This window comes from Rhinatrema bivittatum, chromosome 3 (genome assembly GCF_901001135.1).
Source record: "Rhinatrema bivittatum chromosome 3, aRhiBiv1.1, whole genome shotgun sequence".
NCBI classification, from domain to species: Eukaryota; Metazoa; Chordata; class Amphibia; order Gymnophiona; family Rhinatrematidae; genus Rhinatrema; species Rhinatrema bivittatum.
This window is the reverse complement of record NC_042617.1, coordinates 501,581,492-501,827,552: the sequence shown is the minus strand read 5'-3', so window position 1 is coordinate 501,827,552 and position 246,061 is coordinate 501,581,492. Positions and strand designations below refer to the sequence as shown.

Sequence of the window (246,061 nt, the reverse complement as noted above, 5' to 3'; positions counted from 1 at the left end):
ACAGTGGCAATCTCTGTCTCTCTTTCTGATCGTAAACGATAAAGCTGAGCCCCTGACGCAGCCCCATTGTTAGAGGGCGAAACTCTGCCTGAGTCGGGCTTGTTTGAAAATTTTGTGTCTCTGTCCAATAAAGAATCCAGATTGGACATGTGGCTTCTAATTTCGTATTGTCGCCTCCACGGCTTTGTTAGATAGCCTCCCTTGCTGTTTAAATAGTAACGAGTTACGTCTGGTTTAAGAAAACTTAATTTGAATATCTGGGTTAGCGTGCAAACCAGACCCATTTGTGACCCTCAGGGATAGCTGCTGGTTTCAACATCAACTTGCAATTCTTCTAGTGCATCGATTTTGTCAGTACCAAGTGTACGGCAGTGGTGATATGTTGCTGGCACCAGAGTTCCATGCAGCAGTAGGGTACAGGCGCTGTGCATGGATGGTGCCAGTGTTCCGAAAGATGCTACTGCCTTCCGCAGGTGCGGAATGCTGTGGGTCAGAGGGTATTCCTGCTCTGAACACCTCAAGAACCCAAATGACGAAGATGGTGAATTGGAGGATAACGGCCCTGGTGGACAACCTGTGAACAGATGGACTCCACTGTAAGTGAATATAAGAACCACCTCCTAACAGGTGAAAGCCTGATGTATGTTCTGGCCCTGCTCCCTTTCACTGCTGCTGTCCAGGGTATAATGGGCATAAATTCACCAGTGATTAATGAAGTGGTTCTCAATCCAGGTGCTGAGGTCCAGTCTGGCAGCCTGGTTTCCAGAACCATGCCTACTGCACACTAACTTTTTCTCCCATCACCCCCCACCCCCTCCAGGCTGGTAGAATGAGAGCAGAGCAGCCTACGCCCCTCCTGTTTGCTACTTCTACTACAGTGAAGTTTTCATTGAGCAGGTAGAAGCAGGAGGGGGAGGTTTGTTCCTCCACTCACCTCCAACAGGGGCCTAGGGCTAAGAGAAGAGCAATTGGGGGCTTGAGTGCAGCTGGGCAACATTGTCAATGTGATCACCAGCAAGGGTTGGTGGCTACATGCTGAGGCTAACAAAGCTTTTGTGAGAACACCCATCCTAGAAACAGGGGCACAGTAAAATGGTAAGAGAAGCATCGAATGTGCAACAAAATAAAATACTTCTGTGTCATTTCCAGCTACTTTATCTGTACAGTAGGCCTTACTGAGATCAGAAACTGTTACTCATACACTTGTGCACTTGTGCACTAAACCTTAGAAAAGAAGCACTGAAAAAATCTCTTAAATTCCTCCCCCTTGGCAGCTCTGATTTGGGAGGGGGGGTACAGTTGGGGTGTAGGGCTGCACTATGAATTGAGGGGAGAGGAGAGACTGCAGTAGCAAGATATACTGTTCAGAAATGGTTTTATACTGTTTAACTTAAAAAGAATGATAGCTGCAGCCCAGTTTGTGACCCTGGCGCCCCAAGATTAATAGAAGCAGATCGGTGGAAGTGCTGTTGCACGCTTGGATGACAGGGTTATACTTCCTGCTGCAGAGAGGAGTACTGCAAAATTTGGTCTGACACGTTCTTAATATTGACCATCATAAATCTGTCCTATGGCAAATTTAATTCTAAGCAGATCTTCTGCAGTGAATAACTTATTTTCTGTTGGTAAGCAGAGCTGAATTAGCTAGGACATGGATGTCATCTGGCAGCACCGAATGGACTTGTCTTGTCTAGCTAGTATAGCTTTTAGCTCTGCTAAGCATGTGTAGGAAAACCTGTGCCAGTGTTGCTTTGTGAGCCTCCTCACTTTTTTTTCTTGTCCGAGCAGAGCACAGATGTGAACTCAGTCTCTCTGTGAGGCCGATACAGTACAGTGAACTCCGGCGGAGCGCACTGTTAACCCGCATTTGGACGCACATTTTCGACGCGCTAGCTTTACCCCTTATTCAGTAAGGGGTAATAGCGCATCAAAAACGCTAATTTCTGAAAGTAAATGTGCGGCTTGGCTGCACATTTTACTTTCTGTATCATGCGGGAATAATTAAAAGGGCCATCAACATGCATTTGCCAAGCCGCACATTTTACTTTCAGAAATTAGCGCCTACCCAAAGGTAGGCGTTAATTTCTCTTGGCACCGGGAAAGTGTACAGAAAAGTAATAAAAACTGCTTTTCTGTACACCCTCTGACTTAATATCATGGTGCTTAGATGTGCATTTTGGGTGTGATTCCAAAACCCCTCATGCAATAAAGGGATTAGCGTATCCAAACCAGAAGGTAGCTTAATAGTGCTCATCAGAATGTAAATTCATCTTGATGAGGCTATTAGCTATTACCCCGATGCAAAAAATTGCTGTGTTCCACAGCACCTATTTTAACATTGCAAACTTAACGCCTGCCTGGGAGCAGGCCAAAGCATGCAGCACTCAAGGACTGACAGAAAAAAAATGGGCCTGCTTTATGTGATTCCTCCTATTAGTATCCTAGGAGGAACCACAGAAAGCAGAATTATGTACCACTCAAGTGCTTAAAAAATAAAATCCTGCTTTCTGTGGTTCCTCATAGGGGGAACCACAGAAAGCAGCATCCCCAAGGTCTGGCCCAATCGGAGCCCCTGTGGGCAGTGAGTAAAGAAGTGCATATGTTAATATTAAGTGTCAGGCACTTGATATTAATTCATGCACTCCACTTCCTGCCAATTGGTCCATTCACTGTCACATGTCAGTGAAAGGACCAATCCCCTTTCAGAAGGCTGTCCTGAAAGGGGATTGGTCCTTTCACTGACAAGGGTCAATCACTAACAGTCCTGGTGGTGGGATGGGAGCTCTGGCCAGGCTGTTTTAGATGCACAGCCACTTCTGGGCACCCGATCCAGAGCGCTAAGGATGCACAAATTACCTATTGCACGTCCCTTTTAGCGCAGCAGCTCATTTGCCTATTGCATTGAGCGCCCAGAACAGGTGGATGTGCGCACGTTCAAAAAATGTTTTTATATGAGGGCACATTTTTTATATGCTAATATTGCATCGGTCTGAATGTGCCAAGGGCTTATAAAATGGAGGAACTGTGCAAGTCTCTTGGAAGTCTGAGTTGGTCCTCTTCTGCAGTGCTGCAGCATCTGCTTCTCCAAGAAAAAAAAAGAGTTGAGCAGGAGGACCTCAAAAGACTCCTCGTTGGTAAGACAGGCCAAAATCTCAGGATTAAGTCGTGCTGATCATCCTGCATCAAAGAAGAAGCGGTGTTACTCTGGAGCCACCAGACCAGGCAGCGTCATAAAGCATTGGTCTGTATCAACACATAAGTCTTCCATGCAGGGTGCATTGACGCTGTCAACTCACGCTGCAGCAGCACCACTGGAACATGATGTTTCTGACTTTATGGCAGCTGTTCTCAACTGGTGTGTCGCCAAGCACACGCAGGTGTGTCTCCACACATCCTGGTCCCCTGCTGACCCAGCTGCTCCCCCTGCCCCAGCACAATAGGTATTCATCCTCTGCCTGGGCTTAAAATGCTGATAGCCCAGGTGGAATGCAGCAGGAGAGCCGGAGTCAGCAGCACCAGCAGGGTCTCTTCTTCCTGCTCCCCCATGGCCTGGAAGAGGAAATGATGTGCAGCAGCTGCTCGCGTAGGAAGAAGAGACCATGCTAGTATGTGAAGGACTGGCCCAAAGAAGAGAGAGGCCGCGAGGGCTGTAAGTGAAGGAGGCTGCTGCTGCCGCTAAGCCTGGAAGTGGAGGAGGCTGCTGCTGTCGCTAGTTCAGTGGGGGCAGAGAGAGAGTGGGTGTGTGAGCAAACATATGTATTTGAGATCCTGTGTGTGTGTTTGAGAGAGACAGCATATATGTAAGTGAGTGACAGCCTATATATGGAAGTGTGTGATTGAAAACTTGTTTGTGTGAGAGTATGTGTGTGTGATTGATTAAGAGCCTGTGTGTATAAGTAAAGAGAGCATGTGTCTGTGTGTGATTGAGAACTGGTGTAGATGAGAGAGCATGTGAGTATGTGAATGAAAGTCTGTGTGTGAGAGAAAGAGACATCATGTAAGTGTGTGATTGAAAGCCTGAGTGTGTGTGTGTGTAATTGTGAAAAGATAGAAAGCATGTGTGTAAATGTGTGATTAAGAGCCTATGTAAGTGAGAGAGAAAAATATGTGTATATGTGAGTGATTGAGAGCCAATGTGAGAGGAGAAAGTTGCAAGCAAACCATCCCTCCTACAAATTCAAAACAATCTCAGGGCACCTGGATATCAAACGTTTCTAGGTATGCAGAACAAAGCATTTTTTTATCCTTTTCATTATTGAGTCTTTGTGTCTGCTATTTTGAAATATTTTATTGGTATCTAGACATTTTTTATATGAGGTTTTTTTTAATTGGATATTCCATTCATCAGCAACTTTGAAATATGTTCTTTTTGTTAGTATGGTTTTACTGCTATTGATTTTATATTTCTTGATTTGTTTCGAGGATTGGTGAAGTTTGTTACACTGCATACAGTCTCTCTGGTTTGTTGCGGTTATCAGTTCAGTTTTTGTCTGCATGCCTCTAGTTACGCTTTATGGTCTCTTTATTCTTTGTTAGGTGAGGGTCAGCACATGTGATTCAGGTGAGGTTTTCTGCTGGTGTGTAGTTTCTGTGTAGGGCTCTATAGCAGCCTGGCTTGGTCCATTTTCCTAATAGGAGGTGTACTGGTGTCTTATGGCCTAGGGTAATATTTTCAGTGTTGCCTTTTCTTATGTAAAGTGGTTACTGTTTGAATGCTGGAAATTGGTGCTGTTCTGATATGGGATGTTTACTATTTATGCAATTTCTTTTCAGACAGAGTACTTATCTTTCCCTTGTGTCATTCTTAACAATAAAAATAACACTGGACCTTTATTTTTTTATTTCCACCATGAATTGTACTGAGCAGTGTGTCACACATGTGAGCATAGTCTGTCAGGTGTGTCACGATGGGAAAAAGGTTGAGAACCACTGTCTTATGGCACAGCGCCTGAACTCCATTGATGCATGGAACTCTGCTGGCATCAACATATGCACCACTGCTGTACGCTTGGTGTTGTCAAAATCGATGCATTAGAAGAATGGCAAGTTGATGCTGTTGAAACATGCAACCACAATAATACTGGAGCATTTTGACACCATCGAAGCATAAGTCTTCGATGGCATCAAAGCTAAAAGCTTCCGTGCAATTGGCACATCATAGGATGCCTTGAGCCCTGAACCATGAACATCATGTTGAATTACCATTGCAGTTTTATGCAGGTTGCCCACAATCAGGAGCAGAAGGAGATGTAATATCTCTACCTCCTTCAATCACTAGTGCCCTTACAACATCAAAATTGCTGGCAGAAAGCTTATGCTTAGAGATGCCACATGCAACATGTTCTCCCATGCAAAGTCAACACCTATCCTGACTTCCAAAAAAAAAAATTCCACTGTCCATAGCAGGTCAGAGGACATGTCAGCCACGCAGCTAAGTAGCAGAGCTGATGAAGAATTTCTTTCGGGCCGATACAGTACAGTGCGCTCCAACGGAGCACACTGTTAACCCGCCATTGGACGCATGTTTTCAACGTGCTAGCGTTACCCCTTATTCAGTAAGGGACTGAAAACACGCGTCCAATCTCCCAAACCTAATAGCGCCCGCAACATGCAAATGCATGTTGATGGCCCTATTAGGTATTCCCGCGTGATTCAGAAAACAAAATGTGCAGCCAAGCCGCACATTTTGCTTTCAGAAATTAGCGCCTACCCAAAGGTAGGTGCTAATTTCTTCAGGCACCGGGAAAGTGCACGGAAAAGCAGTAAAAACTGCTTTTCTGTGCACCCTCCGACTTAATATCATGCATATCATGGTGATATTAAGTTGGAGGTCCCGAAGGGTAAAAAAAAAGTAAAAAGAAAAAAAAAATTTGAAGTCTGCCCGCGGCTGTCGGGTCAAAAACTGGATGCTCAATTTTGCCGGCGTCCGGTTTCCGAGCCCATGGCTGTCAGCGGGCTCGAGAACCGATGCCAGCAAAATTGAGCATCGGCTGTCAAACTCGCTGACAGCCACTGCTCCGGTCCAAAAGGAGGCGCTAGGGACACGCTAGTGTCCCTAGCGCCTCCTTTTGCCTGTTTTTACCACCGGGCCTCATTTAAATACAGAATCGCGCTTACAGGAGGGTGGCCTGTGCGTGCACCGGGAAAGTGGGCGTTCGCCCGCTCTCCCGTGTTTTTACGTATCGGCCCGTTTATCTCTGATTAAAGAGAAAGCAGGTGCTCAATATCCTCCTTCTCCAATTTTGCTGGTGCAGTCCTACGGGACAAGTCCCAGTATCCCCAGTTTGGGTGAGTACACCATCACAACCCTCCAGCTGAGGAGGTTCTTATATTAATTTACAGTGGAGTCCATCTGTTCAGAAGTTGTCCACCAGGGCTGTTATCCTTCAATTCACCATCTTCATCATTTGGGTTCTTGATATGTATCCATGCCTTTGGGTTCAGAACAGGGATTGACAAGAATATCCTCTGACCCACTACTAGAGCATCCCACAGCATTCCTCACCTTCAGAAGTCCTTTCTTATTTACATTTTTTAGATAAACTAGTGAGAGAAAAAAAAAGCTTGGAGTGAATGTGTGCAAAAAAAGATCCTCAGACTGAGGTCTTTAGTCTCTCAAATTTTGGACATTAGTGGAACCAGTAGCTATCCCAATTTACAATATCCTGCAACTGCTGCAAATGAAAACGTGAGAAAATCCCATCTCCTATGTCCCTAAGCATGAAAGTTAGGCATTAAATATAAGAGTACAAAAATCATCACAATCTAGACTAATCCATTTACCTCACCAATCTGTTGTCTTGGAATCTGCCTTGAACAAAGCATAAGAAACAAGAATTTATTCCAATACACCTCCCAGGAAAGATCTCAGGAAGAAAGTTTTTTAGGGCTCCATGCTAAGTGCATGGATTTCTTCTCACCAATTTTACACAGTCCATTACCTACTGTTAAGTTTAGCACAGAGTTGGGGTAGACATGAGCATTTAGTGAGGCTTAGTTAGATATATTTTAAAGATTGTCAGCCTGTTTTCTGCTTAGAGCTAATATGCAGAAAATAACTTTTGGATGACCTCATGACCAGAGTTATACCTGCCTACAGAATAAAGACATGCCTAGCAGCTTCAAGGACCTGCAAAAAGACATTTCCTCCAACATACTAGTGAGCTACATGACTAACTCAAGGACAGTGTATTCGTGAGCAAGAGAGGTGGTCTTCAACATATGCATGCAATGACATCTCTCCCCTGTTTCCTGAAAGCAATAACCAGCTACTGAAAAAGCTCAGCCAAGCATGGATCAAAGAATTTCTACTGCTAATTGGAAAGATAATTGGAAAAATATCAGTCTTGGACACAGCACAGCCTGTATAACAAAGGACTATAATAATTAGGGATGTGCATTTGTTTTAACTGAATTTGAAAAACGCAATGGATAAGGGCTTATTTAATTCTTTTGGGGGCCCCGAAATTAATTGAAGGGCACTCCAAATTAAAAGAATACTAATTTCTAATTTGGTTAAAGTCTCCGTCTGCCCTATGTTTAGGCCTGAGGTTGGGGCCTAGCCCAGGGCACAGGCCGAAGCCTAAAGCAGAGGCTGTGGCTGAAATCTGAGCAAAGGCCCAGGCCCCCCTGAAAAATTTTGCTGGGGTTGGGAAATTTCTCAATTCCCATTTACCTAATCTGTCGGGTGAGCCGAGGCCACGGACAGGCTGGGACCCAACACCCGGGCCCCAGCCTGAAGACTGGATCCCAACGCCAGGGCCTCCACCCTGGGCCTGATGCCAATAACCAGCCCAGAGACTGAGTCCCATGCCAGGGCTTTGGCTCATGGTCAGGCCCAAAGGCCAGAGCACTGGCCACATGGATTCTCTTTGTTTCATCTTTCTTCTTCAAATGACTGTGTCTGGTGCATCCTCCTCTGCTGTATGGCAGTTAATGGCTGTCTGTTATCTTCCATATTGCAAAATGGAGTTAATTTTCACTGGCCAGTCCCCAGCAGATGCCATCATTTGAAGAAGAAACAAAAAGGACTCACATGGCCAGCACTACAGGTTCCTGACCTAGGCTTGACCCTGAGCTGAGAACTAGGTGATGGAACCTGGCTTCTGGGCCCCGTCGTCAGGTTTGGGCCCAGGCTCTGGCCAATGCCCAGGTGTCAGAAACTGGCATCTGGCCTGGGCCTGGATCAAGCTCCAGGCATCGGGATATGAGCTCCGGACAGGCCCCAGTGGTGGGCCTAGGCTTGGGCCAAAGCCCAGGCATCAGGACCCAGTATCTGGACCGGGCCCAGGATGAGTCCCAGGCATCAATACCAGGTCAAGGCATCGGGACCAGTCCTTGTGAGGAGCCTAGGCTGAGTTGCAGTGACCTACTATAGCCTAGGCCTACGCAAGGCTGAGGCTGCAGCCCGGGCATAAGCCTCACCAGTGGATCCCCACCAGACAGGGTAAGTGGGGCTGTTTGGTGATCTTGGCCCCCGACATTTTTCCAGGTGGGAACGGGAGGCCCCATTTCCCTTTTTTTTTCGCTTTTGGGGGGGGGTTATGTTTAATTAATTTCTTTCATTTAAAAAAGAAACAAACATGAAATGAGATTTGATTTGGGGGGAACCCCCCCCCCTGAAAACGAAATGAAAAATGAAACAAATTTTTTACCCCTGCACACCCCTAATAATAATGTGGGAAAGCAACACACAGCACAGCATCATCAGATAATGTAACAGCAGCAGCTACAACAGCAGCCAGTTACTGATGGGACACTGGATTCCTGCTTACTTTGTTGCTGGCCAAAGTGGAAAAAGACTGACTTGGGTGAGAGTGAACACCTGTGTATTTAGGTAGCTAAGCATGGAAATATAATTCTGTGTGGTGCTGGCTTGCCCTAGGTTCTAATTTGGTGTGTGTTATACTATATACTAGGGTTATAATAAATATTATAGTATCTCTGGTTGGTCTCTTGTGTGTCTATATCTCCCGCTCATGCTTCCTGCTCGTCACATGACTATATACAGAAGCTAAAACTTTTCCTTCAGCTGACTGAAGTCAGAAATTATTATCTGTAGCTACTCTTGACCCTGAAGAGTGCTTACGCTACCTTCTTTTGATCGGACTATGAATTGTTTCATACTATATTGCATGCTTTCACAGCTTTTATTGGAGCTCGGTGCATGGCCTGGTTAAGGGCCAGCAGCATACATGATGATGTTCATCACAAGTTGGCGGCTCTGCCTTGACTAGGAAAACACCTTTTTCCAGAGAAGCTCTGAGAAATGGTTGCACAAATAAAAGAGGAGAGTGTAGCAGTCCAATCCCTCTCAACAGAAGCTGAACAACCCTCTTCTTCAAAACACTCCTACTATGCTTTCTTTTTTTTAAGAGGCTGTGCTTTTAGAGATGCTCCTTCCTACCTTTCCAAAGATACCTATCCATCTTTCCTGCCTCTTTCTGCTCAGCAGCAACTTACGGCTTGTGCTTGTTAACGCAAACATCCCCTAAAGTGACGCAAGAGTCCTGCCCAAACCTGGACCTAATGTTTGATCACTCTGCCTATTCAACAGGTGTCCTCTCCAGTGGGGGGGGGGGGAGGGGAAATCTAGGCCTTTGCACCTAAAGGCCTTGATAAGGAGATAGATTGGTCCGGTTTTTAAAATAAAAGAAAGAGATTCATTTTATTTTGATTAGTTCAAAAGATTGTTCCTGACCGTGATTGACATTTTTGGTGTCTAATACGTTGCCCTTCCGGTCATGACGCAATTTCATTTTGGCCATTTAAATAGAGGAAGTGGGTATGTTCTATTTGAGAGCGTCTTGTACCATTATTTGGGAAGCATAATTGTTGAAGGTACTCTATTATGGGAGTGTGTGTAGAAATTACTTGTTTTTAGTATGAGTTGTTATTTTTGTTGTTTTCGTTTTTAGGACTTAATCTAATTGGTGAAGTGGAGGTGTCCATTAAAATGGAATTATTGGAAGCAAACCTCTGAGGAAGGCATGACTGCCGAAATATGGTCCATGTCGGGTAGATTTATTGAACGCCTGCAAAGCTAAGTATTTTTTGTAGATCAGGGATAGTAAGTAGGAGATGTAAAAGAATTAAAAAACTTTTTTGGGAGATACTATTAAGTAAAAAATAAAAAAACTTTCTATTATAATTTTTTTTCATTAGTGAGAGTTAGATGGTAGATGATTAAAACTATAGTGCCATTTGGGCTGATACTGCCTGAGGCCCATTGCGGGCGAGAGACAGTGGATTAAATTGAAGGCACAATTACCTGATACTGTCTTTCTCTTTTAAGTTTGTAGATTTTTTTAGGTAAAAGGGTTTGGTATTATTATTAATCCCTCTCTGATTTCTCTATTTTTGTTAAGTCTTGATGTGCATCAAGCCTAAAAAAAAAAGCAAAAATTACAGCTTTCTTTTGGTTCTTCCTACTTAATATTGTTGCGATACTAAGTAGGAGGAACCACAGAAAGCAGCATCCTGAAAAAAAAAAACTCTTGATGGCAGTCAGGTTAGGAAAACAAATGCTCAATTTACGAGCATCTGTTTTCCTAACCCATGGCTGTCTGTGGGTTAGGAAAAGGAACGCTCATAAAGTGGGTGTACAGCCATGTCTCCTGGATACCCGATGCCATGGATGCGCTAAGGACGCACAATTTATCCCTAGCATGTCCCTTTTAACATGGCAGCTTATTAAAATATGGACCCAAAAAACCCCCCCAAAAAATGGATGCTCAAAACGAGCGCCCGTTTTACCACGCAGCTTATTGCATCAGCCTCTGAGATTCAGAAGCTATTGAACTCACTGCGCTCAACAGCCAGAGAAATCCTGGGGGTTTTTTAGGTCATATGCTAGCGTCTAATCATGTCGTTCCACTAACCTGCCTCCACATTCGTCACCTGCAGTGGGATATTCGCTGTCAGTGGGACCAGCCAACTCAGTCCTTGACAAGCAAAGTACAAGTTTTAAAGAACATGAAACGGGAATTTAGCTAGTAGCTAATTCGTCCTGCTCTCTATGGCAAACACCATTTACGGTAAGCAAACCTACTATTCTGATATTTCTTTGAAGTTTTCCTTTCTGCCTTTCCATCCCTTAATTTTAATTGAGGCCATGTTTCACATATCACCCCTCTTCTTCCTCCCACAATAGTTATCCATTGTTCAGTACCCAATCTTGCTAAAAATAGTGGATCATGCTTTATGCATAGGGAGGGAAAATTTTCAAACATCCCATGAGTACACACACATTATACCAAATTTCAAGTTACACTACAAAGCTTTCCTGAAACTTTACGAACACATGGTCATAAAGTATGTGCATAAACCCAAACCCCTCCCCAACTCCACCTCCAGAAATACCTCTGCTCAGGTGTTAAGGGAGCGCGGAGGCGGTCCCAATTCTGGAGAGGTAGTGTGCCCTTGGACCACGGTGTGACCGCAGAGGGGTTCCGGAGAAGAGCCGAGGCAGGCGAGACGTGACCAAGCACAGACAGGCAGGCTGAAGATCAGGAGCCCTGACCTCTGCCAAACCTGAACGCATCAAAGAGACCCAACAACGCAATGTTGGTCTTTGGGGTAGCCCTCCAGCCACTCGATAGCCCTTTCGGACCTGCCGCTAGGGAACGGCAGATGCGACAGGACGGACAGAGGTCGAGGACAGGTGATGGAACTCAAACGAAGACTCAGGATATTCAGACAACTCGGACGAAGATATAGATTGCTTGGAGATTTCAGGCAAGGTTCAGGATTGTAGAGAAGTACCAAGTGGGCGCTGACTCGCTGCGCGCACTACACAACCGTTCATGGCTGATCGTGGACCACGCTGAAGGCGAAGCAGACTCTGGCAAGTCTTAAGCATGGAAAAGCAGGCACCAGGGACTCCGAAGGCAGAGAGAGCAAGTAAGATACAGGATACAAGGCTCAGGATTCCAGGCTCAGGATCCTTGGAATAAGGCATTAAAAATAGGGTCTTCTGGAGGCTAGCACTGCTGACTGTAAAAGGCAATACCCCACCTCAGGACAGCAAACATCAGAACATCTAGACCTCGGACCTCCAGGGCACTCAGTCAATAGCAACAAGGAGGCGTCAGGAGAAGGAACCTCAGAATATATGGAGAACAGGACATCGGGACATCTGGCCTTCGGACCTCCAAGGCACTCAGTGAAGAGTAACAAGGAAGCGCCGGGAGATGGGACATCTGGACATTGAAACATCTGGGAACCAAGACATCTGGAACCTCCGGGACATTAAGGCAACGACATCAGGAACCAACAAGACGGAGACACAGGATCCGACGAGAGACCAAGACATGGAACCAAAGACGAAGACAAGGAATTCCCACAAAGAACAGAATACCTAGGAGAAGCTGAGATAAGAAGTTCAGGAGTGGACTGGCTCCTTGCAAAAGCATCGAAGAACTGATGAAAGGCCCTTCTTATAGGGCTGAAGAGGAACACCCAAGATGACATCATCAGGAGGGGACACAGGACAACTCCCACCGAGGGCCCTTTAAATTAACTGAAGAGGCGCGGCCGCATGCCTAGGAAGAGGGCAGGACCAGGGACAGCGGCGTCCACACCACAGACCAGAGCAGGAGTGGCACTAGGCCGCAAAACCAGGCCCAGCATGAGCAGCGGCCTCCAGGCTGCAGAAGGAAGCTAGAGATGGCACCTTGCGCGGAGGAGGAGCAGACTTCGGCGGTGATTGGGCTGCAGGAGGAACAACGTCGATGGCCTCCTGGTTGCAGCGGTGGAACGGCAGTGGCTCCAGGCTGCAGAGAGCACGGCAGTGGCTCCCCGCTGTCGCAGGATAAAAGGAATGTCAGTGGCCTCCAGGCCACAGGGAGATGGCGTCAGGAGAGGTGAGAGGCTACTTGCGGCTTTAGCCTCAAGCAGAATCGTAACATCAGGCCAGCTAGACTTACAGTAAGCATGAACACGATATACACATATAAGTTTATCCACATAGCAGGCAGTTTGTAAAAGGCCATATCTGTATTAAAAGCACTGTTTTACAGAAGTCCCTTTGAAAAGTTACTACTATAAAAAAAAACTGAGTAATCCAGTCTAGTTAGGTCAAAAGGCAAGCTAACTGAGGAATGACAGGAGGACCTTAGCAGACTGGTGACCTGGGCATCTAAGCAGCAGATGAGCTTTAATATGGACAAGTGCAAAGTGATGCATATAGGAAAAAATTATCCTATGTGTACATGAAACCAGATCCCTTAGTAAGAGTTACCAACCAGGAAAAGGATTTTTGAATCTTTCTGCTTTGAAATGCTCAGTGTATGGCAGTGGTTAAAAAAAAGGCAAATAGAATGCTAGGAATTATTAGGAAAGTAATAAAGAACAAATCAGGGTATAACAGTACTGTATCGATCCATTGTGTGATTGCACCTTGAGTACAATGTGCAGTGCCGGTCACTGCGCCTCAAAAAAATATAGCAATGTTGTTGCGGAGGTGGACTCTTAGCCCGAAGTTGAATTGACACAACCCGTGGGGAAGCCCCCATGGGTCCCCACTGTCGGGAGGCAGAGCAGAACGGGAAGCAGAGGCCGACTGGAGCTTCGCCAATACCAGCCCTCCTTCCCCGCAGGTTGAGCCCTTGGGTACCGGGGCCAGCTGGTCTTAGGCGGACCTCTGCATGGTTGATCCCATGGAGAGTGCTCAAGGCAGGGAGCCAGGAAGCAGCGGAGACACAGGGTCCAATGAAGCTGGGTTCAAGACAGGGCCTGGATCCAGAATCCTGGGCAGGCTGATCAGGAACACTTAAGTCCAGGCTTATAAGTAGGCAAAAGCTTAAGAAAATCCAAGTAGTCAGCTGGAGGCAAAGTCAAGTACAAGCTGGAATCAGGGCAGGCGGCTGGAGACAAGGCCAGGTCCAAGCTGGTCAGGGCAGGTGGCTGGAGACAAGGTCAGGTCCAAGCAAATGTCAAAGCCAGAGAATCCGTCCAAGACGTAGTCAGGAACAAGCGAGGGTCAAAGCCAGAGAATCCGTCCAAAGTGTGGTCAGGAACAATCAAGGGTCAAAGCCAGAGAATCCGTCCAAAGCGTGGTTAGGAGCAAGCGAGGGTCAAAGCCAGAGAATCCATCCAAAGCATGGTCAGGAACAGGAAGCTGGAACTGAAGCAGGAAAGCAGGACTGGAACTAGATGAGGTACAGGAACAGTAACATGAATGAGCAGCAATTAGGCACACGCTGGGAGCATGGAGACCTGTTGCCAAGGCAAAGACCAGATGGCGGAGCCTGCCTTAAGTGGCAAGGCCCAGAGAGCTCTCAGGACCTCCACTGGACCACCAGGTACTTTAGGAAATGTTTTGGGGGGTCAGGAGGGTGGGGGATTCTAAATAATTAAGTTTAAAGGGTCAGGGTGCTTTGTGGGTTTTTTTGACTTGGGACAGCCGAAAAAAAAAAGCAATCAGAACCACAGGAAACGAAGATTTCCTGCGGTTCTACAAATACAATTCTGGAACCAATTCACATCTCTAGTGATGTCAACATCCAGGGCCGCGGGTTGCGCGTGTGCGCGCCTAGGGTGGGCGCGGTGCCAGACCGCGGCATCTCCCCGCAGACCACGCAGGGAGGCCTGCCACAGAGCTGAGACATTTGTGCGGAGCTGGGAGCGTCCTGGATTCAGAGGCGGTGGCCCACGACCGCAAGAGAGGCAGAGCCAGGCGCTGGAACAGGTGAACGGGGGTAAGAGGGCCTGGCCGCGGCCAGCACACACAACAGTATTGCTGCTAGCATGTAGTTTCTCTGTAGGGATTTGTAGCAGTCTGGCTTGTTCTGTTATCTCAGTAGATGGTGTATTAATGTTCTAGGGCCTGGTGTAGTATTTACATTGCTTCTTTTTCACAAGTTGCTGTTATTTGAGTCTTGAGAGTCAGTGCTGTTATATGGTATGGCAAGGTTCTAGGCACCTTTTTTTTTTTTTTTTTGCAGGGGTTTGTGTTAAGGGGGTTTTTTTGGGGTTTTTTTTGGTGAGGTGATCCCAGAATTTTAATATAGCTTTTTTTCATGTTGGGTTGTAATGTGAACAGTCGTAGTTTTGCTCTGCACCCATTCTCATGATCATTGCTATTTTATTGTAGTTATGGTGATCTCTGCCTTTCTGGAAAGAGGACTTGAGAATTTATTTAAACACAATTGATTGGATCTGATGTTTGTGTTCTTTGCTTTTTATCTGATATTCTTGTTTATTTAATTAATTGCAATAAATATAAAATAAATTAATACAGATTAATAAGGAATGTTTAATGTTTTTAAGTGCTTGAAATAATAGACTTAAAATATTCTAAGAAGTTTCACTCATGATGCATAAGGGCTATTGTAGACTACTTAGGCAACCATTGTAAGATGCATGCTAAGGCATCATTTATCAATAAAAGTACAGCTAGTAGGGATCAGACCTGTATGCCTACTGCCCACCCTTGTTAACCTTGGGCCCACCCAAAAACTCAGTTCTGGCTACGCCACTGGCCTGCGAGGCCGTGGTGGAGCTCATCCCACCACGGCCTGAAACGAAGAGTACGGAGGGAGCCGCAGTGGAGCCCATCCCACCGATGCCTGGAGAAAGGAAGTTGCACGCGCGTGTGTGTGTAAGTATGAGCTTGAGTGGTGTCTGTCAGAGCGTGTATTCATGTGTGTGTGTCTGTGTCAGCACTTGTGAGCGAGCTTGAGTGTATATGTGTCAGTGCTTGTGTTCAGGTGTATGTTTTTGTGTCTATGTGAGAGCTTGAATGCATATGTACACTGTTTCTGTGTGAGAACTTGTATGCTTGTGTTTGTGTGAGAGCCTGTGTGCAAGTGCGTGTGTGTGTGTGCCTGTGAGAGCCTATGTAGGCTGTAAGGTTTGCTTAGCGTACCTAATACCCTTCCCTTGACTATGGGATCCGTTTGGGGGGGTGTCAGTTTTTAAAAATATAGATTGCTGGAGGGAGCTGGGCTTTTTTGATGGGTATGGGACAGAGACTGAATGATGTAAGGGCAGGGTGGGGAAGCAGCACAGTAATTGTTTGCACAGGGCAGCAAAAAAGCTAACACCGGCCCTGATGTGTGTTATGTGAATGGGAGCTTGCCTGGATTGTATGTGTGTCTGAAGAAAAAAGTTTGTCCCATCCTCATTAATTCATGACAAGCTCAAGGTGATAGCAAATTTTTTCAGCTATGGAGAGTGGGAGACTTTTCCATTCTTAATAGTTTTAATTATTGGGTATTTGATGTCTCTGCTATTTTGAAATATGTTATTGCTATTTAGAAAAATTATAAACTTTTTATATGCGTTCTTAATTATTGGATGTTATTCCATTTGTCAGCTCTTTGGCAATATTCTTTTTATTAAGATGGTTTATTATGCTTGAGTTATATTTCTTGATTTTATTGTTTGATGATTTATGATGAATGTTTCTGTTTTTTCATTGCTGCATTGCATAAATGGTCTGGTTTGTTGCAGTTTCAAGTTCAATTTCTGTCTGTCCATTTCTGTTTATTCTTTATGGTCTTTTTATTCTGTATTTGGTGAGGGGTCTGTCTGTGTTTGGCATCTGTGACCGAGGTGGTGTATTTTGCTAGTATGTAGTTTCTGTGTAGGGATTTACAAAGCCTGGTTTGTTCTGCATTCCTAAAGGAGGTGTTTTAGGACCTGGTGTAATATCTGCAGTGTTGCTTTTCATAGATAGGGTTGTTCCTGTTTGAGTGCTGACAGTTAGTACCTTTTGGGTACAGGAAGTTTACTATATTATTGTCATTCAGTTTACTCTAGATTTCTGAGGACCAAATCCACATCTATGCACATTACAATAGATATAATACCATATGGGTTCCAAATGTATTTTTTTGCAGGGTTTTCTTTGTGGCATCACAACAATGCATGCTACAGGACCCAGCCAGTGCCATTTTTATGTACAGATAGGTGAGGCAGGAGTATCTAGGGATCACCTCTGCACAATTTTGGTGTTTTGGACGTGTGGCTGAGGTAAGATAGATTCAAGGGATGTATCAATTTTGAAAGTTTGTATTGTTAGATGGCTTTTTTTCAGTGGGGAAAAGGGGGTATGAGACAGAACGTGAGTGACAGTTTGTATTGTGTGTTGGTTATTGGGAAAAAACCAAAAATTCTGTATTAAAAAAAAAATGGGGGTGGGGGGCAGGACCGTAATTGTTCGTGCAGGGCAGCAAAAACGCTAGCACTGGCCCCTGATGTTCTAAATGCTTGAGCAAACTTTTACTGCAGGCTTTGGCTTTTTTCTCAGTCCACATCTTTCCACTTCTACTGTTCTCACTTGTGTACTGCTAACCTTTTACACTATAGCTTTCTCCTATATATGAAGCAGGGGTGGGAACCAATGACCCTTATTCCTGCTTCCTATCCGCTGGCTCTTGGGTTGTTTTATTATACATTTTATTAGTAGAAGATAACACAAATAGAGGTTGTACACCACTCTAATAACACTGCAGGTTCATGTTTGATTGTAGCTGCTAGAAGACAAACTAGGATGCCACTGTTCCTTTAAGAAAGCCGGCTCATGACGTTGCTCTGCTCCTCCAATCGCCTAAAAGTGGGACGGGAGATCAGCAGTTGCGCCTTCTGATTGGCTAGCGCTCCCTGGTCCGAGATGGTGTCCACCAATGGGTGTTGTCAGTCCACCTAAGGCCAGCGCTACGATTGGCCGCTTCTTCCGCCGCGCTGAAGTCTTTAAAGATGCGCTTCTGAAGTGAAGACGGTTTTTCGCTACGCGGTCGGTCTTGCGGGTGCGCTGACTGCCGACGGAGGCTGAGTAGGGTGAGGTGGGGGGCGGGCACGTACCATGGATATCCTTAAGTCACTGGGCCACCCCGAGGAGATGTATAATCTGTTTAGGTTTAAAATGGGTGGGTGCTCGGCAATGAAGCGCAAACTGGACTTGGTAAGTAGTAACGGCCGTCACGCGCCGGCAGCTAGGAACGGTACGCGCGGTGTTTTTCATCTCCCCCAGGGGTCGGCGGCTGCCGGAGCCACTCTCGAATGTGGGGGAGAGGCGGGAAAGTGCTAGGCCTGCTGTGTTCCGGCCGAAGCACTTCCGCTTGGGGAAGAGGAGAAAGGCGCTTCAGATCCCTTAGAAACGAGATGCTGTGATGGGCTGGAGAAGTAACTAGAGTGTATTTGTAAACCCCTTACTGCCAACCTATACGTCGGTGCCTCCATTTCTCAAGGATCAGGAAAGCCTCTAGATTAAGTTGCTCGGATTCTGTCATCAACTGGCGTATGTGGCAATCTTATTTGTTTTTGTTGGTTTTTGTTTTGTTTTAAGGAAACCATATGCAAGGTTCCTGGATGGCAAGATAATAAGTTGGCATGGAAAATAAAACACCCGGAAACTATTTGTATGCTGTTTTCCAGCCTTAGGGCTTTGTTACAGGAGAGCTTCATTTGCTGGCTTTGCCTTCTAGTTTTCTCACCTAACCATACTTACTTGCATAAGTTATTTGTTGACCAGATCTTCCTCACCACAGTGATTGTTGTTCTACTTCCATTTGGGATGGAAGCTTGATTCCTAAAAAATTTCTCCCATTTTGTGTGTCTGACTACTAATTAGTAAATGGGGTGCTACATTTTGGAATTTTAAGTATTGCTCTTGAACCATTTGGGGGAGAGGGGTGATCATTAAGTAGAATGTCTCCCTTTTGCATATCCTTCCCCTCGTAAAAGGGGTTAGTTAGCCAAAAATATTATGTGATAAGGAACCGAGAGAGATGCTTAACTGAAAGATAAGCAGCGCTTGGACTCCTACATGCTAAAGGGTTTATTTTCTTTCATATCTGTGGTGGTTAAGGGAGATTTGCGGAGTTCATGTGGCTTGTAGGCAGGAAGGAGACTGAATTAAAGGTCAGCAGTGCTTATAAAGGCAGTCATGTGCATGCTAAGGATGTGACTGATGTTACTGCACTGTGCTCAAATCCACAGGCATACTAAGTAGTGATGAAAAGGAACCTGGTACAGGCCAAAACAAGGGTCCTTTCTTATGATACCTGCTTCTCTTTTTCATAGTCTTAACAACTAGTATTTATTAATGATTTGTATACTGGCATGAATTCATTTTATTTTTTTCTTGCTATGCTATGACACTTTCAGCTGTTGTTGCTTATTCTGGCTCTAGAGATTGGTAGCCATGAATATTTTACTGAATTGCTGTTATGAATTTTCAGAGGCCTGGTTGCTGTAGTATTAGAATTGCACATGTGATCTGATGTTACCCCTGTATAATAATTATTGGCTAAGTTTGTTTGGTCACTGTGTTCCACTAAAAAACAAAAAAATAGTTTAGTAGTAAAGTTTCATTTGTTAGTATTTATTAATCACTTTCCAGATAAAAATTGCCCAAACAAAAAAATATAACAAAATTCATAAAGCTGTGTGATAAAGTAAGTCTCTGCCCGCCAACCTCTTACTGGAGAGGATTTTGAACACCACCCTCTTCTGTGTTGTGATTAAGGACACTGGGGCCAGTGAATTAAGGTGTGAAGACTGCACAGTTTAACCCTCAAGTTGTGCATGAACTTTTGCTGATGTAGCAAACAAGTTGTACACACACAGTTGTATGCAAAACCCCTTGTTACAAGTTAACACCTGATCATGCATTTCCCATGTTTTATGATGGCAACTGTGTTGAGAGTTAATAGCTAAGAGGAAAGTGTGTTGGCTTACTTCAGATTTTCTTAGTGCTGAAAACTTAATTCCTAGTCAGAAATGGAGTGAAGTTTCCAGGGCTAAGGTTATTCTTTGGGCAGAGACCGTAGTTGGGGATTTTCTGTGCAAAATCTTCTGTGCTGGAAGCATTTTTTGTGCACACATTTTATGTACAGAAAACACATACATGTTTTTTCCTCCTCCTCCCCCAACCCCATTTTGAATTCAAATGTTTGATCAGCCAGTGCAAAAGGCTAAACACACATTTAAACTCAGGTATGCACACTTTAACTCCCAGTGCATTGGCATACCATTTGCTTACTGCATTGGGAGTTACATTTTTTTCTGTGCATCTTTACATTGGGCCCACTATTAGGGGTAGTTGTGGTCAGTGAACAGAAATTTGGTAATCTGCTGAGTAGTGTAAAAGTGACCAGTGAAGCTCTCCCACACCCATGTGTTAATATTTGTATAGCTTTTTATTCAGGTACTTGAAAGGTTTTAATGATCCATGGTCTTCAACAAGCCTTTTCCATTGGAAACAATTTTTAGTAGAACTAGGGGGCACAATTTGAAACTCCAGGGAGGAAGACTTAGAACCAATGTCAGGAAATATTTCTTCACTGAGAGGGTGGTGGATGCCTGGAATGCCCTTCCGGAGGAAGTTATGAAGACTAAAACTGTGAAGGATTTCAAAGGGGCATGGGATAAACACTGTGGATCCCTAAAAGGCTAGAGGATGGGAATAAATAAATAAAGCTTAACCTGCACGGAGCGGCAATTACTACCCTTAAGAGAAACGTGGGGGTAACCTGCACGGAGCGGCAGTTACTACCCTTAAGAGAAACGTGGGGGTAACCTGCACGGAGCGGCAGTTACTACCCTTAAGAGAAACGTGGGGGTAACCTGCACGGAGCGGCAGTTACTACCCTTAAGAGAAACGTGGGGGTAACCTGCACGGAGCGGCAGTTACTACCCTTAAGAGAAACGTGGGGGTAACCTGCACGGAGCGGCAGTTACTCCCGTTAAGAGAAACGTGGGGGTAACCTGCACGGAGCGGCAGTGACTGCCTTGGGAAGCTTGCTGGGCAGACTACATGGACCATTTTGGTCTTTTTCTGCCGTTCATAGCATTCAAGATTCAGAAAGTTGTAATGGTAGAAATACTCTTTTAGCTAGGCAATCTTGCTTTGATGCCCCCATACCAATCCTGTCATTGCTGCTGAAAAACCTATACACTGAATCCTGTCAGTGGCCAATGCCGCATTAACTTTCCTTGGTTTTCTGCTTCTGCCTTGTACTTGTGTATTTACATGAGATTCAGTAGAGTTAGTGTATGCACAATGAGTGAGTCGCTAGGCTGTAAGAGCTGGCATTTTAAGTGCACTTTTCTCCCCTGGCAGTTTTGTTTTATATGTAGCCAGAGGACAGATTAGATTGACCCTTGGGCAGAAGTCTTATTTCCTGTAGGTGCAGTGTGAGGCTTTTCATTTGTTATCACAACCATTTTTCTTTGAATAGTAGAATATAACTATGAGGGGGTTCTATTTATTTATAAGTATTTGATATTCTGCCTTTACCTAAAGGTAGACCCATGGTGGATGAACGTTTTAGGAGAGGACTTACCAAGGCGCATTTCAAAGCATCAGGGAGATTGTCTTCACTAAGAGAATAATAAGTCTTGTCAAAACTAGCAATATCCTCCTTAATATTTATTTATTTATTTATTTATTTACTTTTATTTACCGACATTCGTGAAGCACATCATGCTGGTTTACAATGAACTCAGTTGGGAGATACAGTATAACAATATAACATATATATAATATAATATGTTATCCATTATCAGTAGAATGATCAAGAGGACAAATGATATAATTTGTACTTTAAATTCTTGTCCTACTGAAGCCTTAAAGGCTATTAATTATGTCCATCTGTGATGGACATAATTATTGTTATATCTGCCTCGGGCCTGATCATGACCAAGGATCCTGTCATGATTGTGGACGGATGTCCCCCCGAGTGCACCGACAATGAGCGGAATGCATGGACCGGCTCAGGGCATCGGATTCGTATGCCCCATCTCAGTCGATGCAGTCTTTGCCCAGCCAGGTGAAGAAAGACGGCGCAGCACAAACAAGCCTCTTCCCTGGGACCACGGGAGAAGCCTCGAGACATAGCACAGTCGGGGCCCAGGTATTATGCACCTACAGTGCCCAAACAGACGAAAAAGGGGTCGACCATATCTTCCCCTGTCAGGAAAACAAGACCGGCTGTGTCGTCTGGGTCACAGGGATCTGTTTCCTGCTTTTCGCACCATATGACGCCATCGCCGTTGGATAATACAGCTCATACTCGACGCATGCCCCGTCCACAACGCCATTGTTCATGTTGCGCCGCCTACGACACAATCGACGCATCATGCGCCGTCTAAGAAATAAGACGCATACGGCGCCTTCCACGACGCCATCGACGCAGGGAGATACTATGATGCCTTTAGCGCCACCACCTTCATTAAAACATAAGGAAAAGATGCATCATCACAAACATCTGCAGAAACCACGTAATTCACACAGTCACCGTGGGCATATGCACAAGCCAACATCAGCTTCAGTACACTCGGGTCACTCTTCGCATTCCAGAGTAACCCTTTTCAGATGTGGAGTATCTCTGATTCACCTTCTCTGTCGTCAAAGGCAAGTTCTATATATTCTGATATGTCATCGGTTTCCAAACGGAGAAATCATTCCCCGTTTTTACAAGAGCCGTTGCCTAAGAAACAAAAAAAACTTCTCAGGAGTTTCCACCTTTGAAAGGTGTATCTGCTGAAGACATTTTGCTGCCAGCACCACCTACTTGCCCACCTTCTGCAGCAGGGCATGCAGTCATGCCAAGGCAATGTCGCGAATCTCTCAAGCATTGTCTGTTTTTTGATGACCTAGAAACCTTGCAAGCAAATGAAAATATTCCACCACAAGATTCTCCACCACCATCTTTGCCTCAGGAAACCCCTCCTGTAGATGACCAGGTTCCTCCAATACCTATTCTGGACCTGCCTTACAATCCAGAATCGCCAATCACATCGGCCCCATCACCAGTTCCTCAACAGGCCTACCCTCTGAACCGCCGGACACCCTGCCAGAGCCCTGGTCCCCACTGGAGGACCTTATATATTCGAAATTTATTGAAAAAGTAGGGGCACTTCTCAATTTGGAAACCGGGAAAGTGTCAGACCCCCGCTCTGAAACGGAATTTTAAAGATATTTGACATGCCTCATGAACCTACTGCTTTACCTCCACACACTGTTTTAGAGAATGTTCTTCAAAAAATGTGTGAAAATGCAGTTTTCCACCTCTAGGAAAACGGATTTGAAATTCCACATGAGGAATTTGCCCATATACAACTCAGCACAGCTTCCTTACAACTGAATAGTTGTAGAATCCGCAATGTCTAAAGCAAAGCACCAAAACTTCATGCTAACACGCCGCCGGGTAAAGACAACAGGTATTTGGACAAATTTGGCCGAAAATCTTATCATTCAGCAATGTTGTCCTCAAATTAGTACTCATCAATTTTATATTACACAATATCTCTTTGAATCCTTACAAAAATTACGGCCTCTCTGCCTTGCGTACGACAATTCTTTACCGCAATCCTTTACCGATTATAGAGGAAGGATTACGGCATTTATTGCGTTCTATCTATGAGAATTTTGAAACTTCTGTAAGGAACTCCTTGGCAGTGATTGCGGTTCGTCACATGTCTTGGCTGCATGCAAGTGCTATATGAGACGATGTCCATGAGAAATTGGCTGATATTCCCTTCAAAGCTCAGAACCTTTTCGGTGACCAATTCGCAGAGACTGTTTCTAAGTTAAAAGAACAAAACTTAGCGGTACTGTATCTCACATCACCTGTGGAGTACCACTCTACCTCCAAAAGGTACAACCCAACTTATCGACAAAAATCATACCCAAGAGGTCAATTTCGCCCTTATTCCTCTTTCCGACCATAACCATTTGCTTAACCGAGGTCAACTTCTTGGCAATCTTCGCTTCCTCGCCAACGTTTCCATCAGCAGCGACCAGCAGGCAAGGTTCAACACCCCAGCAAAAACAACCCCCGGATTTTTGAAGCCTGTCCAGCCACCATCACCGCTACAAATTGGAGGACGCCTGCAGTACTTTCAAAACAATTGGGAATCCATCACTATCATCCTTATCTACAATTTTATCATGACAAAGTGACATTACGCGCACACCCAAGTTTTTTACCAAAGGTGGTTTCCAGTTTTCACGTAAACCAAACTATCACTTTACCCATATTTTATCCAAAACCTCACGCCAATGACAATGATAGGAAACTTCACACTTTTGATTGTAAACGTGCGCTTGCCTATTACAAACAGCGCACCCATTCGCCTAACAGGCCCTCACAACTCTTCCTCTCCTTTAATCCAAACGCGCCAGGATGTCCAGTGACAATACGAACTTTATCTTCCCCCAGGACAAGCACGATGGCAGTCCTCACATATAGGTGACATCATCAGGATGCAGCCCAATCACGGAATACTTTTGTCAAAGTTTCTAGAACTTTGACTGGCACCTACTGGGCATGCCCAGCATGGCACTAACCCTGCATCCAGCAGGGGTCTCCCTTCAGTCTCTTTTTTTCCGCACAGCTTTGGCCATGTGGATTAGGAGCTCTCTCACAAGTTCCTGACAGGAATATTTTTCTTCAGGAATTTTTGCGGATTTTGCAAACGTTTATACCCCCTTGGGGTCTCCCTTCTCCACCACAGATAGCCGCGTCCGCACAGTAGTTTTTACCCCATTTTTCAGTCTATTCCCATCGGAGACCTGTATTAGGTCTCTTAGGCATTGACCGCGACCGGCCTCAATTTGACGGCAGTGATGGCGACTGGTTTTCGTCGGTGCCCTCACCGGGTCTGTGTACTTTGTCTGGGCCCGACACAGGACATAGATTCGTGTACCAACTGCGCCCAAATGTCCCGAAGGGCCACGGGGTGCGTCTGGAGAAAATGGCGCTCTTGTTCCACACGAAGCAGCGCCCGCCTCTGACTTCATCGGCGCAGTCACCGGCTAAACTGCGCCATCAATCCAATACCGATAACTCTGTCGAAGTCTTCCGCGTCCTCGGTGCTGGACACAGGTAAGGCCGACCACCGAGAGAAGCATAGGCCTCGGAAATTTATGCTGTCTACATCTATAGAAACATAGAAATAACGGCAGAAGAAGACCAAACGGCCCATCCAGTCTGCCCAGCAAGCTTCACACATTTTTTCTCATACTTATCTGTTTCTCTTAGCTCTTTGGTTCTATTTCCCTTCCACCCCCACCATTAATGTAGAGAGCAGTGATGGAGCTGCATCCAAGTGAAATATCAAGCTTGATTAGTTAGGGGTAGTAGGGGAAGTAACCGCCGCAATAAGCAAGCTACACCCATGCTTATTTGTTTTACCCAGACTATGTTATTCAGCCCTTATTGGTTGTTTTTCTTCTCCCCTGCCGTTGAAGCAGGGAGCTATGCTGGATATGCGTGTAATATCAGTTTTTCTTCTCCCCTGCCGTTGAAGCAGAGAGCTATGCTGGATATGCGTGAAGTATCAGTTTTTCTTCTCCCCTGCCGTTAAAGCAGAGAGCTATGCTGGAAATGCATTGAAAGTGAAGTATCAGGCTTATTTGGTTTGGGGTAGTAACCGCCGTAACAAGCCAGCTACTCCCCGCTTTGTGAGTGCGAATCCTTTTTTTTTCTCCCCTGCCGTTGAAGCAGTGAGCTATGCTGGATATGCGTGAAGCATCAGTTTTTCTTCTCCCCTGCCGTTGAAGCAGAGAGCTATGATGGATATGCGTGAAGTATCCGTTTTTCTTCTCCCCTGCCGTTGAAGCAGAGAGCTATGCTGGATATGGGTTGAACGTGAAGTATCAGGCTTATTTGGTTTGGGGTAGTAACCGCCGTAACAAGCCAGCTACTCCCCGCTTTGTGAGTGTGAATCCTTTTTTCCACATTTCCTCTTGCTGTTGAAGCTTAGAGCGATGTTGGAGTCACAGTAACGATGTGTATGTTTATTGAATAAGGGTATTATCTCCAGGCAGTAGCCGTCATTCTGGCGAGCCACCCACTCTTTATTGACGGCCACTTGATTTTATGGATCCACAGTGTTTATCCCATGCCCCTTTGAAGTCCTTCACAGTTCTGGTCTTCACCACTTCCTCCGGAAGGGCATTCCAGGCATCCACCACCCTCTCCGTGAAGAAATACTTCCTGACATTGGTTCTGAATCTTCCTCCCTGGAGCTTCAAATCGTGACCCCTGGTTCTGCTGATTTTTTTCCTACGGAAAAGGTTTGTTGTTGTCTTTGGATCATTAAAACCTTTCAAGTATCTGAAAGTCTGTATCATATCACCTCTGCTCCTCCTTTCCTCCAGGGTGTACATATTTAGATTCTTCAATCTCTCCTCATAAGTCATTTGATGAAGACCTTCCACCTTTTTGGTCGCCCTTCTCTGGACCGCCTCCATCTTGTCTCTGTCTCTTCGGAGATACGGTCTCCAGAACTGAACACAATACTCCAGGTGAGGTCTCACCAAGGACCTGTACAAGGGGATAATCACTTCCCTTTCCTTACTCGATATTCCTCTCTCTATGCAGCACAGCATTCTTCTGGCTTTAGCTATCGCCTTGTCACATTGTTTCGCCGACTTCAGATCATTAGACACCATCACCCCAAGGTCTCTCTCCTGCTCCATGCACATCAGCCTTTCTCCCCCCATTGAATACAGTTCATTTGGATTTCCACTCCCTATATGCATGACTCTGCACTTCTTGGCATTGAATGTCAGCTGCCATATCTTCGACCACTCTTCCATCTTCCTTAAATCCCGTCTCATTCTCTCCACTCCTTCCGGCGTGTCCACTCTGTTGCAGATCTTAGTGTCATCCGCAAAAAGACATACCTTACCTTCTATCCCTTCCGCAATGTCGCTCACAAAGATATTGAAAAGGACCGGTCCCAACACCGATCCCTGCGGTACACCACTTAAAACTGCTCTCTCTTCAGAGAGAGTTCCATTTACCATCACACGTTGAGGCACCGGTGGCTTCAACGTCTGGAATCGAGGCACCGAGGAAGAAGGCCCGGGCTGAGGAGCCTAGAACCTCCTCTAAGCCGGATGCACAGAGGCGTTCTCCGCCGTTGGTAGGCGCGGCAGCTGAGACTCCACTGGGATCGGTGGACCCTCTGGCCATGCCTCCCACTCCGGACCTGGGGTTCACCTCTCCAGTGTTCCACCTCTCCAGTGTTCCATGAGGAATTGCACCAGATGGTGCAAGAGGCGGTGGTACAAGTCATCCAGAGCCTTCAGAGGCCATCGACACCGGCATCTGTTCCCGTGCTGGCTCCGGAACAGTTGCTACCGGTGCTAGTTCCTCTCCTTGACAAACTGGATATCCTCATCTGTTCGCTACTGGTGGCACCGGGGAAAACATCGATTCCACTTGGTCCATCGATGCCTATTCCTTTCTCCTCCGATGAAGAGTTCATCGATGCCGGAGCCCGTTCCGGGGCCTTCTGGAGTGGGCGCATTGAGGCGCTCGTCGAGGTCACCGATGCCGACGCCCTTTCGTTCTTCACCGATGCCGGACCCAAAATTACCGGTGCTGCACCCGAGACCATCGATGCCAGCACAGATACCCTTGGTGCCGAAGCCTCCTCCGGCTGGGGGAGGTCCCTTTTTACCTTCTGGACCACCATTAGATGCTGGAGATCAGCCTTATACTCCGTGGACTGATGACTCCTCCGATTCCCAGGAGTCTGTAGATATCCCATCGGAACATTCACCACCTGAAAAGAGGCGCAAGTCTCCACCGGAGGACCTCTCCTTCCTTAATTTCATTAAGGAGATGGTGGAGGCTATACCGTTCATGCTTCAAACTGAAGAAGACTCCCGATACAAAATGCTGGAGGTGTTTCAATTTCTGGATCCACCGAAGGAAATAATGTCCATTCTAGTGCATGATGTTCTGCTGGAGCTTCTGCAGCACAACTGGGAACATCCAGGTACGGCTCCTCTGGTTAACTGCAAGACGGATGCGACTTATTTGGCACATCCGGCTCCTGGTTTCCAGAAAACTCAGTTGGCGCATCAGTCAGTGGTGGTGGAATCTGCCCAGAAGAGGGCTAAACGTCCAAAACCACATTCCTTTGCTCTTCCCGGAAAGGAGCAAAAGTTCCTGGATGCTTTTGGGCATAGGGTTTTCCACGGCTCTATGCTCATCTCTCGTATTGCGGCCTATCAGCTGTGTATGACCCAATACAATAGAAACCTGTTCAAGCAGTTACAGGAATTTGGGGAATCTCTTCCAGACCAGTTTCAGGATCACTTGACTTCCATTCTTAAAAAAGGATTCAACGCAGGTAAGCATGAGGTCAGGTTAGCTTACAACGTGTTTGATACAGCATCCAGGTTGTCAGCAGCTGGAATAAGTGCAAGACGGTGGGCTTGGGAGAAATCCTCGAATTTACGCCCAGAAGTTCAAGACTGCTTATCCTGTACAGGGAATAATCTATTTGGTGAGAAGATCCAAGAAACTGTCGCACAACCTGAGGATCATAATGAAACACTGCGACAGCTCTCCGCTGTACATGCGGAATTCTCTACCTCTTCTAAACGGCCGTTCAGGAGAGAGGCGAAGAGAAATTGCTTGCAGATACTATCCTCCACCTGTCTGGTCTCTTCCATCCGGACCTTTCCAGAAGCCTCCACCATGACAACCCAGGCCTCAGAAGACACAGCCACCTGCGCAACCTGGACCTGCCTCGGGGTTTTGACTCCCCGCTAGAGAGTGATTGTCACCTTACCCCTCTGCCGGTTGGTGGCCAGCTCTGCCACTTCACCACCATATGGATAAAGATTACCACGGACCGCTGGGTCCAGTCGGTTGTAGCTCAAGGCTACCATCTAAACTTCCTCTCCATACTGTCGGACTCCACCTCGGCTGGGGTGGACTTCCTCCAACTATTCTTATCTCCTGCAAGGAGAGAGAAATTCCCTCCGGGAGGCCATTCGCCCCATATTAGACTTTCGTGCCCTAAACAAACCTCTTCAAAGGGAGAAATTCCGGATGGTAACCTTAGGCTCCCTACTTCCATTACTGCAGCAGGAAGATTGGCTTTGCTCTCTAGATCTAAAAGACTTGTACATGCATTTTGCAATTACCCCGTCGTAAAGAAAAGTTGCAAATTACTCCCCCCAATACCAGGACCTGCTTGGGTTTGAAATGTTTTCCTCCTTGAAGGCCAGAGCAGTCTAACTTGTCTCGTTGCAGGATAAAAGGTAGGGATTTGTTCCCCCAAAAGACAAAAAGATTTTCATCCTAGACTTAAGGTCCTTGAACAAATTCTTTCAAAAGGAAACATTCAATATGGTTACACGGGATTCTGTAAATCCCTTCTAAACAAAGGAGACTAGCTATGATACATGCTACTAAAAGAGGCATATATCCACATAGACATCCTGTCACAGGAATGATCTCAGATTTGTAGTAGAGAAACACCTCTATTCTTTCTTGTTTAACGTAAACATAAAATCTTGCGGTTTTTTTCAGTATTTTTACATAAGCATTTGTTTCCCTGCTTGGACATATAAAGAACTTATTTTGGGCAGGAGCAGACATATAAAGCACCACTTGGGTGTTTCAGTCACTAGGGTTAGTGACTGAAATCCAAAATAAACCTAACACAAGTCCTCAAAGTTAAAACCTCTCCTTCACACCAATGACTTCCGCCTAGTCTTACAATCCATCATCCTAACAAAACTCGACTATTGCAACTCTATCCTACTCTGTCTCCCCTCCAATACCATCAAACCCCTACAGATAGTCCAGAATGCCGCCGCCAAAATCCTTACAAACGCCAATAAAAGAGAACATATCACTCCCATCCTCCAATGTCTACACTGGCTACCCATCAAATATAGAATCCTTTTCAAAGTTCTCACTATCATTCATAAAGCAATACACAACATCTCGCCCATCACGTTAAAGATACAACTTCAACCGTATACATCTGCTAGACCTATCAGAAGCGCCTACAAAGGTACACTGTATGCCCCTCCTACAAAAACATCTCTAAGGAAGAGAGCACTATCTATGGCAGGACCTCACCAATGGAACGCCCTCCCGCCAGACCGACTTGAACCCAGCCTACCAGAGTTTAAAAAAAAATAAAATAAATGTAAAAACATGGCTCTTCAAACAAGCTTTCCCAGATACGTAAAGCTACTAGGATGACATAATTCCGATACATCAATATAAATGCCTTTCGTCAAGATTCACTATGCACTTTCTCCTGATTAACAATACCTGTTCTCCCCTGCAGTTCTATTCCCCCCCCCCCCCCCCCCCCCCCCCCCCCCCCATGATCCTTCCTCCAGTTGACACTGTTCTCCTTATCTCCCAAGCCTGTTCTCTTCTATAATCCAACCAGATCTCCCCCTTCGTTTGACACCTCTCATTTATCCGTTCCCCACAAAGTTGAACTTTCTTGTGTGTAATCGTTCCCTTATTGCATCGCATTTATTCTCTCCTTTTGCTCCCTGTCCACAACCTTGTTCAATTGTTCTCAATTTAAATCAGTGGCGAGTTATTATTTAAAGGGTGTAAAGCCTCAGACCTGCACTTATGGTCCTGAGCAATTTCCTGTTCAATTGTTAAAGTTTTATACTAATACCAACTGTTTTAATCATTATATGTAAAGTTTTTGTAGACTCACTTTCTAACTGTTTCTTGTAAAGCCGTGGGCACTTTGTAAACCCCGGCCGATTATCCGTTCTATGTAAACCGGATTGATTTGTATCTCCTACAGGAATTTCGATATGTAAAAATTAAAAATAAATAAATAAAATTAATAAACATTTCAATTGGAATTTAAGGGGCTGTGATACGCTATGGCTTGAGCTGTTTATCTTCCCACTAAGTACCAATGGTAAGATGGCTATAGTGGAAGAAGGCGTAATTTGGCTTTGGCAGACACCTGCTTTGGTCCATGTTATGGCTTACACATGTCACTCCCATGGAACATCTCCATATGAAACACACCCTGTAGACCAGTGGTTCTCAATCTTTTTCCCATCGTAACACACCTGACAGGCCACGCTCACATGTGTGACACAATTCACGGCGGAAATAAAAAGTAAAGGTCCGGTAATTATTTTTATTGTTTAAAATGACAAGGAAAAGATATGTATTCTGTCTGAACAGAAACTGCATAAATAGTAAACATCCCACACCAAAACAGCACCCATTTCCAGCACTTAAACAGTAACCACCTTACCTAAGAAGAGGCAAAACTGAATATATTACACCAGGCCTTAAGGCACCAATACATCGCCTATTAGGAAAACAGACCAAGGCAGGCTGCTATAGAGCCCTACACAGAAACTACACATCAGCAGAATACCTCACCTCAATCACATGTGCTGACCCTCACCTAACAAGGAATAAAGAGACCAAAACGCATAACTAGAAGCATGCAGAAAAAACTGAATTGGAAACTGCAACAAGCCAGAGTCTCTGTATGCAGTGCAACAAAGGAAAAAAAGAAACATCACCCATCCTTATAAAACAAATCAAGAAATATAAAATCAGTAGCAGTAAAAACTATACTAACAAAAAGAACAGATTATTTCGAAACAGCTGATGAGTGGAATATCCAATAATAAAAAACCCATATTAAAAAATTCTAGATACCAATAAAATATTTCAAAATAGCAGACACAAAGAAAGACACAAAAAAATCCTATTACGATTTTTTTCAACTGTACCTTAATTTTTGAGCTCTTTCATCTTTTGTATTTATACTGTACTCACACTCCATTTACTCTATCTCTTTTATATTTATTTTCTATATAATATTTATTACTATATTACTATGTTTAATTGGTTATCTATTCTATTTGTTCCATCATTATTGTTCTATTGTTACCTGTTTTATTGTTCAACTGTTCTATGTAAAGCCCACTACTCTTTTTGGGCATTTAAAAGTTGTATGTAAACCGGATTGATTTGTAGTTCCTACAAGAACTTCGGTCTATAAAAATTAAAAATAAATAAATAAAATAAACAAAGACCAAGTAATGAAAAATAAGGATACAAAAATGTTTTTCCTCTGCATACCTGGGAACGTTTGCTATCCAGGTCTCCTGAGATTGTTTTGAATTAGCAGGAGGAGGGGTGGTTTGCTTGGAACTTTCTCCTCTCAGTCACATACCAGCGCGCTCTCTCACACTGGCTCTCAATTACACACCTATACACACATGCTCTGTCACTCACATATACATATGCTTTTTCTCTCACTTATATAGGCTCTTAATTACATATTTACACACATGCTGTCTATCTTTTCACGCTTCCACAGGCTTTCAATCACACACATACATGCTGTCTCTTTCTCTCACACACAGACTCTCATTCACAAACTTACAAACATGCTCTCTTTCTCTCACTTTCACACAGGCTGTCAATAAAATACTCAGATGCTTCCTCACCTAAACCAGCTTTCAATGAGACACAGACACACATGCTCTCTCTCTTACTTATACACACAGGCTCTTAATCATACATACACATGATCTCTCTCACACACAAAGGATCTCAATCATACACACAACTCTTTCACACAAACAGGTTTTCAATCACAAACTTACACATACAAGTTCCCGATCGTAAACTTACATTCATGCGCTCTCTCTCACAGGCAGGCTCTCAATCACAGACATACTCTCTTTCATATATACAGGCTCTCAATCATTCACATACATGCTACCTCACACACATACACACACAGGATCCCAAACACACATGCTTGCTTGCTCATTCACTCGCTCTCCCTCCCCGGAACTAGCAGCAGCCTCCCCCCAACCCTAACCTCCTTTGTTTTCAGCCCTGGCGGAGCAAGGAGTCCCATCGGCCGCGGGGGTTGATGTTGTTCTTCATTTTTCTGCGCGCCGTGCTGCTCATTCCTCAGGCCGCGCCTCTCTTCTGTTCTTCGGGCCGACGCCGACCACACTAGCATGGTCTCTTCTTCCCGCGTACGCACCCATTGCTCACCACTTCCTCTTCCGGGCCGCAGGGTGGGAAGAAGAGACCATGCCGGTGCCGCTGACTCCACCTGTTCTGCCTGGGCTTGACAGCATTTTAAGTCCGGGCTGAGGAGGACCGGGGAGCAGCTGGGTCAGCGGGGGACCGGGAAGTGTGGCGACACACCTGCGTGTTCTTGGCGACACACTGGTTGAGAACCACTGCTGTAGACCATGAAATCCCAGTAGAACCATGCCACTCATGGACTTCAGAAGAGCATATGTTGTGGAGGAACTCTGATTCTGTCTTGGTGGCTTCCCATTCCATTTTGATCTGGGATTTAATTTTACAGATACTTCCAATCTGGGTAAAATAACTCCCTTTCAAAAAGGCTTCATGCCCAAGGCCCCTAGTCTTTCCAGGAAAAAACTCCACATTAACCTACTGATGCTACAGGCGGTTTTCCATGTTCTAAAGGCTTTCAGAAATCATGTCCAACAAAATCATATTAGCCCAAATAGACAACCAAATGGTAATATTCTACTTGAACAGATTCCAGCCTCCTGTGCCTGGAAACTGTCAAGGCATGGAAATGTTATGAGCCATATTCTCAAGATGACCTTATAAACAATGAACTTGCCAGGAAAAAACATCCTGGCACACAATTGCTAAACACCTGGGCATCTATGAGTAATCACTGGATCAGGATGTGGCAAACAGAATCTTCAAGTGGGTATACCCAAGATGGACCTGTTTGCTACAGCCTGGAACAGAAAGGCACAATAGCAGCAGATACCACCTCTTTTCATTGGGGGATAGATCTTCCATATGCATATCCTCCCATATCTCTGGTGGCCAAAACTGTGATAAAATTCATAAGATACGCTAATTATATTTATCCCAGGACAAGCAGGATGCTAGTCCTCACATATGGGTGACGTCACCGAACGGAGCCCAGGCGGGAAAGCTTTCTGTCAAAGTTTCTAGAAACTTTTGACTGGCCCTGTGAGGCCACTGAGCATGCTCAGCATGCTATGATATTCTCTGCCACAGGTGTCTCTCTTCAGTCTTCGTTTTTCCGCGCTGCCGTTCGCACCGCGGACCGATAGCCCTACCGTTGGGAATCTCGTTTTTGACTGAAAAGTCATTTTCTCTAAATATTCTCTGTCACGGGAAGATCTCTGCCTCGCCGGCTGGTGAGTACTCTCTGTTTAAAAAATTTTTGGCTGAAAATTTTTCACACACACACACACACGTTCGTCATCGACGGCCGTCGATCAAAAATGGCGACCGGGTTTAAAAAATGCCCGGTCTGCAACAGAACTATGTCTATTACCGATCCCCATTCGGAGTGTGTAATGTGCCTCGGGGAACAACATGATGTCAATTCCTGCGAGAAATGTGCAGAAATGACAGTCAAGGGAAGAAAGGCCAGGCAAGAGAAGATGGAACACCTTTTTTCTCTTCAACTAATTCCTTCTCCCTCAAAAGCACCGAGGTCGTCTCCGGCTGGAGCAACAAAGAAAGTTCTCCTTAAAAAACCGCGTCCGAATGGATCGGGGGACCGTTCATCCTCGCCATCTTCTGTACTCTCTGCGACGTCAACAGAACGATCCAAAGCTAAACATCGCCATCGATCATCCTCCGAAACACCGTCCCAGGACGAGTCGATGCCAAAGCGGTCAAAGAATCAAGACACGCCGGTGATTGGGCCTTCGCAGTCACCGACACCGTCATCGATGGTCGTTGCGCTTCCATCGCATACACCATCGGCTCCCTCGTTCACACCACAGCTTGAATTGTCTGCAATGATTAAACAAGCTGTTTTCCAGGCTCTTCAAGAGCAACAACTTCCGACAGGCCTGTCGATGCCGACCTCCGAGTCGATGCCGATACCCTCGATATCAATGCAGATACCCTCAGTGTCGATGCCGATGTCTTCAACATCGATGCCGATGGCTATGCCATCGATGCCGATACCTTCACCGTCAGTATCGATGCCGATGCTTCTGCCTACACCATCGATGCCGGTGATAACACCGATGACATCAGCATCTTTTCCCTCAAGATCCTCGGCGGATACTATAACCACTACACCTAGGCTACTGACTCAATCTACTTCGATGATTTTTCAAATTCCATCGACGAATCAAACGACTGCATCCCTGCAGCAGCCTATTCCATCGGAGGAGATCCACGATGAAGCTTTTTATCATCGCCTCCTACAAAGGTACCAAAAGGTCATCGACAAATTACCACCTATTACAAAAAGGAAGGTATCTGCTGATTTTTTCCTCGATGATCCACAACCTGGACCTTCCGGGCTGCAAGCCCCTCCAGTTCCAGCAACTTATAGGGAGGAATCAGAAGACTCCTGGGATGATGAACCCTCTCAATTTTCCTCAGAGGAGTTCATGTCCGATCCTTCTTCTCCTGACCGAAGAAAGAAATCACCTCCGGAAGATCTTTCCTTCTCATCCTTCATACAAACTATGTCTGATTCCATTCCATTTAAATTGGCTGCTGAGGACGATACCAGAACACAAACTCTCGAAGTACTACAGTTTGTGGATCCACCCAAACAGGTACTAGCAATACCTGTACATGAGGTGTTACTGGAACTTCAAAAAAGAATCTGGGAACACCCAGCTTCCATACCTGCAGTGAACAAAAGGGTAGAAACTACTTACATTGTTCAGCCAGCTCCTGGGTACCATAAACAACAATTGCCCCATCAATCTGTCGTTGTGGAATCAGCACAGAAGAAATCTAAACGTGTGCGTCCACACTCCTCCATCCCACCAGGCAGGGAGCACAGGTTCCTGGACACATTGGGTAAGAAGATTTACCAGAGTTCCATGCTGAGTACTAAAATCTCTGCATATCAACTCTATATAACTCAACATCAAAGAAATCTCTGGAAAGAGATGGAACAATTCATCACTTCCTTGCCAACTCAATTCCAAGAGCCTGCTCAAGAAATTATATCAAAAAGTCTTGAAGCAGGAAAACATGAAGAGAGCAGTTTATGACAATTTCGAAACTGCTTCAAGAACAGCAGCAGCAGGAATCACTGCTCGCCGGTGGGCCTGGCTCAAGGCATCTGACCTCAGGCTTGAGGTTCAAGATAAGCTTGTTGACCTTCCCTGTCTTGGTGACAGTCTCTTTGGAGATAAAATTCAAGAAGCGGTTCAACAGCTCAAGGAACACACGGAGACACTAAAACAACTGTCTCAGACTCCACAAGAACCTGTTAGTCAGCCTTCTCGTCGTCCTCCACGGAGAGATGTAAGACGCTTTTACTATAGGCCACGCAAATACTACCAACCAACAAATAGAGGTAGATCCACTAGGCCAACTCAGCGTTCTCAAGCCAGACAATCCAGGCCCGCCCGCCCACAACCACCTGCGCAAACAGGGCCTGCAACAGGCTTTTGAGGATTACACCAGAGGACAGATTCAACCTTGCAATCCCAAACCAAACCTACCAGTTGGAGGCAGAATATCCCTTTTTCACGAAAATTGGCAAAACATAACCTCAGATCAATGGGTTCTTTCAATAGTTGCCCGAGGTTACAAACTAAATTTCACTTCAATTCCTCCAGAATTTCCACCAACATCATGCCAACAACAAAAATCTCAACTTCATCAATTACAAACAGAATTATCCACCCTTCTGACATCCAAGGCCATTCAACCAGTGCCTCGGAAGCAGAAGGGCAGGGGATTCTACTCCAAATATTTCCTCATTCCAAAGAAAACAGGAGGCCTACGTCCCATCCTAGACCTCAGAAATCTCAACAAATTTCTAAAGAAAGAAAAGTTCAGGATGGTTTCTCTAGGCACCATGCTTCCACTTCTTCAAGCAAAGGATTGGCTTTGTTCTCTGGATCTTCAAGATGCTTATGCTCACATTCCAATATACCCTCCTCATCGCAAATACCTGCACTTCACAGTGGGTCTTCAACATTTCCAATACAGAGTTCTCCCATTTGGACTGGCATCTGCTCCCAGAGTCTTCACCAAATGTCTAGCAGTAATAGCAGGACACTTACACAAAGAAGGTGTCCATGTCTTCCCATACTTAGACGACTGGCTCATAAAGAGTCCATCTCAACAAGGAGCAATAACTTCTCTCAACCGAACAATTGCTCTCCTTCACTCCCTGGGATTTCTCATCAATTATCAAAAATCCCATCTCACTCCAACTCATCTGCTTCAATTCATAGGAGCAGATTTGAACACAATCCAAGCAAAGGCCATTCTACCCATAGAACGGGCAGAAACCCTTATTCAGCTAGCAAGGTCCATCTCCTTACGGACACAAACCACAGCTCATCAGTTTCTGATTCTGTTAGGACACATGGCATCAACAGTTCATGTTACTCCTATGGCAAGGCTAGCTATGAGAGTAACTCAATGGACTCTAAGGTCACAATGGATCCAAGCAATTCAACCATTACACTATCCAATTCAAGTGACCCACCAACTAAGATCATCTCTACTTTGGTGGACCAACATGGACAACCTGTGCAAAGGCCTACCTTTCCAACAACCAGTCCCACAGACTACTTTAACTACGGATGCCTCCACCTTGGGATGGGGAGCTCATGTAGACAATCTCCACACACAAGGGACTTGGACAAAACTCGAAGCAACATATCAAATCAATTTTCTGGAACTTCGAGCGATACGTTACGCACTGCATGCGTTCCAGGATTGCCTTTCACACAAGACTGTTCTCATTCAGACAGACAACACAGTAGCCATGTGGTACATCAACAAACAAGGAGGTACGGGCTCCTATCTCCTTTGTCAAGAAGCAGCACAGATTTGGGGCTGGGCCTTGCATCACTCAATGTCCCTACGAGCCACTTATCTGGCAGGCATTCACAATGTAGTGGCGGACCGACTCAGCCGTCACTTCCAACCACACGAATGGTCCCTGGATCCTGCAATAGCAACCAGGATATTTCAACGCTGGGGTCAACCAACCATAGACCTCTTTGCATCACCTCTGAATCACAAAGTGGACAACTTCTGTTCTTTACACATACAGAAGAACCAACCAGCCAAGGACACCTTTGCTCGCCCTTGGAACTCAGGCCTGCTATACGCGTATCCTCCAATACCGCTCATAACCAAAACTCTGGTGAAGCTACAACAGGACAGGGGGGCCATGATTCTCATAGCCCCGCATTGGCCTCGACAAGTATGGTTTCCCACACTTCTAGACCTCTCAGTCAGAGATCCAATTTGTCTAGGAGTAGCTCCCACTCTCATAACTCAAGATCAGGGTCGGTTGAGACATCCCAACCTCCAGTCCCTGTCTCTGACAGCATGGATGTTGAAAGCTTGATTTTACAACCACTCAATCTTTCCTCTCATATATCTCAAGTGCTTATAGCTTCACGTAAACCTTCCACGCAAAAAAACTATGCTTCTAAATGGAAGAGATTCTCTTTGTGGTGCTCAACAAAGGATATAAATCCTTTTGCTTGCCCCGCAACTTCTCTACTAGACTACTTATACCATCTTTCAGAATCTGGTCTCCAGACTTCATCTGTAAGAGTACATTTAAGTGCAATCTCTGCTTACCATAACAAGATAGCAGATGCACCTATATCTACACAACCTCTCATAAGTAGATTTATGAGAGGTCTAACTCACCTCAAACCACCAATTCGAAAACCCGTCCCAAGCTGGGACCTGAATTTGGTACTAACGAGACTCATGCGCTCCCCTTTTGAACCCATCGACTCTTGTAATCTTAAATTCCTCACATGGAAAACTATCTTCCTCATAGCCATTACTTCAGCTAGAAGGGTTAGTGAGTTACAAGCACTTGTCACATACGAACCTTATACAAAGTTCTTACATGACAGGGTGGTTCTCTGTACACATCCAAAATTCCTTCCCAAAGTAGTTACGGAATTTCACTTGAACCAATCCATAAATTTACCCACATTCTTTCCAAGGCCTCATTCCCATCCAGGGGAAACAGCATTGCACACCCTGGACTGTAAGCGTACACTTGCTTTCTATCTAAGCCGTACTGCAGTCCATAGGAAATCCACTCAACTTTTTGTTTCCTATGACCCAAACAAGCCAGGTAAAGCAGTGGGTAAACATACCTTATCCAATTGGATAGCAAATTGCATAGAGTTCTGCTATGAACAAGTGGGCCTTCCTCTTCAAGGGCGAGTAAAGGCACATTCAGTAAGGGCAATGTCAACTTCAGTAGCACACTTTCATTCAGTGCCAATCTTAGACATATGCAAAGCAGCAACATGGAGTTCTCTTCACACCTTTGCAGCTCACTACTGCTTAGACAAAGAAGGAAGACAAGATTCAGCCTACGGACAATCTGTCTTAAAGAACTTGTTTCCTGTTTAATCCCAACTCCTCCTACATCCAATGTTCTGGGATCCTCGGCTGACTCATTCAACAACAATACTCACTGTAACCACATGACTCAGCCTCTAGCTTGCTATTCACCCATATGTGAGGACTAGCATCCTGCTTGTCCTGGGATAAAGCAAAATTGCTTACCTTGTAATAGGTGTTATCCCAGGACAGCAGGATGTAGTCCTCACAGAACCCACCCGCCACCCCGCGGAGTTGGGTCTCATACCTTTTATTATTTTATTTTTTGCTATCGCTTCATGCTATATAACAGACTGAAGAGAGACACCTGTGGCAGAGAATATCATAGCATGCTGAGCATGCTCAGTGGCCTCACAGGGCCAGTCAAAAGTTTCTAGAAACTTTGACAGAAAGCTTTCCCGCCTGGGTTCCGTTCGGTGACATCACCCATATGTGAGGACTACATCCTGCTGTCCTGGGATAACACCTATTACAAGGTAAGCAATTTTGCTTTCTTGTAGGTTCTTTTTGGCCAAGACATTTTGTTTTCAGGTCTTTGATTTCCTCTGGGACAAATCCCAATCAAGTTGAACTTCCCATAACTCTGTTCACACTGAAAAAGAATGTTGCTATACCATTGATTCTTCATTTTCTCTGAAAGTGTCTAAAATCCTTCCTTTTTCTAGAAAGAAATCCACCAAGAAGTCGTATAGGTTTAAATAGAGGAGGTTTCAGAGCTTGGTCTAAAAACCAACTCGCTCATTTTTGGTGGCAGTCATGTCAAAGTCTGTAAGTTCCAGGCTTTAATAACTTATCCACCTTAATGCTAGATTTCATCATAGGAACTTAGATGTATACAGAAAAGGATGATTTGGTCTGCCCTTTTGAACATGCTTGCTGTGCTGTCGCAGGTCTTGGTCTTTGGTCTTCTCCCTTCCACAGCCATTAAGATCCCTTTGTGTTTATCCAAGAAAGTTTGAATTCTGCCATTCTTTTGGCTCTAACATCTGGAAGTTATTAGTGTCCTCCACCCTTTCCAGTGAAAGTTAGTTTAACATACATCCCCAGTTCCTGCTTAAGGTGGTTTCAGATTTCCACCTTAATCTGTCAATTCACTTTCCAACATTTTTGCTAAGGTCACATAATAAAGCTGAAAAGACACTTCATTTCCTGTATTGCAGGAGCTGTTGCCTTCTACCTTAAGCAGGCTCAAGCCCACCCAACTAGTTTCTTTTGGCCCTTATAGATCTGGAAATGTAGTAAAGTGCACTATTGCTAATAACAGATTGCATTTCCTTGTTATACCCAAGGTAAGTCTAACCTTAGACAGGCATGTCTAGGCCCATAATGTTAGTCATGGTGGTGGAGATCTTCTATCTGTCTGCCTCCATTAAGGAGATTTGGAAGACTAATGACCCACTACTAACTAGACTCGCCTCCCAGCAGGATAGTACTTTTGAATTGTCCCTTTGTCAGAGCCTCTTTGAGGGGTAGAACCCAACTCCATTCTTCGAGCCCCTTTTTATATAAATTTGAGCTGTCATGCTTTTTTTGAAGAAAAAAAATTACAAAGCCAAATGGTTTTTCCAAATACAAAAAAAAATTTGTTCCTTTTTGTTGAAGATCCACCTCTAGTTAGAGACCTGTGTGTCTCTAACTAGGGATAGATCTTTCAAGAGAAAGCAGCTACTTCCTTAACAGTTCTGAATACAGCTGTTCAGCATTCATACAATACCCTTCCGCTTCCCTTCAGAGTTGATCTCCAAGTCAAAGCTTTTTTTGTGGAAGTAAGGGGAGTTCTGGATCATGACAGTACAGGAACTACAACATGTAGACAATGAAAGGCTTTTGTGCCTTTTGAAATCTATTTGGCACAGAGTGCATTCATATGATCTATGTGCAGGACTGCTGGACTGCTGTCTTTAGAGAACACCTGTTAATGGTTAAGCAGCTCTGCATTCTCTGTAATTGGGGTGTGGCACCTACCAAGAAAAGGATTCTCTGTTGTGTATTTTGGCCTGTTGTATAGCCTGTTGTATAGCCTGTTGTGTTATGTTTTACACACTTTGTTAATTGTAAACCGGGTTGATGTGATGCCTGTCATGAAACTCGGTATAACAAAAACAATAAATAAATAAATAAATAAATCTTATTTCTCATGCTCTGAGAGACCTTTAAGTGCCTTTTGGCAAACTCAGATCGGGCAGTCATGTGTCTTTTAGTGAGGAGTAGCTTCTGTCTGGGCACTGTACCATAAAGGCCTGCAGAGATAGTCATCGTCCTTCTGGAAGGTTCTCCCATCTCAGTGGAACTCTGTCAGAGTGACCATCTCTGACCAAGGCCCTTCTCCCCCAATTCAGTTTGGAAGGGTGGCCAGCTCTAGGAAAGTTCTGGTGGTTTTCAACTTCTTCCAGTTAAGAATGATGGAGACCACTGTGTTCTTCGGGACCTTCAATGCTGCAGCAATCTTTTTGTATCCTTCCCGGATCTGTGCCACTGCACAATACTGTCCTGCAGGTCTACAGAAAATTCCTTCAACTTCATGGCTTTGATTTTACTTTCACCAAACAGAAGCTCTATATCTATATCCAAGGTTTATTTATTATTATTATTATTAATTATTATTAATTGAATAATAAACCTTGGAACAACACCAAATGATTATACATCTAGTGCTTGACTAAGTGCTGAAATTGCCTGCAGCCCATTGCGTGGCGAGAGGCGATGGATTAAATCACATTTTGCACTATTACTGATGGTGTTCCTATTTATTGATTTATTAGAAAAAGGGATATAAAAACAAATTTAAATAACTTTAATAATATCTTCTTTTGTTTTGATTGATTTGATTTTACTTTGACATGCACTGTCAAATGTGGGACCTTTATATAGACGGTGTGCGTTTTTCCAAATCATGGCCAATCTATTTAATTTACCACAGGTGAACTCAAATCCAAGTTGGAGAAACATCTCAAGGATAACAAGAAACAGGATGCACCTGAGCTCAACTTTGTGTCATATCAAAGGGTCTGAATACTTACCTAAATGTGATATTTTTTAGTTTGTTTTTTTTAATTTGCAGAAATGTCTCAAATCTGATTTTGCTTTGTCATTATGGGGTATTGTGTGTAGATCGAGGAGGGAACAAAATGCATATTAATTTTAAAATAAGGCTGTAATGTAACGAAATGAAAAAGCGAAGGAATCTGAATACTTTCTGAATACTCTATACACGAGGGTTTGTAACCAGTAAACACAGATGTGTCTTGCACACACAAGCGAGCTGGTTATCGGTGTTTAAGCTTGAAGATTTTATTTTTACTTAATTCCTTTAGACACTGAAAACCTGTGTATTTTGTATTTTAATACGCACAACATTCACATTTGAGCAAACACGTCTTTGTGTTGCAAAGTGCTGGGGATTTAGAACTGCTCAAAGGTTAATGGGGCTATGCGTGGCTTTGGCTTTACTGAAAAGTACCTCTTTCCGGTGCAGCACAGAAATCGCGACAAGCTTTGGCTGTAACTGCAGTCCAGCAGGGAAGAGGTTAAGTGCTCTGTCTAGTTGGTCAGCCTCCTGTAAGTGTGGTGGGGGTGGGGCCGTAAGTGTGGTGGGAGAGGGAAGGCCCGAGCCTGTTCCGTTCCTGCAGCAGGGGCAGCCTCTGTTATGGTTGTGTCTGTCTCCATTCCTGCAGTCGGAGCAGTGACGGAGGATTGCTGTGTGTATACGCCCACCCAGTGCAGCACCCGCTATGGAGAGCAGGCCCGAGGGGACTCGTTTCTGACCTGTGATTGAGCTGGGGAGTATTCTGTTGGGGCTCATGGCTTGCACCAACTGTAAGACTGCGGTTTCTCTCTTCAAGAGAACTTTGTCCCTCTCGCCAGCCCAAAAACCTAGCAGCCAGCGTTCCCTGCTGACTGTGAACAGACGGCAGGAGAGGGGGCTGCGAGAAGGCAGGATCGTACAGAAATGTGTGCCTGTACAGACGCATGCAGTCTCTCGAATTCACCCTGCCTGCTTCCGCCAACAGGACTCCATAAGCGACAGCCTGAAAACTTGCTACAAGTACTTAAACGAGACCAGCAGAAGTTTTGCCGCCGTGATCCAGGCACTGGACGGGGAGCTACGGTGAGTGTCTGCAAAGCCTTCATATAATGGAAGCACATTTCAGTGCAAAGAAAGCTGTAGAGCAAGAGGTCATGATATGAGGCTTAAAGGGAATAGATTTAGGCAATACATAAGGCAGTATGTCTTCACAATAAGGTGAATATCTGGAACAACCTCCCAGTAGAAGCAAAACAAAGTTTGGGATTAGGCATAGAAGGTCTCTAGTTGTCAGAGTGCAGTAAAGCCAGATAACAATAGGAAAGAAACTGGGCAGATTAGACTGATTTTAAGATCCTTATGTGCTGTTTTATCTGTCTTTTATGTTTAATTTGGTACAGGGGTGGTAAGGGGAGTAGAACTCTCCAGCTGGATTATAGAAATCTGTTTATTTTATGCCATATTGCATCTAAAGTATAATTGTTGCTAATAGTAGTAAGACTTTTTTTTAAAAGTACTTTTAAGACATACAAATCTTTTATGTATGGATTAGGTTTGTTAGAAAAACACAGATGGGTTTGCTCCTTTACTAAGGCATACCATACCTTTCACTCCTTGACTTCTTGCCCCTCCCATACCCATCTGCACTTTGAATAATATTGTACCCGTGCACTTGTCTTTCAGTCACCGTTACTGAGTGGATGAAAATGACCATAGCTTTATTACAGCAGTTATACACACAACAATTTTACAGGAATCATAGCAATTAAAATTAGCCATAATAAACGGTAAGCTAAATAACAGGCCGATACAGTAACCCGTGATTGGACACGCGTTTTTGACGCGCTAATGTTACCCCTTATTCAGTAAGGGGTCGAAAACATGCGCCCAACCCCCCCCCCCGAACCTAATAGCGCCCGCAACATGCAAATGGATGTTGATGGCCCTAATAGGTATTCCCGCGCGATTCAGAAAGCAAAATGTGCAGCCAAGCCGCACATTTTACTTTCAGAAATTAACGCCTACCCAAAGGTAGGCGTTAATTTCTCCGGGCACCGGGAAAGTGCACAGAAAAGCAGTAAAAACTGCTTTTCTATGCATCTTCCGACTTAATATTATGGCGGTATTAAGTCTGAGGTCCCAAAAGTTGCAAAAAGTTAAAACGAAAAAAAAAAATATATATATAGTCGGGTTGAAAACTGGCGCTCAATTTTGCTGGCGTCCGGTTTCTGAACCCGTGGCTGTCAGCGGGTTTGAGAACTGATGCCGGCAAAATTGAGCGTTGGCTGTCAAACCTGCTGACAGCCACCGCTCCTGTCCAAAAAGAGGCGCTAGGACGCGCTAGTGTCCCTAGCGCCTCTTTTTACCGCCGGCCCTAATTTGAATACTGAATCGCGCGCACAGGAGAGCGGGCGTTTGCCCGCTGTCCTGCGACTTTTACTGTATCAGCCCAAGCAAAGTAGGGAAGTGGCTGCCCAACAGTATTCCATTTTGTGAATTCTGCTTGTAAGGGTGTGTTTCAAAAGCCAACCAATGCTATATGTCACTGCCTCACTTTCTGGCTGGCACTTTGTAGCTGTCCCAAGACCACCCCAGAGCTGGATTTAAGACTTTGACACTCATAGGTAGCACTTTAGGGCAAGCCAGGGTACCCTCCTTGGAGCTTGGACAATGGGGATTTCACCACCAGAGAATGAAAAGCAGTGGAGAGCTGTTTGCCACAGTGGTGCCTCTTTGAAGTGGCAGTGGTCAAATGGCCCTAAAATAAATGGGATAAGGTGCCTCTTTGGCCTGGATATTTTATGCCTTCAAAATTTGGCACCCTAGGCAGTTGCCTATGTTGCCTATACCTAAATCTGGGCCTAGACCATGGTCTGAGTAGGCACCTTGAACCTTGTTGGACATGTTCACCACTAGCCCAGATATACCCGTATCTGATTAACAGGTCGATACAGTTATGCCGCGTTTGAAAGAGTGCGGCATTGCCAGGCGCACCCTCGTTCCCCGCACGCACAGTTCTCTTCACCTAGCGCTCGATACTCTCTTCTAATTGCATGCAAATGCATGCCGCGTCTGTGAAGCGTTAGGCCCGCGCAACCCATTTTACTGTATAGGCGCTTAATACAGCGCCTATACAGTAACCTGGGTGAGCTGGTACCTGTCATTTCAAATGTCATTTCAACTGACAATTGAAATGACAGGCACCAGGAAGTGTAAAAAACCAAAAAATATGTATAAATACCTGTCACTTTCCGAATCCCCCAGGCGTGCGGTCATCCAGGAGGCGGCGGGCGGGTGGGCGCGTGTTGGGTCCAGGCGGAGCCGGGGGGCGGGTGGGCGCACGTTGGTTTCAGGCGGCTGGCGGGCGGGCGCTCGTTCATCCGGGTGGCGGCGGGAGCCAGCAGGCGGGTGGGCGCGCGTTCGAACAAAGCGGCGGTGTGGGCCGGCGGGCGGGTGGGCGCGTGTTCGATCCAGGCCGCGGGCGGGTGGGCCCCCGCCGGCAGTGAATGAATGCGCGCCTGTGCGACCCGTGCGATTTCGGTGCACAAGGCAGTCACATGCCGTGACGTCAGGCGTCGTGACGTCACGCCTTGAGCGCCGAAATCGCACGGGTCGCACAGGCACGCATTCATTCACTGCTGGCGGGGGCTGCCGGAGGCTGCTTTCGCCGCCGGCTCCCTCCGCCTGGATGAATGCGCACCCGCCCGCGGCCTGGATCGAACACGCGCCCGCCGGCCCACACCGCCGCCTTGTTCGAACGCGCGCCCACCCGCCTGCTGGCTCCCGCCGCCACCCGGATGAACGGGCGCCCGCCGGCCGCCTGAAACCAACGTGCGCCCCCCAGGCTCCCGCCACCGCCTGGATGAACGGGCGCACACCCGCCCGCGGCCTGGATTGAACACGCGCCCACCCGCCCGCCGGCCCACACCGCCGCCTTGTTCGAACGCGCACCCACCCGCCCCCCGGCTCCCGCCGCCGCCTGGATGAACGGACGCCCACCCGCCCGCCGGCCGCCTGGACCCAACGCGCGCCCACCTGCCCGCCGGCTCCCGCCGCCGCCTGGATGACCGCACACCTGGGGGATTCGGAAAGTGACAGGTATTTATACATATTTTTGTTTTTTTACACTTTACGCTGCAAATATATATATATATATATATATATATATATATATATATATATAGAGGTCATCCATGGTACATTCCGCTATGTAGCTGTTCGAACACCACACTAACACCTAGTAGAGGGTAGGCGGTAAACTAGCATGTTAAGGCCGCTGCAAAATAGCGGGTTACTAAGGAGATAATCTGAGCGTGCGTCACAGTATCGGAGGGGAATAGCTAATTCCTTCATTAAACAGCTAATTTGTTACATATCATATACATGCTGGGTGCGGAAAGGGTTATGTGTCTGTTTTAAGAAGCGCTAAGGACGCGTGAAACTGGAGACTGTATCGCAGGATCGCCTTACGCGTCCGAATTGTGCGCCCACAGCGTGTTACGGACGGGAAATCTTCAGCTGCACGTTACAGTATCAATCTGTAAGTGCCTCTGCTTTTTTTTGCCACTGAAGGGCTGCCAGCTGTGACTACCCTTTTCCTCTTCTCCCCCCCCCGTCTTACCCTCTTCATTGTGGGGGAGTGCTGGATGGTTGCTTGCCTACTCTATCGGACCATAAGGGCCCCCCTCCACTGTCCCCATTTTCTATCCTTGTGAACTGCTGCTAATTCCTCCTTTCATTTGGTCATATCCTACTGCCCTACCTTCTTATTCTACTTTTAAACCTACCTCCAACTCTCCCTCATCTTCCTTCCCCTTCCTTAGCCAATGCCATGAAAGCTGTCCAGACATGTGACACATGCCCTGACTGGGTAGGCCTTCGTGGCCTGTGTTTGGGGGCTAGTTACACTAGTTCTTGTTCATACCCAGATCAGTCCAAACTGGGTTTTGCATCCCTACCAGCAGATAGAAAAGAAAAGCTTTACTGAGCCTTTAGTACTTAGGCAGTGTGCCACCTGCAGTCCCTCAGTATTTCTGTCTCCAGCAGATGGTAGAGGTGTAAAGCACCTGCAGTCTGATTTAAAAAAAAAAAAAAAAAAAAAAAAAAAGTTGGATTTTCTCCTGGGGTTGTTAGGACCTGAGAGGGTCCAGTTCCTCGGTGGAGTAGGGCAAGCAGGGGGTTGGTAGCCCTGTATGTCTTGGGGCAGAGTTGGTGGGGGTTGAAACTTGGTGGTCTGGTTCTCTCTATCCCCACAGAGTTCCTCCCTATGGCTTACTGGAGAAGACCAGCACAGGGAAGTACTGATATTCTTCCTTTTGGGGATTGTGTTCTTTGTCACAAGCGATAACTGTGCAAAAAAAAAAAGAGGGGAACTTGGCGTAGGAGCTTGTTGGCAGGTTCCGGGGACATCATTGTGGTGTCAGGAGAGCAGTAAAATGGAATCGTGTGGCGGTAGACCCGCGGGTGCAGGAGCATGTTGTCGGCTGGCTTGATACCGTTTTTGTTCTACATAATGGTGGTCTCAGGGCGCAGGAAGCACTGCCGTGTCTGCAGAGAACAGCTGTTGATTGTCCACGGCAGGGTTGTGCCAAGGCAGCAAGTCAGAAAGAGGGCTCTGGCACTGGTAATCGTGCCGGGGAGAGCGGGCGTGTCATGCAATCATCTGTGGCGACAGGCCTGGATTTTCAGGTCCGTGCAGGAATGGTGGCCCTCTTGGAGGCTTGTGCAGGGTGGCAGGGCAGCTCGGGGGACTATGAAGGATCTTCTCCGGCCTTGTCTCCTGCTGTTCCTGATGCTGAGTGGATGGATTAGGAATTACAGAGATATGGAGACCTCTCAAAGGAAGATTCTAAGACCGCAGGAGGACAAAAAGGTGCCCGAGCACACGCATGTTCTGGAAGGCTGCCACTTAGTGCATTGGAGGAATCAGAGCTTTTAGATCTGGATGGGAACTGCCCATAGGCATTCTGAACAGCAACGCTCAGATGGGGCCCTCGGACCCTGAAAAAGTGCCAGTAGCAGAGGGAGATGACCCTAAGGTAATTAAACTCTTTAGAAGAGAGGGACTGTTTCCTCTCATTTTGCAAGCTCTAAAGTTGCTAGGGATAAAGGTGCCGCAGGAAGAGTTGGATTGTGAGGCAGCAGATTTGGTCATGGATGGGCTTCGAGGGCCAGCAAAGACATTTTCCTTCCACAACATGGTTAAAAAGGTGGTGATACAGGAGTGGAAGCCTCCTAAAGCTGGGCTTAAAGTTGTACTCCTTGATGGAAGATGCACTGGAAATGCTACAACTGCCGAAGATGGATGCATTGGTCTCTGCTGTGACTAAGAGGACAACTGTACCAGTGGTAGGGTCAGCAGCACTAAAAGATGCGCAGGACCAGAAGTTGGAGATTTACCTCGAGGATCTTTTGCGTTCTCAGCACTGGACATTCACGCAGCAGTTTCCAGGAATGTACCTGCTTGCGCTGGGTTCAGCAGCATCTGGTGAAGGAGCTTTCAGAGGCCTCATCTTCAGGGTCCGCCAAGCAAGAAGAGCACTTGGAAGTGGGAGTGGCCTATATTGCGATTACCTTATATGATTTGCTTCACACATGGTGAGACATATAATATGGATTCAGTTAGGAGATTCCTGAGGCTGAGAAATTGGTCAACGGACATTTGTTACAAGTCATAAATGGAAGTCTCCCCTTTTAAGGGCAGGTTCCTATTCGGAGAGGATCTGGAGCAGTTGGTCAAGGAGGGGCAAGAAGAATTTTTCCTCAGGTCAGGATTCAGGGATTTGAGGAGACATTGCCCCCCCCCCCCCCCCCCCCCCCCCCCCAGTCAAGGCCATGACCAACCTATCATCAGAATGGAAAGAGCCAGGCTTAGCAAAATCCGAGGAAGACAACTCTCCCTAAGCATCTGAGCAGTGCTGACCCAGGTTAGAAGCCAGGTCAGGCTGATAAGTCCTAATATGACAGGCAACACATTGTGGCGGTAAATGTGCATCAGAACAGCTCGCACTCAAAAATGAAATCTACCTAGAAGAAAGCGTGGCAAGGCGCGCACACAACCTGTGCGCCAAGTTAAGCACATAAAATAGTTTGTGTAAAAAAAAAAAAAAAAAAAAAAAAGCGTGCCCAAAAACAGAGTGCACAGTGCATACGCAGAGCTGACGCTCTGCGCACACCGGCCTCTAGAGGGCAGCAGAACATGCACAAGAGTGCACGCGGAAATGGCCACTGTGGCCTATCATGTGGCGTGTGAGGCCTAGCTCACCGGGGGCAGCTGAATTCTCCAGGCTGCCCTGTTCCCCAACCCCAATGTGAGTGGGACAAACGGCACAGCACGCTGAGAATGGAGAACATAGGAAGTCTTGAAACCCATCTGTGTTTGATTCACCTGAGCTCAGCACATACCCCGACTGAGTACAGAGATGATCTCTGGCTGTGGAGGGAGAGGGCATCTGCCGTCACCACCACCACGCTTGGCCTTCTGCAGCTGCTGCCTTTCAGCTGATCTAGCAGCTAAGCCCATGCCAGGAAACCCAGCTACCGTACCAAGGCACACCTTTGAGGGACCATGGAAATCGCCTCAAGAATTCTCAACTGGGGGAGGAACCTTTAGGTATCACCGCAGGAAAGTTTTATTTTATTTTTTTTTCCTGAATTTAGAATTTCAAAGCAATCCCCATAGAGAGATGCACATCCACCATCTGCTGGAGATGGAGAATACTGGAGTCACTGCAGGGTTATATATACTGTGATGTCAGCTTGCTCTGTCTCATCTGCTGGCAGGAGAGCATAAAGCCACTGGTCCTGAGTCCATGTTAAGACATGAGCAATTTCTTTGGTTCTTACCTCTGAAAGTAGGATCATTTTTCTGCTGTTATCCAAGGTCATTTCTTTATATTTGTGCAGCAGGGAAGAGCACAGTTCAATAACCCTCTGAACCATTGCTCAGACTGATACCTACTTATGCCAACAAGCCTTCTTACACTATATTATGGCAAATGAATATGGATATTTTGGAAAGACAACAAAAGAGCAATACCATCTCTAGTGCAGGAAATAGTCTCATCCCCAAGCATCTTTTCACAGTTTTTTTTTCTCTTGCTGTACAAAAGCCAGAATATTATGTCCATTAACAGTGAAATGAAGTGGCCAGCCTGTGTACTAGAAGTAACAGCAAGACAAATGAACTCTTAAAAAGTGCATATGACACATTGGGGTCTTAGAAGGCAATGCTGGTATGGCCTCCTTGATTACCATATGACCTAGTGATCCAGTAATGCCAAGCGCTTGGATATTCCATTAAGCACTGTTGGATCAATTGTGAGGAAATAGAAGCTGCACATATCACCCAGATACTGCCTAGACAAAGCCGTCCCTCAAAACTCAGCATCCAAGCAAGGAGGAGACGTGTGAGGGAAGCCTCAGAGGGGCCAACAATCACTTTGAAGGAGCTACAGAGCTGAGACTGGAGTGGAGATACTCCAGGTCAACCATATCAAGAGCTCTGGTCAGATAACATGCAAATGGAGCTTTTTGGCCAAAATTCAAAACACTATGTGTGGCAAAAACCTAACACTGCCCATTCCTCAGCAAACGCCGTCCCAACAGTAAAATGGCAGCAGCAGCATGTTGTGGGGATACTTTTCCTCAGTGGAGACTGGACATCTTGTTAAAATTGAAGGATGGATGGATGATGCAACTTATAGGGAGATACTGAAAGACAACCTTTGTCAGCCTGCTAAAAAAAACTAAAACATGGGAGAAAGTTCACCTTTCAGCAGGATAATGATCCCAAGCACGAGGCCAAAGCAACACAGGCATTGTTGAACAAAAAGTTGAATGTTCTTCAATGGCGAAGACAAAGTGAAGATTTCAATCCAATTGTGCATCTGTGGCATAATTTAAAAATTGCAGTCCATAAGCGTCGTCCAGCCAACCTGAACAAACTGGAGCAAATCTGCCAGGAAGAATGGGCAGAAATCACTTCCAAACAGTGTGTAAAGCTTGTTTAAACTTACCCCAACAGACTTAAAACTGTTATCCCCTGTACGTACCCAATTCAGTCCAGACTGCTGGTTATGCGTTCCTTCCAGCAGATGGAGACAGAAAAACTTGCAAGGCACCCCCCTCTTAGACTGGTGTGCTACTTGCGATCCTTCAGAATTTCTTGGTCTCCAGCAGATGAAGGTGGCAGAACCTGCGGTCCTGATCCTTTTTAAAAAAGAGAAAAGTCAGCCTCCAGTGAGGAAGGCACTTGTAATTTTTTATTCTACCTCTGCCTAGATCAACCAGCTAAAAAAAAAAAAAAAAAAGCAGCAAGGAATACAAGTCCTTCCAAGGGGTTGGAGCTTTCCCCCTTGGTGGCAGGCAAGGCTGGGGTTGGGGGACCCTGAGAGCCTAATTTCCTGGAGCTTTTCTTTCAGACTGACTAGGGGGATTTACTGGTCCCTCCCCCTAAAGCCCAGAGAAGCTCTTCGCCGTATTCAGCTGGCTTTTAAAATCCGCTCAGCACATGCCGGCCCAGCTTGTGTGCGTATCTCCTGGTTTTGGCATGTGCCAGGTGTTTAAAATTCACCTTTTCGGTTGGCGGTGTTGAAAATCCATTTTAGATGCAAACTAGAATGGGCTTTCAGTTTTACACACTCACTGTTCAGTAGTCCATAGACCCTGTAAATTAGATGTCCCATGTCCAATTCCTGTAACCTGGTGCATGTCGTACACATTTGTTCTGAGCATCAGCCTGAATTCCAGTTAAACAGGTAAAGTCTAATCGCCTCAACAGGAGGCGAAACATCGTTCCGCATCCCTCCATCGGGAGTTTTGCCTCAGCCATCGATGCAGATACGTCCCTTGCCACTGATTCATCCATCTGTTCCGATGCGCCATCAGGTCATCCATCGATGCCTGCACAGATGACTTCCATGCCATCATCAGTGCCTCCGGCGATTCCTTCGATTTTTTTCGGAGCCTAGACCGGGGCCCTCAGATATCCAACCCCCTTTTCGTCCTACAGGACAGTCTGCTGATCCTTATGACACTTGGGGTGATGATACTTCAACAGACACCGATGACTTACCTTCACCACCTTCTCCCACTGAAAGTAGAAAGCGTTCTCTTCCATTAATTTTGTGAAGGAAATGTCTGAGATGTTTCCTTTTCAACTTCAGACGGAACAGGATGATAGGCACCAGATGATAGTTACTCCAATTCCTGAATGCCCCCAAGGTGAATACCTCTATTCCCATTCATCAGGTCCTTCTTGATCTCCTCAAAAAGAACTGGGAAAATCCTGGATCAATTGCTCCAGTACACAGAAAGGCTGACACTACTTATTTAGTTCAGTTAGCCCCAGGTTTTCAGAAATCCCAGCTCGACCACTACTCAGTTGTGGTAGAGTCTGCTCAAAAAAGGGCAAAAAGGTCAAAACCTCACTCGTCTACCCCGCCTGCTAAGGAACCTAGACAGCATTTGTCGAGTATTGCAAGGGGCCATGCTCATCTCCCGAATTGCTGCCTATCAGCTCTATATGACCCAATGTAATAGGGTCATCTTTAAGCAGATACAGGACTTCTCAGAGTCCTTACCTGAACAGTTCCAAGACCAGTTACAAACCCTTGTAAACAAAGGATTTGAGGCAGGCAAACATGAGATTCGAACATCTTATGACATTTTTGACACCTCTACCAGTGTCTGCAGCAGCTATTTCGGCAAGACTGGCCTGGCTCAAATCTTCTGACCTTCGCCCAGAAGTGCAAGACCGTTTATCCAACCTACCATGTATCGGAGATAATCTGTTCGGAGAACAGATCCCAACGAATGGTGGCTGAATTAAGACCATCATGAGACTCTCAAACAGCTCTCTTCGATGCCTTTCGACTTCTACTCAAGACAGCGCTTCAGGAAGGACTCTAAGAAGTTGTTCTACCGTCCAAAGAAGGCCTGTCCGCCACCAGCAAGGTTCCGTACTACGAGACCTTATCAAAAGCCTCAGCCTCGCCAAGCCCGAAAACAAAAGCCACAAGCAGCTCCCCAGCCAGGGCCTGCTTCAGGTTTTTGACTTCCGCTTGGAGAGCAGCAGCCAGATTCCTCTCTCAAACATACCAGTGGGAGGCCGATTTGTGCCACTTCCACAACATGTGGCAGTCAATCACAACCAACCGATGGGTATTGGCAATCATTGCTCAGGGTTACCATCTGAATTTTCTCGCCCTGCCACCGGACTCCCCATCTCTGCAGATGTGGGGGATGTCCGCGTACCCATTCATCTGGATCAAGAGGTCTCTCTCCATCTCCAGTCAAGAGCAATAGAACCCGTTCCGCACTCGCAGCAAGGCCTAGGGTTCTATTCCCAGTACTTTCTGATCCCCAAAAAATCGGGGGGTGTTCGTCCAATTCTGGACCTATGTGCTCTCAACAAGTACCTCCAGCGGGAAAAGTTCAAGATGGTAACCTTGGGATCGCTTCTACAAAGAGGAGACTGGCTCTGCTCTCTGGACCTCCAGGACGCATACACCCACATTGCGATAACTCCAACTCATCGCAAGTACCTGAGGTTTTTAGTAGGCCCCAAGCACTATCAATACAGAGTGCTTCCGTTCGGCCTAGCGTCTGCACCACGAGACTTTACCAAATGTCTCGTAGTTGTCGCAACTTTCCTCAGGAAAGAAGGTGTTCACGTCTACCCCTATCTGGACGACTGGTTAATCAGGGCTCCAACCCAGCAAGCTGCTCGGTCATCCCTTGATTTGACTCTACACACTCTAATTAGAACATAAGAACATAAGAAAATGCCATACTGGGTCAGACCAAGGGTCCATCAAGCCCAGCATCCTGTTTCCAACAGTGGCCAATCGATTTCACTAGGATTTCTCGTCAATTATGAAAAATCTTATTTAGTCCCATCTCAAGCCTTGTTGTTCATTGGGGCAGACTTGGACACTTTGCAGGCAAAAGTTTTTCTACCTCAACAACGAGCGCTAACTCTTGTGTCTCTCGCTCACCAGTTGCAGTTTAAGAACACTGCAACAGCTCGCCAATTCCTCGTCGTCCTGGGACACATGGCGTCCTCAGTCCATGTCACACCAATGGCCTGCTTGGCCATGAGACTCGTGCATTGGACTCTGAAGTCACAATGGATTCAAGCTATTCAGCCTCTGTCGACCATTGTCCACATCACCGACTCACTCCGTCTGTCTCTCGCCTGGTGGAAAAATCAGAACAATCTCCTCCAGTGATTGCCCTTTCAAGTTCCAGATCCTCAAGTCATTCTCACCACCGACGCTTCCAACCTTGGATGGGGAGCCCATGTGGCCGATCTGCAGACACAGGGTTTTTGGTCTCCAGAGGAAGCCAAACACCAAATAAATTTCCTGGAACTTCGAGCAATGCGATATGCTCTCAGGGCTTTTCAGGATCACCTATCAAACAGAGTCATCCTGATTCAGACAGACAACCAGGTGGCCATGTGGTACATCAACAAGCAGGGAGGCACAGGCTCTTCCTTCTGTGTCAGGAAGCTGCGCAGATTTGGGCGGAAGCTCTCTCCCACTCGATGTACCTCAGGGCCACCTACTTACCGGGAGTGGACAATGTTCTAGCAGACAAGCTGAGTCTAGTCTTTCAACCACACGAGTGGTCTCTCAACCCCTCGGTAGCGAACTCCATCTTCCGACAATGGGGTTATCCTCAGACAGACCTTTTTGCGTCCCCTCAGAACCACAAAGTGGACAATTACTTCTCCCTCATTCGCAACAAATGCTCTCGGCTCAGAGATGCATTCTCTCTGTCATGGGCAACCGGTCTGCTTTATGCATTCCCTCCACTTCCTCTTCTCTCGAAGACTCTCATGAAGCTACGTCAAGACAAGGGAACCATGAGAATTTGAAAAGAAGTTGGCTGTAGAGGCAAAAACTCACAGTAAAAACTTTTTAAAATATATCCGAAGCAGAAAGCCTGTGAGGGAGTCAGTTGGACCGTTAGATGATCGAGGGGTTAAAGGGGCACTTAGAGAAGATAAGGCCATCGCGGAAAGATTAAATGATTTCTTTGCTTCGGTGTTTACTGAAGAGGATGTTGGGGAGGTACCCGTAATGGAGAAGGTTTTCATGGGTAATGATTCAGATGGACTGAATCAAATCACAGTGAACATAGAAGATGTGGTAGGCCTGATTGACAAACTGAAGAGTAGTAAATCACCTGGACCGGATGGTACACACCCCAGAGTTCTGAAGGAACTAAAAAATGAAATTTCAGACCTATTAGTAAAAATTTGTAACATCATTAAAATCATCCATTGTACCTGAAGACTGGAGGATAGCAAATGTAACCCCCAATATTTAAAAAGGGCTCCAGGGGCGATCCGGGAAACTACAGACCGGTTAGCCTGACTTCAGTGCCAGGAAAAATAGTGGAAAGTATTCTAAACATCAAAATCACAGAACATATAGAAAGACATGGTTTAATGGAACAAAGTCAGCATGGCTTTACCCAGGGCAAGTCTTGCCTCACAAATCTGCTTCACTTTTTTGAAGGAGTTAATAAACATGTGGATAAAGGTGAACCGGTAGATATAGTATACTTGGATTATCAGAAGGCGTTTGACAAAGTTCCTCATGAGAGGCTTCTAGGAAAAGTAAAAAGTCATGGGATAGGTGGCGATGTCCTTTCGTGGATTGCAAACTGGCTAAAAGACAGGAAACAGAGAGTAGGATTGAATGGGCAATTTTCTCAGTGGAAGGGAGTGGACAGTGGAGTGCCTCAGGGATCTGTATTGGGACCCTTACTGTTCAATATATTTATAAATGATCTGGAAAGAAATACGACGAGTGAGATAATCAAATTTGCAGATGACACAAAATTGTTCAGAGTAGTTAAATCACAAGCAGATTGTGATAAATTGCAGGAAGACCTTGTGAGACTGGAAATTTGGGCATCCAAATGGCAGATGAAATTTAATGTGGATAAGTGCAAGGTGATGCATATAGGGAAAAATAACCCATGCTATAATTACACAATGTTGGGTTCCATATTAGGTGCTACAACCCAAGAAAGAGATCTAGGTGTCATAGTGGATAACACATTGGAATCGTCGGTGCAGTGTGCTGCGGCAGTCAAAAAACCAAACAGAATGTTGGGAATTATTAGAAAAGGAATGATGAATAAAACGGAAAATGTCATAATGCCTCTGTATCGCTCCATGGTGAGACCGCACCTTGAATAATGTGTACAATTCTGGTCGCCGCATCTCAAAAAAGATATAATTGCGATGGAGAAGGTACAGAGAAGGGTTACCAAAATAAGGGGAATGGAACAACTCCCCTATGAGGAAAGACTAAAGAGGTTAGGACTTTTCAGCTTGGAGAAGAGACGACTGAGGGGGGTATGATAGAGGTGTTTAAAATCATGAGAGGTCTAGAATGGGTAGATGTGAATCGGTTATTTACTCTTTCGGATAGTAGAAAGACTAGGGGGCACTCCATGAAGTTAGCATGGGGCACATTTAAAACTAATCGGAGAAAGTTCTTTTTTACTCAACGCACAATTAAACTCTGGAATTTGTTGCCAGAGAATGTGGTTCGTGCAGTTAGTATAGCTGTGTTTAAAAAAGGATTGGATAAGTTCTTGGAGGAGAAGTCCATTACCTGCTATTAAGTTCACTTAGAGAATAGCCACTACCATTAGCAATGGTTACATGGAATAGACTTAGTTTTTGGGTACTTGCCAGGTTCTTATGGCCTGGATTGGCCACTGTTGGAAACAGGATGCTGGGCTTGATGGACCCTTGGTCTGACCCAGTAAGGCATTTTCTTATGTTCTTATGATCCTGATAGCACCTCACTGGCACCGCCAAGTGTGGTTTCCCATACTCCAGGATCTCTCCATCCGCAGGCACATTCCCTTGGGAAATGACCCGCTTCTGATCACTCAAAACAACGGGAGCCTACGCCATCCCAATCTTCAGGCCTTGTCCCTGACGGCATGGATGTTGAAAGGTTAACTCTTCAACCACTTAACCTTTCAGACCCCGTTTCCCGTGTCTTGATTGCTTTGCGGAAGCCTTCCACGAGAAAAGCTTACTCTTACAAATGGAAAAGGTTCATATCATGGTGCTCTTCTAAGTCCCTTGATCCCTTTTCTTGTCCAATCCCACAGTTTTTGGACTATCTCTGGCATCTGTCAGAGTCTGGTCTCAAGACATCTTCCATCAGAATGCATGTCAGTGCAGTAGCTGCCTTCCATAAAGGTGTCGGGGATGTCCCCATATCAGTACAACCCCTTGTAACACGCTTTCTGAAGGGCTTGCTCCACATCAAGCCTCCTTTACGTCCTCCGGCCCCTTCTTGGGACCTTAATCTGGTTCTCGGTCGGCTCATGAAACCGCCTTTCGAGCCTCTTCACTCCTGTGACCTAAAATATCTCATATGGAAAGTGATTTTCCTTTTGGCTATCACTTCAACTCGCAGGGTTAGTGAGTTACAGGCCCTAGTTACCTATCCGCCTTACACTAAACTCCTGCAGGACCGGGCGGTACTCCGCACTCACCCTAAGTTTTTACCTAAGGTAGTTTCAGAGTTTCAATTAATCAATCGATCATACCACCTACCTTTTTTCCCAGGCCCCATTCCAATCAGGGGAACAGGCTCTGCATACCCTTGATTGTAAACGGGCTCTAGCTTTTTATCTAGCCCGTACAGTTGCCCACAGGATGAGTACTCTGTTATTCATCTCGTTCCACCCCAACAAATTAGGGCAACCTGTGGGTAAACAGACTCTCTCTCCTCCTGGTTGGCGGACTGCATATCTTTTTGCTATCGGCAAGCAGGCATTCCTTTTCAAGACCGTGGTAAAGCACACTCTCTTAGGGCCTTGGCGACTTCAGTAGCACACCTATGATCGGTGCCGCTTCCTGACATTTGCAGGGCTGCCACCTGGAGTTCTCTCCATACCTTCACAGCCCACTATTGCTTGGACAAAGCCGGAAGACAAGATTCCATCTTCAGCCAGTCTGTCCTGCGTAACCTATTTCCAACGTGACTATCAACACCCTTCCGCCTGCCCGGTGAGGTTCAGGATGCCCTCTACCAAATTCCACCCCAGTTGTTGTGCCTGTTGCATGCCTTAGGGTACATTTGGTGCATGTTCGGACATCCTCAGCTCGGTACTCACCCATATGTGAGGACTACCATCCTGCTTGTCCTGTGAGAAAGCAAATGTTGCTTACTTTGTAACAGGTGTTCTCACAGGACAGCAGGATGTTAGTCCTCACGAAACCCGCCCACCGCCCCACGGTGTTGGGTTTGTTTGCTATTTTATTTTTCAGCACTGCCTGTAGTTTTCAAATAAGACTGAAGGGGGACCCCTGCTGGCTGCAGGGTTGGTGCCATGCTGGGCATGCCCAGTAGGGGCCAGTCAAAGTTCTGGAAACTTTGACAGAAATTTTGCATGATTGGGCTCCATCCTGATGATGTCACCCATATGTGAGGACTAACATCCTGCTGTCCTGTGAGAACACCTGTTACAGGTAAGCAACATTTGCTTATCACAAACCACAATATCAGCGTCAACCCTTGAGGCCTTATCCAGCTTCACGTCCTCTCTATTACTCCTCTTCTCGCCCTCAGACGTCGCAACCACAAGGACCTAGACAACATCAGAGGACTCTGAAACAACCTCGGACTCCTCAAGATCCAAACCCCCCAAAACCATCGCAGGGTTTTTAGGGAACCCCAAACCACCGCTACCATTTCCAGTTGGGGGAAGGTTATTCACTTCCTACCTGCATGGGAAGCCATCACAACTGACCTCTGGGTATTAAAAATAAAGGAAGGTTACTCCCTCAACTTCCAATCCTTCCCCCCCTCCCCCCCACGCCACACTTGGTACGCACCAGGCAGCAAAACACTCATTCCCATCAAATGCACCTGGAGAATAACAATTTACTACAACAGCAGTGCATCCATGAGCTACCTGTGCCGCACCATCACATGGGTTTTTATTCCCAATACTTCCTTATTCCAAAAAAATCAGGAGGATTCCGTCCTATCCTGGATCTCAGAGCGCTCAACAAGCACTTGACGACAGAAAAATTCAAGATGACGTCTCTCAAATCCATTCTCCCTTTCATTCAACCCAGAGATTGGATGTGTTCCATAGATCTCAAGGATGCTTACTCCCACATACCGATGCACAAGGCCTCCTGATGTACCTTTGCTTTATGGTGATGGGATGCCACTTTCAGTACAAAGTACTTCCTTTTGGCCTCTCCTCGGCTCCCAGAGTTTTCACAAAATGTCTAGCGGTGGCTCATCTACGACGACAGGGCATACAAATGTTCCCCTATCCGGACGATTGGCTTCTAGTAGCACCCAGCCCGTGTCTTCTACAGGCCAATCTCATTACCACCATCAAATGCTTAGATGGGTTGGGACTAATGATTAATTACGAGAAATCAAATCTGCAACCCACTCAAGCTTTGCAATTCATTGGAGCCCATATCGACACCTTAAAGGACAAAGCCTTCCTTCTTGAAACACAAGCAATCACCTTGAGAACTCTTGCTCAAAACCTAAGTGTTGCATTCGTGCCTGTTCTGTCCCTTGCTCCACCCTCTCTACCTTTGTGGCGACTCCCTTCGGGTCTGACGGACAGATGCTGCCATGGCTTCTCCTCACCGTGTCTTCTTGGAATCCCCGGGCTGGCCTGATGCTGCGGATCCGCCATGTTCCTGATGACGTAAGGCCGTGCGTGCACGCTCCAGAGATGTACCGGCAAGGGCGCAAACCTCGGGGGCGCCCCCCCCGTACTGACGTCATCCCCTTCCAACTTAAAAGGTCTTCGTTTGCTACTTCGAACCGAGTTAGCAAGGGGAAATCTTTCTCTGCTGCTCTGCCTCCACAAACATACCAAGGGGTACCCACTCCTCGGGGGCCCCACTCTCTCTTCTTGATTTCAGACTGCTAAGACAGGATCCGGTACTCGCTCCTCGAGGGCCTACGTCCCTGAATGCTCAGAAGACTCCTTAATGCCTGGAAGCGATCGCAGACGTGAACACTGTGAGTTCTATTACAGATAGGAATTGGTAATCGCTCCACGAGGTCCTATGTTCCTAATCTCTGAAGACTCCCTTCTGTCTAAGACGTTATCGCAGGTACGGAGATCGTGAGTTGTCATTGCAGATAGGAACTGGTATTCGCTCCATGAGGGCCCATGTTCCTAAAACCCTTCACAGACTCTCTTCTATCTCAGAAGCTATCGCATACCTATATCTTGTGAAGTACTATTACAGATTGCAGATAGGAACCGGCACTTGCTCCACGAGGGCCTATGTTCCTAAAACCTTCCAAAGACTCTTCTATTACAGAAGCCACCTCATACACAGATATTGTGAGTTCTTATTCCAGACTGCATATAGGAACCAGTACATGCCTACGGCTCCTGTTCCTGAATATACTGAAGACTCTCTGTTGCACTGGAGCCATTACAAGATATCTACAATTGTGAGTGTATCATCTACTACTGGTTATGTATCCAGCATACCCTGTCTACTCACTATCTGTAGTCTCTCTCTCTCTCTACAGCTCAGCAACCCAGAGATCACAGTTCCAGTATCTGAGGGACTTCAGCCCTGCCTGGCACATCAACTCACTACTGCCACCTCTGGTGGTTCTACTTCCTGTCTAATAAAGAACTATCTGTGTTTGTCTCCATACTCCAGCCTAGCCGGTGGTCCCTCTCAGGATATCCTCTTGGGGGCGCTGTCATCTGCCATCGGCCCAAGGATTCACCAATTTCCATTCAGTGATTATTCCTTACACTACTAGAGCGGTATCATACAGACTACCACTCTTTGGGAGCTAACCCACAACAGATCATTAACTCCATCTACGGAGTACATCACTCTGCTGACTACTCCCCTGTGGGGAAGCAGATCCATATCAGACTGCTTACTCCGCCCCCCTTGGCGGGGTGAGCGCTAACAGATTGCTAATTCCTTAGCAGATATATAACACTAAGACACTTGACCACTGCCCCTGCTAGTCAGATCTTAACACTTCTGGGGCATATGGCGGCAGCTATCTATGTGGTTCCCCACACACGTCTCCACATGCGGCGTCTACAGTGGGGCTTGAAGACTCAATGGAATCAATTTTCCAACCATCTCTCCCGTCTCCATCACGCCCAGCATGAAACAAGACTTGGACTGGTGGATGACACCATCAGCTCTCACAGTGGGAGCCCCACTGCGACCCCCAGTTCACCATACCATATATACATGCCACAGATACCTCAACAAAAGGATGGGGTGCTCACCTAGCCCGCCTGCAAGCTCAGGGCCTCTGGTCCGTCTGGGAATGTACACGGCAAATAAATTTACTAGAACTGAGGGCAATTTGAAATGCTCTCCGAGCTTTCCAACTCACATTACAGAGAAAAACAGTCATGGTCCACACGGACAATCAAGTGGCCATGTTCTATATAAACAAAGGAGGAGGGTCAGATTCCTGGTCCCTATGCAAGAAAGCAATAAAGATCCTAGAATGGGCAAACAAGTCCATTGTCCTACAACACCTACCTACCTGGCATCAACAACACCAGAGCGGACAAACTTAGCAGAATATTTCATCCCCACGAATGGGAACTTCATCAGAAAGTGGCACTCAATCTCTGCCAGACCTGGGGGTGGCCACACATCGACCTCTTTGCTACGGAACGCAACTTCAAGGTTCAGACTTTCTGTTCGATATATCCAAGTGCCCGAAGGCTAGTGCAGGATGCATTTCTCATACACTAGTCAGAAGGCCTACTGTACTCTCTTCCCCCAATACCGTTGCTTTCTCGCACGGTACAGAAATGCATCATGAACAATGCGGATCTCATTCTGATAGCTCCAGCATGGCCCAGACAACCATGGTACGCATACCTGGTTCGTCTATCAGTGGACACTCCAATTCCATTGGGAAACAGCCCTTGCCTCCTAACCCAGGAAGGAGGATCCCTCCTACATCCGCTTCACTCCTCTCTGAACCTCACAGCGTGGAGACTGAAAGGCTATTATTTCAAAACCTAAACCTTTCACCTCAACTAGAAGATATTCTGATCTCTTCTAGAAAACCTTCCACCAGGTTAAATTACAGAAGAAAATGGATTAGTTATGACTCTTGGTGCTCGGACAGGGGTATAGACCCATTCATGTGCCCTCCAAACAAATTACTTGGTTACCTTCATCTACTTTATCAAAAAGGACTAGCCACAGCCTCACTCGGAGTCCACCTGAGTGCTATAGCAGTGTATCATTCTCTACACAATGACACACCTATATCCTCTCACCATCTAATTTTGAGATTTATGAAGGGGATCTTACATCTGTGCTCACCAATACGTAAACCCCCTGTACCGTGGGACATAAACATTGTACTGGAACAACTTATGCTACCACCCTTTGAGCCTCCAGATACTTGCCATCCCAGATACCTGGCATGGAAAGTACTCTTTCTGGTAGTACTTACTTCAGCAAGATGTGTTCGCGAACTTCAAGCTCTAGTTCACTACTCTCCGTTTCTAGTGTTCTACCACGACAGTCACGTTACGGACTCATCCTAACTTCCTACCAAAGGTAGTTTCATCCTTCCACCTTAATCAGTCTATAACTCTTCCAACCTTCTGCCCAAAGCCTCATAGCAATGAGGCAGAGCATAGGCTACACACACTGGATTGCAAACGTGCATTTGCTTACTATAAACAAAGAACAGCTTCAGATATTAGAGCATTGCAACTCTTCGTCTCGTTTAACCCAAATGCTCCAGGGTTACCTGTTTCCAAGAGGACTCGATCAAGCTGAATCGCGAACTGCATTCAGTTTTGTTACCAAAAACGTTCAAAGTCTTTAGCTTCTTCACCTAAAGCACACCCGGTGCGTGCTGTGGCGGCTTCCATAGCCCACCTGCATAACGTGACCATACTGGACATTTGCAAAGCTGCAACTTGGTCCTCGCTTCATACCTTCACCACTCATTACTGCTTGGACAAACTCACAGCAACAGATGCTTCCATGGGCCCACAGATTCTACAAGCGGGCACCTCCTGAATCCAACTATATCACCAAGGACTGTCCACAGATCTTCGACATCTTGAGCGCACGACATAACACTTCACAAATATGACCAAGATGTGTCGCTCAAGTTGCTAGCTGGGGACACCCAGACAGAATGGGTAATTCATCCTGCTTATCTACGTGAAAAGAGCAAGTTTGCTTACCTTAAACGGTGTTTTCCGTAGATAGCAGATGAATTAGCCATGCTGACCCTCTCACCTCCCCGGACAGTCTTGCTACCAAATACTCTGCTTAATCACTGACTGAGGAGGATGGGGAGGTGCCAAGCAGGCACACACTACAGCAAGACTCAGAACTTTACTTTGAGAGCTCTGCCACCTACAGGACCAGAGGACGTCTCAGACAGCAATGCTAATTCATCTGCTATCTACGGAAAACGCCGTTTACAGTAAGCAAACTTGCTCTTTCAGCTACTTCAAAGCAGATTACATTTAGGAACTGAATATATTTCCTCGAATGTGTCCAGACCGGTAACAAATGGCCACCAGCAGGAAGTGCTGGCCAAGGAGCTAGGAGGACTGACCAATTAGTCCCTGAAGTTTAAAGAGGCTTCTGCTGGCAGGAGATGAGAACTACCTATCAGGACCTCACAATCATTTGCTGATACAAGCAGTGGGAACGGTTTATATTCTGGTATTGGTGACTTTTGGCATGGTCTTGCCTGCATCAGGCAAAGGTAGTGTATCGAGACTGGAAGCCTTGGCAGCACTGTGGTGTCCTTTGGTGTGATTGCTTTCCTTGGTGAGGGAGGAGAGATCTGAAAGTAGTCATTGCTGATGCTGTCTCCTCAAACTGACTGTTGTGCAGAGAATTGACTGGCAGCTATTGTTGTGTTTGTGGACTTTTCAGCTGGCTTGAGAGCAGTTGGAACTACCAAGGGGAGGCCCTCGGAAGGTGCTTGTAGGTGGTGCAGGCCCTTGGATGCCGGGGTTGGCAGGACCTGAGCGAAGGCTTCTTGGTGGAGGGAGTCCAATAAATAGCCCGAGTTTGGGCTGGCAGAGGATCTGGAAGAACAGAGACGGTCCAAGAGTAGAGGCAGGCAGCAGTGTAGCTATTCGATAAACCAGGCCAGGAGTCGGGGCAGGCTGAAGATAAGCAGGAACGCAAACACACCAGAAGTCGGGATGAGCAGAGACAGGAGAAACAATATATCCAGCTGGATCAGTATCACGGAGACAATCTGAAGACAAGGGCTGGAAGCAGAGCGAGGACCACAGGAGCAGGAACTAGAACAAACAGGAACTGGTACTGAAGCATAAGAACATGCTGTACTGGGTCAGACCAAGGGTCCATCAAGCCCAGCATCCTGTCTCCAACAGTGGCCAATCCAGGCCATAAGAACCTGGCAAGTACCCAAAAACTAAGTCTGTTCTATGTTACTGTTGCTAATGGCAGTGGCTATTCTCTAAGTGAACTTAATAGCAGGTAATGGACTTCTCCTCCAAGAACTTATCCAATTCTTTTTTAAACACAGCTATACTAACTGCACTAACCACATCCTCTGGCAACAAATTCCAGAGTTTAATTGTGCATTGAGTAAAAAAGAACTTCCTCCGATTGGAAGCCTTGGATCAAGCAGGAGCTGTAACGATACATGAACTGGCAACTGGCACTCACCGAAGCTGACCTGTTGCCAAGGCAACGCAGGGAAGCCTGAAGTGGCTTTAAATAAGCCTCTGCTGGTGACATCAGATTCCAAGGGGCGGAGCCCCCAGCAGAGTTCAGCAGCGTCTCCCTCATGGAGAGAATGCCGCAAGGGAGCACCGGTGAGCAGGGGTAAGGGAAGGGAGGCCCAACCACGGCTGCCTGCAGCCGGATTTCACAACAGCTGTCAGACTGGAATCATCAATTACAATTCATATAGATATTTTTCTTAAGTCTAAAGTTCTTGAGTTTCTTTTACCAGAATGGGATCTAAGTAACAAAATGAAAATCCTAGAAGCACAGATGCTAGAGTAGTACTTGAATAAGTCTCTTAAATATGAAATTTAGTTTTGTAAGAAAACTGATGTGGATGCCATTAGTAATGCTGAAGCTTTATTTGTATGAAGTATTGAAAATCACAGAGGAATCTATACCAGGTATAGCAAAGGTTTATCTTTCATCATTTAAGCACTCCAGTATGGAAAGGGCCTTTATTGCTTGATGGTCTATCTCTGGCTTCCCAAATCTGTCCTGGGGATCCCATAGCCAGTCAGGTTTTCAGGATATCCACAATGAAAATGCTTAAGATAAGTTTGCGTACCTTGGAGACTGTGTATACATATTTATGTCAAGCATATTCATTGCGGAGGGGTCTCCAGGACGGGTTAGGGAAGCCCTGGTCTAGCTTTCTCAGTTCGTTACCACAGGAAGAATATGTATCCTGTACTACACTGCTGGTTTCATATGCTTTAGAACCAGATAAGGAATGGATTCCTAAATACACTTTTTTCTGCAGTAAAACTGCTTTATTCATGGTTCTTTAAAGTACAAGTTTTCCCAGAGGTATACAGAGTTACTGAATTGAGACATAAACATTTTTTAAGTGTGCAGAGGTTGTGTCTCAGGGGCAGATATTTAAGTTCCTTTTGCAAGTGTGTTTAATCAGATTCAAAAAGAATGTTTGTATTGTCTGAGCCAGATCATATAATGGCTTTTGTAAAATGCAAATTTAGTTTGGGTTCTCCCATCCTTTCCCTAGATCAGGAATAGGAAACACAGGTCCTGGTTTTCAGAATATTTGCAATGAATATGCATGAGGTATATTTACATGCCCGACCTTCATTGTATAGCAGGAAAGGCAAAATAACAGCTTCTCACCTTACCAACCACTAGACCAGGGTTGGCCAACTCTAGTTTTCAAGAGCTACAAACAGGCCTAGTTATCCAGATATCTACAGTGAATATGTATATGAGAGATTTACATCAACAATGGACAAAACAGAGAGGGAAAAGGATTACAATCCAATTGCCTTAGAATAATCCATTAAACCCATATAACTATTGTAAGGCAATTGGATTGTAGTCCTTTTCCCTCTCTGTTTTGTCCATTGTTAATCGTTTTGAGAGGTGGTTTGCTTCTGAGTTTCTCGATTATGAGAGATTTACATCCACAGCTTTCATTGTATGCAAATATTTCATGTATATTCATTGTGAATATCTGAAAACCAGGCCTGTTTGTTGCTGCTGAGGAACAGAGTTGACCACCTCTGTACTAGATTAACATGCCTAACACTATTTTGTCAGTATTGTCTATATATGCCCTAGTGTTAATGGTAGTTATTGTGTAGTCTAGTACGTAAAGAAGAGAAAATGTGATTTAGAACATCCAGCCAAGCCATAAGAACTTAGGAAGGCAGTGGTTCGTGAAATATCATAAAGAAAAAACTTGGGGTTTTTTTTTTTTTTTTTTTAACTGAAGTTAACTTTTTAAAAAGTCTGTAATGAAGCCCAAATGTACATGCTTCTTATATACTACATATGTATTGTCCTAGGCATGCAGTATGCATATTTTATCTGGTCCTCCGTGCTCTGGACACTATAGAAGATGACATGACCATTGCTTTAGAAACAAAGATCCCCTTGTTGCACGACTTTCACACCTATCTGTACCAGCCAGAATGGCGATACACTGAGAGCAAGGAGAAGGACAGGCAAGTGCTTGAAGATTTCCCAACGGTAGGCAAAATATTTTCTTTAGCTAAATAAAACAAAAATAACATAGCATTAACTTCATACAGTAAAGTGGGTTTTTATTTTTTCCAGCTCCCTCTCACCCCCATAGCTCTGATTAGTTTTGTAGGTTAGGAATATTCAGTCATGATCTGTACTATTAGTATTTCTGGTTTTTAACAATTTTCACTTCCATTAATTCAGTGAGCCCTATTTTTAATGAAAACTTAATTTCTATGACTTCTATAACACTTTTTTGTCTTTTTGTCCATACCAGATTTATGTTGCTGTATGTTTTAGGGTTTGGGGGGGGGGAACTCAGTGAATTCGTTCTTAGGTATAATAGGTCACAGAGTGTCATTAAGAACATAATAAATTGCCATACTAGGTCAGACCAAGGGTCCATCAAGCCCAGCATCCTGTTTCCAACAGTGGCCAATCTAGGCTACAAGTACCTGGCAAGTACCCAAAATACAAACCAAGAAGTTGGTCTACTGAGGATTACAGCAAGGTCAGCCTGATGCCCTAGTCGAAGCACTGCTATATGGCAGACATGGGTTTGGTTTCCAGATTCAGCCTGATAGGCTAAAAAGGTTAGGGATGTTGCAGAGGCATTGTGCAGGAAAGTGACAGTTACTGGTGGGGTTCAGGCTTCATTATTGGGTTTTGAAGTGAGTTAAATTCAATGGGCTCTAGTGAGGACTGTTAATGTGATAGTTAAGCTATGGAGCAGGGTTTCAGGATATCAATAACAAATATACATGATATAGATTTGCATTTACTGCCTCGATTGTATGCCTGTCAGATTTTATTTTGATATCTTGGAAACCTGACCAGTGTTGGCCACCCTTGCTGTAGAGGGAGTAGAGTGGGGAAAATTGGTGGGAAACTCACTGATCACTGTGAGTAAAATCAAATTTTCCTAGCATGTAGACAGATAGACTCAGGACCAGTAGGTTATGCTCACCTGCCATCTGATGTTACAGTATATATAGTCCTGCAGTAACTCCAGCCTGCCAGTATTCTTCGTCTCCAGTAGATGGTGGACGTGCATCTCCCTATGGAGATTGCTGTAAATTTTGGAAGAAGAATTTTTACATTGAGGACGAAAGACCTGCTCTCCTGTGGTGATACCTAATGGTCCCTTCCCTAGTTAAGAATTCCTCCGCCAGTTAAGAATTCCTGAGGTGATTTCCATGGTCACTCAGAGGTGTGCCTTGGTCTGGTAGCCAGTTCCTGACATGGACTTAGCTGCTTGTACAGCTGAAAGGCAGTGGGTTAAGGAGGCCAAGCGTGGTGGTGAAGGCAGATGCCCTCTTCCCCCGCAGCCAGAGACAGTCTCTGTGCTCAGCCGGTAAGCGTGGAGCTCTGGTAAGGTTTTTTTTTTGTTTTGGTTTTCAAAAAGAGAGGATGGAAGAAACTTCTGATAGAGACAGAGGGGGCTCTAGAACTTTCTCCAGTCTCTGTGCTCGGCGCGCCATTCTGACGACGTTCCCACTTCTGGTGGGGTATGGGGAACTGGGCAGCCTGGGATTGAGCAGCCCCCGGTGGGCTAGGCTCCGCAGTTAAGCTTCTTGCCTGCGCAGCTCGTGGTAGACTGTTGCGGTGCTTTTCACGTGCTTCTGTGCATGGTTCTGCCCTCCACAAGACATCGGTGTGTGCAGTGTATTGGCTCTGCGCATGTGCTGTGCTCGTAGTTTGGGAGCACCTTTGCTGATACACGCAAGAGCCCACACACACAGTATGTGAATTGAGTGGCACTTATTTTTTGGAGGGTGCCTAATTTTTGTACACACAAATTTGAGTGTGAGATATTTGGATGCACATTCACCACTGTGTTGGTACTGGTGAACAGGAAGCCTAAGCCATCTGTACCAGGTTTCTCAGCCTGTCATGGCTTCTGACCTGGTCAGTGCTGTTTGGATGCTCAGGGAGAGTTGTCGTCCTCCTGATTTTGCTAAGCCAGGGTCCTCCCATCCTGATGAAGGTTTGGTGATGGCTTTGTCTGGAGGCTTGCCAGATCTTGGTACTCCCTTGACTGGCTCCTCCGCAGGAGATGGTTCAGTGTGCCCTGCTCCAGTTCCTTCTCGGTTTGGCCTGATCCGGCTGCTTTTTCTTGGGTGAAGGTTTTTCAGGGTGTAAAATCCTTTCTTCAGGTGCATTCCTCTGATTTACCCAATCTGGTCAGGTTGGATCCTTTGCCGGTGGCACCTCCCTCTTCCACTCCTGTGGTTCAACTCCGGGGCACGTCTCGATTCGCTGCTGGCTTTCCCATTGGGAACCTGGATGGCACAGATGAGGAAGCCGATCCTGATTCCCTGGAGGATGGGAAGTTCCTCTTTGACTGGACCATGTCACAGTTCTTTCATTGAGTTGATCTGTCTGCTCTAATTTCCCAGACCTTGCAGTAGCTGGGTGTTCCTGATGCAGTTTCTGTGTCGGAAAAGTAGAAGAATCCCGTTTTGGGTTCCTTGCATTAAAGCCTCTTCTCCCCCCCTCCCCCCCAGTAATGAATGCCATCCAGGAATTGATTGATCTGGAATGGGTCGCCCTGGAGGCAATTTTCAAAGGGGATCGAACATTGGAAGCTCTGTACCCCCTGGATCCAGCTGTGAGAGCGCGTTTGTGTCTTTCCAAAGTAGATGCGCTGGTCTGTGCCGACTCTAGGCGGACAACTTGAAGGATGTACATGCTAGATGGCTTAAGTCTATCCTTAAACAGGCCTTTGAACTGGTGGCAATGACTTTTTCAGATTTGTCATGTGTACTCTTGTGGCCCATTTTAGCCTGTTTTTCGCATAGGAAGCTGATTCTGGGTGCATTTCAGATCAGTTATGGAACACACTGCCGCCTTTTTGGCAGATGGGGGCCGTAATTTGGTCCGTACCTCGGCCAGAGGAGTGGCGTCAATGTAGCAGCCCGGTGTCAACTATGGTTGTGAAATTGGTCAGCTGACGCAGCTTCCAAAACTGATTTTACGAAAATGCCTTTTAAGGGTCACTCTTGTTTGGGAGTGTGTTGGAGAAGCTGGCCAGTATCTTCCCCGGTTGCTGTAAGATAAGGAGCAATTGCAGAGCCCCTCTGTTATGAGGGGTGGTTTCTGGGGAGTCTGGCGGTGGTGTCCCTACAGAGGGTCGACCTTTCAGTGGACGACTGGCTGATTCCAGCCAAGTCTCAGGAAGAGAGCCGCCTTGTGACACACACAAGGTGATCTACTTATTGCAGGAGTTCGGTTGGGTGGTGAACCTGACCAAGAGCAATCTCAGCCATCCCAGTCGTTGGAGTATCTGGGGGGTACAGTTCAAACCGGGGAAGGACAGAGTTTTCCTACCAGAAGTTCAGTTTCAGAAATTGATGTCTCAAATGTGTCAGTTGGTGAACATCATATGCCTCATGGTGTGGTTGTACCCTAGAGTTGCTCGGCTTGATGGCGACAGCCCTGGAAGTGGTGCCATGGGCAAGGGCGCATCTGCATCCTCTTCAGCGCTCTCTGCTGTCGCGTTGGAACCTGCAGTCTCAGGACTGTGTGGTTCGGTGCTGCTTGCTGATGGAAATAGCATCCCACCTCCAGTAGTGGTTGCTGGAGGATCATCTGAGAAAGGGAGTTACCTTGTCTTCACTGTCCTGGTTGGAACCCACGGTTGGGGGGCTCACTGTCTGGAGTTAACGGCCCAAGGGCATTAGAATGCTGAAGAGTCCCACTAGAATATCATTCGCCTGGAGGCCCGGGTGGTACGGCTAGCATGCTTGCAGTTCAGCCATAGGCTTCGGGATCAAGTGGTTCACGTGATGTCGAACAACGCAACAACAGTGGTCTACATCAGTCGCCAGGGAGAAACCAAGAGCCAGTTAGTGTCGCAAGAAATAGACCAGCTTATGGAATGGGTGGAAGGTCATCTGCAGATGATCTCGGCCTCTCACATTGCAGGAAAAGACAACATAAGAGCAGACTTTCTAAGCAAGGAGAGTCTGGACCCAGGAGAGTGGGTGTTTGTTTCAGCTGATTGTGGATCCCTGGGTGCCTTCCGTTCCCAGATCTGCTGGTGACTTCTCACAGTGCGCAAGTTCCTCAATTTTTCAGTCACAGGAGAGATCTGGGGTCCCTGGGCATAGATGCTCTCGTATAGGTTTGGCTGGAAGATAGATTGCTTATGCCTGTTCTGTGGCCCTTGCTGGGCAGGATAATTTGCAAGATCAAAGGCCACAGGGGGCTAGTACTCCTTGTGGCACTGGGCTGGCCCAGGCCTCCGTGGTATGCAGATTTGCAGATACTCCTGGTGGAGACCCCCCCTTTGTCTTCCACTACACATGGATCTGTTACAGCAGACTCTGTTCTGTCTTACACTGTGGCCCTTGAGAGGGCTCACCTGTTGAAGCGTGGTTATTCCTCTGTGGTGTTTTCCACTTTACTCCATGCTTGCAAGTTCTCCACTTCCTTGGCTTATGTGCGGGTTTGGAGAGTTCTTGAGGCCTGGTGTGAGGAGTCTGATGTTCTTCCTCGTTCAGTTAAGATCCCACTCATTCTAGACTTTTTTTAGGATGGGTTGTATTAAAGGGTTGGCCCTTAATTTCTTGAAGGTGCATGTTGTATCTCTTACCTGTTTCAGGGGCCAGGTGAATGGTGGTTCATTGTCTTCTCACCCTGATGTGGTCTGTTTTTTGATGGGAGTGAATCATCTTAGGCCTCTCTTGCAGTTACCAGTTCCCTTGTGGAGTCTTAACTTGGTGCTGGATTTTTTGGCAGGCCCTGAGTTCCAACCGCTGCAAAGCTTTTCCTTACGGCTGTTTACCTTAAAGACTGTGTTCCTGGTGGCTGTATGTTCAGCGTGTCGAGTTTCTGAGCTGCAAGCCTCGTCTTGCATACTATGTACTGTTCCATCCTTCTTGCCCAAGGTAGTTTTGGACTTTAATTTGAATCAGTCCATTTCCTTGCACCCCTGGATAAGGTCCGGGATGCGGAAGAGTATCGCCTCCTTGGATGTCAAGTGAAACATCGTTGTCTACTCACGTTAGGGCTCATTCCACTCTGGCTCAGGCAGTGTCTTGGGCGGAGGTTGGTTTGGTGTTTCCCGTCGTTATCTGCCGAGCTGTGACATGGTCCTCCTTACACACTTTTTTCCAGGTTTTATCGTCTGGATGTGCATGCCTGGGAGGATACAGCCTTTGCACATGCAATGTTGACTGGACTGTGGGCAACCTCCCACCCTGTTTTGGGAGTAGCTTTGGTATGTCCCACTGGCCCTGAGTCCATCTATCTACACTCTAGGAAATGGAGAAATTACTTACTTGAAAATTTTGTTTTCCTTAGTGTAGACAGAAGGACTCTGCTGCCATATGATTCTGTTAATAGTCTTCCTGTGGGTTCCCAAGGATTAGACTGAGGTACCTATGTTCTTACTTGAGTTCACTGTTGATGGTTGAGTACAGTTATGGTTGACTGTCTTTCCCCCCCCCGCAGATAAGCAGGCTGAATAGCCATGCTGTCTGGGAGCACCCCCTGGTGGCTTGAGGCAGGAACATCTCTTAGGACGTACAGAGTATTGCTCCTGTATGTCTGCACGGTGCCTTCCTGCGCAACTGCTTGCATCTCCTCAGTTTTTTTTTTTTTTTTGCTTTCCCACGTAGCAATGGTCACAGGTTCTTCTCTCTCTCCTCTCTGGTAATTTTTGTCTTATTTCTTGCTTCACTTAACTTAGGTGACCCCCGCCCTCATGGCCCAAAAAACTCCAGGTTTTGCCAGTGCGGCAAAATCATGTCCGTGACAGACTGACTTAATGGTTATTTATGTCTTGGGCCGGATCACACTCGGGCATCTTGTCAGGATTGTGGCAGATGTCACCATGGGCCCAGTGGCAGGGAATGCAAGAGAATCTGAGGAGGCTCCATCGGGCTCTTATGCCCCCTGTTCTGAATCAGGTAAACATCTATGCTTTTTCCTATTCAGGCAGCTAAACTTTCTCTCCAATCAGTCCTCAAGACAAAGATTCTTTAAGTTTGAAATTATTTATTGTACAGGTAAATTCTACTTACAATTGTTGCATTTCAAACGTGAGCTCCTAGGCAAAGATCTTTGGTAACTGGAGGCGAGGCAGGAGAAAGGGGGAAGGCAGTTTCTTGTGTTGCAGGAGTTGGTCTATGGTAAAGGTAGGAAACAGGAATATGAGGCTGATTTAGTCTTCAGACGAAGGCAGTAATAGAGAAGGTAAAAAACCTGATCGTTTCACAGTCTCGGAAGCAAGCGTGGAGCAAGACTGAACTCTCGTCAAGAGCTGCTAAAGGAAACATCTCCACAAGCTGGGGGCAGGGAGCAAGGTCCAATGGCAGCGAGCCTAAGAACCATGTAATACGGGGAGCATGAGGGGCAGTCTCTTGAGCCTATAAGGCACCTAGGAAGACTCAAGTTAGATTGAGGGGCATTCAAGCTCTTCCGATAGTGAGAGAAAGTGGAGGGGGGAGGGAGTGTCTCTTAAGGGCAAAGGCTCACAGATTTTTATCATGGATTACAAAGTGTTTCACTATTAAGATATTAAGTATTAAGTGTTTCAGTATTAAGGGAGGACGGCACTAAACACAATTAAACTACAATATATACAGATACAAACATGTACCCAATGCTGGGGACAGAACACCCCCTCAACGCTCCGTGTAGTCTTCCCCGGGCCGAGAGCCCCGCAGATCAGAAAAGCAGAAGCAGGCGTCCTTCCTAGAACTGGCTTCCAGTAAGTCTATCATTGCAAAACCCCCAAAGGCCGGTGATGGAAAGCCTGGGCAGTCCTGTAAGGGCTCTGACACTTCAAAGTGCAGTAATCAGAGTATCACTGCACAAAGCACATTGACCGGGACGCGCAGTACCAAAGCTTCGAAGCTGACATGGGTCCAATCGATGCAAGTTGACTGAGGTGCGTCGGCTGGCACAAGAGCAAAGGAAGACAGATTCAGTGCAATCGGTGTCGAAGCATGCTTCGGTGCCACTGATGCAAAAGACTGCATGCATCAGAGCCAATGTAGGCTAAAGAAAAACTCTGAGGACTATTGAGGCATCCGACGCAAAAATGCCACGCGGCAGAGGATACTGCTGGGCGACAGTTGCACCGTGCCAGGGATCTGCCTAAAGTATTCACGATCTCTGATATGGAGGGATCTGGTGCTCTGGATGGTGACACCCCAGAAATTTCAAGGCATTCCTCTTCTGACCCAAACCAAAAGAGGTCATGTGCCCAGAAGTCACCCAATTGGGACATGCATCATCTAGACCGCTTCATTGAGCAAGTCAGGAAGTCTACTTCCCCTATATGGTGTCTGGAGGGCTCTCCACTAGCAAAAAAAGTGGACAACATCTGCACAGGGGTTACAAATTGCAACCTCTGTCAATGTCCCAAATTATGGGGGTTATTCAAACCTTCTTTGACAAGTTAGTGTCCTCCCAGAATCCACAGTCCCTCTCTAGCCCATCAGCAGAGAAATCAGAGTACTCCACTATGTCTTCCCCGCCCTGGATGGCATCTGAGGATGAGGAACTGGTGGTGGAACCGATCCTGCCAGGACTAGTACCAAGCTGAGAGCTGTGTATTCCTCTCAAACCTCCCCAGGATCTTCAACAGGTACACCATCAGACCCTCCGGAGGAGCCACCAGAACCATCATCACCCTGGAGAATCTCATATATTCCAGATTCATAGAAAAGGTAGGCATCATCTTGAACATGGAGACCAAAAAACTCCCAGATCCTAGAGCAGAGATGCACAGGCTACTGAAGATATTCGACATACCCGTGAAACCAACTGCTCTGCCTTCACACTCTGTCTTAGATGGAGTGAAGGGTCAGACTTGGGAGTTGCCATTCTCAGTTCCCCCACTTCCAGGAAATCTGACTTAAAGTTCAGGATGCGGAAAACGGCATATTATTGTCCAGTCCAGTTACCACACACATCTGTTGTGGAATCTGCAATGAAGCGAGCCAAAAAAAACAGGCTTTATTCAAACACCCCCCCCCCCCCCCAGGAAAAGATGGCTGATACTTGGATGAATTTGGGGGAAAAAGTATTCCAGGGTGCAATACTCAATGCTAAAATCCAGCAGCATGTCTTATCACTCGAGTGTGCTTTCTCAGTGGTCTGTCCTATTCTTTGGAACTCTTTTTTTTCCATTAGAACTTTGTCAGTAGGACTTGATGAAAGATTTCAGAAAACATATTAAGACTTTTCTTTTTAAAATTGCTTATTTTTAAAGTCTGTTTTGGATTAGTTATTTGTTACTTGTTTTAGTATTATCTTTTATGTTTATTTTTACTTGATTATATTTTAACTTCTCGGTTGGCATTATGTTTTGTTTTTAGTTCTGTTGCCAGGTTTTAATTTATTTAATTTTATGTATGTTTTATTATTGAATTCTGTAACTGTTATTTTGTACATCACTAGACCTGCTTTTAGCGTTAATTTATGGATCACTTTTAATAAATGTAAATATATATAACTATTTATACGAATGCCTTCAAAATTTGAAGTCTGACTGGGATGAGACTGCAGGGGATACACTGCAAAGACCAGGGTATAGCTGACATGGAAGAGGGTTGCAACATTTACTCCGCACAATCTATGAAGGTTTTGATACGTCAGCTTGCACTTTGGCAGCCATCACGGCCAGAAGGATGACCTTCCATGCAAAGGGGGGGGACGACAGTCTGTTCGGAGAGAAGCTTCAAGAAACTGTATCCCAACTCAGAGCAGTGTGTGGCGGTTTCATCCCTCACATTGCCCACTGACCAGGCATCGGCAAAGCGTTATTACTCAGCCTATCGGAAGCCATTTTATCCCAGGTGCACCCGTATGCCATTTTCTTCATACAGGCCTCCCTCATACCAACAGAGGTCACAGCTACAGCAGACCCAGTCTTGAGACTACTGGTCAAAAACCCCAATCTTTTTGAACCTAACCTGTGGGCAGACACCTTGTTTCCTCTGTTCAGGAGTGGGGTTGGATCACATCGGATCGTTGGGTCCTCAACATCATCCAAAATGGTTACTGCCTAAACTTTCTTTCAATTCCTGCATTACCACACCTTGCTCATCTCCTTTCCCTCATGACAGAGGTTCCCCCTCCTCCTCTAGGAAGTCCAATTGCTACTTCACCATAAGGCGATTCAAGTGTTGCCTCATAATCGGCAACTCCAGGGATTTTATTCCCAATACTTCCTCATTCCCAAGAAAATTGGAGGGTTGTGTCTGATCCTAGACCTGAATAGATTCATATGGTGAGAGAAGTTCAAAATGACTTCTCTGAAAACCATTTTACCCTTTCTGCAACCCAACAACTGGATGTGCTCATTAGACCTCAAGGACACCTATGCTCACATACCAATGCACCCTTCCTCCTTGCACTACCTTTGTTTTTAGGTCAGCACCCAACACTATCAGTACAAAGTTCTGCTGTTTGGCCTATCTTCAGCACCCAGGATTTTCTCAAAATGTCTAACAGCAGCTGTGGCTCCCCTTCAGAAAGAAAGGGATAAAGCGTTTTCCCTACCTGGATGATTGGCTACTTGTAGCCCCGAATTCAGAGCTGATCCGCGCCCACCAACTTTGCACTATAAAGTGCTTGGAGAATCTAGGTTTCATCATAAACTACGAAAAGTCTCATCTCTAACTTTCTCAGACACTGCAATTTATAGGCGCAATCATAAGCACTCATCTATGCAAAGCCTTTTTCCCGGAAGACAGGATTTGCACCTTCTGGACACTGGCTTCTATGTTGAAGCACCTTTCACATCCCACAGCTCATCAAATTCTCACCGTGTTGGGACACATGGCGGCAGCAATATATGCAGTTCCTCATACACGACTTCACATATGCTGTTTTCAGTGGGGTCTGAAATCCCAGTGGTCACAATGCTTCTATCCCATGTCAAGAGAGGTGAACCTGACTCGACCAGTGATTTCGGACATGGACTGATGGCTAAAACCTGGCATTTTGCAATTGGGTGCACCTTTCCGGATTCCGCCACATCAGATGGTACTAACCTGTGATGCCTCCACAAAGGGATAGGGCGCACATGTCTTCCATTTCAAAACATGAGGCCTTCGCTCCCCTGAAGAGAGTTCCAGATCAACCTACTAGAATAGAGGACCATACGATATGCCATCTGTGCCTTCTCACGCCCGCTTCAACACAAAACAGTCATGGTATACACAGACAATTGGGTGGCCATGTTCTACATAAACAAGGAAGGCAGGTCCAGTTCCAAGATACTATGCAAGGAATCGGAACGGACATTGGAATGGGTGCTAGTTCACTCAATACAGCTGCAGGCGACCTACCTGCCAGGAAGCAAAAATACAGAAGCTGACAGACTCTCAGAATCTTCCATCCTCATGAGTGGGTGCTTCATCCAGATGTGGTAGCCTCCCTATTCTGGAGATGGGGAATACCCCACATAGATCTCTTTGCCACCAAATGAGCACAAAACCATCGAAGTTCTGCTTGCTGTTCCCCAGCAACCGAAGGGTGGCTCAGGGCGCTTTTCTGCTCAACTGGAGGGGGGAACCTGTTATAAGCGATCCCACTCATCGTTTGAGTGATCCAGAAATGCATCGCAGAACAGTCAGATCTCATCCTCATAGTGCCAGCGTGGCCCAGACAGCCATGGTATGCCTGCATCATGCTCCTCTCCATACAGCCAGCCAGTCCTTCTTCCAAACAGGGTGGCCCTATTATTGCAGGAGGGAATGCTGCTTCATCCCATGCAAGACTCCCTTCATCTGACAGTATGGAGATTGAAAAGGAAGTACTAAGCCATCTTCTTATCCCGATGAAGATTCAAGACATTCTCACTTCTTCAATAAGACCATGCATGAGAGAGAATTATGCAGCTAAATGGTACAGATTTTTGTGAGGGTGCCTTGAGACTCTGCCCTCCGACCTCACGTGGAACTTGAATGTAGTTTTGGAAGCGCTGATGCTCCCACCTTTTGAGCCAATGCAAACATCTTCGTTGAAGTTTCTCACATGGAAGGTATTATTCCTAGTAGCAATAACTTCAGCACGGCAAGTACGTGAGCTTCAAGCACTAGTTTGTTATTCTCTTTTCCTCCAGTTCTATCATGACAAGGTCACTCTACGAACCCACCCATCCTTCCTTCCAAAAGTAATTTTGGTTTTTTATTTAAATCAAACCATAGCATTGCCAACTTTCTTCCCTAAGCTGCGTGCATCCAGACTAGAAGCTCTACTACACACGGTGGATTGCAAAAGAGGGTTAGTTTAGCTATAAGCAAAGAAATAACAAACCAAAAATGCATTCACAGCTCTTTCTTTCCTTCAACCCAAACGCTCCTGGACTGCTAGTGACTAAATGGACGCTAGCGACCTGGTTGACTCAATGCATCACTTCTGCTATTCTACCAGGTCAGAGCGTTTAATTTCGAGTCAGAGCCCATCAGCTGAGAGCAAAGGCTACTTCAGTTGCCCAACTTTGACAGATGCCAATTCAGGGCATTTGCAAAGTGGCTACATGGTCATTGCTGCATAACTTCACGTCTCATTACTGCCTCCAGCAACATGCCAATGCTGTGTCCATGGGGCAGGAGATACTGCTTCACGCCACTAATTTTTCAGACTGCCCACCATTTACAGGGATATGCTACACAGATGATACTACACATATCCAACCACACAAAACATTCCTGCTCAGAAGTTATACTGTGCTTTGTCTCCTTAGCTGGGTACTCCCAGAAAGCATGGCTAATTCAGCCTGCTTATCTGTAGGGTTGGGGGGGGGGAGCAAGTTTTGCTTATGGTAAACTGTTTTCCATAGATAGCAGGATATAATAGCCTCCTCCCTGGCCAGTCTACATTTTCTGCCTGTCTTCTTTTTTCCTTGCTCGTACTGCTTTCTGTGCTTTCTAATGGACCAACTGAGGTGATGCAGGCAGTTGCGAGGGAAAGCACCACGCAGGAGTACAGGAGCAAAGCCCTGTATGTTCTAAGAGAAGTTCCCACCTCTGGCCGCCAGGATAATTCATCCTGCTATCTATGGAAAACACAGTTTACGGTAAGCAAACTTGCTTAATCATATTTTTTGCTAGTCTGTCCACAGTTGTTTTTTAAAGAGAATACTGGCAGGCTAGGGTCACTGCAAGAATACATATACTGTGATGTCAGCTTGCTCAGTCGCCATCTGCTGGCAGGGGAGCATAACCCACTGGTCCTGAGTCTATCTGTCTACACTAAGGAAAATGAAATTATTAGGTAACTAATTTCTCCAGCAACTACTCTATAGGGTTGGGGCAAGTTCCAGCTGGGCAGGAAGCTGAAGTGTGGAAGAACATGAACAAGGCCAGGAATGAAAATCTAAAATGTTTTTTTTAGCTGTTAGCCTTTGATGCCTGAAGACCTGCTAACCTAAAGAAATGATTATCAAAAGTATTTTGTAGCGATGTGACACACCTTTTTCTATACCTGTTAACCTCTGTCTAGAGACCATGACCAGAACAGTAAAGAAGTTGCTGTTTTCCAGTATGGTAAATTGTGCATTGGCTGCTGGAGTTATGTTTTTCTTTAGTAAATGTGGGCACTGTGTGTGCTTTTACCCAACTTATATCATAGACAGTACGGTTAAAAAGACTAAAATGAAGCTGTACCTTACATAAGGCTGTTTGTCTTCACCATAGGTTAAAGTTAGGAACATTCCTGCAGTGAGAGGTTCCATGGATGTAAAGTGTGATTTTTAGTTGTTTTTTTTGTTTTTTGTTTTTTCTTGATCCATCCCAAAAAGGTTGGATCTCTGTCTAAACTTTTATACAGATGTCTCCACAAAGCACTAGGAGTTCTTGACTAGAGTAAGGGACAAGGCTGCAAGTGGCTGTGGCTCTCCAGAGCTCCTGGAAGGGTGGTTTGCCTTTCTTTTCTGTCTCTCCTTTAGTCATTCCAGGGGAGACTCATAGAGCAGTGCCCAGGAGGGTGAATATTCCCCAGTCTTAGGGGTCGAAACTTGTTCTTATTGAAGTGTTCGCTAATAAGGTATTTGAATACTACTTTTCTGAGTAAGAGAAGAGGATTTCATTTGGAGCTCTAAAGCAAAGGAAGCTCATGGGGAACAGCAGGGCCCAATTCCTGCCTTTGTTTCTCAGGCAGCCTGAAAAATTGATGTCTTGTGATTGGGTTTTTGTTTTTTCTCTTCTGACTCACTAAGACTGTCCACTATTTTAAATACTAGGTAAAGAACTGTTTTCCTGTGCTTTATTTTTGTATTGCTTTACTTGATTTTCACTATAGTAAAATACTGTTTTGGAATACAACACTTGATATGTAGACTTGTTTACTGTAATAGCACACAAAATCTCACTTGATAAGTTTTACAAATGAAGTACTGATAGTTAAACAATTCTTAAAATAAAAAAAAGAGGAAAACAAGTACTTGCCACTAACTGCTCCTGAATTTCTTAATTATCTGTCGAACTCTCCTGTTTTTAATTTATAACTTTTTCCATGTTTTCTTTCATGAAAAATTAAATTGTATATAACTTAATTTTTGTGCAATGTAACACAATCCATATTCCCATACGAAAGATTCACAGCAAAGCAGACGTGGTCAGCGTTATCGCTCAGAAAGTGCCTCAGGGCATATCTAGAAATAAATAATTAGACCAAAAAAACCTCTTGTGTCAAATTGGATTCTACTAAGGAGTTATGCATGTAAAAGTAACACATTGTAGCAATTTTCAAAAGCCCATTTATGCATCTAAATTCATTTAAAATTCAGCAAAATGTCAAAGGAGTTATCCATTTAAAAGGAGCAATTTTCAAAAGTCCATTTGTGTGCACAAATTCTTTTGAAAATTACCTCCTAAGAGTCTTTGTGACAGGACATCTGTTAATCTTCAAAGCAGTGGTGCTCATACACATAGCACCTAACATAATTTAAATGAAATAGGTAAAAACAAGCCAATCAAATGCCACTTATGAGAGATTTCAAAATTAGTCCAATCAAAATAAAGCATCCAAGTCACATGCTTTAGATGAGGGGTGAGAAACTTGGGCAGGGCCCCCAGGGGGCTTAAACAATCCTGAAGGCAGGGCACACTGCCCAAAAAGGGAAGAGAAAAAACTGGCTGTGCTGTCAAGTCTTTGTACCAAGCTCAAGAAGGAGGTAGCTGCCTACAGCGTAGCCATGCATCTGTTTGCTATGGCAAACCCAGGGTGGGGAGCTGTTTAGTCTGTGGCAGAATTGGACATGGTAAAAGCCACTAAGATGTTCCCCAATCCAGGCAAAACACTGGAGTAATGCTTGCACTCTAATGTACTGATATCCACACAAGTGCAAGAAGAAAGTGAGTTCTTCCCCAATCCAGGCAGACATGTGATGCTCCAGCCTGGGAGAAGTTACCACTGATCGGGGGTCCCTACCCAGGGAGAGAGATCACAGCTGTTGCTTATGGGGCGGTGGGGGGGGAGTAGTCATCAGGTTGGGGAGAGGAATAGGAAAAGAGGCCAGAGAGAATGAGGAATTGGAGGAAAGAGATAAGGCCAAATGTATTTAAAAAAAAAAAAAAGGTTAAACACATAAAACATGGGAAAATAGACGAGAAAACCTAAGAAAAATACAAAAGGAGAAGAAAACATAGGAAAAATTAATGAAAATGGTAAAAAAAAATAAAAAAAACGAGCAGTGTGAGTTGGAGGTTTTTTCAGTTCATAAAAAGTTTGGGCTGGCACCTAAGTGCTCTTTTTTGCTTTTTTTTTTTTTTGTGTGTGTCTGGGTGTGATGTGGAGTTTGTCTTGTGTGCTTTGGTCTGTGTGAGTCAGTCTGTCTGCCTATATCTCTGTATGGTGTGTCTGGGTGTGTTGTCTGTCTCTCTCTCTTTGTGTGTCTCTCTTCTGTCAGTGGGTGGTATCTGTATTTTCTCTTAAGTTGTGGTATGTCTGTGTCTCTCTACCTGTCTGGGTGGTGGTCCTGTCTCTCTGTGTGGTAACTGTCTGATAATGTTTTGCTCTGACAGTCTGCAAATGAGGCATTTGTTTCTCTCTGGCTGAGTATGGGGTATCTGCTTCTCTGTGCCTGTGTCTGTTTATATGCGAGCTTACTTCTTTCAGCAACTTTAAGCGAAACAAAATGGGGGCATTGAGCCACTGGTTGGTAGTGTGGCTGCCTGGTGAATAGTGTGTGTGTGTGTGTCTCGATGAATTTTTCATTGCATTAGAAAGTAAAAGCAATAAACGTTCCCCCACTGTTTCTCAGTTTGGTGTCTGAAATAGAACATTTTAAAGTCAATTGAACCTTTTGCTCTGTAGAATGCCTGAGTGCTCCTACATGACTCAACTACTCTTTCTTGGGAGCACTGAGAATAGCTAAATTTCAAAACAGTGTTTACTGTCCAACTTCCTGGATGGCTCACTAATCTGCTAGAAGTAAGTGAAACTAGCAACATGCACCTGAATGTGTCTGCTCCCTCTGTTTTTGTGGTGGAATCTATTGGGGTTTTTTTTGTAATGAGATTATCAATCATTTTAACTCCATAGCAAAAAAACAAGACTGATTTTGTCAGATCTGGCTATGCCTTTGGCTGTAATACTTGTCAGATAGCTTGGCTATAGTGCACAGGTAACGTGTTTCTTACCAGTGTACCCTTTCAGTATCCAAAAAGACTTTAGGAGCATGTGCGATTGCTTTATTTTTCTGCCTCAGATTTCCCTGGAGTTTCGGAATCTGGCAAAGGAGTACCGGGATGTCATTGCTGATATTTGCCACAAGATGGGTATAGGAATGGCTGAGTTTTTGAAAAAGAAGGTGGAATCCTTGCAGGATTGGGACAAGGTAAGCTAATATTTGTTAATGGGGCAAAGTGTATGGAGATTGTAATAAGCAGGATAAATACATAACCTTGATGGCATCTAGCCTCTTGCCTTCAAAATGCTTACATTTTGTGCCCAGGAAGATGGATGAGTCAGTACTTTTGGTAAAGAGAGATGCTTTGTAACTTAATTACTGATATGAAAAAACACATCCATTTAGGGCTCAAAATTAGGGGAAAATATTTTGCAATTTGTTGCTGCTGTGATTTTTTTTTTTAATTAATTAAATGCACATTGAATGGTTACTAAATTAGATAAATTTTAATAGGGTTTAGTTAGTTCTTAGTACACAGTGCTGAACTTTGCAGCAGTTTGTCTTCCGATTGGAGTAAATCTGCTTATCCTTTAATCAGAAACTTGTAACCTGAGTTAATATGGTTTGTAAGTAGTTTTTCTGTTGTCTTGTCTGTTTCATTTGCAGTCAACAGCAATTAATAAGGGCAAGTGAGGAAGTTGAAAGGCTGCTATTGGTATCCATTGTTTTTCCATAGTGCTCCAAAACAATTTGCTAGGTGCTCATTTTTCCTGCCTTGCTGTCAGAATAAATGCTGAATCTTTGTCTACTGTACAGATGAAAGCATTCTAGATGGTGTTAAAGGAAGACCTATTCTGGCCTAGAAAACAGAGCTAGTAGCTACATATTAATTTATAAAATGGTAACATTGGCAATACTAAATTTGAGACCTGCCACTTAACGCTGGGTTTTGGCAACACATCTTCCAAAATTATAAAAAGTGATGTTTTGTAGGTGCAAATGGTGTATATGTATAGATATGTTAGAGAGAGAACACAGTGGCAAAAAAAAGTTACATGTAGCTTTCTTAACTTCATGACTGCAGAATCTAGAAGCTGTGGGTTTTTCTTTGCTAAGTGTGCAAAGAACTGAGGCTGTTTTCTCTACCTTGGATCTAATAATGGGAGAATCCTCCCTGCGAAATGTCTGTTTCCTAGCGTGTAGCAGATGGACTCAAGACCAATGGGTATAGTGTACTCCTGATAGCAGTTGGGAGACGGAGTCCAATTTTAAGCTGACGTCAGCCTACATATAACCGTGCAGGAAGCTTAGCTCTTCAGTATTTCTCAGTCTCCTAAGCAGTTAGGGACACTACACACACTTGCACAGTGTTAGAAAATCCAAACCAAAGAAGAGAGAAATTTTACCTCTACAAGATGAGCCCCACTCTCCTGCGGTGATACCTAAGGGTCCCTCCCCCAGTCGAGAATTCCTGAGGTGATTTCCGAGATCCTTTAGAGGCAAACCTCGGTCCGGTGGCCGGTTCCCAGCGTGGACTTAGCCCACAGAGTGGCTGAGAGGCAGCAGGTGCAATACCGAGTGCAGCGGTGAAGGTATTTTCCCTCTCCCCCCCGCAGCTGGAGACCGCCCTGTACGAGACAGGGAAGTGCAGAGACAAGGTAAGGTAGAAAACTTTTCTTAAAATCTCCAGTCTCCGAGGCTCGCCTAGCCACTCAGATCATCCTTCCGGCATCTGTTAAATCGGGTTGAGCAGCCCCATCTGGGCTAGATCCGGTGCGAGGGTCCACACACGTGGAGACCCTCCAGGGGGGGTCGCCATCTTGCCCGCATGGTCGTCGGCGCCATTTCCTCCCCTTGATAACCGTATTGTCTGCATAACTGAGCTGTGCACACAGCGGCTCATTTATTTGTGCCGTGCGCGCACAACAGTGCCAGGCGCACAGCGGCATGCACAATGGTGCCGGGCGCACAGATAGGCCTGTGCGCACAGCGGCGCACACATGCCCGCTGAGCGCACAAATAGCGGCCTGCACGCACATCGTTGGTGCACCCAGAGCGGACAACTAAGTCTCCCGGCCCATGCACCTATGCGCACAGATGACTTTTTGAGCCACTCTTCGCGCACAAATCATGGCACCTCCGGCAAGAAAGCCAAGGGACAAAGCCCTCTGCCTAGCCTGCCACCTGAGAGCTGTGCAACCCGAAGTGGCCTCTGCCCTATACCTGCAGTGCGAAGAGACTCAGGGGGAACCGAAGCAAGGTCCCTCTCAGCCAGTAGAGGAATCCGGCTCCACCAACGATAGTACCCCAGACCTCTGTATCTCCGACCCGGTCCCTCCTCAGATGTGCACCTTGGGGAACTCCACTGGATTCAATATGGACCCAGGGACCTTTTCCTGGGTGGAATTCTTCAAAGGGCTACAAACCTTTGTACAGGCACAATCGGTACCGCCTGCGACACAGCTACAGTCTCCACCAGAAGCTCAAGACCTTCCAAGCCCTTCTCGGACCCCCCGAGACGTGCCCCAGCTGGGCAAAAGCCTCCCTCTAGGGGACACAGACACCTCGGGGGAAGAGCCTGACTCCCTGAAGGAAGGGGAAATCCCTCCAGGGATGGAATCATACCGAACCATGATATGGTTCTTCTCCAAAGATGAATTGCCAGATGTCGTGTCTCTGAGCCTGAAGACGCTGGCCATTCCTGGCGCAAGTTCCACAGCGGAGCCAAAGACGAACCCAGTTTTGGTCGGTCTCCGTCAGGCCTCATGCTATTTCCCAGTGCTGCAGGCCATACAACAACTGATTGACCTGGAATGGAATGCCCCGGAGGCCAGCTTCAAAGGAGGACGGGCCCTAGAAGTCCTATACCCCCTGGAACCCACGGCCAAAGAACTCCTAGGGTTCCTACAAGTGGACGCCATGGTCTGCACTAACATCCTAGTTGAAGGAGGAGCTGTACTCAAGGATGCCCAGGACAGACATCAGGAATCCATCCTCAAACAGTCATTTGATGTTGCAGCAATGACTCTGCAGATCACCTCCTGCTGCGCCGTTGTGACACATGCCTTCTTCCTCCTCTCCAGGGACACAACCACTCCCGCCGAAACATTAGAACCGGCGATATCTTTCCTCACTGATGCGACCTCAGACTTGGTGCGCACCTCAGCCAGGGGCGTCTCATCCATAGTGGCAGCCAGAAGGCAACTATAGCTCCGAAATTGGTCAGCCGACGCGACCTCCAAGACGAAACTCATGAGAATGCCTTTTAAAGGATCCCTCCTGTTTGGAAGCGAACTGGAGACGTTAACCAACAAATGGGGTGAATCCCCAGTACCTCAGTTACCAGAGGACAGGAACAAAAGAACCCAGTGCTCCTCTCTCTGAAAAACCAAGGGCAGAGGGCCCAGTCCTTTTGGAACAGACAAAATAAGAGGGGAGCTGGCTCAAGTATAGGCCCTGGCCGCAACCCACAATGAGAATCAACAGACTCATCCACAGGAAGAAGCCATAGGGGGCAGACTTACTCTCTTCTACTAAAGATGGGTCGAGATAACATCTGAAGAGTGGGTCCTAACCATCATCCGAGGGGGCTACCATCTGGACTTCCACAGCATCCCTCCAGACAAATTTGTGAGATCACTGTGCCACTCCCCCTCCAAGTGGACTGCAGTAGAAACCACACTGACAAAACTACTCACCCTAAAGGCGATACTGGACCATCATTACTAGTTCTGGGTGCTACCCTTTGGACTAGCTACTGCTCCTCAGACATTCACCAAAATCATGGTGGTAGTGGCGGCGATATTGAGGAAAGAAGGAATCCTTGTACATCCATGTCTGGACGATTGGCTGATCAGGGCAAAATCTCCAAGGGAAAGTTACCAGGCGACCTCTAGAGTCAAGAATCTATTGCAGAATCTCAGGTGGGTCATCAATACAGCCAAGAGCTGCCTGCAGCCCTCCCAGTCGCTAGAGTACCTGGGAGTCCGGTTCAACACCAAACAAGACAGGGTTATTCTTCCCCCTACAAGGAGAAGGAAACTGATGGACCATTTGCGAAAACTGTTGAACTATGCTCACCCCAAGGTATGGTACTACCTCCAAGTTCTCTGTCTCATGACATCAATGCTAGAAGTTGTCCCATGGGCAAGGGCCCACATGTGCCTACTTCAACGTTCCCTACTGTCACAATGGAACCCGATGTCCCAGAACTACTCCATTCGGACTCAGCTCCAATGGTGGCTACAGGAAGACCATCTGAGCAAGGGAGTAAGACTATCCCCACTGACCTGGATCTTGCTCACCACGGATGCGAGGGTGGGGAGCCCGCTGCCAGGAACTGACGGCCCAGGGGCAATGGGACAAGGAAGAGTAGGGATGGAACATAAACGGACTGGAAGCTCGAGCCGTCAGACTTGCCTGCCTGCAATTCAGTCACAGTCTCCGGGGTGAATCTCTGAGTCATGTCTGACAATGCCACAACAGTTGCCTACATCAACCGCCAAGGAGGAATCAGAAGCCAACAGATGTCCCTGGAAATATATTCCCTAATGACGTGGGCGGAAGCAAACCTGCAAGGGATCTCAGCCACCCACATCGCGGGAAAAGACAACGTCATTGCGGACTACCTCAGCAGAGACGGCCTAGACCCAGGGGAATGGACGCTGTCGACCACAGCCTTCCAGTTGATAGTAAACCGCTGGGGAACCCCAGCCATGGATCTCCTGGCAACCTGGTCCAGCACCCAAGTTCCCAATTTCTTCAGTCGCAGACGAGAACCGCAATCCCGGGGAATCGACGCCCTCATCCAGACCTGGCCACAGAAAGTCCTGCAGAACACTTTTCCCCCATGGCCACTACTAGGCGGGATCATCCGCAAGATAGAACACCACAGGGAGCTAGTTCTTCTAGTGGCCCCAGACTGGCCAAGAAGGCCATGGTACACAGATATGTGAAGACTTCTTGCGGGGAAACCCCTGTGCCTACCTCCACACAGGGACCTTCTCCGGCAAGGACTGGTCCTCCACGAAGACCTAACTCTATTTTCTCTTACTGTCTGGCCATTGAGGGGACTCGCCTGAAGAGCGGATACTCTAAGGCAGTGATTGACACCTTGCTCCAAGCATGCATGTTTTCCACATCTCTAGCTTACATACGAATATGGAGACTATTCGAAGCCTGGTGTGAGGACCGCGAGATCCTTCCGCGGACTGTCAAAATCCTCATTCTGGAATTTCTGCAGGACGGCTTGAAGAAGGGGTTGTCTCTCAACTCCCTCAAGGTTCAGGTGGCCGCACTGGCCTGCTTCAGAGCCAAAGTGGAGGGCATCAGTCAACCCATCCAGATGTTTCCCGCTTCCTGAGAGGGGTCAAACAAATCCGACCACTCTTAAAGTGGCCGGTGCCCCTATGGAATCTCAATGTAGTACTAGACTTTCTAGCAGGAGCTTCTTTCAGACCTACTCACGGTCTGTCACTATGGCTACTGACCTTGAAGACTGCATTCCTAGTGGCAATATGTTCAGCCTGTCGCATCTTCAAGCTTCAAGCCCTATCCTGTCGAGAACCGTTCCTCAATTCACACCAGGATCCATACAACTACGCACGGTCCCCTCTTCTTCCGCAGGTGTTTTCTCAATTTCATCTCAACCATATCTCTACCATCTCCAGACGAACATAAGGACTCTGAAGACTCTTTCCAGGTATCTGACTAGGAGTCTTTGCCACCTAAATGTCGGCAGACTCCTAGTCAGATACCTGGAAAGATCGGAATCCGTACGAAAGACAGCCCACCTATTTGTCCTTCACAGTGGGGAAAAAACAAGGGGAAGTGGCCTCGCGGGCAACCATAGCCCGCTGGATCAAAGAAGTAATCCAGGTGGCCTACGTAGAGGCAGGGAAGCCTCTGCCTCTACAAGTCAAGGCCCATTCAACAAGGGCCCAGGCAGCGTCCTGGGCAGAAACCAAAATGCTCTCACCCGCCGAGATCTGTTGGGCAGCGACGTGGTCCTCCATACATACCTTCTCCGGGTTCTACCCCCTGGATGTCCAGGCCTGGGAGGACACATCATTTGCGAGGGCAGTACTAAGTGGGCCACGGGCATCCTCCCACCCATTTCGGGAGTAGCTTTTTTACATCCCATTGGTCCTGAGTTAATCTGCTACATGCTAGGAAATGGAGAAATTACTTACCTGATAATTTTGTTTTCCTTAATGTAGACAGATGGACTCAGCATCCTGCCCACAGCTGCCCCAAATTCTGGAAACCTCAGGTGACAATCCCCGAGAGCAAGACAAGCATGGGTAAGCCAGGTATTACCCCTAGTTCAAGACACCCATAGTTGTCTGGTATCTGTGTTTTTCGGTTGAGTGCACTGGCGGTCTCCAATTTGGAAATCAGTTGAACCAGTCCTAGTTAAGAAATTACCATGCTGGGTCAGACCAAGGGTCCATCATGCAATTTCTTAACTAGGACTGGTTCAACTTGCCCATTAGTTAATCAAGTTAGCCAAGTTATTCAAGTTATTAAAGCACACATATATCCACAGTTGCTTTTCGAGGAGAATGCTGAAGAGCTAAGCTTCCGGCATGGGTATATGTAGGCTGACAGCTTGAAATCTGACTCTGTCTCCCAACTGCTATTAGGAGTACACTATACCCATTGTTCCTGAGTCTATCTGTCTACACTAAGGAAAACGAAATTATCAGGTAAGTAATTTCTCCATTCTATAGAATTTTGAAAGCTAATAGGCAACTGGAGTGAATGGTAACTTTAAAGGCTCAGCCATAGTAATTGAATGTTAAAAGGCTGCTTGAAAATAGAGGGAAAAACCATAAGTACAGAAAAAAAAATTTTTTTGTGTTAAATTTCAGTAGTAATTCAGATAAGCAAATAACCAGATTTTTAGTGCCCATAGCTAGCTACTGTCTGAAGACTAGAAATCCCAGGGAAAGTGTGTGTGTGATATATATTTTATATATATCTATATATAGATATATATAAAATCTCTCTCTGGATAAGTCTCAATAGTGCTACTTACAGATAGAGATAGATATCCATTAAGTAGCACTATTGAGACTTATCCAGCTAAGTTAGCCAAATTAGACTTGTGTATGTAGATATATACATACACAAAAAAGGTGTCTCCTGTTTTTTTACAATCCTGTTGAGAATATTTTATAACTACCATATTTTTTTTGGTATTGTAGTATTGTCACTATGTTGCGGGACTAGTGGGAATTGGCTTGTCTCGTCTATTCTCTGCATCCGATCTGGAGGACCCTATAGTTGGACAGGATGTAGAGCTCTCAAATTCTATGGGCCTTTTCCTGCAGAAAACCAACATCATTCGTGATTATCTGGAAGATGAACTAGAGGGGCGTGAGTTCTGGCCCAGAGAGGTAAGGGGTGGGGGAACCTCCTTAATTTTTTACTGTTACAAATCTTTTCCTGTAGAATTTTTACTTTATGATTTTGATGCATTATAATTAAAAGAACAAAACAGGGCCAGCCCCAACCATAAAACTATAGTTTTGTCAGTCTGAAAAAGCTAGACTTTCTTGGCTTTTATAGAGTAGGTTCAAGTCCATTAAGAAATGATTCTGATTCTAATCTATTAAATTCCATTCCCAGGAAACATAATTCATGCTGCAAGTCTGAAGTGCAGACTATGGTCTTTTAACTAGGTTTTGTATAACAATGCTCTGTTTTGGTGGGAGGGGCAAAGTTAGGCCAGTTATTAGTCTTTCCTTGTGCTTCTGCTCCTCCAGTCAAGAACATGTGGGTTTAGTCCCCTCATCCAGCAGTTGGAAGCAGAGTTGTTTTTTTGTTATTTATTATTTATTTATTAATAGCATTTATATACCGACGTACGTTGCGAACATCTCGTCGGTTTACAAAGAACAAAACTAGCAAAATCCTTTATGTATGTCATGCATGGAACCAGATGTAGCCAGTGCTCTCTCCAGCTATTGGATGGACGGTTGTGGACAAACCTCAATCTGGTTTTTTAATTGAAGATAATTTTTATGGCTATTTCATGGTTGTAGTATAGCGCTTAAACTATTTTTGAGTCAAATTTATCTTAAGGGCCAAGCTCCTGCAGATTGTTCTCTGCAGTGATGCAAGCCAGAAAAGCAACAAGCTCACTGCCTATCTGATGAGGTTTGTTTTCTCTGGGAGAGCACTAAATGTGTAGTCTGAGCAGGCCTTTTTCTAAAAGGAACAATCTGCTTCCTTTGTGAGCTGAAATGCTTGTGGAGACCAAGTTCCTGCAATTGATAAGCCTTGCAGCAAAGCATGCCATTGACAATTTGAAAGCTCACCACCTCTTTTTAGGACACAAAGGGTCGATGTAAAAAGGTGCGCTGAAGCTGCTGCGGGTTTGTGCGTGCATGTACGCGTGTCTGTACGCACGTTTTCCCACAAAAAGCAGTATACGGGGATGTAATAAGGGTTTTGTTCACGGGGGAAAACGTGCGTACGAACGCGCTCACAGAGCCATGGTTTTTCCTGCGTGAATGCATGCTAACTGCATGCAAATGAGACAATTAGCTAATCATAGGCAATGCAGGGAGCCACGCTAGTGCGGGTTTTTATTTTTTACTGCCATGCCCAGGGCACGAGTTAAGTGTCAGCACAGACTCGGGGGGTGGGGGGGGGATTTTTTTCTTCAAAACTTTTATTCCATTGTTTGCATTGGTGTGGTGCGATTGTGTATACATGCAGCTCTGGTGTGTTTTCAGTGATGGAGATTTCTGATTGTGTTCAGCTGTTCCTGATGCTGTGGTATATCCTGCGGTTCGCCAAAGGATGGTCACTGCAGCAGAACGTCGTGTCAGGAGACAGAGGATCCAGAGGATATAGATGGAGAGAATGGCTCGAGATGAGCAGGCTGGAATAGGCTGCAGAAGGGTATGGAGGGAGAGGATTTTTCGTCTACGGACGACAATGCTTCTGGGGATGCCTGAATCTGATGCCATCAGGACCTACAGACTGAGTTCCAGGCTATCATTGGCCTGCATGAAGAGCTCAGGAAGGATATTGATCTCCTCACTCAACGTGGATATGCTATCCCTGGCCTGGTGAAGCTGCTCGGAGCCCTTCATTTTATGGCCACTGGTTCATTCCAGAACATAGTGAGTGTGGTGCTGGTATCGAGCAATCCTCGTTCTCCCGTCACTTCACCCAGGTACTGAAGGCCATGCTGAGGGGGGTCAAGAAGTACATCAGATACCCACAGCAGCTTCGGGAATGGCAACAAATGAAGAGGGAGGTTTTTTTTTTTTTTTTTTTTTTTAACATAGCTGGTATGCCAAATGTGATGGGAGCGATCAACTGTACCCATGTGGCTCTTACCCCTTCTCACTGAAGAGAGATGGCATACCGGAATCATAAACATTATCACTCCCTCAATGTGCAAGTGGTCTGTAATGCTAACTTAGATACCCAACGTGGTGTCAAAATTCCCTGGCAGCAGCCATGATTCCTACATCCTGCTTGCACTGGCACAGCAATTCAGAGAAGGGAAATGTGATGAAAGCTGGCTGCTTGGTAAGAAAGCAAATTCTTTTTTATTTTAATATTTGGTATTTGGGGATTGGGTGTATAGTTATAATCACAAGTGTGCAGAAGAGGGAATAGAAGTTTATCTAGTTTCACTTCTTTGTTACATGTTTCTCTTTAATTTTTTTCCCCAAAAGTTCACGTTACTACTTTATTTTAAATTTTAGTATAGATGCTGCAAAAAATTATAGCATCATATACTTAACAGTTTAAATAAGTGTATTAAAGTTTTCCTTACCAAATAATTATTAGACATAATCTAATATGTTAGCAGTTTAGTAAATCAGCCATCATTGAATGCTATATGGTTGTGGCCATGCCTTATTATATGGCACAAATGGTAGCAGGTAGAATAGTAATGATTTAGTAGGTGGTCAGTGTGCAAGATTGTTTTAGTGGTTACTTTGCAGGGGTATGTAAATACGAAGGGTATATTAAATTTCTTTATGGAAAAATATTTTTTTTCTATAGGAGACACTGGCTATGGATGTAGGTCATGGTTGTGTGATTCTGCTGTACCTCAGGTAGATGCATGGCAGCCTCGGCAAAAACCCCAAGGGCTGCCTGATTTGCCATCAACTCCTCTCCCAACCTCTGGATGGCTCGTGCAAACTGCAGCTGTGACACAGGCTCATCACCTACAGTGGTTGCTGCAGGAGATGGGCCTGCTCCACCAGCCGAGTTGCCAGAGGTTGAGGGAAGAGAAGGATGGTGAATCGGAGCAACCTCGGGCAGCAGAGACTGCCCAGTCTGTGTCCCTACCTCCCTATTGCCCTGGTGAGAACAGGGAGAAGGCCCTACAGGGTGGAGGAGGGAGTGTTGTGGTTGTGGTGGGGGAGGAACCTCTTGCTCCTCCCCAGGAGTGGATGCAGGTGCCTGGGAGGGACCCGGGCTGATGCATCGCCAGTGTCCATTTTCTCATCTTCCTCCTCCTCTGGCAAAGGGATATTATTAACTGAAGAGAGAGAGAGAACAATAATGTGGCATGTAATTAGCACGTATGTTAATGGCTAAAGCTTTACCAATTAAATATTGAAAGGAAAAAAAAATAGGTCCATGGAACCTAGCCCATAGACCAGTGGTTCTCAACGGTGTGTCGCCAAGAACACTCAGGTATGTCACCACACTTCCTGGTTTCCCGCTGACCTAGCTACTTCCCCTACCCAAGCAAAATAAGTCCTCCGCCGCGGCTTAAAATGCTGATAGCCCAGGCGAAACGCAGCAGGAGAGGTGGAATCAGCGGCACCGGCATGCTCTCTTCTTCCCGCGTCCCGAAAGAGGAAGTGGTCAGCAGGTGCATGCGTGGGAAGAAGAGACCATGCTAGTGCGGGCAACATCGGCCTGAAGAGAGGCGCGGCCTGAAGGATGAGCAGCAGAGTAAAATGAGGAACAATGTCAACCCTCGCGGCCGATGGGACTCCTTTCTCTGCGAGGGCTGAAATTGAAGGAGGTTGCTGCTGCTGCCAGTTCGGGAAGGGGGGGAGAGTGAGTGAATAAGCAAGCATATGTGTTTGAGATCCTGTGTGAGTGAGATAGCATGTATGTGAATGATTGAGAGCCTGTGTATGTGAATGATTGTTTGAGAGCCTGTATATGTGAAAGAGTATGTGTGTGATTGAGAGCCTGTGTGTGAGAGATAGCTTGAATGTAAGTGTATGATTGAAAACCTGTTTGTGTGAAAGAGTATGTGTGTGTGATTTGAGATCCTTTGTGTGTGAGAGAATGTGTGTGTGATTTGAGATCCTTTGTGTGTGAGAGAAATGTGTATGTATGATTAAGAGCCTGTGTGTATAAGTAAGAGAGAGAGCGTGTGTGTGTGTGTGATTGAGATCTGGTTTAGGTGAGGGAGCATGTGAGTATGTGATTGAGAGCCTGTGTGTAAATGAAAGAGAGAGAGAATGTTTGTAAGCATGTGAATGAGAGTCTGTGTGAGAGAAAAAGACAACATGTATGTGTGATTGAAACCCTGTGTGTGTAAGCGTGAAAAGATAGACAGCATGTGTGTAAATGTTAATTATTGCCTATATAAGTGTGAGAGAAAAAGCTCGTGTATACATGAGCGATTGAGAGCCAGAGAGAGAGAGGAGAAAGCTGCAAGCAAACCATCTCTCCTATTTCAAAACAATCTCAGGGCACCTGGATAACAAACGTTCCCAGGTATGCAGAGCAAAACATTTTTTGTATCATTTTTCATTACTGGGTCTTTGTGTCTGCTATTTTTAAATATTTTATTGGTATCTAGAAATGTATGAGTTTTTAATTATTGGATATTCCATTCATCTGCTGTTTTGAAATAATCTGTTCATTTTGTTAGTATGGTTTTACTGCTACTGATTTTTATATTTCATGATTTGTTTCATAAGGATGGGTGATGTTTCTTTTTTTCCTTTGTTGCACTGCACACAGACTCTGGCTTGTTGCGGTTTCCAATTCAGTTTTTGTCTGCATGCTTCTAGTTATGCGTTTTGGTTTCTTTATTCTTTGTTAGGTGAGGGTCAGCACATATGACTGAGGTGAGGTTTTCTGCTGGCGTGTAGCTTCTGTGTAGGGCTCTATAGCAGCCTGACTTGGTCTGTTTTCCTAATAGGAGATGTATTGGTGTCTTAAGGCCTGGTGTAATATTTTCAGTGTTGCCTTTTCTTAGGTTAGGTGGTTACTGTTTATTTAAGTGCTGGAAATTGGTGCTGTTTTGGTATGGGATGTTTACTATTTATGCAATTTTTGTTCAGACAGAATACTTATCTTTTCCTTGTGTCCTTCTTAACATTAAAAATAATACTGGACCTTTATTTTTTATTTCCGCTGTGAATTGTAATGAGCAGTGTGTCACACATGTGAGCGTGGTCTGTCAGGTATGTCACTATGGGAAAAAGGTGAGAATCACTGCCATAGACAATACATTCCAATTTTTGAATGTAGTTTCATGAGATTGAGTGTGTGTGTGTGTGTGTGTACATGCAATATGCCATGCAACAAACTTTTTAAAAATCATATGGGTAACATAAAGTAACGCAGATTTAATGAGTTTTAAGTAGTGTGCCAATGGGCACAGGAAATATGTAGTCAAATTATGAACTTCATGATTAAACATTAAACTTGCCACCAGTCCCAGGCCGCAGAGCCCGCATCCGCTCCAGCCACCTCCTCTTCTTCATCCAGAGCCATCTGGCCAATCTATAATAGAAAAATACACAGACGTAATTATAAAATGGCTGTTGAATATATGCATGTCTAGATGAATACAAATAAAACTGACTTCTTGCGAGAGGTCACAACTGCTACTAAAGGCCAAAGATGGCAACAGTATTCCAACAAACACCCTTTGCCTTACAACACAAACACCAGCCCCTATAGCCTTAATCACTTCAGAAAATACCCACATCATGCAAATAATTACAACCTGCAAACCCCACAGATTCCACCCCAGACATTAAGAACCCAGCCCAAGTCCTGGCAACCCCTAACCTAGGCGCTACTTACTCCATGTGGGTGCGAGGCTCCTCTACTGAATTCTGATGGCAGCTCCTACCATGCTCTGGCCATCCTCCTCAGGTTGTGCCTCTCACCAGTGCGCCTATTTAAATTAGCTTCATTAGCCTCCACCAGAGACACTGGTGGAGGCATTGTGGTGACACGCCCAATAAAATCCGGACGTTACACCCTCGCGGAAGCAGGGCATGCGCGTGCTCATCCGGCAGGCGCCTAACAGTGACTCCAACTAGCCAGCTTACCTAGGCTTCATATAGGGTGCCCGAATTCCTAGAAAGGCACATGTAAGGGCTTTTAAGCGGTCAAGAGACCAGCTTAGGTGGCCACTCAACTATGTGCTTTTCATTGCACTCGGATGCCCTGAAAAAGGGCCTAGTTTCCGATGCCACTTGGGCAGTGAGCTAAGCGCTTACTTGGTCGAGCCCAAGTGACATTAGTAGCTAGGCGCCTAATTATACAGATTAGCGACCACGTAAGCACCTAGCTCACAGCAATGCTACCAACCACCAACAGTGGCAAGAACATAGGGGGTACAGTGGCAGTGAGGCTGAGTGGCAAAAAGACCGCCAAGATAGCATCAGGAGCAGAGCAACTTGCTGGTTCTAGGCAGATTAAAAACTGCTGTATAAAAACTATTTCCCTCAGGAATTTCTTGTTGGGCAACCAGTAGCTGTATGGCATCAGGTGCCCAGAAAGATGCCTACCTACTGTTGGCGCTCGGGCGTGACCAAATAAAGCGCCTAGTTCTGCACTCAATTGGCAGTGGTAGCTAGGTGCCTTTCTGGGCGCCCGATGGCATACAGCTACTGAGTAAGCGTCTAGCTCAACGCCCAAGTGGCAACGTTAGCTAGGCACCTGATCATACAGATTAGCAGACATGTAAGCGCCTAGCTCACAGTACGAGTTTATTGCAGCAGATACCTGATTGACCAGCTAAACTACGGACTTTTTGCCTTACCGAGCAGCTAAGCGGACGCCTTAGCTAGGGGCCATTTGTCAGCAATACAGTTATTGCACAAATACTTTACATGACTGATTTTCAATTGTTACGGAGACACATACACTCTGATAATTGTCGGTGCGGATGCGGCTGCTTGTTACATAGAGCCTCACCGCACTTAAATATGTGCTTTTTTACAATCGTGCACAGATTTCTGTGCGGAAGTCATTTGCATAAATTTTTTTTAACATCTCACAGAAGCAGCCGCTTCAGCCGCACACGGTGATCAAAACCTGCGCTCATAATGAGCACCTCTTTTGCCGCGAGTCTTATTACATCAGCCCCAAAGTGAGCCCATTAACTGAAGGGCTCTCATCCCTTGAATGTGGTAATAGGTTGAGCAATTAAAAAAAAAAAAAAAAAAAAAAAGTTGACAAGGAGAGAAGTAACAATGCTTTTTTTTTTTTAATTCAAATGGCCTTTAAGCTATTTAAAGACAGAAAGAACCAGTGCTTTTAGCTAGCTAAGTTAAGACATACAGGCTATGATTTAAAAAAAAAAAAAAAAAAAAAAGGAAAGGAAAGGAAAGGGAAAAGATACTTTGTATTGAAAGCTGTTTTCTAAGGTAGGAAAGAGATTTTTTTGAGGATTACCATGTGCTAGCTCACAAGTCTGAGTGCAGCTATTGATGTGCGGCACGTTTAGCAGCCGAGGGCTAACAGCATCATCAGGGCGTGCCACTTACCTCACTCGACGCGACCAACTACTGAATTTAAAAGACCCGGAGCGCTCCCAGGCGCCGGGTGTCGCGCGCCGAAGGAGCGTGACAAAGGGGCCTGCCCCTTTGTGCGCCCCTTCGTGCAGACCCGAAGAATAGAGCAGAACCTACATTCCAGGACCTTTAAACTTATCTGCCTCTCTTCCATAACTATTACATTGGAAGCCTGCATTCGGACATTGAACTTCGCAGACGTCCAACCACCACAGACTCTAGAGAATCTCACAGTGAGTAAAACGGCACCTAAGACCTCTTCAGCAACTCACATACACAACGGACAGCCACCACAGGACTCACAACGCTGCAAGCTGTTCAGTGCATTCACCTAACATTCACCCAGCATTACCAGCTTTCATCATCTCAGCATTCACCCAGCATTACCAGCTCTCATCATCACAGCATTTACCCAGTCTGATCCAACGTTAGTCAGCCATTCCAGCATCCACCCAACCTCCCTACACAATCATCCACGCACTCAAACTCAACTGAGCGTCCCTAATACTACAGTTCAGAATGACCCTGAAACTTCCTATCCCAATTCTTCAACACAACCTTCTCACCATAGGAAAAACCACAATGCCACAAAGATCTCGCAACTACACAGCCCTTATCCCTATTATGATTTCTCCTCTCACCCAATTACTAGGTCTAACACTATTTTCCCTTACGCTATTCAACGCTCAATCTCTCACCAAAAAATCCCTGATTCTCAATGACTATCTCTTAGACTCCAACCCAGACATCTGTACCATAACAGAAACCTGGCTTAAACCTACAGACATTGCAATAATAAATCAACTCCCCACCGATCGCTACGACTTCTTCTCCCTCCCTCGTCTCAAAAAAGGGGGTGGGGGCATTCTTTTGGCAGCCAAAAAAGATTTGAAATTCTCCCAACTTTCAGTCAAATCAGATTCTAAACTTGAAGTAGGACTTTTCAAAACAGCCCTACTCCAAGTCTTACTCGTATACGCCCCTCCTGGACTCAGATGCCTCCCCCTTGGTAGAAATTATTACAACACATTTTAATTTGGAATCCCCGGCTATTATTTTAGGAGATTTCAATCTACATGTGGACAACCCTACACTTACCACCAATTGCGAGGCTCTACTCACTGCCCTCTCAGCTATGGGATTTAAGCAGATCGTCAACAAGCCCACCCATAAAGCTGGCCACACCCTGGACCTCATCTTCGCAAACGCAGGGATCAAATACACTTCTCCTCCTTCTTGCACTCCGGTCCCGTGGTCAGATCATTCACTAATCACCGCCACTTTCTCTCTGACACAATTCAGGAAAAATCCCCCTTCGAAATCCTCTTTTCTCTACAGAAGACCCTGTTCATCCGGCGACCTCAACAACATGCTCACTTCAGAGCTTCCTCACCTTAACCTCTCTGACCCTAACTCAGCCATCCTATCCTGGAACAACATCACCGAGGCAGTAGCAAACAAACTATGTCCTCTTTCAGCAAAAAAACTAAACACAAACCCAACAAAAAGACAACCATGGTTCTCAAACAACCTCCATAAACTTAAACAGAGCCTTAGACACAAAGAAAGCAAATGGCGTAAGGCCCCATGCCCCAGCACCTTAGCCGCCTACAAACTAGCTCTACATCACTACAAGAACTCCACCCTAAAATCAAAAAGGGATTACTATGCGAGCAAGATACATGACCTTGTATTTGATGCAAAAGCTCTTTTCGCTTACTTATCCAACCTGACTCACATCAACACTCCAGATATTCCCATAGACCTAGCTCATTCCAAAGCCGAGGAATTAGCTACTTTCTTCCAAGACAAAATATCTAACCTGCTAAAGCGACTGACCCCCAGTAACAATCCTCTCACTAATGCTCTACAGATACTAAACAAAGGAACCTCCTTTGAATCATTCGAACCCATCACCGCCTCTGAGATCCTTCTGTTACTTAAGAAAATGAAACCTTCCTCCCACTCCATCGACCAAATACCTACAAAGCTCCTCCTTCTAATACCGGATACAATCTCCAGAACTCTGGCAGATATCAACTACTCATTATCCCAGGGAATATTCCCAGAAGAACTTAAACTAGCTTCTCTAAAACCACTCTTAAAGAAACCTAATCTAGACCCTAAGGAACCCAACAACTTTCGCCCGATTTCAAATCTTCCATTTATTGCCAAGATAATGGAAAAGCTGGTCAACACTCAACTTTCCAACTACATTGAAGACCACAAAATACTTTACCCCTCACAATATGGATTCGTAAAGCATTAAGCACGGAAACTCTACTCATATCCCTGACAGACAATATCATCATGGGACTAGACAAAGGCCAATCCTTTCTACTTATTCTTTTAGACCTTTCGGCCGCTTTTGATACCGTCAACCCACTCCACCCTCCTCAATCAACTGTCGAACATAGGAATTTCAGGAACTGCTCTATCATGGTTCAATTCATTCCTCAGCAACAGAGGCTATGAGGTCAAGATCCACAACAAGGAATCTACCCGTCATTCCTCATCTTTAGGAGTTCCTCAGGGTTCCTCCCTCTCACCTACACTCTTTAATATTTATCTTCTTCCGCTTTGCCAACTGCTAACCCACTTGAAACTAATTCACTTCCTATACGCAGACGATGTGCAGATCTTGATCCCTATTAAAGAAACCATCACCAAAATGCTTGAATTCTGGGAATTCTGTCTTAAAGAAATCAATGTCCTCCTCACGAGTTTAAACTTGATATTAAAAACGGCTAAGACAGAACTTCTTATCTCGCCAGAAAATAGCAACCCATCTCCGTGTCTTCCAACCAACCCACCTACCACCCAAACAAGGGACTTAGGTATAATTATCGACAACCATCTTAACTTAAAATCCTTCATCAAACAAACTACTAAAGACGGATTCTATAAACTTCAGGTACTTAAAAGAATCAAACCACTCCTTCACGTGCGAGACTTCAGAACGGTCCTTCAAGCAGTTATCTTTTCTAAGATAGACTATTGCAATTCTATCTTACTAGGTCTCCCTTCCGCTTCCATTAAACCCCTTCAGATGCTCCAGAACTCAGCTGCAAGAATCCTGACTAACACCAGGAGAAGAGATCACATTTCCCCCACTCTCAAGAACCTGCACTGGTTGCCTATACACTTAGAATCATCCACAAATCCATCACTATTATCCACAAGGCTATCCATCACCAAGCAACGCTCGATTTACAAATACCACTTAGACAAAACACATCCACCAGACCCATCAGAGAAGCCTACAGAGGATCACTCTTCGTTCCCCAAACCAAAACCACTCACCACCTAACTTTCAGAGACCGAGCCTTTTCCACAGCTGGTCCTTCATTATGGAATTCTGTTCCTCCGGATTTGAGACAAGAACCACGCCTATCTAAGTTTAGAAAAAGGCTTAAGACTTGGCTATTTAAACAAGCCTTCCCAGATCCGAATTAAATGATAGCAAGTCTATAATTGATAGCAATTTTATAAGAGATAGCAACTTGTATAAGAGACTTCACAATATAATGTAAATAATTTAATCCTAACTGCACTGCTTTCTTATTCTAACTCTCTTCCCAGTTTTAAGACCCTTGTTGTAATGTAACTTTTGATCTCTTTGCACTTGTTTATGTTCCGTTTTTTGTTCTCATCCCTTGTTGTATGTAAACCGGCATGATGTGGTTTCTAATCACGAATGCCGGTATAGAAAAACTCTAAATAAATAAATAAATGTGCTCTGTGGGGCAGATGCAGTAAAGTGCACGTAAAAAAAAGTGCGACTAAACTGGGCATCCGTCTTTTAATGTGCACATATTCACCTCTCTTGGGTTCCTGATGCAATAGGTAAATAAGTAAAGTTCTCTCCCTCATACATAAGTCGATCTATAACCAAGAGATGCAATGGTTCTCGGAGCAGTTTGTGTTCCATACCTCCAAGAGACCCATAAGACATATCCATCAAGCTAAATTGGCAGCCCCCCCAACAAAAAACATCAAACACGTGACCACAAGAGACCGTGCGATTTCCATTGCGGGAATCAACTTATGGAACAAGATGCCCACTGACCTACGTCTGGAACCCTGCCATAAGAAATTCAAACAAGGACTCAAAACGTGGTTATTTGAACTAGCATTCACACAATGATTTCCATTTAACTGAAATGCCATTCAAGTTGCTACCCTCTCTCCCCATGCTCCGTTTCCCACCCTACCCTCTTTCCCTCCTCAATCTCCTTCTTCACCTTTCCAGCCCACCCATCCATCCCCACCCACCCATCCCCATCATGATATTAATTAGCTTGAAATAACAGAAATGTCTTCGGTGCAATATAGAAATTGTATCCACTCTCAGAACCGGTATTGTATTAGATACTATTTAGTTTTTGTGTTGGTTTGTAAACGTTTAATAGTTACATCAATATTTTAATTGTATGTTATACATTATTGGATGGTCCACAGTCTGTTCAGCCTGTTTTCCATCAAAACTGTTATATGAAATTTATTTTATTTAATACCTATTAATAATGTCAATGTAAAGCTTGTTGCTAAGTTATTGTTAAATGTAAACCGCGGTGATGTATTTTTTACGTACTGCGGTATATAAAAACCCTTAAATAAATAAATAAATAAGCTGTCACACTAAAAAGGACGCTCTAGGGAAAATTGTGCGTCCTAACCCACACTGCCAGAAAACATGGCTGTGTGCAGATTAGGAAAACAGACGCTCAATACGAGTGTTTAATGACTCAATACTGTGCTTAATGACCCAGCATTCCTCACCTGAAGTGTGCCCACTGGCCCTTTGTATGGAATTTTAAATCCTGACAAAAAACCCTCCCATAGCAATTGCACAGCTTTCTTATCTGAATATTTGCTTAACCAAGAGTTCATTGCAAGTAAGAATACTGGAGTCTCTGCCTTTTCAAATGGCCTGGTGTGGGCGCTGATGGGATCCTTGAGCTCCCTTTTGGTAATGCATGGCTGTATGCCCACCCCCATAATTAGCACATTTTGTGCTTGAACCTGCAGGCCTGCATCTAGATGCACTGGCCATTCAACTGCCGACAAGGTGCCACAGATTGCTGCTCGAGTGTCGAGGGGAGTGACCGCTGCCCCCAGGCAAAGGGTGGTACATTCCCGCAAGCCCTGACCCTGGCTGAAAGGACTATGGCCGTTGTGGAGTCATTTTGCTGAGCCATAGATCTATATCCCTAAATCCCCAATTCACCGATTTGCTACAAGCTAACTTTTCTGAATTTTTCATCATAATTTAACAAAGACCAACCCCCCATAGGTTCTGTGGGCATTGATTATCAAGTCTGAATACCTTCACAGACCTGCATGTAAATCAGGCCTTTTCTCCCCGATAATACTAATTCGTGAAAACCCAAGATCCAATTTTAATAGATCTGGGTACCTGCTGCTTTATCTTAACCCCCTCCCCCGCTTTTTTGTCAGTTTTCCCCTCATCTGCTTTTTCCAGATCCCTTAACAAGAGCTTGAACATAGCTAAATATCTCCTTTTCCATATTTTGCACTTTAACTTCTCGGGTAGCCTGACACCCAGTTGTGCTATTGGATATGTTCCCATGCTATTGCTTCCCTCATACCTAGATCTAACCCCAATGCATCCCACTGTCACTGGGTCATAAACTACAACCTCCGATGCTGAGTCTGAGGATGAATTGCCAGCAGTGGAGGATTTGGATCTAGAGGAGTTCCATACATTAAACGTGCCTTTAAGATACTTTTTCTTTTTGCTGCCCAATAGTTTCCTTTCATCATCCTTGCCTCACCTTTTCTAGGCACCCTCTTTCTGTTGCCTCCACTTTCCGAACTCCTTAAGTCTCCCCCTCCCCACATGTCTCAACTCACTTTCAAACTCCTCCCTTCCCCATAGGACTCACTGAGGAACTCACCACAAAGCACCTGCTTGTCAGTATTGCTCCAGACTGGGGTGTTACCCTGGAATGGTATTCCCTGATTCGTGGCACGTTTTTGTGCTCTCCTCCTTTTCACCTATGGTTCCCCACTCTGTTCTCTCACCACCTCTAACTGCTCGTGAACCCAATTGTATACCATACTGCACCGCATCACGCCTCTGCTGCAGAACTAGCTACTCCAGGTCGTCCTGATGTCTTGCTTGATCTGCTGCCTATTCTGATTCTGTCTGGCTTCAGTGTTCCTTGTGGAGGCTGCACTCCTTCGCTTGTAGGAAGCAGAGGCGCTGGAGACTGAGGGTGCCATTCCTTGCTAGGAGTGGCTTCTTGCTTTTTTTCCTCTCTGCCGGTGAGCCTGTTTGCAGCTGCAGACACTCGGCTTTCCTCCTCAAACTCAGCAGATATGCTGTTTTCCTCCATTTATAAAGTGCTCCCGGGGCAGCAGGGAGAATCTACGGTCTTAAAACTGCTGCAGCTGCTCATCCTCCACATGCTGGGTCATTTTCGTCAGAATTTTCTTCGCTGCCTCATGCAATGAGGGGTTTCCCACCTCCAGTTTCTCTCTTTAGCATCCTAGATAGGGTTTTCGGCAGTTATCAGTAAGTTTATTTTCACTTCAATACCCCAGAGGTGATCCCTTTTATTTCATGACATGCCCACCTCTGGATTTAAGCAATACCCCAGTACACGAGAACCAAGTCTATCACAGACTCCCATCATAGATGTGTCCTCTGACTTGAGGTATCACATGATGTCTGGGGTTGCAGCAATGTGCCCAGATGCCAAAGGGATGTAAGATCCGACTCGATAAGATGGAGTGCCTCTTTGGGTGGGGAAGACCAAGCCATCGACATTGAAGGACCTCTGAGCCATACCAATGGACACGAGCCATCAACATTGGCGGGGCCATCGGTTCTATAGACGCTGTCAGCTGAAAGGAATGCCAGAGACGGGCCATTGTCTGGCTCCTCCTCAGTCGAAGATGTCTAGTTCCTTGTCATCGACCTCTGTATCGGGGAAGTACCATGTCGAGCACTGAGGGAAGCCGAAGAAGCATCTGCATCAGTCTCCGGGGATGTACCAGTTTAAGTTGTGATGCCTCTGAAGTAACCCCATGGCAAGAACAGCCAGTCCTCCATCAATGCCGGGGTGCACATGGACTCATCGGTCCCAGTTCCAGCTGCTGCTCCTCTTCTAGGTTCTAAGGAGGATATGGTCACATCTCCTTCATCCGAGCCTTGGCATCAACAATGTTTGAGGAGGAAATGGAGAGGTGTATGCAGCTGGCAGTCAAGAAGGCGATGTGGGGCATCTGCATTGATGGTGCTGACACTCACTCCTTGAGCTGCTGCTAGAATCTCTGCATGCGCTCATCAGTCTTATGACCTAGCCAGCATAGATTCCCGGGATGGCAGCGATGCCCTGTGAGGTGCTGTCACCTCCTCCTGCCAATCCGGTTGTCGTTGCCAATTCTTGGAGAAGGAAGCTCCCCCTTGACAGGCAAACGCTCCAGGGCCTATGACAGAGCACCCAGGGCCTCATCCTGTCGATGATGGTGGGGATGAGGGTACCTATGACTCCTGGGAGGATTACTCATCAGTGGCCTCCAATGATGCTTCTGATGGTCTGCTCCTCTAGAGGAGAAGGATCTGAGGAGAAAGGAAGGCACCCACCAGAGGACCTCACCTTTGCAGGATTTGTCAGGTTGATGGCGGAGGCCGTCTCCTTTCAGTTGATGACTGAAGAGGATACCAGGCACAAAATACTCAATATCCTCCCAAGGAGATCATGACAGTCCCCAGTACATGAGATCCTTGTGGAGTTACTGTTGAGGATGTGGGAACACTCCCTCACAGTGCCTCCCATGAATAAGAAGGTGGACATAATCTATCTCATCCAGAAGGTTCTCTGATTCTACAAGCATATGCTACCCTACCAGTCGATGATAGTTGAATCTTCTCTCAAGGAAACCAAGTGTTCTTGGCCCCATTCCTTGGCATCCATGGGGAAGGATCACAGAGCAATGGATGCTCTTGGGAGGAAGATGTTCCAAGGGCCTATGCTTATTGCCCACATAGCTGCCTACCAGCTCTGTGAGCCAGTATATATAGGACATCTGGAAAATGGTGCAGGATGTTGCCAAGCAACTGCCTCAGCAATAGCAAGACACACTCATGTTGCTGGTGCATAAGGTCTTGGAGTGTGGGAAAACACGAGGTCCCCTTGACATAGGATGTTTTTGAAATGGCATAGAGGGTCTCTGCAACGGGAATTGGCACTCGCAGACTTGCATGGCTGCAGGGCTCTGGTCTCTGACCAGAGGTGCAGGAACGACTCATTGATGTGCTGTGCACTGGAGAGAATCTCTTTGGAGACAAGGTTAAAGGCGCAGTGGCCCAAATCTGGGACTACCATTCGACCCTTCAGCAACTTTCCACAAGTACTCCAGACCCATCCTCATCTAGGAGGTCTGTGAGATCAGGGCCGAGGAAGTCCTTCCACATGCCACCCTCTCGCTCCGGTCAACACTACCAGAGCTCTCGTTGCCTTTTCAGGCAGCAAAGAGCCCCGAAGCCCCAGCCAGTGCCTCAGCTCAGGGAGGAGGTTTTGACTGGATTGTAGGGAGCGTAGCCCATTTGCCTGTACCCGGGGGGCGATGGAGCTGCCAACCAGGGAAAGGCCGCGGATCTTTGTAATCTGGTGGCCCAGTGTAACCTCGGACCAGTGTGTTCTGTTCAACATCCACCAAGGGTACTAATTGAACCTATTGGATGCCCTGTCAAATGCTGGGGCCAGGAAGCAGTTCAGATGCATTTATGGGCCCTGTCCCATGGGATAGTGCTCAAGGCTATGGACCTGGCTGGAACGGAACAAGTGATAGTGGACAGACTTGAGTCATGCCTTCAGACCCCACAAATGGTCTCTAGACCAAGGGGTTGCGAATTGGTTCTTATGCCCCGGGGAAATCCAGATGTGGATCACTTCACAGCACCTTGGAACAGGAAGGTTCTTCAGTTCTGCTTCCTGTACAGGACATGTGGCAAACCAGCCTCAGATGCTCTCACATGGCATTGGGACTAGGGTCTTCTGAATGCATATCCTCCAGATCCACTGGTAGCAAAGGCTCTCTTGAAGCTTTGCAAGGACAAAAGGACTATGTTTCTTATAGCCCCTTATTGGCTGAGACAGGTCTGGTTTCCACTTCTGAAGCAGTTGTCTATCCGGAAACCATTCAGTCTGAGGACTTCCCCAGATGTCATCACACAGGATCGAGGCAGATTGCGACCTCCCAACCTCCGGGTCCTGTTGTCAATGCCTGTATGTTGAAAGCTTAATATTGCAACTGCTTGATCTCTCAGATGATGTGTCTCGGGTCGTAGTGGCTTCAAGAAAGCTTTCCACTAGAAAGTCCCATGGACTAAAGTGGAGGAGGCTTTCGTATGGTGTGAGCAGAAAGCCCTAGGTCTTTTTTTCTTGCTCCACACAAAAACTGCTTGACTATCTACTACACTTATCAGAACCTGGCTTGAAGGCAACTCCATTAGTTCATCTGAGTGCAATTGGCACATACCGCCATGGTGTAGATGGTACGCCCATCTCTGTACAGCCTATAGTTGTATGTTTCATGTGGGGCCTGCTTCAGTTGAAGCCTCCCCTAAGGCCTCCTGCTGTGTCTTGGGACTTCAGCATGGTATTAACTCAGCTGATGAAACCTCCATTTGAGCTTATGCACTCCTGTGACCTGAAGTACCTGACCTGGAAGGTCATATTTTTTGTGGTGGTCACTTCAGCTCTAAGCCTTAGTAAATTATCCACCATGACAAGGTGATCGTACATACGCACCCTAAGTTCCTGCCTAAGGTGGTGATGGACTTCTACCTTAACCAGTCCATTGTCCTGCCAACATTCTTTCCCAGACCCCATTCGTACCAAGGTGAACAAGCTCTGCACAATTTGGATTGCAAAAGAGCCTTAGCCTTCTATCTGGAGCGGACAGAAACCCAGAGACAGTCCACACAACTTTTTATTTCTTTTGATAGGAATAAGTTGGGCATCGCCGTTGCCAAGCAGATGCTTTCCAATTGACTGGCAGACTGCATTTCCTTCTGTTATATCCAGGCGGACTGTATCCTGGGGGCCATGTCAAGGCTCAGTCTGTTCGAGCCATGGCAGCATCAGTGTCCCACTTGCAAGCTGTTCCCATGGAGGAGATCTGCAGAGCTACGACATGGAGTTCTCGCCACACATTCACATCACATTACTGTCTGGATAAGGATGGCCAACATGACAGTTTTGGACAATCTGTCCTTCAGAATCTGTTTGAGGTGTTCCTGCCTAGGGCCTGTTTGTGTTCAGGCTGCTCCACCCCCCTTGTTACCAACAGAACCTATTGTGCTTGTTAGCATCTAGTTTGTGTTTTGTTGGTTCCCCTTTTACAGTGGGGGGCAGCCTGTAGCTAGGGATTCACCCATGTGTGAGGACTACCATCCTGCTTGTCCTCTGAGAAAGCAGAGTTGCTTACCTGTAACAGTTGTTCTCAAAGGATAGCAGGATGCTAATCCTCATGAAACCCATCCGCCACACCGCAGAGTTGGGTTTCCACTACGTGGGTTTCTTCTCCTATATTTTTAACCTTAAATTCTATATTATAAGACTGAAGGGGACCCCATGTGGACAAGTGGTATAATGCATACTGAACATACTCTATGATGCTCAAAGTTCTAGAAACTTTGATATATGTTTTCCATGCCGGGCTCTGATGATGTCGGAGAACTCCTGTTTACAGGTAAGCAACTCCTGATTTTATTAAGATACAGGGCCAGCAATCTTATTTTGCTCTCCAACTAAATTCAGAATTGTTTGTATAGTTTTTGTCTTTGGTTGGAGTCACAGATAAAACTGATTATGCTAGGGGCCTGATTTTCAAAAGCATTTACATGTTTAATGCTGGATTTTTATGCATATAAAAGCACTTTACGTATGGAAGTGGGCTTTTGAAAATTGCTATAACACATGTTATTTGTTTAGAAGGTTTTTGCCCACATTAGATGCTAAAAATATTATGATAGTATGTTACAATTGCATGCATAATTCTTTAAAAAAAAATCTGAAAATAATGGCAAGTTTTATGTTGGTGGACTAACTCCTTCAATGTTCAGAGGGGAATAGCACAGGATTGGATATTAAGACAACAGATGCTCGTTAAGAGATTGAGGTGCCCTTTGCCAGGATCATTGAGCTCAGGGATGAACAAAGAGATAAAGTATGGGGTCCATAAATCGCTTAGTCAGATGGCTATCATTGCTCCATTTTCAGTCAGTAATTAGGTAAGGAGCAGTAAGTATTATGCAACTGTGCAACAGCAGTAGCATACATAAAGGGATACCTGGAGCCAAAGAACTTTGGCGAAAGTAGAGCTACTATTGGAAAATCTGCTACAGCTTTCAGCAGGTCAGGAGAATGTGCAAGCAGATTTTCTGAGCTGAAATGCAAGAGATCCAGGAGCTAGGCCATTGGGCACCAAATCAGATAATACAAAAATAGGGTGAACCACTGATGGGTCTAATGGCAACCCACCAGAACGCTAAGGCAAGAAGGTTCTTCAACCAACAAAAGGATTATGGCAACGAGACAATAGATGTGCTGATACAGAAATGGCCAAGGGAAATGTTGCTTTGGGGGGTTTTCCCTATCCTAGCCATTAATAGGCCATATAATAAAGAAACTCGTGAAGAAGTAGTTATGAGATTCTAGAGGCACCAGACTGGCCAAAAAAGACCATGGTATGCTGATCTAAGCAGACTGATAGTGGATTGACCATTGCATTTTCATGGCATAGGGGGTCTCCTTTACCAGGGACTGCTAGTAAGGGGAAACTTATCTCCGTTCTCACGGCATGGCTCTTTAGAGGGTGAGATTAGCCAAGAAGGGATACAAGCTGTCAGAACAAGGTTAAGTTCTAAAAAGTATTCCACAAAGAGAGCTTATGTGAGTGTATGGTGAATTTTTGCAACATATTGTAGACAGATTAGCTGTTTGCCATGGTGTCCCACATAGATACTCTGACATTCTTATAGAAGAGTCTCAACAAGGGCTTGGCCTTGAATTCTTTAAAGGTACAGGTTACAGCGATTTCTTACATTAAGGGAAAATATTAAGAGGACATCTATATCATCTCAAAGAAGGTGTTATGTTTTGTTTTTTTTTTCAACAAGGAGTCAAACGTCTTAATCCTACATTGAAGCCTATGATATTGCTATGGAATTTGAGTTTGGTAGTGAGTATGTTAGTAAGCCCTCCTTATTAGCTGGTGGAACAAGTGACTCTGTAGGACTTAACATTGAATATTTTCAATTAACCTTACATGATGCATTTTGGAGTTGCAATCTTTGTCTTGCAAGGCTCCCTTTCTAAGGTTGGTTGGTTGGTTGGTTTGTTTATTTATTTATTTAACATTTTTCTATACCGGCCTTCAAGGTTGAATACCCTATCAGGTCGGTTTACATCGAACAGGGGTAGATCAGTATAACATAACGTAACATAAGGAACAACTTTTTTATAATTAGCGGAGACAAAGCAGAGAAGCCAAAAGTTACATAATAACAAGGACCTTGAACTTGGAAGCTGGTTCAGCTGGAAAAAGAGAAGCCTTACGAGGGTATTAAATTAAATACGTTGTGAAGGATTATGTAATGCTGAGACTTATTCCATCCTTCTTACATATGGTGGCTTCAGCATGCCATTTAAACTGGCGCATTACATTACCATCTTTCGATGAGAAGGATTGTAGGGATGTGCAATCTTTACAGTTCTTAGATGTTTGGAGATGTGTTGGAGAATATTTAAAGATAAGTGAATTTCATAATTCTGCTAGATTTTTTTTGTGGTGGTCAGTGGCAAACAAGGGTTAAACAACTTCAGACAACCATTTCAGGATGGATTAAGAAAGCCATAGTATCTGCATATTTATTACAAGGATTGTAAATGCTAGAGGGCATCGGAGCCCATTGAATTAGAGCACAGTCTTCATTGTGGGCAGAGATAACCGAAGTAAATCGGGTCGATATTAGTAAGCAGCAATTTTGACACCTCTGGTTCATTTGCCAAGCATTATAAGCTGTATGCTAAGTTTGTGACAGCTGTCTTAAAAGCAAGTTTGCATTCCACCCACCCATTGTAATGGGGCTTTCATACATCCCACATGTTCTTGACTAGTGCAGCAGAAGGACAAGGAAGGAGACATCAAGACTTACCTGGTAATTTCCTTTCCTTTACTTCTGCTACACCAGACAAGAAGCCCACCCTGGGATGATGAAATTGGGCTACCTATGAGAGAAATTTTATAATAAAAGGGAAAATGGTTCGAGGAGATTTTTAATTCCTCCAAAGATTAAGCCTAGCTTTATTAGTTAAAATGTTTCTCGTAGTGTAAGTTGATGATTTATCTCAAAGAAAGTATAGTTATATTTTTGTTTTTAGTTGAAATTGGGTCACAATTTTAGATTCAGTTAACATTTTTGTGATGTTTAATTACTATAGTATAATTTTAGCTTTGACAGTAGTATACTGTCTATATCTGTTCCATGCATGACATACAGGTGATGTCATAAAAAAAAACAACTCTGCCTCCAGATGCTGGATGAGGGGACTAAACCCACATGTTCTAACTGGTGTAGCAGAAGTAAAGGAAATTCAGATAAGTCTTAATTTCACCCTCTAGCTTTCAGTATGTAGCCAAATTTCTGATTATATTATAAGATGGTGACACTCCCAAACACAATGGTTCCCAACCACTTAATGAATTCTTGATACTGTGGAGCCAGTTTCACTGGTACTTGGATGTGATAAATGTCTTCATAAAGTCTGACTACATCTGCTTAAACTTTAGCTCTGCAAGTCTTAGCCTCCTATATATATTGAAGGGCATAGATTAAACTGAAAAAATTACATCAATAGGATATTTCCAAATGAATCTAATTATCAAAATCATTTAACAGCTAACTCAGACAGTGAATAAGTCCTTAAGTAATGAAAAATCATCTTGCAGGAAATTGGCATAGTTTCTTAATCGTAATTACGTTTCACACTTTCAAATTTGTATTGTGTTTACCCAGGTTTGGAGCAGATATGCAAAGAAGCTATCAGATTTGACTAAGCCAGAAAACATTGACCTGGCTGTGCAATGTATGAATGAACTGATCACCCATGCTCTGCACCATGTACCTGATGTCCTCACCTACTTGTCTAGACTGAAAAACCAAAGTGTGTTCAATTTCTGTGCCATTCCACAGGTAAGTTAAGCTTTCCTGGCACTAATATCTTTTGCTCAAAAAAAAAAAATCCTGGTTAAAAAATATCATTCCTATAGCTGCTTGTGTTATCGGTGCTTTAACTTCTTCTGTTTTGTATCGAGCAAAACCTCTGAGCTGCATAAGTTCAGCAGTACCATGAAAACGTTTATCCATTCACATGAAGCCTCTGATGGTTTGTTTTCATATAATTTTACATGTTAGAACATGATCAAATCTCTTGCTATGAGTTTTTTCTTAAACTTCTCACTACATGTAGAAATAAGGGTCAAAAAAACAAGGTGAGTCGAAGGAATGAATTCATGGTTAGAGCAGTGAGCTGAGAATTGGGTAAACCAGGGTTAAAATGTCATTTTCCCAGGACAAGTAGGATGGTAGTCCTCACATGGGTGACATCATCGGATGGAGCCCTGTCACGGAACACTTTTGTCAAAGTTTCTAGAACTTTGACTGGCCCACTGAGCATGCCCAGCATGATCTAACCCTGCAGCCACCAGGGGTTCCCTTCAGTCTCTTTTTTTTTTCCGCGGAGCAAGTTGCCTCGCAATTAGGAGCTCTATGAAAAATTTTCTCACAATTCCACACGGAACTTTTGAAGTTTATCTTCATAAAATCACCCTCCCCTGGGTCTCCCATCACGATCAGTTTCATCGGGCGCTCAGTAAGTGTATTCCCCATGATTTGCGGTCTATTCCCGGCGGCATTTCTTTCAGTGCCTGGTCATAGACCGCACGCGTGCCAATTTTTTAATGGCGACCAGGTTTAGGAAATGCCCCAAGTGTCCGAGGACTGTGTCCATAACGGACCTGCATGATGTTTGCGTGTTATGCTTAGGACCCTCGCACAAAGTTCGATACCAGAGTTGCGCACAGATGACTCCTAAGGGCTGGCATGCTAGATTAGATAAGATGGAGCGGCTATTTGTTCAAAGCATGCAGCTCCATCATCTCCAATTCAAACACTGCTGACTAAAAAGGGTCCAACGACCTCTGAGACGCCTAGCAAGTACCATCGTGGAGTGGATGACCGTCCGTCACTGACCCCCCTCAAAGGCATCAGCATCATCATCCTCTGCGCTGGAGAAAGACCGGGCCGAGCACTGAGGGAAACGTAGTCACGTGCATCCCCACCCGGTGCCAGCATCGATATCCATCGAGCCGCCTGCGAAGCAAACCCGGGGAGAGGAGCCCACATCCTCCTCTGGACCCGGGTCCCCAAGATGTTCCCCACCGATAACTGTGCCAGGTTCTGAGCCTCCACAGATCACTGTGGAGTTGCCAGTAACACCTAGCCTGCCTCCTACCCCAGGCACAGCACACTCTATGCCAGCCTCCAAGGGGGAATTGGACGCAATCGTCCAAGAGGCAGTGCTAAAAGCCCTCCGAGACTTCCAAATGCCACCAGTGCCGGCCCCCGTACAGACACCGGACCTGGCGCACTCTGTTTGCACCACTCTTCCAGCGCCTATACACGCTCATCGGTGCCGTACCGACCCAACCTATGCCATCAGACACGATGGCATTGAGTCGTCCATCAAGGCCTCCACAGGTCCCGATTCCTATACCGGGTTCCTCGGATGAGGAAGAGGCGGTTCTTGACCAGATCCCTCCATCGGAGCCACCAATGCCGGAACCCATACCAGGACCATCGGGGCTATTGGTGCCTAAACACACCTCATCCACTTCAATGCCAGCACCGGGTCCATCGATGCTGCTGCAGCCTCCATCGAAGCCATCTCGTCATCCATCGATGCCTTGCCGCCCTCTTGAGTTTGACGTACTTCCTCCCTCAGGAGGCACACCAGAAGAAGGAGAAAGTCCCTATAACCCATGGGACATTGAATCCTTCGATGGTTCTTCACACACTTCCGAGGACTTGCTCTCAGAACCTTCACCCCTGGAAGAAAGGAGACGTTCTCCTCTAGAAGACCTCTCCTTTGCAAGCTTTGTCAAGGAGATGTCTGAAACTTTTCCCTTTTCATTGGTTACGGAGACATACGCTCGCCACCAGATGTTGGAGGTATTACAATTTGTAGTTCCTGGACATACCCAGATCAGTCCAGACCAGTGGGTTATATCCTCCTACCAGCAGATCTATTGTTGAGGCCATGGAGCCCAGTACCTGAAGATAGTCCCAGGCCATAGGAGTCTGTGTTATCCTCAAGCTAAACACCAAATAAATTTCCTGGAACTTTGAGCAATCAGATATGCTCTCACGGCTTTTCAGGATCGCCTATCAAATCAGGTCATCCTGATTCAGACGGACAACCAGGTGGCCATGTGGTACATCAACAAGCAGGGAGGTACGGGCTCCTTCCTTCTGTGTCAGGAAGCTGCACAGATTTGGGCGGAAGCTCTCTCCCATTCGATGTACCTCAAGGCCACCTACTTACCAGGAGTGGACAATGTGCTAGCAGACAAGCTGAGTCGCGTCTTTCAACCGCACGAGTGGTCTCTCAACCCCTCAGTAGCGAATTCCATTTTTCAACAGTGGGGATATCCTCGAATAGACCTCTTTGCGTCCCCACAAAACTGCAAAGTGGAAAACTACTGCTCTCTCATTCGCAGCAAACTCTCTCGACCCAGAGACGCATTCTCCCTCTCATGGGCGGCAACAGGTCTGCTCTATGCATTCCCTCCACTTCCTCTTTTCTCAAACTCTCGTGAAGTTACGTCAGGACAAGGGAACCATGAGCCTGATAGCACCTCACTGGCCACGCCAAGTGTGGTTTCCAATACTTCAGGATCTCTCCATCCGCAGGCATATTCCCTTGGGAAAGGACCCGCTTCTGATCACTCAGAACGATGGGAGCCTACGCCATCCCAATCTTCTCATGCCTTATCCCTGACGGCATGGATGTTGAAAGGTTAATCCTTCAACCACGTAACCTTTCTGAACCAGTTTCCCATGTCTTGATTGCTTCATGGAAGCCTTCCACGAGAAAATCTTACTCTTACAAATGGAAAAGGTTTACGTCATGGTGCTCTTCTCAGTTCCTTGTCCCCTTTTCCTGTCCAATCCCGAAGCTTCTGGACTATCTCTGGCATTTACGAGTCAGGTCTAAAGACTTCTTCCATCAGAATGCATGTCAGTGTGGTAGCCACCTTCCATAAAGGTGTCAGGAATGTCCCTATATCAGTACAACCCTTTGTAACACGCTTTTGGAAGGGCTTGCTCCATATCAAGCCTCCACTACGTCCTCCGGCCCCTTCTTGGGACCTTAATCTGGTTTTGGGTCGGCTCATGAAACCACCGTTAGAGCCTCTTCACTCCTGTGACCTTCGATATCTCACATGGAACGTGATTTTCCTTTTGGCTATCACTTCAGCTCGCAGAGTTAGTGAATTGCAGGCTCTAGTTACCTATCCACCTTGCACTAAACTTCTGCAGGACCGGGCGGTACTCCGCACTCACCCTAAATTCTTACCTAAGGTAGTTTCGGATTTTCATCTTAATCAATCCATCATACTACTTACCTTTTTTTCCCAGGCCCAATGCAAGCCAGGAGAACAGGCTCTGCATACCCTTTACTGTAAACGGGCTCTAGCGTTTTACCTAGACCGTACAGCTGCCCATAGGGAAAGCACTCAATTGTTCGTCTCTTTCCACCCTAACAAGTTAGGGAAGCCTGTGGGTAAGCAGACTCTCCTCCTGGTTGGCGGACTGCATATCCTTCTGCTATCAGCAAGCGGGCATTCCATGACCGTGTTAAAGCACACTCTGTGAGGGCCATGGCGACTTCAGTAGCACACCTACGATCGGTGCCGCTTCCTGACATTTGCAGGGCTGCTATCTGGAGTTCTCTCCACACACCTTTGCAGCCCACTGTTGCTTGGACAAAGCCGGAAGACAGGATTCCATCTTCGACCAGTCTGTCCTTCATAACCTGTTTACGACGTGATGTACCAACACCCTTCCGCCTGCCCGGTGGGGTTCAGGATGCCTTCTACCAAATTCCGCCCCAGTTGTTGTGCCTGTTGCACGCCTTTGGGTACATTTGGTGCATGTTCGGACATCCTCAGCTCAGTACTCCCCCGTAGGTGAGGACTACCATCCTGCTTGTCCTGTGAGAAAGCAAATGTTGCTTACCTATAACAGGTGTTTTCATAGGACAGCAGGATGTTAGTCCTCACGAAACCCGCCCGCTGCCCCGCAGTGTTGGGTTCGTAACGTTTTGTTTTATTTTTCGGCACTGCCTGTAGCTTTCAAATAAGACTGAAGGGGGACCTCTGCTGGCTGCAGGGTTGGTGCCATGCTGGGCATGCCCAGTAGGGGCCAGTCAAAGTTCTGGAAACTTTGAAAGAAGTTTTCCGTGATTGGGTTCCATCCTGATGATGTCACCCATATGTGTTGAGAACGCGGCTCAAAGAGGCTGACGTGGAACCAATGAAGAATATACTAGCCATGAAGACGAGAGGATGAAAATTGCATCATTTAACATGGGAAGATGTGATGAGAAATAGATACTGAAGGAAACCCCCTGAAGCAGGACTTCTTGTTCGAAACACGTGCGTGTCGGGAGATCAACCAAAATTGGAACAGATGAGTATTAGCGTTCCTCCTGTATCTTTAAAGAATTGACTGAGATTGAGAAGTTTTAATGTATAAGAAAAAACCTAAAAAATATGATAAAATTAAAGTAAGGTGACCCCATACCGCATGGGAGTCTGTGATACCATACAGACCCTTAGAGTGAGGGGCCCACATATGTACTTGGCAAAAATTATGTTGTTATTTAATATTGACCGGTGGTACTATTGCTTTAATTTTTGTGATTACACATTAAGGTACACTGGAATACAGTGGTGTGTGGGTGAAAAGTTGTGATATGAATTTATCCCATCATCTTTGGGTTATGGGGATATCTTGAATACTTGGATTTCTTTCCCTAGTTCCCTGGTGGATAAGATTCATTTTTTCAAGATGGTTTTTCAAGATGGTTTTTCTCTCATGTTCTGTTGAACCGGGTTCTTTTCAAATTATTTAGAAGATACCTTTGGCCTAATGGTAAACCACATATTGCAATGACCACGTTGTTGAAATATTGGTCCCAAGGGAGTTTGGGGTTTCCTAATTTGAAAGTTTTTATAATAGGGCTGCTCTTTTATAACATGTTGGAGTTTGGGTAATGTCTTCTACTTTCTGTACCCCAATACATATAGAATCTGTATTGTTGAAACATTTCTTTAAGATATGCTTTACATCCTCCTTTGAGGACTCTTCTGAAGGAGGCTAGATTTACTATTTTGGCCCATCCTCTGCTCAAAACATGGCGTTGGCTTTGTTCACACTTATATCTTAAACATACTGTTTCTTCTTTTTTTGCCCTTCGTAGGTAGTAATACAGGTTATGCCAGGAATGAGCCAAAGGGTTTTTTATGGTTAAATAAAGGTCTCTTGATCTTAATTAAGTTATTCGAGTCTTCTGATAAAATTTGTTGATTTGCAAGTTTACAAGAGAAGTATGATCTGATGAACTTGGACTTTTTTGGATATTTACAAGCTAGATGTTCTACAAAGAGCTTAGATTTGGAGGCATTGCATTCTGACCACTGAAAAGTTTTATTTGATGTTTCAGATCCTTCTAAAACTACATTATCAGGTCTTTATAAATTTATACAATGCACAGACACTCAGTTTGATTTTCATTCTTCATTACATACATGGCAACAAGAACTGCAATTTACATTACTGATGACGAAGTTTTCTTCTTGCTTTTCTTCTGTTAATTCTGTGTCTGCTAATGTCATTACATTTTATTTATTTTATTTAATTTTTTTCTATACCGGCATTCGTGATAATATCACATCAAGCCAGTTTACAATAAACAATGGGGTGATAACTGGAACAGAGAACGAAATAATATGTACTATACATATTATAGATGCAGTTACAATAAACAAGGAGTCGTACAACTAGGAGCAAGAAGAAGAAAAGATAGTAACTTTAACATAGTGTATAAACCCGTAGAATGGTAGAATTTCCATTTACATGAAAACCAATATAAATTCCTTATACTATTTTATTTCTCGTCATAGGGCCTTTTCGGCTTACTTAACAGAACCATTTTCTGTTTAAAATGTGCCACCTTTTCAGGAACATGATCGCACATTTTTGTTATGTACTGTCACTCCAAAATTGTGCTCTTGTGTTTGAACATATGACCGATGTAGGTTTTAGAATCCCTGAGGATCCAGCTTTGATGTTTTATCTATTTCTATTTCTGTAACAAATATGTAAAACAATGGTTAGGGTTTTTTACTGGGGAAAAATTATACTTTATTTGTGGAGAATGGACTATGCATACAGCTTTACATATTGGAAAAAGCTTTGCTTTTTTTTAGTATTAATGGAGAAACTGATTATTAAAAGGCTGTCACCTCACTATAAACCAGAATTTTTTACAAATTGGGCTCCCATATCTTGATACCCTTACTCTCTTAGAGCTTGGATCCAAGTTTTGAATGATCTGAGTTAGAGTAATTTATTGGAGATTTAAATGATTATATATAGTCATACAGTGCTGTGGGGGGGGGGGGGGGTGGTTGGGGATGGTGGGTAGTTATGACTTTGTCTGTAAATATCTGTACATATATAATACACACAACCAAGTAACTATGCAATTAGCATGAACACTGATACGTATCTTTTTAACAGAATACCTCACTTTATACAATCAGACTTCTTTATTAAAAATTTTTCTTTTACACTTTTATTTTAAAAACATTGATTTTGTTCATATCCTATATTAAGTGCTCAAATGTCCTATCACAAGCCACTTAATGGATCTAAAAATGTCCAAACATCAGTTGAACTATTAAATATAATTTATAGATGACTCCAGTACTCTAAATATACTGTCTCTCTGAGCCAAATGCTAAGCATAGAAACAGCAACTTATATGCGCATAGCAAATGTGCTACATATAGCACATTTGCTACAGATATAGATATATATATAGATAGATAGATATATAATCATTATCTTGCCTAGGTATGAAGTGTGCAGCACCAATTGCTTCATGCTATTTGTTAGCTTTCTTATTCTTAATAAACAAATTTAAACATAACAGCATAACAGGAAATGTCTGTCTGCAGTCTGTTTTGCTTATTAACCAGAAAATCAGGCCTGTTCTTTTTATTCATTTATCTGTGTCATGCCAAAGTCATTTATGCAGCCAAAACAACTATGCTGTTCTAAATAGGATTATATAACATCTGTTAACAGTAACTCACAAATATATGGTCTTTGTTAAACCCCTTTGTCAATGCCACTTTTTTCCTAATAGTAAACACAGTAGTCTTACTTTATCATTCATCCACAGGTAATGGCTATGGCTACTCTGGCTGCCTGTTACAACAACCAGCAGGTGTTTAGGGGCATTGTGAAGATTCGGAAAGGACAAGCAGTCACGTTAATGATGGAAGCCACAAACATACAGGCTGTCAAAGCTGTAATGTACCAATATGCTGACGAGGTAAGAGGGAAGAGATGATGATTAGAGTAGACTTTATAGAATTGCAGTAAAAAATGCTCCTTCTTTTAATGATATTAAGTAGGTATGACCAAGAGAACTGTTATTGTCCAGCAGTTAGTACCCAGATGAAAGTGTTTTCCCTTTGACTTTCAACCAAGTTAATGTATTTAATAATTAAAAGAATTGTGACCTAGCTTTTTCTGCTATATTAAACACAATGCTAAACTTTAAAGGAAACTAGGAAAAATCATTGTATATTAAACTTTGAACTATTCCTTTAAATCCGAAGGTCAGTGTAGAGAAGGTTGCTTTCTTTCAACAATAGCTGGGAAATTTTACACAAGGTTTTTATCCAGATTGTATTTGTAACCCCCATCCTTTGTCCTCACTGTGGAGAGGGGCTGCAGGTGTAGATCCATTCCTAAGCAGGGGGCAGATTAACACTTATGCCTTTGAGGGTTTGTACACGAACTCTCCGCACACTGTAAAGTTTATTAAAAACAAACTTTTGATTGTAACGGTTTGGCAAACACTACATTTACTTGAAGACAAATCTATTTCTTCTCTTGAAACACTTACGAACTCCCCCCCTCCCCCCACAGGATCCCCTTTCTTCCATTGGGGCCAATGCAATAAAAAGCGCATAAAGCGGGCGCTGAAAAGTCAACGCCTGCTTTCTTAATGTGCGCATGGCATGGCTGCCAGTTATGAAGGCCGCCGCCGGTAAATTTGGCATCTTTCATAACTGCCGAGAATTTTTTTAAGTAAAAAAAAAAAAAAGTACAGAAAAGCAGTTTTTTCTGCTTTTCTGTACTTTTTACCTGCGCTCAGCTATTAATGCCTGCTCCAGGCAGGCGTTAATATCTGAGAGCAAAATGTGCGTCTGAGACGCACACTTTTTTTTTTAATGCGGAGTTGAGTAATAGCCTCATTCACTTCGCATTAGGGATTAGCGCCTATTTAACCCACGTCCGAGTGTGCATTATACAGTGCGCTCGGCTGAGTGCATTGTATTGTATTGGCCCGATTTTGGGCAAATTCTGGGAGCATCTATTACTGTTAGAACACCCTTCATATCTGACCTCCAGTGGATATATTAGCTCCCTTCATAAACAGTCTCCTTTTCTCTTCCTTTAATTTAAGTACGATGTGGGTATGAAATTCTATTTCCCCAGTGGTATAGCATCATTTTGGTGCGGGTGATTCTAACTGGACGAGTCAGATTGAAAACCCCTTCCTTGAAGTCAATTACAGCCACAAGCTTTGTGGCCTCTATATCCTTCTGGTAAACTAACTGGACTTCTCTCGTTCCAGGCTAGGATTCCTTCCTCTCTGGAAAATCCTTAAGAGCAAGAGCTGTCTCTATTCGTGGGAACTCTCGCCTCATGTCTGTGACCATAGGACTTTAGAGAAGAAATGTAGAAATTGAAAGACTTGCTTTACCTTTCTTAGCTCTCCAAACTAGGGAAAGGACTTACAGACCCCTGCCTCAGATCTTAGCTGCTGTCCTGCAAACAGCCATTACTGCCTGTGTACCTCCCTGCTTCAGACTGCAGAGAGAGATTAAACTCTCTGAACCACTGCATCACAACTCTTAGAAATATGAAGAACGCTTTACTTTTTTTCACAGTACGATCTGTTCTGGCAACCTTCCAAAGGCGTACTTCCAAAGGCAAACATCATACTATCTTCTTCACCAAAACATGGCCTGTATAATTCTTCTTTTTCCTAGCATGTAGCAGATGGACTCAAAACAAATGGGTATAGTGTGCTCGTGCTAGCAGTTGGAGACGGATCTGACGTCAGCACGGGTACATATACCCCCACAGGAAGTAAAGCAATTCAGTAATTTCAGTCTCCAAAGCAGTTTGGAGCTACCTCACGCTCGCTGAGCGTGTTTCCAAATTCTATCGACTAAATTCATAGAAGAAATCTACTGAAGACGAGCCCCCGCACTCCTGTGGTGATACCAGGCGGTCACTCACCCAGTTGAGTTTCCCGAGCTGACTTCCGTGGTCCCTCGGAGGTAAGAGCCTCGGTCCGGTGGCCAGTTCGCGGCAGGGACCCAGCCCCCGAGTGAGAAGGGCTCTGGCGTGGCTTGGCCCCCGAGTGAGATGAGTTCGGGCGCGGCCTAGAGGCAGCCTCGGTCCCGGCGTGGACTTGGCCCCCGAGCGGTTCGGGCGCGGCCTAGAGGCAGCGGGTGCACTTCCTTAAGCGCGGCGGTGAAGGTATTCCCCTATCCCCCCGCAGCCGGAGACCGCCCGGGTCGCAGCCGGGAAGCGCCGAAGACAAGGTAAGGCGTACATCTTTACGTGGTCTCCGAGGAAGTGTGGACTAACTGGGCCTGCCTACGAGGCCGCCTGCCTGGGAGGTTGCCATTTTTGCCTGCCTACTTCTCTTTTCTAATTAAGCGCTCTTGGCTTGCTAAACGCACGTTGTTAGCGCACGCGATAGGCGCACGTTGTTAGCGCACGCGATAGGCGCACGTTGTTAGCGCACGCGATAGGCGCACGTTGTTAGCGCACGCGATAGGCGCACGTTGTTTGAGCACGCGATAGGCGCACGTTGTTTGAGCACGCGATGGGCGCATGTTAGCGCACGCGATAGGCGCACGTTGTTAGCGCACGCGATAGGCGCACGTTGTTTGAGCACGCGATAGGCGCACGTTGTTTGAGCACGCGATGGGCGCATGTTAGCGCACGCTACTAGGATACGCGTACATATGCTAAGACGCCCGCTAAAGGCGCACGTTTATATAAGACGCCCGCTAAAGGCGCACGTTTATATAAGACGCCCGCTATAGGCGCACGTTTATATAAGACGCCCGCTATAGGCGCACGTTTATATGACTCCCGTTTATAGGCGCACTGTTTATAAGACGCCCGTTATAGGCGCACTGTTTATAAGACGCCCGTTATAGGCGCACTGTTTATATAAGACGCCTGCTATAGGCGCACGTTTATATAAGGCGCATGTTTATATAAGACGCCCGTTTATAGGCGCACGTTGATAAGACGCCCATTCTAGGCGCATGCTGTTACGAGCCCGTGTTAGGCGCACATCGTAGGACGACACCACATTTAAGGCAAATGGAGCATAAGAATGCCCCTGCGTCCGCAGAGCCGGCACCCCCAGAATCAGGCATGGACGCTCTAAGCCTCTGCTCAGCATGCAACCTTAGAGCCACACAGAGTGAGGAAGCAAACTCCCTATGTGCCCAATATGAGGAAGCCATGGCAGTTCCAGGACAAGACCGGTCCCAGCCCAGCGGTTCCTCGGGGACCACACCGGACTTAGCAGGCCGTGGCGAGCAGCCAGGGAATCCGAGAGACCTGGCACCCCTGCGGCCAGATCTGGCTTTGCTTTCCTGGGTGGAATTATTTAAGGGAATTCATGCCTTTGTCCAGATGCAGTCTGCTCCTCGGATGGGTCTTTCCGTCCCGGTTGATCCGGCCCCTGGACCCTCGAGACCTAGGCGCAGCCACTCACCTCCCGACAGCCCCAATCATGGGGATTCGGATTACTCCCAGCTAAGTGAGGAGCCCCCCCGAGGAGAATGAACTTCCCTTGGAGATAGAACCATATCGGACCATGAGACGCTTCTTTTGGAGAGAAGATCTGCCAGGCCTGGTATCACAATGCTTATCGGAGCTGGCCATTCCAGGCCAGGACCCCCCAGGGGTCCCTGTAAAGAATCCTCTGCTAGAGGGCCTGCGCCAAACGGCTCACCACTTTCCCCTCCTACAAGCAGCACAGCAGCTAATCGAGCTGGAATGGAAGGCACCGGAGGCCTCATTCAAAGGGGGTCGGGCCTTGTCTGGCATGTACTCTCTAGATCCGACAGCCAAGGAACTGCTGGCGTGCCCCAGGGTAGACGCCATAATTAACGCAATTGTGAAACGCACCACCATTCCGGTGGAGGGGGGAGCGGCTCTCAAGGATGCGCATGACCGACGCATGGACACCATTCTGAAACAAGCTTTTGAGGTAGCAGCCATGTCCCTTCGAATTGCGACTTGCTGCACCGTGGTGACGCGCTCCTGTTTATCACAGGCAAGAAATAACACCCCGGGAGAAGACATGGAATCAGCTCTCGCATTTCTCACAGACGCAGCCTCCGACCTCTTCCGTACGGCAGCCAAGGGAGTGTCCTCAGTGGCAGCCAGAAGACAGCTTTGGCTACACAATTGGGTGGCCGACTCGTCCTCCAAGACTCGACTCACAAGAATGCCTTTTAAGGGTTCCCTACTGTTCGGCAGCGACCTTGAGAATTGGGCTACTAAATGGGGTGCCTCTCCGTTACCCCGTCTACCAGAAGACAGGTCAAGGAGGAGCCAGCGTTCTATTTCTAGACCATCCAGAGGTAGAAACTCGCAGCGCTTCAACCCTTACAGGTCTCACTATCAAGCACCTCGTTCTCAGGCCAGGAATCAGCCCTTTCGGGCTAAGCACACCAAGAAGAGAACCGGCCCGGGTTCTGGCCCCGGCCGTAACCCACAATGACAATCAGCCGACCCATCCGAGGGTAGCAGCCATAGGAGGGCAGGCTAACCCTCTTCTATTGCAGGTGGGTCGAGATCACTTCGGACCAGTGGGTCCTCGCCATCATCCGGGAAGGATATTACCTGGATTTCTTTCGGCTTCCGCCGAACAAGTTTGTGGAATCTCCTTGTTCGCCACTCAAGACAGTGGCACTAGAAGTGACCTTACGGAGGCTCCTGGCCCTAAAAGCCATAATCCCAGTACCTGCGGAAGAGGTAACGTCTGGGCATTATTCCATTTATTTCATAGTACCCAAGAAGGAGGGCACCTTCAGCCCGTCCTGGACCTCAAGTCAGTCAATCGACACCTACGGGTCCCCAGCTTTCGCATGGAAACTCTACCGTCTGTCAAGAATTCAGTACAGCCAGGGGAGTTTCTCACCTCCCTAGATCTGTCTGAAGCCTACATGCATATCCCAATCCATCGGGATCACCAGCGCTATTTACGCTTCAAAGTCCTGAATCAGCACTTCCAGTTCCGGGCCTTACCCTTCGGGTTAGCCACCGCACCGCGGATCTTTACCAAGGTAATAGTAGTAGTGGTGGCGGCACTCAGGAAGGAAGGAATCCTCGTCCATCCCTACCTGGACGATTGGCTGATCAGGGCAAAGTCACCGGAGGAGAGTCACAGGGCAACCAACAGAGTTATAGCCCTTCTGGAAAGCCTAGGATGGGTAGTCAACATAAAGAAGAGTTCCCTACAGCCATCCCAGTTGCTGGAATACCTAGGGGTCCAATTCGACACCCAAGACGACAAGGTCAGTCTGACCTCCAAGAGACAGTCAAAACTCCGGAATCATCTGCAGGTCCTGCTGAGCGCCAGCCGGCCCACAGCTCGGGATTATCTACAAGTCCTCGGCCTCATGGCATCCACTCTGGAGGTGGTGCCATGGGCGCGGGCTCATATGAGACCATTGCAACGCACCCTTCTATCTCGATGGAGTCCAGATCACAGGACTACACCATACACCTGCCTCTACCAGCCAGAGTGCGGAATCAAATACGCTGGTGGTTACAGCCCGGCCACATGAGCCGGGGGTTACGAATGTCCTCCCCAACCTGGATCCTGCTCACCACAGATGCCAGCCTGAACGGGTGGGGAGCACACTGCGAGGAGCTCACCGGCCAAGGGCGGTGGACCAGAGAAGAATCAAGGTGGAATATCAACCGACTAGAGGCACGGGCAGTCAGGCTAAGCGTGCCTGCGATTTGCCCACAGACTTCGCAACAGAGCGGTCAGAGTGATGTCAGACAACGCCACCACGGTGGCATACATTAACCGAGAGGGCGGAACCAGAAGCCAACAAGTGTCCCTAGAAATAACTCCCCTGATGATTTGGGCAGAAGCCAATCTTCAGGACATCTCAAGCCGTACACATCGCCGGGAAGGACAACACGGCGGCAGACTTCCTCAGCAGAGAAAGCCTAACCCGGGAGAATGGCGGCTGTCACCCACAGCCTTTCAGATAATTATGGATCACTGGGGGACGCCAGCCATGGACCTATTAGCAGACAGGTCCAATGCTCAAGTTCCCAGATATTTCAGCCGCAGGCGGGATCCTCGAGCGCAGGGGATCGATGCCCTGGTACAGCTGTGGCCTCAGGGGATCCTGCTATACGCATTTCCTCCATGGCCCCTGTTGGGCACCATTGTTCACAGGATTCAGCGATACAGAGGTCTAGTTCTTCTAGTGGCCCCGGACTGGTCAAGAAGACCCTGGTACGCAGACATGAGAAGACTACTGGCAGGGAATCCTCTACCTCTGCCTCCATACCGGGACCTGCTACGGCAAGGCCCCATTCTCCACGAGGATCCAGCTCAATTCTCTCTTACGGTCTGGCCATTGAGAGGGCTAGACTGAAGAAAAGAGGATACTCAGAGCCGGTGATAGATACACTCCTCCGAGCACGCAAGTTCTCCACATCACTAACATATATCAGGATCTGGAGAATTTTTGAAGCCTGGTGCGATTCTCATAGCACCAATTCGCATACCGCAAAGATTCCTATCATTTTGGACTTCCTACAAGATGGACTTCAGAAGGGTCTGTCCCTCAGCTCCATCAAGGTACAGGTAGCAGCGCTGTCTTGCTACGGTCCCAGACGTGACGGCAAATCCATTGCCCAGCACCCAGATGTTTCACGCTTCCTGAAAGGAGTTAAACACATTCGCCCGCCACTGAAGTGGCCAGTGCCCTTGTGGAACCTTAACCTAGTATTGGAATTTCTAGCGGGATCAGCCTTCAGGCCCCTTCGAGGCCTGTCTCTCCGTTTGTTAACCTTGAAGATGGTGTTCTTGCTGGCTGTGTGTTCAGCACGCCGCATCTCAGAGCTACAAGCACTATCCTGTCGTGATCCATTTCTCAGAATCACTCCAGAGGCCATCCATCTTCGTACAGTTCCTTCCTTTTTACCCAAAGTGGTCTCACACTTTCACCTCAACCAAACCATATCCTTGCCTACCACGGAAGGTTTGAAGAAATCGGAAGAAGGTCGAATACTACTTCATCTCGACGTCGGCAGACTACTGTCCAGATACCTGGAAATGTCAGAAGCAGTACGAAAGACGGACCTTCTGTTTGTCCTGCACAGGGGGAAGAAGCAAGGGGAAGCGGCCTCACAGTCGACCATCGGCCGCTGGATTAAAGAAGTTATCAAGGCAGCCTACGTAGAGGCAGGAAAACCACCACCTCTACAGGTCAAGGCTTATTCTACCAGAGCACAATCAGCCTCTTGGGCAGAAGCTAAGCTGCTGTCGCCTGCAGAGATATGTAAAGCGGCGACATGGTCCTCCCGCCATACCTTCTCCAGATTCTACCGTCTGGACATTCAGGCCAGGGAGGACACAGCATTTGCGAGGGCGATCCTACACGGTCCTCGGGCAGCCTCCCGCCCAGTCCAGGAGTAGCTTTTGTACATCCCATTTGTTTTGAGTCCATCTGCTACACGCTAGGAAATGTTAAGATTACTTACCTGGTAATCTCCTTTTCCTTTGTGTATGCAGATGGACTCAGCATCCCGCCCGGCTGCCGGTATACATGGGGATTCGCTGACTCACGGTAAGCCATGTTTTGCTTATAATAGGGCTTCCACCCTGCCGGGTGTTGACGCCTTCCGGTTGAGAACACTGGCGGTCTCCAGCTACCATCAATTGGTCAGGGTAATACTGCTGATTAATCGATCGGTCAGTACACATATAGCTATAACAGCTTTGCAAGGAAGATTACTGAATTGCTTTACTTCCTGTGGGGGTATATGTACCCGTGCTGACGTCAGATCCGTCTCCAACTGCTAGCATGAGCACACTATACCCATTTGTTTTGAGTCCATCTGCATACACTAAGGAAAAGGAGATTACCAGGTAAGTAATCTTAACTTTTTTTTTTTTTTTAAACTGAGGTCTGCAAGAGGGCCCAAATATTTGTCTGGAGGACATAAGAGGAGGTGATTATAAATCATACATGTTCTTTTTGAAGCATTCAGGAAGTCAAGGTGTCAGAGTGTTACAATTTTTGTATACAAGGTCTTGTCTTATTTCTCCTAGAGTTTATTGAAACAGATGTGGATTGGACTGGTCCAGTGGCTCCATGATGAGGGTCCTTAGTTTGATTCCCAAATAGGATCTTCATGCCTTACATCGGCCAGTGCTGGGAAAGCTGCAGGGCGAAAATAGTAGTTATTAAGGGCAACACCTCATTTTATTTAAAGTTGATACAGGGTTTCAGAAGGAGCCCTGGTGCATGGCTCCTGGTCTCAGGATCTTTGCTGCGGGAGCAGACTAGGAAGAGTGAAGGAGGGGCTTAGTGATTAGAGCTACACGTTCTCTGTTCATTACTCTGTCTATTGTTCAATGTAACGCCTTACCGGCGACAGTTGTGTTATATGGAAACCGACTTGATTTGATATGTATATCGAGAATGTCTGTATATAAAAACCCTAAATAAATAAATAGAGCAATGGGCTGTGAACTATAGTTCAAAGCCCACTTCTCCCACTGACACTGCTTGTGACTTTGGGCAAGATACTTTATTGCCCATTGCCTCAGCTACCCAGTTAGATTTTCAGCTCTTTGGGGCAGGAAATTATTGTGCTTAAATTGCTGCTGATGTAAGCCTTCTTGAGAATTATTTGGAAAGGTGGAATAAAAAAAATTCCAAATCCTAGAAAATGCTTTGACTAGGGGAGGAAAACTTGGATTTGGCTCCCAGATCAGGTCTTCTGCTCCCCCTCCCTCTAGGGACTGCAAGCACTGCCTCCTGTGGGGAAGGGAATCCCAATCATCATGTAGTGGTGACACTTATTGGCTGCATTTAGGGCCCTCAATTGCAGGGTTATAGAAGGAGCCTTGATTCTTTGCTCCTGGCTGAGGACTATTACTGATCGATGTTGAATATGGAGGCAAAGAAGACACTTCAGGCAGCTTTCATGGCAGGCAGGTAAAAGAGACTTGAGCACAATGCATCGCTCTCTTATTGTACATTCATACAAAGGCAGATGATGTGTCATTACATGATTGGCTACTTTCCCCATAGCAACAGACGAGTCCCTACACTATTGGCTTTGGCTCAGGGGGTGTGCACGGATCATCTCATTGGCTGCTGAAATCTATACCTCCTGACTTTGTCCTGCCTCTGACTAGGGAACACCCAGCCCTTATTTCAGGCAATCAGGATTAATTATAAGCCAGAGAAATACATGAAGTCAGGTATCCTTTCCTAGGCAGAGAGGCTTAAGCACAAGTGATGCTTTATTCAGGCAAAGGTCAGGGAGAAGGGAAGTTAATGTTTAAACCCTGATGAAATGGCTTGCTGGCAAAGCTTATAATTCCCACAATCACTGGGCTAAATGAGTTAGGAAGGATATATATAAAAAAAAAAAAAAGTTGCTTAACTGTAACAGGTGTTCCCTGTATGGACATAGATCAGTCCAGTCTTCTGCGTTTTGCCTCCCTGCCAGCAAATGAAGACAGAGAAAGTTTCGCTGACACTGTACATAACCCAGTGTGCCACCTGCAGTCCCTCAGAATTGACCTGTACCTAAGTCAAGAAGACAACCATAAATTTCGCTCCCCTCCAGTGAGCTGGAAGAAGGTGAAGTTGCCCAAAAAGACAATGGAAAACTTGTTTCCCAAATTTAACATTAGTGATCAAGTGCATCCCTGTTTGTTTAGCCAGGAGTGGTCCAAAGAAGGGAAATAAGTCATCTAAGGCTACAATTGTGCAGTGGCTGAAGGAAGCGATCAAGTCAACTTACATTTCTAAAGGGCACCCACTGCCAGGGAGTTTAGGAATGCACTTGAGGCATTCTTGGGCAACTTCCTGGGCTGAGTCATAACAGGTGTCGCCGCATGGAATTTGCTGGGCAGCTACTGGGAAGTCATTACACATTTTTGATAGGCATTATCACTTGGATGTGGGGGATCCAGCTTCCATGTGCTTTAGTGAGAGTGTTCCACGAGCGGAATTTCATGTTCCACCCAAGTTAAGGGCAGCTTAGGTACATCCCAGGAGTCTGGACTGATCTAGGTACGTACAGGGAAAGGAAAATTTGGTTCTTACCTGCTAATTTTCATTCCTGTAGTACCACAGTTCAGTTCAGAGGCCTGGCCATTTACTGGGGGGAGAGTCCCCCGCTCATACTGTTGCTTTGTATATAGTGTGGAGTTGTTACAGGTTTTCAATGCTGATCGCTTCGATGCTGATGGCTCGGACTTCTTCGACCCGAAAAGCTACCCCATCTTGTCGATTCAAAGTAGATGTTCTTTTGGGGTCATCTGGGTGCATAAACAGCAACCTTGGACATCATGTGATTCCCCCAGGCAAAGGACACACATCTCTTGTGGATCTGTAATGCACATGGTCTTTGGGCACTGGGGACATCACTGAAAACTGGACGTGGCCATGATGGATGAAACAAAAGGAGGAAAAATCAAAGGTGATGGCCAGGTGTCGATGGCTAATGGGCACCAATGCATCGCCGCCATGGGGAATCTACCGCAAAAGGAATCTTGCCCGAATTGCCGAAATCTGACTAAGACTCTACGAGAGAGTACAGAGAGAGACCTGGCAATGGAACAGCGAGAAAAAAGTTTTTAAAAATAGCTAAAGTGAGCTCATTCATGCTGTGAGACTTCTAGCTCCATGGAAAGAGACTGAAGAAGGACCTGCATGGCCACATAGTATAGAGCATGCCTATTTATGTTATTTAAAAAGGTTTATTTTTATATACCACACTCTACAAAGGGATTTGATTGAGGCAGTTTACAGTGTCACATGCATAAAAATAAGACATGCAACACAAAGCATAGTACAAAAATAAAAACACATAATACGGCAAAATCATTACTTCATTAAGAGCAGTAACAACATCACACTTCATATGTTTCGTACAGATGACCATAAACCATATCTGCATCGTCAGAAAGCTAGGGTAAAGAGATGAGTTTTCAAGTTTTTCTTAAACTCCTTAGTGCTAGATATTAACTGGAGTGAGGCAGGATGTTCCAGAGGGTAGGCTCTGCGACTGAAGACGCAACTTCTAGTAAGATCGAGCCTTGCTAATTTGATGATTGGAACCTCAAGGAGATTTTTACTCATTGAACGAAGGTATCTACCAGGTTGGTATATGCACAGACTAGAGCATAACCAAATTGAAGATTTGTTATATAGTAGATTATGAATAATAAGAACTTTGTACTGTATACGTAGAGGCAATGTAATGAACAGAGGATGGGTGTTGTGTTCTCGACAACTCATGTTCCCAAGAATATGTGCTGCTGCATTTTGGATTAATTGTAACGGACATGTGGCATTAATGTATTGCAATAGTCTAGACTTGTCAGAATTAAGGTCTGCAAGACTAAACGAAAATCATTTGGATATAAGATTTTAGCCATTTTCACAATTGAATCTTGTAAAAAGAGGTTTTAACTACTGAAGATATGTTTTGTGACATAATTCAGCGACCAATATGACACCAAGATTACGGACTTTAGTTGATATGGGAATTGAATGTCCGTCAAGTAACATTCTAGAAACTTTGACATGAGTTTTCTGCATCGGGGCTCCATCTGATGACTACCATCCTGCTTGTCCTCAGAGAATAGGGAAAAAATACCTGGGTAGTTGTGAGTGAAGGTAGGGATGATAACTTTCATACCAGCGCACAGATGCTTATTGCTGTGTATTTGCCAGCGTACACCCAGGGTTTGCAGCCATTTTATAACTTTCATGCATGTTATTCAATAGATCAACCGCACATACATGCGCACCAAATTTTAAGTGGGCATGCGCATATGTGCATAAATCCCTCTTCTGCGTTGGGGAATTTTAAAAGGGGCACACGTGTGCCATTGCCAATTTCACCAGTTTCCCTAATTAAGCTAGGTCCTCCAAACCCCCCCCCCCCCCCAATTACCCCAGACCCTTTAAACCCCTGAGAAACAGCTCTTATTTTTAATCTTATCTCCTCTTCCATAGCAGAACTAAACTTACATGGCAGGGGATCTGGGTGTGCGTCCAGGTGTGTAAGTATTTCTGTGCAATTATCTTGGCCCCACCCCACCCATTTTTTTGGAAACTTTTGAGATGTGCACACAGCAGGAGATACGCGCACATCTGGGCGGCTTTTAAAATTCAGTGGGTGCATGATCCTGACTTGTGCTCATATCTCCTGATTTTGGCACGCACCAGGCTTTTAAAATTCACCTTTTATTGTATAGGATCTCAGGCCCAAAAAAGAAGAGCGCTTTGACTTCTGTTACTGTTACTCTGTCAGCTGTGTTTTCAGCCTTGACTTGCTGTATCAATTAAATTTTATTTTCTTTCTTACAGATTTATCGGAAAATTCCAATGTCACACCCTTCATCCAGAAAGACACAAAGGATTATTCTGTGCATCAGAAACTTCAGTTTGCCCAATGGCCCACTGGTGTCCCGCAACCACTTCTCGCCAGTTTACTTATCATGTGCCATGCTTTTAGCAGCACTGAGTTGGCGGTACCTGAGTGCAGTGTCCCAGTCATCTGATGAATACATCCAAGCTGGAGAAAACTGAGACACAAGAAACATTTCCAGGAATCTTTCATAGAATCCCAGATTAGAACTTTATCATTGTGTTTTGTTCTCTCTTCATATTGAGTTGATATTGCAGCATTTCACATCTGCCACACAGATGACTATCATATGGGTTGAACTGCTGGTTCAGGACTAAAACTGGTTACAGACATGTGGCTCTACAAAACTGGTTATAACTTTAATTTTTTTTTTTTTTCTTGTAAGAGGGGGTCGCAGTGTTTTATCTCTGACTGCGTTACATTCATACTGCACAGTGAAGTCCAACAAAGATTTTTTTAAATGAGACTGTTTACTTCATAATGTGGAGGTTGACACTCATTCCAAGAAACATTATGTATTCCTATATTCAATGTGGTCCCTTCTGGGTCCAGCGCTTGCTTTGTTTGGCTGTAGAGCGTCAGTTTCCTTCTGTAGGTCAAGGTTTAGAATATTCTCTCCTCTTGTTGAATCTATGAATTGTCCGATCCTGTTTGTCACATCTTTTTTACGTTTGTTGTGGAAATGGCCTCCAGCATCGCCTGTGACGATTGCAACTTCTACCTTGTAGAGCTTGTTTACTCTGTGGTTAAAATTATTTTTTTTTGTGGCATAGTTGGTCATTAATACAGATAATGCTGTAGCTTTTTTCACTTTTTTTTTTTTTCTTGAGGTCCCACCCATTATTTGCTTCACTCATCCAAAAGCTAGTTTGTTTTTTTTGTGTTTGTGTTTGGGGTTTTTTGCCTTTTGTTTGTTTGGTTTGGGTTTTTTTTTTTACACCAGAAAATTTTCTCCTCTGCAGGCAGGAGCACAGTACAGGTTTCCTCACAGCTGCAGTAAGAATTCTGTAATGCCAGTGGCACCAGTAAGGGTTTTAGTTTCACCTATATTGATGGCATAGATGCCAGTCGTTGCTTAGGCTCTTACACGGCTGATGTTTTACAGCAATGCAGGAACATAAACCGATATAAATGAGGAATATAAATTTTCAAACTAAAATCTTTTGCTTGTTTCTTTAAAGCTTTGTTTGCTGTTAAAATATCTTACTGAGAGGCTCAAGTTGTGTTGCCAGTACCAGTATTTGAAAGATTTGAAGGAAGACATGACCTGCTCTCAAAATGCATTTGAGTTAGGTTATTTAAGAGTCTGCTGGCTAAAGAAAGGCTACATGTTTTCACAAGTCTCCCTCCTACAGAGGGATAACGTACATTTTGATTTTTACCAATGCTGCTTTTTATTAATTTCCTTATGGTGGTGAATACTCTTTTTTTAAAAAAAAATAATTTCACATAACTTGCTATTTTAAATCCAAGTATGGTAGAAAAGAATTATCTTTTATACTTAGTGTTCCCATTGAAAGCATGTGAAATGCTATAAACATGTGTGCCTTGTATGGAGACAAGCTTGCTGTATAAGCAATAGTATATAATACACCAACATGAAAGTCACATGAAGTAAACACAGTGAATACAGAAATATGAAAGAAGCTTGCCCCAGTGAGATTTAACCATGATTGATGGGAAACTGTGTGCAAATGCAAGCAGCCACCACTGCCTTTGCAGAGAAGTAGTTGCAGACCTGAGGCAGGGATCTTTCCCTTTCTCCTAGGACAATCAGGATGGTAGTCCTCAGAAGTGGGTGACATGAGATGGAGACCGGCATGGAAAACTTTTGTCAAAGTTTCTAGAACTTTGGCACACTGAGCGTGCCCAGCGTGCCACTATCCACGTGTCCAAGCGGGGTCCTTTTTCAATCTCTCTTCCGCAGAGCAATCGTCTCACAGATGTGGAGCTCGTGCTGGGTTTTTTTCTCTGAAAAACTGCCACGTTCGAGTTTTTTTCTTGTTTCTTTTCCATGCTGGGTCCCTCGATTCTTCCTGGCCTTAGTTAGTGAGCGTCGAGGTAAGTTCCCTGTTCTTTTTGATTGATTACAGACTGTGCTGTCTCCCGGTGGCCACTGGCCACCAACTGCTTGCAGGTTGTTTTTTTTTTCTATGGCATTGTCTGGCTTTCACCGATGCCCTCAGACTATGTCCATTATAGACCCCCATGAGGTCTGTATTCTGTGCCTGGTGGCGTCGCACGATGTCTGGGGGTGTTCGTTCTGTGCCCAGATGACACCCAAGAGATGCTGCGCGTGCCTTGACAAAATGGAGAAATTGTTTGGCCCCAGGAAGTGTGAGCCCTCGACCTCTATATCAGGCTTGGCTGTGTGCCTCCAACCTCTGCCCAGAGGTGCAGGACCATATAGCAGATTTACCCTGTACTGGGGAGAATCTCTTTTTGGAGATAAAATTAAGGAGGCAGTGGTACAGTTGACAGACCATCATGAGACCCTAAAGCATCTTTTGGCCAGCACCTCTGTCCTGTGGCAAGAAATCCTCGAGACAGGGGCCCAGATGCCCTTTTTATCACCCGAGGAATTACTACCCTCCAGCGGATAGGGCATGGTCTGAGCGGGCTGGGTCCAGGGCTTGCCATAGACAGCCATGTAGCCTAAGGATTCAGCCAGTACATCAGCAGAGTCCTGCCACAGGATTTTGACTGACTGCGAGGGAGCCTAAGCCAGCCACCTGTACCCTTGACAGACCATCTGATCGAATGCCGGCTGCAGTTCTTTGAAGACCATTGGCTGGATGTCACCTCGGACCAGTGAATCCTGTCCATTTGGGGGTACAGGTTAAATTTCCAAGAAGTCCCTCCAGACTCTCCTCTGTGCCCCTCTTTGGGGGTTCTTGGTGATCATGAAATACTGTTGAAGGAGCTCTCCATCCTCACAATGGCCAGGGCAGTTGAACCTATTCCACCCAGACAGCAGGGAAGTGGCTTCTATTCCAGATATTTCCTCATTCCAAAGAGATTAGGGAGTCTTTGTCCAATTCTGGACCTGAGGGCCTTGAACAAGTTCCTCAAACAGGAAAAGTTCAAGCTGGTCTCGCTGGGTGCCTTGATTCCTCTCCTGCGGAGGAGAGACTGACTTTGCTCTCTCGATCTAAAAGATGCCTACACTCACATCAAAATTTCCTGCATCCACTGGAAATACCTCCGGTTTGTGGTGGGTGAGAGCCATTTTCAATACCAGGTGCTGCCCTTCAGATTGGCATCTGCATCCCACATCTTCAGAGTGCTTGGCAGTAGAGGGGGCTTATCTGAGGAGGCTTGTGAGCCAGTCATCCCTACCTGGATGACTGGCTCATCAAGAGCACTTCCAGGCAAGGAGCACTGCAATCCCTACACTCCATCATTCAGGTCTTGGAGACTTTAGGTTTTCTGGTCAACTACCCAAAGTCCCAGCTGGTCCCATCACCACAACTGGACTTCATTGGTGCCAGGTTCGACACGGCTCAAGCTTGGGCGTTCTTGCCTTGGGATCGATCGCTCACCATAGTTTTCCTTGCAGGAGCAATCTGAGTCGCCAGGTCTCCACACACCGCATGTTGCAACCTGTTGGGACACATGGCTGCGACCGTCCATGTTATTCCCTTCGCTAGTCTGCACATGCGCAGGGCGCAGTGGACCCTGCAGTCCCAGTGGCGCCAGGCCACCCAGGACCTTTGGGTGTGCATTAGGGTCACTCTGCCACTTCGCAACTCCTTGTCATTGTGGGAGACCCTATCCAGCTTGGAGGTAGGCATACCTTTTCAGGCTTCCCCTGCTCAGTTTGTACTTACCCATATGCTTCCCCCATGGGCTGGGGGGGGCTCATGTTGGAGGTCTCCGCACCCAGGGTCAATGGTCAGTACAGGAAGCACAGTGTCAAATCAATTTCCTGGAGCTCTGGGTGATTCGATATGCTCTCTGGGCATTTCAAGATCACTTGGCCAATAAGGTGGTCCTCATCCAGCCCGACAATCAGTTGGTGATATGGTACCTCAACAAGCAGGGAGGCATGACATCGTTCCTCCTTTGTCAGGAGACAGTCTAAATCTGTTTGTGGGCTCTGTCCCAGGGCATCCTTCTCTGTGCCATGTACTTGCCGGAGCAGGAGAATGTGCTAGCGGACAACCTGAGTCGTTCGTTCAGCCCGCATGAGTGGTCCTTGAAGTGGGAGATTGCGGATTGGATCTTCAGTCTCTGGGGAACCCCGGACATAGATCTCTTTGCTTCACCTTATAACAGGAAGATAAATCAGTTTTGCTTCCTGTCCATGGGGAACAGCAAGCTGGCAACGGATGCTTTGCCCGCCATCGGGGCACGGACCTCCTATATGCTTACCCTCTGCTTCCATTAGCATCAGACTCCTGAAGCTCCAACAGAACCAGGGGACCATTATTCTCATTGTACTTTATTGGCTGAGGCAGATCTGGTTCCCACTCCTATAGGATCTCTCCCTGCGAAAGCCAATCAGTCTGGGAGCCTCCCCAGATCTCATCACACAGGATTGGGGGTAGACTGTGTCATCCCAACCACCAGGCCTTATCCCTCACGGCTTGAATGTTGAAAAGATGACCTTGCAGCCCCTGGACCTCTCAGAGTGCAGGTCTCAGGTCCTGGTGGAGTCCAGGAAGCCTTCCATTAGGAAGCTTACAGCCTAAAGTGGAAGAGATTCTCCATTTGGTGTAAGAGTCATGGCTTGGACCTGTTCTCTTGCCCCACATCTAAACTGTTGGATTACCTGCTGCACCTCTCGGAGGCTGGCCTGAAGACCAACTCTGTCAGAGTACATCTTGTGCTATTGGAGCCTACCACCACAGAGTGGATGGTTAGCCCATTTCGGTGCAGCCTATCGTGGGGTGCTTTATCTGGGATCTGCTTCAGCTGAAGCCTCCCCTCAGACCACCTGCGGTTTCCTGGGACCTCAGTGTGGTCTTGTCCCAGCCTGTGAAGGCTCCCATTGAGCCTTTGCGCTCCTGTGACCTGAAGTACCTGACCTGGAAGGTAATCTTCTTGGTGGTGGTCACATCAAAGTGCAGGATCAGCGAAAATTCAGGCCTTTGTGTCATATCCACCTTACACGACGTTCTTCCACGATAGGTTGGTCTTCCATACACACCCTGTTCCTGTCTAAGGTGGTGATTGATTTTCATCTGAACCAGTCAATCGTCCGACCCACTTTTTTTTCCAACGCCTCATTTGCACCAGGAAGAACGGGCTCTGCACAGTTTGGATTGCAAGAGAGCCTTAGCCTTAGCCTTCTACCTGGAGTGGACAGTCCATGCAACTTTTTATCTCTTTTGACAAGAACAGATTGAGAGTTGCAGTTGCTAAGCAGACTGTCCAACTGGCTAGCGGGTTGCATCTCCTCCCACTCAGGCGGGACTGCAGCTTGGGGGCCATGTCACGGCTTATTCTGTCTGAGCCATAGCAACTTCGGTGGCCCACTTGTGAGCAGTTCCCTTGGATGAGATCTGCAAAACTGTGACATGCCTTACCTTTGCCTTACACTACTGTCTGGACAGGGACAGGCACTGCGATAGCAATTTTGGCCAGTCTATCTTCTGAAATTTCTTTCAGCTGTAAAACCCAACTCTTCCTGCCTCAGGCCCATTGTTTGGGTTCAGTCTGATTCCCTATATTACCAACAGCACCTCGGTTGTTGTGCCTGTTGGCACCTGGTTAGGTGACTGCTGATCCCCTTTTTTTGGGAAAAGTGAGGACTACCATCCTGCTTGTCCTAGGAGAAAGCAGAGTTGCTTACCTGTAACAGGTGTTCTTAGGACAGCAGGATGTTAGTCCTCAGGAAACCTGCCCTCCACCCCGTGGAATTGGGTTTTCTCCTTGTTTTATTTTTTCGTAATTCTATATTACGAGACTGAAGAGGGATGCCACTTATGGATAGTGGCATGTTGGGCATGCTCAGTGTGCCAGTCAATGTTCTAGAGACTGACAAAAGTTTTCCGTACAAGGCTCCATATGATGATGTCACCCACTTGAAGACTAACATCCTGCTGTCGTAGGAGAACACCTGTTATAGATAAGCAACTCTGCCATTTTGGAGAGCTAAGCAGAGGAAAGCAAGTGTAAAGCTTTTCCATTCTTATATTCACTAAAGTCCTAAGGTCTCTAATTTATAGAGAAAATATAATTACTTTAATTAGTAATAGTATGCTGTACATAATTGGGCTTCCAGGTATCCATGCATGTACATTGAGCTGTGGTTTCAAGAAGTTCAAACAGTATTAGATTACACTTCTTGGGGATAAATAGTGTAAGGCTAAAAGTAGATTATGCTGTCAAACACGTAATAGAATGAGAGGAGCCATTGGCTTAAGTAAATTGAGAAGAGATGGAAAAATCCCCAGGTAGTTGTGAATGAAGGCTCATAGTGCCAGACCCAGCCCTGATTCTGAATCAGCTGAAAGTACAAAAAGAGCAGGAGGAAACTACTGGATCAAAAAAAGAAAAAAACACTTCATTAGACCTGAATATATCAAAGACTGCTTTTGCCATAGAATTATTATGGCAGAAATCCCTTGATAAATAAAATAAGGTGCATTATTCTAAAAGCATTTAGGGTGTTTTCCGTGCTATATTGGGGTTAGATGATGCATTCAGTGAACTGTTCTAATCAAGAATTTTGGGGTGAAATAGTCAAAAACTGCTCCAGTTTTCCAGAATCTTCAGGACATGGATTATCTAAATTAGAATAATATTGTGATGAAAAGCCTGAGAAAATATTAATTTCATTGTACTAAGGTGTGTGTATTTCTGGTTGATTTATTTTTTATGCAAATTAAAACCAGTGATGCAGGCAAAGATTTTTTGTTTTTACAAAATTATCACAGAACAAAATGTTACTCCACATAAGCTTATTGTGAGAACATTTTTGTGGAATGTTATATCAAAGGTATCTTAAACCATTTATACCTGTAATCGTATATCCTTAAAACAATTTTAGTAACAAAATCTGTCGGTAGTGAATTTAACAAAATCAAATATTTGAGTCTCAAACTTTCAGGAGAGGGCGGTTTTCAAAGTCATGTACCCAGTTAAAATGGCCTGACTAAAAAAAAATTGCCCCCCCTCAAAAAAAAAAAAAGTAGTTGCAGGTTCTATACAGCCCGTGCTTTTCTAGCCTATTAAATCTAGAAGGTGATTAAAACTAGCACAGCAGTTTTAATAAATGAGCCTTTGATAGTACTCAGTTTCATTTTTTTATTTTTTTTTTACATTCATCTCACACCTTTGCAAAATTTCTGGGCGTTGGCTGAAAAATTGTAGTGTAAACCTTTCATAGCATAAAAGGATTGCAGAAGGTGGCTCATTGCAACAATCTACTTTATATAGTACCTAGCTATTTTAATCAAATGATCATGAGTGCAGTTTCCATTTGGGCTATGAATACACATGAGGATTCTGTTAATGGTTGGTTTTCCAAATTTGTCTCCATGTTTCAGAGACACTGTCAGATCTCTGTATGTATCTTAGATATGCAGTATTCCTTTATCAGTAACTGCTTTGTGTCTTCCCCTCCATCCAGATCTTTGGCACAATGTATTCCTCTCTTGTCCTGCAGATAGATGGCTGCACTGCTCAATTCTGGTTTTGAGGGTGCTTTTTGTTTTATTCATATATTTTCTTATATGGCCATTCATCTGGTCTTTCAAAAGTGTTTATATTCATGAATTGCATACAGTCACGGACATTTATAGTTACTGCATAAATGTGTCAAACTTGAGCCTATCAGGAATGATTCCCCCCAACCCAGGTTTCAATACTGAAGCACTACATTATCCATAATTTTCCTTCCTCTGGAGAAGATTAGTGGTTTCTTTAAACACTTTAGCTGGAGTGTCAGTGTTCATGAATTAGGGTTTTTTTTATAACATCTGCTTGAATGGAAAAAGATGGTGTGTACATACCTGTCTTCTGGATAAGTTCTAAAGATCTCTAGTACAATAAAGCATGTTTAAATACTTTAACATATGAGTACAGGTATATCTGTAAAAAAAAAAAAAAATTGTGCCATCCCTTTCTATTATAATTTAGTCATCTGCTAAAGAGCACAAGTGTCATTGACAAATTGTCCAAAAAACAATGCCACCTTGAAATCATACATATGGCAGCTGTCCAATCTCGGCAGTATTGCACATTTTTTAAGGGGATAAGATTACCTATTTACCTGGAGTATAGCTTTGATTACCCCTTTCATATAACATTCCACAAAAATGTTTTCTTAAGCTTGTTGAATAGGTTCGCTAATTGCATTTGTTCTGATTTAAAAAAATAAATAAATAAAAATTTAAGTCTTTTGGAATTTTGTCCACATCACTGGCTATTTAAATTTGTGATATTGAATGTGAGTGGTAGAGTGCTAGTGTGCTGCTTGCATTTTTGTTGTTTGCCTTATTCTTTGTACTGTTGAAATATTTAGGATAGTTTTAATAACTACTCTGAGAGCGTGACATGACTTTATTGGACTGCATCTCATTTGTATTAAGTGATATTTGGCATTGTTATACAATGTGTAATAGTTTTTTATTAAATAAAATGTGAGCTTTATTGAGAACTTTTTTCTTTAAAAGACTTTTAGATTTTAATGGGTCAGTTTGCCGTGTTTAAGAGCTGCACACCATCTCACAGCACCAGTCTAACAAAACAGTTGGGATTGAGGGGAGTAAAAATTTTGCCTAATGCACTTTTTCTTAGTGCTCGACAGATGAATTCAGGACCAGTGAGTTATGCACCTCTACTAGCAGATGGAGACTGAGCAAACTGATGTCACAAAACTAGTCTCCTACAGTGACATCACAAAACTAGGTGCACTTCCGCCACTCCAAACTTAAGCGCACAATCAATGTGTCCCAGACTGTGCGCACAGGCGGCACGCCCAAAAAACTGGGTGCACAACTTGAACGCACAGCCAGATGTACTTGCATGTACTGATTGTCCTGATGAGGGCAGCCTAAAGTGCAGAAAAAAAAAGTGTGCAAAAATGCTGCCATGGCCTACCACGTCTCCTGCAGTGACATTAGCCTGCAGTATTCTCAGTCTTCAGCAGATGATGGACATGCATCTCCCTACTGGAGATTGCTTCAAATTTTAGAAGGAGAAATAAGATTAAATTCACCTCGCACTCCTGTAATGATCCAAAATTGTCACTCCCCCAGTTGAGAATTCCCGAGGTGATTTCCGTGGTCCCTCTAAGTGCCTTGGTCCAGTAGCTGTTTTTTTTTCAGGTGGCGTGAACTTAGCTGTTTAAAACAGCTGAAAGGCAGCGGGTGAAGGAAGCCCAAGTGCAGAGGTGACAGTATATGCACTCTCCCCCCCTCCGCCCCCCCCCCCCCCCCAAGCTGGAAACTGTCTGTACTCAGCTGGGTAAGACTGTGCTCAGATAAGGTTATAAAAAAAAATGAGACCGAGTAGAATGGTTGTTTGTAAGGCCTTCCCCCTTTAGGTCTCTGTGCACCATTCCAATGTTCGTTCCCGCTCCCAAGGGAGGTTAAGGGACGTGGACAGCCTGGTGGGTTGAGCAGCTCGTGTGGGCTAGGCCTCACTCTTAGGCTTTTTCTCTGTGCGCCGCGTGGTAGGCCATGGCAGCATTTTTGCACACTTTTTTTTTTTCTGCACTTTAGGCTGCCCTCATCAGGACAATCAGTGCATGCAAGTACATCTGGCTGTGCGTCCAAGTTGTGCACCCAGTTTTTTGGGCGTGCCACCTGTGTGCACAGTCTGGGACACATTGGTTGTGCGCTTAAGTTTGGAGTGGCGGAAGTGCACCTGGTTTTGTGATGCCTAAATTTTGTGCCCCTAAATTTTACAGCGTGAATTCAGCTGGAAGCCCATCTTCAGTTGCCTATTGTGTACTGACAGATCAATGGCGCCTGGGGCTAAGAAACCTAAATGCCTTTCCCTTTGTGCTGCCTATCGCATTTGGGCCCTCTTAACTACTGCCAGCACTGCTTAGAGGCTCAGGGAGAATTCTTCCTCTGATTTTACCAAGCCTGGTTCTTCCCAGCTTGAGGGCCTGGGTATAGACATGTCTGGAGGGGCACCTGACCTTGGAACTCCTTTAATTGGATCATCAGCGGGCACAGCAGAGAGGCCTTCTAGTTTTGGCATGGATACTTCTGCCTTTTCTTGGCTAGAATGTTTTCAAGGATTGCAATCCTTTCTTCAGGTACAGTCCTCAGCCCTGTTCAATCCTGTCAGGTCAGAGTCACAGGCAGTGACTTCTCCCTCGCCTGGTACTACTGTTATGTGCCAAAGTACATCTAGATTTGCAGCAAGTCCTCCCAATACGAATCCGGATGGCACTGATGACTCTCTGGAGGATGGGGAAATTCCTCCAGGACTGGAACTGTATTGGACTATGTTGCGGTTCTTTCATAGAGATAAGCTACCGGCTCTGATTTCCCAGACATTGAAGTGGAATTACCTGGGGCAGATTCAATGTCTGAGCCAAAGAAAAAAAAATTCCATTTTGGTTTATTTGCGTAAAGCCTCTTCCCCCTCCCCCCCCCCCCCCCCCCCTGGTTATGGAGGCCATTGAAGAAATTATTAATCTTGAGTGGGATGCCCCAGAGGCTAATTTCAAAGAGGGTTGGGCTTTAGAAGGCTTTTACCCCCTGGATCCAGTGGTAAGAACATCTGCATTTTCCGAAAGTGAATGCTGGTCTGTGCTGTCTCTAAGTGGACGACTATCCCCATGGAGGGAGGGGCGGCCTTGAAGGATGTGCATGATAGGAGGACTGAGGCCATCCTTAAGAGAGCATTTGAAGCAGTGGCAATAACCTTGAAGATCTTGTTGTTCCCTGGTGTTTCGCTTTTGTTTACATCTCTCTCAGGAGGCTGATGACTGGAGTGAATTCCAGGGCAGTTATGGGGCGAGCAGCCGCCTTTTTTAGCAGCTGCGGGCTGCAATTTGATCTGGATCTCAGACAGAGAGGTGGTTTCAGTAATAGCAGCCAGGTGTCAGTTATGGCTGAGAAATTGGTCAGCCAATGCGACCTCCAAGACTAACCTTAAGAAGTTGCCCTTTAAAGGTTCGCTCTTATTTGGGAGTGAGTTGGAAAAACTGGCCAGTAAATGGGGCAAATCCCCGGTTCCTTGGTTGCTGGAGGATAAGAAGCAGATGCCGTGCTCCATTGGCGTGAGGGGTCGTACCAGAACATAAGAAAATGCCATACTGGGTCAGACCAAGGGTCCATCAAGCCCAGCATCCTGTTTCCAACAGTGGTTAATCCAGGTCATAAGAACCTGGCAAGTACCCAAAAACTAAGTCTATTCTATGTTACCATTGCTATTCTCTAAGTGAACTTAATAGCAGGTAATGGACTTCTCCTCCAAGAACTTATCCAATCCTTTTTTAAACACAGCTATACTAACTGCACTAACCACATCCTCTGGCAACAAATTCCAGAGTTTAATTGTGCGTTGAGTAAAAAAGAACTTTCTCCGATTAGTTTTAAATGTGCCCCATGCTAACTTCATGGAGTGCTCCTAGTCTTTCTATTATCCGAAAGAGTAAATAACAGATTCACATTTACCCGTTCTAGACCTCTCATAATTTTAAACATCTCTATCATATCCCCCCCCCCCCCCTTCAGCTGTCTCTTCTCCAAGCTGAAAAGTCCTAACCTCTTTAGTCTTTCCTCATAGGGGAGCTGTTCCATTCCCCTTATCATTTTGGTAGCCCTTCTCTGTACCTTCTCCATCGCAATTATATCTTTTTTGAGATGCGGCGACCAGAATTGTACACAGTATTCAAGGTGCGGTCTCACCATGGAGCAATACAGAGGCATTATGACATTTTCCGTTTTTTATTCATCATTCCCTTTCTAATAATTCCCAGCATTGTGTTTGCTTTTTTGACTGCTGCAGCACACTGAACTGACGATTCCAATGTGTTATCCACTATGACGCCTAGATCTCTTTCTTGGGTGGTAGCACCTAATATGGAACCCAACATTGTGTAATTATAGCATGGGTTATTTTTCCCTATATGCATCACCTTGCACTTATCCACATTAAATTTCATCTGCCATTTGGATGCCCAATTTTCCAGTCTCAAGGTCTTCCTGCAATTTATCACAATCTGCTTGTAATTTAACTACTCTGAACAATTTTGTGTCATCTGCAAATTTGATTATCTCACTCGTCGTATTTCTTTCCAGATCATTTATAAATATATTGAAAAGTAAGGGTCCCAATACAGATCCCTGAGGCACTCCACTGTCCACTCCCTTCCACTGAGAAAATTGTCCATTTAATCCTACTCTCTGTTTCCTGTCTTTTAGCCAGTTTGCAATCCACGAAAGGACATCGCCATCTATCCCATGACTTTTTACTTTTCCTAGAAGCCTCTCATGAGGAGCTTTGTCAAACGCCTTCTGAAAATCCAAGTATACTACATCTACCGGTTCACCTTTATCCACATGTTTATTAACTCCTTCAAAAAAGTGAAGCAGATTTGTGAGGCAAGACTTGCCTTGGGTAAAACTATGCTGACTTTGTTCCATTAAACCATGTCTTTCTATATGTTCTGTGATTTTGATGTTTAGAACACTTTCCAAGCGTTTTTGACCCTACAGAGGAGCGACCTTTCGGTAGGTCTCAGACCTTTCGTCCCAGATAGCCCAGGTGGGGCATGAGCTTGGGTAGTGGAACCTCCCAAACTTCCCAGTGAAAGCTTGCCAATCCACCCCTGTAAACAGGAAATAGGTGGTCTCTTTTTTTTTTTTCTTTCAGAGGTGGGTCAAAATCACTTCTGACCAGTGGGTTTTTTTTTCTTTCAGAGGTGGGTCAAAATCACTTCTGACCAGTGGGTCTTGGAGGTGATACGAGAAGGATATGTGCTGGAGTTTTGCAGTGTTCCTCAGGACATGTTCATGGTACCTCCCTGCCACTCCCCGCAGAAGAAGCAGCAGTGGAGTGTACACTGTCAAGGCTCCTTAGTCTGAAGGCTGTGGTCCCAGTGCCCATGTCTCAAGAAAATACAGGTAGATATTCCATTTGTTTTGTTCCCAAGAAGGAGGGCTCCTTTCATCTCATCCTGAATTTCAAAGGGGTCAACCATATTTTGCATGGAAACATTGCACTCAGTGATAATGGCCATGCACTCACAGGAATTTCTGACCCCTTTAGATCTGTCCAAGGCGTACTTCCATATTCCCATCAGATTAGAGCACCAATGTTTTCTGTATTTCGTGGTGTTGGGGTGCCATTATGTTTCAGATGCTGCCTTTTGGTTTGGCCATCGCTCCCAGAACTTTTCCAAGGTTGTGGTGGTGGGGGCAGGGATAGAGAGGATGGGATTCTGATACACCCATATTTGGCCAACTGGCTGATTTGAGCCAAGTTTCTGGAAGAGAGCTGCCTGATCACTTGCAAGGTAATCTTGGAGGAGTTCGGTTGGGTGGTGAACGTAGCAAAGAGCATTCTTCAGCCATCTCGGTTGTAAGAGTATCTAGGTGTTCGATTCGACACAAAGCAGTGCAAGATTTTCCTGCCAGAAGCTTGTATTCAGAATTTGAAAACGCAGATGCGTCTCTTGATGAACACTATACGCCCAACAGTATGGTCCTATCTACAGGTGCTTGGATTGATGGCGGCAACCCTGGAAATGGTGCCGAGAGCGCATATGCATCCTCTTCAGCACCCCCTGCTGTCTCATTGGAGCCCACAGTCTTGGGACTATTCAATTTGGTTCCACCTGCTAATGGAGGTCTACTGTCAAACACAATAGTGGTTACAAGAGGGTCATCTAAGAAAGGGAATTTCCCTGAAATCGCTGGACTGGTTAGTATTCACTACAGATGCGAGCCTCCAGGCTTGGGGAGCTCACTGTTGAGAACTAAGCTCGCTGGAGTGCAGAAGAGTCTCTGTGGAACATCAATCGGCTAGAAGCCCAGGCAGTCCAGTTGGCATGTTTGATGTAAGCCACTGTTGTTGAATTGTCCAACATTATCCTGACTGCTCGACCCTGCAACCTGCTAACTGCAATCAGCAGAGAGGAACCAAGAGCCAGCAAGTGTCACAGGAGATAGACCAACTTATGGAATGGGCGGAAGTGCATCTTCAGGAGATCTCTGCTTCGCACATTGCAGGAAAAGACAATGTAAGAACAGACTTTCTCAGCAAGGAGAGTCTGGACCCAGGAGAATGGGTATTGTTGAATGAGGCATTACAGCTGATAGTGGATCGCTCGGGGCCTTCTGTTTCTAGACCTGCTCATGACTTCTTGCAATGTGAAGGCTCCTCTACTCTTCAGTCTCAGGAAAGATCTGAAGTCCTTGCGTATTGATGCTCTCATGCAGGAATGACCAGAGGACAAACTGCTGTATGCCTTTCCCCCATGGCCCATGTTGGGCAGAATAGTTTGGAGGGTCGAGGGTCACATTGAGATGGTGTTTTTGCTGGCATCAGATTGGCCCAGGAGACCATGGTATGCAGATCGGAGACGGCTCCTGATAAGACTCCCCCTCTATTTTATGGCACACAGGATTCTGTTGTGGCAGGGACCTGTTCTCCGCCATATGATGGCTGCTGGTCATTGACTGCACGGCTCTGGCCAGCAGTGTAAGTTCGCTTAGCTAGCTCCCAGTCCCAGAGAAGGCTAGTAAAATTTTAGGGAGGGGGAAGTCCTTTCTTCTCCCCCCAACCCTTTCTCTCTGGCTACACTTGGCTTCAGAAGCCAAGTTAATTTTTTTTTTTCCAGGGAGATTCAGGTAGGGTCTGGTCCCAGCAGCAATTTTGCAGCTCAGTGCTGTAAGGGGAGCAAGATCACAGTGGTGTGAGTGAGCTTGGAGAAGGCTGACAGTCTGTCGAACAGTGGCTGAGAGAGAGCCCTTATGTTCAGCATGTCTGCATCCAGGGGAGGTTCTGGGTGAGGGCCCTGTGCAATTGTTAGCTGTTGTCTCCACTTCTCCCTCACACAATACTAAGCAGCAGTTTGTGGGGACCTCAGGCAGGCCTCAGCAGGAACACTGGAGGGGGGGGGGCTGCAATTTTTTCATCTGTTCTTATGCATTCCAATCAGCAAAGTCCAGAATCTCAGTCCGGGGGGGGTCACTCCTCCATTAGTGCCCATGGTTTCCACAGTGGCCCAGCCTGCAGTTTTCTCTTTGGAAGCCTTGGGGAATTTTTCACTGGAGTTCTTCCAGTTTCTACACCAGGCCTTTTGTGCCATAAGACAGCCTGGGGAGGGCTTCTCAACTAGTGATTCCCTAACGCCCATGAAGGCCATACCTCTATCACTGTTTTGGAGGTTCCTTCTAAGAGGGACAGGTTTGGGGGGAGAAGACAGGTGGTCTGAATGACCAGAGGGACAATGTCACCGCTGTTTCCCTGGTCCAGAGGATGAATCCATGATTCACCTTTTTCACAGGAACAAGATAGGAAATGTCATTGATCAAGTCTTAGCATGCCTCTGACTTGAGGAGGCTCAGGCTTGGGACCCCCCCCCCCCCCTCCCCGCCATCATTAAAGATATAGTTGCAATGGAGAAGGTACAGAGAAGGGCAACCAAAATGATAAAGGAGATGGAACAGCTCCCCTATGAGGAAAGGCTGAAGAGGTTAGGGCTGTTCAGCTTGGAGAAGAGACTGCTGAGGGGGGAACATGATAGAGGTCTTTAAGCTCATGAGAGGTCTTGAATGAGTAGATGTGAATCGGTTATTTACACTTTCGAATAATAGGAGGACTAGGGGGCATTCCATGAAGTTAGCAAGTAGCACATTTAAGACTAATCTGAGAAAATTCTTTTTCACTCAACGCACAATAAAGCTCTGGAATTTGTTGCCTGAGGATGTGGTTAGTGCAGTTAGTGTAGCTGGGTTCAAAAAAGGTTTGGATACGTTCTTGGAGGAGAAGTTCTTGGAGGAGAAGTCTCGGCCATCCCGCCGATCACGAGGCACATCCACCGCTGCCCGCGAAGTAGGAGCTGGGAGCCAGGGCTGCGCAGCCGGCGCCGGGACCCATCAGGGTAAGGCCTGTAAAGCTCGCCCTACCACCGACAGTCCAACGCCGGCCCCAGGCCAAAAGATACTCACCGCCAGCGTCCGATCACTGACCCCCATCCAGTCGTGCCGCCGCTGACGTCACCAGAGACGCGACCGGGAGGGGATTTAAATCCCGGCGCGATCTTCAGGCGTCGTGCACCGGGCGTCGCGTGCCGAAGGAGCGCGACAAAGGGGCCTGCCCCTTTGTGCGCCCCTTAGTGCGCTCTAAAACGTGATTTATCAAGCCTCCCACCTCTACCAACTCACCAACAGACGGACCCACCCTTGGACTCCAGCCCACCTGCAGACAGACACGCACCCATCAATCACCCAGCTCTCAGCTCTTCAGCACGCAGCTCTCAATCAACCAACTCTCCAGCAGACGGACACCCATGCAACACTCTCAAGCAGCGCTCAGCTCTCAATCAACCAGCCCTCCAGCAGACGGACACCCACACAACACTCTCAAGCAGAGCTAATCTACAGCCCTTCATCCAGGGCCTTTACCACTATTCATCTACCACCTCTCACCCCTGCTCATTGACTTCTTTAATCGGCTCTTCTGATCAGGCACGAGCTAAGCCTCTCCCTTTCCACTCATTGAGAAGACACCATGCAAACCTTCCCTATCCCGATCATATATCAGTGACATCTTTCCAACATGAAGTCGTCACAACAACCCCCTAGACATACTACCAGATCCCTCATCCCCATCATGACTTCCCCCCTCACGCAACTGCTAGGCCTCACGATGTTCTCTCTAACACTGTTCAATGCACAGTCACTGATGAAGAAAACTCACATCCTTAACGACTACCTCTTGGACTCAAAGCCAGACATCTGTGCCATCACGGAAACCTGGCTCAAAAGCTCTGACCTAGCCCTGATAAATCAACTACCGACACACCTTTATGACTTCTTCTCAATTCCCAGACAAAAAAAATGAGGAGGCGGTCTTCTCCTGGCCACCAAAAAAGAATTCAAACTCAATCCACAACCAGTCAAGACGACCACCAAACTCGAACTAGGTCTTTTCAAATCTAATCATCTGCAAATTCTTCTAGTATATGCCCCTCCAGGACTGCTAGACTCCGATGCCTCTCCCCTCATAGAAGTAATAGCCAAACACATCAACACAGACTCGCCAGCCATGATCCTGGGGGATTTCAACCTCCATGTCGACGCCTCCCCTCCCACCCCCAACTGTGAAGTTCTCCTCACCACACTCTGGGCCATGGGCTTTGAACAAACCATTGATAAACCTACCCATAAAGCAGGACACACCCTCGACCTCATCTTCATTAATTCCAGCATTTCATACAATAACGTTCCAGACTGCATCCCCTGGTCAGACCACTCTCTGATATCAACCACCCTCATGACCCAAGGAAACCCTAAGCCACTTCAGCCTAACTCCACCATCCACTTCAGGAAAACTTGTGCTTCAGACAGGCTCAGTGAACACCTATCCAATGAACTCCCCAACCTGGATACTACCAACCCCAACACCGCCCTTCAATCCTGGCACAATATCACAGAGTCAATTGCAAATAAATTATGCCCCAAAATGGAGAAAATAATCAACTCGACTCAAGAAAAGAAACAACCCTGGTTCTCTCCAGAACTTAAACAGATAAAACAAAACCTCAGACACAAGGAAAACGAGTCGCGTAAGGCCCCCAACACCACGATTTTGTCCAACTACAAACACATCCTCCATCTCTACAAGAACTCCATCTTAAAGACAAAAAGATTTCTATGCCAGGAGAATACATGATCTACAATTCGATGCCAGAGCCCTTTTCGCCTACGTCTCCCAACTCACAAAATCCTCTACCCCTGCTATACCAGACGAACAGGCTCAATCCAAAGCAAATGAACTAGCACTCTTCTTTCAGAAAAAAATTGCAGACACTCTAGCGCGCATCCCCACCAACCCAACTCCCTCCCCCCTTAACTCCAATACCCTACCTCTCTCTGGAGCCAACCTCACCGCCTTCGAACCCACAACCCCCCTGGAAATTGAGTCCATACTCAAGAGGCTGAAACCATCCAGCCACCCATCAGACCACATCCCAACATAACTTCTGCTTATCATCCCGAACGCTATCTCAAGACCTCTGGCCAACATCATAAACTGCTCACTTTCCCAAGGAATCTACCCTGACAGGCTAAAAACTGCTTCTCTCAACCCCTCCTGAACAAACCCAACCTGGACACAAAAGAACCTGCCAATTTCCGCCCCATCTCTAACCTCCCTTTTCTTGCTAAAATCATGGAGAAATTGGTAAATACTCAACTCACAGATTACTTGGAAGAGCATCAAATCCTCTATCCTTCCCAATATGGCTTTTGTAAATCTTTCAGCACAGAAACCCTCCTTATCTCCCTCTCAGACCACATCCTCATGGGCCTTGACAAAGGACACTATTTCCTCCTAGTCCTTCTAGACATCTCCGCCGCCTTCGACACCATGAATCACGCCATCTTACTAAATCGCCTTTCCGACATCGGTTTATCAGGATCCGCCTACAGATGGTTCAACGCCTTCCTCAGCAACAGAAGCTTCAAAGTAAAAATTAATAATAAAGAATCTCCAGACATCAAATCAACTTTAGGTGTACCCCAAGGCTCCTCCCTGTCACCAACCCTCTTCAAGATATATACCTCCTACCCCTCTGTCAACTGCTCACAAACCTAAAATTAATACACTACCTCTATGCAGACGATGTACAGATTCTGATCCCCATTACAGAATCCCTTCCTAAAACGCTCAACCACTGGGAAAATTGCCTCCAATTTATTAACCACCTCCTCACCAGCTTGAACCTAGTCCTCAATGCGGCCAAGACAGAACTCCTTCTCATCTCCTCCGACCACACAGTCCTAGCCCATCCGACATCTCCCAACACCCAGATCACGCAAGTAAGGGACCTAGGAATAATCCTCGATAACCATCTGAATCTTAAGAAATCCATCAACAATACTACCAAGGATTGTTTTTACAAACTACAAGTTATGAAAAGGCTCAAACCACTCCTCCACTTCCAGGATTTTAGAACTGTCCTTCAAGCCACGCTCTTCTCCAAAACTGATTACTGCAACGCTCTCCTCCTTGGGCTACCCATCTCTTCCATCAAACCATTATAGATGCTCCAAAATGCAGCGGCTAGAATCCTAACACCAACCGGGGAACACACATCACCCCCATTCTCCGGGACCTTCATTGGCTGCCAATAAAATACAGAATTTTACACAAGGCCCTCTCCGTAATCCACAAAACTATTCACAATCAGCAACAACTAGACCTCCAGATCCCACTCAAATCATACTCCTCCTCAAGACCCATCAGAGAAGCGTATAAAGGCACCCTGCAAGTTCCCCCTACGAAATCCACACGTCTATCCACCACCAAAGAACGAGCATTCTCTACAGTGGGCCCGGCCATTTGGAATAACATGCCCACTGACATCAGGCTAGAACCCTGCCCTCTAACCTTTCGGAAAAAACTTAAGACCTGGCTTTTCCTCCAAGCCTTCCCTTAACTCTCAAAACCTTCAATACCCGACCAGACAAGACTCCACCTTCCTGACTAGGTGCCTCGCCTAGCTTAAATGTTATATTTATGCCTTTATTTAATTTATTCAGATATTCTGTCCTTTACCTCAGGCTACCCTAGCCACACCAAGTTCTACCTCCTTGTTATATGTAACTTTCGCTTCTTGTTAAATGGTTGATCAATGTTATCCCCCTGTTATATGTAAACCGATTTGATGTGAATTTTTTTTCATGAAGGTCGGTATAGAAAAGTGTTAAATAAGTCCATTAACGGCTATTAATTAAGTTTACTTAGGGAATAGCTTAGCTACTGCTATTAATTGCATCAGTAGCATGGGATCTTCTTAGTGTTTGGGTAATTGCCAGGTTTTTGTGGCCTGGTTTGGCCTCTGTTGGAAACGGGATGCTGGGCTTGATAGACCCTTGGTTTGACCCAGATTGGCAATTTCGTATGTTCTTATGTTCTTAAGGGGTTTGCACATCCACTAGGACATTTCTGCTCCATCCAAAAGAGGAGATAATGCTGTCTGAGTGAGAAGCTTTGGAATCTGCCCGTGGCGGGTGGGGAGGTGAAGCTCTTGCAGAAGCTATATCCCCCTTCTACAAACCACTCTCCAGCTACTTTTTTTTTTCAGATGCTTATAGTGGATGCCTTGGGTGACAGTGGTAATTCTGCATACAACCATCCTGGTGGAAGGCATTCCGACTTTGAAGGAGCCTCGAGATAGAAAGATGGAGATTCCTTTACAGTATTTGTCTACTTCTTTGGCTACAGTGGTTCAGATTTACATTTGTTCAGCCTTGGTGGTTTAAGCTCTTCTGCACCAGATCCAGCAGCTTTCAGAGAGCGAGGAGGTCACTAGAATGGAGTCCGCAGCTGCATTATTGGTAGATGCACTTTCTGATCTACTCTGCCATTTGTCTTGGTCAGTGGCTCTTTCTGTGGTGGACCAGAGACTACTTTAGCTGCACAACTGGGCGGTGGATTCATGGTCGAAGTCTCATTTGAGGAAGCTGCCTTTTAAGGGTAGGCTTCTGTTCAGGGATTATCTGGACCAGTTAAGAATCTGGGTGATCCAAAGCCACAGTACCTTCCAGAGGATAAGGGGCAGTCATTCTATAGATCAGGTAAGGGACAAACACAGCTCCAAGATTCTAAGTACTATAAGCTGGGAAGCAATCTTTTTCTTAATCTTCATGCAATTTTCAGTCTTCCAGTCCTTTCAAGGTTTATGGAAGCTGAGATCTGATGCTGGCCCTTCCTCCTGGTTCAAGCAGTGGGTTCACTCACTGGTGACCCTGATGGGAGGACACTTGCAGGGGTTTTTACCAGGAGTGGGCTCAAATAATTTCAGATCAGTAGGTATTAGAAGCGATCCGATCCAGGTGGCAAATCAGGCAAATTACTGGCTAGACTGGTGCACTCTGCTGGTCGTTCCAAAGGGTTTATTACTCGCATTCAAGATCAATCATTGAATCTCACTACTATTCCTTTGATATTGGATGCCTTGTATACATCCTTGTATATAGGAAGGCCTTACAGTAAGCAGAATTATCAATCTTTTTTTCGGGGGTTGCAACTACCGGAGTTGACTGAACAAGCACAGGCCTTCTTGAGTCACCTATCGAGGAGGCTGAAATATGGGGGGCTATCTGCAAATTGAGACTTCTTAAAACACCTGGACCTGATGGTCTTGAGCCAGACTTTTACAAATTACTGGGCATCTTTACCCTTACTCCCTTAAAGAACATGTTTCACGCTGCGCAAGACCGGGGAGATTTTGAGTGAGGCCCACAATCTTGCTACAATAATTTTGCTTCCCAAACCTGGAAAGGATACCGTTCTTGTCTCATCTTATAGACCTATTTCCCTTCTTAATCAAGATATCAAACTACTGGCCACTATCCTTGCGCAGCGGGTTAATACCATCATCCAGGAGATGGTAACCCCGGATCAAACTAGGTTTATCAAAAGCAGGCTTTCCAATTCCAACCTCTTAAAAACCCTATTGGCAACACTTTTTCCAAAAGATGGCGATCGAGAGGGCCTCCTGGTAAGTCTCGATGCCGAGAAGGCATTTGATCGTGTAGAATGGTCATATCTTTTTCGAGTTCTAGAGAGGTTTAAGTTTGGGCCTTCTTTCTTGTCCTGGGTTAAATTGCTGTATATGCACCCCCAAGCACAGATCCTGGTCAATGGTTAACTCTTGGAGAGCTTTGTTCTGAGCAGAGGCACAAGGCAGGGCTGCCCACTCTTTCCCCCCCCCCCCTATTTGTTCTCGCCCTCAAGCCACTAGCAATCAAACTAAGGGCTCTCCCCTCCTTTTCTGGCATTCAGTTTCATAAAGTCAGTTCAAATTGAGTCTTTTTGCGGATGGCATGTTATTATATTTAGGCAATCCTGTTGACTGCCTGGAATCTGTTATTGCTACCATTTCGGGGTTCAGGTTTTTTTCTGGTTTTCTTATTAATTTTGCGAAGTCTGTGGCTTTTCCTTTATCCCCCTTCTTGCCACAAAAGTGGGCTGGCCATTTTCCATTAACTTGGGCCTGGACCTCTTTCAAGTATCTGGGCATACATATTGCACGATCTGCTCAGGAACTTTATGACTTAAATATAACCTCTGCTCTTCGTAACATACAAATGCTGCTGCAGAAGTGGAAAGGCCTCCCTCTTTCTGTTATGGGTTGCTGTGCTTTGATCAAGGTGGTCATCCTTTCCAATCTTTTATACCCGCTACAAATGCTGCTGTCGTGGCTCACCGCTTCATCGGTATGTGCCTTTTGGTCTACGGTAAGGTCTTTTATATGGCGTAACCGTCCAGTGCGTGTAAGCTACGATATACTTAGATTAACCCGTGAGTGGGGCGGAGTTGCTCTCCCTGACACATGCATTTGTAATGTAGCTTGTTTACTCTGCTATATACAAGACTGGGTATCCCACAAGCCAAAATGTGACCTGGATGGCCTCATGGCTGATTAGACCACACACGCTCCGATCAACCTGAATCATCTCAGCTCTGGTAGATTGCTATCCTCGAAAATGTCAGAGTTCTGGCTTACAGCTCTTTGGAAGGCCTGGCTGTGGTAGAAGGAACTGTTGGGCCGCAGTGCGACGGTCTTTCCTTTTCTACAGTTTGTTGGTAATCAGGATTTTTTGTGCGGTCTGGAACCCTCACCCTTTCAGGAAGGGGCAGACAGGGGGATGCATAGTTTGGCTTACTTGGTGAATCTTGCCAGGTTCTTATGGCCTGAATTGACCACTGTTGGAAACAGGATGCTGGGCTTGATGGACCCTTGGTCTGACCCAGTATGGCATGTTCTTAATCCAGACACCTTTAGCCTTTATTCATTTGCAGAGCTGGATGAAGAGTGGGATATCCTGAGAAAAAATGTCTTTGCTTATCTACAGGTTCACCATTATTGCTTGACAGTTTGTAAAACTGACATTTTGTTGTTTTCTCTCACAGATGCCGAAAAGAGAGCTTTCTTGATACCTCACCTAAATTTAACAAAATTGCTGTTTGGGGGTGACAGATTCTCTCTGATCTGCCTACCCACATTTGCAACATTTAGCTGCCAAGTGGAGTGCTGATCTGGGCACTGAAATCTCGCCGCAACTATTGTCTTGTGTGTTTAAGCTGATTTACCAACACTATTTAGTGGCTTATATGTGGGAAATCCAGTTTGTTACTACACTGATCTTATATTACTTTTGAAGCTGCAGCTGTTATGGATATTAGTTTCCAAGTGAGGTCGGGGTGATATTCCATCTTTCATGGTTCCCAAGAAGGACAGCTCCTTCTGTCCTAGGTTGGATCTCAAGGGGGTGAACCGCAATCTGTGGATTACCTATTTTTTGCATGGAAATGCTGCCCTTTGTGCTCACGGTAGTCAGGTAAGGAGAGTTTTTTCTTGATCTGGCAGAGGCCTAATTTCAAATCATATTCAGCAGGAGAATCAGCAGTATCTTTTTTTTTTGTTTTGTTTTTGTTTACTGCAGGAGCATTTCCAGTTCAGAGCATTGTCTTTTGAGCTGGCAACGGTGCCACAATGTTTTCACCAATGTAATGGTAGTAGCTGTGGCTTTTTTGAGATGCAAAGACATTATGGTCCATCTGTATCTGGATGACTGATCTCATCAGGAGATATATCAAGTGTCCAGCAGGTTGGTCTATGTTTTAGAAAGCTTGGACTAGGTTATCAATTTACAAAGCCCACACGGTCCTGGAATACTTGGAGACATTTCAATACACAGGTCAGTCGGGCATTTCTCATGGAAAAGCAGGTGAACAAGGTGATTCTGCAGCTGTGGAGGTTGATTGATTTGTGCATTCCGATGGCTTGGAATTACTTAGTGTCTCGGAATGATGGCAGTGGGGCTGGATCTGGTTCCTTGGGCCAGAGCACATATGAGACTGTTGCAGTCCCAGAACTATGTAGTCCAGCTTCCCATACAACCAGCAGTGCAGGTTCTTCCTGTGTTAGGGATTGGTATCTTTGCACCTCCTGTGGAGGGTTAATCTCACCACCCTCTCCTGGATTCTGGTTATGACAGATGCAAGTCTGACCGGTTGGGGGTCTCATTGTCAGCAGCAAGTGGTGCAGGGCCTTTAGTCTCAGGATGAAGCCTCATGGTCCAGCAACAGATTGGAGACCAGGGCAATTTGCTTAGCATTGCTATGCTTTCTCCTCATTGTAAGGGGCAAGGCAGTCCGAGTTCTCTCTCGACAATGCAACAGCAATGGTCTATATGAACAGGCAGGGGGGGCACCAGGAGTTGGAGTGTCAGCAGAAACGGACTTGCTCTTCACGTGGGTGGAGGAGAATCTTCTCCTGTTTCTGTAGCTCACATTGAGGTGCAAGAGAACATGCAGGTGGCTTTCTTCAGCAGGAATCTTCTGGATTCATAAAAATAAGAGCTGAAACAGGAAGCTTTCCATCTCAATAAACAATGGGGTCTTCTCTCATGGATCCGATGGCAACTCACAAGAATGTCAAGGTCCATCATTTTTTCAGCCGGTGAAAGGAAGTGGGCATAGTCACCCTGGTTCAGTCTTGGCCAGTAGGGGAACTGTTACAGATCTTTCCCCCATGGCCCCTCATCAGCAGGATTCTGCATCAGGTGGAGTGCAATTGGGTCATCTTCATTGCACTGGACTGGCCACAGAGGTCTTGTTATGCCAGTTTGTTGCAGCAACAGGTGGATTGTCCTCTGTGCTTTCCTCAGGCTCTGGGCCTTTTGATTATAGAGTTCAGTAGTCCATGGAGGATGCAGTTCCATTTTGTCTTATGGCTTGGCTCTTGAGCGGTGACGCTTATACAGAAAAGATTACTCCTCTTCAGTGATTTCTATGCTGTTGAAGGCTAAGAAGGCTTCTACCTCATTGCCCTATTTCGAGTCTGGCGTTTGAGTCCTTCTGTGGTTGTTGCTCAGAAGAAATTTAAAAAATGTTTTTGTGTACCAAGACTCCATTTCGAACAGAAACTTTAAATCCAGAGTTTGTTTTTAATGTTTGGGACCAGGACTGAGCAATGTTCTGAGACTCAAGGCTGAAAAAGAAGCATTTGTCATAGGAATCAGGTTGTCTCATGGCAGAAACCTAAGAGTAAGGAAAGTGAAGCAGCTAGCATATAACACCTGAAATGCACAGCTACTATAGGGTTTGTTTGTTTTTTAGAATATTTTAACAAATCCTAAATGGATACTGTATACTCTGGTGTCCAGTATCGCTTCTATGAGTGATAACCACTCATTGGATATGACTCTAGTAGAAGTGGGTACTGTTTTAATATTGTAAATTTAGTGCTCCCTTTAAGTGTTTAACAATTTCATATATCAATTTTTCTATTGGTTTAAAGTATAAGAACATCTCTTTCTTAAATATAACATAACCTTCAACTCTCTGCCAATAATGATTATAGTGCTTCAGCAACAGAGAACACAGGGGTTCCCCCCCACCATGATGCAAAAGTCTTTTTTTTTTTTTTTGTTTAGATAGGGGACATCCTTCCAGAGACATCAGATGTCAACAAGAGGGAGGATCAGGGGGTAGATGCCCCCAGATGAGGCAAGACAGGCGAGAAATCGATGATAGCGTAACATCAGCCTCTGCAATCAGGGGTTATTAATTTGGCTCAGGCACCTCTTATGCCAGCACAGGAGACACTTCTAAATAAAGGCCTTTCTTTTGCACCTACAAAATTTTATTCGGTTTTTGAAGGGGAGAAATTCTTGCAAAGATTCATTAGACAGTTGCAGTTGAAGCTTTTCTTTTCCTTACAATCAGAGTCCTCTGATTTCTCTTTGGTATCCCATCCATCAAGATGGGTGCCACCAGGACCTATAGACCCTGTGATTCATATGTTTACAGATCTAGTTAGAAGAGAGAGTTTTCATCCGGGACCAGCAGTAAGTCAGTCACACAGTAATCTGATGAAAGAAGAACGTGAAGCTCATCAGGAGTTAAAACAACACTTCTCTCTTTATTAAACCTGTGGATAAAGGAGGTTCATTAGTTATACAAAATCTGTTGGATTATGTGGCAGAGGTAGACAATTGAATGATGACTTTTTTTTTTTTTGCAGTGTATTTTTATTGGAGTGTCAAGCGCAGAACACGTTAACAACAGTTGAACATAGAAAACAGAATACAACGCAAGGCCCCCAGCAATTTTCTACAAGTGTTTCTCCCCGCCCCCATCCCCCTGTACAGAACCTCTGGGACAGAGCAAATTTTTTACTTAAAACTTACTGAAGATCCTACACGACGCATCAAAGATATGATCGATAATCTGAGAAGGCTCGGAAAGCCACTTGGATTACAACTAAAGCAGGTCTTTTCCTTAAGGTTCCCCATTCAGTTTGCCCTGCCTTTAATTTAGTACCTAAGGTACACAAATCACTTATCATTCCACCGGGCCATCCTATAGTATCTTCCAAAGGCTCTTTGTTGGAGCCATGTTCACAGTTTGTAGCTATTTTTCTAAGAAAGTACATTCCCTGGATTCCTTCCTATATACGAGACAGCCCATTTAATTACTATTCTATAGGACTATCAATATTGTGAGGTTGATGTATTTTTAGTCACTACTGACATCACAGCATTATACATCAGCATTCCTCAACATGAAGTTTTAGAGCTAGATCAAGTATTATCCACAGCAGAGGAACAGGGTAGGATCCCAAAGGAATTTATATTACAATTGGTGTCTATTGTATTACAGCAGAACTATTTTATCTTTCAGGGACAATTTTACCAGCAAATTAAGGGGACAGCTATGGCGGCCACCATGGCCCCCAGACTTGGCCAACTTGTATGTGGCAACATTTGAAAAATAGTGGTTGTCTGCCAGTCCCTTTGATACACACCTCACCTTTGGAAATGCTACATAGATGATATCCTCATGATTTGGTATGGAACAGAGGAAGTGCTCCGACAATTTATGGGTTGGTTAAACGCCCATAATCCACATCTTCATTTTACTTTTCAGTACAGCAGAGAGACAGTAACTTTTCTGGACATTCAAATTTCTTTAGTCAATGGTGCATGTCAATGTTCTATTTTTCGCAAACCTACAGATCGTAACATGATTTACATTATTCTTTTCATCCTAAACCCTTTTGAGATAACCTCCCAATGGGGCAGTTTTTACGCCTCAGATGGTTGTGTTCAACAACTAAGAATTTCAAGACAAAGCCGAAGATATGAAAATACGGTTTATTCAAAGGGGGTAACCACTTGGAATGATCAGAAGAGCCTACAAGAGGGCTAGATGGGCCAACAGGGATCTTTTATTACAAATTGTTCCATATAAAGAAGATAAAGTAGTATGCATATTTCCCTTCACGCCTCACGCACAGCATCTTAAAACTAGCATTATTAGATACTGGTCGCTACTACAAATTTATCCAGTCTTTTAAGAATTACCAATTTTTGCTCTCAAAAGGGCCAGAAACTTAAGGGACATCATGGTGGTACTTCACTGCTTGTTTGGGGGCGGGAGAGAATATTTGTAATTAGTTAGTTTCTAGGCTTGGGTACAGGTCATACTGAGTGACAGCTGGTGGTATATACTGTACTACTGGTACAGTAAAAGCTTTTCTTCTGTTGCCATCTGCTGGTAGGGGGAAAAAACCCATGCATCTTGCCTCATCTATGGGACTCTAGGAATGAAAATTAGCAAGTAAGAACACATTTTCCTTTTTCTCAGGTATAAACAGAGGTTCTATATTTAAATAAACAAAACTGCTTAATATATGTACCGGTGTGTTAGAAAATTTATAAATAGCATATTATTGAAATTTTTGACAAATGAAAGATGCTAAGAGAGTGAACTAACAGAAATGATAGTTGTTCGTTCAATTTCAATCCTAAGTGTAGGGAATCATAATTATCCTTTTGGTTTTATTAGTGAAATAGTTCAAATCTTCAAGACACACTAAAGGGAACACACTTAGAAGCATGAACATAGGAAGAAAGAAACTAAATAAACTTTCAGAATATTTTGTTCGTTAAAGAATAGAAGAGTAGGTCACAGCATAGAAAGGGGAGACCACCATCGACTTTGCAATGAGTAAAAATAAGTGCACTCAATCATCACTAGCAAATGTTTCCCTAGCTGCATACCAAAGACAAGTTCTCTAACTGCGGAGTTTAAAAGGATTAACACTTCCTAGCTGCATTCTCAAAATGAATACACAGGCTACAGACACAACAAAGGGAGATAAATGTAAACAAAATCACACAAGAGAAAAGTCTAGCTAGACTAAAGAACACAAAAATAAAGAAGAAAACAAAAAACAAAACATGAGAGACAAATAAACAAAGAGAAAAGAAACTAGAGAGGAATTCTCAAACAATGTGAGAGTTAAGACAAACAGACACAACAACAAAGAAACAGAAGAGATGCACAAAAGAGAGAATAGTGAATAAGTAGCTTCGTATTTACCATTCAGTGATCCGGATCACCTGATAGAAGGAAATACACACAAAGAATCAAACTTCTTAAAGAACACAATATACATAATTAAGTGCTCAAATATAAGAAAAATTAGAAGTAGTACTTACCTGAAAGTTAAATTCCGATTCAGCTCTGGTAGTATATCTTCTCCAGAGAGTAAAACTCTGTAATTGGAGTTGTTATAAGACAAGGTCATTTAGTAATTTGAATTTTGAGATAATTAACAATTGGTATAAAGAAAGAAGGTAAAGTATATCATATACTTGAAATTTATAGTGTTATCTGATTTTGAAAGAAAATTGTTACGTATTTGATATGTATAAAAACCACCGTACTGCCAACTTATTTTTTTAAATTAAAGATAAATAAAATTAACTTTATTGTCTTGTCTACATACAGCAGACAAATAGGAAAAGGTATCTCCAGCAGTTGTAACTGAAACAACGCTGGCACAACCAGATGTGCATACCATGCGTTTGCATGGGGCGGTGGCAGCAGCAGTGGAAGCGATCAGATTCATAGCAGCCTCATCCTCATAAGTCCTGATTGACCGATGTATTGAAAGAGCGGAGCTTGATTCAGTTAGTAAAAGCACAGAGCCATGGTAGAAAAATGTCATGGAGAGCATGCCCCGCCACCTCCTTCCATCTACCATTGAAGCCAGCATTTTTTTTTTAAAGATTAGATTTCCCTGAGCCTCCGCAAAGCCATGGCTGCTGCATCCAGCAGAGGCGCGCGGTGCAGCGTCACAGAATACCTCTGAGCAGCTTGTTTTGATCTAGCCAGTTCTTGCTCTGTGCTGCTAGTGCCAGCTGCAGAGAATGGAAGAGGCTGTGTCAACAGGGTAGGTAGATTTGCTTTCAGGCCTATTTAAGCCTGTAAAAGGGGGGAGTGCTTATCCTGCAGAGGAACCAGTCGGATGAGGGGAAAAAAAAGCAGGAGCATCTGTAGAGGTTTTGAGCGAGCCAGGGAGCCCTGTAAAAAGAGTGAATGGGAGCTTGCCTGGGTTGTGTGTGTGTGTTGTGTGAATGGGAGCTTGCCTGGGTTGTGTGTGTGTAGGAAGAAAACTGTGTGTCAGCTTCACTAATTCATGACAAGCTCAAGGTGACAGGATATCAAATTTTTCACTCTTAATAGTTTTAATTATTGGGTATTTGTTGTCTCTGCTATTTTGAAATATTTATTTGCTGTTTAGAAAAATGATAAACTTTTATATGCATTCTTAATTATTGGATGTTATTCTATTTGTCAGTTGTTTGGCAATATTCTATTATTAGGATGGTTTATTATGCTTGCGTTATGTTTCTTGACTTTATTGTTTGCTGATTTATGAGGAATGTTTGTTTTTCCATTGCTGCATTGCATAAATGGTCTGGTTGCAGTTTCCAGTTCGGTTTCTGTCTATTGATATCTATTCTTTATGGTCTCTTTATTCTGTATTTGGTGAAGGCCTATCTATGATTGAGGGGGCGTATTCTGCTACCATGTACTTTCTGTGTAGGGATTTATAAAGGAGGTGTTTTAGGACCTGGTGTAATATCTGCAGTGTTGCTTTTCATAGATAGGGTTGTTCCTGTTTCAGTGCTGACAGTACCTTTTTGGTACCGGAAGTTTACTATATCATTGTCATTCAGTTTACTTTAGGCTTCCTGAGGGCCAAACCCACATCTACACCCATTAAAATAGGCATAATACTATATGGGTTCCAAATTTATTTTTTGATGAGTTTTCTGGGTAACACTACAACAATGCATGCTACAGGACCCAGCCGGTACCATTTTTATGTACTGATAAAGGGGGCAGGAGTATCTGGGGATCACTTCTGCACAATTTAGGTGTGTTGGACCTGTGGATGGGGTAAGATAGGTTCAGGGGGTGTGTCAATTTTTAAAGTTTGGATTGTCTGAGGGCTTTTTTCAGTGGGGAAAGGGGGTATGAGGCAGACTGTGAGACTGACAGTTTGTATTGTGTGTTGGTTATTGGGAAAACAACAATTCTGTATTAAAAAAAAGAGAATGTGGGTGGGGGGCAACACTGAAATTCGCACAGGGCAGCAAAAATGCTAGCAGTGGCCCTGAACTGAAACACTGTTTCTAATACCCTTAAATAAACAGTGGTTATTGCATTATTTCCCTGTAAATTCACTTAGCACACACACATATATATATATATATATAAACATAGATATGATGGCAGAAAAGAACCAAACCATTCAGTCTGCCCAGCAAGCTTATGGTAGTATCTGCTGTGCCATACAAGTCACCCCTATACTTATCAGATTCCCAGACCTTCAAAGTCAGGGTCCTTGTTGGTTGCTGTTGGATCCAAGTCCCATTACCTCTTGCTGTTGCCGCAGAGAGCAATGGAGTTGCATCACAAAGTATCAAGGCTTATTGGTTAAGGGTCGTAACCGCCACACTAGCAAGTTACCCCCATGCACTCTTTTTTTTCATTCTCATCCTCTAGCCTTTAGGGATCCACAGTGTTTATCCCATGCCCCTTTGAAATCTTTTACTGTTTTTGTCTTCACTTCCTCCAGAAGGGCATTCCAGGCATTCACCACCCTCTCTGTGAAGAAATATTTCCTGACATTGATCCTGAATCCTCCTCGCAGGAGTTTCATTTTATGACCCCTAGTTCTGATTTCTTTCCAATGGAAAAGGTTTGTTGTGAATTATGCATCATTAAAACCTTTCAGGTATCTGAAGGTCTGTATCATATCTCCCCTGTACCTCCTCTCCTCCAGGGAATACATATTTAGGTCCTTCAACCTTTCCTCATAAGTCATTTGGAGACCACCCACCATTTTGGTCACCTTTCTCTGTACCGCTTCCATCCTGTCTCTGTCCCTTTTGAGATACGGTCTCCAGAACTGAACACAGTACTCCAGGTGAGGCCTCACCAAGGACCTGTACAAGGGGATTATCACCTCCTTTTTTCATACTTTGTTATTCCTTTCTCTATGCAGCCCAGCATTTTTTCTGGCTTTAGTTATCGCCTTGTCACATTACTTTGCAGTTTTCAGATCGCTAGACCCTATTACCCCAGGGTCTCTCTTGCTCTGTGCACAACAGCCCTTCACTCCCCATCACATACAGCTCTTTTGGATTACTGCACCCCAGATCCATGATTCTGCACTTCTTGGCATTGAATCCCAGCTGCCATATCTTCGACCTCCATTCAAGCTTCCTTAAATCATGTCTCATTCTCTCTACTCCTTCCAGCAAGTCCACTCTGTTGCAGATCTTAGTATCATCCACAAATAGACACATTTTACCTTCTATCCCTTCCGCAATGTCACTCACAAAGATATTGAACAGAACCTGTCCCAACACCGATCCCTATGGCACTCTGCTTAACACCGCTCTCTCTTCAGAGTAAGGTCCATTTACCATCACTTGCTGTTTTCTATCCACCAATCAGTTTGTAATCCTCGCCACCACCTTGGCGCTCACCCCCATGCTTCTCATTTTATTCCTGAGTCTCTGTGGGACTGTATCTTACTAAAATCCACAAAAATCACATCGAGTACTCTTCCCTGATCCAGTTCTCTAGTCACCCAATAAAAAAAAATCTAATTAGTCTAACAGGACCTTCCCCTGGTGAATCCATGCTGCCTCGGATCGAGCAACCCACCAGTTTGTAGATAGTTCACTATCCTTTCTTTCATTCATTCATTCATTCTATTTATTTATACATACATACATACATACATACATTTTTATATACCGACATTAGATCAATGATGTCACATCGGTTTACAGATAACGAAAGGAAATAAGCGGGGGGGGGGGGGTACTTATTTCTTACAGTGAAACATATCTCTAACAATGCAACGTAAAGAAACTTGAAGTTCTTGCATATATCTAACTAAGCAACATGATTAAAAAAAATATAGAAAAATAAAATAAATAGAAATGATACGAAACACTTCTAACGCATCTTAATGGGATTAGACAGTCTTAAAAAAGAAATGTGGTGAACGTGATCGGCAAGCGACCAGGGACTTGGGGGCGGGGCTAAGAAGGAGCACCAATTTCTCACCAACGAGGTAAGGCTAACCGGCCTGTAGTTTCCAGCCTCGGCTCTGCTCCCACTCTTGTGAAACAGGACCACCACCGCTCTTCTCCAATCTTTCAGCACCACTCCCGTTTCCAGGGATCTATTGAACAGGTCCTTAAACGGACTTGCCAGCACATTTCTGAGCTCCCTCAGTATCCTGGGATGTACCTCATCTGGCCCCATGGCCTTGTCCACTTTCAGTTTTTCTATACATTTCCCATACATTCTCTTCTGTAAACGGAGTTTAGTTTACTCCACTCCCATCCACAGTCTTGTTAACTCCAGGGTCATCTTTCGTGAACACGAAACTGAAGTATTTAATATTGCGGCCATTTCTTTGTCTCTCTCCACTTCTTGATTTTTTTTCGCCTTTCAATTTTACTTTACCACTTCAGACCTTTCTCTGCTATAACTGAAAAATGTTTTGTCATCTTTTTGGCAATCCTTTCTTCCCCCTGGCTTTCAGCTTTCTTGATGTCTTTCTTCGCCTCACTCAGTTTCACCAGATATTCTTCCCTGTGTTCTTCATTTTGGGAATCTTTATAGTTCTTGAATGCTATTCTTTTTGCTTTTATTTTATCAGCCACCTCCTTTGAGAACCAGATCCATTTCTTATTTCTCTTATTTTTGTTTACTTTTCTAACACATAGATTTGCTGCCTTTGTAATTGATTGCTCCTTTTAGTTTGGCCCACTGTTATTCCACCTCTCCCATTTTCTCCTAGTCTTCTAGTTCTAGCTCCAGGAACGTCCCCATTTCGAGAGTCCATATTTTTGAAATGCAAAACCCAGGTCTCTGTGCGACTTCTCCGTATCCTGTTTGTGTTATCAAACCATACAGTTTGATCATGGATGCTGAAGTGGGAACCCACCCGGACATTAGAAACAAATGACTAAATCCCCATTAGTGAGCACTAAGTCAAGTATTACATCCTCCCTCATGGCTTCTATTACCATTAGAGATGTGAATCGGAACCGGAATCAGTTCCGATTCCGGTTCTGATTCACATTGTTAATTTTTTTTTGTGCAGCCCGATCGTGGTTTTGTTTATCGGCTGCGCCTGAGCCGATAAACCAAAAACCCACCCCGACCCTTTAAAACTGATCCCTTAGCTTCCCCCACCCTCCCGAACCCCCCCCCCCCCAAACTTTTTATAAGTACCTGGTGGTCCAGTGGAAGTCCCGGGAGTGATCTCCCACTCTCGGGCCGTCGGCTGCCACTAATAAAAATGGTGCCGATGGCCCTTTGCCCTTACCATGTGACAGGGTATCCGTGCCATTGGCCGGCCCCTGTCACATGGTAGGAGCACTGAATGGCCCGCGCCATTTTTAAAGATGTAAATTACCATTTGTTTGAACAGAGCCCCTTGCAGGGCATCCATTATCTCTCTGTCTGGTAGATTCCGCAGAAGGGATTCTCCAGTCTAGGTCCAGCAGATTAAAATCTCCAACAATCAACACTTCTCCCTTCTTTCCTACGTTTTGGATGTCTTCGACCAGATCTCTGTCTAGTTCTTCCATTTGAGTCAGAAGCCTGTAAACCACTCCAAACAGTGGCTAGAAGTTAAAGGCTTTTAATTTGTTTTTCCTCAGAGCCAGAAAAGCAGGCTAAATGGCTCCTAACAACCAAGGCACACAACTATACAATTAAACACCCCTACTATACTAGGCACTAATATATCTAACAAGCAGAAAAGTCCATTTAGTGAATTCTGGAAGGCTTGTGAATCCAGGAATTTCTGAAGTCCAAAGACTGACCCTCCTCCACACATGAGCCTTATGGCTAGGTAACCCCAGTTCTCCCCACCCTCACTCCAAACAGTGGCTAGAAGTTAAAGATTTAAAAAAAAAAATGTTTTCTCATCGTTAATAATCTGGAAATCCCAAGCTTTAAGCTATCGACCACCAGCGTTACAGGAGAAGAGAGAAGATCCCTTAGCTGTGCAATTCATGCAAGGCTTCCTTCATTTGAAGGAAGCAATGCCTCATACTTCACTTTCAATGCATATCCAGCATAGATCTCTACTTCAACGGCAGGGGAGAAAGTCTGATACTTCACTTTCAATGCATATTCAGCATAGATATCTGCTTCAACAGCAGGGGGAATGAAGAAGTGGATCTATATATATTTAGTCTGGGTAAACAAATAAGCATGGGTGTAGCTTGCTTATTGTGGCGGTTACTACCCCTAACTAATTAAGCTAAATATTTCACTTAGGGTGCAGTTCCAACACTGCTCTTTACATTAATGGTGGGGGTGGAAGGGAAATAGAATCAAAAGGTTACTAAGAGCCAAGAGTAACATAAGTATGAGAAAAACAAAAGTGCAAAACTTGCTGGGCAGACTGGATGGGCCGTTTGGTCTTCTTCTGCCGTCATTTCTATGTTTCTATGTCTTACCCCCCTCCCCTGCTCCCTGTAGGCTGTGTGTGAGGGGAGGGACTGGAAGAGGGGTCACTTAAGCACCTCTCTTCTCACATCAATATAGACAAATGTTGTAGCATAGATAACCATTTTGGCAGTATAATCATTTTAATTAATTGTATTCTTCCATAAAATGATACTATAAACACTGCCACCCTTCTAACATTTTCTCTGTTTTTTTCATTAAGAGTCCTACATTCATCTTATATAATAAGCTCAGATCTCTAGGAATAATTAGATCCAGCTCCATAATATATTTACCTATCCATTCTAACAAACTGACCTACCATGGAACCTCTCAAATTCCCTGATAAATCCAGAGCAAGAAATTTACCTATATTTATTTTTTGCCTGGAGAGCAATGCAAATCCTTGCAATAATTCCAGTAATATGGTTAAAGCTACCACTGGCTTCAACAAATTCACTGAGATTATCCATGAACATAGTAATTTTACTTATGAATTTCCCTGTTTTATACCTCTAATTCATTCATCTATTAATATTTTCCTAGTTACTGTTTCCATGCTCAGAATAAACAAAAGTGGGGAAAGAGGACAGCCTTGTCTAGTACCTCTCATAAGGGGAAACTACTCTGAAATTATCCCATTACATATAGCTGTAATAGGATTTTTATATAATAATCTTATTCTTTCTAAAATCTCTCCATGAAATCCAAATTAATCCAACATAAAAAGATAAATGATTCCATAACAAATGTTCAAAGTTTTTTTTTCTATATCATACATAGAGGTGAGCCCAGCCTCACTACTGCTAGTCTCCTGAAGTTGATAATTGCATTTCTCCCTTGAACATATCCAACTTGTTCTGTTTAGATCAGATCCAGTAACACCACTACCATTCTATTGGCCAATATTTTTTTCATACATTTTAACATCCACCTTCAATAGGGAATTGAGTCTATACGAGGAAAGTTGAGGCAAATCTCTACCTTTCTTTGGTAAAATTGTAATAAATCCTTTAAAGAGGATGGGAGCTCTCCTGTTTGGACTGACTCTTATAGATACTACACTTGGATCCCACCACTTGTGCATTCATTGTATTATAAAACTCAGAAAGGTAACCATCTGGTCCCTGGGGTCTTATGATTTATTTTTTTTTAGGGAATATAGGGTGCCAGATGTAGTGCCTCAGTTATAGGTCCTTTAAGCATTTCTAATTTCTTCAAACTTAATTTAGGAAAAAATTGCATCCCTAAAAAACTCCTCCCACTCTGCCATATCTACTGATCCTTTAGCATGTAAATGTGTATAAAGTTGAAAAAAAATTCTCTCACCCATAGTTTTAACCACCCTTGCTAAGCATTTCTCCACCTTATTTCTAAATTTTAAATAACTTAAGCTTCTGATATAAAAGGATATTAGATGAAGGATCATGTTATACACAGACTGCAGCACCATTTGTTAACCTAGATCCTGCCTGGTCCCTCTTGACATTTTTTCTAATTGGGGCAAGTTCTTTCAGTAGGTGAACTAGGCAGTCACCTAGGGTGCTAAACATTTGGGGGTAGTAAAAACTCTGGAAACCTCCAGGAACCTGCACCACAAGAGAAAAGAGACTGGATGCTGGTTAGATGTGGTGGGTGGAGTAAGTGAGGAATCTGGGTGGGTCGGGGAGGTGTGGAAGTATAGTGTTAGGTGTATAGAGAGAGAGAGGGTGCTGGACATGTGAAGATGGAGTGGAGAGAGGAGGAAGATTCAGCACAGGTAGGTAAAAAGAGAGAGGATGCTGAGTGCTACCAAAGGGAGCAAAGAAATTGGGATGATACTGGTGTGCTGATCAGGTAGTGAAGGGGAAGAAGCTGGGAGGAAGGAGAAATGGTGCTAGAGACAAAAAATAAAGGGAGGGGAAAGCAGGGTTTGGCTGAGGATAAGAGGAGAGACGGAGATGGATGCTGATCAGGGAGAGAGAGAATGGTGCTGTGCCAGAGCTGCTGCTAACAGACAGGTATATAAGGGGGAGGATGTAAGATTGAAGGGTTCGTCTAGGGCAATACCCTTGCACTTGCCTTATTTCTAATACTTAGTGACTGGCTGATGTGTATGGGACGCTGAAAGAATTGCTGAAAAGATCCGTAACCAAAATGTGGGTGAACAAGGCAGCTAAAATGCAGGGTCTTGCAGAAAAATAGACTGCAATGTCTGAGCAGAATGGTGACTCTCTCTCAGATAGTGAGGACTGGAGTACCTCAACCTCATTGACAGAATTGGCTGACCTGCTCAAGAAATAAAGATCATTTTTCTAAGAAAATAACATATAACAAATTTGAAGTTCGAAGTTGTTGAAAAAGGTCACACTACTTGTTTCCTCTGTACACAATCATGAATAAAACAAAACAAAACAAAAAACCACTTTAGACTCAAACATACAATTTGGAAAACGCAATGATTTCATATGGTAACAAAATTGACATGCTGGAAAGGAAAATTGAAGTCACAGAAAACAAGATGATTTAGAAAAAGGCAGTCAACAGAATAACCTGCATGTAATAGGCCTGCCAGAATGTGCTGTGGGTGAGATCCAATTGGATTTGTTTCAAAATGGCTACCGGATCTGTTAGGCCCTGAAACCAGAGAAGGGAAAATCAAGGTTGATCATGCCCATAGGCCTTAGCCCATGTTCCTGATAAGAATGCAGACCAAGGACACTCATTATCTGAGTTCATGGACTTTGCCCTGTTGCATGGAGACTTATTTCAGAGGAAAACATTTTTTATCGTCCAAGATTTTTCACAGCAAGTACAAAAACTGCATCAAAGCTTACAGAGGTGGACTGCCAACTTAAGCAACTGGGCCTCACTTATTTCATGGTTTACCCAGCTAAATTAAGAATCTTCAGCAATGGCAAGGCAACTTTTTTTTTAATCTTTATTCTATATCCACACAATACAGTAACAAGTGTATCTGTATACAAACACTGTACATGTAATATATAATTAATACACTTGAGGAAGTAAGCAGATACAAAGCAAGTAATGCCAGTGGACTTGATTCTGAGCAGAAGAAATATGACTCTGGGACCTTTGCACTGACACTTTGGGACTGGGCAGGACAATGGTGGCTTGATGTATCCTGAATCTTTCTTTTTCTTAAGTTTATTTTCACTTTACTGCATTTGACCATAGGTCTTGGTATTCATTTCAATTTATTTGGACTGTTTGAACATTAGCACTGCATAAGATATTGATGTATATACTATTCAAAACCAGTCAGGCAATTGAATCATTCAGTCCTTCAGGTGCAATAGTGTTTAATGTAAAAATCCAGTATTGTTCTCTTCTCAGGCATCAACAGTTCAGCACTGCAACCAAGAACATCTTTTTGAATAGTTAAGTTGGGCACTCACTGATCATGTGCCACCTAATCAAATGGTACTTCTCATACTTGTGAATGCATTAAATCATGTGTCTTCACTCCAGCAGTTAATAGTACTTAGGTCTGGCTGTAGAACTGCCATTGGTTCCCGAGTTAATATGGGTATTTAAAAGTATGATTCCTCAGAACAGATAGTGAGCAGCTGGCGTGAAACCCTTGAGATAGATGGAAGTTCGAAGCATGGGATGCAGTGTTGGGATTTTGTAGGCAGTAAAGAAAAGAGCTTTGCCGATGATGGCTGTGATTTTTCTAAATTATTAACCACTCAAGTGAGGACAAATTGAAAAATTCATGAGATGTATCAGGCAAAGATTCTATGACAAGGTAATAAGCCTGGATCTCTTCTGGCAATTGAGCAGCATGTAGCTGCGATACACGATGGGGAGAACACATCATCTTCAAGTTGTCTCTGAGATTGTTAATCTTTTTCAAAAAAGTTTTCAATCCTTAGCTACTGACCATGAGATGGCTACTAACAAAGCAACTGGAGGAGTTTCTGGACTCAATGACTTTACCGAAATTGTCCAAGGATGCTCAGGAGTTCCTAGTACTCCAATAAAGGAACTAGAGCTTTTTCAGTCTATTAAAATGCTAGCCACAGGAAAGAGCCCAGCACCCAATGGGTATCACATTCAATGTAAATATGATGCTCTTCTTTGTGCACTTTTCAACTTTTTAGGTGGAGACCCATCTTTTTCTGGCAACTCATTAGATACCTTTCTTTCTTTAATTTAATTTACAAAACAGGGAAAGACTTATTCATGGATCTGATTCACTCAATTTCCTCCTTCAAGAAAAAGGATATTTACACAGTTAACTATCAATGGACTCTTGCTACCCTTTTAGATAAGTGACAAAACAAGCTTAATTAAATATTTTATTTGAATACTTCAGAAGATGACACAAAAAAGGTGCATTGCCATTTTATTTGTATACTTATATATATATATATAAAAAAGCAGACTGTTGATCTTAGCCACTATTCCAGAAAGATTATACATAGATGTCATTTGGGACATTAGTCATTGAAAGTAATTGATGCCGTCCTTTGACGTGATTAAAGTTCAGTTTCAAGCTTAAAGTGCTATCATTTACTTTTTTTTCCCTTAATAACAAGTTATAGCACTTAGAGTGTAATTCTTATTGGATGGAGGTCAAGATTATAACAAAATTTAGCAACTCTGACTAATATATAATGATGACATTGCTGGTTAGAGTACATAAGTTTAATTAAAGTCAGAATTTCTGTTAATTGCACTCGGTGGCTAGTTATTGTTTACCTTGCCAAGAAGAATAGGATTCCAGCTCTTATTTTATCATTAAATACAGACAAAGATTTTGACAGAATTTCCAGGAAATACATGTTTGCAGAACTTAGGCCCCCCTCCCCCAGATGAATTTATAAGAACATAAGAAGTTGCCATACTGGGTCAGACTGAGGGTCCATCAAGCCCAGCATCCTGTTTCCAACAGTGACCAATCCAGGTTACAAGTCCCCAAACATTAAATAGATCATATGTTACTAATGCCAATAATAAGCAGTGGCTATTCCTGAGGTCAACTTGACTAATAGTTTATGGACTTCTCCTCCAGGAACTTGTCCAAACCTTTTTTAAAACTAGCTGAGCTAATTGCCTTAACTTCTGGCAACAAATTCCAGAGCTTATTTGTTCATAGGAGAACATTATTTTTTATTCAATTTGTTTTAAATCTGCTACTTGCAAACTTCATAGAGTGTACTCTAGTCTTTTATTATCTGAAATAGTAAACAATTCTTTTACCCATTCTAGTCCTCTTATGATTTTGTTGACCTACAGCATATCCCCCCTTAGCCATCTCTTCTCCAAGCTGAACATCCCTAACCGCTTTAGCCTTTCCTCATAGGGAAGCTGTTCCATCCCCTTTATCATTTTGCTTGCCCTTCTCTCTACCTTCTCCAGTGCATCTATATCTTTTTTGAGATGCAGCAACCAGAACTGAAAACAGTACTCAAGGAGTGGTCTCACCATGAAGTGATACAAAGGCATTTTGACATTCTCCATTTTATTCACTATTCCTTTCCTAATCATTCCTAACATTTTTTTTTCAACTGTTGCAGCACAGTGAACTGAAAATTTCAATATATTGTTCTCTATGATGCCTAGATCATTTTCCAGGATGGTAACTCCTAACATGAAACCTATCGTAACTACAGCATGGGTTATTTTTCCCTATATGCATAACCTTGCTCGACAGATTAAATTTCATCTGCCATTTGGATGACCAGTCTTCTAGTCTCACAAGAACCTCTTGCAATTTCACTATCTGCTTATGATTTAACTACTCTGAAATATTTTAGTCATTTGCTAATTTGATCGCCTCACGCATTGTTCTCTTTTCCAGATCATTTATAAATATCTTAAACACTGGTCCAAGTACAGATCCCTGAGACACTCCACTGTTTATCTCTATCCACTGAGAAAATTGACCATTTAATCCTACTCTAGTTCCTGTCTTTTAACCAGTTTGCAATCCACAAAAGTACATTGCCTCCTATCCCATGACTTTTTAATTTTATTAGAAGTCTCTCATGGGGGACTTTGTCAAATTCCTTCTGAAAATCCAAATACACTATATCTACCACTTCACCTCTATCCACATGTTTATTAACTCCTTCAAAAAATGTAGCAGACTTATCAGGCAAAACTTTCCTTGGGTAAACCCATGCTGGCTGTGTCCCATTTAACCAATTCTGTCTATATGTTCTGTGATTTTGTTCTTTAGAATATTTTCCACGATTTTTCCTGGCATTGAAGTCAGGCTCACAGGTCTATAGTTACCTGGATCACCCCTGGAGCCCTTTTTTTTTTTTTTTTTTTTTTTTTTTTTTAAATATGAGGGTTACATTGGCCACCTTCTAGTCTTCAGATACAATGGACAATTTTAATGATAGGCTACGAATTACTAGTAATAGATCTGAAATTACAATTTTTAGTTTTCAGAACCCTAGGTTGTATACCATCTGGTCTGAGCAGTTTGACAATCTGGCCTGTTAGAGCTTCCAGGTTCACAGTGATTTGGTTCAGTTCATCTGAATCATCACTCTTGAAAAGAGGCTCTGGAAGTTCCCCAGAATCTTCATTTGTAAACACGGAAGCAAAGAATTCATTTAGTCTTTCCGTGATGGCCTTATCTTCCATAAGAGCCCCTTTATCATCTATAGGTCCAGCTAACTCCATCTCAGGCTTCCTGCTTTGGATATATTTTAAACATCTTTTATTCTGAGATTTTACTTCTACAGCCACATGATTTTCAAATACTCTCTTGTAGCCTGTCTTATGAATGTTTAACATTTACCATGCTAGTGCTTATACTTTTTCCTATTTTCTTCAGAGGGATCCTTCTTCCAATTTTTGAAGGAAGCTTATTTTGGCTAAAATAGCCTCTTTCACTTTGCCTTTTAACCAAGCTGACAGTCATTGGCCTTCCTTCCACATTTATTAATGCATGGAATACATCTGGACTATGCTTGTTATTTTTAAACAATGTCCATGCCTCTCATACACTCTTAACCTTTGCAGCTGTACCTTTCCGGGTTTTTTTTTTTTTCTAACTATCTTCCTCATTTTATCAAAGTCTCCCTTTTGAAAGTTTAGTGCTAGAGCTGTAGATTTACTAATTGCTTTCTCTACCAGTCATTAATTCAAATTTGATCATGTTATGATCACTATTGCCAAGTGGCCCCACCATCATTACCTCTTATCAAATCCTGCATTCCACTGAGAATTAGAACAAAAATATCTCCCTTTTTCTTTGGTTCTTGAACTGATTGTCAAATTGGTTAGCTTCCCTTATTTCTCAACATTTCATTATTTGGATGGTACAGACAAGACGATCTCTAAATTCTTCCCCAACACTCATGCAATTTCCACCCATTTAGTCCCTTGCAGGATCTTTATCATGTTGGACTCTATGCCAGTGATTCTCAACCTTTTTTGTGTTGTGACACACCTGGCACAGGGTTCACTTCATGGTACACCACCACCTTTACAATCATCTTTTCTGCTCTCTCACCCCACATCTGGCATCACTCTCCCTTTCCTACCCCAATCCCACCACCATCTTCTCTTCCTTCAACCCCCTAGCATCACCACCTATCCTCCCTTCCTTTTTCCCTACCCCCTGGCATCATTACCTTTCTTTTTCCTCTCCCTCCCTGCCCTCAAATTTTTTCCTTTCTCCTGTCATCACTTTCTCTTCCCTTCTCTCTCTCCACCCTTCTGGCATCATCATCACCACCACATCTCTTATCTTTCGCCTGCTATCACCATGTTTCTTTCCCTCTCCCCTAACCCCTCTCGCTCCAGCCACTAGTTATCACCACTTTTTTTCTCTCTCCCTTCACCTCCTGGCAATATCACCTTATCTTCCCTTTCCTCTGGCATCAATGTTGCTTCCCTTCCCACCCCCTGGCATCATCATCACCACAATCTTCTCTCTCCCTTGGCATCATCACTATCTTCTCTCCACCCTTTGGGCATCACCTTCCCTCTCCCTCCATCCCCTAGTGGCAGCATCATCTTCTCCCTCCACACTGTGGATCCATAAAGCCGGGAGGATGGGAATGAATAGAAGAGGTGTGGGGATGGCTTGCGAGAATAACTGCTACTACCTGGTGATTAATACCTTTATTCAATAAACATTCATACTGTTAAATGAGACTCCAACATTGCTCTATGCTTCAACGGCAAGAGGAAATTTGGAAAAGAGGATTTGTATTCAGGCAACCACCAACAAGGGGGCACAGTCTGGGTAAACAAATAAGCATGGGAGTAGCTTGCTTGTTGCAGCGGTTGCTACCCCAAACCAGTTAAGCCTGATACTTCACTTTCAATGCATATCCAGCATAAAACTCTGCTTCAGTGACAGGAGGGCATGAAGAAAAGAGAATTTACATTCAGACGACAACCAACAAGGACTGAATTGCACAGTCTGGGTAAACAAATAGGCGTGGGAGTAGCTTGCTTGTTGTGGCGGTTACTACCCTGAACCAATTTAAGCCTGTTACTTCACTTTGAATGCATAATCAGCGCAGCTCACTGCTTCAATGGCAAGGGGAATGAAGAAATAGGATTTACAACCAGCCAACATCTAACAAGGCATTGATCTGAGCAGTATGAGTATACAAATATCGGGGTAACTTGCTCGATACGATGGTTATTACCCTCAAACATTAAGCCTTATACTTCACTTTGATACAGCTCCAACACTGCTCTCTGCATCAATGGCGGGGGTGAAAGGAAATTAGAATAAAAAAGCTACCAATAAGAGCCCTGAACTCAGTGGTCAGAGAAACAGATAAGTATGAGAAAATAAGTGTGAAAGCTTGCTGGGCAGACTGGATGGGCCTATTGGTCGTCTTCTGCCGTCATTTCTATGTGTCTATGTACACATCTGACATCACTAATTTCTCTTCCCTTTCTTCCCTCTCTACTCTTCTCATATCACCTCCTCCTCTTCCCTTTCCGCTATCACCTTCTTACCTTCTCTCTCCTGCCATCACTACCTTCTCCCTCCACCCCCTCAAATCATTCCCATTTTCTCTTCCCTTCTCTCCCTCCCCTCTGGCACTATCATTTTAATCTTCCCTCTCCCCTGGCATAATCACCTTCTTCCCTTTCATCTCCTTCATCTTCTCATATATCACCACCTTCCTTGTCCAGCCACCCAGCCCATCTTATCATCTTCCCTCTTTCCCACCCTGTGCCATTACCTTCCCTGCTATTACCTTCCTTTATCTCCCCCTACGCCCCTTGGCAAATTTAACTGTTTCTCTACCACACCCTTTAACAGGGGCGCAGCATCCCTAGTGCACAGTGGTGGACAGGCTCCACCAACTTTAAAAAAAAAAAAAAAAAAAAAAAAGGGTGGGCCCTGTACCACTGCCTTTCCATGCAGTCAGTAGCCAGATCCAGGACTAAAATGTCCAGAAATTGTCTGGATTTTAACCCTCCAGTCAGGTGCAGCAACTACTCACACTTTGTAACTAGTCTGAAGGAAGCGGTGGTGCTACACTCCCATCGCAAAATTGCCTGTGTGCTCTACTTTACGCTGCCAAATGAGGAAGAAGAAGAAGAAGAAGATCGGTAAACACCAAGGAGTTTATTAATATATTTCATAATAAAAAGTCTGACTCAGGCAGAGTTTCACTCTGTTTGAGCTGCTTCAGGGGCTGTTTAAGCAGGTTCTTGAAAAAAGCCGGAGGTGGTTCATTAACAGATGTCCATACGAATTTCTTACTGTGAAACAAATTCCTATGAAAAAAGCGTCCTGTAACCATATTCAGTTGGTTTGCAGTGGTTACAGGACGCGTTTTTCACAGGAATTTGTTTCACAGTAAGAAATTCATATGGACATCTGTTTTTTATCCTCTGGCAAACAAGGAACCAGAGATGTGCCCCACTTACGGGCCAGTTCCTCCAACTCGCTCCCCAATAAAAGCGAGCCATTAAAGGGCAATTTGGTGAGGTTAGCGTTTGAGGTTGTATCGGCTGACATTTCTCAACTATAACTGATGCCTGGCTGCTATTATAGAAGCCACCTCTCTGGCTGAAATGCAGACTAAATCATAACCCGCATCTGCAAAAAAAACAGTGGCTGGTTCCATAATTGTCCTGGAGCTTACCCCAGAGTCATTAACCTCCTGGGAGAGAAGTAAACAAGAGTGAGCTCCCAAGTTACAAAAAGCCATCTGCAAGGTCATTGCCATTGCTTCAAATGCTTTCTTAAGGATAGACTCAATCTTTTTATAATGAACATCCTTCAAAGCTGCTCCTCCTTCCACAGCAATAGTGGTCCACTTGGAGACTGCACACACAAGTGCATTTACCTTCGGAAAACGTAAGCACTCTCTTAGCCCTGGAGCCAGAGAGTACAGGCCTTCCAAAACCAGACCCCCTTTGAAATTAGCCCCTGGGGCACCCCTCTCAAGATCAATCAATTCTTGCCTCATCTCCATCAAGGGGAAAAAATAAGAGGCTTTATGCACGGAAACCAAAATGGAATCTGCGCCAGGACCCCCAAGCATTTTCAAGGTCTGGGAGATCAGAATGGGCCGTTCATCTTTATGAAAGAACTATAGCATAGTTGTATATGGTTCTAATCCTGGATGAATTTCACCATCCTCGAGAGGATCAGCCCCATCATCTGGCCATCTGAATCTATCAGGAAGTGCTGCTGCTGCTCTAGGAGTACTCCAGTGCTTAATATCCAAGCAATGATCCTCCTGCACCTCTGCTCTGGGAGCATTGGACAGGGTTGAAGATTGCGTCTGCAGAAAGATTGCAACCCCTAAAACAATTCTACTCATTAAAACTTAGAAGTATCCAAAACAGAAGGCACCAGCGACATGCTTACTAAGCTACCATCCCCTGCTAAGAATCCAGTTAGGGAAGGTCCAAATTCAGGCACCCCACCTGTCACCTTCCCAGGCAGGTGTAGATCTTCCCAGAACTACATCTGGCAGGGAAGAAGCAGGTTTAGTGAAATCGGAGTAAGATAGATCTCCCTGAGCCTCCAAACAGCGCTGGCCCAAGTTAGCGTGCACTCCTGGGTGAGATGCCCTAACATGGAGGGCAGTGCAAAGAGAAAGGCACTTCGGCTTCTTAGGTATGGGCTCCCCTCTAGCCAACAGGGTGCTGAGCAGCAGCTGGCGGTGTGAGTCTTTTTTTTATATGCTTCCAACTTAGTAGATACCTAATGTTTAGGTGCCTGAGGTGACCCATACCTAGGCACCTAAATAGGTGTCCAAGACTTTAAGCATCCCAAGATAAGCGCCCCCAAAAACTTAAGCGCACAGTACACTTTATGCACACAGGTAAGCATGCGGCCATGTAACTTGGATGCACAGACTATAAGGCGCAACTATGTCCAAAAACTGGGTGCACGATCTGACCTCACAACTAGACGTGCATGGCGAACCGACAATCCTGTAGACGGAAGCCTTAGAAAGCATATGAAATGCCATTGCAGCCTACCACGTGCCACGGAAGAGACTCAGAGTGGGTCCTAGCCTAAGAATGCTGCTCAACCTACCAGGCAGCCCAAGTCCTTTGCCCTCCCACAGAGGAGGATGAACGTCAGAATGGTATGCTAGCACGGACACATGGGGAAGGAGGAAACCCTACACAACAAAAGCCTCCAAAGTCTCAAAAAAAAAAAAGCCATATAAAATGTTACCTGCGTTTAGCCTCACCTGGCTCAGTACGGAGGTGGTCTCTGGCTGCGGGGGGAGAGGGCATGTGCTGACACCACAGCGCTGGGCTTCCTACCCCCACTGCCTTTCAGCTGCTTAAGCAGCTAAGTCCACACCGGCTGAAACCCAGCTATTGCACCAAAGCACTTATCTGAAGGTCCCCAGAAATCACCTCAAGAATTCTCAATGGGGGAAGGGATCATTTGGTATCACTGCAGGCGAGTGGGTCAAATTTCCTTACATTTCCTTTCTTAAAATGAAGTAATGCCCAGTAGGGAGATGCATGTCCACCATTTGCTGGACTGCCTACTAGGAATCTTTCGAGGTCATCATACCAGAGTCTCCATGCCCAATCTGGAGCCACCAGCAGCACAGTCTCACTATGACTTGTTCTCTTCCAAAATTACCCTGCCCATTATTGACTAGAGGGAAAAATCACCACCCACAAACCTGTAGCCACTGTTTGACAAGAGCATAGATTCACCACTCTCTCTGATCCTTTGTGACTAGAACAGAGGCACCTTTGCATTGCTGTAGCTCGCCATTAAATGCAGATATGACTGAGCCATTGACAAGCTATTAGCTGAAGAGTCATCCACTAGCACCCACTCTCTTGGGTCTAAGGTCTGTCTGCTCTCACATTGTCCTTCCTATCAATTTATTTATTTATTTAAAAGTTTTTATATACCGCTGTTAGGGTTAGGTATCTAACCATCTTAGCGGTTTACATAATAAAACACACATAATCATTGAGAGGTGGATGACACCTGAAGATGTTGTTCTTCCCATGCCATGACAGCATCTATCACCACTGACCCCTGCTGACGTCTGGTTCTTCCCTGATTGATGTAGGCTACTGTCCTGGCATTGTCAGACATCACTCTCACCATTCACCCTGCCAACTGCTCAGCAAACCAGAGATGCACCAAGCAAACTGCACATGCTTCCAAATGATAGATGGTCCACAGTCATTCAGCATCCCACAAACCTTGTGCCATCAACTTAACAGTGAGTCCCCCCAACCCAGGAGGTTTGCATCCAGTATGAGCACCAACCAGTCCAGTGGTTAAGGGCACTCCATTCCTGAGGTGGTCCCTTTGCAACATTCACTGCAACTGCTCGCTCACTTCCGTAGGCAAGTGGAGCCTTACTGTGTAATCCTGTGATTGCGGATTCCACTGGGAAAGCACTGCATGTTGAAATGGCTGCATGTGTGCCCTTTCCCAGCACATTACCTCCAATGTTGCCAATATCAACCCCAAGACCTGCAGCTACATCCGCACTGTTGGATGAATGGTCATTTTCAAGGATGGAACTTGTCACCAACTTCCAGCTGCATGTTTCCAGCAGAAACACACTGCCCTGCACTGTCTGAAATCACACTCGAGGTATTCCAAAGTTTATGGTGGCCGAAGACTGCTTTTGGCCAAGTTCACCACTCAGCCTAGCTGCTGAAGTAGGCAGATCACTTTGCAAGATGGCAATTGACTTCTGCACTCTTGGCTCGAATCAACCAGACATCCAGATATGGATGGGCTACAATGCCCTCCTTACACAGAGATGCTATTACCATCACAACCTAGGAGAAAGTTCAAAGTGCTGTAGTCAGACAGAACAGTAGGGCTTGAAACTGATTGATAATGGTACTCTACAACTGCAAAACAAAAAAAAACTGCTGAAGCTTCTGTCATATAGGGATATATAGATATATAGGCTTCTGTCAGACAGATATACTGTACTGCTATAGTTATGGAGGGTAAGGTTTCCATTTGAAGCGAGTTAAGTGCAAATGCTGGTTAACTCCCTTCAGATCCAGGATCCATCATAAGGAACCCTCTTCCTTCTTGGGAAGGACAAAAATAGAATTTCATCCTGCATTTTCCTACAACCTGGGAACTAGAATTACAACTGTGAGGTCTATCAGTCTTCTCAAGGTAGCCACCACTGCCACTCTTTGCTAGCAAGTTGCATGGAGAGACCATAAAAACATCTGGAATCATTCAGAGAAATGCTAGAGCATAGCTGTTTCATCACATGCAAGACCCACTGGTCCATTGTGACTTGGGCCCACCTGTGAAAAGTGAGAGAGATATCCACCTATCTCCAGAACCAGTAGGTGGGCTCCTGCACCTTAATCGTGAAGACTGAGATGCTCTGGTCCTGGAGCCTGTATCCTTATTTGGCTTCTTAGGGCGAAAGAACGCCACTTCTGATTCACAACACCTCTGTAGAGCCAAAAGTGGCCTTTTGCTCCAAAAGAATGTGCCACTGCTTTCTTGTCCTCTAGCAATCATAGAATCTTGGATTCACGGTCTATCATCTTCTCTAACTCACTCCCAAAACAAAAGAAGCCTTAAAGGATAACCTTGGCAAATTAGACTTAGAAATCATATCCACCCACCAGTTCCGCAACCACAGTAGTTGCCTTTCCGCTATCGTGAAAGCTACAGTTCTCGCAGCCATATGCACCAAGTTACAGCCCACATCCACTAAAAATGTAGATCCTGGCTCCATCTCCAGCCTGCTATTGGCTCTCATTCCTTGAGCCTCTAGAGACAAACCTGCTTGGGCCACCAAACAGCAGCAAGAATCTATTTGAAGCAATGGTAATGAATTTGCAAATGACTGAGGATAACCTCAGTCCTATCCTGGGCATCCTTCAGAGCTGCTCCCCCTTCAACCAGGATGGTGGTTCAATTGGTGACAGTGCACAGCAGGTCATCAACCTTCAGGAAACACAACTGCTCCCTTGCCTTTGGATCCAAGGGATACAACCTGCCAAACATCACCCACTTTTAAAGTTTGCTTCTGGGGTGTTCCACTCAAGGTTAACTCCTCACTATTTCCAGCAGTGTAAAGAAATAGGATGCTCTGCTCAAAGTGACCAAGATGGGATCTTCTGTACTTCCAGCATCTTTAGGGGCTGAGTCAGACTTGGCAACTTCTCCTTGTGGAAGAAACTGGGTCGAGTTTGATGTGGCTCCAGATCAGGTGAAGTTTCACCTTCTCCCAGAACTATGGAATCCAAATTACCCCCAGAATCTTCTGACAGTTCACTACCTTCATCCTCCTCTTCCTCACCAGTAACAGTCTTTATATGGCGATTGCTCAATTTGGATGCCAAGTGTGAAGACCTATGATGCCTCTCCTGCTTAGTCTCTGCTAGACACCTTCAGCAAGGCCTGTAACCCTTGGAAAACAACTCCACATAGGAGGCAGTAGATGTTCTTATGACCAACAGGACTGAACATGGTGCTCTGAGCCCTTCCCCAGGGATCTCTTCTCCCCCATCAGGAACAAGGGCATAGGGGAACAATTTATGGCATCACTTGCTGAGCCCCTGCCACTGAGTCCTCCAACCGTAGGGAATGCCCCAACAGCAAAAATCCTTGGGAGGCAAAGCACCTTGAACCTCCAGATAATACTGGCATAGGCAAACAGAGTGACAGCGGGATTGGAAGCCACACAAATAGAAAAGCTTAAAATGTTTTTCCCGCCAGTACCGTTCTGTAAGCACAATGCTGTTCTCCCGCACACACACAAAGCACATGCACCCACACAATTATGCACTCGTCTAGGCTGCGAACTTACATGCATACATTCAAGTATGTGCTCATCAACTCTAGGCTTCGGCCCCACTGAGCATACTTTAGCATGGGGAAAAATTCACTGTGGCATACTTGTGTCCCAGCAGCTTAGTCACCCTCCCTGTAGATGACAAGGCTTGTCATGCAAACGTTGCCCTAATTGCAGACCCATCCCACCAGAACACCATTCATCTCCACTAACTTACCAAAGGTGCAAGGTTAGAAGAAGATTTTAGTGCTGAGGCAGAGAAAGTGATCTCTATCACCTTCCCTTCTTTTTACCTGAGCTCAATCCTCCCTGGCTGAAAGCATGATTTGGCCAATGGTTGTGGAGGAGGGTGCATAATCCTTCACCTCCCCGGTCCTCATCTGAGTCTAAACCTGGCAAGACATTGAGGCTCAAGCCCTAAGAGGGACCAGTCTGGTGTCACCTCAGGAGCTCAACTTTGTTTTTTCCCTCCACTCATCCAATCCCCACTATGTAGATGTATGGCCATCTGCTGGAGACAAAATACTGGCAGGTTGTCAGGGCAGCGTGACATCAGCAAGTCATTTTTCTCCATCTGCTGGTAGGGGTGCATAAGCCACCAGTGGGGATTGGCCTGCCTGAGTGCAGAGGAAGCTCTCACTTTAAATCGGTTCTCCTGTGTATGATGAAAATCTGAGGTAGATACTGATACAAGCTTAAATATATGCCTTAAACATTTAAACAGTTTATTTTCTTTATACATGATAAAAAAAACAAAAAACAAACCACCACAACAGCAGAAAAGGATCTGGTCCATCTAGTTTGCCTAATTATTCTGCTCACACTGTTAAGCATACAGCTTAGTTGTCCGTTACAGAGTGATTGCCTGCAAGCATGCTCTACTTATCTAGAACAGTTTTATTTTCCTCCTTTGTACCCTCATCCATCTTAAAAATTTACAAGATCCCCACATCAAACCCCAAAGGTCTAATCTACAATACAAATATGGCCATTGCCGAAACATCTGGCATACTAGGTGCCCTATGCAGCATGCTAGATAGACCTGGGTATGTTAATGCCTACATTTCTGCTAGGATTTCCAGTTATTACAGAAATTGCAGCCTGCCAGACAGACCCTGCTTCTAGTCTGTCTGGCAGGCTCCAAAAACTCAAACAAAATCTCAGACAGAAAGAAACCAAATGGCGTAAAGCCCCTTCCCCCAGTACTCTGCTTACAAATCTGCCCTCCACCTCTACAGGAATTCCACACTACGGTCGAAAAGAGATTTCTACGCACAAAGGATCCACAACCACACTTTCGATGCTAAAGCTCTATTCTCTTACGTATCCAATCTGATACAAACCAGCGTCCCAGCTATTCCCAAACAAGCACAATCTAAAGCAGACGAGCTGGCACTCTTCTTCCAAAGCAAAATCTCAAACCTCTTAACACTCTCCTACCGCCCAGCCCCACCTCCTCTCTCAGCTCCTTCCATCTCCCAAACAACGGGATTTCTCTTGAATCATTTAACTTACTACCACCCTGGAGATTAAAACTCTATTGAAGAAAATGAAACCCTCTAGCCATCCTAATGACCAAATTCCAACAAAACTACTCTTGCAGATACCCAACACCATATCTAAACCTCTGGCAGATATTATCAACTGCTCTTTAATCTCAAGGAATCTTCTCTGATGCCCTTAAACTCACCTCTCTTAAACCACTTCTAAAAAAACCAAACCTGGATCCTAAGGAACCCAATAACTTCCGCCCTATTTCAAACTTACCATTTGTAGCCAAAATCATGGAGAAATTAGTCAACTCTCAACTTTCAGATTATCTCGAAGATCACAAAATACTCTACCCTTCCCAATACGGGTTCCGTAAGGCATTAAGCACTGAATCCTTACTCATCTCTGACAGACCACCTCATCATGGGTCTGGACAAAGGACAATCCTACTTACTAATCTTTCTTGACCTCTCAGCGGCTTTTGATACCGTTAACCATTCCATTCTCCTCAAATTGACTAGCAGACATAGGAATATCAGGAACTGCCTTTAGATGATTCAAATCTTTCCTCAGCAACAAAGGCTACAAAGTGAGAATCCACAACAAAGAGTCCCCTCACTTCAACTCCTCACTAGGAGTTCTGCAGGGCTCCTCCTTGTCCCATACCCTTTTCAATATTTACCTACTACCCCTGTGCCAACTGCTAACCAACCTAAAACATTTCCTATATGCAGACGACGTTCAAATTCTGATCCCTATAACAGAATCCATCACAAAAACACTCAAGTACTGGAAAAACTGCCTCCAAGAGATCAACCTCCTCCTCTCCAGCCTAAACCTGATAATTCAGCCAAGACTGAAATCATCCTCATTTCCCCAGACAACGATACCCCTCAACAGTTACTCAACAATACCTTTGCCACCCAAGCAAGAGACCTGGGAGTATTACTCGACAACCATCTAAATCTAAGAACATTCATCAACAACCACCAAGAACTGCTTTTATAAACTGCAAGTATTAAAAAGAATTAAACCACTTCTACACTTTCAAGATTTCAGAACAGTCCTACAAGCAGTCCTATTCTCCAAGATAGACTACTGCAATTCCATTTTGCTAGGTCTACCCACCTCATCAATCAAACTGCTTCAGATACTTCAAAACGTGGTGGCCAGAATACTAACAAACTCAGGCAGAAAAGACCACATCTCCCCCATCCTAAAAAATCTCCACTGGCTACAAATACATTTCAGAATTTTACACAAGTCCCTCACCATTATCCACAAAACCATCCACAATCAAGCACCTCTTAACCTTCAAATCCCACTCACACTACACACCTCATCCAGACCGATCAGAGAAGCCTACAGAGGATCCCTGCACGCCCCTCCTAACAAATCTACTCACCTCATAGCCACAAGAGAACGGGCCTTCTCTACAGCAGGACCAACCATTTGGAATACTATGCCGGCTGAACTCAGACAAGTACCCTGCCTGTTGACTTTTAGAAAAAGACTTAAGACATGGTTATTTATACAAGCCTTCCCATAAATTCCCTGATACCCTTAGCTAATACCTCGGATTCACCACAACAAACACTTATGAACTCTTAACACACATCAAATAACTGTCCTTATATTTAAGTTACTTATGCTCTGCCTTCTTACCCCAGTTCTTCACCCCTGTTTTATTGTAACTTTTTGCTTCTATTTTGCTTCTTTGCTATGTTAATGTTTAAGGTTATTATACCCTAGTTTCTTGTAAACAAACATGATATGACACTGTCATGAATGCCGGTATATTAAAAAGCACCAAATAGTCAATTCTACTGACACAGCCTAGCAGACTAACTTAGTCATAAGGATGCCTGCGTTACTGCTCGACCCTCTAATATTGAATACACTGGGCAACAATGAAAGTGTTACTGACCTAAAAAGGTCCTACTCTGTAGTATCTTGATGTGCTGAACACGAATATGACCATGAAAAGTTTTTATTGGCTCTCGTTTTGAAGATATTTAATATAGTTCACTTTCTATGTTTAGTCATGTAAATTTATCCAGTAGGGCTGTAAATAAGCCTAGAATGATGTAATATTGCATCATATTGCATAATACCATCATGCACACATCATCCAGAGTTTATTACATCATTTTCTGATGTAATGCAGTTCTACTGCCATGCTGCTGCTGAGTAAGCTGACGTCAGCAGTGTACTATATGAAGCCCAGTCAGAAAGGGTGAGCATTTGAAATATTCATGCTGGCTGACTACTGCTGGACACTCCGCAGAGATGCTCCCGAACAGATGTACAAGAGACAAGCAAAGAAATCTAAGACGTAGTCTATTACTTCATTTTTCAAACGGTATTAACCGTAGGTCTCCTACTATTGGCATACAATTCAAGATGTAATTATATTATTGCGTATTGCAAAAAAACTAGAGCCAATTTTGCATTTTCAGTCACATTCATGTTTAGCACATGGAAATTTATAAGAATTGACTAATTTCATTTCAGTAACATGACTTGTGAAAATTTGTTGCTCAGTGATATTAGCCATATCACTATACATTCTGGCAGCCCCACCACACAAATTAGGCAAACATGGTCTTTTAAACATATGCTATTAGGTTGTGTTTATTTTAAGTAGGTTTGCTCTAGGCTTCAGCCATACCATCTAAAAAATGCCATTACTATTTTAGCTATCACCACCTGAACTGAGGGGGATGTTCCATGCTTACACTACCCTTTACATAGAAAAAAAATATGTATCCTGATATTTCTGTCTACTCCCCTTGGAGTATTATAGTGGGGAGAAAACATTATAGAACGAGGTCACATTATGCTTTGGAGGTTATTAGTTTTGAATAACTAATAACCAGGATTAACTAATTGTAGGGGACTAACCTATATGTAGATAGCATACCTAAATTTACAGCAGGTGAAATCTTTCTAGACATTATAGAAGCATGAATTAGTCACAAGTTGTATCCAATCCCACAAAGCAGGTCACATCCTTGACCTAATTTTCACCAATCACAATAACTGTGTAATCAATGCCTGAAATAGCAGGTACCTTATGCCCAATCCAGAAAAAAGGTTCCAAAATGAAGGCAACACAAAAAGTCCCTATTAATAAAATACTGTAAACAAATAAAGCAAAAAAAACCCCCCAACCCCCCCCCCCCCCAAAATAAACACTACACAAACAGATTCATGATGTAATATTTAATTCAAAGCTACTCTTCGAAACAGTTAAACCTAATCAAGGACCTATCTTCCTCCATCTGAAAATAATGACTTTACAAAGAACTCATGCAATGAATATTCTACTTCATCGTTAAACAAAATCAATACAGTTAAATCCCAATTCTCCCCCTGCTTACCAACAAAAGAGCCTGAAGAAAAATTTGATCAAGTGAAATGGAACTCATTCAACCCAATAACTAAGTTTGAGTAAACCAAAATCACAAAAATGAAGCCCGCTACCCACCCACTGGGCCCTATCCCTGCAAGTGCCCTGAAAACAGTAAGCAACGTAATAACCAATATTCACAACCATAATAATCCACTCTGTACCAGAAGGATTGGTCCCAGATAGGGCAAAACAAGCTGTGACTAAACATCCTAAAAATAAAACTGGAAGAATCGGTGACTGGGATAAATACTGACCAATATCCAACCTGCCTTTCATTGCGAAAGCCCTAGAAAAAGCAGTTTTATTACAATTAGAGAACCACCTAGAAGACTATATACTATACCCAAACCAATTCAGATTCAGGATGAGGAGGGAAGAAAAAAAAACCAAAAACTGCTCAACAGAAACCCTGCACTACAAGCCTTTGACAAAAATGAATCATATATCCTGGTACTAAGATTTACCAGCAGCATTCGATACAGTTGACCATACCCTATGCCACCAGCTGAGAGAAACTGGAATAGATGGAAATGTTAAATGGTTCTCTTCCTTCAAGATAGGACATTCCAAGTCAAACTGGGTAATCAAATTTCAGACACCTTCCCAATCGATACAAGTATTCCAAGGTTCAGCACTCTTGGCCACACTATTCAATATCTGCTGCCTATATGTGCATTACTAGCAAATCTAGTAATCAACTTTTCTATATGCATCCCTTTCCACAACATGTTTGAAAAACTGTCATCTCTGGCAACATACATGAAGGCCATACAACAAAAAAAAACCAAAACAAAAAACAACTTTCAACTGAAACTAATTACATCAACTGAAACCTTTGTAAGACAGTGCAGAAAACCTGTATTGTTAGCAATCGCTAATATTGATTACTGCAACTCCCTCAAGTGTACTAAAACCACTACAGTTACTTCAAAATGCCTCTGCAAGACTCTTACCAGGGACAAGGAAATTCGAACACATCACCCCTCTCGCTGATTGCACTGGCTTCCTGTACAATCCAGAATTCATTACAAAATATTAACTCTAATTTTCAATAAACATTAACCCATGTTTATTAAGTGTGACACTTCAACACTACACACCACAGAGAGACTTAAGATCACAAACAATGGAATTTTAATGGTACCTTCCAATTGGCACCCACACCTACTGTAAATAAGACTTAATGTTTTCCATAGCAAGCCCCAAATTGTGAAACTCACTTAGAGTCATTACATCATAACAAAGAAAGTTTCAAGCGTGAACTGAAAACATGGCTCTTTAGAAATCCATACAAGTTAACAAAATATCAATATGCTCATAACTTTAACATCAGTACCAGAGATAATGCTAGTGGAGCAAGCAATATAGTAATGAAAGATATAAAGTGTATTGTTAGAATTAGAACTTGTATTTATTGTTGTGTTGACCTAGAAAATGTATGAATATGAATTAAATTATATAGCAGCTATTGTGATGTCCTAGGATATGTATGAATATGAACTAGAATATGTATTTGCTGTGGTGTTGACCAAGAATATGAAAGCTGATATTGTAAACCATTGTGATCTTTTGGAATGACTTTATATAACACACCTAAAGTATCAAGAGCTATTAAAAATGTCTATTGTGAATATTTTCAGGGAACTGGAGCAGTTGTCAAGTCAAAATCTTTTTTGGCCTTTGGCCCTTGCCGATTGTTGCAAAAACACCATGGGTTAGTCTGTTCCAGTTAGTAAATTTTATAGCGTCTGCCTATGGACCTGAGCCTGCTGTAATAATAGTAATGGCTCTGAAATCCCAGTCTCCAAACTCTCAAGCCAGGGCCTCTTTCAATCACCCAAGTGTCGTTGGAATTAAAATCCTACCAAGTAAAGAGTTTTGGTAGCTATCTCAGTCCTGTAAAATGTTGGATTCCCAAGGACATTTTACTTGATCAACCTTTTATCCAAAGAACCCCAAGCTTCTAGCACTCAGTGACCCCCCTTCCTCCAGAGGGTGTTAAAAATGACCCACAAACAAATCCAGGGAAAGGCATTTATTGGCATTCACAAATTCATGCAGGATTACATTTTAATTAAGCTCAAACTCCACATTTGTAGAAGTCAGCCTTACGAGTACAAAATTACATCTACAAACATGACTGTATACTTCAAGTTGGCCAGTTTATAAAATGATTTAACTAACAAAAATCTTTAAAAAAATAAAAAAAAAAAGTCCACAGCACTACCAAGGGATATTCCATTTTCCCCCATCACGGCGAAGATTTTGCAATAGTGTATCACACATTATCTCACCAGACAAGTAGTCTAGTCAGACATAACCAGTGACTGTGTGCTGAGAGTCTGGATTTGACACGTTTTACTAAATATTTACAAATGGTTAAAATTCCAAATCTTGCCCAAAAAAGAGAGAGACCATTTCAATATGGAGAGAAAAGCTCTCCTAAAGTTAATTAACTTCCGTGGAAGCTTTAGTACAGTACTGGCCATCCCTGGGGTAAATGCAGTCAGAAGGTAGATTTTGTTTTTGTACAGGGAGCTTTAAACAAAAAAAAAAAAGCCACCCACACAGATTCACCATCAGCAGCTTCCACCTACATATCTCAGTGACCAGGGATGTATACACACTGGTGCAACCACACTTATCTGTATTTTCTCCCCAACTGCTGGGTGTATGTGCATGTTCCTCTGTACATTAAGGCATTTCAGACTAAAAGATATGCCCTTATCGCCACTTCACAAAAAACTGACCAGGTACTCCCCAAATATATGTCTTCTGCTATTACTAGGGAGTGTCTGCTTATGAAAGCACAGACACTAGCCACAGAAGGCTGGCAACAGCACAACATTTTTAAAGATAAAATACAATTTAAAAAAAAAAAAAAAATCTGTTTCCTAGGAGAGAAACCCATTTCAAACAAACAGACTCTCTTCCCTGTTGCGGAAACCAGTTTCACTAAACCAATTTATAAAAAGGAATTTAAAAAAAAAAAAAAAAAAAAAAAAAAAAAGGTAAAATAAAGGCAGTTTCTCCTCATACAGCCTTGATTAAAAACAAATTTATACTAGAATTTTGGAACAGGATCCTACTTATTTTTCAATTGAAAAGTGCTAGACAGACTGATTTCTTGTTCATTCTGCTCCAATATTACTTTTCTGATCTCAGTCTGTTTCCGTTTTGGGTATTCCAGCCACAATCATAGATTCTATCCCACAGTGGTCTTCTCCTCGCACAATCTTAAAATAACCTATGGAAATGGGAGGGAAAAAAAAAAAGTAAACACACTGAGAAAAAACACTAATACATCTCTTTGCATACTTTAAAAGGATTGTGTCTGAAGCCTCTGGTGAGTAGCCACTGCATTTTAAGCCTCCCCCTTTGTTTAGCACATGCAAAATGCTGCAGATGTGGTCAGCTTGTAGTAACTAAAGATACCCTGTAGTCTAATGCAGAGGGCACAGATCTGCAAGGCTGAATGTGTGCGACAGGATCAATTGCTGCTTTATTCTTATAAAGCTGGGGTATAGCAATGGAAAAAAAAAAAGTGTTCTTCCCTTTGAAACTGTTTAGATATTGCTACTAAAACAAAAACACTGCATATTAAATATTCAAATAAACCTTCAAGCCATAAAAAAAAAAAAAATCATGATTGGCTGTTTGGTAATGAAGCCTAGGGTACTCCGGATAGGAGCTTAATTTGCTTTAAAGTTCCTGTGTAAAATGTCTTAATGGACTTGGCTCAAAAAATATACACGTGATAAAAGTGCATAAGTGGCAGGTTTTGACCTCATCCATTTTAAATACCTTTTTATTCCTTCTCTGAATAGATTTAGATATTTGCTTCTCTTCTGGTTTCTCTAAATGTACTTTGGGCATTTTTCCTTTTTTGTTATGAACCTGTCTAATCTGAGTTAAATTTATGTTGCTTTATATATGCTTTTTCTTAGTGCTAAATCTAAATTCTTGAAGAAAACAATGTATAAGAAAAAAAGTTAGTGACTAGCAGTAGCAGATAAAGGTACCAGACATCTGTGCAATATTACATGCCTAAATGACCGATGGTAACAGGAGACATTACCAAGGCTGTGATATGCATAGCAAATTACAACAAAATTAAACAATCGCTGGCCTGAAGAGCTTACAACCTAAATAGGTACTTAAGGCAATGGGAGATGCTGCAATTGTAGATTAGTCACTAACCGGCCGATGCAATATAATGCCCTCAGGCGAGCACAGTGTTTTACATGCAATTGGAGATGAATTTTGGAGGGAGATCCATGATCCCCCGATGTAATACGGGGGATTAGTGTTCCCAAAACACTGTGAAGCTAACAGTACATGTAGATGAGACTTAACTAATCCCTACGATTCAAAAAAGTTTCACATGCAGCCAATGTGCCCATTGCAATGCAGCTAAATTTTACACCAGCTTGGTCTGCCACACAAGGGCTCACTGGAAAAAACAAAAAAAAAAAAAAAAATATCCTACTTTCTGTGATTTCTCCTCTTAGTATCGTCAGGATACTATGTAGGAGGAACCACAGAAAAGCAGATCCAGATATATTGAAGTCTTTAAAAGATTCTGGGTGCCTAATATACACGCAGAAGATATAGGCCATTGCTCCTGGGTGCCGATGCCAAGGAGGTGCTAGGGATGCACAATTTTCCCTAGCACCACCTCCTCATTTAAATATTGGATCACATGCCCAGAATAAGTGGCTGGGTGCACCTTAGGAAAGCGGGTGCTCCGCAGTGAAAGCCTGTTCTCTGCACACCCATATCACATCGTCCTGTAAAATGTTAGAGACAGGACTTTGAACTTGGGTCTCAGATTCCCCATTCGCTGCTTTAGCGGCCAAGGCCACTCCCTAACCACACCTCTTAGTGAAACATGTAGCAACTGAAATTGTCAAAACTTAACAAAACCTGAAAGAGATGCAACTCCAAGAGTCACTCTGCCCAAGTCCAGAAGACAAACAATTAGCTTCAACATAGAAGAGAATATATATGGGTATATGATGCATAAGTGGAGGGCAATTCTCAATGTACTACAGAGAAAGAAAACTGATGCAACATGCTGCTGACACTACATCTCTACAGATTAAAGAAAAATCAATCTGAGGCCATCTGATAACAATTAGCTCCACAATTCTGCCAAGGAGACCCTCACACAGTGTCATCCGAGGGGGCACCCACATTCCTCATGTCAGGCCCTAAATATTCTCCAGATCTGCATGTCCGCCAGGGACGTAGAGAACTTCTGCATGCGGAGCAAGGTGATTACAGCCGCTGAATATCCATGCTTTGTCAGGCAAGCCTTCTCAAGGTCCAGACTAAGACAAAACAGAGTTGGGTCCTCATGATGGATCAGACCTGGTTGGATAAGGTCCCTGGGCGGGAGAGGCATACGGGGCTCTCCACCAGAAGCCTCTGCATGTCTGCATACTACAGGCATCTGGGCCACCAGAAGGACTAATCCTCTATGGCGTTCGATCTTGCTCAGCAGAAGCCACGGAGGGAAGGCATACAAGTAAGTCCTCCACTGGCCAGGTCTGGACAATGGCGTCGATCCCTTGAGAGCACTGATTTCTTCTGAGACTGAAGAATTGTGGGACCTTCGCATTGTGAGATGTGGCTCGTAGGTCAATGGATGGGAGGTCCCAGGAATTTACTAGGAGCTGTTCTGTTCGTAGGTGTCACGTAGAATGTCAAAGTGGCCCCTAACCCCCTACACTCTTACCTAAACCCCACCTCGAGTTACTAGGTGGGCCTACCATAGGGATACAAATACCTACCTATGGGCCATGACATTATGGCCAGTGTCTGTTTGTCTGTCTCTGACCCGTCAATTCAGCTGAAATAGGACGTACGGGAGACATCGCAAATGGCGATGAAACCTTACCGCATGGTCACGGCAGCTATCGCACAGCCTAACGCAATCCAAAGAGGTGTTAAAATTGGCATTACGGCTGTGCGATAGCTCTTCGCAGACAGGCTAACCTAGCCCACTCTCCGCCCCTAACTCCTCCTATTTTCTGAATTTGCATCGCACCATACGATATGGTGCAATCGCATGCGGTAAGGGCCTATCGCATGCATTAACGGGGCTTTTCGCATGCGATAAGCCCTTAATGCATGCGAAAATGTCTTATCGCATTTTGATAAATGACCCCCTTAGATTGTGAGCCCTCTGAGGATATGGAAAATACCTATAGTACCTGAATATAGCACCTTGAGCTACAATGAAAAGGCATGGGCTAAATACACTAAATAAGTGTTCTTAAAATCAACCCACACCACCCAAAGAGCTATAAACACAAAATGACACCATCCCTCACCTTTTCCAGCCCAGTCCATGGTGTGCTGCCTAATATACCTATTCTCAAGTCTATTTTCCTGGCTTTGACTTTTTTCACCCCCCAAAAAATAGTAAGTTGTGCTGGCTAAAATTTTACATTTTCAATCTTAACATGGATTTTAAGATCTGGCTAAACTAGAACTGTGCTTCATGAACTTGGAGTGCTGGAATTAGCAACCAAAGCTAGGAACTCCCGACAGACCTATAGTTTCCTGTCATACAACTCAAAATCCAAGACTCTGGGAGATGGTTCCTAATAACTCCAGAACCCAGACTGTTAAATCAGACTAAACAGAGTGAGCCAGGAGAGTCTCTCCAACTGTAGGTACAATCCAATCCAGCAACAGAGACGTTATCACTCAGACTTGTTTACCCACCACCATGGAAGGAGTAGCAACAGGCCACAGCAGCATCCTACAGTGAGACATTCTCCTCTCATCCTCACGAGAGGACTTTAGTGAGTACAGCTGTGACAAGAATTTCTCTGAAAGTTTAGTTGTGCGGGCCAGGATTTCAGGTGGATATGGTGGAATGATTTTATGTAGTTTTTTTGTTCATAGGACAGCCCTGCAAAAAACTAAAATTACAAAAAAATAAAATGCACCCCCTTAAAACCCCCACATATGTAGAATCTAGTTATCAGTTTCTAGATGAAAGGTTCAAGCCAGAAGAACTTGTGGGACACAATAGAATCCCTGCTCCAATGCAGTGACACTGATTGCTTGGGTAAGTCACATTTATCTCTGGTAATTTCAGTGTACTCAACTGCAAATAAATATTGCACCTTCTCATACCCCTTTGGTTTGTCTTTCAGTATAAAGACATTATCAAAACAATGGTCATTGAAGTGCAAATGTAAAAGGGCATTACAAATTGTGGCGAAGCAGGAGTTTTACATGCTTTGTAGTTTCTGCCCTGGGACACTTTCTCCCCAGAGAGCTTGTTTCCTGTGTGCTGGCCTACAGGTGGTATTTGACCTCTGCCTGTATTTCAAGCAGAGGCTTTGGATGCTGCCTTGATCATCATACAATGTCCCAGCAGCCCTGAGTGCATGTAACATTGAAACACCCTGCATTGGCCAGAAAGCTAACTGTTAATACTTTGTGCCCTGATTGGAGTCTTCCAGGACCCTCAGGGAGAGTTCTATCTCCAAGGCCAATCTTGGCTGGGAGTGCAGAAAGCAGATCTGCACCAAGGCCCTGTTCAGCTCCTGTGGACAACCTTTTCCCCGATATCTCCAGGAACTAGTAGGTAGTGAAACGTGTTCATTTAATTTTTGCTGTGTAATCCCTGTTTTACCTGTTTTGTTTGCAGTTTAGGTCTTATCTATTCACCATTCCTACTTTTTCTTAAAACTTAGGAGTCTGTTAGCTCTGCCTGTCTTGTACTGACTTGGTATTGTGTATATCTAGCAAATGTATGACCCTTGGTTGCGAGGGGTCTCAGTGTCCCTAGAAACCCCCAGGGGATAGCTTGCGGGTGAGGAACTTGCCCAGAGGCAAGCAGGAACTCAGTTGGTGGGCGAGGTTGTCAGTGTAGAAGCATATATGCAGGTGCAGGCAGGCCTCTCCAGGTGGCCACAGGGTTACTCTGCGTGGGTATTAAAGGTGGTGCTGCCGCATTACTTGACAAGTGTTTGGATGAAAGATCATCTTTTGCTCTGTTCTTTAGTGTTAAATCATGCACAGTTAAAAACCTGAATTTAAGATATTGTTTCCTTACCATTGTCACCCCAGTCAGTGTTCCAAGAATTGGCAATCAACCAGTATTTTGTGCCATTTTCTACACCCCAGCCTAGAATCCTTATGGCATGACCTCCAACTTCCTCACCGGTGACATGCCGATATACACCTGGAAAGGAGGAAACATTTTATATTGTACCAGTGCAGTATGCTTACCACTTTTCTGATTTAGAAAGTGATCTCTAGAAGAGGAGACCTTTCAAATCGCTACCTACTTTGCATCACAATGACTGAATAGTAGAAGTGCAGCACCTGTACTTGAATGTAATCTGCTTAGAAGTGCTGAAAAGTGGGAAAAAAAACCCAAAACAAAAAACTACACAAACTAGCCACACAGGCTACTCATACCTGTAGAGAATTCCTATACCAAATGATAGGCGTCTAAGCTCTTTAAGTTCATGGTTGTCTTGAGTTATTCAGCGACCACAGCACTGGAGAAATTACTTACCTGATACTTTCGTTTTCCTTAGTGTAGACAGATGGACTCAGGACCAATGGGTATAGTGTGCTCCTGATAGCAGATGGGGTCAGATTTCAAAGCTGATGTCAGCTTACATATACCCGTGCAGGAAGCTCTGCTCTTCGGTATTCTTCTCAAAAAGCAATTGTGGATATATGTGTGTTTGAATAACTTGATTAACTAGGACTGGTTCAACTGATTTCCAATTGGAGACCGCCAGTGCACTCAACCAGATAAACACACACACCTGGCAACTATGGCTGTCTTGAACTAGGGTAATTGCTTACCCGTGCTTGTCTTGTTCTCGGGGCTTGTCACCTGAGGTTCCCAGATTCCAGGGCAGCCATGGGCAGGTTGTTTAGTCCATCTATCTACACTAAGGAAAACTAAATTATCAGATAAGTAATTTCTCCATTTCCTAGTGTGTAGCCAGATGGACTCAGGACCAATGGGATGTACAAAAGCTACTCTTGAACTGGGCGGGAGGCTGCCCGTGGCCCACTTAGTACTGCCCTTACAAAAGGTTGTGTCCTCCCGGGCCTGGACATCCAGGCGATAGAACCTGGAGAAGGTATGGATGGAGGACCACGTTGCTGCCTGACAGATCTCAGCAGGCGACAGCATCTTGGTTTCCGCCCAGGACACTGCCAGAGCCCTTGTAGAATGGGCCTTGAGCTGTAGAGGTGGGGGCTTCCCTGCCTCTATGTAGGCTGCCTTGATTACTTCTTTGATCCAGTGGGCTATGGTTGCCCGCAAGGCTGCTTCCCCCTGTTTCTTCCCGCTGTGAAGGATGAACAGGTGGTCCGTCTTTCGTACAGATTCAGATCTTTGCAGGTATTGGACTAGGAGTCTGCCGATGTTAAGATGGCGAAGACGGTGCAAGTCTTAAGAGTCCTTATGTTCATCTGGAGATGGCAGCGAGATGTTTGGTTTAGATGAAAATGAGAAACCACCTTCGGAAGAAAAGAGGGGACAGTGCGAAGCTGTATGGATTCAGATGTGAACCTGAGAAACGGTTCCCAACAGGATAGTGCTTGAAGCTCAGAGATGCGACGGGCTGAACATATTGCCACTAGGAATGCAGTCTTCAAGGTCAGGAGCCGTAGTGACAGACCGTGTGTAGGTCTGAAAGAAGCTCCCGCTAGGAAGTTTAGTACTAGATTGAGATTCCATAGGGGCACCGGCCACTTTAATGGTGGTCAGATTTGTTTGACCCCTCTCAGGAAGCGGGAAACATCTGGATGGGTTGATAGACGGATGCCCTCCTCTTTGGCTCTGAAGCAGGCCAGTGCAGCCACCTGAACCTTGAGGGAGTTGAGAGACAACCCCTTCAAGCCGTCCTGCAGAAATTCCAGGATCGTGGGGATTTTGACTGTCCGCGGGAGGATCTCGCGGTCCTCACACCAGGCTTCGAATACTCTCCATATTCGTATGTAAGCTAGGGATGTGGAGAACTTGCGTGCTCGGAGCAAGGTGTCAATCACTGCCTTAGAGTATCCACTCTTCTTCAGGTGAGTCCTCTCAATGGCCAGACCGTAAGCGAGAACAGAATCGGGTCTTCGTGGAGGATCAGTCCCTGCCAGAAAAGGTCCCCGTGTGGAGGTAGGCACAGAAGATTCCCTGCAAGAAGTCTTCACATGTCTGTGTACCATGGCCTTTTTGGCTAGTCTGAGGCCATTAGAAGTACTAGTCCCCTGTGGTGTTCTATCTTGCGGATGATCCTGCCCAGTAGTGGCCATGGGGGAAAAGCATACAGCAGGTCTTCCTGTGGCCAGGTCTGGACGAGGGCGTCGATTCCCCCAGAGTGCGGTTTTCGTCTGTGGCTGAAGAACTTGGGGATTTGGGCGTTTGACCAGGTTGCCAGGAGGTCCATGGCTGGGGTTCCCCAGCGGTTAACTATCAACTGGAAGGCTGTGGTCGAAAGCATCCATTCCCCTGGGTCTAGCTTCTCTCTGCTGAGGTAGTCCACAGAGACGTTATCTTTTTCCGTGATGTGGGTGGCTGAGATTCCTTGCAGGTTTTCTTCTGCCCACGCCATGAGGGGGTCTATTTCCAGGAACACCTGTTGGCTTTTGGTTCCTCCCTGGCGGTTGATATAAGCCACTGTTGTGGCGATGTCCGACATGACTGACAGATTCTCCCTGGATTCTGTGACCGAATCATAGGCAGGCTAGTCTGACTGCTCAGGCTTCCAGTCTTTATGTTCCATCCCGCCTCTTCCTCGTCCCATTGTCCCTGGGCAGTCAGTTCCTGGCAGTGGGCTCCCCACCCTTGCAGGCTCGCATCCGTGGTGAGCAAGATCCAGTTCGGTGGGGATAGTTTTACTCCCTTGCTCAGATGGTCTTCCTGGAGCCAGCATTGGAGCCGGGTCCGAACCTCTACTGGTAGCTAGAGATAAATGGAGTAGTTCTGGGACGTCTGGTTCCATCGTGACAGTAGGGAATGTTGTAGTGGGTGTATGTGGGCCCTTGCCCATGGAACAACTTCCAGGGTTGATGTCATGAGACAGGACTTGGAGGTAGTCCTAAACCTTGGGGCGAGCATAGTTAAACAGTTTTTGCAGTTGACCCAGTTTCCTTCTCCTTGGTGGGGGGGGGAGGAGGACAACCTTGTCATCGAAGCGGACTCCCAGGTACTTTAGCGACTGGGAGGGCTCTAGGCAGCTCTTGGCTGTGTTGACGATCCACCCGAGATTCTGCAGTAGATTGACTGGTAGTTGCCTGGTGACTTTCCTCTGGAGATTTTGCCCTGATCAGCCAATCATCCAGGTAAGGATGTACGAGGATTCCTTCTTTCCTCAGTGTTGCTGCCACTACCACCATGATTTTGGTGAAGGTCCGAGGGGCGGTAGCTAGTCCGAAGGGTAGCACCTGGAACTGTAATGATGGTCCAGTATCACGAAGCGTAGGAAGCGCTGATGGTCGTGATGGACCAGGATGTGGAGATAGGCTTCGGATAGATCCAGTGAAGTCAGGAATTCTCCCGGCTGTACTGCCCTTATGACTGAGTGTAAGGTTTCCATGCGGAAGTGTGGTACTCTCAGGTAATGATTGATGGTCTTGAGGTCCAGGATGGGCAGGAATGTTCCCTCCTTCTTGGGAACGATAAAATAGATGGAATAGTGACCAGTATTTTGTTGGTGCGTGGGCACCGGGGTTATCGTCTTTAGGCTGAGTAGTTTTGTCAGTGTGGTTTCCACTGCAGTCCTCTTGGAGAGGGTGTTGCACGGTGATCTCACAAATTTGTCTGGAAGGATGCTGTGGAAGTCCAGATAGTATCCCTCTCAAATGATGGTTAGGACCCACTTGTCGGATGTTCTCGACCCATCTTTGGTAGAAGAGGGTAAGTCTGCCCCCTATTACTTCTTCCTGTGGATGGGTCTGCCGACTCATTGTGGGGTACAGCCAGAGCCTGTACCTGAGCCTGCTCCCCTCTTGTTATGTCTGTTCCGAAAGGACTGGGACCTGCCTGTGGGGAGAGGTGCTTGGTAGCATGTGTTCTGCAGGGTCTAAAGCGCTGGGTTCCTCTGCCCTTGGTTCTACAGGGAGAGGAGCGCTGGTTTCTTTTTTGTTCCTGTCCTCCGGTAGATGAGGCTATGGAGATTCACCCCATTTGTTGTCTAAGTTCTCCAATTCTGTGCCAAACAAAAGGAATCCTTTAAAAGGCAATCTCGTGAAGTTCGCTTTGGAGGTCGTGTCGGCCGACTAATTTTGAAGCCATAGTTGTCTTCTGGCTGCCACTATGGAGGAGACACCCCTGGCTGAGGTGCGCACCCGTGAGGAAGGAAAATCGCTGGTTCTAATGTTTCAGCGGACATGTTTGCGTCTCTGGAGAGAAGTAAGCAGGCACGTGTTACAACGGCGCAGCAGGATGCGATTTGCAGGGTTATTGCTGCTACATCAAAAGGACTGTTTAAGGATGACTTCCTGATGTCTGTCCTGGGCATCCTTGAGTGCCGCTCCTCCTTCGACTGGGATGGTTGTGCGCTTAGAGATGGTGCAGACCATGGCATCCACTTTTGGGAAACATAGGAATTCCTTGGCCATGGGTTCCAGGGGGTATAGGCCTTCTAGGGCTCATCCTCCTTTGAAGCTGGCCTCTGGGGCATTCCATTCCAGGTCAAATCAGTTGCTGTACAGCCTGCAGCAATGGAAAATAGCATGAGGCCTGACAGAGGGACACCAGGATGGGGTTAGTCTTTGGCTCCGCTGTGGTACCCGTGCCTGGGATGGCCAGCATCTTAAGGGTCAGAGACACGAGAGCTGGTAACTCGTCTTTGGAGAAGAATCGCAGCATGGTTCGGTATAGTTCCATCCCTGGAGGGATTTCCCCTTCCTCCAGGGAGTCAGTCTCGTCCTCAGAGGTGTCTGTATTGCCTGTAGGGAGACTCTTGCCCAGGTGGAGCACATCGAGAGGTCTGAGAGGTGCTTGGGGGATCTTGTGCTTCTGGTGGGGACTGGGACTGTGTCACCGGCAGAGCCGATTGCACCTGGACGAAGGTTTGCAGCCCCTTGAATTCCACCCAGGAAAAATGGTCCCTGGGTCCATATTGAGTCCCGGCGGGCTTATGGTAGAAGCCCCTGATGTGCCTTCCTGTGTAGGCGCAGAATCAGAAATACAGAGGTCCGGGGTACTATTGTTAGTGGATCCGGAACCCTCTAATGGCTGAGGGGGGCCTTGCTTAGGTTCCCCTTGAGCCTCTTCGTACTGCTGGGCATAGGGTGGAGGCTACTTCAAGTTGCGCAGCTCTCAGGTAGCAGACTGGGCAGAGAACTTGTCCCTTGATCTTATCAGCTGGTGGTGCCATGACTTGTGCGCATGGAGTGATTCAAAACTAGTCTGTGCGCGTTGGTATGCGCGCCGGGAAGCTTGGTTGTGCACTCCAGGTGCGCCGATGTGCATGCAGGCTACAATTATGAGCACAGGCCTATTTGTGCACTTGGACAGGTTTATGCGGGCCGCTGTGCGCACAATACGGTGGTCAAGGGGGGGAAATGGCGCCGAAGACCACCCAGGCAAGATGGCGATCCCCGGATAGTCTCCATGTGCGTGTACCCTTGCACCGGATCGGGGTCTAGCTCAGACAGAGCTGCTCAACCCGATTTAACAGACGCCGGAAGGGACGATCTGTGCAGCTATTAGAGGCCAGAGACTTAAAAGAAGGTTTCTACGTTTCCTGGTCTCGTGCTGAGCAGTCTCCGGCTGCGGGGAGGAGAGGGAAATACCTTCACCACCACGCTCGATTAAACACTCGCTGCCTCTAAGCCACCATGGGGGCTAAGTCCTTGCCGGGAGCCAGCTACCAGACAGACTTACCTCTGAGGGATCTCTTAAATCACCTCAGGACTGGGGGAGGGACCCTTAATTAAGTATCACCGCAGGAGAGCGGGGCTTGTCTTTGAGGTAAATTCTCTCTTCTTTGTTTTAGAATTGCTAACACTATTGTAGTGTGTGGATGTGTCCCTATCTGCTTTAGGAGATGGAGAAATACTGAAGAGCAGAGCTTCCTGCACGGGTATATGTAGGCAGACATCAGCTTTGAAATCTGACTCAGTCTCCCATCTGTTATCAGGAGTACACTATACCCATTGGTCCTGAGACCATCTGGCTGCACGCTAGGAAATGTATTTTGCCTGGTATTCAGATCACTCAGTCAACCTAAGGGCACAAAGATCTAACACACAGCACTGTTAAATAGCATTCCCCCCTCATCCACCAAACCAGACAATAAGAAAAAGAAAATGCTATCAACTAGCATATCAGAATAGTGGTTAGATCTAAAAGTGTTGCATTTTCAGGTAACTTTACAAGTGTTGACTCCTACCACTTCTGATGCTCAGGCAGGACTCAGCCTTCAGGGCAGAAAATATTCTTTTTTAGGGGGTGGGGAGGAGAATGCTTCTCTTCCACCAACACTAACCAACAATATCAAGAGTAGCAGGAACCATTCTGGAATTCCACATCTTTCTGCTCCTAACCACAGATCACTGGCATATCTTAAAAAATCAAATCAAAGAGGGAAAAAACGGAAATATTGACGGACAAGATGGCTCTAAGATTGACAGGCAGATGCCCAAGAAGCAAGTATTAAAAGCATGTGGGGGTGGGGGAAGGTGCTATTTTTTCCCCTAAAAAAAGTTATCCAAATGCCAGGCTTTTTACTGTAAGAAAAAAGTGCCATGATTGAATCACTAAAAGGCTTATTATAATTTTTGGATTGTATTACCATGCATTATTGTATGGCATACATGGATTCTGTTTTATTGTACGCTGCTTTGCACCTTTGGGGAAAAAGCAGCCTATAGATTTAATCCAAATTACATTCAGTTGTAAGATTTCTCAAAATATTTTTGCATCTTAGAAGTGGGATGAGACTTAAATGTGGTAAAAATGAGTTATTTCTTCACCTATGGCTTCATGTGAGATTCCTGATATTACTATTAGGTTCTTCAAAATAACTATCTGGAATAGGAAATGCCCTAGGGTCCCCCTTCTCAAATCAAGGGGAAGGAGGGATCTTTCTTCCAAAGTTTAAATAAATTATTGGGTGGCCCAAGTCAGGGCAACCATACTTTGGTATCCCCAAAGTTTTGACTTACATTGGATCAAAAGTCCAGAAACAATCTGGCCCCTTTACTCTGCCCCTCCCCCTTCCTTGGAATATGTTGAACAAACTCACTCTTTAAATAAGTTCAATTTTTGTGTTTATATGGGGCAAAAAAAAAAAAAGGGGTACTCCAGATTCCTACAATCCTTTGCCCTCCATTTTATCTAATCCTTTATTTGAACCAGGCTTGGATAGCCCATCGCAGTTTAATTGGTTAAAAGACAGGTCTTTTGAAAGCCTTAGAATTTCTTGATAGACAATAACCTTTTATAAAATCAAAACATTGATATCCCTCTCCTCCAGTGGAACGTTTTCTTCAGCCTTATAAAAGGAAATTAAGATTCTTGAGCAAGTTGAACAAGACATAGGCAGAGGGACAGTCAAGGCTTTTACCTTTATGAGATCCTTTGTTAATGAATAAGTTTCAGACATGTGAATCAAATATACAGTCCTCTTTCTGATTCTCATGGAGAAACCTCTCTGCTTTTCTCCTTGATACAATAAAGAATGCTGCTTCAGATCTACCTTACCCCAGCATCTATGAATAAAATATGGCCAGGCATGCCAAATACTTTTTGATTCAGACTTTCCAGCATGTATTTTCAAAACACATTTGGTAAGAGTGCCCTAAAATTCAATTATTTTGGTATAAAGTTCTAATACATAAAATTACTAACAGCATAATTCAGAAAAAGATGGACCTTAATGGGTGTTAAATGACAGGCCTGGTAACAATATCCTTTATTAAAGGATGTTAGTTACTGGCAGCCAGAGTCAATTGCCTCTAAGTGGAAACATACAGATAGTCATATTCTGACTGTCATGTTTAGAAACAGCAAGTTTGAGAAGGAGCGTCTTTTTTTTTTTTTTTAGCAGCAGATAAAAGCACAATTTAAATACTTTTGCAAGAGATGCTGAACATTCTATATTTTTCCAAATGATCCCTAAACATGCGTATGATTCTTTAGATCTGTGGGACTCTGCTGACAAGTATGTGCGTAGGTCAGTTTATTTTAAATTCGAAAGAACTGGCATGTCTTTCTAGAGAAATTCCTCAGCTCCTCCTCTACCTACCAGACTTGTATAAAAGGAAATCCTCATAGACAGAGAAAGCTCCTTCTGCTGGGCCATTCTTATAGATCTCTGCCATGATCTCCTGCTCACCGCTGGGCACACTGTAAGATGTGGAACCTGAAGAGCCAAGGGAAACAGAGCACATGTTGTTGCTATGGGATCATAAAGCCCATTCAGATTTCACCACAACCAAGGCCATCCTCCTTTCGCTAGCTATAGCTCCCATTAATCAAATATGAATGCAGAGTAGCAGCACAGACTGAAAGTAAGGACTCCAGCTCCCTGCCTATCCATGATCAGAGACTCCATTTCTCATCTGATCTTGCATGGAAATAGTGTACATACATACAAAAACCCCCAAAACAAAAAACCACACACACCTCTCCCCTTCCTAATTCCCTAATGACAACGTAGCCAGTTAGATCCTCAGAACAGTAATGTGCATTATAGTTTCGGCATTTCTGGCTTATATAAAGATTGGAGAGTGAATATTGGTGTGGGGCGAGTGGTCACTCTCTCAAAAAATGGAGATGCCGCCCATTTGGAATTCCTACAGGAAGGATTGGTTGAGGCTGGCCCTAAACACCTTGACAGTTTAGGTGGCAGACCTAGCGTGTTATGGAGGCCATATTATTGGTAGTCCTTGGTCCTTCATTACGTCTCCCAGTGGCACCTTAACTTAGTGTTTAGGTTTTTGCAGGTTCCACCTTGTGGTCTTTGTGTGTTTTTCTTGTGACTATTTACTACCGTATGGAGATGGTTGTCCTGGTTGCTACAGTTGTGCTCATAAGTTTACATATTCCTGGCAGAATTTGTAAGATCTGCAGCCTTTTAAGAAAACATGAGTGATCAGACAAAATAAATCTTGTTATTTTTAATGTTTCAAATTGAAATTATGCAAAGAATAGCACAATTAAACCATGGCAATAAGGGAAATTGAATGGTCCTGTTCAAAAGTTTACATATCTTGAATGTTGTTTGGGCTGAGATGGCAATGAAGGGTGGGGTGGTATCCACACCTCTGCCTTGTTTGATTGTAATTAGTGTGAATAAATAGTAAATGGGATTCTTAGCTCTTGTGAAACCCTCGTGCATTTCATCTAGGACTGCGCCGATTTTGGTGGTTATTGGAGCATGGAGAATGCAAAAAAGTTAAAGGATCTGCGAGCAAAAGTGGCCAGTGGTTGGTGTTCCACCTTCACGGAGCGGAAGGATGAAGGGCTGACATCTAAAAAAAAAAACAGGGGTGGATAAGAGTATGGGGCAGGGGTGTGGCCTGCTTGTTGCAGTGGTTGCTACCCCTAATTGAGCTGGATGTCACTTGGATGCAGATCCGGCGTTGCTCTCTACATTGGTGGTGGGGTGGAGGGGAATTAGGGCTGGAGGGTACTGGAAGCCAATAGTAACAGGTGGATGAGAGAAAAAGATTAAAAAAAATAAAATAAAGTACGTAGCTTGCTGGGCAGACTGGATGGGCCGTTCGGTCTTCTTCTGCCGTCATTTCTATGACTTTATAAATTAGGACAAGGATTTATATACCGGATGTTCCTGTATAATATACATATCACCCCGGTTTACAAGAAGATATCCAAAACACTTGAAGGCTAGTACTTAGTTTTTAATTTGTTATATTACTTAATGTTATATAATTTACCTGTCTTTTATACATTGTGTAAATTAATTGTCTTAATGATTTGTAGTACTATTTTACAGATTGTCATTTTATTTCCATTATTCTTATTTGTAAACAGTTGTGACTGCATGTTCCAAATGACTGTATAAAAAAGTGCTTAAATAAAATAATCAGTACTGTTCAAAACTGACCAAGAAGTGGAGATTATGGAATCAATACCAAGGTAGACCAAGAAATGTTTCATACAACTGCCAGGAAAAGGATGCAAATAATTTGGAGTGATGAGACCAAAATTGAACTTTTGGGTCACAACCATAAACACTATGAGGAGAAGCACTCCATCCCTAACTTTAAAGATAGCCGGGTATATTCAGCGGCTCGACGGCACCTCTGGATGTACCCTGCTGGTTAGCAGAATGTTTATCCTAGCCGAGCCACATAGCTGCTGAAAACAGACGTGTTTTGTTTGATAACTCATGTTTTCTTAAACGACTACACATCTTAAAATTCTGCCAGAGGTATGTAAACTTATGAGCACAACTGTATATGTTCAGTGAGGTGCATTCTGAACTGCAAGCTCTTGTACTGTAGACCCTTGTTTTTTTTGCCGGAAGTGGTCGAAGTGTCATTTGAATCAGCCTAATTCCCTGCCAGCGCTGGTCAGGGTCAGATATGAGTGGGAATACTGGGTACTAGGTGCCTTGGGGGGGTGATGCAATATTTGTTACAGTATCTGGACGTCACACATTCCTTATGGAAGGCTGATCTTCTGTTAGTCCTCCATGGGATAGGGGGGCAAGGAGAGCAGGTATCTAAAGCAACAGTAGTCTTTTGGGTTAAAGAGGTTATCACAATGGCCTAGGTGGGTGCGGAGTGCCATGGACAGAGGTCCCATTGGTGTCTCATTCCAAGGTTTGCTGGGCAGCATCGTGGTCCTCCTTACCTGCTTTTGGCATGCATTACCGCTTGACTGTTAAAGCTCAATAGGACGCCTTCCTCGCGAAGGCAGTGTTGACAGGGGCACAGGCAGCCCTCACCTGTTTAGGAAGTAGCTTTGGTACATCTCACCAGTATGGACTGGCCTGCCTGAGTGCAGAGGGTGGTGAAACGACTTACCTGACAATTCTTTCCTCCATGAAAGGCAAGCCAATCCACAATCCTACCCTGGCTACCTACTGGTGGTCTTTTCAGTTTGTCCTTTGTTGCAGGGATGATGCAGAGTGCTTTTGAGCGAATCACTTGGAACAGTGGATGGAACATCTCTCCTATGAGGATAGGCTGAAGAGGTTAGGGCTGTTCAGCTTGGAGAAGAGACGGCTGAGGGGGGATATGATAGAGGTCTTTAAAAAGTAGATGTGAATTGGTTATTTACTCTTTCGGATAATAGAAGAACTAGGGGCATTCCATGAAGTTAGCAAGTAGCACATTTAAGACTAATCAGAGAAAATTCCTTTCACTCCATGCAGAATTAAGCTCTGGAATTTGTTGCCAGAGGATGTGGTTAGTGCAGTTAGTGTGGCTGGGTTTAAAAAAGGTTTGGGTAAGTTCCTGAGGAGAAGTCCATTAACTGCTATTAATCAAGTTGACTTAGGGAATGGCCTCTGCTATTACTGGCATCAGTAGCATGGGATCTTCTTAGTGTTTGGATACTTGTGGCCTGGTTCGGCCTCTGTTGGAAACAGGATGCTAGGCTTGATGGACCCTTGGTCTGACCCAGCACGGCCATTTCTTATGTTCTTAAACCTGGTACATGGCATACCAGCTTGTTTATAACTTGTACTGGACTCTGTTAATGGTTAGTTGGCTGTTAAGAATCTTGGCTCAAGTCTAATCAGTTGTTCAGTTGGCTTTTATAGAGACACTGGCAGGCTTATGTTGGGGCAGAGCTATATGTGTCGGGGACAGAGAGTCTGTTGTCAGTCTCCATCTGCTGGTCAGAGTGCATAGCCCACCAGTGTGGATTGGCCTGCCTTCCTTAGAAGAAAGGAAAGCAGGGATTAGAAATTTCACCTTACAAAAGATAAAGCCACTAACCTGCAGCCAAACCCCTATTGCAATGATTCAGGTGAAAGTGCTGAACATGATTAAGTCACATTTGCAAGTTTTGGGGTCCCATCCCCCCAAATGTATCAACCTGGTTAGACCACAACAGTCTCTGCTTAAAAAACAAAATTCAAAACCTCAATTAAAAACCCTGAAACTCATCCAACACACCACCTTCCTGAAGCAGAACCATATTTTCCCACACTACACTCAGTGGCCCCTGCCATATAAGGGATAGTAAAGAGAATTATACATCACAACTAGAGACAAAGTCTACTGTAGATAAGTGACATTGATGGTCTGTATCTCAATTACTAATTCAGAACAAGAGTCCTGTTCAGTACCTGGTTTTCATCCCACCCCAAGACACGAAGGATTTAGAAGACATTTTACTGAGAGAAAGCAACAATAAGGGCTGGGCTCCTACCATAGTGCTTATCCTGTTTGTAGGAGGGAGAGTAGCCCTCTTCACAGCTTTTCAAACACTTGGGGGTGTCCCCTTCTTCACCAGTGCAGGAAGGTCGTGAACCGTTGACATGGTGCTCACAGGGTGGGATAGAATATGGTCTGCATCCTGTAATCAAAAATAAAAAGCAGAAAAAAATATATATAAAAAAAAAAAAAACAAACACTGGCGACTAGAATGAAAACCTCAAACTAATTGTGTTCATTCTTACCAAAAGACTTGCAACTTAAGGTCTATAACCCCCAGGAATGAGACACAATCAGCATAGTTTAAAGCATAGATCAGAGGTGGCCAACTCTGGTCTTTGAGATCCACAAACAGGCCAGGTTTTCAGGATATCCGCAATGAATATGAGAGAGATTTACATGCACTGCCTCCCTTGTATGCAAATCTCAAGTATATTTCATTGTGGATATCCTGAAAACCTGGCTCGTTTCTGGCTCTCAAAGACCCCTGGCATAAATAATGAACTGTCTTTCACACAACCAAAAGACATGCATAGTGAACTCTGCATACAGGGCTTAAGAAGCTGGCATAAGAGTAGTGACACCATCTGCAGGTTGGTCCAATGACTACACTGCTGTGGGGACTTTCTGGAGCCTAGCCAGAGCTGCAGTCCCAGTCATTGTGTAGCAGTGATACCCAAAAAAGGGTTCATTCTACCAGGTTCTGAAAGGAAGCTATATCTGCAGCCCCCAGTTGAAGGGCTGTCGATGTAGTGGTTGGGTAGAGTAGTTAAAATGTCTAGTTTCTCATAGCAATATCTCAAGAATTGCTGCAAAACAAAAATTTGCAATACCCCAGCACTAGTACAACCTGCCCAAGTGAGCTGAAAGTACAAAAGAGGGAGGAAAAACCAAGCAAACACACCTATCAGTAAATAAAGCTAAAGAGCCACATTTTGCCTCCAGCACCTGTGATAACAGTCAGAGTAGGGGGGTCAGTTCTCTAAGGGGGTTGTTTTGATGAATCACTTTCTGCCAGGCATATCTGAATACAGATTCATGAAGTGGCATAGCAAGTCACAAGAAGTGTATCATAGTTCTTAGCTGGTACTTACCCACATGGGACTCATACAGGCCACCAGACACAAGGCCCTTCTTTGTCCAGAAGTGCCATGCTCCAGAAGGATAGCCTCCATTGCATCTAAAGAAGAACAGCAGTGTGTTAGAGCAAGCTTGAATTGTTCTGGGCTTTTTCTTCACTGGGAATCAGATAGTGCTGTGCAGTGGTAGATTAAGGCAAGGAAAGAGATGGCATCCCCAGCACAAAGGGTCAAAATCAGCCCTTTTGGCTTTTGAAATGCTGGGGAAGAGGTAGATGGGGTCAGGGCTCCCAGAGCAGTGGCAGATAGTGTTTGATAATATTTCTAGGTAGCCGATAATCCTGTCACATTCCCAAGAACTCTACCATCTAACCCCCCCTCCCCCTCCCCAGCATTTGCCACCTGGGGACGTGGGAGTTAGGTGAATGGTGTGTGCGCGCACGCGCAACACTCCCACCAGGCTGGTGCAAGGGTATTGGTCGTCCTAGGCAAGTCTTACAGCTTTGTGCCTCCTCCCCCCTCACATTATGCGTTTATAATAGATTTTATATTCAAAAGTACAATCCACATTAAAAACACTTAGAACATGTGCATTTGTGCCAACCATAAAATCCTGCAGCAAAAGCACAAAGACACTTCAAACCCATATTGAATTAGGCCCCTTGTAAAGGGGATTAGGTGTGAACTTAGCCCTCTGAAAGCTATGAGTAAACAATCACAATACAGTACACCTCCTACAACAGAACAGCATTCAAGCCTATCTATTAAAAACGTAACACTGAAAATATTACACAAGGCTCTAACAAACCAATACACCTCCTATTAGGAAAACCAGTTCAAGCCGAGCTGCTATAGATCCCTACAGAGAATCCACCTCACTTCAATCATACACAGAAAACAGAATAAAGAGACCATAAAAAAATTAATAGAAACATGCAGAAAAAAACCTGAACTGAAAAACAGCAACAAGCCAGACTCTGTAGGCAGGGCAACAATGGGAAAAAAAAAAAAAAAAAAAAAATAAAAAAAAATGATACACCATTCTTCAAAAAAAAAAAAAAAAAATAAGACATACTGTATAAAATAGTAAAACATTAAGAAAGAAAATTTCAATGCTGACAAGTTAAACATTCAATAATTAGACTACACATTTTTTTTTAGTTCCCAAAATTCAATATAATTTAAAAAATAAACAAAAAAAACAAAAGGATAAATAAATAAATAAATCCCCCTCACCATACCTGGGAAATTTCAATTTTCAGTCACTCTGAGATCACTGTGGGATTAGTGGGGGGAGTGGAGCTATACGAACTGTCCTCACACACACACACACACTCAAGCTGCTGCAGCTTTCACCTTCAGCCCATGCAGCCAACAGAACCACTCCTTCCTCTCGCGGTCTAGTCAGATGCTATTCCTGTGCCTTTATTCTGGCCACTTGGGCCAACACAGCTTATGCGCTTTCCAGTTACAGAAATGCGAGTGGGAAGAACAAGTAGCCGCCATGGTACTGCCATTACTGTATCATCCCCAAACTGTGGCACTCCAGGCAGCTGCATAGTCTGCCTAATTTACTGGCTCTGCACTCAGTTATTCTTGCTCTCTACTTCTCTCCCATCCCACTCAACCCCTTCCCTCTATCCAACCCACCTTCCCCACCCTCACTCAGCTCAGCCCCCCTCATCAGTAAATGGGGAGAGAAGGGAAGGGAGAGAGAGAGTTCTCTCCCTCCATGCATTCCTCACCCTCAATGAAGTTCTTCTTCCTGCCCACAGTGACGTGGAAACCCTGCTGGCACGTCACAACCACCACACCACCGCCTCAGGCCTTTGCTTCTGCTTGCACATCATAGCCACACACTGGTGGCTAGTGCCTGCATGTAGGATGAGGGGACCACAGAAGGAATGTTCTTTTTGTTTTTGGGTTTCGTCACTGCCATTTGAGGCAGCTGTCTTACCCTGTGTAATGATAGCAGCAGAGGTAGTCCTATGCCTCACCTAACCTTCTCCAGACTGCATTTGTAAGGGATAAGTACCTACATCAGTGCTGCTTTTGGGCTTTTATAGAGTATTCAGGTGAGACATCCAAACAGTATTGTACCACTGCTGTTACGATTACATAATACAAGTTCACAGGTATTGCTGCTAGTGCATTTTATTGGATTATGAGTCAGGTTTCATCATGCAGGGCCACAAGAAAGATTTACATTAACACTGTAAATAAAAAAAAAAGTTTAGGGACAGACAGCACAGATCTGCACTCCAGGATTAGAAGGCTCTGTGTGTTCAGTAAGATGTAATACCACAGAACACGGTCTTCCAACCATTAAATGACAGCTTCCAGAGAAACACAGACTAAGCCCACAGATTAGTGTGGACAGCAGGTTTTCACTTGAACTAGATGCAGCTGATAGGGCTATGGAGACAGCATTAAGTGACAATTTGTACCAATGCCCACTGGCTTGCTCAACTGCTGCATTGTGCCCTTTGTCACAGGATCACCAAGGATCCACAGAACGCTGGGGGTTCAGGAAGACAAAAGCAATCTGTGCATACTTCTCTAATAAGTAGCAGAACAGTACTGGAAAGCTGGAAGGTGGTCATGTGAGGGGCTAGGAAAGGTTTGCTTAATACTGGAACAAGTATTTATTCTGGCCACTTGGGCCAACACAGCTTCTGCTCTTTCCAGTTACAGAAATGCGAGTGGGAAGAACAAGTGTGAGAAAAAGACACAAAAAAATAGTAAAAATGAACTGAGATGTTAAAAGAGAAAATCAGCGATGTGAAGACCCCCCCCCCCCCCCCCCCCAACATCATGACAACCAGCCAGCAGCGACCCAATTAACGGCGCGATTCCACCAGGCGCTATTATAGAGGGGCAGCCCACTACCATCGGGCACTTAAAGAAAACTACATCTTGTGAGAAAAAGACACAAAAAAATAGTAAAAATGAACTGAGATGTGCTCCCCTTCATGCTAACCTTTGTGCTCCTTCTAATATAATTATATTTATGTTAATAATTTAACTTTTATTAATGTTATTTAGCTTTTTGCTTTGTTTAAAATTATTTCATTATTGACGTTTAAATGTATTAGACTAAGGAATATTACTTCCTGCTTATTCTGTTTCATTGTAAACCGGTTTGATATGCATTTTATGCAGGAAAAAATCGGTATAAAAAAAAAAAAAAACACAAAAAACTAAAAATAAATAAATAAGTAAGATCTTCTGAAAGAAAAAAAAAAAGTCCCTGGTTAGTTTTAAGAAAAAAAGAAAAATGCAAGGATTGGGGTGGGGAAACCACAGAGTTAAATACAGACACCACTTACCCCATTCCACACTCTAAGCCACAGCAAGAGAGCAAGTCTTCTGCAGAGACTTCAACATTCGTTTTCCCATTGGAGTGAATGCAGACTCTGTCAGAGATGGCCTCCACAGCACCAAAAGCCTGTCAACATGGAGAATACATACTGACTTGCAGAATGAAGTGGGACATCATTCCAGCGTTACAGCACTCCTCAACAATGGAAGGAGCCTTGCTGAATGCCCCCTGGCCCAGGACCGTTGCTGCAATGATTACAGTAAAGATTAGGAGTATGGAAGCGTACACATTTCCAGGCAGTTGCAGATGAAGGACCCATGGTACCAGGATTCCAGCCCTGGTTTGGACTCAGCTAAAAAGCACAAGAGAGCAGACTGCCAAGTCAAAGAAAGAGAGAGAGAGTTCCTCATTTGCCAACTCACACACTTACCCAGCAGGAGCCACAAGAGCCCTGGTCTCTGACCTCCCTAATCGTTGGACAGTTGGGCCACTGTTGGCGGGAATCAAAGCTATCTGGTAGCCTGAAGTTCTCAGCAAAGCGATCCCTGCACATAAAAAAAAAAGTAAGAGTACAGGACGGAATAAGAGGGGCATTCTGATGTACAGCTACTGAAAGCAAGCCACCCTCCCTCCCCAGATAATTGCAAATGAAGACCAATGGCACTTTAAAAAGGTTAAAAGCTAAGACTGAGTTAAGGCATAGGAACCTGGACAGTAACCAGAAAGGTAAGATTCTTACCTGATCATTCTCAAGTCCTACTAGACCAGCCCTTACACTAGAGATTACCCTGTTCTTCATCTGCCAGCGACAGAGGGCACATCCCCTTTATGATCTCATTCTCGCCATAAGAGGCCTTAGACCCTTTTCAGTAGCCTGTCAAATAATTATACATACACACATTGCATAACCTTTGCCTCTTCCTTCCCCCGAGCCCCCCCATGAATTATCCCACTAATATAATTTTTGTACTATTTGTAGGCCATTCAATTTGGAATTTAACAGTACCTTACACACTTACATTTATTATTTATGGCCAGAGCATACAATAGCAAAACAGTTGTCAGGCTGACCATATTAAGTGTATTGCATTTCATGAGGCTGGAGAAACCTTTATTATGAAAAAAAAAGTGGATTGCTGAAAAATTAGGTTGACACGAAAGCTGGATTCAGACACGAGCTTTTATGGAATTTGGTGATAGTTGACCGCTAAAGCTGTCTCAAGCAAAAAAAAAACAAACCACAAAACAAAACTATAACCCCACTCATTTTAAAGCAATTTTGCAAGCTAAAAGCAGGCACACCAACTATGTTTAATTCCATTTTGAATGCTGATTAAAATAGTATATTGCACATTTCTTTCAGAATTCCTGCTGTAATGGAGGCAAAGGTTATGCAACACCCTGCACCTCCTTTTGGTTTGACAGCAGGAGGAAGGTAAAAGCTGGACCTGGTCCCTTTAGCTAGCATTCCCAGGTAGTCAATAGAGGCCTGCAGTCTATTATTTTTTCCCCAAGTACATAAAGTTTTCAAATCAGAATGTTGTTCACATAGGTTGTGTCAACATGCTCAATCTACTGTGAAGCAGTTCCAGCTGGCTCGTGGATATTAGCTTGGTAAGGGTTTCCAAGCATTGATTGATCACACTCACTTATTTTTACCCTTTTTTTTCAATGCATTTTCAGTTTTCTGCAACACACCCTGTTCTCCACACGTTTTGAAGCTCCTTGTTGACATGGGTTGGGAATATTCTCTTACTGGTTTAAGTATGGCTATTGGCATGTTACTTACAGTCATTCATAAATTATTTTTGCATTTCTTTCTCTATCTTGTTTCATACATTTCAGTGTTTTCTGCACCAGAATTCCCCCTAACAAAGCCTTCACCAGCAAAACAAGTGTCCTGTTGGGGCTTTTTCCAGACCTGGGATATTTCATGCTACAGTCTAAATTCTAAGCACATGGTGTGAGTGTCAGCATGAGTGTGTATTCATTTTTCACAAGTATAGCATCTTATGCACCTAATGTGTTTACAAATATGTTTTTGTTCATTTATATGTGGTGAAGAATAGCAACAGCATATCTCCTAGAGCTTAGAATGCTGCGTATGTTAGTAAAACACTCTAGCTACTTCAACCTAGCAGTACAACCTATTGCCCAGCTGTTGGTAATATATTGTGATTTATACCTGTTTGTGGATAAAGTATCTTGTACTGCATTTAGCAAGTTACATTAGAGATGATATCTGGAACTGCATGCATATGAGCAGACTCCCCCCCCCCACCAAAGTTATTCTTCCTCTCACAGGAGGGCAGAGAAGGGAGAGAAAACAGAACAAGAGAGCCAGACTGCCTTGGGCATCTCTGCTCATGTTCCCTATGTTCCAGGGTAGGGCCTAGTCTGGTCTAGCAGGACTAGAGGGAAAAAGATTTTCAGGTAAGAGTTTTACCTCCCTTTTCCCCCTGCTAGACCACTCTTCCCTTTGAAGTTACAAAGAGCTAGCCCTAGGGTGTATGGGAGGAAGACAGGGCTGCCTTAAAGTAACAGACCTAAAGGTCACATCCTCTTTAGCCTGTACATCCAGTCTATAGTGCTTGGAAATTGGTGGAGAGATGATCAGGTAGCAGCCCTGCAGATTTCACCCAGCGAGACAGATGATTATTCTGCCTGGAATGATACTTGTGCCCTTGTAGAGTGTGCATGGACAGTCACCAACACTTGCTTACCATTGAATATATAGGCACAGGATTTCACTTTAAACGCTAAGCTAGCCAGATGCATCAGAGGCCACTTCTCCCTTTCATGGACTACTGAATAGCACAAACCACTTAGATTTCCTGAGGGGTTTTGTTTTCTGGTGTCTTTGTCCTTACCAGCCTTTGAAAGAGAATATAGGGGTAACATCACCATCCGATTTAGGTGGAAGAGAGACACCACCTTCCACAACAAGTGCACAGAAGGTGATGGAAGAGAATTACTAAGTAGGGTTCTCTGTATGAGAGGGCAATTCTGAAATCTGTAAGATAATTGCTACCAAAGAAATTGGAGATGAATGATGCTTTATGGATGCTTGCTCCTACTAGAGCTCTGAGAACAAAGTCACTATTCACCTAAAGGGCAGTGGATTCCTAAGGTTGGAGATATACCTCACTTCTTTAAAAAAAAGAGAGCACTACATCTGGGTGGTACGTGGCTATCTAGAAATCTTCCAAGTGTCCTCCTCAAAATGTTGAATGCCAAGCCTTTGTCCAAGCCCTTCTCTAAGAAACGTAGGATGTGTGGGATTTGTGACTTTGATGGGGGAAGTGTTATGCTCCCAACACTAAAGCATCAAATAGCCTATAGATTTTGGAGGCTAACAAGATCGATGAATTTTCAGCATGGTCATCACGACTGCCTGCAAATAAGCCTCTGGTGCACAGCCATATACTTTTCAAGGGCCAGGCTGTAAGATGAAATGAGATGAGTCTTCCACTGATACTAGACCTTGCCACAGCAACCCCCTCTGTTTTCTGGGCGGTTGCAGTGGTGTCCTCAATAGGAGCCTTATTATTTAAATATATTTATATACCATTTTTTAAAATAAAAAACTTTGTCAAAACAGTTCACAGAGGATTAAAACAAAAGTAAAGAGCACATTTAAAAATTAAAATTTGGGAATAAAAGTATACATAAATTTAACAAAAATAGCTAGGTAGGTACTAGCTTTAAACAAAAATTTAAATAAAAGGAAGGTGGTATGCCATGGGTAGTATAGGAAATTAGCAGAGGGAATAGGGGAGGGGGAGAAGGTAGGAAGAAAAGGTGGAAAAAGTTAACCAATTAAGAGAGGTGGAGAATGAATGTGTCATGAAGATAGAAGTGAATATAGTGGTTATAGATGGAGAATCTAAATCGTATGTATCAAATGGGTGAAGATGAAATAATGGGGGGGGGGGGGGGGGTCGGTTTTGGAAGAATAGTTGAATGGAATATTGAATGTAAGTTGGAAAAGGTATGTTTTTAGAGATTTTTTAAAGTGGTAAGGGTTTGATATTAAACGAAGAGGATTAGGTAATGAATTCCAAAGAGATGGTCCTGCTACCGAAAATGCTAGGTCAACATCCCAAGGTTTCCTTGAACAATCCTCATCACTCTGCTTATTCTGGGCAGAAACAGACTACATGCTGACCATTAAATAAAATTAACACATTTAAGGAGTTGACATTAGGTATAAGTATAAAACCCGCCCCCCCCCCCCCTCCCCAAAACAAAATACCCAACTTTAAAATTGCTGGTGTTGTAATAAATAAGATCTTAGAACTGATTCTAAAGTCATTCTGCAATAGCTCAGATAACTAGTTTTTTTTTTTAATTTATTCAATTTTATTGAACATTACTTTATTTTATGTAGTTTGTTAGCATCCAAAGAAAAACGAGTTAATTTCAAACATCTTAAACAGAAAGTCCACATAGTTAAGTAGTAGCTATTATTCCTGGAACATAGTCTATGCAGGATTCTCAAGATGACTTGGCTGTAAGAAAGGATTCCAGATGAACGAGATCAAGAAAATAAGTTTATTCCCCTGAAATTCCAAACATTTACAGGGGAATTTTAGGAAAATTAGTAGCCCCCCCCCATTGTCAATACTTGATGTCAAATTAAAAAAAAAAAAAAAAAAAAAAAAAAAAAAAAAAGAGTAGATTGTTTCCCTTGAAACATCTGGAAACACTTGTTTAGCATGACCATAAAATAATGCACTCCTATTTGAAATATTGTTGAAGAAACATCTCTTATCAGAAAGAAGAGAGACCACAAAGGCTGACCTAATAGAGATACCATCATTAGCGGTCTAAAGAAAAAAAAAATACATTAGAACTATTAAGGTCAAAGAACATTCATTGTACCCAAACTCTTATCTTGGATAGAATGAGAATATATATATATAAAAAAAAAAAAAATGTTTAAACTACCACCAGATAAAAATCAGGTCTTTGGAAAATTTAGCAGCCGTAGATTCCTCACTCTCAACCTGCTTGCCAGCATTTCATCTCTATAATGGAGACTCAAGTTAGCCTTAATTCCTAAAACTAACGGACTGAATATTACTAACTCCAGCTTGAGCATATAAGTTACTCTCCATTAGCCGCAGTTTTATTAACCTTGACTAAGTTTAGATACAGCAGATAAAAGTTAACACTGGGAAACAATTTGAAAAAAAGTCTCACTGTGTACAACCAACCATTCTCCATGCATCTTTAAGAGAGACAGCAGAGATAACCAAGACGCCTCCCAAGTACCACTGGTTGATTGTACAGGATCTGGAATAGCACACCGACATGCAACCACACCAGGTGTGGATGGACTAAGATTCATTAAGGGCACATTCAGAGTCACACAGTCCCAAACTCATGGAACCACCATTTAAAGGGAGCTAGCAAGCTTTCTTAGACCAGCTCATTGGCTAACATGCCCAAGGGAGCAGGAATAGGATGACTTCTTACCTCCAGGATCAAGGAGACTTGTCCAATCCAACACTCATCCATATTGCTGAAGGGGTGAGCTGGTTCTAACCATGTGTTGGTCCATAGGGTCGTGGAGCTAGAAGATGTTAACATCTTGCCCTTTCGTCCCCATTCCAATCAGGGAAAGTGGGCAGAAACAAACAGTGTGCCCCTTGGGAACATGGGCAGCACTGCACAATTTAAAGGCCCCAGCGAGTCTGATGGCCAGACTTTGGGGGTCTAAATGTTGCCTGTGCTGATTCTCCTGGGCAGGACCTCTGACAGCCACTGCTCCGCTTGCTAAGGTTTAAATAACTACTTAACATTATTTCAATGTTAAGTTCTTTACAGTGCAGCATTTACACTGACTTTATTGCAAAGCCTTGACCTCTACTCAGGATCTCTTCAGATAAAGTTTTCTGCAGTTGGTTTTAACCTTTTCCTGTGTTCTGTTTCCTTTATCTGTGTTTCATGTCCTTTGTCTTTTTTTTGTTAGTGCTATAGTTTTTAGAAAAATTCAGTGTGCACACTTTTTAAACACCAGTTTTTGGTTGCTGAGGTTTGCACTGCCTTTATCTTCTCTGAGTTCATTCTCTCTGCCTACTGCTTCTTCCTTATTTTATTACACCAACTCAAAATAACTAAAATATAGAAACCTAATATAGTGTTAGGCCAATGCAATAAAGTACATGTAAAAAATCATGTATCCAAGCTGGGCACCCAGCCACCGCTCCCGGCTGCCCAATGTAGCATGCAAATGAGCTGCCATGCTAAACCTGATGCACTAGGATTAAATCATGTCCTTAGCACATCCAGGAAACATGGCTGTACCCACGTTACCAAAATACACTCAATTTACGAGCATCCATTTTATCTGGCGGCAGCAAGTTCACCGGCACAATATGCATATGCGTGGCGTGAGTAGATTGTGCACCCAGAAATCTTCTCACCCTAGGATTCTTTCTGTGGTTCTTCCTACTTGTATCACCACAATCCTGGGTAGGAGGAACTATGGAACAGCAGTATTGGTTGGTTTTAAGTAAACCCCTTGTCTCGGGGCAGGCATAAAATTTGACTGGTTAAAGAGTGCCTTGGGCACATGGCAATTCTCCCCCGCATGGGGTAATAGCACTCACCACCCGTAAATGCCATTTCAATGAGGCTATTAGCTACACCTTTGTTTGGACGCATGTTATGGGAGGCACTGATCCCCCTTCTTGCATCTGGGGTTATGAATTCATGTCCAAAATGTGTGTTTAACTGCTCATTAACCTGTACGCTAGGCTGGGCGCACTTTATTGCATCAGGCTTTGGGTGTGCTAATCTTCCACTAGTCTGTTTCCTAAGTGTGTGCAACCTTAGTGTACTTCAAGCACTGATATAATATAAAGTAAAGGATTATCAGGTTTGAACTTTCCAGAGAATTATATCTAACAATCTGTTTCCTTCCCAAAATGTAAAAACTGACCTCTGCATTAATGGAACAAGCAATATGAATAGGGTGTTCCTTCAAATACCTGCAGGCTTTTCTTTTGTGGTCTTTTGACTAACTCAGCATAGGCTGATAGATAAGATGGAGGTTGCTACCAATAATACAATTTCCTCTCGCCGTTCCATTCATTCCTCTACAGCTGAATAAAAATTCTGCATCTCAGCTCAATATTACTATAAATCTATCCTCACCTGCTCCTTACCAGGACATGACCCCATCTTAGTTTAATAATTGTTTTCCACACATACCCAGTCTATTATGTAAAATTGTGTTTCTTCAGTGAATTTTTACTTTAAGACTGGTTTTGCTATGAAGTAAGAGGCTGGCAGTCTGTCCTCTGCCGTCTCAGATTCCCTAAACATTCTCAGCTGTAGCCATTAACATTTACCAGCGTATCCTTGCCTTCATGATGTTTCTGGGGAGGGGGCAATTTCAGAGCTGTATCAGAGGCTGTACAAATATACCCCATTTCAGATACATTAATCTTGCTGTATCTGGAGGTCAACATTGAGATTTAAGAGTGTAAAGGACATGAAAATGAATACAGATTGTGAGGCTAAGGGACCTGATCACCTCTCCCCCTTCTTCATGGCCTTCCACAGGGTTGTTCACAAGTTTTACCCAAGCCATATAGTTACAGCTTTTCAAAAAACAGACCATAGCTTAGAAAGAGCTTGGCCCTGATTTTGTTTCAAAAACTCCAGGTCAGGTAAAAAAAAAAAACAAAAAACAAAAAAACCAAACCAAAAACTTTGCCTACAAAACTTATTTGGGTACCATAACAGTGTTGACGAGGGTCCTTTTGTTACTTTCTTCCTCTGTCTATTCTGCACACAGCTGCTTTAACTGCTGCTAAGTCTTTTTTTTTTTTTTTTTTTTTTTTTAAACTTAGTGGGGGCCAGTTTAGGAGGTTCATCACCATCATTCTTATATCCTCTTTAAAAAATTAAAATGAAATAAAGAACCAATAAAATGTAAACAGCAGCAGTGCTGCTATAGTAACCGATTTTCAAAAAAAAAAATTTGTGGGTCTTACGTTCTGCCCCCTTAGCTTTGTTTTAATTGCTTAAGTTTGTGCAGTTTTTTTTCCCACTTTATAACTTTATCAGCAGTGCCATAGTACCGGAAGCAATGTTATGCTGGTTTTGGTAGCAGGAGCTTCCCTGTTGCTCCCAGTACTATGGCCACCTCTTAAAGAAAGGTTTCTGTGCTGGTGCTGCTGTGGTCAGGAGAGCACCACCAGCCCTCACCCTTACTGCTCCGTGCCTCACTGGAGGAAGTTTGGGCAGGGCTGTGGGAAGATGCAAAAGTAGCAGGGCTGCTTATCTACAGCAAACACCACTCTCTCTTCAACCCCCCCCTCCTTCGCTGTACCTGCGAGTCATGGATTCCTACCTCCCTTCCTTCTCTCTCTCCCCCCACCTCATATCATTCTACTCATTTTAATGCAGCTCTCCTCTCCCTCTGTCAGGCTAGCAGCCGAGGATGGGGCAGGGAGCAGGAAATGCTTCTCACCACTGGGATCACCTTGTCTTGTCCTGTTTTCTTTAGGTTGCAGTGCAGGAGTGCCTGCTGAAGGTTCTGCACAGCCCCAGTTAGCTCCTTTCCTCCCCACATGCGCACGGTGTAACAGTGGAGTTTGACACTCGAGGGATGCAATCTGTTTCTCTTATCCACCCCCAGCGATGCAGCAGTGGAATTTGAGGCTCCTACTGCGTACAACGGGCCCTGTCGCTGTTCCTCCAGATCTACAGCAACACAGGATGTTTCCAGGAAAGCAGATAAGCTGCCCCCCCCCCCCCCCCCCCAATTCTCCCAGCCCAAGACAGAAGCTGCTCAACTAATTACAGGTAGCAGCAAACTTCCTTTCATCCCCAGCTAGAAGCTCACATCCCTTTTAGCAGACTCCAGGGATAGTCTCAGACCCAGTTTGGGAACCATCAAGCTAGGTTGAGAGAACATTGCACAAATCTCATCTCTGAGTGAGAGTTTCCTCACTCCGAAGGTCATCAAATCTTCACAAGAGCACTGTTCTGTTCGTACGTCTCACTTTGAATGTCCCCTAACCCCTACACTAATACCTAAACTTCACCCTGAGTTACTAGGTGGGCCTCCCATAGAGATATAAATACCTATCTAGCGTGAGGGCATTATGGCTAGTCTCTCTCTCAGTTTAAACCTACTAAACATGGTCCCCTCAGTGGATGTATGTAGGAAATACAACAATTCTGGCATTTATTGCAAAATGTGAAAAAGATAGCGCTTTGCATAGGTATTAGCGCAAATTGCAATAAACTGCCTATTACCATCACACCCCCCTTTTCCTATCGCATGCGATATTTAGTGCATTTTGATAAATCCAGGCTTTAGTAAGCTATCAAGAAGTTTCTATTTAAAATCACGGTGAGCTGGCAGAATTTACAGTTAATAGGACTGCAAACCAGAATTTACAGTTAATAGGATTGTAAAGTTTCCCTGGACCATAAAAGAAAAAATCCCCCCCCCCCCCCCAGTATATTTCTACAAACTTTATGTCTAGTTCTGTTGCCACTAACTTCTGTTTCATCTCCTTTCCTTGACTTCATCCCAGGTTACCAGATTTATCTATCCTGTTCTGACAAGTTGTCCTCAATTCTTTCCCCCATCTGTTTTCTTTACTAGTTCTCAACTCAGGCCAAAGGGTCACAGACCGTTTTGGCTTTCAGAATAAACCAAGCTATGCAAATTAGCTTTGTTCTTAGACTGTATGCAGATGCCATCTAATGAATATTCATTGTAAACATCCTGAACACCAGAGAAGGCTACAGCCTTCACTAAGAAGTGCTTCTATACATTCCTCTGCATCTGCCTGGTCTGTTTTCTCCTGTGACTTGGGAAAGGAAATCTCCAGGGCACACTTTCCTCATGGGCTCACCAGCCCCCTTTTAACTGGTCTGCAGTAGAGCTGCTCTATTTTCCTGCTCCCCACTCTTGTTGCAGTTTTATTTGATTAGCTATAAGCCTGGCCTTATTCTCAACAGCTCAATTTTCAGAGAGCGAGCAAAATTTGAGTAATTCCACCAAACAGATATAGGATTTACAACCAAATAAAGGACTAAGCATTCCCACCCCCCACCAGACAAAATGGGAAAAACCTATTAGCAATACCTAAAGATTAATTTAAGAGAGTACAGTATCTCATATATGGATATTCTATTAGTCATATAAATGGAATTTCCAATCCACGATCCAGATAGTGTATATTATTTGAATCATGTAACCGAAAATGTATTGGCACCTACTAGCTAATTTATAATCCTAACCAGACTTATTTATGTGCCTATCTATAAACCGTTGTGATGGTATACCACTAAACGACGGTATAGAAGAGTTTTTAAATAAATAAATAGTACCACCACCTGTGAAACAAAATTTCATGAACAGTATCTTAAGAATTCTACACTATGGAAAAAAAAACCCATCACAATCCAGTATTCAAAAGTGAAATTATTCCATCATCCTCCCCCTACCCTTAGTGTATTTTTTGTTTCTGCTGTCCACCCCTCCATTTCCAATTCTTCCACATTTAAAATTAGTACATATTAAACAGTAAATTTTGAGTGTGTGCACTTCAAAGTTTGAGTGCCACTAGATCAGACACTGAATTCTGGGCCAGCAGGAGGAGGTTCTGCTTGCTCTGAATTTGCCTCTTTAGAGGGGAGGGGCATATCCTGGGCTTTATTATGCATGAGTGCAATAGAGTGATCCAGTGGCTAGAGCAATGGGCTGATACCCAGGGTATTTTATTCCTCATAGCTTCAGGTAGCACTCAGGCTAAGCTCTTGGAGGGGGGGGGGGGGGAAGGGGATATATGTATTCAAATTCTAAAAGTGCTCTAAGCATTATGTTCTCCTCCTGATATTGATGGCTATATGTGTTAATGAGGAGGCTTAAAGACTTAGGTGTTGTGACCAAATCTAAGTTATCCCTTAAACAGGTTACTAGAGTTGCTAGGACTACTTTTTATAAGTTAAAGATTATTTAGATTTTTAATCTGTCTGCACATGACCTTAGGCTTGATGTACAGCCAATTGTATTGAAGCATTTAGATTACTGCAGGGCTGTTTATGTGGGGCTACCAGCATGTTTGCTGAAAGTGTTATAGCTAGTGCAAAATGCTGCAGTTAGGATATTTAATGTCTTATGACTGAACTTCATTGGCTTCCAGTATCCAATCAGATACAATTAAGTTGCTTGCCTTAGTTTAGAAGGCAATTAATTTAGATGTCCATCCCCTGTCTGGAAGGCTACACAAGTATGTACCAGACCTTTGCTCTGAAATGTGCTCATTAGGTTTAAGGCAAGTACAGGATTATCTGATGTGCCATAAGCATGTTAAAAGCTATTTTGTTTTGACACTGTTTGCAAGTAAGCAGCTTTGAGTTTTATATGGTGCTATATCTTGCTTGTTTTCACTATATAGTATGCCATTGTTTCATTGTTATGTAACTGCTTTTATGAATATTTTGCTGCAATCCACACTGAATGTGGATTTACAAAAAAAAAAAAAAAAAAAAAAAAAAAAAAAGGGAGGTATACATTTTTTGGCAAGGCAGGCTAAAAAGCAAAAAAAAAAAAAAAAAAAAAAAAAAATTGCATCTTTTTGCCAAGTGGGGTCGGGGAAGCCAAGACAGAATCCCTAGTAAACCAGCATGTAAAATCATGGCACCCAATAGAAAGCTTCAAACACTACAGCAAAAGAAGAAAGTCACAGCTTTTCTTCTACAGGAGGTACAAGTGCCATAAAGCCAAGGGCAACCGAAAACATTGACAACCAAGTTGCTTACACTGAAGTGCCTTTAAACCCCATTAGTTACTACAGGAGGCGGGTGTAAGTTTTTCACACACTTACCTTTCTGGAAGTTTTGGCCCACGTAAGAAAGTTCCACAAAGTTTCTTCACATAACTCATCTCTACATTGTAGAAATTGTGTCCAGCCTGAAAAAGCAGAACATTTCAGAGACTGTTTAAGGGCTTATTTCAGAAGTACTGTAACTAAGGCTGAACAGCACACACATTTATCTGTGTTCTCGTCACAGAAATCTATAAGATTAACTTGAAGTCAGTCTCTTGCTAGCAGGTCCACTGCTGTGGAATATACTTCCTAAACAGCTCCAGCAAACAGAGACCCTGCCAGCCTTCAGGAAGCTCTTTAAGAATGTGGTTTTTTTAGTTAGCAGTATGGCTGATTTTTTTAGGATAGCTACTGGAGGAATGGACCTTAGGTAGCTGCTATTAAATATGATATTGTAGGTTGCGGGGTATGGAATTTTGTAAATAAAAATCTATTTGTGAAGTCATGAAGTAAGTAGATTTATATTTTAATATTAAACGATCAATTGAACTTTGCAATCCCTCGAGCTCAACTAAAATGCCCACCCTACCCTTGTTCAAAATAAGGTGCAGTGGATCAGTCCTACTGATCCGATATTATCAAGTGTTCTTATGATGCAGTGATTACCACTAGGACCGTGCTGCCAGAGGGAGGAAGAGAGGCAGCAACAGCTGGCCAAATACTAAAATGTTACACTGCACCTTGCAATTGTAGACTTCATGGCTTCTCATGAATAAGCCTTAGCCAACCTGAAAGGGAACACTGAATTGTAAACAAGGGTCACAGACAATCGTGAGAAAGAGCTGCAGCTTCTTACAAAAATGAGTCTGGTATATGAAGTTGGAAGAGAACTTTTCCTGCATGTGAATACAGGCCAACCCAGCTCCAGGACCTGCCCTTCTTAATGTGGAGCAGAAAGGATAGATTCAGATATAGGTAAAGAATAAGGTTTAAAATTGATTTACAAAATACATTTCTTGAACCTTGTCAAAAGTCATTTCTCAAAGAGAATATTTAACTATAAGCATCAAGCACACTTGTTCAAAAAGGAGAGAGTCAGGCCTTGATACCAACATCCAAAGGCCAGATCATTTCCAAAGGGATGGCAGCTAAACAAACCCAGAGGACGATACCCTACGTCAGATGTGGGACTGGCAGGGCACGTGCCCAGAGGCAATGGGAGTATCCCCCCCTCCCATCCCTAAGGCACAGTGCTGCCTCTTGAGTGGCACAGGCTCCAGGTCAGCAGCAGCTGAAGATCCAACATGGGACCATATGCAAACCTGGCATTCCAGCAGACCCTGTGGCACCTTGCCCAGGTATTCCCAGTAACAGGAGCCTGTGTGTGAGAAGGGGGGGGGGGGGGTGAGACTATGCAGAGTCCATTAGCATGTGAAGGTTGCTAGAGGCCTTGTACTGAATTTTCTTAGTCTTCAACTACTGATCTTAAGCTAAGAGAAGAGAAGCAGGCAGCAGGTTTGATTTAGGCATGGCAACCACAGTAACACTCTTGGCACCTATATATTGGGGGAGGGGGGGGGAGTTTGGCAACGGAGGCAGTTGCCTATGCCTAGATCTGGGCCTGAATATTTGATTTTCGACTCTTAAGCTCTTCAAACAAGGAGCACTTGAGAAGTGGAGACATTGATGTGAAATAAGCAGCTCCACACCTAGATTCATTCTGAAGGCTGATAACCATGTCTGATTTGGGGGGGGGAGGAATTCAAGGAGTAGCGCAGCGGCCCATTGGTTAGAGCAGCAAGCTGAGAATTAGGGAAGGCAGAGTTAAAATCCCATTTCTCCTCATGACTTTGGGCAAGTCACTTCACCTAGCATTGCTTCCAGGTCACAAATTTAGGATAAGCAGCCTACTCCCCTCTATGGCAGGGAAATGCTCCTGCCCCTAAATGTAACTCACTCAACTTGGCCAGGTGAGTAAATGTAGTATGCTCCCCCCCCCCCCCCCCATCATCTTTCTACCCATTTGAGTGTTTGACAATCCAGTGATTTTCCTAGGCAGGATATATTAGGTTTGCCATTGCCTTCTGCAGCCCACAGCACCTGGACATTTGGGAATGCCCCTTCAAGTAATAGCCAGGCCTCATCCTACTTAGCTGTCAAGATCTACCATTTAAATTCTCCTAGGCCAGTACTGCTACATGTGGGGTGGCTGCAACAAAAAAAAAAAAGTCCTGAAGTAGATAAACCTATCCTATAACAAGACCTTTTTACTACTGTAAAACATGGGCAAATCAGACATTGGTATGATACAGAAAGCCACCATTACCCACCTTCCATGTAGTGTTGATTTTGTTGATGTAGTTAACCATGTCATGAGACAGAGGAGCAAAGTGTGGCACATTGTGGGCACAAGTCAGAACCGCCAGGAAAGAGAGAGCTGCCACTGATGGCCACATCTTGTTAGGAGCAAATCAGAGAATTCTCCTGCTGCAAAACAAAATCATAGATATAAAACTATTAAGGTAAACCAACCACATGCTGAGCTCTTATCCCCTGATTACTGCAATGCTATTATATTGATCTCTGTCAACTACCTGAGCATTGCAGATTTGTACAAAATGCAGCAGCATGGATTGCCACAGGAATGTGTAACTGTTTGATCATTTCCCCTGTTTTGTACAAGCTGCATTGGCTATTGATCTGTTGGAAGATAAAGCTTGAAAACAAGGATCATGATTTTAAAACTATTCATCCTGCTCAAATTTTGCAATTTGTTGGATATCCCCTCTGTGAAAACAGGTTTGCCTTGATGAATCTAGAGTGAGGCTTTTCAGCATGGCTGGTCCAGGTCCAAGGAAGTTCCTTCTAGACTAGCTGAAGACAGGGAAATGAGATCTGCTTTAGAAGCTGAAGACCTACAAACACGAGGAATTTAAATGCATTTGCTTCTAATGGCAGATAGGTTTTGGTGTATTATTCTGTTAATTTGTGAATGTTTATTCACCGCCTAGTAATTTTGATAGTGTGGCTCAAGATTTAAAAAACAAAAACAAAAAAAAAAATCCAGCCAGGTGGTCCCAGAAAACTAGATCAGGAACCACTAGTCTAGCACTTCACTTGCTTTATGGCATCAGGTCATAAAACAGAATGTAAGAGCTGGCCGCCTTAGTCCCAGGGCTGTGCCTACTAAGACATATGCAGAATCCAGGTCATACTGATAAACTGTGCCTGAGAATCATGCAAGTGCCAAAATAAATAAATACAAAAATAAAAAAAATTAAGTCTGCAGCTTCTGAAACAGTTTGCTTTTTTAATCCAATTTTGTTCAAAAACTGAAACAAAAAGTTGTAGGTAGAACTAATGAAGTCTGTTTTCTGGAAAGACATTGGTCTAGATAAAACAGGATCAAAGCTAGATTTATATTTGTCAAAATCCCCTTGGATCCCATGACATCTTGAAGATAGGTTATTTAGCTCCATCTCACCCATTTTCCCTGAGGAAGAGCAGCTAAAGAGGCAAGCTTACCAATCCCAAGGAGCAAGCTAAAGGAATAGAATGCGGAATAGCATCCTTCTGAGTTCTATGCTGAAGGAGCATCCTACAAAGACCATTTCAAAACTATTAATTACCATTAACCAGATTATTCTCTTAATGCATACTTGTTTCCCCTACTCTGAAGATACAGGATAGAGGATCTTCAGGTATTCAACTACTGCAGAGCTAAAGCTTTTGTCTTGGACCTTTAGCTCTATGTCTTCAAACCTTATGGGTTGGGGATAGGGCAGGTGGTGCACCAACAGTGCCAGCCTAGAGACGGCAAAATCCTAAATCCATCACTGGGGCTTGGTCCATCCTACTGAGTCAGTTCTGCTTGAGAAGCTGCAGAGTCAGTGCAGATTGCAGGAGAAGATAGATGACAGCCATTGTGGTATGACTACACTGGCTTCCATGTTGGGGGGGGGGGGGGGGAAGTTAAATCTAAAATACTTTTGCATAGGTTTTAGATCCCTGAGATCAGTCTAAGATAGATTCTTCAACTCTATGCACCCTCCAAATCAAGGACATCAAGAATTTCCACAGGCACTTTTGGCTATTCCAGCAATGAAACAAAGGAAGTCGAAAGCCAGCAGAGTCTAGATTTTATGCTTGTAATGGAATTTAGTAAAACTAATTTGAAGGCCACAATTTTACCTGAGTGAACTGTTTTGCACTGTGAAATGCTAAGAAAAAAAGTATATACAGCACAAACCAACCTTCAACAGGCAAGGACTGTAGTGCCAGCAGTTCCAAGATGGGAAAGCAAACAAACCACCATAGCTGTGCTTGGTACTGATGAACAGCAAGGGAAGGGTCATTGTTCCTAGCCCAAGCAACTGCCAGTTTTGGGGGTTTTTTTGTATATAAGTGAGATTGCTTGCCAGATCAGTCTGCTCTGATCTGGGAAGCAATCTCACTTATATACAAAATATAAGTGGGAAGTGTAAGATTGTACATGTAATATTCACACAGTTGTGCTCATACGTTTACACACCCATGGCAGAACTTTTAAGATGTCTGATCACTCATGTTTTCTTAAAACTACTACACATGTATTTTTAATGTTTCAAATTATACATCATGGAATAGCAGTCATTGAACTATAGCAATAAGAAAAAAAAAAGGATCCTGTTCAAGAAGTTTGCCTACACTAATAGTGTGTACTGTCTTTTGTATCAGTGACCACTTGCAGTCTTGTGATAGAAAAATAAAGGGCCTCCTTCACAACCATGTGGTAAAGCTGCCCATTCTTCTTGGCAAAAAAAAAAAAAAAAAAAGCTCCAGAAGCTGTAAATTCTTTGGTTGTCTGGCATGCACTGCATGTTTGAGTTTTCCCCAAAATGTTGTGGTCAGGAGACTGGTTACAGCAGAAGAAAGTGAAGGTTCTGGAGCAGCAGCCATTGAAGGGTCAACCTGGCCTTACGTTTCAGATCGTTGTCATGTGGGAAGTGACAAGCGCACCCCATACACAGCTTCTTGGCTGATGAATGCAAGTTCTCCTCCAGTATTTTGATAAGATGCTGCCTTTGTTTTGACGAAATTCCCTGTGCTGCTGTGGCCCATACCCCCAGAATTGCAGGGACCCACCTCCATGCTTCACAACAGGGATGTGTTCTTCTCCCCAAACAGTGTTTACGATTATGACCATAAAGTTCCATTTTGGTCTCCTCACTCCAAGTTATTGAGGCTTCTCTAAATGCTGTTTGATGTATTGTAAAGCAGGCTGTTTTGTGGCCTAGGTGCAGAAATGGCTTTTTTCTGGCAACTCTACCATGCAGCCCATTTTTGTTTAGGAATCTCCTTACTGTGCATGCATATCACTGTTTCAGAGAAGCCTGTATTGCACTAGAAGTTGCTTGTGGGTTTCTTTGCATCCCAAAGAATTTTCCTGACAGCTGGGTCTGAAGTCTCTTGGTATCAACAGAACCCATGATCTTCCACTTCTTGATCAGAGTCTGAACATAATGATTTGGGATTTCCAATTCTCTGGATATCTTTATAGCTTTTTCCTGGTTTATAAAGCTGAACTACATTTCCTTATAGATCCTTTGACATTTTTGGTTTTTCCCTTGCTTCAGTAACCAAAGTCTGTGTAGGCTTGGATGACATGCACAAGGACTTCAAGAGCTAAAAATGGACTATTTATATACAGACCTTAATTACAATCAAAACAAGGCACAGGTGTGGATATCCACCATTCATGGTCATCTCAACCTGTGTGTCAACTTGAGTGTATTTATCAGCCCAAACATTCAAGGCTATGTAAACTTTTGAACAGGCCCATTTTATTATTGCTATGGTTTAATGATTGTGCTCTGGGATACATAATAGTTTAGTTTGAAACCCAGGAAAAACAGATGTCGTGTCTGGTCACTCATGTTTTCTTAAAGGCTACACATTACAAAATTCTGCCAGGGCTATGCAAACTTATGAGCACTAATATATATATATATATATATATATATATATATATATATATATATATATATATATATATATTCTGTTCTATCCTTCCATTGCTTAAATAAAGCTAATCAGAAAGACCTGGAACTCCAATGTACTGAGTCGGAGTATGTGTGTTGGATAACCTCCAAGGTATATAGTCCCTGTTGGCATGCAGGCAGAAGCTCCTTAGGTAAAGAGACAATGTGGTCAGAACTCAGAACAGTGCTCCAAGCTCTGAGATTTAGAGAACAGTGCTCCAAGCTCTGAGATTTAGAGAACATGCAAAATCTCATTTTATTTTATTCTCATGTAGAAACTAAAATCCTGGTTATATAAAATAGTTTAAGTAGCATCTAGCCCTTAAGGTATCTGGGGGACATCCCATCTTGTTTTAATGTTTATTTGAACCTAAAGTACCATGTTATTTAATTTTATCTTAACTGAAAATGTATATTGTGTATTTTAATTTATATTTTTATAGTTGTAATTCACCCAGGGATGTAACAGCAGTACATCAAATTTTACTAAACAAAACTGTGGCACTGCTATTCAAAACTAGTCACTCACTACCTGTTAGAATTCAAGTGAAATATTTTCTGGTTCTCTCAGGTAGAGATGTTTAGACTGTCCTGGTACTTGAAGCTGCAGTCATGCGGGGTACTTCTAACAAGCAGCAGCACCACCACCACCACAGCCTGGAGCTGCTTCCCATGCTAAGCAAATCTCTCCCTGTAAGTAATGCATTACAGCGGAGCCATTTCAGGTGAACACATTCCTACAGACCTGGCACTGGAGCCAGAGTACATTTATGAGATTCTTCATATGCACTCAGTGAATTCTTCTTAGAGAGTCATCTGCTGGTGAGGGGTTGGCTAGGTATATGCAGAAGAAATAAGTGGCAGGGTGAAAAAGTAGGAATAGGGATGTGGGATTATGTGCTGACAGAATAAAAAAAAAGAGTGAAGGTGATTGGAGGAGGGGATGGGAGACTAAAGATTAGAAAGATAAAAGAAATAAGTTGAAAGATGAGAAAAGCAGGGAATGAAGGAAAAGGTGGAAGCTAAGAAAGATGTAACTACTTCTGGAAGAGATGGAAGGTCAAAGGCTTACAAGTTTAGAAGAGCTGAAGGGTGGGAGCTTGGTCCCCCCTCATGGTGACTGTGCTAGGTTGTGGTGCTATGTTATAGAAAGCACACAATGGGGTGCCTCCCTCCCACTTGAACTTATGTGCATAACAGTGCACACTGAAGTTACAGTGGAGGGGAGAGGAAGGAACCCTTCCCCAGCCCCCCATTCAAGGCTAAAATTGTGCCCAACAGCAGTGCACGCTCCTTAAAAAAAAAAAAAAAAAAAAAGTTACAGGAATGCTGTATGGAGCCACTTACTGGCTGGCAGGGGCTGCAGTTTTATTCACTGAAGCTTGTGTCCTTACCTCTGAGACATATACTACTGGGACAAAATGCTCAAGCTCAGGTTTCTGGTGCCACCTTACCAACCCCACAATACAAACTAATGTGCAAGGGGTAGTGTTGATGTGTATATCCCATCCCAAACAGGAGGAGAATCCAATGTTTATACAAGTAAAGACAGGACCCTGAGTGGGAAAGGAATGTAAGAGGCAACTGCAGACGGGCCCTGTGCTCTAGAAGGAGAGCAGTGTTGAAGGGGGAAGATTACGCCTTCCTGCTTCATCAAAAGAAAAAAAAAAAAAAAGTCTTACTACTTCAATGACCAAGCAGATAGCTGCTACAGCACCAGGAGGAGTGCTACCATCCCAAACAGAGGTGAGGGAAGCCATCCTGATGAACCAAAAGAGTGCAGGTACAAGAGGAATTTGGAGAAGCAAAGGAAAATGCCGTCTGTTCTTAGGGAAGCCTCAGCAGAATTGTCAACTCAAAACCAACTTTACATTCCTTGATCGGAAAATGAATCAACCGAAAGTATTACAGCTAACACTTATTTAGTCTCAAAAATGCAATCCTAGATTTTGCTGCAGCAGCACATCCTGACCTGCTCCCTAACCTCTGTGGCAAAACACGCATGAAGAGAATATGGGGCAAGGCCTGATCCAAAATACAAGCTGCGGCCTGGAGCTGGTGCAGCCCAAGTTGCGCATGCTATAAACATTGGACAAGCAAGTTTCCCTTCCTCAGGAGAAAAGGTTATCCACTTTTGTACTCACAAGATAGGCAAAGTGTGAGTACAGACTCCTACTACTTTTCCCACTGTCTTCCTGGGTCCTGTGAACCTGAAAACCAACACTGTGTACAGACGGTCAGTGACCTAGCAAGAGATGCATCTCATCACAAAGTGTGCCTAAAAAGCCTAGAAATTGTAATTTTAACATGGAAACACCTGGTGAAAAGTTTATTCAATTCCAGTGGTAATTCTTACTATAACAAAATCTGATTCATTTCACTTTTCAGATGTATTAAGGCATAGCTTATCTAGTCAAGTTCTGAAACCCAATCCAGATAACCAGGTTTCCTTTAAAAAAAAAGAAAAGGGAGGAACAGATACTGGAGATCACAAGCCACTGCAGAGAACAGATCAGAGCTTCCGTAAGGCAGAAGCTAGGAGGAAGCAAGCAATCCTTAATCACATGTTGCTAACTCCTGTACCCAGCAGTCAGCATTTCAGCAGAATGATTTACAGGTAATGCATACAAAGAATGGAATGTGCTGAAACGCCAACGCTGGCACCGGCTCTGAGAGAATGCGTTTGAGTAGGAAAGCTGACACAGGTGCATGAACTCCAAGGGGGAAGACTACCCCCACAGACGATAATGGATGCCTGGAATGCCCTTCCAGAAGAGGTAGTGAGGACAAAAACAGTAAAATTCAAAATGGCATGGCTTATCCCTAAAGGTTTGTAATGGAGAGTAAGTGGTACCGATTCTGACGACAGCCTACTCTGGGCCCTGACTGACGTTTACTGTCCGGGGTTACTGATACACTGACATTAGGGAGATAAGAGTACAGGACTACTTCAACGGCCCACGTCCCAAAGCAAAGCACATTCAAGCAGAATTGTTTCAATCAGGAAGGCTGCTCACCATGTAAAAATGTTTCTAGCAGTAACTTATGGGTTAGACAGTTGCGTGGTTTTAATTGTAAATATTGGTACCCCTAACATAAGGCTTGGTGGTGGGGGGGATAACCTGCAGAGAGTGGTAGTTACTACCATAAGCTTGCTGGGCAGACTGGACGGACTATTAGGTCTTTTTCAGCCATCACCCCCTTATTCGCTCTCACTGTCGAGGAGCAGTACCAGACTCCCCATGCACATTCTCACAGCTGTGCTAGGCCTGCAGAAACCGGAATCTTTAAGATTGAAACTCCTTACCAGCTTTGTCCAGTAAGTAGCAGATAAAAACTTGGTGACCATACATATACCTTCCACGTGCTTAAAACCTCAAGAGATTGGAAAGATTATTTCTTAGAACCCACTCATTTCTTCAGTTTATTACTGCTTTGAATTGTACTGCTGGCAACCTTCTTGCTTTAAATTGGTTTACTTCTACATTAATGGTGTAAAGATGTGGAACAGGAACACCTGTCCTTCAGGACTGCTGTTGTAAACACAGTAAGGGACTGAACCGCCACTTGCATCTTTCACTACATAAACTTCAAAGCAACACTGGGTGTTATCTAGCCATCATACACCACTGCCGTTTTGGGCTGATCTGATGGGAACAAACCCATTCAAAGGGCACAACAGTCTACCTGCCCTCACCTAAAGAGATTAGGACTTTTCAGCTTGGAGAAGAGATGGCTAAGGGGGGATATGATAGAGATGTTTAAAATCATGAGAGGTCTAGAACGGGTAGATGTGAATTGGTTATTTACTCTTTCGGATAATAGAAGGACTAGGGGGCACTCCATGAAGTTAGCATGGGGCACATTTAAAACTAATCAGAGAAAGTTCTTTTTCACTCAATGCACAATTAAACTCTGGAATTTGTTGCCAGAGGATATGGTTAGTGCAGTTAGTGTAGCTGGGTTTAAAAAAGGATTGGATAAGTTCTTGGAGGAGAAGTCCATTACCTGCTATTAAGTTGACTTAGAAAATAGCCACTGCTATTACTAGCAACGGTAACATGGAATAGACTTAGTTTTTGGGTACTTGCCAGGTTCTTATGGCCTGGATTGGCCACTGTTGGAAACAGGATGCTGGGCTTGATGGACCCTTGGTCTGACCCAGTATAGCATGTTCTTACCTACAGCTTGTACTGTAGGTAAGAACATGCTATACTTAGGAACCTTAAGGATCAACTGAAAGCAATAAAGCACTTGTACTAGCCTATTAAAATATACTTAACATTTCAATAAAGTGACCATTTTTTCAGGACGAACTAAACTCTAGACATTAGTACCAAGTGGCTCAAAATATCAATATCAGGTTTGCCATTTATTGTCCCCATTCCTTGTTTCCCCCTTTTGATCTCATTCTTAACTTTCCTTCATGTCCAAATATATTTTCTCTTTAAAAAAAGAAAAAATTAGAAAGTGTATGGTTTTCAAACTATCTTTCCTGGGCTAGCCCTATGCACTGCCATCTGGTAGAAATGGGTTTGAGTCCCAGGCCAGGCTTCAGTTCCCCAGGGGGGGGGCACACATGGGGAAAAACGTTAGGTTAGAGCCTCAGTCACACTTAGAGGACAGACTGAGGGTTTGAGAAAGTTCCAGAGGACAGTGGTTTGTCACCACTCAAGGACAGTTGCTGGGTTCAGTTGTGAAGAATAAATCAGACTGCTCCTCTTCATTCACATCATATTACTTCACTCCTGCCAAATGGTGTATTGTGGGAGTGGTGTAGGAACATTATATGAAGGACTGTCCAACCGTATGTTAAGTCTACCAGCAAACTGAAGAAAAAAAGCGCAGGCCATTATGGGGATAGTCACAGGGAAATAGTTCAAGGAAAAGGATTTTAAAGAAAGATATTTTGAACTGTATCCTGACATGACAAAGAAACTACTTCTTGAGTACAGAGATGTTCCAAATGTGTTCCTTGTTTCTGCTATTCTTTAAAAAAAAAAAAAAAAAAAGGAAAAAAAAATTAGCTACTTTACTTCTATAAATGTTGGATTTACTTTCTCCTCCAGTGTCATGAGACAAGATTGTTTTAAATGTCTGTAGAATTAGTGGAAAGCTATCTCACATGATCCAAGCCTGCGGCTGAACAAGTTGGGGAAATTGGAGATAGCCTAAGACTGTTCCTCTGAAGCATGATCACACCTGCTCCCATGTGCCATCTCATACATTAAACAATGTAATTAGATTCTAAGAGTTACAAAGTGTTTGCTTTGTACAGATTAAACGAAGCCAAAAGTGCTCCACTAACAGCAAACTTGGCTTTTAACAATATCTTGTTTCCTGTCTCAACCAGGCCCAAGAATTAACTTCCAGGCTGCATCTTTTGCAATACCCGAGTAGGGTCCTGCATGACCACAGCTAAAAAAATACCCTCAAGCCACAAAAGGATGAGGGGGATGGAACAGCATCCCAATGAGGAAAGTCTAAAGAGGTTAGGGCTGTTCAGCTTGGAGAAGAGAAGGCTGAGGGGGGGATATGAGAGGTCTACAAAATCATGAAAGGACTCAAACAAGTAAATGTAAATCAATTTACTTTTAGCCAATAAAAGGACTAGGGGGTACTCCATGAAGTTATAAGAAGCTCATAAAAAAAAAAACAAAAACGAGAAAATTCACTCACTGCATAATTAAGTTCTGGAATTCATTGCCAGAGGATGTTATGGCACTTAGTAACTGGGTTTAAAAAAGGTCTGGATAAGTTCCTAGAGGAGAAGTCCATACACTGCTATCAATATTTGGGTACTTGTGACTTGGATTGGCCACTGTTGGAAAGGACCCTTGGTCTGACCCTGCATGGCAATTTCTTATGTTCTTATGCTCGTCTAACATCAACCAAAAAGATACAGGAAGGACACCCATCTCACAAGCAGGCATGCTAACATTCTTCCAGGACTTATTTCACAGAAGCCAAAGAAGCATCCACCTCCAATAAACTGGCTTGGGGAAGCTACCATTTTTGTTAAGAAAGATCCTGTAAATAAATGCTGGTAAGCATGTATTGCATGAAGCTGCAGTTTAAAAAACCTCATCCACTCTAAAAGTCCATCCTCCCTTCTTGCACCTTGTAAAAGTCAGCAGTCTAAACTACAACACTCACCTTGAAATATTCCAAAAGTACTACAAAAAAAACCAAAAAACAAGTTGATTGTATAAATCTTTTACACCTTTTATGTCAAACCTAAGTTAGCTTTTGGTTCAAAAAAAGGCCCATAAGAAGTCAGAGTCCACCTGGGTCCAGTTACAGTAGCTGAACTAATTCAAATACCCCTGGATGAAAAGTCAAGCTGTTTGTTGTATGATCTGAAGCAAAGGTAAAAACTTGCCAGACAAGGAGCCATCAAGAACTCCAGGATATTTAAAAAAAACAGAAAAAAAAAAGTACAGATTTTTTTTGGAGGGGGGGAGGGACTAAACATTTTAACATGTGAGTATCCCTAGGTGCACTGTCAACTCCATTATGAAGTGGAAACTGCTTGGCACCAAAGTCAGCAGCCCTGCTGGCTCACTGTGGCCTAAGATTACTTTAAAGAGCCACAGCGACCTCTGGCTGAGGCAATGCTGTTCCGTTTTAAGACTACTTTACAGCCTCATGGGTCGATGGCAAGAAGGAAGCCACTGCTGCTAAAGAAAGGCCAGATCACTTCCTCTGCAAAAGCTATGAAACAAACAAAGTCATCATAATAAGGGGTTTTAATTGAACAAAAAAATGGAGAAAAAAAACCCCCAAAACATTATACAAGTAGTGTGAAAGAGTGGGGGTATCAGAATGCTGTTCTCCACTATTCCATCGGTGCTCATTGGGAATCCCAACACACCAGCTTTTCCCAGTGCCCTCCTTTCACACAAATGTTTTGAAAAATCTTGATTTCAACCACCCCCTTTTTCTGCTTCTTTGAGGATTGCAGATGCTTTTTTTTTTTTTTTTTTGAAGACTGGCTCATAACTAGATTTCAGCAGTGCCCCAATAGCTGGAACTTGCCACTGCCAGCTCAGGAATACCAGAATAGCTTTAAGAGTTAGCTTTTCATAAACAGAAATTGAACATTTAACAAATCGGTTTAAAAATGGTGCCCATTTCCCCAAATCATGGCCTCCTGTGCCAAGTGATCACATAACCGTAAGGGAACAAATCTTGAGAAAAATTGTCCAGTGATTACTATTGTGTGCTCTGGCGTCACATTCACTTCTTCCATAGCATCCTGCCAGAGCCGATTTAATTGTTTACAGATTAAAATGAGTGGCTAACTAGTGTTCTGCATTACAAATACTAAATATTTAGTTTTAAAGACTGACAACCTTTTAGTTTTAAAAATGCAGCCTTTAAATAGTGTCTTCACAAGAAGTCAAAATTGATTTTACAGCAGTTAAGAGCAAACCAGAAGAGTTGTTTGCTCTCAAATGCTGAGAATCAGGGAAACCACGGTTCAAATCTTACTGACATTCCTCGTGACCTGAGGCAAGTCACTTCCCGTCCATTGCCCTGGGAGATACAAACATAGGCCTCTATTTACTAAAGGTTGTTTCCCCATTCTGTCTATGGGGGAAAATGCTTAGTAAGTCAGGCCTTCAGAATGTAAGCCCTCTGGGGACAGGGAAATGCCGACTGTACCTTAAAAAGTGTAGCTTGCCTTGAGCTACCACATGAAGTGTCAAGAGCTAAACACCCTTCCTTTAGATTCCTCCAGTCACGCCTAGCAGTACTGAAAGCTTCCCCCCACCCAAGAAACTGGACCAAAGCTTCACAGCAATCGGCTGACAGAAGGCAGCTCCTAGGGCTACAGCGTGTTGATAGTGAGGGGTTTATCAGCCATGCATTTTTTAGGCAGTGGAAGTCAGTTTTGACCTCAATTTCTAACCTTCTGTCCTTAAGGTACAAGGGGTGTGTGCAGCATCATCTCTTTTCAAGATGGAGATGCAGCAGGGCTGCCTTCAATGATGATATGAAAACCACAAGTCCTGCCACAGGGCTGGAAAGCCCCAGTAGCCCAAGTCACATGGACACCTAAAATTTAAGCAGCAACGAGAGAAAAGAGACCGAAACAGGAAAAAAAAAAAAAAAAAGCGAAGGAAAGATGAGAAATTTGGTTTTGCTTCTAAATTCTCTAGATATATTCCTACTCTTGCCTAGCATCTCCCATTCTCCGTGAACCAAAATCACCAGAGCTTGCTGAAAATTCAGTAAGTGCATCATTTTTAGTTTAACAGACTGATGATCACAGTGATCAAGCCAGCGATGCAGCTCCTTCCCCGTGTCATGTGCCCTCTCGCTTAAACAAAACATGGTGTCCCAAGGGGGAAAAAAACCAAGAGACTATATATATAAACAAAACCCACACCCAACAGCAAGTAAGGGCAATTTAAAGCTGTTCAGATTCAGGGTTTGGACAACTCCTGGGAGAGACCAACTACAGAGAAAATAATAGCGTTTGCCCCATTACTGAAGCTTGCCAGTATGCTAAGTATTACTAGAAGAGGCAGAGTACAGTGCCAGCCTGGGAAGGAAAGTACAGTTCCTGGCATCGCCAGGCCACAGGCTGTTTAGTGTTTGTAGACGTTACTGCTTGTGACTTGCCTGAAAGGATGTTTACTCCCCCAAGGAGGAGGGGTGAGGCAGGGAAGCTCTCTGTGTTACAGGCAAAATACAAACAAAGCAGTTTATACAATAGAATAATGCAACAGATTGTAGACTGACCACATTTATACTACCAGTCAAATATTATTGAATTATTAGAAAGGGAATGGTGAATAAAACAGAAAATGTCATAATGCCTCTGTATTGCTCCATGGTGAAACCGCACCTTGAATACTGTGTACAATTCTGGTCGCCGCATCTCAAAAAAGATATAATTGCGATAGAGAAGGTACAGAGAAGGGCGACCAAAATGATAAGGGGAATGGAACAACTTCCCTACAAGGAAAGACTAAAGAGGTTAGGACTTTTCAGCTTGGAGAAGAGACGACTGAGGGAGGGATATGATAGAGGTGTTTAAAATCATGAGAGGTCTAGAACGGGTAGATGTGAATAGGTTATTTACTCTTTCGGATAGTAGAAAGACTAGGGGGCACTCCATGAAGTTAGTATGGGGCACATTTAAAACTAATCAGAGAAAGTTCTTTTTTACTCAACGTACAATTAAACTCTGGAATTTGTTACCAGAGGATGTGGTCAGTGCAGTTAGTATAGCTGTGCTTAAAAAAGGATTGGATAAGTTCTTGGAGGAGAAGTCCATTACCTGCTATTAAGTTCACTTAGAGAATAGCCACTGCCATTAGCAATGGTAACATGGAATAGACTTAGTTTTTGGGTACTTGCCAGGTTCTTATGGCCTGGATTGGCCACTGTTGGAAACAGGATGCTGGGCTTGATGGACCCTTGGTCTGACCCAGTATGGCATTTTCTTATGTTCTTATGCACAAGTTTCATCATTCAGTAAGATTCCTTGATTCTCATCCTTGCCACCAATACCAAATAATTTCAAAATTACCTCCTGATCTTGTTATAAGAGACACAGACTGCATGCAAATATAATATAGCAGCCTTTATCTGGCATGATTGTGATTAAGACGCTGTCCAGATTCATTGCCTAACAGGAGTTATTCTGGATAACAGAACAAATGACGCAAAGCCAGTTTTCAAATAGAAGTTTCTCCAAATAGGCTAGAGAAAGCAATTTTTCCCCCCCCCAGATACTGAAGATTTTCCAGTTAACCTTTTGGAAAAGCCATGCTCTACTGCACTGCTTCTAGCAAAAATGCCTCTACATCAGAGCTTTCCAAACTTTTCATGTTGGTGACACACTTTTTAGACAAACATAATTTCGGGACACAGTAATTCAGTCTACTAGTAAACCAGAGGTTAAAGGTTAAACGAACAAAACATATATCGACAATTTATGTATGTTTCCTTAAATATATACATAAATAAAATGTTTCACGACACAACCTATCTCATGAAAACCTTAAATTTATATTAAAAATATATATTCCAAGATTCATGTTATTGTTATAATTTATGAGAAACAATAAAACAAATTGTCTGTCCCCCACACACTCATCTCTCTCCTCCCCCCAGCACATGTCTGGCCCCCACACACTCACATCTCTCCCCCTCAAGCACATGTCTGTCCCCCCAGGACGTTTGCCCCCCACTCACTCATCTCTCTCCCCCCAGCACATGTCTGGCCCCCACACTCATGTACCTCGTCTTTTTGATTGTTGCCAGTTAAGTGCTTCACTCCCTTCCATCATCACCAGACACTGCTGCTTGCAGTCAGTACTCCTCATGGCCAGGCCTCATCGGCAGCAGCAGCCAATGCAAGGATGGCTGGGCTCGTTCCACCCACCAAGCCCCCCCAAAAAAACACGATTGACAGCAAAAATCACCCAATAATAAGCAACCCATAAACTGAAAAAAAAAGTGAATCTCTAGAGAAAAAAAAAGCCCAAACTCGCATCAGAGTTGACCGGGCTTGCGCGACACACCTGCACACTGCAGGCGACACACTAACGTGTCCCGACACACAGTTTGGAAAGCTCTGCTCTACATGATCGAAAGTCTGATGCTGCAAAGGAGAAAGGCAGAAGGTACATATGCTAAGGGCTATGTCTGTCTGAATAAGATGTGTTCAAGTAGGATGGGCAAAGTAACCCCGATGGCTCAGTGGCAGGGCAGTGTACAACCATGTGGCAGTACCTGGGTTCAATTCCTGGCTAAGAAGAGAGATGCTGCGGTAGCATTCACAGCTCCCAGGACGAGAGGGAGTGTCACCGTGCAGTGGCAACACCTAATAGCCAGGTTCAGGGCCCCCCACAATTACAGAGTTCCAGGAGCAGCCCTGATATGTGGCCCACCCCCGATCTGAGGACTGCCACTGCAACGCTTGCACTAAAGGTTGGGGAGAAGCTATGGAGCTGCAGGGAGTAGAATTGTGAACGAAGGCTCATGGTGCGAGATGCCACCCAGATCTTTGGCTCTGAGCTAGAAGTATAAGTGAGCAGAAGGAAGCTTCCAGGTCCAGAAAGGACTTAACTCGGCCACTCCTCTGAACAGGGAGCTATATAGGTCACTATTTCTGTGGCCCCCTACACTGCTGCTCTGAATTGTCTCTGATGTTGAGATCTGGTACTGTGCATTACAGACAGGCAGAACCCACTGGCTTTTGTTATGGGTAAGATGTGGGTGAATATTTTCTCAACTACACAGAAACATGTTTACAGCTAAACTAGTTAGGAATCAACTGGCATGACAAAAGTTATTTTTCAATACTCAGTATGAGTAAGCTTTCATGCGTGTCAGTTTAAGATATCACAATTACAGTCACATGCTCACTTAGAGCTCAATGACTTCATTTAACTTTACTGGCAAGGAGAGCCTGGTGGAAAAACCCTCAGCTTTTCTTCTTCCTTATGTAGTCAACATGAAAATATCTTTTAAAGGACAATTATACCTTTTCTAGTTTGTGACCTGGGTCACCATCCTTCACACCTGAGCTTTCACCTTAGACTGAAGCATACTCCCTCTACAGCACGCAGAGTGAAGGAGTGGAGCAGTAGGCTGAGAAGCTAGGACGTTAGGCTCAAATCTCATTTACATCAAGATACCTTATAACCTTGAGAAAGACACCTCACCACAACCCATCATCTCAGGGGTAAAGGGACCTACCAATTGTATCTTAATTTGTAAGATACTAAGGGTTTTTGGTTGGGGGGGGGGGGTGGAAAGGCAAGTAGTTAAGCCAGAACTGTCATTTACCAACAGCTGTTGCTGTGATAACCATGAACCACAGCTCCCTTTAGAGGCCCAGTATGGGTTCCTGCTCTATCCCACCTATAGGTGATGCTATCAAAGATCTCACTCCTCTCCCTCCCCTCGGGGCTGGCCATGCTATTTGAAGAGGCAGCTCTAAGTTCGCAGCCATCTGAGTCTCTCCAATTGAAAACTAAGAAACCTGGGGGGGGGGGGGGGGGGAAGAGAAAATTTGTTGGTTAACCAGAATGAAAATTCCCAGTTGGTGTACCTTGCAATAATCTATTCTACTGAAAGCACTTAGTCTGATTTGTTTTAAATTTTATCCAGTCAGAAAGGCTCACCTGACCGGCACTAGGTCTGCCTTGTCAAAGGACAACACAATCCTGCTTTAAACACACAGCCTTATGGTCAAAGTTCAATGTATAGAGTGACCACCCACATTTGGGCATGATGTTTGACCCACAAATGTACTAGACTAATCTCTCTCAAGGAAGGTTAGCTGCAACTGCTCTGAAGAACCATTGTGAGCTGTAAAATAGCAGACCACCCTCCCTGCTGGACTTGCCAACATCACAGACTGCCCCCAACAGCAGAGAACCCTCTTCAAAGTGAACTTACCACCATTTCAGTTCAGAGCTCACTAAGCAGCTAAGTGATGGCAATTTCATCCAACTAGAAAAGACTAAAGTTTTGAAAAAAAACCTGTAGAACATGTTTATGTCAAACAGGCAAAATTCAGCTAACAAGTCTGTGTCCAAAAAGTTGTTTAGGAACACAAACTGAAGACTCAAGAGTGTTGCAGTTCCACCTTATAAGACACAGCTTCTCAGTGCCCTTTATCCCCAATATAAATCAGGCAAGCTAAGCTCTGCCCACATTCTATGCATAAAAAAGCTTTACTCCTGATGTAACAAGGCCATTTACACACCAAAAATACACATAATCCCAATAAAAGACATGCATACAGTTTTGCATGCAAAACTAGTATTAGTCAAATCATTAACTATTACTCCCCACTGCAGAGAGGTACACAGGCTTGATATGTTTTAAGCTAGAAATGTAACTCCTAGTTAGCAATGGAGAAAGGTTTCTGGGATTCGTTTTAGTCTATGGGACAGAACTCCTGTACTGAGGATGTATGCACATGAAATAGAAGAGAGGATCAAGAAAAGAAAGGATATATTAATATCCACTGCCAGCACTACAGCCCACTGCTTTATTGGTCAAGCCGCAACATATGGGTGGAACCTAAAACTGTCACAAGATAAAAAGGAGGAAACCTAGATAGTGGTTTGATTTTTTAAATCAAGATTATGGCTTTACTGACCCCAAAGAAATCTCACTCCATGAGTTACAGCACTACAGCTTTAGAATATGGTTGGGGGGGGGGGGGGGGTCACAAGAATGTAATAAGGCTGGATTTTTTAGTAAGTCTTTCATCGTATAACAAAAGGGGAAGAAGGAGAGAAAAGAGAAAAAAAAAGAGCTAAAAAAATAGAAATCGGTTAAAGCTACCTGCTGTTCTAGGTGCCTAGTTTCTTCTGATTTTATCTAGACAAGCCTATACTAGTCTAATTTTTTTCTTTTAAGAGAAAAAAAAAAAAGCTTCCGGGTTTTATTCCATAGAAAAGCAGTTTCGACATAGCTTTGTTCTTTGCCCTTCAAATGAGTGCAGGGTAAACACTATCAAATCAGCAAGTACATACAACCTCTCCGCATCCAAGAAAATAAGTTATAAAGACCACAACTGTATATGCACAGCACCAGTCAAGCTGAAGCCGCCCGGTTCTAATGCACCAGAACAAGTGCACGTTCGAGCACTTACCAAGGCGAGGATCCCTTTCTCTTGGCTGGATCTGGACCCAGTCTTGTCCTTCACATCGGGGGCAGCCTAGAGCTTACAGTAAGGAGCGGCTATAAACGGAGAGAAAGCGAAGCTTATTTTCGCAACCCTGGACGTTGCTCTTCTTCTAGCCCAGACTGCAGCAGCCGAGGGAGAGAGGATGCTGCTGACATGGAAACCCACAGCACCCCCAGGGAAAACCTGCTCTACAAAGAAACAAACACAACCCCCACCCCTCCAGCGAGGGTCGCTAACATTACTTACCAGCAATCCGAACTCCAATGTGCGTGGAGAAAATTCCAGCCCGCCTTATCACACCAGCCAGGACAGCTGAGTCAAGTCACATGTCTCCGCCGCAGGGACGGGACAGGTCACGTGCTCCTCAGAGCCTGCGACTCAGCTAAGGAAGCAGGACACAATGGGGGCGTGGAAGGCAAGGTAGGCGGGGCTAGGCAGGGGCCAGGGGAGGGGTGGGGGCAGGTAGAAAAGGGAGAGCCAGCGTGGGCGGCCCTCCCTTTTAGGCCAGGCACAGAGCAGCTTCATCAGCAGGGCTTCGTCTTCCCTTGTGCAGCATTGAAAGCATAGTAGCGTTTTGCGGTTCAGGTGGCTGAGTAAGTTTAAGGTTCTGTTCTGGCCAGGCCCATGCTGGGGCTCTGCACCGCAGCATTTAGAAACAATTGTAGCGTTTTGCAGTTCATGTGAAGGAGGAAGCTTAAGACTCAGGAGGGGAGGGGGGAGTTCGGCAGAAGCAACATTGAATACATTTCAGGAGCTTAGGGCAGCATTTCAGCATTGCAGTGGTTAATGTTCCTGCCAGGCATGGCAGGGCTGGGAGCAACCCTTTCCTGAATCAGCCTTGGAAAAACAGGGCACTCCCCTTTCTTTCTACTAGGCACAGCATGGGGTGCAGCCAGTCCATTAGCACAGCCGGCAGAATTTTTCCCTTTAGTTTCACTTTCGAAATCAGGTAGCCAGGCATGGTGTTCTTTCCTCTTTGCTTTAGCTCAGTGATGGCCAACCTTTTGCGCTCAGTGTGTCAAAATTCATAAAAAAAAAACCCCAAGCATAACTCGGGTGGTGTGTCACTTCTAGAAAAATCCATGATTTTGTGATATTTGTAGCTCTAATTAATAACAAAAAGCTATAATTTTAATATATGTTCTGTATTTACTAATAAAGCAAAAACAAATAATTCTTTACCTTACCTGCTTAGTGACTTTTTTGTTGCTGAATTTCATTGGCTAAATCTTCAATTAAAACACTCTCTCCCCCTCCCCCCCCCCCAAACTCTTACTCCCCTGGATTTTCTCATACACACTCATGCTCTTACACTCACTGGCTCCCACACAAACATACACACCCAGGCAGACTCCCAGTCATTCTCACACCACTCCCGCTCCATCCTCCAGGCAGGCACCAATTCATTCTGACACACACACACCCCCAGGCAGGCACCTATGCATTCACACACATACACCTCCATGCAGAGTCCCATTCATTCACATGCACACACTAAAGGCAGACCCCCCTCTCTTTTGCCAGCAACCTCAGAGCCTCTCTCATTCCTCTGCTGCCACTGTCACTGCTGCCGCATGGCTATTGGGGAGGCGCCGATTGCTGCTACTGACACTGAAGCCTATTCTGCTACCTCCTCTGTGCAGGCCCCGTGGGCTTCCACTTTCTCCATGCTGATCTCGTACATTGTGAGATCCGTAGAGAAAGTGCTATTCTTGCACATTCCCAAAGATTACATGTGCCAATCACTAAAAAGTAATTTATTTTGTTTTTTACCTTTGCTGTCTGATCTTCGTTTTCTAATTGGTTGGTCACAGGCTTTTTTCCCCACCTTCCCTTTCTTATTTTTTTTTCTCCTTCCCTTTCTTATTTTTTTTTGCCAATTCCTTTTATATTGTCTTTTTTTTTTCTGTTTCTTTTCTCTCCATCTTCTTCCCTCCAACACACAGGTTCTCATTCTCACATGCATTTCTCTCTCACACACAAACACACACAGGCTCTCACCGTCACATGCTGTGTCTCATACAATCATTCATACACTGTCTCTCACTCCCACATGCTTTCTTGCTCAAGCACAGGCTCTCACTGTCACATGCTGTCTCTCTCGCACACACAGAGGCTCTCACATGCTGTCTCTGCAAACATTCAGGTCCTCACTCTCGCACACAATCTCTCAACTCATCTCATACACGCACACACACACACCCTCTACAGACCCTCAGCCTCTCTCTCACCTCTGGGCCTCCTCTTCGCGGGTCGCCGCAGGATGGGCTCTGCGGCGGCCCTGCTACCGGGCCTCTTCTTCTTCTCGGGCCGCTGCAACTTGAGATTCGTGGCGGCCCGTAAACGCAAGTGCTGCTCCACTTCTGCACGCGCTGATGCTTCCCCTCCTTCCTGCCCACGCGGCTCCGGCAACATTTACTTCCAGGGATGCACAGGCAGGAAGGAGGAGGAGCATCAGCGCGTTTAAGCGCGATCTTTTTCTTGGCCTTGCCGATCTGCCTGTCGCTGCGCCCGGGGGCATTGGGGGGATAATAAAAAAACTAGTTTTAAAGGGTCGGCGCAGCCAATTAAAAAAAAGGCTCTGCGCAGCTGATAAAAAAAAAAACATTCCCGATAGTCCACAAAACGCTGCGCGTGTCAGCAAAAAGTCTCGGCGTGTCACCTCTGACACGCGTGTCATAGGTTAGCCATCACTGCTTTAGCTGGAGCCTGCAGCTTGCTGGTGAACCGAGCTGAACAGTTAAGCAAAGGTATTTAATTCTATATCCTTAAAGGGCCAGTGGTCCTGTATTTATTATTATACTTTTAATTGTATTATTATTGCTTATGTTTAAGGGCCAGCGGCCCTCAAATCTATGTGTTTAACTTTTATTGCATCTAAACTATTTGTTTATAGGGCCAGCGGCCCCATGGTAATTGTCTTTTCCGCTTATTTATTACTATTTATGGCATCTAAAAGGCTGGCAGCCTGCCATACTATAGGGCCAGAGGCCCTGGTGTAACTTATTTATTTAAAAACTTTTCTATACCGTCGCTAAGTTACAGTTCTAATTAATTTATTGCATCTAGAAGATATAAACATATATTTATATATATAGAATCAGGTAATTAAAGACTAGCGGCAATATATTTCCACCATTCAGCCAGTTTATGTTAAATCCAGGTAATTTTAAATTGCTGTTGCCCCTTGCAAAGGGC

At 44.4% G+C, this 246,061-nt stretch overlaps 2 protein-coding genes across 5 annotated transcripts; one reads left to right on the top strand and one right to left on the bottom strand.

Moving 5' to 3' along the window:
• Positions 1–17,686: 17,686 nt before the first annotated feature.
• Positions 17,687–140,066, top strand: FDFT1 (farnesyl-diphosphate farnesyltransferase 1). Of its 3 annotated transcripts, none has more exons than XM_029596130.1 (8): positions 17,687–17,784; positions 43,163–43,260; positions 66,763–66,946; positions 82,617–82,745; positions 89,747–89,938; positions 111,360–111,536; positions 118,879–119,031; positions 131,405–140,066. In XM_029596130.1, exons 3-8 carry the CDS (start codon positions 66,821–66,823, stop codon positions 131,624–131,626), a joined length of 999 nt encoding a protein of 332 aa, XP_029451990.1. In that variant the 5' UTR covers positions 17,687–17,784; positions 43,163–43,260; positions 66,763–66,820; the 3' UTR covers positions 131,627–140,066. The 3 variants fall into 3 exon arrangements, with proteins under 3 accessions (XP_029451990.1, XP_029451988.1, XP_029451989.1); XM_029596128.1 differs by lacking the exon at positions 17,687–17,784 and adding an exon at positions 17,789–17,908 and having other exon boundaries at positions 42,827–43,260; XM_029596129.1 differs by lacking the exon at positions 17,687–17,784 and adding an exon at positions 17,801–17,908.
• A 48,571-nt stretch (positions 140,067–188,637) lies between these two features.
• Positions 188,638–243,262, bottom strand: CTSB (cathepsin B). Of its 2 annotated transcripts, none has more exons than XM_029596126.1 (10): positions 243,110–243,262; positions 225,505–225,661; positions 223,232–223,317; positions 211,798–211,912; positions 211,375–211,493; positions 208,061–208,146; positions 206,962–207,108; positions 202,859–202,975; positions 194,698–194,826; positions 188,638–189,864 (listed from the first exon to the last, which is right to left on the bottom strand). In XM_029596126.1, exons 2-10 carry the CDS (start codon positions 225,628–225,630, stop codon positions 189,779–189,781), a joined length of 1,011 nt encoding a protein of 336 aa, XP_029451986.1. In that variant the 5' UTR covers positions 225,631–225,661; positions 243,110–243,262; the 3' UTR covers positions 188,638–189,778. The 2 variants fall into 2 exon arrangements, with proteins under 2 accessions (XP_029451986.1, XP_029451987.1); XM_029596127.1 differs by lacking the exon at positions 243,110–243,262 and adding an exon at positions 242,828–242,922.
• Positions 243,263–246,061: the final 2,799 nt, after the last annotated feature.

Excerpts from the sequence above, each read along its gene's own strand:
- FDFT1 (XM_029596128.1), top strand. The coding sequence starts at position 42,953 with ATGGCTTGCACCAACTGTAAGACTGCGGTTTCTCTCTTCAAGAGAACT. Across the intron at positions 43,261-66,762 it reads GCACTGGACGGGGAGCTACG|GCATGCAGTATGCATATTTT; the intron begins GTGAGTGTCTGC and ends GTATTGTCCTAG. Across the intron at positions 111,537-118,878 it reads ATTTCTGTGCCATTCCACAG|GTAATGGCTATGGCTACTCT; the intron begins GTAAGTTAAGCT and ends ATTCATCCACAG.
- CTSB (XM_029596126.1), bottom strand. The coding sequence starts at position 225,630 with ATGTGGCCATCAGTGGCAGCTCTCTCTTTCCTGGCGGTTCTGACTTGT. Across the intron at positions 202,976-206,961 it reads CAAACAGGATAAGCACTATG|GTTCCACATCTTACAGTGTG; the intron begins GTAGGAGCCCAG and ends TTGGCTCTTCAG. Across the intron at positions 194,827-202,858 it reads TTTCCTTTTATACAAGTCTG|GTGTATATCGGCATGTCACC; the intron begins GTAGGTAGAGGA and ends CCTCCTTTCCAG.